General features: G+C 46.4%; 6 protein-coding genes and 1 long non-coding RNA gene across 11 annotated transcripts; 4 read left to right on the forward strand and 3 right to left on the reverse strand.

Moving 5' to 3' along the window:
- The first annotated feature begins 17,301 nt into the window (after positions 1 to 17,301).
- Positions 17,302 to 26,161, forward strand: CDKN3 (cyclin dependent kinase inhibitor 3). The gene is made up of 7 exons (XM_009908286.2): positions 17,302 to 17,486; positions 18,788 to 18,843; positions 20,328 to 20,372; positions 22,592 to 22,814; positions 23,717 to 23,748; positions 24,863 to 24,966; positions 25,783 to 26,161. Exons 1-7 carry the CDS (start codon positions 17,413 to 17,415, stop codon positions 25,867 to 25,869), a joined length of 621 nt encoding a protein of 206 aa, XP_009906588.1. The 5' UTR covers positions 17,302 to 17,412; the 3' UTR covers positions 25,870 to 26,161.
- Positions 26,162 to 32,316: 6,155 nt separating this feature from the next.
- Positions 32,317 to 40,688, reverse strand: CNIH1 (cornichon family AMPA receptor auxiliary protein 1). 2 transcript variants are annotated; one of them, XM_054161663.1, is made up of 6 exons: positions 40,484 to 40,688; positions 38,886 to 38,954; positions 38,582 to 38,629; positions 35,598 to 35,710; positions 34,292 to 34,435; positions 32,317 to 33,198 (listed from the first exon to the last, which is right to left on the reverse strand). In XM_054161663.1, the coding sequence occupies exons 1-6, from the start codon at positions 40,562 to 40,564 to the stop codon at positions 33,171 to 33,173; spliced, it is 483 nt and encodes a 160-aa protein (XP_054017638.1). In that variant the 5' UTR covers positions 40,565 to 40,688; the 3' UTR covers positions 32,317 to 33,170. The 2 variants fall into 2 exon arrangements, with proteins under 2 accessions (XP_054017638.1, XP_054017639.1); XM_054161664.1 differs by lacking the exon at positions 38,582 to 38,629 and having other exon boundaries at positions 40,484 to 40,680.
- A 9,165-nt stretch (positions 40,689 to 49,853) lies between these two features.
- Positions 49,854 to 63,792, reverse strand: GMFB (glia maturation factor beta). The gene is made up of 7 exons (XM_054161665.1): positions 63,617 to 63,792; positions 61,353 to 61,449; positions 60,775 to 60,824; positions 59,763 to 59,814; positions 58,718 to 58,798; positions 56,016 to 56,089; positions 49,854 to 53,658 (listed from the first exon to the last, which is right to left on the reverse strand). Exons 1-7 carry the CDS (start codon positions 63,617 to 63,619, stop codon positions 53,587 to 53,589), a joined length of 429 nt encoding a protein of 142 aa, XP_054017640.1. The 5' UTR covers positions 63,620 to 63,792; the 3' UTR covers positions 49,854 to 53,586.
- A 4,190-nt stretch (positions 63,793 to 67,982) lies between these two features.
- Positions 67,983 to 83,542, forward strand: CGRRF1 (cell growth regulator with ring finger domain 1). Its single transcript, XM_009908284.2, has 6 exons — positions 67,983 to 68,150; positions 75,229 to 75,368; positions 77,274 to 77,451; positions 77,646 to 77,793; positions 80,431 to 80,538; positions 81,886 to 83,542. The coding sequence occupies exons 1-6, from the start codon at positions 68,047 to 68,049 to the stop codon at positions 82,234 to 82,236; spliced, it is 1,029 nt and encodes a 342-aa protein (XP_009906586.1). The 5' UTR covers positions 67,983 to 68,046; the 3' UTR covers positions 82,237 to 83,542.
- Positions 83,543 to 84,161: 619 nt separating this feature from the next.
- LOC128897265 (uncharacterized) lies at positions 84,162 to 86,198 on the forward strand. The gene is made up of 3 exons (XR_008462275.1): positions 84,162 to 84,596; positions 84,849 to 84,973; positions 86,106 to 86,198. It is a non-coding gene; the product is annotated as an uncharacterized LOC128897265 (long non-coding RNA).
- A 14,157-nt stretch (positions 86,199 to 100,355) lies between these two features.
- Positions 100,356 to 218,924, forward strand: SAMD4A (sterile alpha motif domain containing 4A). Of its 4 annotated transcripts, none has more exons than XR_008462251.1 (13): positions 100,357 to 100,481; positions 101,152 to 101,845; positions 172,397 to 172,915; positions 193,911 to 194,174; positions 199,865 to 199,974; positions 200,614 to 200,700; positions 204,532 to 204,826; positions 206,508 to 206,593; positions 208,977 to 209,095; positions 212,260 to 212,461; positions 212,758 to 212,884; positions 215,266 to 216,474; positions 217,396 to 218,924. XR_008462251.1 is itself a non-coding variant. In XM_054161666.1 (13 exons), exons 2-13 carry the CDS (start codon positions 101,650 to 101,652, stop codon positions 217,422 to 217,424), a joined length of 2,118 nt encoding a protein of 705 aa, XP_054017641.1. In that variant the 5' UTR covers positions 100,357 to 100,481; positions 101,152 to 101,649; the 3' UTR covers positions 217,425 to 218,924. The 4 variants fall into 4 exon arrangements, 2 of the variants coding, with proteins under 2 accessions (XP_054017641.1, XP_054017642.1); XM_054161666.1 differs by having other exon boundaries at positions 215,266 to 215,349; XR_008462252.1 differs by lacking the exon at positions 193,911 to 194,174 and having other exon boundaries at positions 100,356 to 100,481.
- Positions 218,925 to 232,759: 13,835 nt separating this feature from the next.
- Positions 232,760 to 252,418, reverse strand: GCH1 (GTP cyclohydrolase 1). The gene is made up of 6 exons (XM_009908298.2): positions 252,055 to 252,418; positions 239,472 to 239,581; positions 237,237 to 237,292; positions 234,878 to 234,909; positions 233,880 to 233,964; positions 232,760 to 233,017 (listed from the first exon to the last, which is right to left on the reverse strand). Exons 1-6 carry the CDS (start codon positions 252,365 to 252,367, stop codon positions 232,891 to 232,893), a joined length of 723 nt encoding a protein of 240 aa, XP_009906600.2. The 5' UTR covers positions 252,368 to 252,418; the 3' UTR covers positions 232,760 to 232,890.
- Between the last annotated feature and the right edge of the window lie 6,889 nt (positions 252,419 to 259,307).

Consider the following 259,307-nt stretch of genomic DNA (forward strand, 5'->3'; position numbering starts at 1 on the left):
TGCCAGGTTCTGCACTTGGGTCACAACAACCCCATAAATGCTCCAGGTTTGGGACAGAGTGGCTGGAAAGATGCTCACCGCAAAACAGCCTGGGGGTGTTGGGCTACAGCAGCTGAATATGCACCAGCACGTGCCCAGGTGGCCAACAAGGTCAACAGCATCCTGGTCTGGATCAGCAATACTGTGGCCAGCATGACTAGGACAAGGATTGTCCCCCTGCACTCAGCATTGGTGAGGCTGTACCTCAATTACTGGGTTCAGTTTTGAGTCTCTCACTTCAAGAAGAACATTGAGGTGCTGGAGCACATTTAACAAAGATGGTGAAGGGTCTGGAGAACAGGTCTGGTGAGGAGCAGCTGTGGAAACTGGGAAACCTTTGTTTCCTATCAAGTTTAATTTTTACAGCCTATATAAATTTCCTTTCTCATTTTAACACCCTAAATTAACCAAAACATTGCTGAAGATAAACTTACATCTGATCATTTAGTACACACTTGAGAAATTATATGAAGTAAACAAAAGGACACAAATATGAGATGGTTTGAACTGATGGGACAATGTTTGGTCGAACTTAGTATTATAGTAGAGTGAACAAAAAACAGTCTCCCCTGTGTACTAAGAGTTTAAGTCCCTAATGGTGGCAGGTTGACCCAGAAAAAGAGGGGAATATCAGTGTAAAACATTGTCACCCATGAAACAAAGACGCTGTTAACAAGCAGGCACCATGATGACTGTATTAGCTGCAGGCAATGTCCATAACAGAGTCTGGGTGCTCAATACATTCCTTTGGGCAACTTCCAGGTGGAAAACTTCTGTGGAGCACCAATGAGATCTGACAACCACTTCCTGGCAGCTGGGATTTGACTCCATTCACCTAGGAAGCTTCATAAAAGGAACCTCACCATAGTGCTTTTTCTGTTTTCTTCCAGCTATTCTTTTTGATGCACTCTCTTATTTTAAAAGGCCAGTTTCCTTATTGCCCCTTACCTGGGTAAACCCTGGTGGGCCACAAAGACCAGCACCTTTGTGACTCATTTCACAGCGCTTCAGAGGGTGATCCCAGAGGGCATGCAGTAGGCCAGAAGGATATATGAAAGTTGTTGCAATTCCTTAAGGTTCTGTGGCTTTATTAGGGGGGATTTCTGTGCAGTGGCCTTGAGAGGCTATTCAGGAGCATAACTGCTCCACCCAGGATGTGTCCCATGTGAAGGCTTAATTCTCTAGGAGAGATGCATGCAAAGGAAACTGGGAAGACTGTTTTAAATGCAAAGTAAGATGAAACAGATTTTAAGTGTGCTTCTTGTTAGCTTAACAATTAATTTTAGAATTAACATGTTTATTTCTCATGCTTTGTTAGAAATGACCATATGTGGGGAGGAGAACAGCTGAGAGACACACTGATAGTGAAGGCAGATGCTCCTACCTAAACATAAATCACTGTGTCACAAAGTACTTTTTTTTAACCCCCATTTTAAGGTGACTACGCAATGCACTTAATTTGGTTTTAGTTTATGAATCAGCCCGAGCAAGCACAAGATTGCTCCCTTTCCTCTGTGTTCACTACTCTAGCAAGAAATGAGGCCCTGCACCAATGGCCACACATGGGGCAGGGATTTATATCCCAAGGCCCTAACGCTGAACTGTGGAAAATAGTCTTTCAGCAGCAGGAACAGCATCTGGCTTCTTGGCTTGCTCCACACACAGTTGTGCTGACAGATCTGGAGTTGCCTTTCACAGTGTCATACGGTCAGGCTGCTAATGTGCTGTCCTTCCCCACTTGTCCTCCTCCATGTCATTTTTCTTCTTTGACTCCTATTTAGCTCCAAGGAAGCTGCACACGTTCATCCCTAGACTGATGGGCCCATATCCCCTCTTTACAGCCAGCTCAGCCAAACATCCATACTGAGGCAGTCTTCTAGGCATCCTTATCTGGCATTTCCTTAAGAGGGTCCTGGTGCTCATCCAAAACCCAACCCAACAAATCAATGGGCTTTCCCTCACACCTTCACATCAGAAAACCTTAGACCCAGCCCAATGTCACTGCCACTTTTTTAAGTAGACAGTGGAGGTGCCAAGAAATTGTGTATCCTGCCCCAGAACTCCAGTTTGTCACCACCTCAACATGAGTCAATGACATTTCATGCTATTTCCACAGATCTCCAGAATCTGGGAGATGGGCTGTAAGCACCATTCACAAAGCAAGCTGAACCACCACATGCACTGATAAAGTACTTCTCTTACTTGTTTAAACATTTAACACATGAAATACATAAAACATCCTGCATATGAAGCTCTTCCTGTGTGGACAGAGCCACTCCAGAGAATAAGCCTATTTTCTTCATGTCACATGGATAAAAATCAACAGTGGATGACAATCTACTGTAGATCCATTTACAGTGATTTATTGAAGCATGGGACACTGCTTTCTAAATGTATTTGGTGTAACCCACCTGAGAGCCTAACCATCTGCTTAAATACAGTTTTTCTAATACATTTCATAATGTTGCTGCACTTGGTTTGTAGATAATAATAACAAATCCTAGAATGGTTTGAGTTGGAAAGAACGTTAAAGATCATCTAGTCTAACCCACCTGCCATGGGGTGTGGACACCTTCCACTAGATCAGGCTGCTCAAAGCCCCATCCAGCCAGGCTTTGAACACTTTGAGAGAGGGGACATCACCAAGATTTCTGGTCAACCTGTGCTATTGTCTCACCACCCTCACAGTGAAGAACTTCTTTCCTGTATCTATACTTACACTTCATCAAAAGGGGAAAAAGTCCAACTGCAAAACTCTGCAGCATGTCTTCTAATGCTGCAAATTGGTATGAAGTGGTTTACATGGGGCAAGAATCCGGTGAGCTATTTAGAAATGAATGCCCATAATTCCACAGCATCTGAAATCACTTTCCTAGAAGAACTAAAGCCGTAAGAGTTCAACAGATTGAAATGAGTATCTTACTGGCATGATGCTGTGAGATAAAAAGTATTGTTGGCCATTTTCCCACAAGGAACTTGAGCATGTGCTTATCTTTAAGCTTATGAGCAGGCACACTGAAGTCCCATGCTTCATGCCTGAAATTTAACATTCACTCCAGTATTTTGCTGGATTAGGGCCAGTGCAATTTAAAAAGCATTGAATCCAAAGGCAGGGATTGTTTTGGAACAGTAACTCAGGTGCACCTTGTATGAGCTCTGTTGACAGTTACAGGAAGGGATGAAGGCACTCTTACCTTTCTGCTTTCCAGCAACCTCAGGGCCTGACAGCATCTCATTTAACCCGTGGTATAAATTAGAGCAGATTCAGGACAATGCGAGTTTATGCCAGTTAAAATTCCAGCTGGTCCACCACTTACTGTTATGAACAGCCCTGGTATGGCAGATGATTGCCTTTATCCCACACATGCCTAAAGGGAAGGGATAACTGCAGAGATTTTGCAGAGCAGGGCAGAGTTCTTGGGTTTTATGAGTACAGCAAACACTTAATCCTGGCCTGTATCAGCAATAGTGTGGCCAGCAGGACTAGAGAAGGGATTGTCCCCCTGTACTCAGCACTAGTGAGCCTGCACCTCAACTGCTCGAATACTGTGTTCAGTTTTGGGCTCCACACTACAAGAAAGATATTGAGGTGCTGGACAGTGTCCAGAGAAGAGCAATGAAGCTGGTGAAGGATCTGGAGAACATGAGCAGCTGAGAGAACTGGAGAAAAGGAGGCTGAGGGAATCATCCAAAATATAAATAAAGTTCCAAATATCTGGCACAAAGTTTTAAATTAATTGTTTTGTCAGTAAGGAAGCATTTTGCAGCATTAACCAGCAACTTCAGTTATTAAAGTAAATCAAAGAGACAGGAGGTAGAGACAGAATTCAGAAAGAAGAATAAGACCTACAAAATTAAACTGTTCTCTTTCACATCTGAAATTCAGTATAAAATACTTCCCTATAAATAGTTGTCAATAAACACAACTGCTGCAAATGTATTTGGTAAATGTTGAGGTCAAAGGCCTCAACTGTTTATTGCCTTGTAAACTCAAAGGCAAGCAAATTTATTGCCTGAACGAGTCTCAGAGTATTGGCCATCATAAAAACTCTGCATCCAAGGTAGAAAACAACCCATCAGCTAGCACTGCTGGCCCTCCACATCTAACTCTGGGGCCACCACATGCATCGTAACTCAAAGTATCAAAAGTAGGTTTTTGCTGTGCTCAATATACCTGGGATAGCGCTGAACTGTCTGTCACTGTTCTTAGAACTATTACTCTGCTACAGCAGAACGTAGCAGGGAGTTTGCTTGGCAACCCTGTGCAGGATCACACCTCCCAGGGTAGCAAACACAGGTTGGGTGGAGATGGATAGAGAGTAGTCCTGGGGACTTGGGTGCGCTGGTTAATGAGAAGCTCAACATGACCCAGCAATCTGCACTCACAGCCCAGACCCAGCCATGTCCTGCACTACTACCCCAGCAGCATGGGCAGCAGGTGGACTGAGGGGATTCTGCCCCAGCCTCCTCTCTGCTGGGATACCACCCACTGTGCTGGGTCCAGCTCTGGTGCCTCAAACACAAGGACATGAAACTGTTGAAGTGGGTCCAGAGATGATCAGAGATGGAACCCCTCTGTGAGGATGAGGGGGCTCCAGCAAGATCTTATTGCAGCCCTCCAGTATTTTAAAGAGGGCCTACAGAATAGCTAGATGTTTTACAAAGCCATGTAGTGACCTGACAAGGGGTAACGGCTTCAAACTGAAAGAATCCCAATGAAGATAGATTATTAGGAAGAAATTCTTTACCATGAAGGTGGTGAGGCAGTGGAACAGGTTCCCAGAGTTGTGAAGGCTCCAACCCTGGTGGCATTCAAAGGCAGGTTGGATGAGGCTTTGATCAGCCTGGTCTAGTAGGAGTTGTCCCTGTCCATGGCAAGGGGTTTGGAACTAAATGATCTTTAATGTCTCTTCCACCCCAAACCATTCTATGATTCCCAAAGTCCCTAACCAAAGCTGGAGCAGCAGGGTACTGAGCACTGCACAGACAGCAGCAGCAGCCACAAATGTGTGTAGTCTAAGTGCAAGCTTACAGACAGATGGTGGGAGAAAGGAAATATTTTCCTCTGCACTTTACAGCTGGAAGAAAGGATCCCAGAACTGATGTGATTTAGGTCTTGCAGACAGAACGATGTTACCTTAATGCATCTCTTTTCCCTGATTTTAAAAAAGGTCAAACTGGTTCTCTAGTATTCTGTAAAATTATTAGAACCATGGTTAGTGTTTAGTGCCAAATCCTATCCTCAGACCCATTATTCCTGACTATACTTCCAAGATTAATGTATTGAGGATCTTATTCGCTTCCAGCTCAAAAAACTTAAAAGAGCCAATTCAAGAATCAATTTGTGTGTGTGTGTGTGTGTGTGTACATATACATGCATGCATGTGTGTCATCTTTAACAAAGTTCTAGTTAGGAGGTATTATGTTTCTGTCTTTCACAGTTAGAGCTCAAGCACTGAACATGATAAAAGAACATGTGAGGAAGGACACTGAACAAGTACTCACTATTAAGTAATGTGAATAAACATAGAACAGGCATGAATCTACAAACCGGTGCAAGAGAAAATTCCAGGTTCAAGGTAATATGGGCTGCATCAATGGGCTGAGACCAATAGCATGAGGTTCAAGAAGGCCAAGTGCTGGGCCCTGCACTTGGGTCACAACAGCCCCATGCAAGGCTCCAGGCTTGTGGCAGACTGGCTAGAAATTGCTTAGTGGATAAAGGACCTAGAGATGTCGGTCAACAGGCGGCTGAAAATGAGCCACTATGGGCCCAAGTGGCCAAAACAGCTTTAGGAATAGTGTGGCCAACAGGCCTAGGGTAACGATTGTGCCCCTGTATGCGGCACTGGTGAGGACACACCTTGAATCCTGGGTTCAGTTTTGGGCCCCCCACTACAAGAAGGACATTGAGATGCTGGTGCATGACCAGAGAAGGGCAGTGAAGCTGGTGAAAGGTCTAGCACACAAAGCCTCCTGAGGAATGGGCTGAGCCAACTGGGGCTGTTTAGCCTGGAGAAAAGGAGGCTGAGGGAAAACATCACTCTGCAACTACCTAGAAGGAGGTTGTAGTAAGGTCTGTGTTGGTCTCTCTATGGTACAAGAGGATATGGACACTAAGGAAAACATCTTTACTGAAAGGGTTATCATAGCCTGGAACAGGCTGCTCATGGGAGAGGTGGTGTCACCATCCCTTGAAGGGATTTAAAAGGTTGTAGATGTGGTGCTGAGGAATATGGTTTAGTGGTGACTTGGCAGCACTAGGTTAACAGTTGGGTTCAATGTTTCTAAAGGTTTTTTCCAACCAAAATGATTCTATATATTATAAAAATCTCACACAATCAAATTTTGCAATCTAGACTGTAAACTCCTGAGGGCAAGCACTGATGTTTCTCTCTCTGTATCAGGGAGCATGCAGCCATTGCTAGTAACTTTGGGGATAATTCACATTTTTTATCCTCTTCAGCTGTGTGGTCAAAAGGGAGCTGTCCGGCTGCCCAAAACTGTGCTTGCCAATTTAAATGGAACTGCATCCTGCCTTTGCTCTTTGAATCCATTATTGAGAGGCTGATAGTATCTGCAGATAAATTTTTGCAGAGTGTTATTTGAGAACAAAACTGCTGTCAGAGTATGAAGCACCTGACTGCATCTGCCAATCAGCAGCTAAACAATCAACACACTTGAGATGAGAACATGTACATGTGGATAGGCACAAATCAACAGAGGCACACAGTACCCTGTACAGACAGAAAACATCAAAAACCACAAATAGCAGTCATACTTAAAAAAAATAAATCTGCTTCCACAGATGTGTAACCTCAAGTATATCAAAGATCTACACACAAAACATTCAGACACATGCGCAGGTCACACAGAATCACAGAATGGTAGGGGTTGAAAGGGACCTCTGAAGATCATGAAGATCAACACCCCTGCCAAGGCAGGTTCACCTAAAGAAGGTCACACAAGATCACAGCCAGGCAGGTTTTGAATGTCTACACCACCTCATTTTCTAGAGAACTATGACACCAGCAAAGTAATGTATGTAGGTTTTTGTTTTCACTCTGGACAAATCTGTTTTCCAATATTTTTCCCATCAAAGAAAACTGTCTCAACTTTCCTCCAACCATTCCTCTGAAATGTTACACAACAAAGAACACTGCTCCAACTGCAAGTCTGCTCCAGTAAATTCCATTTGCTGCAAACACCTTGTCAAAGTCATCAAATCAACATTTCAAATGCAAGGTACTCTGTAAGGTACTGTCATGCTGACCCTCCTTGTTCTATTTGTATTAATAGCTTTTATAAATACACAATTAATCCAACATAGCCCATGGCAAGCATAATACTGTGATACAGTTGTGGATGAGTGGGCAAGTCAGAACATTTAACAGTTTTTTCCCATGTTCCCAGAACAGCTTTATCTTGTGATGCTGATATAGAATCAAAGAATGGTTTGGGAAGGGACCTTTAAAGGTCACCTAGTTCAACCCCCCTGCAATCAGCAGGAACATCTGCAACTAGAGCAAGCTGCTCACAGCCCCAAACAGCCTGACCTGGAACAGATCCAGGGATGAGGCATCTACCACCTCTCTGGGCAACCTGGGACAGCGTTTTACCACTTTTAATGTAAACCACTTCTTCCTTCTATCTAGTCTGAATCAGGAGAAACAATTTAAACTATGACACCTTGCCCTGTCACAATAGGCCATGCTAGAACATTTGTCAACATTTTCAAGTACTGAAAGGCTGCAAGAAGTTCTCCATACACAGGGGGCCAAACGCACCCTTATTACTGATGCCTTCAGTATTTCCATCTCCAAGAAATTCAGTGAGAACACTTTGCCTCCATTGTCAGAAGGAAATTAAAATGGAAGAGACACCTCCAAGAGTTAACCAGCAGCATCTCATTGCCTGTCACTAAGCAAGGCAAAATACAAAGATGCAGAATTACAGTTCAGAATCCTCTAGGCTCGGGGCAGGAAATCCAAGCAGACAGACAGAAATGCTCTTTCTACTGCCTGCAGTTGAGCTGAGAATTGTCCTCAGTTCTATCAGAGAGACCCATCATCTTATGTTTGCATGGCAGTACACAAAAATACCAGCTTTAATTAAAAGAATCCATCACATCTCTAGCAAGTGATGTAAGCAGTTCCATAGGTTCCTGGCTTTTAGTTCATTATGAAAAGAGCAGATTTTGTAAAAAAACCAACCAACACAACCAAACACACACTGCTGTGCTGTCCAGCAAATCATAGAGCCGTAGAATCATAGAATGGTAGGGGTTGGAAGAGACCTCTGTATATCACCAAGTCCAACCCCCTGCCAAAGCACGATCATCCCAGGATAGGTCCCACAGGAATGTATCCAGATGAGTTCTGAAAGTCTCTAGAGAAGGAGACTCCACAACCTTTCCAGGCTGCCTCTTCCAGGGCTCTGCACCCTCACAGTAAAGAAGTTTCTCCTCATGTTGAGATGGAACTTCCTGGGTTCTAGTTTGTGCCCATTGCCCCTCATCCTATTACAGGGCACCTCTGAAGAGACTGCACCTTCTTTTTGACACCCACCCTTCAGATATTTATAAACATTAATAAGATCCCCTCTCAGTCTTCTCTTTTCCAGACTGAACAGCTCCAGGTCTTTCAGCCCTTCCTCATAAGACCATATCCAGCTACTCTACAACAGAATTTATTCTCATGCCTGTTCTTGGTATATGGATGCCAAATGGAGAAATAGTGCCCCAGCACCCATTTCTTCATTCAAAATCATGGGCTGAAAATAGCAGATGAAGGGGATAGATATGTTGTTCTGCTAAGGTTAATGGAACTACTCAGTAAAGTGAAGGAGAAATAGAATCCAAATCACTATGGGGAGAAAACATGCTAAGCAATAATAATGCCCGAATATTAAATGTTAAACACTTTCACATACTTCTGTCAGCCTGCTTAATGGAATAAAAAGTGCTCTTGCACTACCTACCCAGCACACTTTCACTCAAGAAACAATGGAGCCATGAGTTTTCCTTGGCATAGCATGGGATATGAAAGGGGCACTGTTGCTTATTCATTCTCCTAAATGTTTATAGGATGGAAATAAGATCACAGAATCACAGAAAGTTAGGGGTTGGAAGGGACCTCGGGCCACAGGAGGGACACTTTAAAGGCTGCAGTACCATGTGTGTCAATATCAAGGGCTGACCAACATCTGGTTTAATTCATTTTTTGAGCTGTTTACTAGCTGAAGAGTAAGTGTTAGTTCCTCTTTGAGATGAGAAACGTCTTTAATTGACACTGGTGCATCTCCTCTATGCCAAACAGGCGCTCATGAGATTGTAGGGAAACCAGTTAAGCAGTTGTGGTACAAACAGGGGCTGAGATTTGCCTATGGTGTGTCTTTAGATCACAAGGCCCTTGAACAAAGGCTCTCTCTTACTGTGCATGTCAGTGTAGCATTTAGTTCTACAGAACCTGAATTCAGGCAAGGCTTCTGCAACACAAATGGATGAGAAGATTGCTATGCCCAAGATCTACATCCCCATTTCAACACTTGAGCACCCTATTCTCAAAGCATCTTCTAGGACAAGGTCTAGCCCTTAAGGAACTATCCATCACCATTTTTAGGAAAGCAGTTTTTTAAAATGATCACCCATTAGCTCAGTTTTTGGGAGACATTTTGATCAGTTGGACTCAGTTTCTCGTACAAAAATCAGTTGAATGCCAGCAAAGCTGCTTGTGAATAATTTTCAGGAGAAACTGGGTTTTGTTTGGTTTTGTTTTTCACATCCACATTTGGCTTTGTGACCACAACAAGAGAAAGAAAGCAGGAGCAACTAGAGGCTGCTAAAGAAAAATCAAACTTTCCTCAGATCATCTACATTGGCAAACAGGTTTAAAGCCTGTGTAGATGGGCTCTTGGTGCATTCACACAAGCCATCAAACCACATTAAGAGCCACATGAACACATGTGAAAAGGTCATTACGCTTTCATTTCTAAAAGTAACCCATCAAGGCCCTCACTGCTGTACCACGGCCGCTGCCTTTCCTGTCTGAAACGGGTTTTTGGAAGTTTGGCTTAAGAATCACATTAATATTTTTGTTAAGAAAAATGGCAGATTCCACATCAGGTCCTTGAAAGGAGCTGTGTGATACAAGGATTTGGATTTTTATCATTTGCAACCCAGTTTCAACTTGTATCATAATAAAACCCCTTCAAAGCAAATTTCAGTCTGGTCCCAAGAGAGCATTTGTCTGTATCATGAAAACCAGTGTTTAATTTATCACTATCACACACACATGCCAGTGCAGGCAGATGCCCAACTGGAATAGAGGAGTTAAGACAGGTCAAGATGAAGGTGCACCGGTGGGCTTGGCAGGGAACCTGCTTTTAGTGCTTTTGGCTCTAGCTGAAAACATCAGTTTCTTGTTGGCGAGTTCTGAAAACAAAATCCTTTCCAAAGAAAGAAAAAAAAAGGAAAGAAATAAAAGAAATCCCTTCACAAATTCTACTTCAGGCAATTGTGTATTGGTGTCATAACTTAAAATCAACAAACCGTACAGAGGAGGTGAATCAAAGTTAAACACATCTGTGGATGTTACATTATTTGATTCTATTTCTTACACCTACTTTTCAAAACAGACTTCTGATGCCTCAGACTCAGCTGGCAGAAGTGTTTTATTCAAGCTCTCCAGCCAGTGCTCCTCCACAGGTATTGAGTCCCCTGGGGACCGCAGGCACAGAGGTAATAAACATATTCGTTTCATTACAGCATCTTAAAAAATGTAAAAATTCTAAAAAACCAACTGTAAGCTGACCTCCAGCCAAAGTACACATTAATTATACAGCTTAAGTCAGGCGGATGCTCAAGGAAAAGAGATATAATGTTACACCCAGCTGGATACTTTGTAGTTAGCACAAATGTAATATAAAGCGTACCAGAGTTTGTCAAGTGTCTGTCTGGATTTTCAGTTTTCATTAGTACCATAATTAAAACCACATTTTCAGCTATATTACCTATAACAAGAAAGGAATGAGAAATGAGGTTGTCAAGGTCAGTCTCTTTCTGCTCTTTATACTGAGTATCTGCAGGCCACAAGTTGTTGAATTTGGTGTAAACCAGAGTAATAGGCTGGAATGTCACGTTACAACCAAACCTTTGTGGTTGAAAAGACAAACTTATGAGGTCACTTCCTTTTAATCACCAATGGAGCGTATTTATCAACAGTCATATAAGTCAGGAAGACAGGCAGGCAGATGACAGACAGGCTGACAGATATATGGGAATACAAACACCCTAAACACAGATACAACAGAGTTGGTGCACAGGAACATTCCTTTCCAGAGAGCTGCGCTGATCTGATGCTGTCACTGTCCTTCCCATCTATAAATGACACCAAACACTTTTTTTTTTTTGCCCATTCTATGACTGGTCACAGAGGACATAGCAAAGATTAGGAAAATATAAACAATGGATAGCTTGGACAAGAATGAGCTGAGATTTAAACCCAGATTCACGGTTTTAACACTTTCAGAGAGCTTTGCTTATCTACAAGGAAAAGTGAGCAGAGCTCCTAGCAGACACATGTTGTTCCAATCACTAGAGTGGATGATTAGTTTGAGATTGGAGGTGAGAAGTTTTAGCTTTCAGGAAAACACACACAAAACCCCCCCAAACAACAAACAAACAAAAAAACCCCAACCAAACCCATAACACCACCCACCACCAAAACCAACAAAATAAACAAACAAAAAAAGCTAAAAAGCAAAGTAGTTGATCAGTCATGTTAAATACAAATGACAGTTTATTTGTGATACTAAAAAGGGGGGTTGAGCTTCATTTAAAAAAACCTGCTATGAAGGAGATGAGTGAACTATTACAACACTGAAAGACTTAAAAATGATACCCCAAGAGATAACATTCTGAGAATAAAGTGAAAGAGCTCACATAAAATACAAAGGTGTGTTGTAAAGAAGGATCAGAAGGGCAGACTTTGAGCTTCATCTACTCATAAATCAAAAGCTTGTTCTCCATCATTCTTGTCTATGAGGTCAGCTTTGATTCCCAAGCTACAATTCCCAAAGGATGGAGGCATTTCTATTGGCAAGTATGTGTCTTTCTTCCCCCAGGCTGGCTCTGCCAGCCCTGCTGTCACCATGGACTGTCATTATCTCAATCTCTTTACTGCCCAGGATTGCTCCATCCTGGAGCCACAGGGAACTATCACAGGGCTGTGAGAGGAAAACCCACTTAGAAGACTAAGGGCATGCCACAGATTAATTGACAAAGAAGTTTATCAAGACAGGCCATCTACAATAGTTCAGTCATTCTACTTCTCCTTCAGAGTGGCCAAATGCTTTCGCACACTAGTCTCCAGGTGACGTGCTAGGAATACAAAGTGTTATGCAAAATAAAAATCAATGTGTTAAAACCCACAGTTTAAAAACTCTACTACCAAAAAAATGCTCAGAACAAATCTCCACCCAGCTGTGTGATTCACATTTTTTGTGTCTGAGTAAATGAAGCATTAATGTTTAAGCTCATTCAGACTGTCCATACTCGTAAGAATAGTCTGTGTGAATAGGACTAGCCACCTGAATGCCAGAGGCTGGCCTGGCCCCTCAGTTTGCCCCTCAAATCACCACGTGTAGAGATAAGGGGCAGGCATCTTCCATACAGAAACATTCACAAAACACACTCAGAATGCTGTTTCCCTGTTTTTTTATGTAATGCACCAAATCAAATAATAATTACCAGGTTTATCTATACTTCATGATTCAAAATGTTTCAATCCTAACCTGGTTTTATTAAAAAAATTTTAAAAGGGTTAATATTTGAATACTTCTTGAGTGTTATGATGGTTTTCCTTCAACAATTCTCACTTAATACTGAGAAAAGTTGCTGTGTGGTGTAAAACCTGATAGTTTCTGCAGGTATCTTTAACAGAGATAACATTTACCGAGAATAATACAGACATCTGATCCTGGATGTTTCTAGAGATAAAAACCCTTCATTCTTTCGGCAACAGTTTGTAAAGGCAAGGCATTGACAGGGGTAGTGTGAATTTTTAAGACAAGATCGCCCTCTACCGCTCAGGAGAAGGGAGGATCATACCTGGCTGAAGTCCACATAACCGAGCTGGGAAGCTTGCAACCCGAAGATGATTTACAACTTCAGTGGTTTCGCCGCCTCGGAGTCGTTCCTTCTCTCCCTCACATACACAATGTTGAGTGAACGCTGCGACTGCAGAGCAAGAACTCCACAAGATGCTGCCAGAGAGAGAGAAGGAAGATTATTTACAAACCTTCTCCTCTCTGAACTGGTACACAACTGCCCCGTGTGCAGGGAAGTCGATGTAACCTTATGCACAGAATCAGTCTCAGAATGGTGGGAGTTGGAAGGAACCTCTGGAGATCAATCAGTCCAACCCCGCTGCTAAAGCAGGGTCACCCACAGCAGGTTGCACAGGATTGCAGTGTCGAGGTGGGTTTGGAATCTCTCCAGTGGAGACTCCACAACCTTTTTGGGCAGCCTGCTCCAGGGCTACAGCACCCACACAACAAAGGCATTTCTCCTTATTTTCAGATGGAACCTCCTGGGTTCCAATTTATACCCACTGCCCCTTGTCCTGTCTCAGGGCACCACTGAAAGGTCTGGCCCCATCTTCTTGACCCCTTTTTATATATTGCTAAGTACTGATCACAACCCCTCCTCAGGCTGCTGCCTGAGCCCCAGATTTCTCAGCCTGTCCTCATCAGAGAAATTCTCTAGTCCCCTCATCACCTTTGCAGCCTCCACTGGACTCTCTCCAGTTGCTCCCTCTCTCTCTTGAACTTTGCAGCACATAGGCCTTGGGTTTCCCCTGCTGGTATCCAGTGTCCTCCAGACTCACAGAACAAGATATGGATTGCTCAGTGGGATAATATCCTTAAGTAAGCATTAGCACACATTGCAAAGCATCGTTACCTTAAGTCTTCTAAAGCTATTTACAGACAATAGGCCCATAACCAAAATCACATGGTGGAATGAAATTACACATTAAGTCAAGAATGAGATTGGATCAAAATCATTTTGGTAATCAACAGAATTGCACCAAAATAGTGCAATTTCTTAATTCTTTCCCAAAATTATTAATGGATCTTTGAGGCCCATTACAGATTACATTTAGAGTCATAGTATTTTTTTGGTTAGAAAAAACATCCAAGATCATTTAGTCCAAATGTCGACCTGACACCACCATGGCCACTAAGCCATGTCCCAAAGTGCCACATCTACATATTTTTCAAACACCTCCAGGGACAGTGATTCCACCACTTCCCTGGGCAGCCTGTTCCAATATCTGACCACTCTCTCAGCAAAGAAATTTTTCCTAATATCTAATCTAAACCTCCCCTGGCACAACTTGAGGCCATTTCTCCTTGTTCTGTCTTAGGCACTTACCCAAGTGCCTAGTCTTTCTGATTATTACAGATTCAATCAGTTTAAATATGCCAGTCAGACCCTCATAAGGCTCTTGGACTCTTGTTAATACTCTTCTAAACAGGCTTAGTGCCATCTGCCATCCCGGTGATCTTAGTGCAAGAGGGAAAGCAGCAACACATCAGAGCAGTTCGATTAACTCATCATCAGATGCCTTTGAAATTCTTGAACACCTCCAGCTTCTAGTAATTTATTTTTCATTTTCACTGTGATGTTTGGGGTTTTTCAAAACTTTTCTACTGACACTATCATTTGATGCAGCTCTTCAGAGACTAAAGACAGATTCTAGTCTTGGGAGATCCCTAAGTCACTCTGCAAAGAACAGCAATGCAGAAGTTCATCTCCACCAACAACTGCCAGTATCTATTGCCAAACTGCACAGAATACTAGTTTATTCCCCTACAACACTGGTTTTCATCACCAGCTTTAGGGCTAAATCACCATTCTGGTTTTAATTCTATAGACAAGAAGGATTTATAGGGCTAGAGAGAGCCTAATCCCATCTCTCTTTCTTTCAGATCTTAATTCCCTGGTACTATCCTGGCAAAGCAATCCATAAATTCAGTTCTATGGCAGCAGCAGCTTATAACCCCATATTCACAAGGAAGTCACTCCAAGAGCCAGCAGCTGTTCTCAGTAAGCAGGGTGGTTTAGGTTGGACATTAGGAAAACTTTCTTCTCTAAAAGGGTTGTCAAGCCCTGAAACAGGCTGCTCAGGGCGGCAGTTGAATCATTATCCCTGGAGGGACTTAATAGCCACGTAAATGTGGTTAGTGATGAGGGACACGGTTTAGCAATGGACTTGGTAGTGTTGGGTTAATGGCTAGAGTTGATGATAGAGGTCTTTTCCATCACAAACGATTCTATGATTTTATGAACTCAGGGTAAAAAGATCTTCACTTTGGTTTGGTGCACACAGACATGAGAGCCTGGTGTAACAAAAGTACCATTTGAAAGTCAGTTGGCTCTCAGAAGCAAGACTGTTTGCTGAGAATTGAAAAATAAAAATTACCCAAAACACAGATCAGTTTGGACAGAATTGCTTCCACAGGAGTCACAACTTGGTCCATGAGGAAATTCTTAGCTTACCTTCCAGACCTGTCTGGATTTTCATACACCATTTTCTTACCTTACAAATTTTCTACACAGATTTCACTGCCAGACCACAAACCCATTCTACAGAGATGCACTTTAATCCTGGGAGATAGAGCTCCTTGGAAAATCTTGCTGCTTGACTCTCACTGTAAATTACCTTTAGTATCTCTGAGAAGGTTTTTATTACTGTGTTAGAGACATGTTTCATGTCATGTAGCAGAAGTGTTATTATTTCTCTCTCAAAAATAAAACCAAACTTACCCCTTAAACTCTTACTGATTGTTGTTGTCAACATTTGCAGTAAGCAATTATTTTCTTATAGGAAGCGAAGATTTCCTGTGTTCTCATTTCCATCCATTGTCTCTTCTCTCTCTGCTCTGCACTTCCAAAAAGATTCTGTCTCTGTATTTTTTAGCCTCTCCAATGATGTATTTTTAGATAGCAGTTCCTGGCCCAATCACGTATCGAAAAGCCCAACTAAAATTCTGGTTAAGTCGCACCTTCTTCATCAACCCTTCTCACCGAGATAAATCTTCCAAACTGCCTATAACAGCCCCTGTCACATTTCTCTCTATTTTATAATTACAGCCTCTGTGGATGTAGATTCGGGATCCCACAGCCACACTTTTCAGGAAGGGCTCATCCTTTCCCTTCAACTTTTCCCCCCCACCTCACCTGCACAAAACAAACTGCAGCAGATATAAAGCCCCCAGAAATGAACAGAAGTAAAAGGCAGGCAGTGCAAGAGCCTGTGGCATGTGCCACGTTCACTAAGTGCTTTCCAGCACCACGTTACCTCAGGAACAATATCCTGGGGGGAAAAAGATTGGAGAACTTGGAAATAATTCACTATATGACTGAAGGGGGGGTGGGGGGGGGGTGGGGAGGCACCACACAAACAAACCAAAAAAACCCACACCATCCACAACACCACAACACAAAACAACAGCAACAAAGCAAGCGAACCTAACAACAAACAAAACCCAAACCCACCAACCCATCCACTTTTTTCAGTCAGAAATGCAAAACTAAACTTGTGATGGGCCTACAGCGCAAGTCTTGTGAAGAGTGGCTGAGGGAAGCAGGGCTGTTCAGTCTGAAGAAAAGGAGGCTAAGGAAAGGCCCTTCACTCTCGACAGCTCCCTGCAAGGAGGCTGGATTGAGGTGGGTGTTGGTCTCCCAAGCAGCAAGTGATAGAACAAATAGGGGAACGGCCTCAGGCTGCACCAGGGGCGGTTTAGGCTGGACACCAGGAAAAAAAATTTTCATTGAAGGTGCTGTCAGACATTGGAACAAGCTTTTCTAACCTAAACGAGTCTACGCCTCCAAGAATCGACTTTAAAAACTACCCAAGAGAGAGCTGAAGCATCCACGCAGCCGCACATGCGCTCACAGAGCCCGCAGGAGGCCCCAGCTCTAACGGCCACCCGCGGCTCGAGCCACCGCCTCTTCCCGGCACACAGCCGCAGCCAATTAGCAGAAAGACTGGCGCCATAAAGCCCGCCTCTCCCTCACTCTTCACCAATCAGAACGCTCCTCTCATGGAGCCCCAAGGAAGACTGATCGACGCAGGGAAGGAAGAGCTCGGCCAATGAGGTGGCTCGGGTGGGTGGGGACAGTTCAAACGGACGGCGGCCGGGAAGCAGCGCCATGGTGAAGCCGGTGAGAGCCGAGGGTGGAATCAGGATCGAGATCCCCGGGGCTGGGATCTTGGGGTCTCCTCAGCGCCGCCTCAGCCGAGGGGGCAGCGCAGGTTCTGGCCCCCAGGTGAGTTGCTCGCTCTCATCCCGCCGCAGCCCTGCGCGATGCAAGCGGGCGACTGTGACTCGTCTGATGAAGACACTGCTGAGGATGATCCGACCCCGCTCAGTATCTCCTGGTGAGACGCAGCCCAGGACGGGCACGGCTGGGATTTTTTCCCTTAGAAACTGCGCGGGGTTACACTAGCCAAGTGCCCGGATTCTGCACATGGATCGCAACAACCACATAAAGGTTCCAGGCTTGGAGCAGAGTGGCTGAAAACTGCCTGGGTGTTGAAAGACCTGGGGATGTTGATCCACAGCCGGCTGTAGCTGAGTTTGTCCAGGTGGCCAAGAAGGCCAACAGCATCCTGGCCTGGATCAGCAATAGTGTGGCCAGCAGGACCAGGGAAGTGGTTGTCCCCGTGTCCTCAGCATTTGTGAGGGTGCTTCTCAAATACTGGGTTCAGGTTTGGGTCTCTCACTACAAGGAGGACGTTGAGATGCTGGAGCAGGCCCATAGAAGGGCAATGAAGCTGGTGAAGGGTCTGGAGAACAGATCTGGTGAAGAGTGGCTGAGGGACCTGGCGTTGTTTATCTTGGAGTAAAGGACTCTCTGAAGGGAGACCTCTCGCTCTCCAACTCCCTGAAAGGAGGTTGGAGCCAGGTGGGTCTCTTCTCCCAAGTAATAGGACAAGAGGAAGTGGCCTCTAGTTGTGCCAAGGGAGGATTAGGTTGGATATTAGGAAACCTTTCTTAACAGAAAGGGTTGTTGAGCCCTTTGCTCATGATGCCTCAGGAAATGGAGTCCTCATCCATGGCAGGATCAAAAAGACATTTAGATGTGGTGCTGGAGGAGGTGGCTTAGTGGTGACTTGGCAGTGCTGGGTTAATGGTTGGACTCAAATGACCTTTAAAGGGCTTACCAGCCTAATTTCTAACATTAAATCCTTCTACTGTGATGTGGGAGTTGTTTTTTTTTTTCCTTAAGGCAACCCATGCAGGGCTCTGGTGACTGCACAGTGAAGACAGAGGTTCTGACTAGCCTCATGATGCCCCTGAAAAGGGATTAAATTGGTCCTGGTGAACATGAAGTGAATGTGGGGCCAAGTCTGCTTTTGGAAGTGTTCACTAGTCACCGTTGGTTGTGCTTGCCCAAGTGTCTCAGTGCTAAGGCAATGATTTATCAGTGCTTTCTCTCCTCATCTTGGACAGAGGTATGTGATGAAAGACACTACCAAATGTGTGATTCCCATGTCTGCTGTTGTAGAAACAACACTGGAATGCTTCCATTTCTTTCCATAAATGAAATTACTTGTAGGCAATTCTTCTCATGGTCCCACAGAACAGGAATGTCTAGCAGTGAGTTAACTCTGTTCAAGTAAAAATAAAAAAGTTCTGTTCTGTTTTTTTTAATTATATATTTTTCATTTCTGTGTAGGTTGCCTTTGTCTCCTGTTTACTCTTCTGAGTTCCTGGGAATATCTTCCCTTCCTGGTAAGATACTTTCACTGAAATTTCCAGCCATGTTTGAAGCTGAAGTCAGGTAACCTTGCACTACAAAACTCTGTGTTGCATTTTCTTGGTGGGGTGACTTTTTTGTCTTCTACCACTGGGATAATTGTTTTTTTGAAATACTAAAGGGAATCTAGGGAATGTCTTACCATATGGTAAGAGAACAGCAGCCATCTTCTGGTGTCAGTTTAAATATTAGGCGTTTTAGCTTGGCTTTTTATTTATAACAAGTAACAATAGTGAAACAAGGCTGCTTTGATTAAATAAGTCCTTTTTAAGATATACTGGGCTCAAATTATGCTCACTCACTGTGCTAGCAGATCTTTTGTTGCTCTCCCTTAGCATCTGGGTTGAGCTACCATGGCCATGATACAAAAATATGTGTATAACAAACATAACTACCAAAACTGCAGCCATGGTGCATCTTCTGTCGTCACAAATGGGACAGAACTGCTGGTGGTGACAGTGTGAACTTTCCATGCATCATTTAATGCTGTTACTCAACTTTAACTAGCCAGCTCTCAGAAATAGAAGCCTGGGACTAATACCACACTAGAGAACCAGAAAACAACTGTTTAATAGTACTTGAATTTAAGGTATCTTGAAGTGGATAATGGCTAGTGCTGATGAAAATCCCGCGAACAGGTGACCATCAATTAACATATATGTCAAAAAATAGCTGCATTACGGGTTTTAGCAACCTGAGCTGCTTATTCTTCAAATACTAACCTCCAGTCACAGCCCTCCAGTGCAGTTCTTGCTCTGCTGGGTTCTGCTGCTGTGCTCTCAAAAGTTGTTTTGGGATGTGAACAGTCCTGAGTTTTGTGAGGACAGGCATAAAGCCTCTGTGCCTGTGAGGCTGCAAATGAAGGAAGGAGAACACAGTGCAAATATTTTGAGCAGTTAGAGCCCACAAGCCAAACAATATTGTGAATATTGGGGTGCATTGTTCTGCAGGGGTTGTAAAAATGCATTGGTGGCATGGTCTGAGGAGAAAATGAAAGTGGCAATATGCTGAAGATTAAAAGTCCTCCTTAATAGTCAGTGTGATTTGTGCTGAGTATTACAGGATAAGGAACTCGCTTTCCTACCAGTCAACCCAACAGCTCTTAAGTGATCTCCATTCAGTCTTTATTTGTTGGGGGTTTTGTTTTATGCAGATTTTTAAAGCTGTGTCCTGATTTATAGTATCCAGAACTTTTAATCTGAAAAATGCACAGCAGCTTAAAACCATGGGCAGATTCTTTATAATCATGTTACATTGCAGTATTAAGCAGATGATGGTGTTTAAACTGTCTTCTGTGCTACTGATCTATTTGTAAGAATAAGGACTGTGTTTTGAGGTGTGGCTTTGCTGCTTGCTTTGGTCTCAGGAGGAATTTCTGTGCTCTACTTTTCAGCTGTAGCAGCCATTCCATAAATGTCACTTACCTGGAGCAGTAATTGCCCTTCATAATTTGTTTTAGGTTGCAGGTTTAAGGATATTAGAAGAAATCTCCAGAAAGATATAGGTGAGTCTCCAGGTGGGTGTGTAAGTACTTCTCATTTCCATGCAACAGGCAAAACCAAGGTGCCGGTGTCACAAGATTCCAACATCTGCCTGTTCCAGAGCTGGACCTGTTTGCAAAATTAACATTTGCCTCTTTCCCTGTGCCCCAGTAAGGACTCACACTGATGCCGATTCAGAAAGTTAAAATAATTAATAGATTTAATTTATTAAAGCAACAGATACAACAGATTTAGGGTTGCCAGTGATAGGTGCACAAACTGCAAATAATTGAGCTCAAGTTAATAGGCCTTGGGTAACATCTGACAAAGTTGGAGATGTAAATCTTTGCAGTAGCTTTAATGTATAATAGAAACTTAGCAAAAGTTCTGTTGTCTGTTGAAGGCACAATTCTTTCCAAATACATGTCCCTGTCTTGACTGGGGGAAAAGGAGCACAGTCTGTCAGCTGTCCTCATCTCTGCTAAATCCATGGTCTTTCCCTATACCCAAAGGATGTTCCTCTTGGTTTTTTTATACCCTAACTCCATCTGTCTCTGCTTTGCAGGTGATACTTAGCACAATTTGGGTGGAGAGTTGAATACCATAGTCATACATGTTTGGCTCATTGTACTGAGGGGCGTCCACTTTAAAACTGCAGTTTATTAGGTAAAGGTCTTCACTCAGGCATTATTGCTTTCAAAATCTGCTTTGAAGCTGCATGTTTTTGTTATTTTAGCCATACTTCACTTGTTTTAGCTGAAGCAAGGCCATCTTATCTTCACAAGTCTCCCTCCTTCAGCCACTTGGCAGGGCAGTTTTGTAGACCTTCATTCCCAGAGATAACATAAACATCACTTGGTTGTCAGCATCTTGACTTTGCTCCTGAAGTGTGCTAAATTAACTTGCATTCCTGCCCCACAGTAAGCTATGCACTTATCCTACAGCAGGTAAACGGAAAGCATAAGTTGCTGAGAAGCTAGAGGATTGCTTTTTCTTAGTTTGGAGACTGATGGAGTTGGTGCTTATCTAATCAGAGCATAAGGATCATAGAATCATGGACTGGTCTGGGGTTGGGATGGAACTTAAAAATCCTCTATTTCCAACCCACCTGCTATGGGCAGGGATGCCAGGTTGCTCAAGGCCCCATCCAGCCTGCCTTTTAACACTTCCAGAGCTGGGTCTTCCACAGTTCCTCTGGGAAACCTTCTCCAGTGCCTCACCATCCTCATGGGGAAGAATTTCCTCCTAATGTCTAGTCTCAGTTGAGCTGCTTCCAGTTTCATGCCATTACCCCTCATCCTGTCACTCCATGTCTTTGTAAAAAGCCCTCTTCAGCCCTCCTGTAGTCCCCTTCAAATACTGAAAGGCTGCTCTCAGGTGTCCCAAGAGCCTTCTCTTCTCCAGGCTGAAGAATGAAAGGCTCCAGACAGTGGGTATCTAAACCAGTGGAATTCTATTTGTACTGCTATAATGGATGCTGTAGTTGTCCATGCCATGATGTCAAAGTGCAGGGCTGTTCTTTACAAAGTTGCTGGGGCTATGTCTGACAACATCTTTCTGAATTTAGTGTGCTTGAAGATGCAGCAAATACCTTAGCACAGTCACTGTGAAGGGTACTAGATACTACTATAAAATGTGCAGTGTCGCTTTCTCTGACTTTTCTGCCAAATACTGAATAAATAGTCGAGGAATTTCCAAGCTGGAGCTCTACAGGCATCTACATATCTTCCACAATAACCATGATGTCTGTTAAGTCATGTGCAGAAGAAGGCATCTGCAAAGCAGCTAAGATCAAGATCAATTACAAACTTTAAATCACTTTTTTCCCAGGGAACATTGAAATTGGGATAGAGAAGATAAAATTATGTAAAGGTTTGTGTGAATTGCTCTTCACAGACTAACACCAAAATCTTGCAGTGTTTGGATGTGGTCACAGCAGGATGCAAGACAGAATCATGCCTAACCTGGCAGCAGTTAACAGGCTTTTCTGAGTGCTGATGAGTTTTCTAGTGGGGCTTGTCTCAAGACTCAGTCTGAACAAAGAATGTTGCTCTTGTGGCTTACCTGAAGGCAAATGTGGGAGAGACTCAGGAGAAGTAAACGCTGTTTAAAGCAAAATTGCTGACTCCTATTGTCTTAACCTCAAAGATTAAACAAGAGAATAAGTACCAAGTAGCTAATCTGTTTATCCTTGGGCTTGCTAGGCTTTTGTTTATCTGCACATGCCTTTATCTGTTGGCAGAGGAACTAAAGAAGCATGGGACCCAGGATATGTTTGTGCTTTGTACCAGAGGAGAGCTGTTAAGATACCGAGTACCAAATCTTATAGAAGCCTATCAAGAGCAGGAGATCTGTGTGCACCACTATCCTATTCCTGATGGGGATGTTCCAGACATTGCCATGTGCTGCAAAATTCTGGAAGAGCTCAGAAGCTGCCTGGAAAATAATCGGAAAACTGTCATACAGTAAGTCCTGGCCTCCATTCACCCCACGCTCCTGTAAAGGAGACCCATTTCTCTGTAGATTTAGGACCAGCTGAAAATTAACCCTGTCAAATGACAATTGCATTCTTTAGGGTTACTTTAAACTCTGAAAAGCTTCTTTTTTTCCCTCATGCACCCAAGCTAACTTGTCCTTTTGTAAGGTTTGAATCTTCCATTTTCCCCCTTGCTCACTCCAGCAAGCACTTCAAAATGTGTGTTGAGTGGCACCATACGACTCCTTGCTGCTAGCCTGGCTGGATATCAGGTGTACAACATGAGTTGTAAGCTAAAGCAGCTGTTGTCAGAGGATAACATACCCCACAGCTGTTTATCAAGGACTCAGTGGGTTCCAGCAGTGCAAAATTCACTCTTCAATTGCATGGAACTGCTTTAAAGTAATTTCTTTCAATGCTTACAGCTGAGCCTAGAGTAGAGGGGCAGAGCTTTCCAGGTTTCCTGGATGATCCCCTGAATGACAGCTCCCTGCACAGATGCCCACTGAGTCCTCAGGCTTCCCTCTGATGTGGAACCATGCTGCTATCATTAGCTCACAGCTATCATCAAGGCCTAAAATGTGAAGAAGGATTTACAGAAAACAGATTGTCCATTTTCATGCCCTTTTCTGTCCTCCTTTACCTTTGGGACTATTACCATATGAAGGGAAACTGCTGAAGTGCACTTTCTCTAGAAAGACACTACTTAGGGAAAGTCTGCAGGCTAAATGGGAGATAGCTTTGTAGGTATACTCTAACTTTCTTGCACCACTGCTTTTCTTTATTAAGGCAAGAATTGTGTCTGTGCATTTATGAAAGGGGATGGGGGGGGGATGGGGGTGTTGCAATGAACTACAGCTTGTTACAGCCAAATGTTCTCCTCTCTTTCAGCTGTTTTGGTGGCCTTGGACGCTCCTGTCTCCGTAAGCAGTTGCCTTTACCCCTCAGTGCCTGACTAGCTAACCCACCCCCCAAAGCCTTTCCCATGATACCCCATTGTTCTGCTTGAAGCCTGACTGTGGTTACAATGCACATTGCAGGTATCAGGCTAGGTTATTTGGCCTGTTTCTCGGAAAAGGTGTTGTCAAGGGGTAGCAATATCAGCTGCCTGTATAGAAATTGCTTGTGAGGAGTGATGTATGTGTGGTGGGAACAAACTGCACCCCCCAACAAGCACCAGGGGCTGAGGCTTGCTAGGAACTGGTAAAGATTAGCTTGACACCCCTGGACATTAGCTGATGCCTCCAGGTCCGGAAGTCCTTCTGTGGCTTGGAGAACTAAGCCCTCTGACTAGTTAAGAAATTGAGCACAGCAGGACAACTCACAGGGTATAAATGGAGTCCTGCTATGGAGAGAGTTTGATTCTCTCCTCACAGAAGCAGCCTGGCAGTCAGATCTTCTCCCATTAAAATGGGACCTGGTCTAAGGTGTCCTCACCTCCCCTTTGAGTGTCTGTGTGCATACCCTGGGTACCCATGGGGAGATTTTTCTGAGTGAATGCACGCACATCTTGGTTCATCTCTCCAAGTACTTTAATGAGCTGTGCAGCAGGATTTTCCCAACTGCCATCCAAATCTGTAATTTTACCGTGTCAGAAGGAGAGCAGATGAATTGCAATCAATCCACAGTTTTCAGATGGCTGTCAGAGGTTGGAAGTGACCTCAAGTGATCATCAGGTCCATCCTCCCTGCCAAAGCAGGATCACTTAGGGTAGTCTGCACAAGAATGCATCCAGATGGGTTTTGAAAGTCTCCAGAGAAGGAGACTCCACAGCCTCCCTGGGCAGCCTGCTCCAGTGCTCCGTCACTCTCACTGTAAAGAAGTTTCTGCCCATGTTGAGGTGAAATCTTCTATATTCAAGTATGAACCCACTGTTCCTTGTCTTATTACTGTGCATCACCAAAAAAGAGCTTGGCCCCCTCCACCTGACACCCACCCCTCAGATATTTATACACAATGATATAAGATGACTTACCAGGCTTTTCAAAAGCCTGAGGTGCTCAGTAGTATTCACAGGTATCTGCCTTTCCCTTACAGTAGCTGCATGCCTCCTGCTTCAGCTTTCAGATGCATTGACACCTCAGCAAGTGATAGACAACCTCAGAAGCTTGAGAGGATCTGGGGCCATACAGACCATCAAGGTAATGATGCTACAGCAGGTAACACTATTAAAACAAGAGTAGGGAGCTCAAGCAGTCTGCTCTTTCATTTCACTAAGAGTACCATAGCATTGTTTCAGTTGGAAAAGACCTTTAAGGTCATCGAGTCCAACCTGCAACCTAAGACCACCATGGCTGTTAAGCCATGTCCTAAAGTGCCATGTCCACACATTTCTTGAACACCTCCAGGGCTGGTGATTTCACCACCTCCCTGGGCAGCCTGTTCCAATGCCTGACCACTCTTTCAGTAAAGATTTTTTTCTTATGCCCAACCTCCCCTGGCACAATTTCAGGCCGTTTGCTCTCATTCTATCACCACATAGTAGGGAGAAGAGACCACCTCACTACAACCTCCTTTTTATAGGTGGTTCTAGAGGGCAGTGAGGTCTCCTGTCAATACACCACATGATGTATGAGTTGGCCTAAAATTCTTACTACAAACTGTTGTGGGTTATCATACTGGCTAAGGGTTGTGTACTGCACCATGGACTCATGGAGAGAGTAATGCTCTTAGTGACCCAAGTAAAATGCCCTTGAATTCTGACATGAAGCTCCCACCTACTGAGCACCATGTTTTGCATTACCTGGAGCTCACATGTGCCCTTTATGAGGAACCACAAGGAGACAGAATCCATGTGATTTGTGTCTGAGGGTGAAAAATTCCAGAGGCTTTTGAGTAAGAGCAAATGAGTGGACTGGAGTGTACAGGTTTCACCCAGGGGTATCAGCTTTGGGGATGGGTACTGCCCTTTCTGAAAGTAGAGAGCACTCATTGCTAATCTGGTTGTGGTTTTTCAGCAGTACAATTTCCTCCATGACTTCAGAGAGAAGCTAACTGCACATCTGGTGACAAAGGGCACAGCCTTACGATCGGTATCGCGGTAACTACCACTGGCATGGCGTAGCTGTGCCTGCATTGCTGTGGCAGACACCTGGATGAGCAACTTCATTCCTGACCCTTACAGCTTCTCTTTGCTCCTGCCTGTGTGACACTTCTGCTCGTTTCCATGTGGGTATTTAAAGGGTTGGAGTGAGGGAAAGAAATCCTGTATGACATGCAGCATTTTCCTCTGTTTGGCACTTTAATACTCACTGCCTTAAAGACATGGAAGTGTATTTCTGTTAGCTACTCTTCTTGTGGCCTGCATGCCTGAAGAGCTTGTCTTCAATATAATGATGTCCCTTGCACAGTGTCTGGTCATGTTTAACATCACTTGATATCAACAGTACATGCATCTGCTGCCATAGAATCATGGGATCATTTTGTTTGGAAAAGACTGAGTCCAGCCATTCTAGCTCTACCAAGTTTGGTACAAAATCGTATCTCTCACCGCTGCATCTTTTGAACACCTCCAGGGATGGAGATTCAACCACCTCCCTGGGCATCCTAGTCTAGGGTTTGAGAACTCTTTCAGCAAAGAGGTTTCTTCTAATGCCCTCCCTCAGTGCAACTTGAGAGCATTTTCTCTTGTCACTAGGGAGCAGAGACTGACTGAGGAATTGCAGAGAGCCAGGAGGTCTTCCTTCAGACTCCTTTTCTGCAGGTGTCCTGGTTTGAGGCCAGGCAGATCCTCTCTTGCCTCCCACCGGGGCAAAAAAAGGAGACTCGCACAAATGGATTGCAGAAGTGATGGAAAGTTTAAATGGAAAAGCAGTGAGTGTTTTACAAAAGCTACAAGCATAGTGATGCCCCACACCATAGAGAGTCCCCTTACAGCATACCCAAAAGCCTCCCAAAACATTTCCTTTCTCCTTATGTGAGGGTACGCCCAAAACCCCCAGGGCTCTTTCTTCCCCCTCCACTGCCAGGCTAGTCTCAAGACTGGCCAGGTCTGAGACTGTCCGTCGCCCCCCTTTCCCCTCCTGGCATTAGGCCTAGCCAGGCCTAAGAGGCCCTGCGATATTCCCTCAGCATTACCAGATAGGAAAGCATCTCTCATGGGAGTAGGGAGAGAAGAAAGAGCAAGCACGAGACCTTGCTGATAGATTTATAGGGAGCAGGACATTATGGGTATGAAATACGCTATTTCCTGTGTCCACCGCCTGGGCTGGACACTCAGGGTACTGGAGGGGTATCTTGTGTGGCAGCAGCAGGAGGCACTTAGCCTAAACTACTACACCAGCCTGAACAGGTCCAGTTTCCTCAGCCACTCCTCAGACTTGTTCTGGAGGCCCTTCACCAGCTGCTTTGCCCTTTTCCAAACCCACTCCAGCACCTCACTGTCTGGTGTCTGGCATGGTATCTTTATATGTGGCCTCACCAGGCCAGGATGCTGTTGGACTTCTTGGCCACCTGGGCATAGGCTGGTTCATGTTCTGTCAACCAACACCCCCAGGTCCTTTTCTTCTGGGCAGCTTTCCAGCCACTCTGCCCCAAGCTTGGAGTGGTCATGGGATTATTGTGACCCAAGTGCAGGACCTGGCACTTGGCCTTGTTTAACCTCATCCCCTGAAGTTGACTCATTGATCCAGCCTCCCTCCCCTCAGGGGTAGGAACTGGTACACTGATGTTTTCATGTTGATATCCTACTGTCAACTTACCAAGCAGAAGAGAAGCTGGGCTGTCAAGACAATGACTGAGTTTAATTTTGACTTCATTTGTGTTCTGTGTAGCATGACAGCTGGGACAACAACTGAACATGAAGGCAGGATCTGCGAAGAAGCAGGACAGCCTGCAGCTCCTCACAGCTAAGTGCAGTCTTTCAGTGTTTACAGGCTGGCTTCTGCTCCAGCATGCAGGGGAAAGAAAATAGCAAATGGTGAAGGATAACTCCTTTCCTACTGCCTTTGTAAGAGAGTCATGCTGGGATAATGTAGCTAGGTAAAAATGACATCGTGGAACTGTTTAAAAGCCCCTCAGGTCAGGCTTTAAACCCAAGGCAAGCATGACAATTTCCCTGCTCCTATGTTTGCCCCTTATGAACTAGTAAGAACTTGATTTAAAACATCACAGCTCTGTTCAGTGATCTTTAGGAATGAGACCTTTGTTCCAGCAGGAGGAGGTTTTATGCTGAAGATCTGTGACAAACCAAGAGGGTGGGGTTTTAGTGTGGTAGGAAGAGACACTGATACAGCTGCGTGGGCGAGTTTCTGGCACAGCACTGCTGCCTTCCAATGCTAGAGTAAGTAAATAAACAGTGGGCTGTGGGCTGGAAGGAACTGCAGCAGGGCCTGCAGCATGCAACATTATCCTTCTTTAACTCTGTCTGCTCAAAGACCAGAGAACAGACTCCTTAAACTAGTTCTGTCCTTTTCAAAGCAAGCAATGATCATCTTCAGTACCCAGGTATCTTCTGGCACCCTGAGAGGTAAATTTTGGCTCTGGGAAGAAAGCATGTATCATATGATGGTTTGGGTTGGAGGGGATCTTAAACCCATTCCAGTGTGTCACCCCCTTCACTGTAAAGCATTTCTTACCAATATCCAGTCTAAATCTCTCCTATTGCAACAAGGCCTTGTAAAAAGTCCCCCCCCAGCCTTCTTGTAGGCCCCTTTCAGGTACTGGAAACCTGCTACAAGGTCTCCATGGAGCCTTCTCTTCTTGAGGCTGAACAGCCCCAGCTGTTGCAGCCTCTACCCCCAGAAGAGGTGCTCCTGCCCTCTGATCATCTTCATGGCATTCTGGACCTGCTTCAGCAGTTCATTGTCCTTATGCTGGGGACACCAGAACTGGATGCAGTACTGCAGGTGGGTCTCACAAGAGCAGAGAGGGAGAATCACTTCCCTCATGCTGCTGATCACACTTCTTTGAATGCAGCCCAGGACACAGTTGGCCTTCTGGGCTGCAAGTGACCATTGCTGGCTCATGTTGAGTTTTCCATCAGCTGACACCAAGTCCTTCTGTTAGACAAACCAGAAGTGTCAAGGAAGTGCTGCTTCAGAACTAAAGCCACTGTGCAATTGCTGTCAGCTGAGTGGCAACATCTTCAGTGTCACCATCCCCCATTTCTCTGCAGTTACCTCTAAGTGCTTTTTCCCTCTCAGTGCTTCAAGATACCAGCTTGCCCAGTGCCAGCACCCCCAAGACAAGAGCTGCCATACTGCTCCAAGGACCACCCTTCAGTGCTCCCCACAGCTGCACCTCCCTGTTGCCCACAGTGTTACTGATGTTTATGTACTATTCTAATAAAGTTTCAGTAACTTTTCAAGACAGAAGTTGTGACAGGAGACTCTACCACAACACTGGTGGGTTTGAGTTGAAGTAGAATTTGCTGCTTTGCTAGCTAACATTTATAGCTGCCTCTTAATGACTCTCAAGCATTTGGGTGCATGTTTAAAGGTGATTTCTACGGATGATACTTAATTAGTTCTTACTACCTTTCCCTTCTCCACCCTTAAGGCAGGCAACAGGAACTCCTCCAGTTTCCAAAGCATGAGAAAATAAGCAAAGCATGAGAAAATAATTTGCTCAAAATGCATTGTTCCTTCCCTGACACTACTCCCCAAAAAGTGTCTGTCCCATCTTCAGTGCTGAATCATTGCAGCTGGAGGTATTTAGATATGAAGTGTGTATCTTTTTAAGTGGCTTAGCAGGAAACTTGCTGACAAGGGGAGAAAAATGTTCTTTTCCCCCTCATCTTTTGCTTCCTGGAACTCCCAAATCAAGCAATACCAGCTCCACACTTTGAACAGGAAATGAAGGGTACTCTAGCTGGGAACTATGTGTGCTGCTTCACAAGTACTAGTTGCTTTCACAAGGACTACTCCAGTAACAGATGTGAAATGTCACTGGGTACACATGACAACATTCACAGCACCCAGCAGCTGTAGCTGTACATACTAACCTTTTGTTCAAACTGAAAATGAAACCAGTTTCTGAACTGGTAGCTTCTCTGAAGGACTCAGCTGGGTACTCATCTCACTTCAACACACTGGGTTCTCACAGGACTTTTAACTTCTAGCTTGCACTTCCAACCCTCCTTTGCCATGTTTTGACAGTTTAAAGACCTTTGAAATCAGATTACCCATTTGTTCAGTTCTTGTGTATTTAACCACAGCAGGCAGGACAGACTCCAAAAAAGCATTTTGCTCCTGAGGTTAGAGTTCCCCACTAGAGGTGCACTAACAAGGTACTGCGCCTTGCCCCCCCCGGATTCCTCTCTCCAAGAATACATTTGCTTTGTAATGCTGGTGACCAGAAGGACACTCCAAGAGTGGCAAACATTTTGCTAAACATTTCTGGGTAAAGCCTCCATGGCTAGAGGGGGGTTGCCCCACAAGATGTTTTATGTCCTTGCTGCAGCTGGGGTCAAGATTCAGGACTCCAAGGAGGTACTAGTCCTTCCATGCCTGTTGTCTAGTTCCAGAGGAGATGACAGGTGGTTGTTTCAGTGGGAAAAGGTTTCATGAGGTGGGAGACAGACACCAGAGGAGAACAAAGTCACAGAGAATTCAGCTCAGTTCTTGCTGTGAACTTGATCTGAGAGCTGTTATATTTAGGCTGTTGTCCAAGATCCTCGGGACATCTTCCCAAAACTTCCCCAAAGCCCTCAACAGCAGTCCTGTGACAATCCAGGCTTTTCTCCAGAGTACAAACTGTAAAAGTCAGGAGTCTTATTTAAAAGCTTTTTGGTAGGAAGGACAAAGAAGCAATGAAAGGGGTTAATATGCTAAGGTAGTGTTCCTCACAACAGGCTGCCCAGAGACGTTGTAGAGTCTCCTCTGGAGGCATTCAAAACCTGCCTGGACATGATCCTTGTGACCTACTCTAGGTGCTCCTGTTTTGGCAGGGGAGTTGGACTGGATGATCTTTCAAGCTCCCTTCCAACCCCTAACATTCTACAGTTCTAAGATTCTGTGATTCTTCCAGCTGGTCTCAGTAAACCCTGCATTGTTTATTGCAGTAGCTTAGCTTAAATCAGCCCAAGTACCAAGGGAACAAGGGATTACTTCTTTTAGCAGACCAAGGAGAACTAGGGGCTATGAGTCAGAAGTCTCATTTCCTAACAGATTAACAAATACACAAACATACTAAAGGGTTAATTAGTTTTGCTCAAGCAGGATGAAGTCATCTTACAGCAGTCTCTGAAGGAGATAACTGAGAAGAAAATACAAGTGATCCAACATGAAAAATATCCCTGAATTTCCAAGAAGTCTTGCAAAAATTCTTCTACTAAAAGCTCAAAATGATGATTGTGTAAGGAGGAAAATCCTCTTGTCCACTAACTGATCAAAAGGGATTGCAGAGTAGGAGTAATGAGTTTTGGATGAGGTGAGGCTCCTCCCAGTGCTCCAGAGGATCTGAAATTACCACAGCCAGAATTCTCATGCCCCCATTAGGGTATAGAAAGAGGAGAGGAATAAAGAAACAGGAAACTGCCACTCTAAATCTCCATGGCATCCAAATCTCCAGTGATGACAACAGATCTGATCTCCTCCAGCTTAGAAAAGGAACCATTTGTGGAGAGAACAGGATAATCACAAAGCTATGGAAGGACCTCCAATCAATAGAGGATTAAACAGACATCTCTGCTTTGACAGATGATGTGATGAAAGTCTGTCCAATCATAACCAGCATAAGTAAGTGAAAAGGAGGACACTTCCAATGTGTCTTATTTTTTTTAAGAGTTAAGGGGCACCAAATGAAGTTCTGGCAAAGTATTTTTTTACATACCAAATAATTCCACTGCAGAACTCTCAGTCTCAGGGTATCTTCCATATCAGGCTATAAAAGTGCTCAAAAAGCAACTGAATTAATGGAAGAAGAGAATCAAGAGCTGTTTTAAGATGCCAAACCTCTAGCTCAGGACACCTGTGACAAAGGTAAATGCCTGAACGTAGTCCCACTATTCAGGCAGAGAAATTTAGTACCTGCCCTATTCCATACTCTAAATTCTTACTCACTTGTTGCCCCTGCCCAGCACACCATTACAGAAGCATATGGATTGCTGGTCCAACCCAGTGCTGCAATTCGTCTGACTTTCATTGCATCTAACAAAGTGAACAAATACACAGTTTATACAAAAGAAGTTTTACTATAACTGGGAAACTATCCATTATTCTCCATCACAGATAAATGAAAGATTCCTAATTATTACTCCTACATTAAGCAGCTCACAGTTTACAATGCAATATTGTCACTTTAACTGAACCCTCTTTCCCAGCTCCACCTGCGATTTATCTGCAGACCCATGAAAAGAAGACAAAAAGCAGGAAATCAGAACTTCCCTTGTCCAAACATAATTCAATTCAGGGTTCTATTTGCAAAAGGTAATGTGATTATCCATCATAAAGAGACGAATACACCAAGTTTCTCTTCAGCCTAAAAACAAAACAAGGCACCAGGTATAAAAAAAAAAAATAATTAAAAAATCAGTGTTTCTGAATTTGAGATTTTGTTTTTTATTATCATTTATTGCACTAAGGAACAGCAGGGCAGTTTCACAACCTCACTTTCTGCTTTGCAAAGGTCTGTAGTATTCAACTCAAGAGTGTTTTCATCATTGGACTTGGTAAGTGTGGTGGGTTTGTCCATTTGTTAACAAGTCAGCACAGACATTAAAAAATTAAATCATAAAAAAAAAATTTAAAAATCAACATATAAATTCACTCCTTCATGGACAATTCACCTCCTCCTCTCACCGTGAGATCAAAGCAAGGCTAACCTTCGGTGAAAACACAGATGCTTGAACCATGCACGTACAGGGAAAGATTAACCAGATAGCAAAAAATAAACCAAGACAAGACTTATTTTTGCAACTGTGTCCATGAACTCATATCTCAAAACCAGCACTGCCTACAGGAACACGCCCACAAGACTTCTAGTCCCTCTAGGCAGCTACAGTGGGTTGACAGAGTGGGACACACAAGCCCAAATGAGCCACTACAAAGTCCAGCCTACAGAAAACCTCTAGTGTCCTAAGGCTAGTCAGTAACAGATACCTACTTGAGGATTATGGCTGTTCCTTATGAAGTGCAAAGTCAAACTTTCTCAAAACCCGGTAATTTTTATAGTAATTTACAGGCAATTCTTTGATTTCAGTGTCCCAGTAAAATATAAGAAAACAGTCTTTCCACAAGTATAAAATGTGGAAATATTTTAAAAAGAGGGGGGTCATCGTTTTTCGAACACAAACGTTATCATCAGGTTCCGTATTTAATCTCAGCAGGAGGTTCTCCTTGTAAAGAATCCATGTTTTGTGGCTTTTGCATGCACTTAACTGGAGCAAAGCTTGCTGAGTGTCTTCTTAAGAGCTCACCAGAACATAAATCATGCTGGAAAATAAAACAGATATTAAGAGGTGCTATTTTGATTAGCGTAACACACGTAACGTACAGTCAGGTATTCTAAGGACTAAATCTGTGTGAGAGACGTGGATTGTGACTGAAGATCTTACACAAAACACATCAGAAGGGTGTTAGAAAGGACCACATCAACTGATTTAACAACCAGTTGTCACTAGAACAAGTGACACCGTAACAGGGAGCCTGTATAAATGTGTGTTGATGGCCTGAACTACTCCATCTGTGCTGTGAGAAGTGCAATGTGCTGAAAGAAAGACAACACGATGCTTCCCATGCACACTGCCCAGAGCAGATGTGAACACCAAGTAGAGAGCTGCTTTTTGGTTAGAAGGAAGAATTAGGAGAAAGAACCAGGCAGTGGTACTAGCTCTGGGGTCTCCCACCCCTTTTCACTCTTTGAATGACTCTTCTGCCTTTGACTTTAAAAAAATACAAAATAATCACATTTCCATCAAAATACCCAGTCTAAAACTTCTATGTTCTAGCCTCTTCATGAAAACACTGAGGGAGGTAGGGTTAAATCATGGTATGTATAATTCAAAATACTAATTCCCTCCAAATTAAGATTTGTGGTTTAAAGAGAATGAATAGTGATTGTGGATTCTTTTTTTGAGGAAAGTTGCCACTCTTATCTTTTCAGTGGTGCAGAGGGAGAGGACATTGGACAATGTGCATAAACTGGAGCACAGGACTTTCCATCCGAACATGAGGAAAATCTTCCTTGCTGTGAGGGTGCTGGAGCCCTGGAGCAGGCTACCCAGAGAGGTTCTGGAGCCTCCTCTGGAGAGATTCCAAGCCCACCTGGACACTGTGATCCTGGGCAACCTGCTCTGAGAGACCCTGATTTAGCAAGGGGCGTTTGGACTAAACAATCCCCAGAGGTCCCTTCCAGCCCCCACCAGTCTGGGATCCTGTGATATATATTCCTATGTACAAAATTTCTCTTCTGCACGAAGCCAAAATTTCAGACTGAAGATTAAATGGGAGACAGCAGAAATTAGAAAAAAACCAAACAAACAAACCAAAACCACCAAAATCACACCACCCACACCCAACAACTTACCCATATAGGTAGTAAAAAAATGATAGAAGGTAGAATGCTAATTTGCACCATCCTTCTTTCTGGCAATAGGCTAAAATATCTGCATTCATGATGGTTGTAGGATCATACAGACCAGGGCCACTCATCACAGGTCTACTCATGTACCTGAAAGTGATGCAGAATTAGTTTTGTGGTGACAGTGTTGGGAAAACATTGATTCCTGCCCCCCACCCACCAAATAATACCACAACTGATATAAGGAATCATAACCCCTACAGAAAAGTCTCAGTTCCCTGCAGGAGATGGCAAACCGCAAGAGCAATACAAAGCCCTGAACTAGATGTGCCTACAGCAGAGCCTTCATAGAGTCTTAGTTCTTCAGTAGTGTCCAAGCAACAGAACTTCTTTCCTGCGAGGGTGGTGGAGCACTGGCTGCCCAGAAAAGTTGTGGAGTCTCCTTCCCTGAAGAGATTGCAAACTTGCTTGGACACTGCTACTCTGGGCAGTCTGCTGTGGATGACCCTGCTTGAGCAGAGGGGTTGGACTATACAATCTCTAGAGGTCTCCTCTAGTCCTGATCATGCTGGGATTCCGAGATACTGATAGTGCTGCAACAGCTCACCCTAACCTCAAACCATGCTGAACTGTGATACACCAAAAGGAAACAGGACAAGTTTATAAGTAATAGATTTCCATGGGACTGAAAAATAAAGAGACCAACATCTAACCTGATGTAACCCCAGCCTCTGGTCATTAATGAAACACACACTGGCTGCCATGCTGAAGGAATATTCACATGGATCAATAAGAAATGACCCTGAAATGGCAGTCTAATGCAGGCTGCTAACAAAAGGAACAGGCCTGCCCCGACCCCTGATTCCTCCTCATGCCAGGACTAGCCATGCAGCAAAAGCTCTTTTGTTGGGTTATGTTTCAACCAGACCAGCTCCCTGCAGAAGACTAACACCAGCACAAGGAGAGGCAGTGCCCATGTCTCAGTGGAACGAGGACGTGGGATCACCACTTCTGGTGGTGATCCAAACCGTGAATCTGTAGTATCAGTACACTTCTGACATGTCACCTTTAACACCTCCCCCCCCCCCCCCCCCAACTCAATTCTTGCACAACACAAGAGAAAAATAAAAATGACAGAGAAAGCAAAGCGATGGTTCCTTTCTTACAGCCATGACATAAACTTTCTCAGTGTCATATCAGAAAACATCATTCTTTGCCAGACACACAGAACACTTAATAGGAAGCACTGCACTGAGAGAATGAGGAATGCTTAATGTGAGTACAGAGACACCGCCAGACTTGTCAGTATTACCTCCAAATATGATAAGCCAACAAAGGCATATTGAGACCCAGTGTAAGCCACTCTGCTGCACAGAGAAACATAACACAGAAGAATGCGTGGATGAGGTACTCTGGAAGTACAAGCTGGAAAAGAAAAATAGGCGTTAGAAGTTTCAGTTACTCCAAATGAAACGTGTGATGTTGACATCTGTTTTGGAGGTAAGCTATTGTTTCAGAAACAGTATTGAAAAACAACAGTACCAAAAATAAGACTGCTGTTTTCACTTCCTGCAATCAGCAGGATTTGCCTTGCTGTTTTCACATGATATTCATGGATCAAGAAGGTAAATATATCCCATTAAATGCTCAGATCAATCATTTAATAGAAGCAATTAAAAAAATCAAAACCTAAGTGCACTGTTCACAGATTCCATACTTTGTACATGTTTTATCATAAAAGATGGGAGGTATTTCTTGCACATGCAACAGAAAAATACCAGAAGGAAACATGCTGCACGAAACCGTTCAGAGGCAAAAAGATGGTTTGTGTTTTTGCCTCTTGAATGGCTTTGTTTTGGTATTTGCACACACATCATTGTTCAGATTCAGACTAGTGCAAAAACGAAAGATCCTGGGCAGAGCTTTATGGAACCAAATCAGCAGTAACACTGTTACAGCACTTGGTCTGCCCAGAGAGAAGCCCTGTGCTGCCTGGGCACAACAGCAGCTCTGCCAGCTTCGCTCTCCTCCGCAAGTACCTGAGGGGCATGCTTTAGAGCACCATGCTTTCTGGCAGAAGCCCACAGAGCTGATGCTTAGTTTTCTATGAAACCATAGAAAGCAGGAAATGCTGGATAGTATTAGTGTTATTAATAGGAACAATATGGAGAGATACATAGGTTAAATGCATGCAAAGGGCCAGCAAAACTGCACCCCCACCACAAGAGCAGAATGTTCTACAAGCCACCCCACAGTAGTATCATTGACTCCTTTATCACAGGATTCAGAAAGGAACAGATCTGTCAGCTTCTGACTTCTCATGTCAGGACCACTAAAATATCACCTCATGACAAATCCTCCATTCCTACCCAAAGTCTTAAATTGTCTATTTAAATTCCATACTTTGCCCATCCTTTCTGTGTGACACAACTAACGTTGCATAGGGCAACCACACTGACGTTTCAGGGGTTTATATATTTCTTTTTCATTGCAAGCATTCTTTTTTTAAGCCCCCAAAATATCCTAGGATCCTAAAAAACTACCAACAAACAGACATTCTCACACCTCCTTTGCTACAGCGCTCTGCTTCTCTAAATGAAAAACAGCAAACCAAGCAAACTTGCATCAACATCAACAAAAATAAGCTGTCATACATGAAATGTTGCAAGTAAATATTTTCATCCAGATCCCTTTTTTGTATACTTACCCATTTACAACCTGGCAATTATTTATAGTACAACAACCATCCTAGCCAAAACACAACACAGTTGGCAGCCTGCTGAAACAGATTTACCAGGTCTGAAAATCTGTAGTTTATTTAACTACACCTCTCAAAACACATTCTCATCTTGTTTATCACACCCTACTCCCACTCCAGGATACCTGTCCCTTTCAAATCTACCACACTTCACCCTCCCTGGCTGACTAAAGGAAAATGAACTGCCTCATATTCTACCATGATATTTACCAGAGAAGCGAGGGAGGAAGAAATCTTGTTGCTGAGCAGGGCTATGATTATAACAGGAGCAGGGAAGAGAAGGCATCCACAGCGTCCTAAGCAGTTACTATTTTGGGCTAATCTTTCTACTGAGGTGTCTCAATTCTTACCAGGATTTTTGATACTTTTTACAGGAAAAGAACACTTTGGTGTGTTTGTCCAGCACAATTTCCCAGATCCCCTCAAGACACAGAATCTTAACTTCACTTTTAGGGGCTAATCTACTTTCACAAGAGCAGCAAATATTAAGTCAGGTAATATTTTCAGTTCACAAAGTTATCAGATAAATAAACACTCCATGCACATGGGTTAACAGAAGGTTAATATTTGCATTGAACATGCGCATTATAGTACCCCAAAGGTAGCGGTAAGATCAGAATGCATCAATGTAATGAGAACTTGCCTTCCCCATACTGTAGCAGAGATGACCGCGGAACAAACCAAGCAAGGGAAACTGTTAGATGCACAGCTATCCGAGCAGCAAACCTCATCCTCTCTTGTCCCAGTCCTCTGCCTCTTCCCCTCCCCACCCCTTCTCATGTTGTAATACTCACTGTTATTTTATGTGCTGTATGCCTAGTATGCATTCCCCCAGCTATTGTAAATTAATTTTGCATAATTTACTTAACTCTTTGAAACACAATAAAGTTACCATCCAGGCTGCACTGCTGTGCTGCCTCTGTGTTCTACCTCAGCCTGGACACAGCAAGCCAAAGTGAAAACCATGAGAAACAGACAAAAAAACTTCTGTATCAAACTGTATGCTCTTCAACAAGCATCCCTTTTAGCATTGGCCTGTTACAGACTAGTTTGCCTCAAATTCTTTCCATAAACCAAGGAGTGTCAAAGTTGCATCCAAGAGAGGCCACCAAGTCACACCCCTGATCTTGGAACATAAAAGGAAGAAATGAAGGTAACACCTATCACATCATGGCCACCTAAATCCTCAAGCAAGATCAGAATTAACTTGGTCAATGCTTAAAAACCATCCAGTCTCTTATATGCTCAGAGTTCAATAACTCTTGCTTGAAAAGATTGATTTCTATCTGAAGTTACTTCAGCTAACTGATTGGACATGTAACAGGCATGTAACAGTTTTCCCCACATCACTGGGTAAGCAAGCAGAGTTGTTTTGCACAAAACATGGAAATCCATGAAGTTGTTATAAACCCCAACAAACAAAGAGCGAGCAGATGAACAGGCATACTAAACGAAACAGCTTAATAGTACTACAAATGTTCCTAACAAAATGAAAGGGAAGTGGCATTAAAAACATTAAACTGAAAAGCAGTACACACCTTTAATGCAATTTTGACTCTTTTAATCTTTTTGACCTTTTCAACTGTCTTTGTGCCGAAAATGTGGAAAGCAGATTGAAAGAATGTTAGTATGACAGCTGACAAGATCACCAGTCAGAATATTCAACTTGAAAGTAAAGAATCAGATAAAGAGTTTCCCCTTGAACTTCTACCAAACTGCTTAGGTTTTGTCAATACAGATGCAATTCTATTGCTTAGCTTGATTACATCAAGGTAACGTCAAAAATAAGCACTTTACATTATTTACTATAAAAAAAACCCAACTGTTTAGTGTGCTACTTACAGGATTAAGTGTATTACATTGGTCTATGGGATTCTTGTAATCAGTCTTCAGTTCATCAAATGCTATAATCTAGAAAAGAAATTGAAGCAGTTGTGATTTTTCCATCTGGGAGCTATAATGTACTTTACTCATGAGATATAGCACAGAGCCTTAACATCCAACTTCTGCCACCTTATTCAGGGATGTCATTTCTCCTAAATTCTAACGTCATATACCCAGAGATAAGACACATTTGAAAGAGGTTATAGAAACAAGAAAGGAGAAGATGCTTCAGGCATTCAAACACCTCCACCACTGCCCACACTCAAACATTTTACCTGCACACTAGCAATGGATTTCCAACACCCCTCCCTTTCCGTAGCTTTTAACCGTGCTCACTGTGCATAGACTTCCACTGCGCAGACCCCTAACGTCATGCTCTCACGGCCAGCAAGAACCTCACACAGGGTTCATTAATCAAGAAAAAAATAAATAGTGATCTTAAAAGCAGCCAAATGTTTTATCTCATTACTCTCAAAGTAAATGCTGACCCTATAAAAAAAAAAAATCCAACACATATACTCGACCTTATGTCATGAAACATCAGACAGTGATGTAGCATGAAATACACAGACAGCTACATCTAGAGAACAAATATCATAGCAAACATTAAAGAAATCTTAGATCGATTTATTATCAGTATGAGATTAGTTTATATTCATATAGGTCCAAATATGCTTAGAGGACAGGGCTGCTATCACAGCAGAATAGTTTTTGTTAAGGATAACTATGAAGCTTGAAACAGTGCCAAGAGCCCATCTTCTTCGTGTCCTCTCCTCCAGCAGTGTCTCACAACTGCTCCAAGGTAAGTTCCTATTTGGCTCTCTCTTTGTCAGGCTCAAGACAGAAAATTCTCAACAAAATAACAGTAATGTAAGAAATCTCAAAAATTAAGTCTCAGTATAACACTCGAAAAGAACGCAACACGCTTTGTTTCTGTTAAGAAATCAGCCAAGCTAATTTCAGCCTAAAATATTTTCAACAGCTACTTTTAAAAGGCTGCACTAATTAAAAATATTGTTTAATAAAATGGATATATCTTGTATCAGCATTTGAAAATCCATTTTATCCACGGCACTGCCAGACTTTCACCCCTTCACCATAACGATGAAGGTGGGGAGCAGACGCAGTTTCTCGGCTTCCCCCACCGCTCTATGAGGCTAGGCTGTGCCCAGGGAAAGCGGCAGTGCCCTTCACCAGGAGCGCACTTTCGTAGATGCCTCCAGAGAGCGAGATCTCCAGGACCCTCCTGCTCCTTTGTGGGGAAACTCTTTGGGACAGACAGACGGATCTTTCCCCTGGCCCGGGCAGGCTGCCAGACCCCCACGGCCTGCGCCGGCCTCCGCGGGTGAGCGGGCCGGTGAGCGCCCAGAGACTCCCGCTAGGGAGCGGCAGCTCCACAGGACAGGGCTGCACCGGCAGGACCCGCTGCCAGACCGGCCGGGCGCGGCGGCCGTTCCTTCAGCCCAGGCGGCGAGAGGGGAAGCGGGACACCGGTCCGTCAGGCCACACGGCAAAGGAGGGGCCGCTCCACCACCACCCTCCCCCGGAGCACTCACATGCCAGATGGCGAAGAAGATGAGGGCGGCGGTGAGCAGCAGCGCTAGCATGTAGCAGAAGGCGGCGAACGTGAAGGCCATGGCGGCAGGGCCGGGCGAGCCGCGGCGGGGCCGATCGCGGCGCGGGGGATGCCGGGTGCGATCATTCACCGCCGGGACGGGACGGGACGGGCTGGGCCCGAAGCCGCGCAGCCGCCATTTCGCACTGCCCCGCCCCGCCGCGGGCGCTCCCTGCCGGGGGCCGCCGGCAGCGCTGCCAGCGCGCCCGCAGCCATTTTCTCGTGAGGCGGTGGGAGGTTTGTCTTCCCGCCCGCCTTGCTAGCCGAGGTGGAACACGGCGAAAACGCTGTGAGGTGTGGGGAATTGTGCGCGAAATACACACCTGGAACCCCACGGGACCACTGGGCACCACTGGGCGAAAATCAACCTGAAAATGGAATTTGGCTTAAAAGATTTTTTCAGAATAAAATGTGGGAGGCGGGGGTGCGATCACAATAAACTTACTGCCACGCTGGAGGGGAATTACCTGATAAGGTTGAGTGATGTCGGGGGGAAAAGGAGATGGCAGATTTCCCTCACGAAGGAATGAAAGATAAAGGTGCACCGTGGTGCCCCCAAGAAAGAGGGTCACAAGTTTATACAATCTCAACATTGATACCATTTGAGGCTTGCTCAAAAGACACAGCAAGAAAACAAATAGTTTGAGGAGAAAAACCAAACAACTGCTTTGAAGAGAACATCATATATTTTCCTTCCCATAGGGTCATAGAAAAGTCATTTCGGTTTTAAGCAATTACACGTTGCAATAAAGTCTGGGTAGAATTGCTGTAATCATTTCCTCCAGACAAGCAGCGTAAGTAATGGTTTCCACAAAAACAGGTGTCAAAGAGTAAATAATATTTCGTGGTGGTATCTGCTGGAAAGCTTCACACACAGTTAATTGAGTGTCACGGTGAGAGATGAGCAGAATCTTTCACTAAAAGAAGAGGGAAAACTGTGGTGAATGAGCTGTCTTTAGGAAATCAGTCACCGCAAACACCAAGTTGATCTTGCAGTGTAAAATCACTCATCTCGTCCACAAACTACTCCCATAAAACCACTGTGGTGTTGCTAATGACCAATGAAACTTCAGCGTGACACCCAGAGAACAGATTTAAAAATTAACCGCAGTGAATTTTAAGTAAATGGTAAGAAAACAAAAGAGCAGGCAAACCTGAGGAGCCAGCCAGCCCCTGCTCTGAACCAGGAGCTTTCCCGTCCCATTCCAGAGGCACAGACAAGATGACCACTGGGCAATTACAACATAGCAAGGGTTGAGCCTCTTGTTTCCTTCTGTCTCAGGGTGACAGGACAAAGAGGAAAGAGAGCAACCACTGTGTTCATGTTTTCCAGTAGGAAATGTGTAGCGAGGGACAAACCTCAGGTAATGCTGGTACTGCCAGTTCAGAGATGTGGCTCTTGAGCCCCTAGCAGTGTGTCACAGCCACTTACAGATGGCTCCTCAGCCCTCGCTCCTGAAAAGTGATTCGCACAGAATCACAGAATGTTGGGGATTGGAAGGGACCTCCAAAGATCATCTAATCCAACGCCCCTGATAGAGCAGGATCACCTAATCACCTAGGAACATGTCCAGGCAGGTTCCAAATGCCTCCAGAGAAGGAGACTACACAATCTCTCTGGGCAGCCTGTTCCAATGCTCTGTCACCCTCAAAGTGAACAATTTTTTTTCCCTTATATTTACATGGAACATCCTGTGCCCTTAGCCCCTTGACCCACTGGACACCATTGAGAAGAGTCTGGCTCCATCCTCCTGACACTTGCCTTTTAAATATTAAAAAGCACTAATGAGATCCCCCTACAACAGGAAACTAAAATCTTCCTCTGTGGTAACTTACTTTTCTGCATATAACTTACGTGATGCTTCGCTGGGCCTTATTGTTAGCACACTGTTTATTTCTTACTTTGAGTAGCCTCAAGCTGAGCAGATACACTAACTCCCAAGGCTGGAATACCTAACATTCAGTGTTTAAATCCCCCATTTTAGGCTTTCTCTAAGCCATGTGCATCAGGAAAGGAGAGGTAAAGAAACGGAGGATATGTGCCGAGATACTGTTATACCTTGGGACTGGGGAATGCTGGTCTTCCACTGTAATGGAAACTAGCAGTTTGATCTATTCAAGGTAGATACTGACTTTAAAAGGCACCTAGGTATAATGACCATCACTGCTTTAACTGTTAAACCTAAAGCCTTCCTGGTGAAGTAAAGCCCTGAGGAATTACAGATGCTTTGGCACTAAGTCTACTAATATTGTTCATGAAGGAGATCTGGCTCCTCACAAGACTCACTACAAGTCACCACACTCAGCTAGAACACAGGAATTTGTACTTCAAGACACATAAATATGCATAAAGGACTCTACACAGCATTATGCCAAGATGCTGTCCAGAAAATAATGGAAGGTGTGTCAGCCATGTACTTGCGTTTGCAATGAATACTGGTTTTGCCTCAAGGAATGCAACATTTCATTACCTCTGATGCTTGCACACCATCCAACTGCAATTATCTTGTCAGGAAAAGTCAGAGAGCTGTAATCATGTGCAACAAAGATTTGTTCATTAAAGGATTTCTTGTATTACAGATTGTCTTTTCCAAATAACACAAAAGGAAATGATAAGCAAGTTCTGTAGAAAAAGGTCTAATCGATTCTCATTTCATTCATTTATTTAGGATCTCAGATCAAACAGCAACTGAGTAGCTTCTCAGAATTTTCTCTGACTAAACTTTGTAAACAATGTAAGGAAGACACAGATCTAGAGATGGCCTCCAGCTTTTAATGCACTTTCCTTTTAGCCTGGGTTCAGTGAGTTTAATCCAGATTGAAATCCCAAGGGAAAATGTCAGTGTCTGTTCAGTTCATCTTAAATCCCTCTCAAGTATTTGTCCTTATCAGAAAACAATCATATAATCAGTCATAATTCAGCATGTTAAGGAAGATTTAGCTGAAGAAAGAGGACTCTGGCAGGTGATGACAGCAGTGCTTTGGCAGAGAGCTGTGAGGGGAGATCACAGAGTGATTCTTCTGAATTATCATGGTAGAAATTAATGGGTTAACTGTATTTTTCAACATTAAAAATAATATCTCTGGGAAGAAAGACTCATTTCAGTTATATCAAGCAAGAATCTAATACTATTGAACTCTGTAATAAAAATCCTGCTGACTTCAATAAAGGCTTCACTTTGTGGGTTTTCAGGAGAGGAGAATCTGGGTATTTATCTACAACTTAGAAGAGCCTCTCCGAGTACCTCTGCTGTAGTCTAGCAGAGGTCACCTGTCTGCAAATCTTTTAAACCCATGCCAGAAGCAGCAGTTACACACAATCTCCCCACCCACTTACCTCATTTATGCACTAAAACGTCAGGATGGCGGATGTTGGTTCACTACTCAAGCTTAGATCAGCAGGATGAAAAGATCCTTGGACTTGTGAGTGCACCAACTTCCCTTTCTGAACCGGCACATCTCCTTTCTCGTTGTGCTAATTAACTCACCTTTAGAATCCCTGCTTTGACTCTACCATTACAAATGTGCCCACATAAATTGGAGTTATAAATTCCTTTGTACATGAAAGTAAGTTTCAAGAGAAGCAAGAATCACATTTAAAACTCCATTTCAAAATACACATGCTGCCAGGCATCTCACCACATCTAATATTGGAATCCACTCGTGGCCTCAATCTCTCCAACATTTGCTGTCAGATGGCAACAGTTTGCTTTTAATAGGCTCAAGACTGAGCACTCAACCTGTCCTTTAATAACAGGGGGTTGTTTTTCTCTTGCTGTGTAGAGCTGGCCGTACAGTTCTGAGCCCACGGCACAGTACCAGTGTGTGCCCAGGCAAAGGGAACAGTAAGTGTTTTTTTCAATAACTGTTTTATAATGTGTCTCAGAATGTAATGGTTGGACTTAATGATCTTAAAGGTCTTTTCCAACTAAAATGATTCCATGATTCAGCTGCTCATTAACAATGTAAGAGGGACATTTTCCAAAGCAATCTCTGTTAGCCTAACTGTGCCAGTGATGACTCTGAAAATGTCACCCTTTAGTCCTTAGCTCTTCAAGGAATAACTGTAAACTCTGGTTCAAATATAAACCACTCTTCTTGGGACACATTAAGAAGAGTGTGAGCAGCAGGTCAAGGGAGGTTCTCCTCCCCCTCTAGTCTGCCCTAGTGACACCACATCTGCAGTACTGGGTCCAGTTTCAAGATCTCCAGTTCAAGAGACAGGGCATTACTGGAGAGAGTCCAGCAGAGGCTACGGAGATGCTGAGGGGACTGGAGCATCTCTGTGAAGAGGAAAGGCTTAAAGACCTGGGGCTGTTTAGCCTGGAGCAGACTCAGAGGGCATCTCATCAATGCTTATCAAGATCTAAAAAGCAGGGGGCAAGAGGATGGTGCCAGACTCCTTTCAATGGTGCCCAGTGGTAGGACAAGGGGCAATGGGCACAAACTAGAACCCAGGAGGTTCCATCTGAACAAGAGGTAAAACTTCTTTGATGTACAGGTGTTGAAGTGCTGGAACAGGCTGTGGAGTCTCCTTCTCTGGAGAGATTCCAAACTCAACTGGCCATTGAGATCCTGGGCAACCTGCTGTGGATGTCCCTGGTTTAGAAGGGGGGGTTGAACTAGATGATTCCAAGATCCCTTCCAACCCCCACCAGTCTGTGATTCTGTAAAACCAGTGCAGTGACATGAGCCTGAATAAACAGAAGCTGAAACCATAGTGGTATCATTTTAAGATGGTACCAAACAACACCTTAAAGTGTTTTCCTTGGTAATTATTTCACTTAGCAGAAACTCTGTCACTGTTAGATATGCTGAGAAGATGGCTTCAAGGCGGAGTCAAAACAGCTTACTGGGACAAATGAGGCATGCAGGCCTCCGCCAGATGGAACATCACTATTGTTCTTGCCCAAAAGGAGGGAAGAATAAACACACTTCTGCTTTGTAGCAACAACAACAAAAAAAGAAGCTGTTCAGGGCTTGGTGTCTTCTCAACATCCATAAGACACAGCCCAGTTACCACAATGTCATGCTTCCCTAAACAGCTCATTCAGTCCTAACACAAAGTCTATAGCACACTTGCAAATTTGAGAGTGAGAATTGGACACTGGAGACTTGGGCCTCCCTGTTCTCCCAAAGACATCTCATGTGGCCTTGAGTACAGAACCTTCAGGCCCTATTTGTATCTGCACACTTAAATCACACTAAGTAGGATTTCAAAAGCCTTTGCTGACATCTCAGTTCCTTTACAAATCTCACTTTTGATGTCTCCAACTACATCCATATTATCAAATCATCTCAAGGCTCTACCAGTGCTAGAAATCCACCCAGTAGCTCCAAGCTTTTAGGACTAAATTGCATCGAGGAGAGCAACAGGAGCATTGGTTTAGGGAATAAAGATTGCAATGCTCTGTGAAGTGAGAAGAGCTCTGCTTTACCTCACAGACAGGGAAAGTGGGCTTGTGTTAGACTGTACTTACTGTACTCTCTAGAGCTTTGTCATGGCAAATGACAGCTCTCTACAGCTACCTGAGAGGAGGTTGGAGCCAGGTGGTTGTAGGTCTCTTTTCCCAAGCAGCAAGTGACACCACAAGAGTGGAACAGCCTCGGGTTGTGCCAGGGGAGGTTTAGATGAACATTAGGGAAAATTTCTTCACCAAAGAGGTTGTCAGGTCCTAGAACAGGATGCCAGGGAAGTGGTGGAGTCACTGTCCCTGGAGGAATTTAAAAGCTATGTAGATGTGCTGAGGGACATGGTTTAGCAGCAGACATAGCAGTGTTGGGCTAATGGTTGGACTTCAGATTCTTAAAGGTCTTTTCCAGCCTAAATGATTCTATAATTCTATGATTTGGTACAGAGAAAGCAGTCAGACCATGGAATGGGGCCATCTAAGGAGAAAAGGGCTGTTGAGTGGATGCATCTATTTTTCTATTCTGCCAGTAATACAGTGATACACTTTGTTTTGTCCTTCTGAACCAAACAATTGCACATTCACAGTTGGAGGTAGGGTATAAATATTGTCTGTAGCTGATCCCTTGATCCAGCCGTCGGAGCAGAATTAATCACATTCACGGATCAATCCAGGATTTGTGGCTGTCAGAGCAGATGGCCAGGCAGGCTGCAGCCATGAGCAAGGCAGGCACGTTCTCCTTCCAATTATCCAGCAGCATTTCCCAACGGCGGATATTTAAAATCAGACATTGTTCTGAAGAAATGCTGAATCTCTCTTGTCCTGTATTCAGCTGACTGACCTTAGGCACTGACCCCTAACTTTCTGCTCTACGCCTGTCCTCAATGGCCTTGGTGAAAGGGTAGCGTGGCTGGTGCTCCTTTCACATCAGCATTTTCTGCCCCATTTTCTTCTGCAGTCTTCCCACTTTCTGTAGCAAAGAGGTGACAATGATAGATGCTGTTTGTGGTGGGGATTTCAAGGATGCATTGTATTAATTGCTGATCTGAGTGCTGCAGAGAAGGGAAGTGAAGCTGCATTCATGCTGCCAGCAGCCTGCTGTGGCACGGAGCAGCAGGAATGGTTAACAGTGTGCCTTTCAAAAAGCCTGGGCGGGACTTCTCCCACTGCAGGAGTAAATTTGCCATGACAGACAGGCATGCTGTTTTCCCAGTGTTCACATCTGTTCTGCATTCAGGGTCTTTCTGGCTGGTAATTGCTCTCTTCTCCTCTCCGTCTCCTGCTGAGGGACTGCTAAGCTGTCAGGGGAGTTTCAATGGAGCTCGGTCACATTCTGGATGAGATGTCTTACTTAGCACCAAAGGTGAACATGGTTAACCCAGAGCATGTTTGCAGCCCCTGAAGGAATGAAACATGACAAAACAGGCTAGAGGACACAATGCCCCTGTGGTGGGACAAAACTAACCACACCGATTAACTGTGTCTATGCAAATGTATTAACATCATTTCCTTTGCTTTGTGGCAGTGTTAAAGGTGTAATGCTTAATCAGGCTAAGACTGCACAAGATACTGCAGATCCACACTGCAGCAGACAGCCTGTTATCCCTGCAGCACCAAAAGGAACAACAGATGTGGAAGAAAGCTTGCAAGAACTGGAAGGGGAGTGGTGGCCGAGTTTACACCAATGTGAATATAATTTTACATGCCCATAATAAGAGTAGGCACAGGCATGCTCACCAGACCATGACTGGTGCCCCTTTTACCACCAAGAGACTCTGTCACTTACAAGCAGTGACTGCCTGAGCTCTTTCAGCTTCTCCAGAACCAACCACTTATCTCCTCTTCTCTGCATTATCCTTGATCTTGGAGGTCTTTCCCAACCATTCTGATTCTGTGATCCCCTAAGACCCTGCCAAGTCAAGGGATCTCCTTAGCAAACTCCTTCTCACCCTGAGTGAGCCATCCACCCACACCTGGACTAGATAGCGCCAGCAGTATTGTGGAATGCAGGTGCTTTGCAGGTTTGTCCTGCTGCAGAGCTTTTCCATGTTATTTCCCATTCCCTTCTCTAGTTTTAATGACCACTCAACTGCCCTTTTCATACGATTACAAGTCAATGACCTTTCCTGCATGAAAGCAGTGGCTCCTCGCTTCATAACCCTCCATCACCTTGCAAGTCTCTGCAGCCAGCTTTTTTATTTACTGCCCCAAAGATCTAGCAGTACCAGTAAACCACCACCTTATTTTCCAGTTAAGTGTACTCAGTGAACAAGAGGATGTCACAGGACGTCACAGGTGACCTTCCCCTTTAACGTGGGAATTATTTGTTCCTATTTCCCCCCTTGAATCAGCTGTTCCTGAGAACCAGTCTTCTCCAATAGCAGCTCAGCTGAGTTTTTCTTTCAGTTTCTGGCAATAAATTTTATAACAAGATAGTTGGGTGACCAAGATGCCAACCAAGATCCAGTAACAACACAGGTTTGGGACAAAAGGACTGACAGCAACCCTAGAGGACTTGGGGGTGCTGGTGGATGAAAAACTGGACATGAGCCAGCACCATGCACTCACAGCCCAGACCCAGATGTGTCCTCAGGGGCATCCAAAGCAGCATGGGCAGCAGGTAGAGAGAGGGGATTCTGCCCCTCTGCTAAGACGCCACCTCTTGTACCACATCCAGCTCTGAAGCTACCAATACAAGGACACAGACTTGTTGGAGCAGGTCCAAAGAGCTACCAAGGTGATCAGAGGGCTGGAGTACCTCTCCTATGAAGACAGGCTGAGAGTTGGGGTTGTTGAGCCTGCGGAAGGCTCCAGGGAGAACTGATGCTCTTTCAGTACTTAAGAGGTCAATAAGAAAACTGGGAAAAGACATTTAAGCAGTGCCTATTGTTACAGGACAAGGGCTGATGAATTTAAACTAAAAAGAGGGATATTAGAGAGAAGTTTATACCATAAAGATGGAGACACGGGCCCATGTTGCCCAGAGAGGTGGTTGACACTCCCTCCCTGGAACCATTCCAGGTCAGGCTGGCTGGGGCTCTGAGAAACCTGCTTAAGTTGCAGACATCTCTGCTGACTGCAGGGGCTTGGACTAGATGACTTTTAGAGGTCCCTTCCAACCCAAAACATCCTGTGATTCTATGTGCATTTCCTCCTTCACAGAACTCCCACCTAAGAGAAGGGGTTTATTTCTGTCAGTCCAGGCTGTGGCCCATTAATGCTACCATGTATGCCAGCTACCAAAGCTGAATTTGTTGGATTATCTTGAATAGGTTTTTGTTTTCCAACATCAAAAGGGAAAAAAAAAAATCTCCATAGATCAGGAACAGAAGAAATAGCAAGAATGGGGGAAAAAGAGTGCTTGAGTCATCTATTTGTCTTGAACAGGAAAGAGATGAGCCAAGAACTGAAAGAAGGAAAAGGTACAACTAAGTTCCTTCAGCTCTTTCAAGCTCTGGGTTCTCCTTGCTAACTACTCCAACACTATTCAGTTAGCATTTCACAGCTGTGGGTTATGCCAGGAACCTTGACATTGTGGGAGAGGTGCATGATGAAAGTGCGAGTGGCACTTGGGAATGAAATCAAGCACCCATGCTATCTGGCAGCTCACACAGAGTTGTGAGAGATAAAGGTGCAAAGCAGCAGAGGATGACAGCAGTGACCCCAGAGCACTCCATCAGCAGCTGTCCTTTCCTCTCCCCTGCTGCCACCCTTCACAACACACAGTAAGAGAAGTTATTAAAGGTAGAGCAGCAAGTGGAGCACATTGAAGATTGATGACCATGACACAAGTCCAAAGCAAACTCCAGGAAGCTGAGGATAAAGGTCACACCTAGTATTCAGTTTCCCGCACCAGATGTAAGACTCTGCAATTAACACAAGGCAACAGAACCTCTTAATTAAACATTTTATTTAAACCAATACAAGCACCATGCTTAGCAAAAAAGATTTGGTTTAAAGTAAACATGCAATGTGAACTAGCAGAGACTGAACCGCATGTGGAAGTTGTACTGGTTTCTCATGTTTTCATGGAATTGCCAAATTCTGGAAAACTGTCTAGGAACCTCTCACCACCCACAGCACTGGTGCAACCCTGACAGCTCACAGTGTACAAGTCACATTGAGTCTGATCAATCACAAAACCAAGTTTCACCGTGTCACATCACACCTCCATCTCAGTGTGCGAGAGATGTATCCAAAAAGACACAAAACATGGCAGGACATTTCTTCTTGGAGCACACTGAAGCAGGGTATTGAAGCCCCTTGCTTTGGAGTGTTTGATCCAGACCCCTGTCACCAGTCTAACAGTTTCTGGACTAGCTATTTTACAGTTAGAAGTTACAAAAATGGAATCTTGGTACAAAAACATGTAAGATGCTCCTTTGGAGAAGTGAAAAGGTGTCAACACCTGCATTATTGCCTCCTTTGATAGATCAGAACAGCATTCATGATACCAGAAACACTTAAACCATCAAATACCAGCATTTAATGTATTTTTTTAGAAAATATTCAAACAATACAAGTCCATTTCCTGGGCTGACATGCAAACTCATGCTTTAATTCTGCTTACCAGCAACTAATAGGATTACAAGAGTTGTATCCCAGCCATCTAGTCAATATTTAAAGCAAACCAGATTAACTGTGGCAGAAGTCTCCCTTTGAGAGACTTCAGGGTGAGGATTTTATGGCTACCTTACTAACTCCTGAAAAATAGGAGCTCACAATGGAGAACACTGACTCTCAGACCTTAGCTACAAAGGCTCCTGAAGGTGCCGTTAATCTACATTGTCCCTTGGCTTGAACCCTCTTCAGAGACCTGAAAATTCCAGACAAATGCATGACAACAGATGGGCAACTCACTAGGAAAGCAGTCAGAACATACTGGCCTTCTGAACATGGGCACATCTGCCTCCCTCTGATCTTAAGTGGGAAGCAGTACAGAAAATACAGTTCTAAAAATGGGAAAAGTATGTTATGAAAACAAGTATTATCTGAGCAGGAAAGATCTGGACATAATTAATGGCTTTGTTTAATCAAGTATTAGCATGGCCTGTATCTCAAGAGCCTAGGACAGCAAGCAGCAGACAGTTGTATCAAAACATTGTATTAAGATAAGGAAACCACAAACAAGCCTCAAACAGCAAACATCCTCTACACACTCATTCTTTAAGTACCTGCAGCTGCTTCCTCACTTCCACAGCTCCAAGAGGGGAAGGAGGTACAGCTACTAGGCAAGGCTGTTTGAAGAATAATACTGGTGGGCTGAGCAGCATCAACATTGTCTCTTACAAGGAAGTGGCCTTTAACACTCATCAGGGTTCCTATTCTACAAGACTTGAGGGCAGAACCCAAGACAGAAGGTCCTTAAGTGGAGGCAACAAGAACATCTGAAAAGAACTTTGAGACTGAATATACAGCCATAAATAGCAGTATTTTCTTGGCAGAAGGTGGAGCAATCTAGAGATGAAGAATCAAATTCAAATCCTTTGATTGTAACAGCTCCTCCCTTCTCCTCCCAAGAGACAAGCCCCTTTCACAGTGATTTTTATCAAGCCCTGTGCAAGCAGCAGTTGGATGCTGGCAGCCCACCAGTGTACAAAGTACAATGACAAAGATTATTAATCCAGTTTTCCCCACTGCAGATCAAGCTGAACATTACAAGTAGCAGCTTCCCTCTCACCCACACTGCACTTTGACTGCCTTACCTTCAGCACGGTGCCAACAAAACAAGACCTTTGCCGTTTCAAGACTGAAGCTTATAATGACAGCATTCTTCAAGCCAAACATTTATACAATGTTTGTCACAAAAGACATTGTTTTTATTGATCTGTGATACAGAATGATCAAACAATGGTTTCATAACCACCATTTTTTTGGCCAGGGAGATGAAGTTGTTTTTCCAGCTCACTACATTAACACAGGCATGAAATTTAATTACAAGCATTTCTTTCCCCGCACTGAGAGATCAATTTAATTGGATCATTCTAACATGTATTTTGAAAAGCTCTGCTCAAGTCAGATTTGTACACAAATAAATGAGCAGTAACATCAAACCCAGAAGCGATTTACCAACACTGAGGACCTTTACAAATTAATTCCTTGTGGTCATAGAGGAATTAGTGTTTTAACACTAACACAACATACGCTTACAAATGAAAAATAAGCCTCCTTTCAGCAAAAGGTTTCACAGCATGAAATACTGGCCTCCAAATTTAACACTGCATTCCTCCTCACCCAACAGATTTGTTAGGGCAGCTGTATTTTAAGGTATGTTATCAACAGGAAGCTGCTCTTATGCAGATACTTACTCAGGAGCACAACAAACGCTCATGAGCAAGATAGTGAGATACTGTCACGAGCCCTCCTTTTGCCACTGCATGGGCTGAGCACATCCCATATCAGACAACTACTCTATTAATATAAAACAGACCTGTAAAAAGACTGGTCACTTATAAAAGTTAAATACTATTTTCACATTAGAATATTTGCTGTTTCAAAGAGATGAACCGTAAGTAAACAAACCAAAAATTCAAATCATCACTTATGCAAAAGCTTTTATCTGGAATGTAATTTTGACCCATAAGCAGGTAAGAAAGTTAAAGAGACTGTAATTAAAGTACTCAAAAGCTACATGTGGCCAACTTTTATAACAAAAGAGATATAAATCATTCATCATCATGAAAAGCTTTAACCTCCCAACTCCTACAAATGGAGCAGATGACTGGATTTTCAAAGGAAATGAGGTTAGCTTTTTTTTTTTTTAAACAGATGTCAACACCAGGCACTAGGGAAAAAAAATGTTACTTGGATAACAAAGTTTATACCAAATTTGTACTAAGTGGCAGTGTAAAATTCTCAAGTCACTTTAAAGCTAACAAATTAAAGGCACAGTATTAACAGGTGCTTCTGTAACAGGAAATGAGCAAAGAGGTAAACTTCCTAACAGTGTAGTAAGTTATATATGCAGGATTTCTGGTATAAGAGTCACCAGAGTTGTAACTCAGCCCTTAGTTATCACCTAGTTCCTGTAGCATGAGAACTGGACAGTCAAAGCTTTGCCCTGAAATGTAGTAAGATTAACTCCAACTGAGGAATTAATGGAATGACAAAAATTAGTTCCAAGAAATTTGAGAAAGTTCACATGGACTCAATGGGAAGATAAATGCATTTTGTCTCTTTAATACTAAATTCTTCCAGGGAGTAGTTTCCAAAAAATGGAGAAGACATTAAGTCAAGAAGTCTGAAAAGTGACAGTACATGATTTCTGCATATAAATGGCTAGTAGGTGTCATAAGGATGCATTTGTAGCTCTGAAAAAGTTAGCGTCAGCTTCCAAATTACCTTTGCAGATGGTTACAAATCCAGAACGACTTTAGTTACAGAAATATTAGTTACAAGAGTGCAAAAGGAGTCCCTGCAGAGGAGTATTCCCTTTTAACAGGTACAAATAAGGAAACACCTGCAAAGATTTGTTACTTCAAGGAGACAGACCTGCTATTCTTTGCACAAACTCTGCACAAGAGAGAGACTGCAGGAGACAGAAGTAAATACAGTGCCTTTTGTAGATCTAAGTATTCATGTCTGGTTCCAGTATGATCAGGATGGTACATAAATACTTATTACAGAGGTGCTTTCAGTGGAAGAAGCCCAGTTTCTCCCGCAGCCATTCTTCAGTTAGGTCTTCTGTATTCCTTATTTCAAATACCTAAACGAGATGGCACACATTCTTGAGGTGATGACACTTGACAGGGTTAAGCACACAGTGTAATCAATACCTTTCCACAGAAGTTGTTTGAGCCAGGAAAAAACACACAGTAACGAGCCTAAATCTTTCAGATGTGTTCTTGAAAGGTTTCATATTCTACAGTAATATCAGTGAGAATACACAAGACTACGTGGCAAGGAATGTTATTTAACTTGGACAAGAACCTCATCATTCCTATTTCTAGGCTTCGTTCTCCTTTAATATACAAGAAGAGCACAGGCACCACATTTTAAAGGTACTCTGAAGTGGCACCATCTCACCTGTATGTCAACAGGAAAATAGAAATTAATTTGTGCCATATTAAGCCCAAAGTTTAGAAATTTTGCTCAGCCCAAGACAGTTATTCCTTCCAGGAAATGAAATAAATCTATGGTGTCCAGAAGCAGAGTTTTCCCTTTAAGAGACAAGCCTGGGATACCTCAAAATAGAAAACATGAAAAAACATTGAAACAAAACACTGAAACCCACCAACCCAAAGCTTTGTGGAAGTCTTCAAAAAACCTTTAACATAGCTTTGGAAGAGCAAAACAAGACCAGAGACAGCAGTATACTCATGACATTCTACGTGGGAAAGTAACTGGTTTGGGGTTGCTTTCTATGCTCTTGGGAGGGATGAAGGTTAATTCGGTACTGCTAGCTTGAGTCTTGGAGATACCCCCAAATGGATCATCTTTTCAGAAGAGCCAAGGAAGTAAATTTCACAAATCTCTAGGCTTTCAAGAATGTTCTTGAAAATACAGCCACATCAGCACTGTATTTGTTTGCTCCTCTCTAATGGCATGGAGGTGATTCTGTAAAAGCATGCTCAGGCCAACAGAACAGATGAAATTTTGTAAGACTCAAAAGAAATTTCTTGGTGGACCTGCTGTTTCCACTGAACTTCCTATTTGTTCCTGGCCTCAGCCATTTCACCATTATACTCTTCTTCAGGAATAATTCAGATTTTATTATCTTCCTCATTTCCCATCTCTGCCAGAGTGGGCTCTGGCCACTGCTTCTTGTATTTCAACAGTGATCCATTACTATCAATACTGACTTATTTTTAAGTAAAAGATAAGAGTAGGAAAAAAAACGTCAACATTTGGTTAGAACAAATCAGCTTAACAGAAGCCAAGCTAACATTCAAGCTGCTGAAAAAAAAAAAGACGACTCAGTTGAAGGCACATGCAGAAATCACACCACAAAGGTCACAGCACAAGCTAAAATGAAACATGGCTCAGGGAGTGGCAAGAATAAAGCAAGCAACCCAAACTGCAGACAGGCTGTCTTCCCCAGCTTCAGAAGGATGATCATGGACCTCTATACCCACTCCCAGGTGTTGATTCAAAAGCCTTTCAGGCTGTATTTCTTCCACTTGACAGGTGATAGTAATTCCCATGCAACTTCTTCCCAGGCTTTTGTCCTCTTTTCATCAGCTCTTCCTTCTAACTGAGTGGAAACTGATTTCTTCCTCACAGAATTATTATTTTCTATTTAAGACACTCTCAGGCCTCCAAGACAGTTTCAGTAGACCTAAAAGCGGATTTCTTGGGGCTGTCCTGATCTTAACTCCTGCTTCCTTCCTGTTTACTCCTGTCAAGCTGAAGTCTAATTTAGAAAAGAGATCCTTTCTTACAGCTAGACAAGGTAGAAGTTCACAGTTCTCTTATTGGCCCACCATGCATTTTTTACTGGGACATTAAAGTAAACTCAGTCAGGATAAGGAAGACAAAAATGGAACAGTGCTGGTGGGGAATGGTGGAATCATTTCACATTGCATTAAAAACCTGAAATGACCACTGACTATTTAACTTTCATGATTTAAATAACAGCTTTAATAAATACAGGTGCCAGCTGAGCAGAGGTTCCAAGAATCTCAAGGGTCTCCAAGATGACACTTAAGTGGCTTTTAAAAAAAAAAAAAATAGATATATAGCTAGGCCTAGTGAAAGCAGAAATTTCTTCTGAACTCAGTACTAGAGAGGAAGCACTTAACACATTACTTATTCTGAAGGCTATGCAGCCAAACCATGCCATACTAAGAGTTCAGTGTATTCCTCCCATCAATGAATTCATTCCCCAAAGTAAAGACTTTCATTCTGCCAATGGATATTTGTGTTTCAAAGAACACTGTTCTTCCTGTCCCTTAAAACTCTAGAAATCCCCATATACTCCTCTCTTCAGTCCTCCTAAACCAGAACCCATTCACTGGAATTCAAAGTCTCACAATGCTCTTATTGCAATAGGTTCAAGCGAGACAAAACAGCTTCTGCAGCCTGCATTAAAGGGGGAAAGTCATCTTAACTAGTTAGTAATACCTTAGTGAGTTCAGCTGTCTGTACAAGCTTATTCTTGCTTCCAGCATACATCATCTGCTGTTCTGGTTTACATCCTGTAGTTGTGTGGAAAAAACATAAGATGGTTTGTTCAGTTATTTTGACTGCAACACTTAAAAAATAATTATCTTTTTAAAGAATCCAAACTGAAAGCTCAAGTCTCCATTCAGAAAAACAACCTATTTCTTTATACACATTATCATCCTTGCTCTTACTGTTCTATCTAGTACTGGAAAACCATTTCCAGAAGCAACAGCTGCGCAGGTTGAATTGGTGGTCCTGACTGCATCTGTATTGCTGCTTAGAGCTAACATCAAACACTGCAACAGTCAAACTTGACTCAACAGCCAATACAGAAGTGCCTTCTGCCACTACAGCAGCATGCTGATGACTCCACAGACAATTCTTCACCCTCTTGCTATTTCTGGAAGATTCCCATGTTTTTGCTAGTTGCACTTAGCCAGATCTGTATAGCATATGCCTTTGAGCTGGAATCAATCTGAGAACAAACCAAGTTAGCTTGAATTTGCTGTTCTTTCTCCTAACCTCTTCCCAAATACCTCAAGCAAATTGGTAGTTCAGAGTATCTCCCTGCTCCTTAAACACAAAGTTACTTCACTCACAGTTAACCACTGTTTAAGGTTCTAACTAAGGGTTCATTGTCTCTAACTGCAGTATCAGTCTAACCACTAGCCTGTTTGCAGGATTTCTCAGAAAACCTCAACGAAAAAGAAAAAGGTTTTCTTTGTTTAGAAGTTTCTAGATACGAGTGTATTTCTAAATCTTGCCAAACATAAAGAACATGGTCTCAGCTCTTCTCCTGCAAGGTAAAAGGCTGCCTTCTTTGCTGTTTCAAGGTCTTCCAGGAATTTTCTCACAGCTGTTCTAACTCAAAAGTATCAACCTTTCAGAAGAGGCCTAACATGCAGAACATTCACACAGAGATTCTCAGGTAATGATGTAAGAATATGCTCACTGGTTGCTAAACTCTCACCTAACGTTCGCTCTAAGTAACAAAGGATAAAACAATATGATCAGTTTATCTTCTTCTAGAGGATAACAACAATAATCCAGTAATACCAGCAAGCTACCCTAGTACAATTCAGAGCACAGATAGAAGCCACAGCAGCAATTCAGCTCTGTAAGTCCACATCAAGCCACAGGAAGCTACTGTTCTGTACAAACCTGGGATGATCTAACATTTGTCTTTGTCCTTCAACATAGTTTCTTCACCCAGCACTTTCACTTGCGCACATCTGGGATATGGAGCTCTCTTTTCTTCCTTTTCACCCACATATATGACAGACCTTTAGACCATCACAGCACTGCTTGCAGGCATCCTCTATTGCTGACCACTGCAGTGTTGGAAAACCCTCCTCTTAAATCCCATCCTAACTTTTTCCACAGAGTTCTGTTTCTTTTATGGATAGACATAGCTTTCCATGTCCTTCTCCAAAGGAGAGGAATTTCTTTCTACCTACTAACATCTGAATAGCATGATGGATAGAGATGAACAAAAATCCTCAGGATCAGAGGTGGTATTTTCCAGCCCCCTCCTCACTTATTTCCTGAGCCTTCTCTGGTCATATTTTGACCCTTCCCCATGACTTGAGGAAAGGGTAACAGGAAACACATTAGGTTAAGCCTACATGAACAGAGACTCCTTTCCTTTAAAGGAAGGTGCTGGTATGAACACTACTGAGATAGCACTTCAGAAAGACACCTTTTGGCCAGCTCTGTAGGAAACAAACACTTCTGTTCAGCCTTCAGGATCTATGATAGATTATTTGTTTCTAACTACCCTACATGTGAGTCCAAAAGCAGTCAAAACCTTCAGCAACTAAGGGGATCTGGGCAGAGGGAAGAGTTGACACTAGTCACAAACTGATGGTAAGGATGGGGCTAATACACGACAGGCTCCTCTCTGCCAAACAAGGTCTATGGATAATCCCATAGGTTTAATAGTGCCTTGTGTGCAACAATCTCCTGGGGTGCATTAAGAAGCATGGGACCAGCAGGTAGAAGGAGGCTCTCCACCCCTCTAGTTTGCCCTAGTGAGGCCACAGCTGGAAGACACTGTCCAGTTCTGGGCTCCCCAGTTCAAGTAGGACAAGGAACTACTGGAGAGAGTCCAGTGCAGGCTACAAAGATGCTGAGGGGCCTGAAGCATCTCTGTGATGATTAAAAGCTGAGAGACCTGGGACTGTTTAGCTTAGAGAAAAGACTGAGATCTCCTCCAAGCTTATCAGCATCTAAAGGGCAGGGGGCAAAAGGATGGGGCCACACTCTTTTCAGTGGTGCCCAGTGACAGGACATGGGGCAACAAGCACACACTGGAACCAGGAGGTTCCACCTAAACATGAGGAAAAACTTCTTTGCTGTGAGGATGCCAGAGCACTGGACTGAGAGATTGTGAAGTCTCCTTCTCTGGAGAGATTCCAAAGCCACCTGGGCAACCTGCTGTGGGTGACCCTGCTTTAGGAGGAGGGTTGGACTAAGTATCTCCAGGACCCTTTCAACCCCCACTAGTCTGTGATTCTGTGCTTCCAGCAGTGGCATAAGCAAATCCAGCCTTAAGCATCTGAACCACTACCAGAGCATTAAGCAGCCATTTTATCTTCCATAGCAAAGAACACTTCCATATTTACAACACACAGCAGCTACCATTCACAATGTTCACTCACCAACTGGACTGGAGAAGATAAAGCACAATGGATAAGAAACTCTTCCATCATCATGCTGGTACTTGTAACTATACACAATAAATGTTTTTTCTGAAGTTAAAGAAATTAAAATAAAGTATTTCATTTTAGGATATAATCCTTCAATGATCAGAATTTGATGCAGGCAAGCCAAGTAAATTTTGCATTCTAGAAGGTGTTTTAAATTTGGTAGTCTCGCTGTCCTCCTGGTTTCACTTCTATATCCAACTTTCAGAACTGACCCCACCTGTCTTTACCAACAGCTGGGTGTGAGGACTGGCTTTGTATTACTGTTTCACATCAGAGCTGGAAAAAAATAAATCACTGTTTCATCACAAATATTCCTCTCCCAGCTTTGTAACAAGATATTCCACACCCACCAATGTGTTTCTGGCTTCATGAAAGAAATTCTCTGACTACTGACTCAACACTTCATTGTTCCAGGTGTTTTGCTAAAGTTTTTCCTAAGACTCCATCTTTGGAGGCTGCCATTGCACTATGGTCATGAAAAGAAAGATTCAGAATGGCACATGGAATGGTGCTAGCCAGCTCTTGAGGATAATGGAGGCACTCCTCTTATTTCATGTAGTTAAGGATTAATTTATTTGTCACTTTTTGTTTAGGGGTTTTTTTTAATACCAGATTCTTCCATAGATCATGTGCCTTCAGCACTCCTAAAATCACTAACCACAGCAAAATAGCAAAGACCACGTGCTGAGAAAGTACCAAACCAGATCCTGAGTAACAGAGTAACAGTAGCGTGGCTTTGCTTCACTTCCCCAAACATAATACAGTCTAAAAGAAAATAAAACCTTGGGAAAGGTTTCAATGTGCCAGCTATTGTTTCAATACATGGGAACTGGTCAGTGCATCATGACAACTGACCCCTGGGTTCTCTCACAAGTAAAGTGTCAGTGAAATTGCTCTACAGGCAACTATTGGTCTAAAAAGGGAAAATCCATCTCTGAACATTTTTGAACAGCTTCCCAGAGTGAGTAACACCAAATGACAGCAGCGTAAGAAGGATATCGAGGTTGTCTCTCAGGCAGCTCATCTTTTAGCTCATCAGGAGAAATACCCTGGTGACATTAAACACAAGCAAACACAAGTTGAACAAATGCTCTTGCACTCACAGGTGATATTATGAAGGCTAAAGCCAAGTAAGAAGGCAATGAAGCAGCTGTGAGCTAGAGAGAAACCTGTGCTTGAACACTCAAATCACTACAGCAGTTCAGGAAAACTGGTGTGCTAACGATTTGCATGGCTCAACACAGAACTAATGTTAGCATGAATAATCATCCCTATTTTAGACATTATAATGAGTTTAGAAAACATATTTGGCTCTAGTTGGGTATGGGCACCTATTGTGCTTTTCTAACTCCAGTGCTACACAGAAGTAAGCACACACCAAAGAGCAGCTGTTAAATACAGCTACATAAATGGTGCTTTGGACAAAAATACTTAAAAAATAAAGAAATCAGTCCTTCCTCCCTGAGCTAGCAAAAAAAAAAAAAAAAAAAGAAAAAGAGGCCCCATTCCAATATTCCATTAACTTCTACATTCTAGGGAATAAGGGCTGCAGCTAATGCTCAAATCCCTGGGAAGGATTTAATTTTGCCCTGTGTACCATTAAGAAATGCTACATGCTGGGCTGACCTTATTATGCCACCTATCAAATTTAGAGTCTACAGAGGATTAGAGATCCCAGTTTCTAATTGATGGCAGATCAGATCCAAGTCAAATGTGCAGATCTATGTGGAAACCTCCTTAAAAAGCCAGCAGGTGCCAAAGATGCCTTTTACACAGTTGTAACAGTTTTAAAGTAACTTTTTTTGTGTGCAATTAGTCAACTCAACTGCGTCTGCATAGTTCCACTATTAACTGTGCTGTGTTTTACATGCAGTGACCATGCATTTAAATAAGCTCATGACCCAAATTAGAGTAAGAGTTTGATAACAATTTGAAACTAAGGCAGTACCTTAGAGACAACAATACATTGCAGGCTGAAGATACTCTTATTTACAATTCATTTAACAAACCTCATGCTCCTCATCCAGCACCACCAACTGCTTATCCTTGTCGATTTTCACTACAAATCAAAATAAAACATAAATCAATGGTTTTTTAAATCAATTTATACAATGGATACAGGAAGCTTTTTAACATTCCCCCACAAGTGTATTTCTTGTGCTTCCACTCTGCTTTCTTCATGACTTCAGAAACCAGTGAAGTCAAGAGAAGTGCATAGTCTAATGCTGTTCATTTCAAGATACTCTTTTCTTTCAGAGGCAGAAACATCAAGCTCCTCTGCTTAAATGCTGTAAAATTTACAAACTCAAAATGGCTGTGCCTTACATTTTTTTTTCTCACTTTAAAAATAGTAGTAGACTGAGGTGCAAGTGAGCATCAACACTAAAAGCTGATGCAATTTTGTATCATAAGAACAGTTGCTCTACTGCTAAAGTTACAGGCAAAATTGGAATCACTGAAGTTCATAAAGGAAAAAGCCTCTTGGCTCCCATTTTACCTGTTACAGCAGCAACATTACGTGGGAAGGAAAAGAGGGGAAAGGATTTTCTGCAAGGCTTTGCAATTTTGGGCAGACATTTTAACTTACTTATAATGGCAGCATTGTTGGTTTCTTTGCGAAACCGGAATTTCCTCAGTTTCTCCACCAAGTCTTCAGCAACATCACAAACCACCAGAGATTCACTCTACAAAAAGGAAACAGCAGAGGGGAGGGAAAAGATAAATCTTTCTAGTAAAGCAGAAAAAAAATCCTCACATCACGCATATGTGAGCACAAACCCTGCTAAAGTGGAACTACGCCTGACTTGTCCGTTTCAGAACACTTGCATAAACCAGAACAACCAGGGATGAAAGCACAAGCACACAGCAACACTTAGCTGGTTTCATATCCCTCCTCAAAGCCACACAGTTTGAAACTTTTATTAGCTACTCCTAAAGTGGGATTACTCTCATAGCTCATCGAAATAAACAAATTTTAAGTTCATTTGCCAAGACAAGTCCTGAACCTTAAGCCCATAGAAGTAGCAGGAAAGTGGCTAAGATAATTTAAGCATTGAAAATAGCAGGAGCTACTATTAGTATTTCAGAAGAGCACAGACAGTAATTAAAGGTCACTGTTTGGATTACCCACAAAAAAATTAACCGAACTTTGAGATGTACACACAGAGAAAGGATTTAAGCCCTTTTAATCCAAAATCATACACAATTTTCCTCCAAGCACTTTTACATCACTAACTCCCAAGTTTTCAGAAGCGTCCAGATAACATATTAGTCATTACACTGCAGCTGGGGAAGGAAATTATTATTTCACAAGCAACCAGGCAGGTTATCTTCTATGACACAAGCAATTTTTAAGCTGTACCAAGCCAACCACTGCCATTTCCTGAGCAACATTTTACCCACACCAGCTGCACGCAACAAGACCAAGACAACTTTCTTAACATCTCCAGCTGTGCCATATTATTGTATCTATAAATTCCTGAGGCACTGTGTCAAAGCAATTGTATTTCAAGACTTCTTTTTAAAAATTTCCTCAAGTAGATAGGTGAAAGATTACTTATCATAAGGTCTATTACTGAGCTGCTTCACTGAGACAAACCACTGCTTACAAACAAGAAGTTACTGTTTTTATATTTTAACTCTGAGTTGTCTCCTTATGTTCAACAATTGCTTGTGGGCGGGATTTTCCTCAAAAAGCAGAGAATGGTCTCTCCTTCCCCACTTCCAAAAAAAAAATAAATCACCTTTTGAACAACCTATGTTTGTTATTATTCCTAAAAAGACTTCCACCTCAACCAAATTGTGGCACAAAGTCTTGTGCCTCTGCTTCCTTTGAACAGCGGGAGAGGAAATCATGCTTTGCTGTGACAGAACAGGTCAGGCACTGTGTGTGCAGCCTTCATTATTTTGCTTGCTTCCCCTAAAGATTGTTCTTGGCTCCCTCTGATCCACAAATGTCATTAACACCCACTCTCACTATTTCAGGAGGTCTCTACTGAAACCACCAGGATTCAAGGCTCTATTTCCAAGCTGAAGACAACAGTCTGTATGAAATGCTGTTTTCTGAGGGAAGCATTTCTCCCAGTTCTCTAGACTCTGCACTTTCCTAATGTCCTTCAGCAGACACTGCAGGGTAAGCAGTGCTCCTGTTAATATTTTTGCAGCCACACAAACAAAAGTCCTTAGGAAAAAGCAGAGGGCTGTGTCTGAAAAACACACGGTGACATAAGATTTATTTGGGCTAAACAAGCTCACTAGTGCTTAGTTTCATAAAAACTAAAGACAGTCAAAGCAAGAGACAGAAGGACTGCACGGGCAGGGGCACACTTGCCAAGCAGCGCGGTGGGGGAGGGTGCTACTGTTGGTTAGCCTCAGCTACTAGCATTATACTTCCAAGATTTTCAGCAACCAATTTAGCCACCCGCTGGCAGAGCGGGTCACCACTTCCTTTTGAACAGCGGTTTCTTCGCTCTCCCCCCGCAGCCTGCCAGTATCCAGCACAAAAAGCAACCGAGGAAGATCCTTTTGCCGGCGAGGCAGGCGAGCACGGCTCAACACGAAGCTCCACCAGGGCATGGCCAAAGGAGCTTCTCCTAGCAGCACATTCCCAGGCAACACTCTCAGACCGAAGGGCACCGGGTGGCCCTGACGTGCCACCCGCCCTAACTCCTCCGAAAGCACCTGCTCTCCCCTCATAACTTCCTCCCCAGCCTGGCTGTGCGGGGACGACGGCCTCACACCGCTCTTCCCGCTTCAGCGGGAGACCCCGAAAGGTGTCCGGACTGTCCTCTTGGCCCGGTTAAACTCCCCGAGAGCCCGGCTCGGCCCTCAAGCAGCGTAAACTCCCCTCACCATCTTGCGCGCGCCAACAACGGAAGCCACCGGTCGCTGCCACCCGCCGCCTCCTCCTCTTGACTGGGCTGCGCTCCCCAATGCGCCTGTGCGGCGGAGACTCCGTCTGCCCCCCTCCCGCCTCCCCTCTGACCAATCAGCACCGCTGTCCCAGCCGGACGGGTGGTGTCTCCCGCCTACGGGTAGCGGGAAGGTTCAAGGGGCCGGTCCTAGTTACGGAGCACGGCCCCACGTGCCGCAGCGCCGCAGGAGAAAGAGGGAAGGGGTGCGTACCGCCGCGACACGCAATTCCCCCAACTCCCGGGCCTCTCACCCTGCTGTGCCCCGCCCCGCCGTCATGGCGACAAGGCACCGCCCCCCCCGCGGAGTCATGGCAACCGGCGTGGGGCGGGCTGTGTACAAACGGCAGAGGGAGCTTTCCTTGCCTGAGCTGTGGTGGCTGCGGATGGTGCCTCCAAACTGGGGGATTCTGTTTCCTAGCGGTTGCTGTGCCTCAGTAGTATTGAATAAAGGTAGTGATACTAAATAGAGCCTTTGTTTGAAGCTTCAGTTTTAGGTGCTTGTTCCTGCAGGTATCATTCTAGGAACATAGCTGCTAGAATCACAGAGCTCAGCAACACTCAGCAAGAGACAACAGGACGTTTGGAGTGTTGTTTTTGGGACAGATGGTCCGTATCTAGTAACCAAAGCAAAAGGATTGTGGCCTTTAGCAAGTTAGAACCAGTTTATGCTTTGGCAATTGGCCAATGGATGCAAAGAGCACGTGCAGGGCCAAGTTTTACTACAGAACACCGTAAGGAAGACTATAATTTGCCACTAGAGACCAACATAGAATCAGAAAATTGTTTTGGTTGGAAAAAACCTCTAAGATCATCAAGTCCAACCATCAACCTATGACCACCACGCCCCCTAAACCACATCCCAAAGTGCCATGTCCGCACATTTCTTGAACACGTCCAAGGACAGCAACTCCACCACCTACCTGGGCAGCCTGTTCCAATGCCTGACCACTCTTTCCATAAAAATGTTTTCCCTAATATCCCACCTTAACCTCCCCTGTCAAAATTTCAGGCCAGGAATGCCATAACAGCCCAAACACACATGGGGTGGCTGTTGTGTGGTCATTTACACTTGGGACAAACCAAAACTGCACTGTATGCTGCCTCTGCAAGGGAGTTACAACCAAAGGGAATTTAGCTGCTTTACTAAGCTGTGCAAAGCCCAAATCTAAATCAGGTTTATCAGCAGGCACACCACTATTACCATAAAAAGAAAATAATTACCTAAAAGTCACATAAACTGGACACAATTCTATGATTTTGGACTACAGAACATAATCTGTGTATCATATGAATTAATGTTAATTAGTTATGGGAAGTTGTATGACTTTTCTAATAAATTATTGAAAATCTACTAAGTATTATTACTCTCTATATAAACTGCTTGACTTTGGGATAAGGGTCACTCAACCTTTGTGAAATTATTCACATGCATGCCCAGCGCTGCAATAAAGAATGTCTGCTCCTGATACCCCAAAACCAGTCTCAAAAAGGTTTCTGAATTTTTAGTATCATTAAGGGTGACAGTATTTAAACCCTGATCCACAGAGGATGCTTCTGGTGTCGAGAGCTGCGATAAGGACTCATGGGCATGGTCAGGAGCAGGTCCAGGGTGGGCAACCACAGTTGGATGAGGCCATTAAGACCTATTAGTAACTCTATAGTCCCCCAGAAAGGGTCCTTTAAGCAGTGTGCAAAGTGTTTCCCCACACAGTCAAAATACTTGTTGAAACACAGGAGGTTCTATGTAAACATAAGGTTAAAATTCTTCACTTTGAGGCTGGCAGAGCACTGGAACAGGCTTCCCAGAGAGGTTGTGGAATCTTCATCTCTGGAAGCACTCAAAATCTGCCTGGATGTGCTCCTGGATGATGTACTCTAGGTGACCCTGCTTTAGCTGAGAATTGGACTTGATGATCTTGAGAGATCCCACCCCTACTAGTCTGTAATTGTGATTCTGAGTGCTAGGTAATAAATCACAAATCAAGTACACTGATCTCTCAAACAGCAACAGTTTATATGCAGTGCAAATAACAAGAAATCTATATATGACTTTACATCACATAAATCTGTACACTTGCTCCATCATTTACCTAGTTCATTATACTATTACCTAATTCATTATATTAAGGTGGTCCTACATTTACATTTAAATTTTCCTCCTAGAGGTGTGGGTTTTGCTATTAAAATCACCACAGGTTATGTAAGGGACACCTTCTATTTCGATCTTTGTCCAAGTCTGTCTCTGGCTTATGTAAAAAAGCCACAATGAGTCATTAGCTACAAAGGTTTACACCATTTTAATATATTGAGACACTGCTCTTAACTACTGTGCCTTGTTTCTGAATATTTTGACCTTGAGGTCATTCTGTCCTTTAGTCTTAGGGGCCTTCTATTGTTGTTATCCTGGTTTCGGGTCAGTTCATTATATACACATAGTACTATGACTGTTAAAAAAGCCCCAGCTGGAATGTCTGTCTCATTAAACATCAGAAAATTCAAGCATGAAATAGAAATTAGACTTAGTAAATTCTGCTGCTTGTGGTACTTCTTGTTATGCAAGTTGAGCATGATTCTGGAAAGAAACCAGGATTTGGAGCTCACAAATCAGAAATACGAGCTGTGAGCACAAGGCAGATGCTTCTCTTCCATAACTGTGGTTGGTGGAGAGCTGCCTTGGTGCTGGAGGAAATATCTGGCCTTTGCTGCTGGGAATTTAAGCTGCACTAACAGAAAAGAAACTGCCTTCTTGGTGACTCTGTGAGAATCAAGAGCATTGTAAAATCATAGAACTGTTTTGGTTGGAAAAGACATTTAATATATTTAAATCCAACCATTAACCCAGCACTCCCAAGTTCATTACTAAACCATGTCAGTCAGCACCACATCTACACAGCTTTTGAAGCCCTCCAGGGATGGGGCTTCCCTGGGCAGCCTGTTCTAGGGCTTGACAACCCTTTTGAGAACATTTTTTTTCAAATGTCCAACTTAAACCTCTCCTGGCACAACTTGAATCTGCTTCCTCTTGTCCTATCACTTGTTACTAGGGAGAAGAGACCTATTCCCAACTTATAGCCCAGAAAGAATTAAGGTATAGAGAAAGACTTCCCTTCTCAGATACAACCTCTTGCAAATCATATTCATGACATTTCAGGAGAGCTTCAGTAAACACCATAAAAGTGTAGGATTACTAAGCAGGTTTTGAAGTGCCTCTTGATCTCTATACGTTCTTTAATACAGCTATTTCCTTCTTGTGTGTTACTGTGTAGGTAGGTTGTGTATCTATTTCAGTATGCAAAACATATTTGTGTTGTGCTCTGTTTAGAAGTCGAGGTCATGGCAGCATCCACAGAACCATCAAAATTGCAGAATGGTTTGGGTGCGAAGGGACCTTTAAAGGTCATTTAGTCCAACCCCCCTGCAGTCAGCAGGGACATCTGCAACTAGAACAGGTTGCTCAGAGCCCCAGACAGCCCTGATCTGAAATTGTTTCAGGGGTGGGGCATCTACCACCTCCCTGGGCAACCAGAGCCTGGGTCACACCACACTCAGTGTAATTTCTTTCCCCTTGTATCTAGTCTGATTCTCCCCTCTTCCACATTAAAACCATAACCCCTTGTCCTGTCACAACAGGCCCTGCTTAGAAGTCTGTCCCCAGCTTGCTGATCAGCCCCTTTAGGTACTGAAATTCCACAAGAAGGTCTCCATGGAGCCTTCTCTTCTCCAGACTGAACAACCCCAGCTCCCTCAGTCTGGCCTCACAGCAGAGGGGTTCCAGCCCTTGTATCGTTGTTGCCTCGTCTGGACCCACTCCAACAGGTCTCCTATGCTGAGGAGTCCAGAGCTGGACCAGAACTGCAGGTGGGATCTCGACAGAGTTGAACAGAGGGGCAGAGTTTCCTCCCTCCACCTGCTGCCCACACTGCTTTGATTGCAGCCCAGGACACGGCCTGTGTCTGGGCTCGGAGCACCAGCTCATGTTCAACTTTTCACCCACCAGCACCCCCAAGTCCTTCTCTTCAGGGTTGCTCTCCAGCCTTTCATAACCTGCCTGTGTTAATATCGGGGGCCATTTTCACCTGAGATCCGTTTCCGAGCGCGGTGCGGACAGCGCGGCGCGGACGGCGCGGACAGCGCGGCGGCGGCTACGGCGGCCGCTACGGCGGCCAGTGCCGGGCGCGCATGGAAGGCGGCTGTCAGTCACCTCGGCCTGGCACTGGGCACAGCGGCCTGGCACAGCGGCCTCGCCCATCTGCGGGCAAGCTGCGGGCATTGGCTTCGCTCGGTGCCGCGCATGCGCCCGGCGGCGGGGCCTGTGGTGGGGCGGGCTGCGCGGCCTAACGCTCCCCCGCAGAGGGGCGGCTTGGCTCCATGGCTGCTGTGTTCCTCGTCACGCTCTACGAGTACTTGCCGCTGTTCTACATCACCGTGGTGTTCGTCTGCTTCCTCGTCACCAGCGGCCTGGTGCTGGGCTGGTGAGTGCTGTGGAGGGGCCGACGCCGGCGATGGGAGCAGCTAGCACCTGTCAGTGGAAAGCGGTCTGGGGCCATGGGCTTGGTCTGCGGAGGTCTAACGGTGGAATGAGGTGACAGGGGGGCAGTGGGAGCAGGCATCCCTTGGAGAATGAGCGCTAGGAGTGTGTGGTCGCCCAGGGTTGAGACAGCATCAGGACTGTCAGTGGTGATAGGAGTGTGGGGCCTGGCAGTAGTCAAGGAAGTGGGATTGTGTTGGAAGGAGGGTGAGGAGGGCAAGCACTGACCATAGGAGATGAGGAGCTGTTCCAGGATGAAGGAGAGGCAGGTAATGAAAGCTATGGAGCAAATAGAGTGGCTGAGAGAGGACCTAAGCCTCAGTGAGAGGGTGGGGGTCAAGGAGGGCTGCTCCAAGGGAAAAATTTGGCATTGTTGGTTATGGTCATGTTAAATCCTGGTGGAAAATTAAATGGGCAGATATTGAGTAAAGTGCCTGGTGTTAGGCCAGTTAAAGGCTAAATCCATAAGGCTTGAAGGCAGAATTGTTACTGAGGTGTGAGACTACCCAGGAGCTCTTATGGGGCACCAGTCTGTTCCACTGCTGAAGCTCAGAGGAGAAGAGAGTATTTCAGGTGAACCCAACAGGGTACTAGGGCTGGTAGGAGAAGCCTTAAACAGCTGATCTGCTAAAGTGTCTAGAGGGGTGATGAGCAGAAGACCCGCTCCTGTTTGTATCTGAGAGGGTTCAGCAAAGGTGTCACTGTCGCCTTTTCAGAAGCAGGTCCCTGAATATCTGCCCATAGCACTGTTCCACCTGTTTTCCTGCCACTCAGGAGCATCTGTAAATGTAAATACTGATACTTGCCAAGTGGAGAGGAACACTGATTAGCAATCAAAATATTTTATATAGAAAATGTGGATATACCACACTTCTGGATAGAATAAAATAGAGTTATTGTTTGTCCTTCTGTTGGATTAATATCTGTAGTGCTGTGCTTCAGTGTTCTTCATCCTTTGTCTCTCCTTGAATTACAGATGTTTTTGCTGTCACTGTTTTTTGCCTTGGCAGCTTATAAATGCTCTGCTTGACTTTTCCTTTGGTGCAAAGTCTTGCTTTTGTTGACACCACTTTGTTAGTTGCCGCTGGCTCAAACATATGCCATCTGTTGCTTTTGGTGTGAATGAAGAATGTCTTTGATCTTTCAGTTATGCTTTCTGGAGAGTTTTTCTTCTTGCTTTGCATTGCCTCCGCTAGTGCTGGGTAAGTGGTAGTAAAGGCAGGGATGATCTTTTCATTATCTTTTTCCTGGGTGAAGCTCCACCTCATTAGTTACTTGAAGAGAGAGATTGTAGAAAACCTTTTGATAATTCTGGAATGTGTCCAGAGAAGGGCAACAAAGCTGATGAAAGATCTAGAGAGTAAGTCTCGCAAGGAGTGTCTGAGGGAACTAGGAGTGTTCAATCTGGAAGAGAGAAGGCTGAGGGGAGACCTCATTTTATGCTCTAAAACTCCATGAAGGGAGGTTGTAGTGAGGTGGATGTTGGTTTCTTCTCTCTAGTATCTGGTAATAAGATGAGAGGAAGTGGACAGAAATTGTGCCAGGGGAGGTTTAGACTGGATATTAGGAAAAATTTCTTTACTGAAAGAGTGGTCAGGCATTGGAACAGGCTGCCCAGGAAAGTCGTGGAGTCACCATCCCTAGAAGTGTTCAAGAAATGAGTGGGCATGGCACTTTCAGACACGCTTTAATGGCCATGCTGGTGTTAAGTCAGTAGTTGGACTTGATGGTCTTAGAGGTCTTTTGCAAATAGAACAATTCTATGATTCTGTTATATTGCCATCCCCCTCTTTTTTCCAGTGTTTTCACTTCAGTCCGTTAAAAATACTATATTTACAAAAAATTATACTGATTTGTGATTCAAATGAATTTCACAAAGTCACAGAATGGTGGGGATCAAAGGGGACCTTTGGGGAATATGTAGCCCAGCTTCCCCGATAAAGCAGGATCACCCACAGCACATTGCTCAGGATCACAATGTCCAGGTGGGTTTGGAAACTCCAGAGAAGGAGACTCCCCAACCTTTCTGGGCAGCCTGGTCCAGGGCTCCAGCAACATCACATCAAAGAAGATGTTCCTCATGTTCAGGTAGAACCTTCTGGGTTCCAATTTGTGCCTGTTGCCCTTTGTCCTGTTGTCACTGGGCACAACATCTACACAGCTTTTGAAGAGACTGGTTCCATCCTCTTGACCCCTAACCTTTAGCTCTTGCTGAGTATTGAGAAGATCCACTCTCAGTCTGTTTTTCTCCAGGCTAAACAGTCCCAGGTCTTTCATAATTTCCTCCTCAGAGAGATGCCCAGGTTTGCTCATCTTCTTTGTAGCCTCCACTGGACTCTCCCCAGTATTTCCCTGTCTCTCAGCATCTATATATACCAAACCACTGATCCTTTATCAATTTAATGATTATTTGCTTGCATATAATAAATGCTTTGCAACCCTTTGCTGTGAAATGTCTGAAATAAGTGTGCCAGGAGACTCCTGCATCTGCACACACATCTATCAATGGTTTTTGGAGTACAGAGTGTGCAGGGAACAGTCCAGATGCATTTTATGTCATGATCAGAGTTCTAGGTGGATTTGCACTACATATTATTGCAATTCATGTAAATATATGCAAACTCTCCTCAAACTCATTTGTTAAAGGACTGTTGGTCAAGTCAAAGCAGTAGCCAGGAGCTCAGCACATACAGGTGTGTATGTCTTCAGATGCTTGGAGATATTTGCTGCCACCTTTGAACTCTTGTACTGAAGCTGTATGACGAAGAGCCTCCAAGCAGCTTCAGTGTGGCTGCAGTTACAGTTTAAGTGTTTTTGAACTTACTCATGATGAATAATTTGGTCCATTATTTGCCACACAGAGTGCTATCTAGTCCAAATCTCCCCTCTTTAGTTGTTCTTGTCCTATCACAACAGGCCTTGCTAAAATGTCTGTCCCCATCTTTCTTATTGGCCCCTTTAAGTACTGAAGGGCAACCAAAAGGTCTCCCTGGAGCCTTCTCTTCTCCAGGCTGAACAACCTCAACTCTCTCAGCCTGTCCTCACAGAGAGGGGATCCAGCCCTCATTTTTGTGGCCTCCTCTGGCCCCTCTCCAACAGTTCCATGTCCTTCTTGTGCTGTATGGTGTCACATGTACATCATACTTGATAGATTGCTATAATGACATTGTTTCCCCATAATTTTCAGCATCAGTTGTCAGCTTGTTTTATGTATGTGTTCACGATTGTGTCAGGCAGTGTGAAAAACACCAACTGCTTAGGAATGTTAATGTTTTCATTTGCAAATCCATGCACTGAGGAGCATCTCTTTTTATGGCCAGCCCTGGAGCTGCTCAGTGTCCAAGTAGGTTACTACAGAGGCAGCTTTCCAGAGCCAGTGGATGCTGTGGGCAGAGTGGTGAAGTGCAGCTTAGATGAGATGAATACAGTCCTGTGCATCATCTTTTAGATGGATATAAATGCTTGTATTAGTGGCAGCTGTAGGCTTAGCAGCTGAGGTCCAGACTGCTCTCTACAAAGTTAACTCATTGTCCTGGTTTGTGTTAGAGCAGAACTAATTCTATTCAGTGATTTGACTTTTCAGGTCAGTCTCTGCTCAGGGATGGCACTATATAAAATTAATGGCATGTTTTTTGCAGACAGTGTCTGCTTCTAGCAGTGATGGCACTGATGTTTGGAGTTAGTACCAAGGATTGGTGCACAGAACAAGGTCACTGCTGAGTCCTGTGTGGTACACTGGGGTGCAGTAAGAGGCAGCACTTGTGAGGAGAGGTAGACTGGACCAGCAAGGGATTCTATTCCATGTATGTCATAGTATGAAGCTGAGAGATCACTAGAGTCAAGCCTCTTCTTCAATGGTAGATGTCCAAGGAGGACTGTGTTTGTTCTGACTTTGATCCTGATCCATGTGTTCCTGAATCTGGTTCCCATCTACCACCAAGTCCGGTCTGGAACTTCCCCAGTACCTGCCTACAGCATCAGTGGTGACTGTCTAATTACCATCAGGGGTTGATACTGTTTTTGTATATATTTCATTTAATTGTCATTACTACCATTACAGCTATTTTAGTTTTCTTTCCCAAGCCATCAGTCTCTCCCTTATTCCATTTCCCTTCCCTTTGGGGAAGGGAGAGGGGTTCAGAGAGAGTATCTGTCACTCATTTAGTGGCCAGCCCAACTGTAACCCTTAACACTTGTGAACAAAACCATTGGAAACTCCCTGTTTTTCTGAACTAGCATTGTTCTGAAGAAATTAGATTTCCTCTTATACCAGCTAATGATCTAGGGTGATAGACTGTTAACTCAAAAATTAAAGCCTTTATTCATCCTTCATACACTGAACCCTACTTTCAAATTCACAGAAACACTGCACCTTGTGATTGAACAGTCTTTCTGCCTTCAGCTCCTGCTAAAGCTCTACTAGAATTTATTTTGGGTTTGGTTTGGTTTGTTTTCCCCATAGCTGCTTTTCAGTGATTATCATGGTGCTTTCAACCAGTGAAGAAAGTTTCCAGAGAATGGGGTTTTTACTTCAGAATCAACCAGATGGTCCAAAACATGAGGCATCTTTATGTGCAGCTGGAGAGATTAGCTCCATTGAGTTTTGGATATTGAATAAGGAAAACAGCTGCTGCACCTGGTTTCTTTGTCAGTACCGTGCTTAACTGCTGTAGTTTGTTACAGCCCCAGTGAAGCCACTGTGGCTGGTCTTACTTACATTGGAGAGAGATTTGACCCTTCCTGGGCACAAACCAAATATGGCTGAGTGCCTTACATTATATCATTGAAGAAATACAAATCTTTCCATCAAAGCCTAGAGAACCAAAGGAATTTATCAGAGATGGAGTGACAACGATGGAGTATTTTCCATCAGCTCAGTCTGTTTCTTCTTCGGTGTGCCTGTGACACTCAGGCACACAAGACATTAAATGTTAAAGGCAAACATTTGTCAGACTGTCAGGAACAGGTTGTTGCTATTGAGAATGGCTTTGAGAATTTTCCCGAAGTAGTTTCCTCAGCTCAAAAATCCCTTTTGACTGATGCTTTTCCCTGTTAATCTTACAAAGAGCACCCCTCTAACACAAATCAATCAAAAGGAGCCTGGCGTCAGTAAAAGCTTTGCTTTTCTTCCTTGCCTGACACACAGGAGTTGGAAAAGATGTTTTAAACCAGGAAAAAGTAGCAGTTAAGCCACAACATTGTCTGTTTGGCTAGGAGCTGTATTGAACACAGAATCACTTTAGCAATTTTCAAACTGATTGCATTGAAGTTGGTAGTGCCCTGGAAAGCTCGAGTTATTGATACAAGACCCATCTTTCTCTAACAGCTGCTATTTTAGTACATTAAATGGAAACAATTGATGCAGGGAAGAGCTGAAGCTTTGTGCCATTCAGACTTTTCCAGCACCCAGTATGCTGATGACTGTATAAACCAGAATTCAAAGCCCTTAAGCAGACCATCACATCAGCAGTACAGGTGGCAGCTACCAAAGCACAAATTCAGGGAAGTACAGCCTGAGATAATTAAAAACTGTTTCCTATAGTACATTAACAAAAGACTCCCATAGCCTCTCCCTGCTGCCTTACTAATGAGACAGGATCAAATTAATGCAGCTAAGAAAATCTCTTCACTCTCCAAAGTAGTTTTCTGATTGCATATCTGGAACAGTGTCTACGTTTAGCCTGTATCTGGGGCTAAGCTGTAGCAGTTATCCTATCAATGATCGTTCCCCAACACGGAAGAGGAATTGGGCAAAATCCACATAATAAAATGAAAACAGATGTCATGAAATAGCCAAGCTGATCCCAATGTCGGTACAAAGTATGTAAAGTTATACTCAGCCCAGCAAAACTGCAGCAGTTGCACCAAACAGGAAGGCAGTCCTCAAAAGCAGAAGAAAGAGAAGGAGGAGCCCAAACAGAAGGCTCCCCTCTAGAGCCTCAGCAAATGTCCTCTTTTATACTGAGTGTGATGTTCATGGTCTGGGATACACCTAGAGCCAGCTCCAGTCAGCTGTCCCGGCTGACTCACAGCCTCTAATGGCCTGCAGCCCACGGCAGGCCTTGCATTCTGTCCCAGCAAAACCAGTTTCACTAATAACCTTTTGGTTTTTGCACATTACTTCTATCACCTTAAAAAATGAATAATTTTTAGCCAAGTGTAAAGGGAAGTTTGTGGTAGAGCTTGGTTTTTCCTTCTGATCTTCTGGAACAATTCTTTTAAAAGCCCCAGGCAATAGGAAATCTTATGGTTTTTTTAATTGATGTCAGAAATCATCCCTAAATACTTTGCCTTGCTTGCTTTGTTGTTAACTTTGATTCATAGGATGTTTAAACTTTTGAACCTTTGCTATGTTACCCTTTTAGTGTCAGAATATCTCTTGAGCTTGCATGCTAGTTTTGGCTTCTTCAAAGAAGGGTTTTAGAGTCTGTGCTTTAATTCAGAATCTTGACTATTTTGCACTTGGTTTCTGGCTCGAAGCAGCCCTTGATTTCATATCAGCATGTTGTGATTGAGGTTTATATGGAAAAACAGGAGCCTGGTCTCCCATAAAACCATCTTGCTGGCTGTAGTTACTGCTAGAAATATCTTAGGGCTGAATGATTGACTCTTCCTTTGGAGCACCCAGTCCATGACAACTGTTCCATCTTTGCAAGCAGTGAGTTTTGGGGGCCCTTAGATGGGACGTGGAAGAATGGCAGTTGGGAGGAAATTCCGGCAAACCCTTTACCACTAGAGGGCATTGACCATTCTCATTAATTTTACTCTCTTTTTGTAAACACAGGAATAAAGTATCCTCCCCTTGAAAGATTTTGTGTATCACTGTGAAGACTCCCACCTTCTGCCACGAAAAGCTGGAGTCAAATTGGCAGGCTGTGTTATGCATGCATCCTAACAGATACTCCGCAAATCCAAGCTAGCTCTATTTGGGGGGTTGCTTGCTTTTTAGAGCTGAGGAAAAAAATCAAGTGTGTCAACACTAACACTTAACCTACTTGTTCTTCTTGTCTCATGTCTCATAGGTTTGGTTTGGGTGTTCCTGTTATTCTGAGAAACTCAGAAGAAACAGAATCCAGTGCAAGAGTGTTGAAGAAACGGATGAGACAAGTGAAGAATCCTTTTGGGTTAGAAATCCCTTATCCTGCTGCAGCCTCAGTAACAAGTCAGTGCATTTCTGTGTACTTGATTTGTATCAGTTTGTGTTCTTGAGCTTAGTACTTTCTGTTTTATTGCTCTCACCCTTTTCATTTATCAAAATTCCTCGGAAACATGCTTCCACTCATCATTACAACAGAAACAATTCCTACATAGCTTATAAATGTGGTGGGTTTAAAAGTGAAATATTTGGCTATTTAAGTACAGTTTAATTCTTATTAATAAAACACTTCCTGCTATAACAGATTCTTAAGTATCAAAGTCATTTGCAGTTTACCAGCTACTGTGGGTGTTGTGAATTTCGTAGAGTTGTAGACTCTTATGGAATTAATTATAGAATGTATGCTGCCCACTTGCATCTAAGTCCGGATCTCCAGCCGTGTTTGGAAGTGCACTGCTTTCAATAAATAAATAGATAAATAAAAATCTCCCTCTCTTTCCATTGCCTGTTTGAATCAGAATTCAAGTAGTCACTAGTATCCTAGAAATCACCCACAGAGGAAGTGAAATTTGTGCCCTTCTGCATTGTTAGGGAGTAGTAAGCCAGGCCAAGCATCTTCCACCAACAGAGATGTGGAGCCTTCCTATGAATGAGAAAAGGGCTGCGGCACTTTTGCGTCTCTCTCAGCATAGGAAATACCCAAACAAAGGCAACAACTTAGTCTTCAATTAACTTGGATTTTTCAAGATGTTTGAGCACTTAAATTCGGTGGGACTTTTCAAGAGTTCTTCTCCTGTAAGTCTTCAGAAGTTAATGAGTCAGGTACTTGATTTTTAGAAAAGAATCCTCCCATTACATGATCAAGCAGGCCTGATTCTTTCACAGAATGATAAGGGTTGGAAGGCACCTCTGAAGATCATCTAGTACAATCTTCCTGCTAAAGCAGGGTCACCCACAGCAGGCTGCCCAGGATCGCTATGTCCAAGCAGGTTTGGAATCTCACCAGAGAGGTAGACTCTACAATCTCTCTCTCCACAACCATTCCATCCCTCTGACATCCTCACAGGGAGGAAGCTTTTCCTTTATATTTAGGTGGAACCTCCTGTGTCCTAGTTTGTGCCCGTTGACCCTTGTCATGTCACTGGACACCACTGAAAGGAGTCTGGCCCCATCTTCTTGATCCCCACCCTTTAGCTGTTGATAAGCATTGAGAAGATCCCTTCTTAGTCTGCTCTGGCTAAGGAGCTCCATGTCTCTCAGCCCTTTCTCCTCAAAGAGATGATCCAGCCCCCTCAGCATCTTCATAGCCTCCACTGGACTCTCACCAGTACTTCACTGTCTCTCTTGAACTGGGAAGTGCAGAACTGGACCCAGTACTCCAGCTGTGGGCTCACTAGGGCAGTGTGGAGGGGTAGGAGAATCTCCCTCACCTTGCTGGCCACAGTCTTCTTGATGCGCCCCAGGAGACCATTTGCATTCTTGGCTGCAGGAGCACATTGCTGGCTCATGATGAACTTGTGGTCCACCAACACTCCCAGGTTCTTCTCTGTGGAGCAGCTTTCCAGCAGGTCAGCCCCTGACTTGTACTGGTGCTTGGTACTTAGAGATAACATTAAGACATCAGTAGGCCAGTGATCCAATCAATACCATTATCTAAGAAGGAAATGGTCTTTGGGCTAGGGTTTGTGCTCTTGGGCCTGAGGGACTGTTTAAAATGTTACCAGAAATTAAAGGTTATCCTTCATCAAATGTATGTGCTGCCTTTGTTAGCTTAATTAGCCATTTTATCTCTGTGCACCCACTTCCTCATCTCCATTGACTCTGATAAGCACTAAGCCTAGTCTGAATTCATAGAAAATTAGATGTTAATAATAAAAACCTGGAACACTGAAGCTGTTTTCTGCTTGTTGCCCTTTAAGAGACTACACTCACGTGTGTGAGTCACTGATATCCTTTTCTTCTTTCTACAAGAGGGCATAGCACTGAGACCGGATTGCCTGGAAGACTGTCTTCTCACGTGCTACTGGGGCTGCAACATTCAAAAACTCCACGAAGCACTGCAGAAACACATCTACTGCTTCAGGATAAAGACTCCTCAGGCGCTGGAGGATGCTCTGTACAGTGAATACCTCTACCGACAGCAGTACTTGTATCCTTTTTTCCCCCTTGTTTTGACAAAATATGCAAATTTACTGGCAGGAGGAGTCCTGAGGCTCGTGAGCATTCAGCACTTCTTGGCACCATGTATTTCTGAACAAATATGATGACAAATATTCTTGATGTAAACGTCATGTTTGTCTACAACTGCCGCCACACTGGTTGTTTCCTTTGACACATGCAAAGCATTAAAAAAAATGACAAGGAGGAAAAATACTGTCAGTTACCAGAAGATGCTCAAGTTGTTGATTTTGGTCCAGTTCCTCGCTCTCAGTATCCATTGGTAGCACTGTTGACATTAGCTGATGAGGAAGACAGAGAAATATATGATATTGTAAGTAATATAAGAATATCTTTTGGGGTGACTGTATTTAAGGTTTGAATGTTCCAGGAGACAGGCTTGAATCAAACAGCTTCTTTTCCCTGTTCCCTGGAATTTCTTTGATGACTCAAGGGAGCGTGGCAGAAGAGGCAGGATAATTGTTACATGAGAATTACATATGCCATTTGTGATTTTTCACAAAGCTCCTGCCTGCAAAGGTCTCTGTGGTGAGCCCCATGGTGAGATGAGCAAGGATTGTGGTAGGTTACTAAGGTGTTACTCTGATTTTTTTGATCATGTACACCTGTTTTGGAGCTCTTGCACTGATGTGGCCTTTCGGATTGCTGCTGGCAAGGCAGGAGGAGTTTTTTTTTGTGTCTCACACAGATATTTGAGCTGTTAGCTAACTTGGTAGGAAGACAGAAATTACCTTTCTGCACCATGTCCAACTGTAGGCCATTTCCTCTCATCCTATCACTTCTTACTAGAGGGAAGAGACTGAACCCACCTGACTCCAGCCTCCTTTCAGGGAGCTGTAGAGAGTAAGGAGGTCTCCATTCAGCCTCCTTCTCTTCATGTTAAATGGCCCCAGTTCCTTCAGCTGTGCCTCAAAAGAATTGTGCTTTAGACCTTTCACCAGCTTTGTTGCCTTTCTCTGTTCACATTCCAGCACCTTAGTCTCTCTTGGGTACTGGGGGCCTCAAAACTGAACCTAGTACTCAAAGTGTGGCCTCATCAGTGCTGAGTACTGGAGCACATTCACTTCACTGGTCCTGCTTGTGAGAGGAACTGGTCCTACTCACAAAGTTGCCCTGGTGATTGAACAAAATATGGGTGGAGAACGTGTCATCACTGAGAAAGCGCTCCTGTTAGGTGGGATGAGAACCAGTGTCCAGCTCTGGTGCCCCCAGCGTAAGAAAGACATTAAACTGCTGGAGTGGGTCCAGAGCAGGGTTTGAAATGTGATCAGAGGGCTGGAGCACCGCCCCTATGGGACATGCTGAGACAGTTGGGGCTGTTCAGCCTGGAGAAGAGAAGGCCATGGGGAGACCATAGAGCAGCCTTCCAGTACCTGAAGGGGACCTACAAGAAAGCCAGGAAGGGACTTTTTCCAAGGGCTTGTTGTGATAGGATGAGAGGGAATGGACTGAAGCTTGAGGAGGGTAGATTTAAACTGGATATTAGGAAGGAATTCTTTAGAGTGAGGGTGGTGAGACACTGGAACAGGTTGCTCAGGGAGGTCGTGGATGCCCCCTCCATGGAGGTGTTCAAGGCCAGGTTGGAAGAGGCCTTGAGCAGCCTGGTTTAGTGGAAGCTGTCCCTGCCCAGGGAAAAGGAGTTGGGCCTAGATGATCTTTAAGATCCCTTCCAACCCAAACCATTCTATGAATCTATGAAACCGTTCACTCTAAACCTCTTAGTATCAAACCACAAAACCTGTCATTTACTGGAGATTTAATGACTTTCAGATTCCAAAACAAAGCTAATAGCATTGTGAGGTCAGGTAGGGTTTTTTTGAGGCATTATGATTTAAAATAAAGGCTTCATTGCCAAAGAATAGTAAATTCAATCAGTGTAAGTACATATGTTATAGGTACATACATATTCAAGTGCAAGTCTGATTTGCCTTTGAGAATCTTTTTTAAACAGAACAGTTTCATTTCTCTTTTGACAGCTTCTGGGAACTCCAATAATATTGAATTTCACTTTCTTTTTTCCCCTGCTTTTTAGAGGCCATTACGTAATTTGGGCAGAGCAAGGGGTATTAGGCACAGCATGTGAGCTCAGAGTGCTTTTATTGTCAGGAAAATGACTCTCAAGTCAGCCCTTGGGGTCCTTTCATGATTCTTGCCAGTGAAATTTGTCTTTTGCCTAGTCAGTTTACAAGCTGATCAGCCACACTTCTAGATGCTTTTTAGAATCTGAGCACTACAGTCAATGTGTTTGTGAAGGATGTGGGAGAAGGTAGAGAAGAATTTGCCTTTTACATGTTCCCCTGTAATTCTGCACTCAAAGTTCAGCTGATAGGATAATTTCTTACATTGAGGACAACCCAGGGTGTGGCTGCAGATGTTGTATGGGGCTTAAGTGCATGTGCTTGCTTGAGGTTCCCTTGCTGTAGGAAACTCCTTGCAGTTTGTCAACTCCTCTCCCTTCTAGGGGTTGCTCATAATGAGTTAGTGGCATGGAAAGAGGCTGTGTAGGAGCTACTGCTTCTGGTTGAAATCATTAAACAGGTAGCCTCTCTGAGGCACATCCGTGACTGTGTCAGCCAGCCCTGCCTCAGCTGCATAAGCATTCGATGTGCTTTGGTGCCTTCTTGCTTTGGGGCCCAATTCCTTTAGGTGAGAGCAGTCAGAGCAGGTCCTCACTGTGAGCCGATCATAGAAGTGCTACATGGAGAACCAGGGCAGAAAGCTGAAGTGCTGCAACGTGCTATCTTGTGCCATGTCCTCTTTTTACCTTGTCTAGCCTATTTTATTGATCTGTGCTTGGAGTCAACACCGTTGAAGCCCTCATTGTCTCAGGAGATAAGCAGGTCAGAGGTTGTAACAAAGCATGCTATCTTTCAAGCAAACTGCTCTGTATGAATCATAATAAAAAGGAAAGTTATTAAATATAGGGTTGTTTTGTTTTGGTTTTTTGTAGATTGCAATGGTGGCTGTAATTCACATTCCTGATGAGAGCTACAGACTTTCCTGCAGAATATTATATCAGTATCTGCTTCTAGCTCAAGGTCAATACCATGATCTGAAGGTGAGCCACATCCTGAGTCTTGTTCCATTTCAGTGACAGTGTTAAGTTTAGTTTGCGTAGGCTTTCAGGAGCCTAAATTAGTATAAGACTCTTATTTTCATGCAAAGAACTGGATGATGGTTAAAATTATTTCAGCAGTTCAGCAGTTCCAGCCAAAGTTACTGCACAGAAATATTTTATATGAAAACATTCAAGATTTTCTGGAGAATTTGCTTGATTCCAGCCTAAAGGCCTCAGTGCTGTCCATTTATTCCAGGAGTAGTAAGGCATTAAGTAGCTGTTGCATGTCGCCTCTCCACAGAATGTTTGTTAGTCCCTTGCTGGTCCCTCTAAACCAGCAGCATCTCCTATCCTGCTCTTCAACTGGGAAAGCCTTAGAATAAATTTTTCTTTTTTACTGTAACACATGCACAAAGGTTAGTAACCTGCCTGCCACAGACCATTGTAAGTTAGATCAATGTTCTCATCATTCCATTCCAGTTTCCCTTAACTGTGCATGTTGTGGGACCATCTTTGTCCTGTGCCTGACAGGCAGTTGATGAAGTGATTCCATGGGATTCACTTTTATAGTACAGTGATAATAAAAATAACAGATGGTATTAAGCTAAAAATGGGGCCAAATCAATTCACTTGACTCATTTAGCATCCATTCAGAAATTGGTCCAAAGAAATGTTTGTCCTGGCCATTTTTTGCTGACAATAATCCTTCCAGTTAAACTTCCCTGTTGATCCCCTTAGCTTTCTTTTCAGGTATGGTTACCACTGTTAAAAGCAATGCTCAAATAGTCCTTGAAGGCATAGAAGTAACTAGGTGGTGGGATAGGGTGCTCTCTGTGGGCATCTTTGGCTGCATTTTACTGCTTTAAAGAAGAGACTTAGACTGCTCTAGATGACCCTACTTCAGCAGGGGGATTGCCACAGGTCCCTTCCAAACCCCACCCTTCTGTGATTGTGATATGAGCATGAGCAGAATGGGTTGAGTGAAGTAGATGTGATGACTTGGTGGATATATTTGTGGTAGGAATCATAGATAAAGGCATCCCCCTAGGCATGGAAAATGATGCACCAGAAACAGACACTTGAGGTACTCAAAACATGGCCAGTTCTGTTAAAGTTCATGTATGCATATTGATTGGATTCAGCTGAGATTTGATGACCTATCCTTAATGTTTTCTCAGTGTTTTACATAAATTTATGCTTCTGAAGTACTTTAACTGGATGCCAGGCAATTGTCAGGACTCAAAGAGTCTGGGGCACTATCTGAAACCAGTGAATCTGACCCGGTGGGACTCGCATCACACATGTGTGTTCAGGTATCTGACTTCTAAACATTTGTGTGTATTTTAGCAACTCTTCATGTCTGCAAATAGCACTGCACCGTCTCCAAGTGATGCATCCACTGGTGAGAGGAGCACTGACAGAAACTTGCTAGAAAAGGCTGGACTGTCTGAAGATGAAACAGAGTTGCGCGAAGAAAACAGTAAAGACTGTGTTGTTTGCCAGAATGGTACAGTGAACTGGGTGCTCCTACCTTGCAGGCACACATGCTTGTGTGATGGCTGCATCAAATATTTCCAGCAGTGTCCAATGTGCAGGCAGTTTGTTCTAGAATCTTTTCCACTTTGCAGTAAAAAGGAGCAAGATGACGATGAATCAACCCATATCTTGCAAGATGTTCTTCCTGCAAGAGTTTTTTAACGGTGGGGGCAGGAATCCTGCTTTGTGTGCACCATGAGTAAACAGCCTGTTTATGAGAGGATTTGTAGCATTAACTTGTATGGTTTTGCTTTTTATTGTGAGGTAATTTTCAGCTTCCTTATTTTTTCTTCACTCCATATGTTGGCAGGAACACTATGCTTACCCATGCGATGTGGACAGAAGAAGTGTGTAGGATGGCTTTGAAGGATCTGATTTTATTTATAACTACTCGATTTTTGTGGAGTACTTTTGGAGGCTGTTTTGGTTGACTAAATTTAGTTTATCGACTAAAAAAAGACTAAAACTCAGAAGCAAGGTTGCACACAGCTCATTCTATATTTATTATATTTAAAATACTGGAGAAATATACCCGTTTAACTCGGTGTAATTTAGCAACATTGCACTTTACAGATTATCAGATGAAGGAAAGTAAATATTCTCCCTTGTTAAACCTGTGTATATTTATTTTGTAGATAAAGGCTGGACTGTGGCAGGAGCTGGTAGTTGAAGGCATGATTCAGGACTCTGGCGGTTTAGGAAGCAGGGGGTGGGTGTCTGTTTGTGTGTGTGAGGGATCTTAGCCAAGATTTTTGTTGATTATTCTTGGCTTGAACTAAATATTGCTGATACTTTCAAGGCTGAGCCTCTGCTATGTCATCTTCAGACACAGACTTTCAATCTTGTTAGCAATGGCTGTGAGAACTCGTTCTCCATGCAAATGGTAATTAATTACTCCCTAGAGTGGTTACTTGGGCAGTTTTGTGGTGCTATTCTTGTAAAAGCAGCCTGCTTTGGGGAGTTTCCAGCTCTTTTTACTTGCATTGTCAGCTTGGATGCAAAGTTAACCATTTACCTTTTATCAGTAGGCCCAAGGAATTTACTTGTTCAAAGAAAGAAGCTAAAGAATAGCAGAAAGATATTTCTTTTTCCCTCCACTGCTGTATGGCCAGAAAGAATAAAAATGGCTGTTAAGAAGAGAAAGAATTGGTTTGGTTCTTAAGAGCAAGCTGAATTCTCCTCAAGACAGACAGGCTGGGTTTCACATCTGCTCCTGTAAGACAAAAATACAAATGCTCATTAGAACTTGTAGAAAATGGAGAGTAACTGCTTTCTGTCCTCTTTCTTGTTCCCCTGCAACTTTGTCCTACATCCAGCTCCAGGACAGCTGCTCAGTCTTGGACAGAAAGCCTTGCTCCAGGCTATTCATCTGCCCTGTCTTGCAGCATTTTGAGGGTGCTGCTGGTGCAAAGTACACTCAAGGTGCTGCATGCCTCCAAAACGGTGAAGAAACTTTCCCTGGTCAAAGGGTTATAATCAGTGGTGCAGAGCCTAGTTGGAGGCCTGTAGCTCATGGTGTTCCCTAGGGGTCAGTGCTGTTTACAGTTCTGGACTCCCCAGATCAAGAAACAGGGAACTACTGGAGAGTGTCCAACAGAAGCTACAAAAATACTGAAGGGACTGGATCATCTCTGTGAGGACAAAAGACTGAGAGACCTGGGGCTGTTTAGCCTGGAGGAGAGCAGCCTGAGAGGGGATCTTCTCAATGCTCAACAGTATCCAAAGGATAGAGGTAAAGAGGATGGGGCCAGACTCTTCAGTGGTGCCCAGCAATAGGACAAGGAGCAAGGGGCACAAACTGGAACCCAGGTGATTCCGACTCAACAGGAGGAAAAACTTCATTGCTGTGAGGGTGCTGGAGCCCTGGAGCAGGCTGCCCAGGGAGGTTGTGGAGTCTCCTTCCCTGGAGAGATTCCAAACCCACCTGTGCATTGTGATCCTGTGTAACCTGCTATGGGTGACCCTGCTTTAGCAGAGGGGTTGGATTAGATGATCTTTCAAGGTCCCTTCCAACTCTCCCACCATTCTTTGATTATGTGCAAGGTATTCATCTTTCCATCAATCAGTTTTGTTTGTTTTGCCATGACTGTGCTTCCAAACTCCTAGCAGTTGCCTCTGAGAAGATTTAGGTGGTAGTGGTGGAAATAGTAATGCTTATTTATAAAGACAGACAGAGACTGGAGATTGATGGATGAAGCCACAGATTTCCAGCCAGTGATCAGCAGGCTGTTTGTAAGACAATTTATCAGGTGTATGTAAAGTGACCTTCCTTGCCAGGGACAGCTTGGGAATTAACTGCCAGCCAGATCAGCCTTCCTTTTGCACTGTATATCAAACAGGAATTAAATACCTAGGTGTCTGTGGGGACTGCTCAGTGCTTGCAGAGACCTTTGGGAGACAGATGGTTCTGTGTGGAAATCATCATGACAGAGAATGGTGTGTGCGAGAACAGCCAGAGGAGAGCAGAGAAGAATGTACTAGCAGAAGGAATGAGTGCTGGTGGCGGCAAGGCCATACCTCAGGTAAGAACATTATGCAGATGTGGAGGAATTCAAGTAGCCCCAGAGCTGCCTGAATTAAGAGAGAGTGTAAAGACTGAATATCATAGAGTGTCTTCACCACTCAGGATGAATCACAGAGGCATGATCATAGAATCATTTAGGTTGAAAAAGACTTTCAAGGTCTTTGAGTCCAACCATAAATAGTAAGATAAAGATAACGACTTCTTTTTTTTTTTTCTTTTCTTTCTTTTTTCTTTTTTTAATTAAATGCAGTGGAGAAGCTTAGAAAATTCAGAGCAAGAGAACATGTGAATTGCTCTCTAAGCAAAATAAACAGACTTCAGGAAGAAAGCTGGGAAAAAGATGATGTTTGAGAATATGGGACAACATACCCAGAGGTATAACTTAGGCTTTTGTGCACACCTCTGAATGCATGCATCCAGTCCAATGTGTTGCTATGGGTCCCTTGGACATGTGTGTCTTGGTGCTATTGAGAGTGTGAATGTGCAAGAATAAGCATGAAAGAGTGAGTGGGTGAAATCAGACTTACAAATTATCTTTCCTTTCTATGTGGTCTTGCATTGAGCTTTGCTGGCTTGGTTGCCACATACCTGCTGGAGGTAGTCACTGAGTTTAGCTTCTTTGTGTCACTGGCCTTGTTCTGCTGTTAAAGGGGAGCAGCTGGCATGGTGATGGTGGAAATAATTAATCTTCAGACTGCTCTTCATATCCGTGTGTCACTGTTGTGACATGGAGAGCTGGTGTCAATTATTCTAAGCCCCTGTGGGTTCCTCTGCTGTGGGCTGATGATGATTCTATGATGATTCTCTCAGAAAGATGAATATGAAGACCCAGATGGCCTGGGCCACATCAGTAGCTGTTTCTATTTGGACATCTTATCGTACCAGCATGTGGGATTGTGGCTACACAACTGGTTATTCCAGAGGAGCAGGTTAATGCCATGCTGGTCCTAACCTGCAGTTGGGCACTGCTTGAGAGTTAGGAGGGTCTTGATTTGCCCACAAAGATATTCAAAGAGGTGATGTTTGCTGCTTGACCAGACTAGTCCCTGACATTAAATCAATTAAAATTTCCCAAGACAATGTGGTCCAAGCTTCTGGGCCTGTTTAATGGCAGGGTTGAATGGTGTTCAAGTCAGTCCCCCAGAGAATTGCCTGGTCTGTCTCATCATCCAGGCAGTCGATGCCACTATTAAATAATAATGGCAAGCAGGATGTAGCCATGCTGACCTGCCAGGCCAGGTATTTACCACTTAGCCTGTCCCAGCTTTTCATTTGTTTCATGTTCTTTTAATAGTGTTTTCCAGAGATGCTCAGTTGCTTTATTGGATCTAAGAGGCTTCCTTGCTGGCCCAAATCAAAGACCTCACTTACAGTTATAAAAAATACAGTTGCTGCCTTATTACATTTGCCCTTCTTCTAAGAAGCCATCTCAAATTATAGATCAGGTAAGGAGTAACAAGATCAGCTCTAAAGCTGCTTTTTGTGTCCCTTGTTTGTCTTAAAACAGGGATTCAAGGCTCCAAGAGAGAAATAAAACCTTCCTGTGACCCACCAAACCACAGAACATACAGAGGCGGTTTTGCTCTATCGCCCTGTTGTAACAGAGGTAATGTAATGTTCCTCTCCCACTTACTATAGATGATGTTTATGGACTTGGTGACATTAGGGAACATTAGGCAGACTTCTGGCAACAAGACCTGCTTCTTTTCAGTAGCATTTGGGTATTACAAATCTGCAATGATTTTTGCTGCAGAAGAGAAGTGGGAGGTACCTCACTGCTTGGTTTCATCAGCTGTAATCAGAGCTGAGGCTTTGAAATGAGTTGATCAAACTAAGTGGTTTTACTTTAGGGATGTCCCAAGGTGCTTTTCCAAATGCCAATTGACTATGATGTGGACATCTTCCTTTTGTAAAGAAAGCTACTGTTAGGTAATAGGTTGGACTTGATGGTCTTTTCCAACCTGGTTGATTCTGTGGCTCTGTGATCTGCCTTCCTCCCTCCCTGCCTTCTCCAAGCAGAGGACAAACAATGGGAGGACAACAATTCAGGTCAGTTCATCTTCAAATGGTCTTCATATTCCCATGAGGAATTCAGAATTCCCATAAGGCACTTAGAAAATTGGCTAATGCCCTGACCCCTACTTCTTGTGGGTTAAAGTGGTGCAACGTTCTACTACAGATCCTATAAAGTCTCAGTACTACCATTGAGGATGGCCACTGGTGAGAACCCATGTGCACATTGTGCTCAGTGTTAAGACAACCTTCTGTGTGGGAATCTGATTAAAACAATTCATTTACTTGATAATATCAAACTTCAAACCTTAAACATGGTAAAAGGACACAGGAATCAGGAGCTGAGTTTTTCATGCTAGTTCCTGTATTGCTCAGTCCCTTTGTGCTCCCATGAAGCACTGTGAGGTGGAAGAGGTCTGGGGCTGATGTGTGTAACTGGGAAATCTCTACAGTAACTGGCCACCAGTCACCATTGGCTCAGTTGTCCTGATACCCAGAACAAACAAGGACTGGCCTCTGTTGCTGCAGCGGATGTACAGCCCCTACAGAGGCTGTCCCTGGTGTCCTGTATGTTTATAGCTAATGTAATTAATGCCAGGAATAGCTGAATTTTATCTGATGCAGCAAAAGTCCTCCTCTGAACTCGGCCATTAGGGAGGCTCAGTGTTGCCTTGCTTGGAGCATGCTGGGCAGGAAGGGCAAAGAACAAAACAGGATCAAGGTTATATTTCAGGAGAACTTTAGCATTCTTAACAATTTAATGCTGTTTTGATGGCACACAGTGGCCTCTTGATGCAAATGCATACCTGAGTGCAGCCCTCAGGCCACAACCAAGTGCTCATGCTTCACAGGGTTTCCCCAAAACAGCCAAACCCTGCTCCCTGCCTTGCCACCACTCTCTGAAGTAGTGCAAGCCACAGTACCCTGGAATGTCTCTGCTGACTGCAGGGGGGGGTTAGACTAGATGACCTTTAAAGGTGCCTTCCAGCCCAGTGCATTCTGTGATTCATTCTATGTTTTACCCAGCTGGTCACCATAGAGGAGCTCAAAGTTTCTGGTGAACAATGCAGATCCAGTTAGGTGGCTCTACACATTGTTTCTGTCTTACTGTTACTCCCTCATACTACCTGTCAGTGATGCAGAGAGGCAGGAGCACGTAGTGCAGGGATAGTTATACCTGTAAAAAGGGTAGTAGTTTGGTTCCATAAATTTGTAGGAATGTGCAAAAAGCACCTTTGTGTGGATGCTGCTGTGACTGAGGTGGGAGAGTTCTTGCTTTAATTGTGCCATCTCATAATGGGAATGATTTAGAACAGTAAAACATAGTCTACAGACTGAATTAAGTTTTCAGCTGAATCTGAGGTCCAAGGTGAGGATTCTTTCTGTTTCTCCAACAGTATTTTGAAGAAGCAGGGACATTATGAATCCAGGCTGCAGTTACTGAGCCTTCATGAGGGTTCAGGGAAACTCAAAGCCTCCTTTTACTCCTCCCTACACATGCACTCCTCGCAGCCATAGGCTTGATGTTTGCCATAGTTGTGACATGAGGAGTCATGACATTTTCATCCTGTCTGTACAGTGTCCAGGTGCTCTTGAGGGTTGAGTAAATCCCAGAATTACCTCTGTGAGACCAGCCATAGTTATCTGGACAGTTAGTTGCTACCCATGTTTTATATCCTCGGTCTGCAGTGTCCTGGTATCATAGAATCAGAATTGTTTTGTTTGGAAAAGACCTTTAAAACCATCATGTCTAAACACTACCTAACTTCACCAAGTCTGGTGCTAAACCATGTCCCTCAGCACCACATCTGTGTCTTTTAAACACTTACAGGGATGGGGATTCAACCACCTCTCTGGGCAGCCAGTTCCAGGATTTGAGAAACCTTTCAGTGAAGAAGTTTCTTCTAATATCCAACCTAAACCTCCCCTGGTGCAACTCGAGGCCATCTCCTCTCATCCTATCACTTGCTGCTTGAGAGAAGAGACCAACCCCCACCTGGCTGCAGCCTCTTTTCAGGTAGTTGTAGAGAACCAGAAGGTAGCCCCTCAGCCTCCTTTTCTCTAGACTGAACAACCCCAGTTTCCTCAGTCATTCCACAAGATTTATGCTCTAGACCCTTCATCAGCTTTGTTGCCCTTCTCTGGACGCACTCTGAAGCTCCTCCTTTTAGTGAAGGCCCCAAAATTGGACACAATGCTCAAGGTGTGGCCTCACCAGTATGACTACAGGAGGACAATCACTTTTCTGGTCCTACTGGCCACACTATTACTCATCCAGGCCAGGATGCTGATGGTCTTTGTGGCCACTTGGGCACACGCTGGCTGTCAACCAACACCCCCAGGTCCTTTTTTGCTGGGCAGTTTCCAGCCACTCTTGCCCCAAGTGTTCATGGGGTTGTTGTGACCCCAGTTCAGGACCCATTGCTTGGCTTTCTTGGACCTCATCCCATTGGCCTCTACCCATCAATCCAGCCAGTTCAGGTCACTCTGTAGGGGCTTCGTATCCTCAACCTGATCAGTAATCACTTCCAGCTTAGTGTTGCCTGCAAATTTGCGGAGGGTGCCCTTGATCTCCCCACCCAGATCATTAATAAAGTTGTTAAAGAAAACAAGCCCTAGTGCTGAGCCCTGGGGAGCACCACTGGTGACTGGACCAGATTGTGATCAGCAGAAGATTTGTACCTAGAAAGTTTTTCTAGGTTTTAGATGCCTCCTCCAGCTTTTTGTCTTCATTAGATGAGGGGCTTTGATGGTTACTCATATTTTATCCTCTCTCACTGCGTAGCCCCTTCACATCTAATATTTCTTGGCAGATTCTTGTAGTCAGGGGACTGGTGAGAAGTCTTAATGCATCACTTAGCGCTCTTACAATGCTATTTATTTCGGTGTCTATCAGCTCCTTGTGAGCAATATTTTAACAACCAGGCTAGAGGGAGGTTTGCTAACCTGTGAATTAGTTTGATAGTTGTTCCTCTTCTGTTTTTCCTTTGAACTATGCAGATGCTATTGAGTTTGGAGTCAGTGAGACCCCAGAGAACTACCAGGGGTCATCATGTATCCTGCCACCAGAACTAACCTTGAGATCACAGAATGATAGGGGTTGGAAGAGACCCCCTGGAGATCATATAATCCTAACCTCACTGCTAGAGCAGGTTCACCTAGAGCAGGATGTACAGGACGGTGTCCAGGCAGGCTTTGAATGACTCCTGAGATGGAGACTCTCTGGGCAGCTTGTTCCAGTGCTCCAGCACCGTCAACATGAAGAAGTTCCTCCTCATGTTTAGATAGAACTTCCTACGTTCAAGTTTATGCCTGTTACCTCTTGTTCTGTCACTGGTCACCACTGAAAAGAGTCAGGCCTCATCTTCCTGACACCCACCCTTGAAGTGTTTGTATGCACTGATGAGATGCCTCCTCAGACTAGTTCTAGTCCCTGAATCATCTTTCTAGTCCTTTGCTGTACCCTCTCCAGCAGTTCCCTGCCCTTACTGAACTGGGAGCCCAGAAATGGACACAATCATAGAATACCCCAATACAATACTACAGATGAGGCCTCACTAGGACAGAGTAAAGGGGAAGGTCAACCTCCCTCAACCTGCTCGTCACATTCTCTTGATGCATCCCAGGACAGCATTGGTCTTCTTGGCCACTGTGCTGGTTTGAGCTTTACCCAGAGTCTAAAAGCCCAAATGATAACACGTAGAGATTCCTCACCCCTCCCTTTCCTGGTAAGACAAAAACAAATCAGGTAGGGGAAAGGAGAGGTAAATTCGTGAAAAGAAATAGCCTGGAATCGATTTGGAAGTAAAAGAGGTAATTTTTTAACAAAGTGTGCATATCTATAGCAGTAACAGGGGAGGTTACAAAGGTATAGGGTAAGGATAAATAGAAAAATAAACAAAACCAAGGCCAGATGGCCTTGTATTGCCTGGATGCAAGTGGATTCAGTTCTTTAGAAAGCATGGATGCGGCTTGGAAAGTAGGTTCCTACCACGTGGTCAGTGCAGGAAAGCAGGAGCGGCAGATTACCTCTCTCGAGGAAGAGTTCAGATGTGTCTCTCCATAAATAGGCTTGCTGGACAAGAAGGGGAATGGAATAGACCACCTTTGACCCAGGGGGGACCCCTTCTCCTGGGAGAGGGAAAACCAAGTCTCTCTCTGCCCACCTGGATCAAGTTTCTTTTGTCCACCTGGGGGCTGGGTTCTTTTTTATTTTTCAGCCCCCATCATCGAGGATGGGTGTAACCCAGCACAGCCACAAGGGCCAAGATGGTCTGTTGCTTCTTGGCTGTCAAATGCAGCACAGACACCGTGCTCAAAACTGATTGTGGTCTCCACTTCCTTAGGGTCTTCGATTTCATAGGTTTTCCCTGTAGGGAAAGCATTTAGAACACAGTCTCAAAATACAGCAACTTGTAGGAAGGCTGAGGTGGACTGCTGCTGGCTGCAAGGCTGAGGATAATCACCATGAGCAGGAAGCCCCAAGCAGGTCAGGTGCCATGTGTTCTCAGGGCCAAGGTTAGCAGACTCTCTCAATGGTGGCACATTGCATTGATCAAAGTAAGAACCAGGCAGTGATTTATGGTGTGCGACAGCCTGAAAAGCAGTGTTCTTCACCAGGTGCTGCCATGCATGGAGTCAAGAGTGATAACCCAGCTGCTGCCTTTTGTTTGAATATCAGCTTCTTCCTGGGTGGTCACTACCAAACCCTGGCTGGAGCAGCTGCAGCATCGTCCAAACCTTCCTCTTCTGGGGCAGCTTGAACGACACAGGAAGTCACCTTTACATCTTACTATAGGACCGAAAGAAAGATGTTTGCCAAGACCTGGTGGATTCACTTTTAAGCACAGCTATAGCTGTCCTAGTCTTTCAATCTTTTAAGTATCTTCCCAGAAATGAGACATGAAAATATGTAACTAAATCTGCCAGCTCTTAGTTTTGCCTTTCAGCACCAGCTTCTGAATGAAAAAGTCTCCACCGAGTCCAACAGCTCCATCATTAACAAATCATTGTAGTTTCTCCCGTTCTGACAACATAAAGGACTCTTGACCCTGTGATATACCTTGTCATTTGTATCCTTCATTTTAGCAATCTCTGCCTTGGTGTTGCCATGATCTGACTGTTGAATCTACTTGCAGTAACCCATTAGACACTTACTTCATAGCACCTCATGAACTCAGAAATTTCCAGGCTTAGCAGGGTTGTACCTTCAGCAGTGGGTTTGTTGGGTTTGACAGGCAAGGTAGCAATGTGCAGATTTCTCTGCACTTTGGCCTGCTCCTGCAACTAGGTGAGACCTCAGCAATGCTGGCCTCTACTATTCCACTCTGAATATATCTGCTGTAGCTGACTGGAATAGGTGGACCTCCATTAGGCTACATTTTCAGTAGTGTCCTTAAACGTTCCTGGTTGCTGCACATAGTTTATCCTCTGAGGAGTCCCATGAAAACCATGTCCTCCAGCACACCCCATGTTTCCCTTGTCCTGCACTGTCTGAAGGCTACTGAGAGAGGTGGTGCAGGGGAAGTTGGGGGTTGGAGAGATGGCTGGATGCTGGTAGCGGTGGGGTCAATAGGTCATTTAGGATTTTATGAGTGCTTATCAGTATCTCAAGGATAGATGTCAAGAAGATGGGGCCAGACTCTTTCCAGTGGTGCCCAGGGACAGGACAAGGAGCAGTGGGCACAAACTGGGACCCAGGAAGTTCCACCTAAACATGGGAAAAATAGTCTTTTCTGTGAGTGTGCCAGGTTCCTGGAGCAGGCTGCCCAGAGAGGTTGTGGAGTCTCCTGCTCTGGAGAGATTCCAAACCCACCTGGACATTGTGCTCTTAGGCAACCTGCTCTAGGTGACCCTGCTTTAGCAGTGGGGTTGGATGGATGATCTTCAGAGATCATCCTAACCCTAACCATTCTGTGATTCTGTGAGATTGTAAAGCTTTGCCCTGGAGTCAGAAACCAGTTCTAACCACAGCCATCTACACTGGAACATAACCCATGATCTTGTATGTTAACTATGTGGTAGTCTCTGCTGCAGGGAGCAAGAGCAATCCATACAAAGCAAACCCAAAGACATATCCAGTATTTTTTGATCAAAAGCTGTGTGTCTCCAAAGGAGTCCTTTAAGGCACAAGGATAGGAGTGATTTGCAGTCTTTGGTATGTCTCTTTATTTGGAACAACATAATCCTTTGTAGCACAATTTGGAGGTGGACTTTGGTCCTGCTGCATGATCCTGCCCACACAAATCTGATCTCATAAGGTGTTTTTATCTCCTTTTTCTGTCTCCTCATTTCCGTGAGAATCTTAGAATCATAGGATCACAGATTGCATTGGGTTGGAAGGGACCCTCGAAGCTCATCTTGTCCAACCCCTCTGCAGTGAGCAAGGGCATCAGCTTAGTGTCCTGCCAAGTTTGATCTTGAATATCTCCAGTGATGGGACCTCCACCAGATGTCTGGGCAACCTTTCTTCTCCTTTTCTTTCCTCCTTTTCCCACCTCTTTCAGAGAAGCTTGCTGATATCCATGAAGACAGAAGGAGCAGTTCTGAGGAATTTTAGCAGAGCTGACAGGGTTCCCCACTCCCCATGCCAGGCTTCTTGGGGAAACAGCGACTGTGTTCTGCTGGGTGCTGGCTGGAGATGAGCTAGAATAGTTGAGTTTGGAATATATGGAGTAGCATTCACAATGGTACACATTTATTTACTCTCCTTTTCCAAGGAAAAACATAAAAAACAGCTGAGCAGCAATTTAGGCATCTAGCAGAGTGTTGTACAACTAGCCTGGTTCATCAGGGAACTGGGGCTGCAATTACCCGTTTTGCTGTTAGCCCTTCATAGACAGCCTTCATTTATGGAACTCCCCTGAGGACTCCTGAGAATCAGCCTCCATACCAAGGTGAGCAGGAGCATTCAGGGCAGGCAAGTGGCCTGGGATGGTGAGAATGGCAAGGGTGGTGTAAAGGGCACGACTGAGACTGAATCTCCTTTGCCAAACCCATCCCACCTACTAAGCATGTGGTGCCCCTCTCCCAGCAGGTCAAGGGAGGTGATTCTCTACTCTACTCTGGTGATACCCCACCTAGAGTACTGTGTCTAGCTCTGGGGTACCCAACAGAAGAAGGACCTAGACCTGTTGGAGCAAGTCAAGAGGAGGCTGCAAAAATGATAGGAGGGCTGGAAGCCCTCTGCTGTGAGGACAGGCTGAGAGAGTTAAGGCTGTTCAGCCTGGAGAAGAGAAGGCTCCAGGAAGACTTTATAGTGGTCTATCAATATTTGAAGTGGGCTATAGGAAAGATGAGGAGGGACTGTCAGGGAGTGTAGGACAAGGGGTGATGGTTTTAAACTGAAAGAGGGGAGAATTAGATTAGATATTGGGAAGAAATCATTTACTGTGAGTGTGGTGAGACACTAGCATAGGTTGCCTGGAGAAGATTTTGATGCTCCAACCCTGAAGTGTCCAAGGCCAGGATGGACATGTCTTTGAGCAACTTCGTCTAGAGAGGATGTCCATAGCAGGGGGTCTTGGACTAGATGACCTTTAAAGGACTCTTGTAACCCAAACCATTCTGTGATCAGTGTGAGCTTGTTTTCCCTTCTGTTTGCCTTTCATGCCTGGACCCCCTGCCATTTTATCAGGTAATGCTGTGAAGATTTTCCTCCATCCCAGCATCCTGGCTATATCTGAAACCTCACCCACCCTGGCAACTCTCCCACTCTCCTTTAAGGAAATTCTCCTTAAATTACCATCACTCTGTCAGCACCGGGCACGCTTCGTTATTAATAATTAAGTAGGAAAACTGCCTTAGTATCAGTGCTGATGACATGTGTCTTGAGTTGGAACCTGGCTTCTGAAGAGCACTGCTTGAGAGGGGTAGTTAGGGAAGCAATTTCCTCACTGGTGTGTGCTAATGCACATCTCCAAGCCTGTCTTGAAGCTGCTGGAGCCAGGGAGTCGAGCATCTATGTTGAATGGTGCCTCCGTGGGGATCAGTGTCTTGTTTCATCAGGGCCATCTGCTTCCATCACAGCCTTAGTCAGATTCAAGTCCTACAACAAGCTGCTTTCATTGCTGGCTGCAAATGGTTTAAAAAATGTGAGCATTGCAGGTGAACATGACATGAAGGTATGAGATATGGCCATCCAGGGAGTAACCTCACTGGCAGGCACTTAAGGGGTGTTAGTGTGCATGAAGAGGGGCCCAGAGCCACTCAGGAATCTTGCTGCAGACCCATCTGAACTTGAGCATGTGAGCTGAAGCACCTTTTTCATTCTCTTCTTCCTCATCTCCTCTTTGTCACTGATTCTCTGTGCATCACCAGGCATGAGAGCAGCTTGTGATACATTGGCCAGGGATGCTTTTTTGAGAGCCATTAGTTAAGCTGATTTATTTTGTTGACTCTGTTTCCCTGGGGTCCCTGTGAACCAACTCATCAAGTGCACAGGGCAGAGCAGACATCACCGGAGAGGCAGATGCCAGTGCACTCCCAGCACAACATGATGCTGTTTGCAGAGATGAAATGGGGTCTTCTCAAAGCAACCCCCTAACAGAGGCTAAACAGATATAATGTAAGCAATGCTTCCCATGCCAGCTAACCAAGGCTGTTGGTCTCTTCTTGCAGGGGCAAGAAGAAATGGCCTCAAGCTGCACCAGGGGAGGTTTAGGTTGGACATAAGGAAAAATTTTTTCCCAAAAAGGGTTGTGAAGCCCTGGAACAAGCTGCCCATGGAAGGGGTGAAGTCCCCATTTCTGGAAGGATTTAAGATATGTAGATGTGGTGCTAAAGGACATGGTTTAGTGGTGGACTTGGCAGTGTTATGTTAACAGTTGGACTTGATGATCTTAAAGGTCTTTTCCAACCCAAACAATTCCACATTTCTATAATTCTATTTCCCAGTGTTTTCTCTAGCACCCAGATGCTGCCACTTCTTTTCCCCTTCAGCTGCATCTATCCCCTGTTGTAGCTCACACCAGAGGATTAAACACATTCTTCCTCTCAGCCCTTGTCCCCCATTGCCTGGTGATCACTGCCTTCTGCATCAGGTGAGTCAGTGCATGCTGCTTTTAAGAAGATTTAGGCTGCAACACCTAATTTACTACTATTGAGGCTTAAGGAGGGGTTCTGCATCCAGCCTGAGAGCTGGTGGGGTCATGTATTAAGGCTTGGAGATGAGCATTCCACCTTCTGCCCCAGATCAATGTCACCGAAGTGTGGTATACACAGAGCCAGGTTAGCTTTTCCAGAATTGTCTTTTCTTCTGCTTTCTTCAGTGCAGAAAAGATCTCTGTCCTCCTCTCCCAGCCCCAAGTGGGATAGGTCTAGGAAGATCGCTGCTCCTCTCCTGGTGAATTCAGAGAATCATGGAATTGTTTTGGTTGGAAGAGACCTTTAAGATCCTCAAGTCCAACTGTTAACATACCTCTACTGAGTCCACCACTAAACCTTGTCCCTCAGCACCACATCTACACTTCTTCCACTTCTTTTAAATCCCTTCAGGGATGGACACTCCACCACTGCCCTGGGCAGCCTATTCCAGGATTTAACACCCCTTTTGGCAAAGACATTTTTCCTAATGTCCAGCCTAAACCTTACCTGGTACAACTTCAGGCCATTTCCTTTTGTCCTATCACTTATGCCTTGACAGAAGAGACCAACCCCCACCTCACTCCAACCTCCTTTCAGGAAGTTAGAATAGAATAGAAATAGAATTAGAATTAGAATTAGAACTAGAACTAGAAATAGGAATAGGAATAGAATAGAATAGAATAGACCAGACCAGGTTAGAAGAGACCTTCAAGATCATTGCATCCAACCCATCACCCAACACCATCTAATCAACTAAACCATGGCACCAACCACCCCATCAAGTCTCCTCCTAAACACCTCCAGTGATGGTGACTCCACCACCTCCCCTGGCAGCCCATTCCAATGGCCAACCGCTCTCTCTATGAAGAATTTCTTCCTAACATCCAGTCTAAACCTCCCCTGGCAGAGCTTGAGACTGTGTCCTCTTGTTCTGGTACTGGTTGCCTGGGAGAAGAGACCAACCCCCACCTGGCTACAACCTCCCTTCAGGTAGTTGTAGAGAGCAATAAGGTCTCCCCTGAGCCTCCTCCTCTCCAGGCTAAGCAGCCCCAGCTCCCTCAGCTTCTCCCTTGTAGAGAGGGAGAAAGGCTCCCCTCAGCCTCCTATCCTCCAGGCTAAACAACCCCGTTTCTCTCAGCAGCTCCTCAAGATACTTGTGCTCTAGACCTTCCCCAGCTTTGTTGCCTTTTCTTGGATTCAGACCTGAAGTCATCCTCAAGCCCCAGCCTGGGCACAGGAGCGTGGGTATAAATGCAATTTTTTATCATCTGCCCCATTCAGTTTGGAAATGCAGAGCCACATAGGCTTTAGTGTTTACTCTTCATTTTTACTTTCTTCGTATTTCTTTTTTGTGTGCTCATTTTCAGCAGGGCTTAGTTGTACGAATTACACAGCTCCACTTCACCACCCAAGGTGAGGAAAACACTAACATGCCAGTGACCATTTCCCACACTTTGTTGCAGAACAAACTGAAGAGACGTTGTGTTTAATTACCTCGGCCTGCCTACCATGGTATTTTCATTAATACTTGGGTTTAATGAGCTGGGAAATCTGGGCCGCTGTGTGCTGGTGGAGAAATCTCATCGCTCCTTCAGCAAAATATGTTAGCCGAGAGCTTCCACCGAGATGAGCAACTGCTTCCTTTGAACTCAGGAACCATCAAGATTAACTAATTTGCTGAGACCACCTGCTTGGCTAATAGTCCCAGGGGCCTCTTGTTTTCTCTCTGAAGTGGTAAACAGAAACCTAGATGGTGCCTATGCATTTCTGTGCTGAGTAGTGGAGGTCAGCTAGACTACACCACCAGCTCTGTGCTGACCAAGGAATGGGACATGGGCAATGCAAAGCCCCACTACCAACCTCTGCTTTCTGCCCTGGGACTTTCAGCCCTGCAGAAATACTCTGTCTGGACCCATGAGGATCCCAAGGTCCCCCAGGACCTGGTATATAAAATAGAATTATCCTGCTTCTCCACTCGCTCTGCCCTGTGCTGTTGCAGAGCTGGCTGGGGTGCATCTTCTCCCAGGACACAACACCTGCATGTTGGATGCTCTGTCTGTGGGGAAGAGAGTTGACCATGGAGCTGTTAATGAGTCCTTCATACACGGACAGAGACGCACAATTCCATCCACAATTAGCCCAAGAAAAGGAAATTTGTTTCCATGCAGCTTGGGGATTCTTCTATTGCACTGACCTACATGAGCACCCACCCCACAGTACATGTAGTGAGCTTTCTTTCATGGATCACAGATAGAAGCCTCCAAACATCACAGTATCTGCTGTTACATCAGGACCTCACTCTTCCACATCTGCTTCCTGGGAAGTGATAGGTACTGTGGGGTTCCAAAAGGGGACACTATGAGGAATAGGTACTATAGGGTCCTAAGTGGGGAAATGTGGGAAATAGGTCCTGTGGGGCTCCAAGTGGCAGATGATTATTTCGGGTTTATTATCAGATTATCTTGATACCTGCTGAAGCACAGGACAGACTCTGTAGCTTCAGTCCTTTTATCCTCACATGATGACTTGCTGTGTGCAGGGGGATACGTGTGCATGGCCCTGCAGAGGACTGCATTTGATGTTTCAGCCCGGAATATTCCTCTGATCACTGCTGTTACCACTTTAGATGTGTGAAATGCAAAGCCTGGGAGGTGTTATGGGCAAAGCCAGCTTGGCAACCCTTAAATTAGCAACGTGCAAGCACACAGCATTCTGCCTGGAGCTCCTCCTGCCGTTAACACCAACGGTGTAACGAGCCTCGCTCCACGTTCCTGTGCAAGACGTGCAGATGGTGTATCCTTGCAGCTCCATGGGCTGTCCCTCAGCGTACCCGGACAGCAGGAGGACTGTCAGCACCCAAAATGAGGGGAAAGGGGCTCCTTGACTGACCATTTATTGGGATGGAGCTGGAGGATGAGACAGATGGCTGGGGTTTGTTGGCAGGGAACTCTACTCCTGTTTGTTTAATTAGTCACCAGACATACTGAAAGCTAGAGTGTGTTACATGCAACCACGTAAGTGAGATGAGATGGACCATTTGTTCTTGATGTACAGGAGCTGCTGGAAGTGACTTGGTGATCCTCAACCTGCTATTAATGCTTCTGCACACAGCACCAGGCATTCCTGGTGGCTTCAAGCACTCTTTATCTCCTCACTATACATTTCCCCCCCCACCTGAGCACATCTCTTATCTCCAAGCTTTCCTGTCTGCAAAGCAATGGGGACTACGAACTGCTGCAAAGGTACCAGTGTTGCTTGCTCCCTGAAGCACCAGCTGTGTGTGGGTCAGACATTTGACACCGTTTTGCTGTGCTCGCAAATAAACACGCTTTACACCCTTCATAGAATCACTGACTGGTTTGGGTTGGAAGGAACCTTTAAAGGTCATCTAGTCCAACCCCCCTGCAGTCAGCAGGGACCTCTGCAACTAGAGCAGGTAGCTCAGAGCTCCAGACAACCTGACCTGGAGTGGTTCCAGGCACGGGACATCTACCACCTCTCTGGGCAAGCTGGGACAGTGTTTCACCACACTCAGTGTCAAAAATTTCTTCCTTCTTTCTAGTCTAAATCTCCCTCTTTTACTTTCAGACCATCACGCATTGTCTTATCACAACGGGCCCTGCTAAGAAGTCTGTACCCCTCTTTCTTGTAGCCCCTTTAAGTACTGAAAGGTCACAAGAAGCTCTTGCTGGAGGCCTTCTAGCTTCTCCAGGCTGAACAACCCCAACTCTCTCAGCTTGGTCTCACGGCAGAGGGGTTCCAGCTCTTAGACCATTGTTGTGACCTCTGGCTTCACTCCAAGAGGTCCGTCTATTTCCTGTGCTGAGGACTCCAGAACTGCACACAGAGGTCCAGCAGAGCAGCAGAATCACCTCCCTCCACCTGCTGTGCACAGGTTTTATATGCTTAGGTCCTGTTCAGTATTTGCCAACTTCTTGCAAACACTTGTGCTTGGAGGGTTTTGGTCCATATTTTCTTGTCTTGCACGTACCTGGGTCAGTCATCCCCTGGACACCTGGATCACTCATCCCTTGGATGTCAGGGATATAGAATCCACAGGGGAGACCAGTATCCTGAAAAATGAGTTCTGCTCCCTAACAGTGGTCAATTCCATCCATCTCCACTGGCCCCTTACCAAAACCCCAGGACAGCGTTTACACCTCATTCACCAAGAATTTAAAATCCCTTCAAAAAACGCCCCTTTTTTGCCGGTGCTGCGCCATTCGCCAGACCCAAAAAGTAGCGTTTCCTATCCCCCCCGCCACCCCTGCGACGGTGCCATTACCCTGTAGCCCACTAGATGGTGGTTTCCTCCAGCGGGAACTCCGCAGCTGGAGCCAGGGCGCGGGAAGGACTCACACATAGGACAGGGGGAACAGGGCAGTGGGGCCATCTCCAGCCTCCCTATCCCGCAGGGTCCCCCCCAAATTGCCTGGGGGAAGTCGTTAGTAGGAGGAGAGGTTACAGGGGACCCACAGATCGCTGGGGAGGGGGGGACACGCCGCGCGCCCACCCCTTCCCGCGCCCCGCCCTAAGCCCGGCCCCCTTCTGGCTGACGTCACCCCTATGCAAATGAGCGGCATGTGGGGAGCGGGGGCTCGGCGCGCGGCTAAGCTCAGTCTCGCGCCGCCGCCGCTCGCGCCCTGCGGCCCCCCCACCCCCCCTCCTCCTCCCCGCTCCTCATTTTGTCCCCCCCTCCCTCCCTCCCCTGTAACCCCGCGCCATGGCACGGCCCCCCCCGGCGCCGCGCCGGCCCCCCCCGCGCCCCGGGGCCCCTACGAGTCAGGTGAGTGGGGTAGGGCCGGGAAGGGAACTTTTTTTTATTTGGCGGGGGGGAGGGGGGAGGAGGTGTGTGTTGGGGCAAAACCTCACTGCTCCCTTTCCTTCCCTCCCCTTCCCCTTTCCTTGCTTCCCCCCTTCCTCTCGTGCCCCCTGAATAGGGGTGCTGTATGCGTGGGGGCGTTGATTTCCACTCCCCCCTCCCTCCTCCCCCCCCCCTCCTCCCCCCCCCCCAACCCCCCCGCTGCGGGTCTGTGTGCATGGGGGGGGTGTTGCTGAGCTCGAAGTGCTGCGTGCATTACAAGGGTTATTTCCCTACCCCCATATTAGGGTTCTGGTTGCACAGGGGGTTGCTTATTACTCCCCCATGGGGGTGCTGGGTGTACTGCACAGGGGGGTTGTTACATCCCACAGTATCCCCCGTGCTGCTGGGTGCACCCTGGTGCAGGGTACTGGGTGCAGTGTGAGAGTGGGTGCTTCCCCCACCTCCCCAGTCTCGGGCTTGGCGGGTGGGGGCGGGGGGGTGTCGGAGGGAGATACCGGAGGAGGGGGAGGAAGGCAGCGGAGCTACGGTGCCTAGCCCGCTGCGTGCCAGTGCCGAGGGCGAGCCTTCCTCCTACTCTTCCTCCTTCTCCTCTTCCCACCCCCCCCCTGACACCCCCTTTCTTCTCTTCCAGGTGTGAGGCCCCTGGTGCCCCACCTCCACCGCAGGACGAGGCAGTCCCCGCAGCTCCCCGCAACCTCCTTGCTGGGGGCACTCCCGACGTTGGGGTTTTCCTTATTTTGGGCTTTTTTTAAATAATTTTTTTTGGCCAACACCTCTTCCCCCCTCCCCCCGCCAATCCTCCTTTTTCCTTTCCTCCCTCCTGCCTCGCCGTCAGGGAATCCAGCACTGCACAGAAGCCAGAAGAACCCAACCCCAGGCTAAAAGCTGCGTCCAAACCAAAACCCACCCTTTTAATCATAGCAAAGGAGATTTTTTTAGGGGGGGTTCTTCCTTTTGTTTTTTCCTCTTTAAATTTTTATTATTAGCATTTTTTAATCCCGCCCCGAATCGCAGGGGAGGAAGCAGAGTTGGGTCAGGGAGGCTTCCCTGGTTATTTATTTTCTACCCCCACCTCCCTCACCCCCAACCCTGCAGAGGTGTCTTCTCCTTGGGGGGCCACCGGCTCACCATGATGTTTCGAGACCAGGTTGGCGTGTTGGCCGGTTGGTTCAAGGGCTGGAACGAGTGTGAGCAGACTGTTGCGCTGCTCTCCCTGCTCAAACGCGTCAGCCGGACCCAGGCTCGCTTCCTCCAGCTCTGCCTGGAGCACTCGTTGGCAGACTGCACCGAGCTCCACATCCTCGAAGGGGAAGCCAACAACCCTGGTGAGTGGTGGCTTTTTGCTGCAAACCTTTTCGAACGACGCTCCAACGAGGGTAAAATACTAAAAAAACCTACCTTAAACCACCCCGAACTGTCCACAAAACCCCCAAGATCAGGGAGCTGGAGCACCTCAGCTCCTCTACACTAACATCTTCTCTCCTCACATTTTATTTTTCAAACGATGGTGGCTTATTTCAGTTAGATTTTCCACAGCAAACTACTCCAGTCTATGGCGTGGTGTAACTACGGTAGCGTGAATGATTGGTGGGGTGGGTTTTTTTTTTTCTCTCCTCCCCCCCCCCCCCCGCCCCCCCTTCCTTCTTCCATGCAGTTTCCTGTGCAATAAGTAAGTCAGGTCACGTAGAGTCTGGATTTTCTCGGCTTCTTTTGGGCAACGTGGCTTGCTTTGCTTTCTGCAACGTGCAGAAGCCCGGCGCTACCTTAGACAAACTGTTATTTTCTAAAGGGTTGGGCGGCCGAGTTATCCTCTTTTTTTATTAGTAGTATTATTTTTTTAATCTATAAATGTGGCAATTCCTATTTCATCATTCAGATCCTGTTTGGACACATTTTTTTCTTTCTTTTTTTTTTTTCTCCCCCTTTCCCCTGCGGCTGTGAATACCCCCTTGTGTTTTCACTGGAGCTCTGAGGAAAATGAGAGCAGGCTGGTTTATGTTACTTGAACATACCGTGGCCGCAGAAAAGTGCGGGGGGAGGTGGTGGTTTTTGTTGCTTTGTTTTTTCCCCCCCCCCCCCCCCCCCCCTTTTAATTTTGGGGATGGTGGTGGTGGTTGTTATTTCTGCGCTATTCCGAGTTGCTCAACTCCGTAGTAAGTCGATGATGGAGTTGGAGCAGGGTGAAAATGGCACAAGTGAGGTGGTGAGTTTCGCCGCCGCCGCGGGGGAACGTGTTTTGTTTATGGGTGTGTTGTTAAGAACACGTATGTTCCTCAAGCATGTGTGTGCTGATTTGTACGGGGGTTCCAAGTGTCTTTCAGCAGAGCTTGTGAGATAGGAGTATGGGTAGGGAGGGTGAAATCTGCATTTTAAGTTGCATAGTTCTGGCTCCTAACACGGTTCCCCCCTCAAAAAAAAAGAAAAAAAAAATCAACAAAGAAAAGGCAAAAAAGGGCAAAGTAAAAACTTGCCCCATGGCAGAGAATCTCTTTTGTTTAAAATCTTGGGGAGGGAGGTCCTGGGAGCTGTTGCTTTTTGGGTTGTGCATGTTGAAATGGGGAGCAACCAGATGAATATCATGAAAGGAAGAAATTTGAGGGTGGGGGGTGGTAGCTGGGTTCCATACAGAACCCCCTAGATCCCATACAGAGTCCTCAAATCCCAACCAGAGCCCCCAGTGTTGGTGGGATGGGAGGAATGCTGGGTCCTTCTCCAGCTGTTCTCCATTAGAGCACCGAGCCGGCAGGATTTGGCAGCTGCCTGTGCTGCCATTTGATGACAAGGTCCAGCTCTGTGCCGCCTTCCACCCAGGACGGATTTAAGTCCTTCTGCAGGAAACCAAGCCTGGAGCTGCTCCGGCACGAAGGGATCAAGATCGGGTCTGGCTCCAGGGGCGAGCAAGGCTGGAATTGGCCGTTCCCTTATATAGCTCTCAGGAATGAGAGGGAGGAATGCTGTCGAGTGCGTCTGGGCGCAATGCTGCTGGTTTTATAAACAGCTGAAGGGCTGAACCTCATCCATTTGGGTGGGGAGGCCCCGGGGGGGGACACACTCACACAACGGGGAGGGAGCATGCTCTCAAAACTCAGCTGCTCCAGGATAGATGTTCAGCCTCCTATGCTGGCCTTAGCACAGCCATTCCTGCTGCACATTGCTGCCAACAATATATTTTTAGCTTTTAGTTGTTTATCAGCTTTGTAGGTTTTTGTTCAGGTTGTGGATAGGGTGGTAGCCATGCCCCCTGTGTTGGTCAGGGGATGGGGGGGGGGTGTGTGTGTCTGTGATGTACCTCCTAACCACAGGAAAAAGGTGAATTATGGAGGAGAAAGAGGTTTGAGGTCTTCCCAAATAAAAAGTCATTTGTGGTGGCATTTGCTTGCTGTAAGCCAAGGTGGAAACCAGGGGTTGGACCCTTCCCATCTCTACTCATGCAGGCAATCCCTGCTTGCCCCTGTAATCCCATTGACCTTGCTTGGCATGAGGATTTCTCCTGCAAGTGAAACTTGGCATCCAGCCTTCTACCCGTCCCTTGGTTTGTTTGTGGAGCTGCCTGTGCTTTCCCTGACATTCCTTCCAAAAACAAGCTGTTCCTCCAGGGCGTTTGTACCTCTGATAGCACAACCTGGATGTGCTGAGCTCTTTTTCTTGCCAAACACCCCTCCATACAGCTTTCCCACGGGATGGACATGTTAGAGAATCATAGAATTGGTTAGATTGGAAAAGACCTTTAATATTGTTAAGTCTAACCAATAGAACAGGACATGTGATTTTCCAAGCCATGCGATTTTGTGGTGGAGGAAGGAAGGGCAGCAGATGTTTTTGACCAAGAACTGTTGGGAAATAGCTTTTAGGCTCCAGTGTTAACACTGTTGTCTTCATTAAACCACCTGTAATTTTGGAATTGTTCCTGTTTGTGCCTGTTTCCCAGTCTGTGACTTGCTTGGCAATGGAATCACATCAGGTCCTCCTGAAAAGCAGTGTCATCATCTAACCTTGCATTATTCTTTACTGTTTGAATCTTGGTGTTTGCTTAACTAATTTGGGCTTGATTCCCTCCCACACTGGGGGCTGAGATGGCTTCTGGTATGCTTTCCTGGTGTTTGCTGATCTGGAAATAGTGGCTCTTTGCTTGTAGGTGCCCCATTAGCATCCACCTTGATGTTTGGGACATGGCAAGGGAAGTGTACAAGGGACTGTGGGGTAATGAGGGTGCATATCTTAAGTGAGATGTAGGAACTGACTGTAAGATGTGGTGTGGTTACCTTCAATGAAGCGTGGGTGAAATCCACTGTCTGGCAAGGGATGTCACCATGGGTTTAAACAGTACTGGTCTGAATGTAACATGCTGGTCGAACGTGCCAGAGCAAGTGTCTGAATTGACCTAAGTGGTGGATCGTCATGAGAGGCGAGTTGCATGTTCAAGACCTGTTGCTTGCCCCAACCCTGTTAGGAAGGTGGGAAAACTGGAATGTTGCCCCTAGTTCATTGTTGTTAGAAGGAGGTGGCAGCCTTGCTGTATTCCTTGGTGGCTGAACACTGTCTTTGGCATCTAACCAGCAACTGAGATGAGTAGGGGCTCCAAAGGAAGACCAGAGCTGAAGCCCTCATAAGCTAGCGTAGCCTGCAGGTGTGTGGACCAGACACGGAGGAATACTTCTCTCAACAAAAATGTCCAGGTTGTTTCTTGCCTGGTAGATTCCAAAGGAGGTGTCTGCTGTCTGGCAGGTGATATGGGAAAACCTTGAGGAAGAAAAATAACTCTTTTCAAATAGTTAATGGTCATGGAGAAGCACATACGTTTATTTTGAAGGAGTTCTGTCTTGTTTTTTTCTGAGTGTAAATGTATTTTTGATAATGACAGCCAAGCCATCCTTGTTAGAACTGCATATCTGACGTGTCTCTGCTCTATATGACCGTCAAAAAGCTCTGAGGAGCCTCCTGCTTCTGTAGCTCTTTGGATAACTGCTCAAGCAGGGAGCAGGCAGATAGAACCACATGGGCCTCCTACACTGGTGTCTTGGAGCAGATCAGAGATGTAGCGCCTGCATGTGTTGTGGGATTCAATCTGTAGTGTGTTCAGTGGTGTTCCTTGATGATAAAGGTAAATTAGAAGTGAGAAGCAAGCACGGAAGGCAATCTTCATTAGTTTCTTCATTAGGAGAAGCATACGGCTTGTGTGTGGGTGTCCTTCGTGGTAAGCTATGGCGCTTTAATGGTTTAACTGGTGAAGGATGCAAGTTGCTGCTAATTCACTTTGAATTAGCAATTTGGCTTGACCTGTCCTGTGTGGAGAAGACTATGGAAACCATACTCTCCATGCACAGAAATAGAAGTTTCAGGTATTGCACAGTGCTATTTAAAAGCCTGCTATAGCTTGCTTCCTTCCTTCCTTTCAGCCTGGCCTTCAGTCCCAGCTGCTCAGAGCTGTCAGGACACGGCGACCTCCTCCAAGCTGTTGGTAAAGGTCAGGTGGGAGCATAACGTCTGCTGTGGTGGGAACAGGACCTGTGTTCCTGCTGTGCACACCAGCTGTGGCTGAGACACTGAGGGGTGTCGGGTATGGCCACTCCATGGGGTATAGACCCATAGAATGCAGTCTGTAGGCTTGTCATTGAGCATGGCATGTGCTGCTGTTCTCACCTGCTTGGACATCTGGTCTCTGATGGCCAGAGGTGTGAGTGACAGGACAAGAGATAATGAGCAAACGCTAGCGCATAGGAAATTCCATCTAGTATGAGGAACTTTATATAGAGAGTGGTGGGTCACTGGAGCAGGCTGCCCAGAGAGGTGGTGGAGTCTTCTCTGGAGAGATTCCAAACCCACCTGGACATTGTGATCCTGGACAACCTGCAGTGGGTGACCCTGCTTTAACAGGAGGGTTGGACTAGACCTCAGGAGGTCCTTTCCAACCTCTGTGATTCTGTGCTGAGTGTTTTTCTTGGATTAATTAGTCCCTCATCCCACCAGCCCCACCTTCAGAGCTGCCATGCCTTCCCTGCTCCTGCAGTCTCTGCTGGTTGACAGAGATGCCCAAAAGCCCTCTGCACCCTCCAGGCATCCAAATACTCATCTGCACTGATGAAATGACAGCTTTAAGCTCTTAGTCTTGAAGGACAACAAGCTTTCAGTGCCCTGTGCACAGGACATTGACCGTTTTGCACGTTAAGGCCAAAATCTTTATTTCATTTTGGCAGGCTGTCAAGTATCACAATGAGAGCATCAAAATGACCTAGATTTCTTGTCCTGGGGAGAACTGGCTGGAGGAAGAGTCAAGGGTTGTAGAGAGCCATAATGTCTTTATTTAGACCAAGTGATGCAGCTGGAAAAAATGGCCAAGCATGAAGGTGCACCAGCTCAAAGGAGGGCTTGTGTGGTTGTGGGGTTTTCTTTTGTGTGGGTGTGGGTTTATTATTATTTATTTATTTTTATTTATTTTTCTCCTCCCTGACTGTACCATCAGGGCTATTAAAAACTATTATATGTTCCTCCAGGCTCTGCCTCCAACTTCCTTAGGTCTTTGTGGTTCCAGCTCTGTGCCTGGTGCTGCCCACTTTGGCCACAGACTGTCTCTGGAAGTTCCGACCTCTTTGCATGCACATTTTGCATTTCACACCTAGTGACCCTCACTGATGGAATGTGTCCAGAGAAGGGTAACAAAGTTGGTGAAGGGTCTAGAGAACAAGTCTTAGTAGGAGTGGCTGAGGGAACTGGGGTGGTTTAGTCTGGAGAAGAGGGCACTGATGGGAGACCTTATTGCTTTCTACAGCTCTCTGAAAGGAGGTTGAGTTAGGTGAGGGTTGATCTCTTCTCCCTACTACCAGGTGATAGAATGAGAGGAAGTGGCCTGGAATTGTGCCAGGGGAGGTTTAGGTTGGGTATTAGGAAAAATTTCTTCCCTGACAAGAGTGGTCGGGCATTGGAACAGACTGCCCAGGGAGGTAGTGGAGTCACAGTCGCTGGAGTGTTCAAGAAACGTGTGGACATGGCATTTTGGGACATGTTTTAATGGCCATGGTGGTCTTAGATTTATGGTTGGACTCGAGGGTCTTGGAGGTCTTTTCCAAATAAAACAATCCTATGATTCTATGATGGGAAATCATCCCAGTGCCCAGTTTGGGGATGGTTCCCAGTTGTTCTGTATTTTTCTTGGCTTACCATTGTGTTGCAGTGCTGAGCTCTAGTTGAAATGCTCTTGGGCTTTGTGAGAGCATCGCTGGGCTGTTCTGTGGAATCGCAGAACTGTTGAGTTGGAAGAGACCTTTGAGATCATCATGTCTAACCAGTCACCTAGAGTTCACAGTCCCACAACTATTGCTAAAGCACTGCTACTAAGCCGTGCCACTCAGCACCACATCCATATGCCTTTTAAATACCTCCAGGGATGACAACTCCACCACCTCCCTGGGTGGCCTGTTCCAGTGCTTGATCTCCCTCTCAGTGAACAAATTTTTCCTAATGTCCAACCTGAACCTCCCCTGACAGAACTTGAGGCCATTGTGGAGGGCACTGTAGGGGCCAAGCAGGTGTCCAGGGAGAAGAACAGGGTGAGGAGCTAAACCCTGTGTTTGGTGGGACTGATGGGAGGTTTTAAGTGAAACACTGGGCATTGGCATTGCATGGTCTCTGCCTGGAGAGGGGTATGAGCAGCCCTGCCATCTCCACTCATTAAAAATCATGAGCTTGGGACTCTTAAATGGAGAAGTCTGCTGAGCTCTTGGACAGTAGCTTCTTTGAATCTGCATGTTTGAGCTGCTGCCATGCATTTTGCCCAGGTTTTGTTTGCAGACTTGAGGGCTAGAAGCTGCCTGTGCTGAGGTTTTTTGGGGAATAGCATTGGGAAGGGTATAAAGATACAGAACAGTGTTAGTCAGGGCCTTTGGGCAAGGCTACACACCCAGTATTCTCTTGCAGTTCAAAAGTATTTTTATTTCTGAAGATGCTTCTCAGAGTAGCTGTGGGAAGCTCTGCAGACCAGTGGTTGGCTCACACCAGCTCTGGCTGGAGGCATGGCATGAAGACACCCCCTTGCTCTTGTGCTGTTGCTGGGACCTGGAGAAGATGCCTTTGGGCTTGTCCTTAACTTTTCTGTATTTTTTTCCTATTTGCTTAAAAGTGCCTTTGCTTGAAGTTCTTGGCATGTGGCCCTTGCAGTTGGAGAAGGAAGGAGAAGCTCCTTGTAGCTTGCTCCCTTTGTCAGTGTGAATGATGAGGTCTCCTCCACAGGACAGAGCTAGTGAGGGCCAGGTCATTTGGCTGGCTGGCTGGTGTGTCTCTTCTAGGGCTTGCTGGGGAAACTTATTTTAGGTAGCAATGCTTAAAGCAAGCGGGGAAACTATGAGACCAGCCTGGGTCGCTGCCTGGAGCATTGTGTGGTGCAAGCAGTTCTGCCCATGGGTGGGCTGCTGTCTTCCAAAGAGACTTTGTAATGTCTTTTTAACCATTTCTTGTGCCAGACATCAGGATTCCTTTCTCCAGGGACTGCAGTTGGGAAGCATCCTGCTGTTGAAGTGCAAGTAAAAGATGCAGATAAGCATTTTGTGCATCATCGCCAATCTGAGCTGGAGATCTGTGCCAGGACCAGCTTGTTGTCCTTTGATTTCTGTTCAAATGCCACCCTTCTGTGCAGACTTCTTATCTTTGAGCTTGGAAAAGTGGCTGAGATTAAGTTTGACCCCACAGCAGTGGGTGCAGGGAGGCTGCATACATTGAGGGCAGGAACTACATGGGGCATCACTGATGGCGTACAGCCGGCTTCAACCCATCAAGGTACAGATTGATGGGAGAGGTCAAGGAGAGCTTTAGATCAGCAGTTGAATAAGAACCAACTGTGGAGCCATCAATTAAAATAATATAATTTACAAATACACTTATCTTCAAATGAGATTAAATGGATGGATGGGGAAAGTGCTCTGCTTGTAGCTCAGGCTGTTGCTAGTGGATGATCATCTGCGCAGTTGCGTCCTATAGCATATTAGACTTCAGCTCCCACTCAAAGCTATGTGCTCATCTCACCATCTTGTTTTACACATTTGCATTTGGGCCAGTTGCTTTGAAAGAACTTGCAGCTCTGCTCAGCCAAAGTTTCTTTGAAGCAGTTGGTGAAGGTTTCTGTGGACCTGGTGGATCATAGTGCAAATTTCTGTCTTCCTGCAATTTTTCAAGCCTTTTTTCCTCTGTCATTTTCCATGAGAAAAACACCTTAATTTAATCTCTGGCTAATGAAAGCAATTTTTTTTACCAAGCTGGAAGCTGTTTGCCATTGGTTTGTGTAACTGAAATAGTAATTAGTGTGAACACTTGCTTTATTTTAAGATGCATTCGTCAGTGCTTTAGCTTTCCAGCTTCGTGCTTGTGTCTAATGTTACCACAGAGAACTGTTTGGAGAAAGGGCACCCCTTGCACAACTACTGCACCCAAACCCTGGGGGGCAGAGCTGACAGCTCCTAAGGGTTGGACTCACCAGAGCGTGGAGAAGCTGGTGTGCTAAAGTGGCTGCTGGGCTGGGTTTTAGGGTTCCCACCCGATGACATCAGTTTTCTCCCCACTTGCATGGTGCTGTGTGTAGAAGCCCATAGCAAAGCACAAGTCATCATCTTTGAAACCCTTTCTATCTGCAGAAACCCAGGAGTGGGGCTTGGCACCAAGGGTTGCAGCTGGAATGAACCTTTACGTGAATCTAAATGGCCTCAAGTTGTGACAGAGGAGGTTTAGGCAGACATTAGGAAAAACTGCTCCACCTAAAAGGTTGTCAAGGCCTGGAACATGCTGCCCAGGAAAGTGGTGAAGCCCCTATCCCTGGAGGACTTTAAAACCTGTGTGAATGTGGTGCTGAGGGAGGTGGTTTAGTGATGTGTTAACAGTTGGACTTGTTGATCTTAAAGGTCTCTTCCAACCAAAATGACTCTATGAAGCATGTGTGCACTCACACATTCTTCTGAGTTGTGGTCGTGCCCTTTGTGTTTTCTTTCTATTTCCTCTGAATAAACTAGAGCTTTGCTTTACTTTCTTGGTCATGCAAGAGCTACTAAGGCATCCAGAAGATGCTATAAGAGGCTGTGGGCTCTGATGCAGTAGATCCATGGGCTTGAATGCTCACTGCTTTTCTCTGAAGCACTGACTTGTTTATCTTTGCAGTCCTAAGAAGGAGACCCAGTGATTTGCAGAGGCCACTGTTGAGCATGAGTTTGGCTATGGCAAACAGCCAAGCTGGTGGCTTTCCATCTTGGCCCTAGTAATGACAAATAAAGTTGAGGTTGGAGTGAGCAGATCCGTTCCCGACTTTCCGCTTCCTCTTCCGTAGCAGATGCCTGAAGTGGAGGGGCGGGATCTCATCAAAACAAGGTTGGGATTGTTTCTGTGCTGGAGAACATGATGCTGGCTTTGGTTTGGAGGGGGTTTTAAGGGCAGAGGGAGTTGTTTCTCTTATAAGGGGATTGTGAGCTGGGTTTCCTCTCCTGGAGCTTGGGATGGTACCCATGACGTGATAATTATGCTATTCTTCTGTGCAGTCTTCTCTGATTCTGGTGATGAGCAGAAAATAAGCCTGGTTGGAATAGGGTGGGGAGCAACTCTGAAGGCAAGAAACCCAGTCATGCTTTATACCTGGCTGCATGAGGCAAGTGCATGGGCTTTCACTAGGCTTTCCATGGAGGGGGCAAACACATCTGTCTAACACAAGCGGAGATGTAAGCAAAGGATTGTCAGCATGGCTTCACCAGGTGGTAAAACACTGTCCCAGATTGCCTGGAGAGTTGGTAGATGCCCCATCCCTGGAAGCATTCCAGGTTAGGTTGGGCTGGGCTCTGAGCAACCTGCTCTAGTTGAAGATGTCCCTGCTCGCTGCAAGGAGATCATACTGGATGGCCTTCAAAGTTCTCTTCCAACTCAAATCACTCTGTGATTGTATGCCTGGTCCACAGCTTGCAGTTTGATTTGTGTATTTGCATGTCCATGGCATGGTCATAGCAAAGATTTTGGTGAAGGTATCTGAACTGTAGCCTGTTTTTTTTCTGATGGGGCTCTATATGAACATGTGGTATGGCACCTCATCTAAGGCTTCCTGGGGTTGGGGCTCATCTCTGGTGTGACCAAAGGCTCCACTCACTGATGAAGTCTGTAGAGTTCTGATCTCTGAGTTGAAGCTGGGTGATAACCATGCATTTTGCTACTACTGAGTGTGGCTACTGTCCTTTGTGGACTCTTCAGGACATTTGCAGTGCTTTAGCTGTAGCAAAACCCTTTTCGTATTACAGGAAAATAATCCTTGGGGCAGAAAAAGACCTTTCTCCTATGCTTGCTTGCTACCATGCTTCAACAGACTCACAGTTGTGTTGAGAGTATGGGACTTTCTGTTAGGGACAATCTGGGGTGGATGGTGCTAATGGCTCTTTTGCAACAAGAGCTGAGCCAGCTTCTGCTGCAGGACATTGTATGGCTGGAGTGGGGCCAGAGAAGCGCCACAAAGATGATCAGAGGCTGGAGCACCTCCTCTGTGCGCAGCAAGAGGAGAGAGTTGGGGCTGTTCAGCCTGGACAAGTGAAGGCTCCGGGGAATACCTGAACAGGCCTGCAAGGAAGGAGGGACCTTTTACAAGAGCTTGTAGTAATAGGATGAGAGAGAATGGATTGAAGCTTGAGGAGGGCAGATTTAGACTGGATATTAGAAAGAAATTCTTTAGAGTGAGGGTGGTGAGACATTGGAACAGGATGCCCAGGGGTTGTGGATGCCTGCTCTGTGGAGGTGTTCGAGGCTAGGTTGGATGAGGCCATGAGCAACCAGTGGAAGGTGTCTTTTCCCATAGCAAGGGGGTTTGAACTAGATGATTTTTTTAAAGTCCTTTCCAACCCAAACCATTTTATGAATCTATGAAGTCTTCCCTGACATTGACAAGAGCTGGATGTGGCCCAGCAGGCTGAGCTATAATGCCTGAAGATATTTTACTTAAAGTAACACTAATATTGTGAGTGTCATCTGCAGAATCCAGCAGCTCTGTTCCACTCTTGGCTCTCAAGCAAGGCAGCCCTGGAGTAGAAGCACAGGGCACTTTAAAAAGCATTTCTTCTGTTACTGATCCTCACAAGTAATTGGTTCCAGGTTGCTCTTTTCTTCTTTCTTTTTTTTTTTTTTTCTTTCTTCTGGACAAAACTCATTTCAGACAAACCACAAACCTGCCCGAATTTTAACCAGTTAGTTCTCCTGCTCCTTGTCCACACTGCTGCCTGGCTGGGGTATGGACAATGTGTGTCGTGTTCGGAGTTTTATTGTTGTTACAAGAAGAAATTGGGTGGATAAATCAAGATTTGACCAGGTTTAACCTGAAACACTTAAAAACTCATTTTCCATGCCACTGCATTTTTCCCCCCTCCTTGTTTTCTGTTTGGGGTGTTGTGTGTGTGGGTTGGGGTTTTTTTGGTTGGTTTGTTTGCTTGATTGTTTGGGTTTGGTTTTGGTCTCCCCCCAAGATAAAACCCTCAGCCCACAGATGCGTTCTTCTTGTCCTTGGGTTTCTGTCCTCTTCTCTGTGTCTCTGATCTGCAATGGGAAGTGAAAAAGGAAGAAAATCAGGAGAGAAATGTGGAGGAAAAAAGCTCACAACTTCTGTTGTGGAGAAACTTGGCTGATGTGATGTTTGCCAGCAGAACACTGTCTTTCTGCAGCAGCTGTGGTCTACATTCAGGTACTTCCCTGGCTTTCTGAGTTCTCCTGTTGGGATATTCCTCTTGTTTCTCACTCAGCAGAAATAAATGTGGTTTTTTCTACCTTTTTCTCCCTCTGTTCCCCAGTGTGCTCCAATTGCCTGTGGGGTCGGCTTGGTTCTGAGCAGGGTTTTCTTTAAATCTTACAGTTCCAGGGAAGTGGATTATTGAAAAAAATAATAGAGAGTCACCAGGCTGTTTCCTTCCAGATAATGTGAAGGTAGATGAAATGCTGAGTTAGGACTACCTGAGTGACCTTTTAAGATAAGAAATGTTATTGACTGGTGGTGTTACGTTAAACTGATAAGAATTCTTTTGAAAAGGGGAGGGGGTAAAAACCCCAACCAACCCTTTGGTAACCATAATAATGTACTTGACAAAGGTGCATAGCTCCTGCCTGCCTGACATTGGTGCTGGGGTCTCTGGGATGGCCCCATGGGGATCTCATCCAGCAGCCCCTTGTGGGAATCTGGGCTACCTCCTTGGAACTTCAGGTTGGTCCTGCTAGGGGTGTTTGAGGTTACTTGGCTACTCCTCTTGCTGTCAGGCCCCTGAATTTTCATTACCTCTAGGGAATTTTAGCTGGAGAGTTGTGCTGAGGCACAGTCCTGTGTAGGTGAGTCTAGTGCTGTGGGTTGGGGTGTGGTGGGATGGATGGGTGGATGCTGGGGGAGAAGATGCTAGGAGCAGGAAGGATGCTTTTGGGAACCAAATGAGGATAGTTGTGGTGGTCCTTGCTTTTAAGAAATGAGGAACCAGTCAAGACAGGCTCTTCCTTACCATGCCTTACAAGTCACAGTGCAATCTTCGAAGCCTCATTGGGAGCTTCAAAGCTCAGGCAGAGGTGCTGTTGCCTGTTTTGGGTTATTCTAACAGACTTAGGAGTCTGAAGAGAATGCACTTGACTGCCTTCCTTCACCCAGCTCAGCCCTGCTTTGTACATTTGCATGTGGTGCCCCTGGGGACGCTGTCAATTTAAATCAGAATTCACACTTCTGCCACGGTCTTGGTTACCTTCTGTTATCAGGGGTTGTCACTGAGGCAATTAGAGCTAAAGAAGACCAACTGTGAGGAATGGATTTTTCTTGCCACCTGCTCTTCTTCCTTCTCCACCCGTCTGCACTTTTATTGCCTGTGTTCCTTTGTATTGCCTGCATGTTGTGGGTTCCCCTGATTGGTGGGAAGCATGGAGAGCTCATGGCTCTCAGGTGGGGGTGAGCTGAAAGTTGAACAAACAAGAAGTGTCAGTTTGGAAAACATAGAGATCCAGGAGGTCTAAAAGGAGAGGGGATAGGTCTGATGAACCAAAAAATACTTTAATGCTTTGGAATTAGGTCTAGGGGGATAAGAAGATACAATCCATTTGAATACATACCAGCAGAGGACACAAAGGTGTGCACCTCCGTGTGTCTGCTCAGGAAATCAATTACTTACACCTTGGTTAAAAGAGTCATTGCAACAGCATGAATTCTTTTAATGATAGCTCTTAGCTCTGTGTAAAGGTGTCTTCTGAGACTGCACAGGCTAACCTTTCATCACGTTATTCTGAAGCAGTCAGTTGGATGCTGAATGCTTTTTGTACTGATGTCAAATCTCGGTCAGCCAGAGAGCCTTTATAAATAAAGGTGTCTGCTTGGATTCAGGCATATGTGGATAATAGCTGCTGTAATTCAGCTGTCCAGCTTTGCTACCCAGCTTTTATAAATGACCAATCAGAGATTCCACTGAGGATGAATGTTTAAAGGGATGGAGCTGCTAAAAGTGGTCTCCGGACTGAAAAGGGTAGCAAGTCTCTATCCCCAGGACAGGTGGTTGGCATTGCCCTCCTTCTATGGTTGTCCCAGGTTTGTATTTCACACAAAGCAAATACTGCATTAATAAAACTGGTGTGGTTAGATTGAAGGGCTCTGCATTACTTTTTTTTGCAAGCTGCACTCAAATATTTTAAGTTGTCATCTTTTATTTGCCCCCTTCTCTTTGGGAATGGATAAACACTCGGAGATCTCTCTGGACAAGCCACAGCAGCTGGAGGATACTGGTTTCTCTATGGAGTGAAGGAATTTCATCAGAGGAGCTATTGTTCAACTGTGTTCTCAGCATTTTGGCAACTGTTCTTCAGATTAACCCTACAGAAAGGGGAGGGTGCTCTTTGCTGGCTCTGAAATAATTGCAAAAATGTGGGCAGATGCTTTTGCATTGTTAGAAGTCGATCCTGGTTGGTAGTGGTGTGGGATTAAGGAACGAAGAAGCCCAAGTTCTTTAAATCCCTGTTAAAGCCAAACTGGATGTTAGCATTGATGTTCAGCTGGTTTCTGGTTTTAAAATAGAAATACTATCCCCTACTCAGAACAATTGGTAGTCTTGGTGTGCTATACCATAGGTCGCGCCTTGCAAAGGGCACGGAGCCTGGCCGCAGCTTTGGACTTGCGCTGATACCTCACAGACTGCAAGATTCAGCTCCTTGCTGGCCTAGCACCCTTGATTTTTGGCAAATTCACACTCTCTGTGGATTTGATGCTGTTTGTGTGTTGCCAAAATCAGCCTTTTGGTTGGCACCTGGTTCCTGGGTGCCCAACTCGGTTGTGAGGAACTCCTGTTCCTTTGCAGCTGGTGGCCCAGATCGGCTCCCATGCCACTTCTGTACTCTTCCTTGGAAGGAAAATGCTGCAAGCTGCTGCAGAGCAGGTTTTTTGCTGCATGGGCTCCTGGGACCATTCCAGAAGAGCTGTGGTGGGATGCAGCTGGCACAGCCACCCCATGTGTCTAATGAACTCATAGAGAATATTCACTGGATGGTCCATTTTCCTGGGCACAGGGAAAGGAGGAGAATTTGGTACAAAAGTAAGCATCTCATATGCAGTTTAGATACAGCAGGTGGGGAAGGAAACCCTCCTCCAGCTCTGAAATGTGCATGCCTTGGTTACCTGTGTGCAGGACCTTTGTAAAATGTCTTTCTCCATACATTTATTTATTTATTCCCATCCTGCAGCCTGAGCCCTGGCAGAGCTGCTTTCATAGCTCTGTAGTCACATGAGGTGTTCCTTAGCCCTTTCACCATTTGCATCCCCTGCAGAAAACATCTCAGCAGAATGTGCTTTTGCTGGGGTGACTTTTGTGTGCTTACTTTCTAAAAAACTCCAAAAGGTTGCTGAAGGTTTTCCCAGAAGATAATCAGCACTTGCGAGTGGCTTCTTGCAATCCTGGGCTCTTGTCTTCATCCTGCATAGGAAATCAGGGCTGTCGTTCCACACACATTCACAGGCCACATCAGGTTGGAAGGAATCCTTAAAGGTCATCTTGTCCAACTCCCCTGCAGTCAGCAGGGACACCTCCCAACTGGATCAGGTTGCCCAGGGCCGCAACACACATATGATGCTTACATGCTGGCTCCTTTTTGTTTTTCCCAAGTACCAGCCAGGCTTGGACCCCTGTGCCAAAAAGCAAGTCCCTCCTCAAGGATGGGAATGAAGAGGGATGTAGTCTGCCTCTTGCTGAAGTCAGTGATACTTTTAGCTGGATTTAATTCCAGTGGGTGAGTCTGTCTCAGCAGTGAAATAGATAAAAGTAGCTTTTTGGGGGTTTGCATGTAATTATCCTGAATTTATCCTGATGAATTTGCGTCCCTGGCACTGGTGGAAAATGGGAACAACCTCCCTAATCCTGCGATTAGACAGCAATCTCCTTGTTCTGGAGAAAATACTTTGTGATATTCACAGAATGCTTTGATTTGGCAGGGACCTTAAGGATCATCTAGTTCCAACTCCCAGCCATGGCCAGGAACACCTTTCACTGGATCAGATTACTCAGATTCGTAGAATTGTTGAATCATTAAGGTTGGAAAAAACCTCGAAGATCATCAAGTCCAAAAGAATCCTATGGCGGCTGATCAAGATGCTCTCCAGTTAACAACTAGATGATGGTTTCTCTGGAGAGGCAGAGCTCCTTGCTGCAAAGTTGTCTGGCTGTGAGAACTTGGCACATGCACCTTTCTGCCCTGGACACACCACTCTTGGGCAGTACAAACTTGGTAGAAATGGAGATGATGTGCAGGTGTTGAGCCCTGGGTGTGGAGCTGCAGCTGTCTTTGGTCCTGCTGGCTGAGAGCTGGGTTTGGGTTTGCTGGAGAACGCCCAGGGTTTTGAAAGTGTCCACCTTACCTGAGGGCTTTCCTGAGGCAATTGGTGGTTTGTGGTGGATTTTGCTCTTCTGGTTGGTGGCTAGGGGAGTTGGATCATGAATCTTGTGTTTCAGCTTGGGGTATGAAGATGGCAATGTCTAGTTTACCAGGGCTGATGATGGATAGCAGATAACTCAGGTAATGGGTTAAGAGTTGGAGAGACAGGTGTAGATCTGCAGGGGTAAGTTTCTGTGCACAGAGGGACAGTATGAACTTGCTGTGGATCGGCAACTGCATGGTTAATGCTTAAGTCTGTACCAGCTCCTGCTCTTTCACAAGCACAAGGATGCGATGCTCATCCATGACCTGGCATGGTCCTTCACAGGTGATTGGGGGCTAAAATGAGCCTGTGAGCTGTAGCTGAAGGGTAATGCAAGTCCTCACTCACTATGCAGCAACTTCTTCCTTTTCCAGTTTCTGCACAGCTGAATTTGGTCCCCAACTCTGCAAAACACAACTAAAGGTTGGGGTTTGTTTGTTGTTCCCACCCCCACAGTCTGATATGCATATTTCAGTTCAATTTATCCATACAATTACACACGTTGATTTATTACACATACAGACTGACAATGCATCTGGTAGAGAGGATTAAAACCTAGTAATCTGGCTGTAGAGAAGCACATGATGGTTTAGGATTTCCTTTCTAGGTGTGCAGAGCTCTGTAGCACAAGCCAATATGATCCATTGTCCTTGCAGTTTTCACGTGTAGAGCTCATTAAAGCCAGTGTGATTGCTCAAGTAAATGAGAAATGAATGAATTTAAAATAAAAGAGTAAAATCCTACCACATTAAAGGAGCAGTCATGATTTAAGAGCTTGATTTTGGTTTGGTTTTTGGTGTATGTGAACCTGGAGCAATAGGATTGTTTTACCTTGTAAAGGATTTAACAAGTCATGCTAATTTTCTCTTAATGTTTGCAGTGCTTCAAAATAATGCAAGGTCAGACCAAGCGTGACTAATTCCAGTTTGAAGGCAGAGGGTAGCCACTTTCTTAATAGACTTAATTAGTGCAACCATGCTCCCACCTTGAACAGGGAGATGAGACTACTGGAATCTTGGTAAATATATGTACTTGGGGATGTAAAAAAAAATAAATACTGTTTTTAAACACAAGGAGAAGTGGGGACCCTATAAAAAACAAGCCTTGCTTTTCAGTTTTTCTGACCCCAGAGGCCTTGTGGCAGGAGGTCAAGGTGTGGCAATGGTTCCCTTTGCATCCTGCAGATGTATCTGAATGGGCTGTCTTTTGACTCCTCAGCACTTGGTTCCTTCTCTGGAGTGGCCTTTGGAGACTTTTGAAACCTTCCTGGACATTGTGGTCCTGGATAACCTGCTCTGAGTTGACCCTGTGTTTAGCAGTGGTGTTGGACTAGATGATCTCCAGAGGTCCCTTCCAACCCTTACTATTTGGGGATTCTGTGGTTTGTCTGGGTTTATCTGAGACAGGGTGTCTAAGGTGCTGTAAGCTTTTCTCCTGGGATCTGACATGGTCTGGTGCTGTTGTGTGAGCCCAGCCACTCCATCCCAGCCAGGCATTGGACTTTCAGGGGCTATAACCTTGCTGCCTTACAAAATCATTTTGTTGCACTTGTAAGACTTGTGAATGAGCTGTATGGATGCTCCATCACCCTGATGTCAAAAAAACCTCCCCAAACCTGAATGTTTCCACATGGTTCTTGGTGTGCTATCCATTCTGGCCTCCTGTGTGACAAGAAGCCCAAAGCTTCTTGGCCAAAGCATATCTTGCTTTAGTCAGGTCACCTCTGGGTGTCCTGTGCCCTGTCCCAGCTTGCAGTGCTGCTGTGATGGATGGCGTTAGTAGCAAATGACTGTCACTATGTCACCTCAGGATTTCAGGTGGGGCCCAGGGTCTTCCCCTGGCATCATTGGAGAACAGTTCTGGAATCAGTCACTTACTGCATGTGCTAGTTTTGCTTTGAAAGTCTGAACCGCTGCCACAGCCCTGAGTGTTGCTTGTTTCTTTACATTGTGGTCTCCTTTTGCTGGAGGTGGCTGAGTGCTTGGTGACACCATGGGCAGGGATGAGTAAGGGTAGCTCCTGTACCCTCACTCCTGTTCACCTTCCTTTGCTTCTCCAGAGAGGCTGTTCTCATGACGTAGAGGTTGCTGGTGATGACAATGAGCATTTGTTGCCTCATGCCCGAAGGGAGATTGCGAAGACATGACCCATTTTCCAACAGTCTTCCCCAGTGGGAGTTGTTGGGGAGCCCCAGGTCTGCCCCATCACCACTGGGATGCAGATGTGAGTCCCTGGACGGCTCTGACTTTTTCATGTGTGGGATGCAGCCAGCAACCTGTTGTCCCTTGAGTGCCAGCTGGAGCCCTGCCAGCAGCACCAGACCTCCCTGAGCATCACCTCTGAACTGGCAGAGCCCTGGCCGAATAAAAACTGTTTTCCTTTCTTCATTTCCTACCTACTGCACGGAGGGAGCAGGGACTGTGGGCATGTCTCCAGCTATGTCTCGCTCTGTTTTCATCTCCCTTAAAATGTCTGCACACCCTGGGTTGCAAATCCAGCCAGCTCTGCCTTGCTCTATTGAGATTTTTTGGGGTTTTTTTTTTGGTGTTAACTCCTTATGTGCTCCTGGCTGCTACAATTTGGCCTGTTGTGGTGGAAACCCCAGCGTGTGCTCTCTTTATTTTTGCAGCAGAGACTGTATGCTGCAGCCCCCAGGAGAGAGGAAAGCAGCCTTAACTTTTCATCTCCGTCGCTGCTAATTTAAGGGGTGAGAAAAGTGGCCTGGGTCTGTTTAAAAGCTGAGTGTGTACTGATAGTACCAGTGTTGGTGGTGAGTAACTCAATAAGCTGAAGAATGCAGCAATATCTAAAATTAAATCTGTTCTTAATTGCTGGGTTATAAATGGCAGCGTTTTCTCCAAATGGAATTAAGTTTTTTTTTTCCCCCCAATTGCTGACACAAGACTCAGCAACACAAAACCCCCACGTTACTACAGTGGCAAGGAGCTTCCAGAAGGTGCATTTGGAGTTTGTAATGAGCTCACAAACCATAAATGGTGTCAAAATACTGCTAAAGGTGGTAATTAAAACTTTTCTTTTCTTTTTTTTTTTCTTTTAATTAAAAAAAAAAAGAAAAAAGAAAGCCTCAACATAGAATAGAAGAGTACATTCCAAATTGTAACTTTTCAATGAAGCTCTTTCATAAAAAACATTGTTTCTTGCCAAAACAAATTCAAAGGCATTTTTGTAATTTCTGTTGGGGAAAGGAGGAGTGTTTATCCAGCCTTTCATGTTGGCTGGGCTTTTTGACTTTTATTTAAGGGGGGGGGGGAAGAAAAAGGCAGTGCAGAAAGAGGTATTTTTGTCTGCATTAGAAAGTCTTGCTCCTGTCTTCTTCGTAGTGATGTGCAGAGTGGGGTGAAGGCTGGAGAGGGATGAGGCTGGAGAGGGTGGGCACAAGCCAACCTCATGAGGTTCAACAAGACCAAGTGCAGGGTCCTGCATCTGGGTCAAGGCAATCCCAGGCACAAATACAGGCTGGGCAGTGACTGGCTGGAAAGCAGTCCGGAGGAGAGAGACTTGGGGGTGCTGGTGGACGAGAAGCTCAACATGAGCCAGTGTGCACTTGCAGCCCCGAAAGCCAATCAGCTCCTGGGCTGCATCAAGAGAAGTGTGGCCAGCAGGGCAAAGGAGGTGATTCTCCCCCTCTCCTCAGCTCTGGTGAGACCCCACCTGGAGTACTGTGTCCAGTTCCGGAGCCCCTATTAGAGGGATATGAACGTGCTGGAACGTGTCCAGAGAAGGGCCAGGAGGATGATAAGAGGGCTGGAGCACCTCTCCTATGGGGACAGACTGAAAGAGTTGGGGCTGTTCAGTTTGGAGAAGAGAAGGCTCCAAGGTGACCTAATTGTGGTCTTCCAGTATCTGAAGGGGGCCTACAAGAAGGCTGGGGAAGGACTTCTCATGATATCAGGTAGTGATAGGACTAGGGGGAATGGAATGAAGCTGGAGGTGGGGAGATTCAGGCTGGATGTGAGGAGGAAGCTCTTCACCATGGGAGTGGTGAAGCCCTGGAAGGGGTTGTCCAGGGAGATGGTTGGGGCCCCGAGGTGTTTAAGACCAGGCTGGATGAGGCTCTGGCCAGCCTGATCTAGTGTGAGGTGTCCCTGCTCATGGCAGGGGTGCTGGAACTAGATGATTCTTGTGGTCCCTTCCAACCCTGACTGATACTATGATACTATGAGCTGTAGGGGTGCAAGGCTGTCTTGAGCCCCATAGCTGAAACCCAGCAGCAGTGGGATCATAGAATGATTTGGGTTGGAAGGGGTCCTCAAAACTCATTTAGTCCAAACTTTCTGCAGTCATCAGAGATGTCTTCAGCAAGAGCGGGTTGTTCAGATCTCCATCAAGCTTGACCTGGACTGGTTTGTGGGATGGGGTATCTACCACCTCTCTGGGAAACCTGGGCCAGTGTTTTGCCACTTACACTGTAAAAAAAGGTCTTCCTTCTCTCTTGTCTGAACCTCCCCTCTTTCAGTTCAAAACCATCACCTCATGTCTTGTCACAACAGCCCCTGCTGCAAAGTCTGTCCTCTGCTCTTTTACAGGCCACCTGTAACTACTGAAAGGTCACAAGGAGGTCTTCCATTCTTCAGGCTGAAAAACCCCAACTCTCTCAGCTGGTCTCACAGCAGGGAGGTTTCAGCCCTTGCATCATTGTTGTGGTCTCCTCTGACCCTGATCCAACAGGTCCATGTCTCTCCTGCACTGAGGACTCCAGAGCTGGATCTCCTTTCTCGTTTTGTTCAGGGTAGATATGGGGCCCAAAGCAGTTCTTAATGCACGAGGATGCCGAGGGCCCTGCTAACATGGGTGGCAAAGCTCCTCTTGTCTCCAGTGGCTCCTGTTTGTGTAGGAGCAACCCTCTGCGGGTGCCTAGCCTGAGGATGGGGTTCCCCTGCTTGCCTCATAGAGCATTTTCTGCAGCAACAGGCATCCAACCAGTGCCTAAAGCAGAGCTGCTTGAAGTATTTATAGTTTTTCCTTGTGATACAATTTTTTTTCTCATCCTTCCAATTTTGGACATGTTTTTGACAGCTTTTACCTGCTGAGTCACCATTCATCGTCTTGCATGGGAGCTACTCCTGCCATACCAATTTCTTGAGCAGGATTGAGCAACCATCATTTAAAAATAAATCCTGTCAAGCAAGTGTTGTCTTTTGGGTCTGTTTCTCCCTTTTTTGTTTTTTTTTTTTTTTCCTTTTCACATCACCAACTGCTTGTCCTGATGTGTGTTGGCTCTCTTACACAAGATGGCTATTTTCTAGATGCAATCCCTTCATGTTGCTAAGGATGGCTTTATGATTTATCACGTCCCACCACAGTGGTACTGTAGGGAGGAACTGTATGTTGAAACTAGATAACGGCACAACTTCTCAAGATAACTCTATCTGGTCCTGCAACAAATTGCTCTGGTGTTCCTAAGATGGATTTTTCTTTCTGGTGGTAAACCACAGCTTGAGGACAAACTCTCTGACCCCACTTGGAATACTGGGTGCAGCTCTGGAGCCTCCAACACAAGAAGGACGTGGAACTGTTAGAGTGGGTCCAGAGAATGTCATAGAGATGGTCAGAGGGCTGGAACCCCACTGCTGTGAGAACAGGCTGAGAGAGTTGGGGTTGTTTAGCCTGGAGTAGACAAGGCTCCAGGAAGACCTTAGAGCAGCTTTCCAGTATTCGAAGGTGGCTACAGGAGAGCTGGAGAGGGACTTTGTAAAAAGGTGTGTAGTGATAGGATGAGGGGGCATGGCTTCAAACTGGAAGAAGCTCGATTTAGATTAGACATTAAGAGGAAATTCTTCCCCATTGAGGGTGTTGAGGCACTGGAACAGGTTGCCCAGAGAAGCTGTGGAGGCATCAAGCCTGGAAGAATTCAAAGCCAGGTTGGATGGGGCAATATGGTTTAGTAGGGAGTGTCCCTGCCCATGGCAGTGGGGTTGAAACTAGATACTGTTTAAGGTCCCTTCCAATCCAAAGCATTCTGTGAGTCTCAAAGCTCCACTTAAATTATGTCGCTGTCTGCAGCAAGTAGTCTTGACTGTTATTTATGTTGGTTGGGAAGGCAGGGTTGACTTTGCCAAGGGTAATCCTGATATCTAGGTTGGTTTCCTTTCCCACTCACCAGGTTCAGATGGCAGGAGTGTTTACAGCTGTTACTGCAGTGTTACTTAGTGCTTAATCTGCAGCACTTGCTTTTAGGCTTTTTTGGTGGCCTGGCTGTGATGGCCACCTTCCTAGAAACCAAGTGGAATGACTTTGGATAGGTGCAACACTGCTCATTTAGAATACCCAAGCACCCTCCCTCTTGTTGCTTTCAGTGCCTTCTGCCCCAAAAATGCATCTGGGATTTATTTGCCTTGCTTTGTTAGCTGTAGGCTTGTGCATTGGGTGGTAAAAGTCAAAAATAATCCTTAGCTCCTTCCTATCTCTTATACCATCATTGGTGGGAGCTCATGTTGAAGTTGTGGATGAATTGCTTTATGGTATGCACAACTGTTGTGTCTGGGTGGTTTATTCCTTATTTTGTGGGTGCTTCCACCTTCCCTCTTTCTGGGGAATATGTCGCAGAAATGTTCCATCTATTAATGAATTTCAGTCTATACATTTATCCATATATATATATTAAGCCTCCAGGTGACTGCATTTCATTGTGATACAGCTGCTAGTGGGATGCTAATCTGAGTGAGAGTCTATTTTAGCTTTCTCCTGCTGTCATCTGTGGGGCAAATCCTCCCCCAGGAAAGAAGATGGGAGACTATTTAAGGAGAAGCAATTTTGGAAGGAAAGAAAAACTGCAGCTGAAACCGAAGGCAGGTTTGGAAGGAGAAGGCTGAGAAGAAGCTATTTCAGGGGATGGCTCGCCTGGCCATGTTGGTCTTGAGCATGGTGGTGTCCATTCACCTTCTTCATGTCTGATGATCAGCATTAGTTTTGATAGGAGTTGTTCATGTGTGGTTGTTTCTTGGTACATTTGCCCCCAGAGATGCAGAAATGTAGCATGCCACCAGTGATGTAGGCAAGTTGCTCAATTCCTTGGTGGTTTGAGCTGTCCCACAGGACTTGTGGTGTTCTTTGGGGTTCTGCTTGTGTGCAGGTACACCTTACATGCACTGCAGGTGTGACCATTGCACGCAGGTTTTTTGTTGTGTGCCTGCTCCTTTCTTAAGGATTTTTTTGGTTTTGTTTTGGCCTGTCTTCCAAGAAGGTCAGATCATAGGCAGCCTCTTACCTGAACTGGAGTTTCATCCTGCCTGCAAACGTACGTTTTGCTTGCTTTCTCTTAGCTGCTTCTTGTGTTGGGGACCTCACGTCAAGAAGAACAGTGGGATGCAGGAATTTGTCCTGAGAAGGGCAGCAAAGCTAGAGAAGGTTCTAGAGAACGAGTCTTGTGAGCAGAGTCTGAGGGAAGTGGGATTGTTTAGTCTGGAGAAAAGGAGGCTGAGGGGAGATCTCATCACTCTACAACTTCCTGAAAGGGGGTTGGAGCCAGGTATGTGTTGATCTCCTCTCCCAGTGAACAAGTGATAGGACAACAGGAAATAGGCTCAAGTTGCACCAGGGGAGATTTGGATTGAACAGAAGGAAAAAAATGTTTCTTGAGAGGGCTGTCAAGCCCTGGAAGAGGCTGCCCAGGGGAGCAGTGGAGGGATTTAAGGGAAGTGTAGATGTGGTGCTGCGGGACATCGTTCAGTGGTGAACAAGCAGTGCTGGGTTAATGGTTGGATTAGATGATCTTTAAAGTCTCTTCCACCCAAAACGATTCTGTGATTCTAATGAGCGACCCGTCTTTTCTGTAACTAAACCTGTGATGCCCTGGGGATGTGCTGTATTGATCCACCAGCAAATCCTTGGACTCGGATTCAGCAGAGCAGCTCAGGTCCCTTGGGAAGGAAAACCCCACAGGATATATTTGTAGTCCTGGATGCGATGCTCCAGCCCTTGCTACTGCAGATTCTCTTGACTCCACGGAAGATGCCAAGCTTTGTACTTCTGCTGCTTTGAAATCTGAATGACTAATTCAATAATGAATAGCTATCAGTTCATTGCTTTCATCTTACAGAGAAATCCTGTCCTTTAAAAGCTTTTATGTAAGAATTAGATTCTGAGCTAATTTCTAGCCTTGCACAACTAACCACTACTTGAACATAAGGCTTCCCTTTATCACCACAGTCTCTTTTGTTACAGCGATCTTCAGCATATGATTTTGGGAGCATTTAACCTCTAGCTCAGACATGTGGTGACACACTCTTAGTCCTCTCTGCACATCTAAGTCTAAAATGGCCATTTAATTTTTTTCCCTAACTTTCCAGGATGCTTGTGAGTACCTAGTGCTAGAAAGGAAAACAAAAGGCCCATCAACACTTGAGAGTGGAAGGTTTCTGAAAATGCATCTCCTTTTGGTGAGGAGAGCACATGTGCCTGGCTGTAACACAAAAACTGTTGATGTGTCTTGATAAATTTGCAGAGAATTTTTCAGTGCTGGAGATTTGGGGTGGGTTTTTTTTTTTTTTGACAGTTAGAAAAAGCTGATCTTTCATCCAAAGGATCTGGGTAAGCTTGATAAATGGACTCAAGTGAAGCTCATGAGGTTCAACAAGGCCAAGTGCAAAGTCTTGCACCTGGGTTAGAGCAATCCAGTATCAGCACAGGCAGGGGATGAAGGGCTGGAGAGCAGCCCTGAGGAGAAGGACTTGGGAGTGCTGGTGGGTGAGAGGCTAGACATGAGCTGGTACTGTGTGCTCACAGCCCAGACCCAGCCATGTCTTGGGCTGATCCCCATCAGCATGGGCAGCAGGTGGAGAGAGGGGATTCTGCCCCTCTGCTCTGCTGAGATCCCACTTGCAGTGCTGGGGTCAACTCTGGACTCCTCAGTATAGGAGAGACATGGAACTGTTGGAGCAGGTCCCAGAGGAGGCCACAAAAAAAATGATCTGAGGGCTGGAATCCCTCTGCTGTGAGGATAGGCTTTCAGTACTTGATAAGAAAGCTAGGGACAGATTTTTTAGCAGGGCCCTGTTCTGACAGGACAAGTCAGAGGGATGTTTTAAAACTAAAATTGTGGGGATTCAGACTAGAGAGAAGAATTTTTTTACTCTTGAGAGTGGTGTAACACTGGCCCAGGTTCCTCAGAGAAGTGGTAGGTGTCTCACCTGTGGAATTACTCCAGTTTAGGTTGGATGGGGCTCTGAGTTATCTGCTCTAGTTGAAGATGTCTTTGCCTGTGGCAGGGGGGTTGGTACTAGATTACTTTTAAAGGTCTTTTCCAATTCAACCCATGCTATGATTCTATGAAAACTAGGGAATGTGTGCAGTGTGCTTCTCACCAGGCTTTCCTGAAGCTGACCAGCTTGCTGATACTGCCTGTGTTGGGGTCCTAAGTCATCTGTTTGCAGTGGTCCTTGTACATCAAACATGGACACAAGGCTTCTGTGCCATCTTCCTGCTCAAGATGCAGATTTTGTGAACAGAGCTTTTCCTTCCCTCCCTATCAGCCTATGCTGGGATTTGAGGGCAGGTGGCTTCTTGTGCTGCATCCTGTGCAGAGCCTGTAGCTGCTGTGGAGGGAATAGGGATGTTGCAGTTACTCTCCTCTCTGGCATTGGCTGCTTTCAGCATGATTGGGATCCTAAAATCATAGTGGGGATGCATTTAGAAGAAAAGGGGCCATGGTGGCACAGGCCATGCATCCTCATTCCTGAGCAAAAGGAGTTTGTTTTTGCAGGAAATTGCATTTGGGACTGTGGGGTGGAACTGGGTGAATAAGCCTGGAGATGGGGCTGCTGCAGTGATCCTCCTGCTGTCCCAAGGATTTCAGCTTCCTATGTATTATAACCAGGACAATTCTATATCAAATTGGGACCTGCAGTATTGGAAATTGTTTCTGAAAAACCAGCTTTTTTTACAGTTAATGTTAGTCCTTCCTCTCAGGTGTCCTTTTGACTGATGACATGTGACAAAGAGGAGAAAAAAGGGGAAATCCTCCTTAAGGGTTAAGAGAAGTGTTTTGTCCCTTGTGCTGGAGCCAGGCAGGGAAGCATGAAAAGAGCTCGCACAGGATCCACTGTGGCCACATGGGTCTTGGCTTTGGCCATCTTCCTCTCAAAGCAGGAGCCACACAAATATCTCAGCTTTTATTATTGCCCTGATAGAGGAAGCATCTTCACTGAAATAATAGCTGTGGCTGTTAGAGATTTCTTCAGTAGTTCAGAGGGATAAGCAGGTCTTTTGACCCATGCGGAGGCCATGGGGACTCCTGAGTCTTTCATAGATGTATATATAGATTGGGTTAGGTTGGAAGAGACCTTAAAGATCATCTGGTTCCAACCCCACTGCCATAAGCAGGGCCATCTTACACTAGACCAGGTCACTCAAGGCTTCATGCAGCCTGGCCTTGAAAACCTCCAGGGAGGGGTGTGCATGACATCCCTGGGCAGCCTGTTCCAGTGTCTCACTATCCTCACTGTTAAAGAATTTCATCCTATTACCCATTCTAAATCTCTCCTCTTCAAGCTTCAATCTGTTCCCTCTCATCTTATCACTACAAGCCCTTGTAAAAACAACAAAACAGGCCCTTGGAGTTGTAAGATTTCTCATGCTGCTGAGGATGATGATGGTATGCTATGGCATATCCTAACATTTTTCAAAACACACAGATTGAGCTTAATTTTATTTTTCTCAAGGATTTTTACATCTGCTGCTGACTTTGCTTGCTTCCATCTTCCCATGCATGTTGGTCCAAGCACAAACCCAGAGCATGTTCTGGAGAGGTCTCCCCGTTGTCATACTGAGAGGCATGGGAGGAGGGCATGCAGATGTGGAGGAGGGCATGCAGATGTGGAGGAGGACATGCAGCATCCCAAATTGAGGGATCCCCATGCAAACCCTGTTTTATGTCATCTTCACTCACTCAGTGGAGAAGTCCTCTCTGGCTCTTCCCTGGCATCTGATTCTATAAAGCAGCTATTGTGCTGCTTTTGAGGGGAAAAATGGGCAAGGTTTGGATGGAGGCACTGTCTGGTGAGTTTCAGAGCTGCTCCTCCCATCCAAGACCATGATGAGATAAGCAGAAGGAACGTGTGGGGATGTATTCCCACCCTCCCCCAGCACACACATAACCCCAAGGCTTGGCTGTGGTTTCAAAGCTGCTCTCTGGCTGTTATAAATTCAGGAGCTTACTCATGAAGGACCAGGCTGTGAGCGGCTGTGTTCTGGGGCAGGAGTGGGATGGAATGTCCACAGGAGCTCCTGCTCCTCCTCCTTTTCCTCCTTGATCCCACATCCTCCATAACCCAGTTCTGTATTTCCATATCACCTGGGGTATCTCTACTCCTATTTTCAAGTCATTGGGAATTGGAGGTTTTAGAGGGAGCTTTTGATGTTGGGGAGAGAGAAGCAGTGGTGAGAAGCAGTGAGAGAGCAGCTCTTGCAGGATCTCAAGGTCTGTGCATCCACACCCCTATTGTACAGCTTTGTCCTGCAGTTTAATTTGGGCTATAAAACTTTCTTTTTGGCTTGAAATGTCACATTGGTGTGGAGTTACAGCGCACACAAGAATGCAGCTCCTGCCTTGCAGGCATGGATTGAAGTGAGAGTACCAGCATTTGTCCTTGTGTAAAGCAGCCCTGTGCTGCTCCTCTTTCCATCAGTGAGGCTTGCTTGGCCATGTCCTGCAGACAGTGGGGCTGAAAGTGTGTGGGGTGAAGCCAGAAGGGGTGCAAAGGCAACAGAAATGCCACCTTCTATAGCAGAGTGGTTGGTTTGTGGAGACCAAAGGAAATGAGGCTATAACTGAAAATAAAGGAAAAAGCAAAGGGCAGGAGAGTGGGGCCAAAAATGAAAGCCCATTAGGAGTGGCCTCGAGCTGGCTTTTAGTGCCCTGGACCCTTCGTTTTGTGACTTATTTATGAAACAAATAATCCATCCTGCCTGTAAGCAGCCAGATCCCATGGAATTACATGCAAACATACTTTTAAAATGAAAAACAAACCCTAAATAAATACATAAAGGTCTGTGCTAAAGGCAGTCCCAATGTGATAGCTTCACCTTTAGTCCCCGTTCTGTGGTTCTCTCCTCTCTCTATAAGAAGCAGATAATCTACCTGGCTGTTCATCTTTAGCCCTGATTTGTTTCTTGGTCCTCTCCTCTGCCTGGAAGAGGAAGATAATCTACCTGGCAAGGGTGCTGGAAAGCTAAATGAATTCATGGTGATGTCTTGGGATAGAATCTGCTGCAGTAAGCACTGAGCATGGGTGTAAGCATGGTGCTGTCTAGCACTCGGGTGGTCCTTGTTAACAGACATAGAAGCCTGCTGGTATCTCTCAGCATGGCTTTAAAAATCATCTGTACTATTGAAGGTGTAAATACAGGGAGAGTAATCAACCCAAGTGATGCTGTTTGCAACCTCCAGCTTCTGAAGCAAAGCCTTGTCTTTCCCTTCTGAAAGTGGTTGAATCACCATCCCTGGGTGTATTTAAAAGCTGTCTAGATATGGTCCTCAAGGATATGGTGTAGTAGTGGCCCCAGGAGGAGTTAGATAATGGTTGGACTTGATGATCTTTACAGTAAAGGTGGTGAGACACTGAACAGGTTGCCTGGAGAGGTCGTGGATGCCCCTTCCCTGGAGTTGTTCAAGGCCAGGTTGGATGAGGCCCTGAGCAACCTGGTATAGTGGAAGGTGTTCCTGCCTATGGCAGGGGAATTTCAACTAGATGATCTTCAAGGTCAATTCCAGCCCAAACTATTCTATGAATCTTAAAAATCTTTTTCCACCATAGTGATTCTGTGATCTTCCTCATCTTGGGTTACAGGTCCCTGCTCAGGGCATGCACTCTTAAGACTTTGTTCTTCCCTGTCTGATGGTCATGCAGGATTGCAGCTTTGTCAGGAAGCCTGGCTCCCCTCCTGTCAGGTTCATCTGAAAGTTTCTTTGGGTAGGAGAAAAATAAAAAAGGTTCCACCTGAATTTGTTTGGGCTATTTTTGTTTGTTTGTTTGTTTGTGAAGAACAGGCTGGAATGCTCCTCACTAGGAACAAAGAAGAGCTGAGGTGTCTGAGCTTGGGTATAATAATTTATTTGAACTGAGAATAATAATTTGGTTTGAGCACATCGTGGAAGCAGGAGGCTGCAGTAACTTTGTAGTCCTTCATGAGAGTGAAGAGAGGAGAGGTGGAGATGGGGTTTTCTGCTCTGAAGTGTGCTTGCATGTGGCCATAGGCATCAAAACATGTGAGATCCTTGTTCATCCAGCATGCTAGAAGCATTGCTTTGCCTCCTCATCACCATGCAGATGGTGGGTGAAGGTGAAATTGCTTTGCAGACCCCTCTGCTGCTCTTACACTGAAGTTTCCTTGCATAAGGCTTGGGGCAGCTTTTCAGCTGAGATGGGAGCTTGTGCCTGTCCTTAACAGAACTTTGAAATTAAATAACTGTGAGGTTGGTCTGGAAAACACTTTCACATCTTCAGATCCTGAGGCCAGAAAGGAGCATGCTGATCCTCCAGTCTGGCCAGACAATTCCCAGCATTTCCATAGCTGAGCTCCTGGGATTTGAGTAAGCTGGACTTTTTTTCATTATCTTCCATCAGTTCCACAAAATAGGGTCAGCTCTTGCATGCTGATGTCTCCAGTGGGTGATGTGCATCTCTGGCAGGAAATCTCTTGCACTGAACCTCATTGATGTGTCAGCAGCATGTGGGGCTTTTATCAGGAGATCAAAGCAGATATTCAGCACTGGGGTTGAAGGTGGTTCCTACGTGTTGCTGGCTGGCTCCATCTCTTCTGCTGCCCCAGGAAGGGACAGTGATGGGTAGCAGCATCCTGCCACCCTGCCCTTCAGCTGCCTGTTTCCATCCCCCATCTGCGTCACGAGGGGCAGATAAATAACTACAGCTGGGTGTACTTGCTCTGAGAGTGGACTGGCTGGCAGCTTGAGGAACACACCAGTTGCATGGACTTGAGGCCAGCGGGTTCTCCTCTGCCAGGAAGAGCCAGGTTGAGCGATAAAGGTCCCCTTGTTAGTGCTTGTTGCCTTAAGCTACGTTTCCACAGCTTTCCTTCTGTTTACTGAGAGTATTCAGACGTGTAATTCCACCGGATCTGGCTGCTGAGGGAGCAGGCTGGATTTTTTGTGTTTCATAAGTAAGTCAGAAAACTAAGGGTCCTGAGCACTGAAAGCCAGCTCTGCGTCACTCCTAACGGGCTTTCTTTTTTGGCCCCACTCTCCTGCCTCTTGCTTTTTTATTTTTAGCCATAGCCCCACTTCCTCTGGTCCCTGGTATTCGTGTTCTTTTCAAAACCTAGCAAAACCTCACAAACTAACCATGTTGCTATAGAAGGTGGCATTTCTATCCTGTTTGCACCCCTTCTCACTTCACCCCACATGCTTTTGGCCCTGTTGCTGCAGAATGTGGCCAAGCAAGCCTCACTGATGGAAAGAGGAACAGCACAGGGCTGCTTTTAGCAACTCCTGATGCCTTCAACCATTCATGGCTCCACAGCCACCTTGTGCTCCTCCATAGGAGAGTCTAAGATAGGCTCCAAGCTCCCTATGGCCCCTCTCATCTGGAGGATCCCTTTTCTTGGTTAACCCTGTTAGCATTTGGGGGTTTCTATGGTAAAACCTTATTTAGAAAGGGGGTGGGAGGAGGTGGTCCTGGTGCATCCGCTGGTGAACCCCTTCTGTGTGTGGTGCTGGGGCCTGGTTGAGCTGCTCCTGTCTCTCTCAGCTTTCATGTTCCCCACCACCTTTTCCCAGCAATCTTATCTGTCATTCAGGCCATAAAACCAGTGAAGGAGAGAGGCTGGTTTACACTAGCACCACTGTGCGCTGAGAGCTTTGTGTCCATCTGCACCCCACAAAGCACAGCATCCCTCCCTCATCGCTGGTGGAGCCCATGGGAAGAGCTGCTCTGTAAAGGTAATGAGCAGTTTGGTTAATGAGAGCTCTCTGGATTTTTTCCAGCTGGATGCCTGTGGAAGCAGGGAGTGGTTTGTGTCCTCAAGCTGGGCACCTGGACCACAGCTTCAGGGCTTGCACCTGAACCCTGCAGTGATGGTCAGGCTCTGCAGGGAGAAAACAAAACCCTAAAGCTTAATGATTATTTTTTTTCCATAGAAGGTCTCTAATGATAGTTTAGCAGTCCAGCCCGTCCTAAGCACTTTGTAGGAACTATTAAAGGCATCGGTGTTTGCTGGTACATAAAAATGCTGCCATATGCTCATCTGAAGAGGGAGGTGCCAATTCAATTACCAGAAGTGTTTGGAGGAACATCTGTGAAGGGGTAGGAGAGATTTCCCATAGCGCCAGCATGGCAAGTCATGTTCCTGTCAGACCTGTGCTTGCTCTCCACAGCTGGGCTGGGCTGTCCCTCTGAGGCTGTCTCACCGTGATACTCCTGCCTGCCTCAAAAGAGGGGAAAAAAAAAAATCAGTGTTTTCACAGCCTGCCCTGCTGCTTGGGGCGGTTTGCAGGACAACTGACGTGCTCAGCAGCAGCATGGCCTGTCCTGCAGCCAGGCAAGCCTTGGTTTTCCTAAGCTGGAAAGAATTGCTGTGCATAAACTTGGTAAAGTCTGGACTCACGTCCTGTTGGAGGCAGTGAACAGATGCTCATTGTTTTACGGAGCTGCAGATGAAAACCTGAGATCTTTCCCTTGGTGGTTGTGCATGGAGGCTTAACAGCCTCCCAGGTATGTGAGAAACACCCAGCCAGGGTCATTTATTGGTGCTGGAATCTGTGCTGCCAAGACCCTCGGTTCTGAAATTGGGAAGGTTAAATGTAGCCTGCATGTGGTTCGTCAAACTCCTGCTGTACCTGGACAGGTAGCTGTATCCCATAGCCTGCTACCTGCCCAGTGCTGTGTCCTCAGCCTGGTAGGGGATTTGGGATGGGGACATTTCATAGAATCATAGAACTGTTTCAGCTGGAAAACCCTTTAAGATCAAGTCCAACCATAAACCAAACACCACCATGCCCAATAAACCATGTCCTGAAGTGCCATCTCTATGTATTTTTGGAACAGTTTCAGGGATGGTGACTCCACCACCTCCTTGGGCAGCCTGTTTCAATGCCTGACCACTCTTTCCTTAGGGAAATTTTTCCTAATATCTGACATAAACCTCCTCTGATCTCAGACATGTGACTGGCCCTGGGGATGACTGATGAGCAAATGCAAGGGAAACCCTCCCAGTAGCAGGGCCTATGGAGTGGTGCTTTCCCACTATGAGCTCTGTTTTTTCCAAAACCCAGCATTTCTGGGGACTTCCTCAAGTTCTCTCCAGACTAGCTGAGCTGGGTTGTTAAGTTTGGAAAACCCACCCCATGAGCTGAGCAACAATGGGAAGATGCTCAGGCTGCTTCTTTTCTAATAGAAAACAGACTTAAGGACTTTGTTTCTTGTTCTGAGGGAAGTTAATAAGCCTTTGAAGCTTTGCTCGCTCTCTGTATGACTTTTCAGCATAGCAATTAATATAACCCCCCACTGTAAATGTGTCCTCAGAGTAGAGCATCCATGGTGTCAGTCCATAGATTTAGACGTGATGGATCATCACAACTGTAGCAGTTTGGGCATGATGTAGACTGCATTTGGCAAATTCTGTGTTTGCTGTTCAAGGCTGCAGCGTGGAGGAGCTCACAGAATCGTTAGGGTTGGAAAAGACCTCTAAGATCAAGTCCAACCGTCAATCTAGTACCACTAAGCACGCTTAACCATGCCTTGAGATGTGGCTAATCCTACAGAATGATGTGCACAGACTCCATGCTTTGTGTCTTTAAAGCATCACACAGCTGTGAACTAGTTAATGCCAAGCTTTTATCTCCTCAGTCACAAAGATGTGAACCAAATTGTGAACCACAGGGGAGTGGTGCAGACCTTGAGTCTTGCCCTGGCTTGCTCTTTGCTGGGCTGGATGCACAGCTGGGAATTGTGTTATATCCCCAACGTCCCCAGCACAATGCAACGTTCAAGCCCATAAAATGTTTGACACCAGAGATGTGTATAGGAAGATGTTACCCTCCAGGTGAAGGTTTGGTGCCAATTTGGTTGTGTAAAGAGCAGCATGTGAGCTGTATAACCATAATCTTTAAGCAGGCTTCATTCAGGAGGCTCTAGATGCTAATAACAAAGCCAATTAGACTCTTCTGGTGTTGGTTTGTTTTTTTTTAATGGTCCATGTGATGTTTCCAATGGCATTTGATGTTTCAGACTCCCTTGGTAGGACAATGGTAGAATCTAGAAACATCCAAGGCATTAACAGCCTCTCTGTCTCTTTAGCACTTCCCATCCAAAGATAATAAGAGCTGCAGGGCTAGAGCCCTTCCCCCAGAGCTGCAGGGCTTGTGTTGATTTTCCTTGCATATTTTGGCAGGGAGAAAATAGTCTTTAAGTATGGCAAAAGACAGAAATCTGCTGGAGCATCAGGAATCAAACCTGCCTCTTTGAGGATGGAATAAGCGAACATCAAGATTTTTCTTTCTTTTCTGAAGGCGTTATGAGCAAAGCTGGATTTTGAGGGGATGGAGGATCATAAAGCACTTTCCTGGAGAAATGATTCATATGGACAGATTTCAAAATGAAAAAAACCCAAACCTGGGGAAAAGCTGAATTTTTAAGAACTATTGCTTGCACACTTGAACTAAAAACTAAAGCGTTTGCAGTTTTGCTGACATTACGTCTCAGGCTGCGCACTAATGATTTCAAAGGACTGAAAAATTCTTCTCTGTTCCACTGGTTTTTAAAATCGTTTTCACTGAACAAGGTGGATGGATTTTCTTCCCTTTTGTGCCCGTTTACATCAGAATGGTTGCTGTGGCTCTGTGCTGATGTGGGGAGCTGGTAATCCCCTAATAGAGGAGATTTGTCCCTCTGCTCTGCTGAGATCCCACCTGCAGTGTTTGGTCGAGCTCTGGAGTCCTCAGCACAGGAGAGACATGGACCTGTTGGAATGGGGCCAGAAGAGGCTACACTTGTGATGGGAGGGCTGGAATCCCCCTGCTGTGAGGACAAACTGGGATAATGGGGGTTGTTCAGCCTGGAGAAGAGAAAGCTTCAAGGAGACTTTCTGGTGGCCTTTAAATGCTTAGAAGGGGCTGATAAAAAAGGTGGAGACAGACTATTCAGCAGGGCCTCCTGTGACACGACAAGGGGTGATGGTTTGAAACTAAAAGAGGGAAATTTAGACTGTAGAGAAGGAAGAATTTTTTTACTCTGAGCATTGTGACCCACTGAGCAGAGAGGTAATAAAAGCCTCATCCCTGAAACCATTCCAGGCTGGGCTGTCTGGGGCTCTGAGCAGCCTGATCTAGTTGAAGATGTCCTTGCTGACTGTGGGGAGATTGGACTAGATGCCTTTTGCGGGACCTTTCCAACCCAAACCACTCTATGATTCTGCTGTGTAGTTTCATGGATATTCAGGTTTTTCTACAATTGCATCGATCACCCTGGCCTCAGAGTGGCTGGGTTCAAGCAGTGATGAATGTCAGATCCTAGGGCAGAAGAGACCAAGAAGTTTGTGACAGAAGCAGCTCTGATTTAAACCAAATCTCTGAAGATTTGGGGGGTGGGGGGAAAGAAAAAGAGGAAAAGAAGGACATGATGTGTCAGTAATGCCTTCAGGAAAAAAAGTACTGCAGATGACAGAGTGCAGGGATTCTGGTGCAGAGCATTTTGTGGTGCTTCTGGCGCACACCACAAGTGAGTCTCTTTCTGCCTTCCCATCTTGTGTGTCAGTTTCCTTGCAAGCAGCACTGCATCCGTGGCGAGGGTTTACTCCAGAGCAACACCAAGCTGCGCCTGTCTGCAATTTGTCTTTCTGCAGAAGGGTGTTTTTGCCAATTCAGAAACAGATCTTCAGTCTCTCAGAGATGAGGTGGCTTCAGACGCCCACAGTTTTTGCTGAATTCTGTTCCTTCTTTTTTTTTTTCTGGTGTGCAGGCTTCCAAAAGCAAGCAGGAATCCTTCCAGAGAGGAGCACGAACTTCAGCTCTTGAGAAGCTTCGTTTTTTCTCTGGTTGTACACATGTGTTTGCTCATTAGTGATGGCAGAGAGGCTGCAGGTGTTTATCACAACATCAGCCATGCAGCTTCTCCACAGCAGCACCCAGCCTTTGTACAAAGCTGGGGAATTCAGGGACGGTGCAGGATGTGCACAAAGAACAGGGCAGGTAAATAACAATTAAGAAAGGCCCGTTTGTTTAAAGGGTTTTTTTGGTAGGAAAATAAGGTCGAGAGAGAGTCTGTTCTCCATCCACTCTGCCCCAGTGAGGCCATATCTGCAGTACTGGGCCTAGATCTGGGCTTCATGCGTCAAGAGAGACAAGGAGCTACCGGAGACAGTCCAGCAGAGGCTGCAAAGTTGCTGAAGGGCCTGGAGCATCTTTTTGAGGAGGAAAGGCAGAGAGACCTGAGGCTGTTTAGCCTGGAGTAGAGCAGCCTGAGAGGGCATCTGATCAATGCTGCTAAATAGCTAAAGGGTGGAGGGCAAGAGGATGGGGCCAGGTTTTCAGTGGTGCCCAGTGACAGTATAAGGGGGGCAGTGGGCACAAACTGGAACACCAAGAGGTTCCATCTCTGAGGGTGCCAGAGCCTGGGAGCAGGCTGCCCAGAGAGGATGTGGAGGGTCCTTCTTTGGAGAGATTCTAAACCCACGTGGACGCAGTGATTCTGGGCAAACTGTACTGGGTGACCCAGCTTTAGCAGGAGGGGGTTGGACTAGGTGATCTCCAGAGGTCCCTTCCAACCCCCACCAGTCTGTGATCTGTATTTCACAGTGCTGAAGCTACCTTGTCATTCTGCTCTTTGGTTTCCACTTGAGCGAAGTCTAACACATAAGAGTGAGTGTGTAGTAAATATAATGATTCATCATTCCTACCATAGTGAAAAAGGGAGGTGGAGAATGTCTGTCACTTTCTCCCAAGTCCTTGAATTAGATGTGTAGGGATTTTGAATAACCTCTGAGTTAGCAAATAAAAATCAGTAATTTGAGTGTCAAGATGATATTTAATTGGAAAGCAGCTGAAGGGGCATGCTCATTTTTAGGCAACTAACAACAACAAAAAAGTATAAATAAAATACAAGTTTAAAATGAAGTAATTGGAAATTAATTGAAATTTAATTTTAATTAGGTGCCCAAAATTAGATCAGCTGGATCCCTAGGGGTCCTGTCTTTGTCTCTTTCTTTTTTTTACCCCCTCTCTAAGGCAAATGCCAATTAATATTTTAAAAGTACTTTAAATAACTTCACATCTGCAACCTGTGGCATGTCAGTGGGACTCAGATGTTCAGAGATTTAGGAGCCTGTGTGCAGTTGTAGTTACAGAATAGCTGTGAAGGGGGAGAAGCCTTCAGGTCTTTGTGGGCCCAGTTTTCCTTAAAAGCAGAAGGAAAATACCCTAATTTTGCTGTGCTGCTCTGGAATATCACCTGGACTGGTTTTCTTCTTCTGGCTAGAGAGAAGAGGACATGGTTCACACCTCTTAGTGAATCTCTTCCATGTTTTCCTCTGAAGTTCTAGACATCTGGAGATGACATGACTTGTTTCTCCCTTAAGTCTGGACAAGGGTACAGGACCCATCATTTTCCACCACTGGGCTTGATTTGCATCTAGCAAGGGTCCTCTTGGATGTCTAGACAGGCTTTTGGTTAACCCTGGTGTCCAAGGTGTCTTGCCAGGCACTGCCTCTGCATGGTTGGACTTGATGATTTTAGAGGTCTTTTCCAAGCAAAACAGTTCTGTGATTCTATGAAATAGTTCCTGGGGCTGAAGGAGATGCCTGAGTGATTCCATTTCACATCATCTGTAGTCCAGGGATGCAGGTGCCAAAATTTCTTCTCAGGGCTTTGTTGACTTTTCTGGGAAGACCAGGGTGCTGCTTCTGGGCGCCCCCGGGGATTTCACCTTGACAAGTGAGGACACGACTGGGTACCAGCTGCGAGGGCTGGTGGTGGGGTGAGGAATGTTCTCCGTCTAGACGGATGGTTCTGACTTGGGGATGGTGCGGTTTCAGGAATGGCCTCACTGGCTCCCTCGGGGCAGGGCTCAGGTGCACCAAACCACTGCTATTCTTATACCCAGGGAGAGAAGGGAGGCTCATGGCTTGTCCAGCCAAACCCGGAAGTAGATGAGCAAGGTGCTCCAAAGATGAGCAGACCTTACAGTGCTCTCCTGTGCTCCAGTGAAGCCTTCCTCCATGGTGGCATCCCCAGGGTGGCTTCACTGAGGGAAGAAAGGCTAAATGGGCACATCCTGCAAGGCTGTGGAGTTTGCTTCTGCTGGGTACAGGGGAAAAGAACAATTTCTTAGGGAACACCTGCACCATTCCCACCTTCATTGGCCTGGGCTCTCCTTGGGTCCCTGCTGATCAGGGAAGCTATCAAAAAGGGGATCTTAAAAGTGTATGAGATGCTGTCACTTAATGCCTTGAACTGCTAAGCTCATTATTGTTGTGTAAAAAGAAGAAAAAATTCAAGGAAGAAGGAAAAAGAAGTTTTCTTGTCCCTGTGCAGGACCTGAGCTGCTCTGCACAGCAGCCTGCATGTGTCATACGTGCACAAGCTGGCACATGTGTACAGGGCGGGGACAGGGAGAAACAGGTCATCATTGCCCTCACCTGGGTGTTGCAGAATTCAGCTTCACTCCTCAAGCCCATGCTGTTCCCTTACACCTCTCTGAGCTCCAGAAAAGATGGAATTTGCTCAGGAAGTCAGAGCAGTTGTTACTTATAGAAGAATTATTTATTTGGATGTGAATGACCTCAGTGTTGTTGGCAGGGAGGTGGAGATCTGCTTGCCTGTCTGCTGTGGTATTGCACCTTTGCTGTCTGGGGAAGACCCTCTTGGATCCTGGGGTATTCTCCTGGGCTGGATTCTCTTCTCTTCATACCCTTGCCCATCCTGGGACACCTTAGCACTCTCCTGGGCACCATCCCAGGTTGTCCCCCTCAATGCTGGCTGTCCCACACCATCCCTGATGGTCTTAGATGGTGGTGTCTTTGCTGGCAGAAAGCTCAGAAGTACTCTTCAAAATCATCTCCCCATACATACTGGATAAGATGGTTCCCTTTCCAAAAAAAAGCTGATTAGAGCCCCATTTTTCAGTGCAGGCTTAAGAAAAGACGCACGGGGATGTTTAGCTGCATCTTACTCATTTTGCTGGTTTCCCCATTTCAGCTCTGAAGTGAAATCATCCCCTCAGCCTCTAACAAATGGAAACTTGGTTTAGGTGCCAAGATAGAGGCAGCAAAACCTGAAACTATTTTTCCAAAGCTCTGGAAACATTGTGCAGCTACAGCTACCATAGGGGAGGCAGGATGGAAACATTCACAGCAGGTTTGATACCTCCAATACCAATTTTCCAGAGATAAGGTTTAAGTTGCCTGCATCATTCTGCAACAAAGTGGATTTGTGGCATTAATATAAAGATTTTTTTTTTTTTGCATTTAAGCTGAATCATCTTATTTTGGCTGAGTAAAGGACCCTCAAAAGATGAATGGATTTCTTCTGCATGCTTTCTTGTGCTCCTCTGTCATTGTCAAAGCGATGTAAAGACTCGGAGTAATTAGGAATCTAGCCCTTCCTTTTCCTTTCCTTTCTTTGCTATAAAATTAGGGAACAGGACTCACAGAGTCACAGAATGGCAGGAATTGGAAGGGACTTCTGAAGATTGAGTTCACTATCCCTGCCAGAGCAGGATCATGTAAAGCAGATTACATAGGAATGTGTCCAGGTGGGCTCTCTCTGGGCAGCCTGTTCCAGTGCTGTACCACCGTCAAAGTAAAGAAGTTCCTTCTCTTGTTTAGATGGAACTTCCTGTGTTCAAATTCATGCCCATTGCCTCTTGTCCTGTAACTGTGGACCACTGAGAAGAGTCTGACCCAATCTTCCTCACAGCCATTCCTTAGATATTTGTAAGCATTAATAAGATCCTCCCCCTTAGCCACTTCTTCTCCAAGCTAAACAGATGTAGCTCTCTCAGCCTTTCCTTATATGATAGATGTTTCAGTCCCCTAATCAACTTAGTGGCTCTGCACTGTGCTCTCTTCAGTAGTTCTTTGTCCTTCTTAAGCCGGGATGCCCGGAACTGGACACAGGACTCCCAGGTGATGCCTCACCAGCACAGAGACTCATTCCTCCTAATGAGCTGAGAGTCCACATCAAACAGTCTTGTAGAGCAGAGTGTAGGATTGGGTAACTCTGTGCATAACGCTGAGCTGAGCATCTGCCTTCCCTAACTTGCAAATCAAGAAGAAAACAGTGTGGCTGGTTTGTTTTGCCTTTTCCTTTTTGAAACAAGGCATGTGGCTTGTTTGTGGAAAAAAGCCTCTGGACTCCTTTGGATGTATATGCAGTCCTCAGGCATACTTGCCTGACTGTCCCAGCTGCTGATTTTAAAGGTCAGAGTCTTGGAGGTTTCCCAATGTATATCGTCTGCTGTGATATTTTTTCCATATTAAAACAACAACAACAACAAAAATCAATCAATTGCTAGTAATTATTTAATTATTTTGCAATTCATTTAAGGGTTTGTGTTTGTACTGGTGCAGTATTGCTTGAACAACGGTATCGTGTCCCACTGGAGCTGCCTACAGCTCAGGGGAAGGGCTTTTCTTTTTTCATTCCCTAAACAATTTGAATCTTAAGTACAAACCCCTTGATGAGGGCTAAGACTGCAGCAGAACATTTGCCTGTGGTTTTTCCTCTTCTCTCCCTCCCTTTCCCTGTGCGTGCCTGCGAGAGAGGGAGAGCAAGGGTTTGTATGGAGGGAGGGGAGGCACCAGCCAAAGTTTTCCAGTGGGAAGCTGCTGGGGCTTGGCACGCCTGATGTGCCGGCTCCTTGCTAGGATATTTAGATGGAGGTAGAACAGCTCAAAGTGGGGTAATTCAGCTTTAACCTGCTGCTGTACAGATAACAGCTTCTCAAGAGGAGCAGCTCTTCCTGCTGCTTCTTTTGTTCTCCCTCTCCTTTTCCTCTGGTCCCCCCTTCCTCCATCAATGCATTTTTTCACTTGATCCCAAATGGCTTTGGGTTTGGAATGGGTGAAGGTGAAAAGGGATGATACTTCCTCATCAGGAGGGACGTTTATATGGGGAAGGAGTGCACAAGCCCTCAGCCCCCCAGGTGGGTGGCATCACAGGCAATTTAGCTATGGCAAGATTAAAGGAAGGGCTGCTTATCTAATTGCTCCAAAGGATAATTACAGCAAGGAGCAGAAGTCGGGGGAATGAACTTTCTGGGTCTGACTCATCCTCTTTGCTCCTCTCTGGCAGAGCAGGGTGGGTGGGGATGTCCCCAGAGATGTTTCTTAAGCCTGTCAGTGTCCTTGGACACAGGGCAATAGCTTCACCCGAGCTATTTGTCCAGTCTCTGGAGCTACAGGACCTGTAGCCAAGCTTACGGCCCTTTGGCTGCAGCGAACTTTGAGGGAGCTTATGCTTGGTCATGTTTATGGTTCAACTTGATGATCTTGGAAGTTTTATTCCAACCAAAATGATTCTGTGATTCTATGATTCTCTTGTGCAGCCCCAGTGGAATCCAGGAAAGTCCCCTTTCCTCTTCCAGGCATCATTTTGGGTTTGGGATTTGGGGTCCGAAGGGAGGCAGAGGGTTTTTCAGCGTCACCACTTGTGTCATGCAGGGCTGGTGATCTCTGCTTAGCCAGTTCCCAAGCTGTGTCCCCTCTCTGTTGGAATTGGGACATCTGCATCTAATTAGGGCAGAGTTTTCTTCCAAGAAGCTAGTTCTTGAATGAATGCTGTTGAAAGGTGCCTTTGTTATGTAAGTACTTGTTGCAGGTCCTCTTGGGCCATCCAGGGGAAGAGCCTCCAGTAAGAAACCATAGAATCATTAAGGTTGGAAAATACCTCTAAGGTCGTCAAGTCTAACTGTCAACCCAACACCACTGCGTCCATTAAACCATGCCCTGAAGTGCCATGTCTACATGTTTTTGGAATACCTCCAGGGATGGTGACTCCACCACCTCCCTGGGCACGCCTGTTCCAGGGCTTGACGACTCTTTCAGTAAAGAAGTTTTTCTTTCTATCTACCCAAACCCTTCTTTGCATTATTTAATCTTTATTTCATTGACTTCACTGGTGGGCTGCACCTGCTTTCCCAGACCCCTTAGTTAAACACCAAAAGAATTAACAAGTCAGATATTCCCCCCCTCCCCCCCCCCCAGCCCGATTTCCGTTGCGGTGCTTTATGACTGGACAGCAGTGATGTACCCACGAAGGAATGCCGGGAACCGCTGCCGTTCGGGATCTTCTCCCAGCCCACGGAAACTCCGCATTCTTCAGCCAGCTTGCGGCATGCCAGCGCATTCCTGCTCCATGAGGTGGAAGCAATACTGGTAGTGTGAGCTGTGATTTCTGTGGCTGGGGTGGGGAAGCGCCGCTTTAAAAAGCCTCTTAATTATATTCTTTCTCAGCAGCGCATCAGCGCTGTTTTTAGCCCATTACGAACGTGGCGGTTTTTGCTCTGAAATCATGCCTATTAGCTGATTGACCTAGTTCTCCTTAGTTTTTTTGCCATCACAAAATGTTCTATTTTCAGGAGCTTTACAGCCCTCGAAGAAGGGGATGAGAGTGGAGAAAATAAGGAGCTCAGCCCTGTGTCATCTCCATCTTTCTTGCTTGCCTGCTGATAGTAGCAGTCAGTTCTTCACCTAGAATCAGAGAACGGCCTGAGTTGGAAGGGACCTTAAAGATCATCCAGTTTCATGCCATGGACACCTCCCACTGGACCAGCTTGCTTAAAGCCTCATCCAGCCTGGTCTTCAACACTTCCAGGAATGAGGTGTCCACAACTTCTCTAGGCAACCTGTTCCAGTGTCTCACCAGATAAAACCACAGGTTAAAAAGTCCTTGCACAGCCTGCTTGTAGCTGCTGCTTTGGGACTTCTCCCTAGTTATTTCTTTGGGCAGTGATGCTACGGACAGGACTTGCTCCCTGACATTACATTGCTGTGCTGCATCCATCCCTTACTGGCACCCAGGGTCACAGTTGAGCTGCAGAGCACCCTTTTTGCTAACTTGAAGCTGAGTATGAAAGGCTGTATCTCCTGTTACCCAGTATGCAGGAAAAAACTGGGAGGCTGGGATGTGGGGAGTTAGGGAGGTGGCAAAGGGTCCTGTGATGCCCTCTGCCAAAGAGATTAAACATAGAATAGTTTGGATTGGAAGGGGTTTTTAAAGGTCATGTAGTCCAACCCCCCTTGCAGTCAGCAAAGATGCTTCCTACTAGTTCACTTTGACTCAGAGCTAGAAACAGCCCAACCTGGAATGGTTCCAGGGATGGGGCTTCTACCACCTCTCTGGGCAACCTGGACCAATGTTTCACTACCCTCAGTATCAAAAATTTCTTATTCTGTCTAGTCTCAATCTCACTCTTTTAGTTTACAATCAGCCCCCCTTGTCTATCACAGCAGGCCCTGCTAAAAAGTCTGTCTGCATTTTTCTTACAGGCCCTTTTAAGTACTGAAAGGCCACCAGAAGGTCTCCCTGGAGCCTTTTCTTCTCCAATCTGAACAACTCAAACTCCCAGCCTGTCCTCACAACAGAGGGGTTTCAACTCCTGTGTAATTTTTCGTGGCCTCCTCTGGCCCCATTCCAACAGGTCCATGTGTCTGTGCTAAGGACTCTAGAGCTGAACCCAGTGCTGCAGGCAGGGTCTCAGCAGAGTGGAGCAGAGGGGCAGAATTTCCTTCCCTCACCTGTGGTCCATGATGCTTCAGATGGAGCCCAGGATACAGCTGGGATGTCAAGTGTAAGGGTTGCACAGGGGCTGCATGCTGGGAGGAGGGAGGGTTGGGAGAGCTCTTCCCTCCAAGTCTTGTAATAGATTCCCTTGTGGCAAACTCACACTTTGGGGAGGTGTGGTCACAGCAGGCTAGAGGGGCACTAGCTGCTGGAGATACCAATCTGGAGTCAGAGGCATGTCAAGGTGATGGACCCACAGGGTTTGTGATCAATCCATGTATTCTAATTCCTCCCCATATTCTTAGACCTGGTGAGTCAGAGGCCCCTGACCTGCCCTTGTTTAAATGCTGGTGAACTCAAATGGAGAGTTGGCTTGTCTGGTTTCCATGTTAAGTGGCAGTTCCTTGGAGGAAGCTGTTGAATTCAGTCCTTGCTGATGATGTGGGAGGTCAGGGACACTTCAGTCAGGGATAAAGTGATGAATAAAAGATGCTCTACTTTGGGGTATAACCTGATATAGCTGGGGTTGTTCCTGCTCACTGCAGGGGTGTTTGAGACTGACCACTTGGAGAGCAGTGTGGAGGAAAGGGACCTGGAGTGTCTTGATGGACAGAAGGGTAACTGTGAGCCAGTAATGTGCCCTTGTGGCTAAGAAGGGGTTGGACTCTTAGATGACTTTTCAAAGTTCCTTCTGACCCCTACATCCTGTGAATCTGTGATTCTGTGACCAGATGATCTTGAAAGGTTTCTTCCAACGCAAACCATTCCATGATGCTATGATAAATCTCTGTGTTGGTCTCATGTCAGCAGTTAGTGCTCCTGGGAGAAATACTTGTGGCAGCCTGCACTGATGGGAATGATTAAGGAAACTCAGTCTATTCATTTATCCAGGAGGACATGAAGAATTGATCCATCCATGTTCAAACACCAATAGGTGCAATGACAGTTGGTAGATGGTTTTAGAAACATGAAGAACTAGAACTAGATGCTGGACACATTCAGTCTGGAGATGGTGTTTGGGATTTTAGCTCATGGTGTAATTAACCTTTGCAACAGCTTATCCAGGGCTCAAGTGGATTCTGCAAGGAGTTCAAGTTGGGGATGTCAGCTTCCCACAGAGTACCTGGGGTTGATGCTACAGAGCAGGGTTTAGAGCTCCCTGGGTGTACAATTTTCTTCAATTCAGCAAATCAAGTAGATGACCACAGCACAGTCCCTCCTGGCCATCACAGCAACCAGCCCATGAATCTGTGAGTAGCCTCATAATTGTTTTTGTTGGTTTTCTGTAGCTGGTATGGGAGGTGTCCCTTCCCAGATCTGCTGCATGTCTTGCTTGGGCTTCATCTTTGTCTCCAAATACACGTTCTGAGCACAGCAATGTCTTTTTGAGGTGGAGATGGGACATTCCAACCTCCTGGCAGGCCCTTAGGTTACCCACTGGTGACTATGATCTATCTTTACTTCCTCCCTAGGAGGTTTCTTTTATGCAGTGTCTGGTGGGACCTTTCTTCACACTCTGCACTCAAATGTGCATGTTCTGTACAGGTCATGCTCTGTTCCCTCCCTGTGTTGTGACAAGCAGATCAATAACTCTAGTTTCAAGAGGGTTTTTGATCCCTTCAGCCAGGGAAGATGCTCACTCTTGCTCTTGCAGATGTGCTGCTCTCCTCACGAGGAGCGAAGTGTTGCAAGAATCTTTCCAGCTATGCTACCACACTCATTTTTTATGGAATTATTAAGGTTGAAAAAGACCTTGGAGATAATCAACTCCAACCATCAGCACAACACCACTATGTTCACTAATCCATGCCCTGAAGTGCCATCTCTGCATGTTTTATGAATACCTCTGGGGATGGTGACTCCACCATTTCCTTTGACAGTGTGTTCTAATGCCTGACCACTCTTTCAGTAAAGACATTTTTCCTAGTATCCAACTTAAACCCTGTCCTGGTGCAACTTGAGGCCTCTCTTTCTCATCCTGTTACCTGGGAGAAGAGATTGACCCTCACCTGGCTCTGACATCCTTTCAGGGAGTTGTAGAGAACAAGAAGGTCTTCCTTCAGCTTCCTGTTCTCCAGACTAACCCAATTCCAGTTCCCTCAGATGCTCTTCATTGGGCTTGTTCTCCAGACCCTTCACCAGATTCATTGCCCCTCTCTGGAATAAGAAATCAACATGAGCCCAAAGCATTGATGCCCAAGAAGCCTGTCCTGCTACTGCTTTCCCAGGTACTGGTGCAGCTGGAGGAAGCAGCAAAGCTTACTTGTGCTGCTGCATCTCCTGTCTATTCCTGAAGGATGGATGTTGCACAAAGCCAAACATGTGGGTCCATCATCTCACAAGGCTGGTCTGCAGTTGCAGCCTTTGTTAGGTGTGAGAAGATGAGACAAAGAAAATCTGTTGCAATAGCTTCATCCATTCTCCTTCCCTGCTTTATTCTTGGCCTGCTGTGATACTGAGTGTATTTTTAGATCTGTGGTCATGTGTTTGCTGTATCTAATGTGCTGCTGTGCCTCCTGCCCAGCTGGTCACAGGGATGCCAGCTTCCCTGACAGGTTACCAGTCTTGTGGGGCCTTTTCCCTGATTATGGATGGCTGGTTAAAAGGAAAATAATGAAAAAATACAGGCTTCAAGTGCTCCCATCGACCTGTTGAGTTTTTTAATGACCTGTGAAGACAAAGGGCTCCCATTTGTGATGATGCATGCTGCACTAATGTATTGTAAGAATACGCTGCAGTACAAGTGGGCTCTGTCTGTAGATGGTTAGAATTCCCCCAGTGTTCTTGGGGAACTGTCCTAATTGTCCGAACACGTAAGTTACATATATGTAGTAGTTGAGGCTGCTCACATCAAGGCTTTTTGTGTAACATCCTTTGATCATGGTGGTCTTGCACACTTATTCAAGCTATTTGTACATAACTGCCTGCCTGAAAACTGTTTCTCTGGTAAAATTGTCAAGGTGTTGGTATTGTTTTTTTTCCCTTGTGCCCTGGAAACAGGTGTTTTCTTTTGAAGAATGCCAGCGCTGGGAGCTCTGATTCCTTTCTTGTTAACTACTTGAAGTTGTAGAATCATACATGGCTTTGGTTGGAAGAAACCTTTAAGATCGAGTCCCGTCTGTTAACCAAGTCCCTCAGCACCGTGTCTACGTGGCTTTTAAATCTTTCTGGGGATGGGGACTCCACCGCTGGGCAGCCTCTTCCAGGACTTGACACCCCTTCTGGGGGAGAAAGTTGTTTTGTATGTCGAACCTAAACCTCCCCTGCTACAACTTGGGCTGTTTACTGTTGTCCTATCCCTGGGTCCTTGGGAGAAGAGACCAACCCCCACCTTATTTCAGCCTCCTCTTCGGGAGTTGTAGAGTGTGAGAAGGTTTCCCCAAAGCCTCCTTCTTCTGCAGACTAAACAACCCTGGTTCCCATAGCTGCTCCTCACCAGACTTGTTCTTCAGGCCCTTCACCACTCCTGCCACTCAGTGTTTTCCTTGTAGTGAGGTGTTTAAAATTGAACCCAGTATTTGAGGTGCATTGTGCCCAGAGCAGACTCCACTCAGATGAACACCCTTTTTTTTTTCCCTGCATGGAGAGTCTTACTTGTGCTGACATGAAGATCTTGAGGCCAAGGGCAGCATGATGCAGAGAACTTATCAATAAGATAGCTATAAACCAGAATATTCCTATTCAGAGTGATGGAAAATCATTCATAAACGACTGGGGGATCACACATACTCCAGAGGAGCTGCTCTAGACAGCCTTTGCACATGCCAGACAGAGACATGGGAGTGTAACATTTGCTCAGGAATAAGAAATGGAAAAAAGCTCACCCCAACCTTCTAATGCTAACTCCTCTACATCACATTTTTATTGACTTGTTTAAAATATGATGCAGACAAAATCTGTTTCTCAAGAGTGACTTATGCTGGAGTTAAAAAACAGAAAGCAAATTTGGGCTGTCTGCCAAGTAAAACTTGGATTGGCTATTAAACCCAGGATTTTGTTGGCTAGCATTGTATCTGATTACATGAAAGTGTGGGAGCTAATGCTTTCTAAAGCTATTTTTCCAGCCTTTCAGAAGTTCGGTGGTATCACCTACTGTAGCTGTTCAGCAAGGCTCCCCTCCCCAGCAGCTCTATGCCTTCTAATCAAATCTACCTGCCTCAGCAAAAGCACTTCTTGTCCTGCTTGTTTATTTTTAAGTAATTGTAGCTGTTGTTCTAGACAAAGGCTCTTTAAAACATTTGTGCTGGACTGCAAAGGTGGTAGAGGAACTTGTTGATTGTAAGCACCTGACTGGCTTACATTGTTTCAGCTGCCAGAGGTGAGAAACTCTCTCAGCAGGTGTAAATTACCCGGCTTCTGTTGAAGGATACAAAGCCAATAGTCCAGCTCTGCCAGGGAGAATCTCTGCACCTCTCTGGAGTCGAGTTTAACTTCACCTTTGCAGAAGATTCGTGGGAATCCTCTCCCTTGCTTGGTAGGGGAATCATCAGTTGATGGGTGCAGGATCTTCTAATAGAACAAGCAGAGCAGCTGCCCCTTCAACTGGTCAACTTTCTCTTTCCTAAATGAATGTTTTTGTATTGTATCCCTTTTGCTCCTGTCTGTTTCGCCTCTCCTCTTTCTTTCCTCTCTTATCTATCCTTTCTTCTGTCTTGTGAAAGGCAGCAGGTAATGCCATCACTGCAGTTCAGGCAGACCCTATCCACTGCATCCTAAGGAGATTAGTGAGGTGCTTCTCCCATCCTGTGTGCTGGCTGTCCTGAGAGAGATCAGATCTCACCCCAAAATAACCGCAAACAGCGGTGGCTGTTACGAAGTTTGAAACCTGAGCAATAGTCATGTCCTGGCCTCGGTTGCTTTATGAAGCCAGGAGTTTATTGCATCTATCATCTCCTCCCCAAAAACTGTTTTCCAGTTTCTCCTCAGTGGTATTTGGTGGGACTGGAAAACCAGTGCTTCTCCCTGCCCGCCCCAGCTCCTCCCTGTGCTGCTGTGAGCTGGTCCTGCTGAAGCTGGTGCAGTTTCATGCCCTGAACCAATTGTCAGCATCTGATGGAGAAACATCTCTGGCAACAGCATTTCCTCCTGCTGCCTTTCCTTATAAAAGTTCTCACTATTTTTTTTGCAGCTTTTCTTGTCATGCTGCTTCACACTGAGGACTGCAGTTTGCTGTCCGGTGACCATGTGTGCATATTCCATGGCAGCAAAGGGACTGTGGAAAGCCACCAGGTCAGGGAATTTGTTCCTAGTGTCTAATTTTCTGCCTTTAACAAGTCTCTTGCTGTGTTGCTGTTGTAAAGTAGCCTAGAAGAGCAACAGAGGTTTTGCAAGCCTTACTCACGTGAGTGCTTTTCTTGATGGGGCTGCCAGCGTGCAGGAGAGCTGCTTTCAGTGCCCCTCTAATTAAGGTGTTTCTTCTCAAGGAACAAACCTGAGGTAGTTGGTGGAAGTTTTCCACAGGCTGACTACAAAAGCTATATATGTCAGCTAAGAAACACCCTCTCTTCCTACTAACAGGAGAAGGTACAGTGGAAAGGTGGAGGAGACAGGTAATAACTTAGAGTTGCATAAACCTTATCCTAAAGTTCTCCTTCATGCCGCACGAGGAGAGTTGGAGACGTGAAGGACCTGAGCAGTTGTAGGAATTGCTCTTCAGTGCGGAACCAGGATGTAGTCCAGATCTCCCCCTGAGGTGGAGGTTGTAGATTGCTGAGTGGGACAATGGTATTGTAATTTCATGACACAGCAAAGCCTTCAATCCTGGGTGGGTGCAGTTTACACCTCTTGAGACGGAGTCCAAATTGCTAGAGATACTTGGCAATCAGGTCATTCCTCAGGGAAGACCTGCCTGCAGCAGGGCCCAGCTGCAAGAAGAGAGTATTTCCCTTGGAAGGGACCTGCAATGGTATCTAGTCCAACCACCTGACTATTCAAGGCTGACCAAAAGTTAAAGCATGTTACTAAGAGCATTGTCCAAATACTCCTAAACACTGACAAGCTTGGGACATCAAACAGCATTCTAGGAAACCCATTCCAGTGTTTGATCACCCTCTTGATAAAGGAATGTTTCCTAATGTCCAGTCTAAACCTTCCCTGGGACAGCTTTGAACCACATTGTGTCTCTTTGACTTTCTCCTGCAGTATAGAAGCTACTACTTACACAAGTGCATCTGTGTTTTCGGTTGCTCTTCATCTTACTGTGATTTTTCCAACTTCTAGCCAAGAAAAGCTTCTAACACCATTTCTGAGTATCCAGTGGTACATTTTCCTCTCCACTCACGTCTGCTTGCTGGGACATGATTAGGGTTTGAGACATTGCAGGGACAGCTTAGAGGGATTGCCAGGAGTGGTGAAGCAGGATCTACACACTGCAAAATCCCAGGGAACGTTGCATAGCTTTCCTAATTTACTAGATTTCTGCATGTTTACCCTGATGTTGCTGTAGATCAGCTCAGAGTTGCTTGAGGTTGCTGCTGGGTTGTAATCAATAGCCTGGAGGGCAAAGGAGGGGTCAGTGGCTTCCAGAAAGCCTGTCGCTTCTCGTGTTCATCACTTCTGAGTAGCGTAGGTTGAATCTTTCCATGTGGGTTATTGCAACGTGTTGCTGCTGTTCAGGGGAAAACAACAGGATGTACAGGAGGGGATTTTCCTCTGCAGGAAAATTTGCTCCTCCCTCTCCCTCCACAAAAAACACCTGGTTTCCATTTTGTTGGAAATTCCTTCCCAAATATGATGGAATTCGGTGAAGATGAAATATCAAATGATGCTTGTGGGTTTTTTTGGTGGTTGAAAATGGACATTTTAGCCAGGCAGGGGGAGGAGGAGGAGGAAGGATTTTGGTTTGACTGAAAACCTGCATTAACTGATAAATGGTTTTCAGGTTTCAGACACTATGACGTGTCAAAGTCATTGTTGCTCGGAGTTGGGAGAGTGGTTGGTCTTCTACATGAATTTTAAGGCTCAAAAACATAGTGTTAGCTGGAGATTGTACAATTGAACAGAAAATCTTGTCCTCCTGGAGCTTTCTGATACTGTACTAGGTGTTTAAAGATGATCTTCACTTTCTCACCTCCTTTGCCCTAAGTCAACATTAGTAATACTGACATTAGGACCACCATTAGCTGTTGGAACTACTGCTGCTGAATGTCTCCAGTGCCCCTAACAGTGGCAAGACAGGGCCATAGAGGTTCTGGCCTCCTCAGCATTCTTTTAGGGACTTTCATGGACAGCAGCAATTAGAGTAAAGGAACTCAGTGCTTTCAGCACTGTGTGTGGCCAAACCAACCAGCTGAGCAGCTGTAATTGCAGGGACCAATGTTCTGCTTGGTTCTTTGGGTTAAATGTCCATGTTGACCCATGTTGTGTTCATGGTGAAAAGAGCGGCGCAGAAACCTTCTTACTGAAATAATTCTGACTGCAGCACTGCCAGATCATTTTAGTCCCCCTTCAAAGGAAGCCTTGCAGCTCCTGGGATGTTTTCATGAAATATAAATAAAAACTGGGCGAACAGCAGTTTTCTTCTGAAGGAACAATGTCGCTCTTTGTTTGGAGGTCCTGCAGCATTGCATGGGTATATGAGAAGCAAAATGTGAAGCTGGTTATAAAGGAAAGACAAGGCAGCTGCTTTTACTACGTGCCAGCCACAGGCAGCACTGACATGTGGTGAATCCCCCCATGGAAGGTGTGTTTTAAGCCTTGGGAGTGCTTTTTACAGCTAAAGATACAGAGAGTCAGCCAAGTGCTGGTACTGCTACTCTGGTACAAGCTGTTAACTGGTGGGAGTCAGCTCTTCCAGTCTGCTTCTGGGGTGTTTTTGGTTTGTAAAAAAAGGAGTTTCACTTTGCTTGGAATGTCTCTGTTAGGGATGCTCAGATTGTTCTCCTCCCTGACTCGGCCCCCAGCTCTCCTCTCCCTCCTCTTTGATGTTGGTATTTCAGGGCAGGATCAAAGTGGGTGAAATTAGAAGTCTTCTGCTTACGGTGACTCATTGCTGACTTTGGTCAAGTGCTTTGTGCTGGGTGATGTGAATAGCAGAAAGGGGCAGGGATGGGATGTCTGCATTGCTTGACTCCTCCTGTGGTTTCTGCATCCAGAGCATGCAGCGTGGGATGGTGTCTGCTTGTCCTCGCTTTGCACCCAGGCTATCCTAATTTTCTGTTTGTTGTGTTTCAAAGCCAAAGCCATCAGTTTGTACCCAGACAGAACTTGTGAAATCTGAGAGTTGGTCAGATCAATTAAATTGGTTTGTAGGGGGGGGGTGTGTAATTTTTTTTTTCCCTTTTATTTGCTGCAGAGAGTGTGAAGCCACAAGCAGCCAGGTGTTTCCTCAGGCTCCCCCTGGGTAGGGAGTTGCCAGGGCCAGCACTTGACTTCTACACCTCAAGCATTGCACAGAATTTTTTATAACTCCCGGGTACGCTTTCCCTGTGAGGAGCTTGGCAGCAGAACAGACTCTTCAGTGTGTGGGGGTGCATGTAGCAAGAGGGACTCTCTCATAGGGATGCTCTCTGCTGTCTAACACTGGTTTCCAGTGATGGACTGCATGCCCCTCTAACTCCTGAGGTTCATAAGAGAGCTGAGAATTGGACCAAACCTCAGACCAAATCAAAACCTTTCTCATCTTCTAAAAAATGATGCTGGGAGAGCTGCACAAGGTTTGCACAACCTGGATTTGTGCGTGAAACCAATTTGTCATTGAAGGAGTTACCTGAGGGGCAGGAGTGCTCTTCCCACCCACCTCAGATGCTTATGAAAATCTTGAAGGGAAAATAATCATTTCATGGCTGGCAGATGCACCGATTCAGCTCAGTAGTCTGTGCTGCATGCAGTTCTCCTGAACAGTCCTGGACACTTTGGCTGGAACGTAGAGGAAGACCCAATGCACGTGCCAAGAAGGAATGAACCCATGGCATGGTGGGGGTCTCGTGTGGCCTTACTGTGATCTCAGGGCTTGTCCATGTGCAGCTGTGGCTGGGGAGGTCCATACAGTCACCTCAACCAGGAGCGTGTTGTTGCACTATGAAGCCAACCTGGAGCCACCATTGGGATTCTCCCTTCCCAGCTCCTGTTTGCTTCAGGGAGAAGCGTTGTTATGGGGTTCAAGACATTTTGAAACATCAGTGCCAGCAGATGTGAACATGAAGTTGCACATAAATTTCTCTGTCTAGCTCCTGTGTGTGAAAGCAGAACTTTCCTTAAAACTTTTTTCTGCAGTCATTATGTTTCCCCTTAATACGTGGAAATTGCATTATTGCCCAGCATGGTGCCAGCATTTACTTTTATTTTTAACAGTTCCATGTCTGCTGTGGGACAGGAAGCGATGGCAGCAGTCCCTAGCATCCAAAGATAGAAACCAATTTGTTTTATCCTTGCTTTGGCCATGTTAAATTTTGCTGAGTACATCTTGGCCAAGCTCCAGGCTGCTGGACTGAGCCCACCATATTGAGAGAGAAGTGAATAATTACCACTTTGTGGTGGTAATGTGGGGAGGAACGGAGAAGTGTTTGCAAAACGCTTTGAAGATAATGACACCCCCCAGTTGCATGAGTGAAGGCGGTGCAGATAGTGGCGGTGATGTGGATGCTCTAGATAGCTTGTTAGTGCTTGATGATTAAAGGGCCAGACAAGAAACATCATTTTCCAACAGTGCCCCAATTTGGGCTTCCTTTAAGAAGGGAGTGGTTAAAGGGAGGGCTTAGCCAGAAATAAACGAGCTTCTCGAAGGCAGATGGTCCTATTCACAGGCCTAAAATTACACCAGCAGAGGACCAAGAGGGATGAAAGGAATTAGCATCTGGTGGCAAAGGGAGGGCATTGTCACTGCACAGGATGGGTGACCAGATGGTCTAGGCTCTGTTGGATGTCCTCCTGCAGGCAATTTCAGCCCTTCTTTGCTTGCAGACCTCTCTCTCTGTATTTTTTTTTTTTTCAGAGGAGGTGCAGATTCCTCTGGAGCAAATGTAGGCTTGCTGGCAGGAGGCTCACATCTCCTAGTTGCCTTTTATGGACCTGTTAACACCCTGTTTCTACAGCCACTGCAAGTTGGAGTGAGTGATTTCCCAGGAGCCTTTGGCTCCGGCTGGGATCTTTTGGCAGCAGTTAATCCCAGGGGACAGGAAAAGCCTGTAAAGGTCCAAGCACCTGGTTTCCCAGTAAGTGTGCAGCCAGTCACCTAATTTTCATGGACTCCTTGCGTTGTTTCAGCTGGAATTAGGTGCAAAGAGGTATGGGTCATGGCTGCTCTGGATGCTTGGGGCACCATCCTCCTGCATTTTGGGTGGAGGCTCACCAGCTGTTCCCGGAAGCAGCGGAGGGGTGCAAGAAGGGCCAAAACTTGTTTAAAGAGTTGTTTCCCTTTCTCAGCTGGAGCACCAAAAGCCTTCTGTTGAGCTATGCTGTGAATCCCATCAGCATCCCAATCTAGGTTAAAATTACCTTTTTAGTTTATTCCCTCCTCTCCCAGTGTTATCTTTAGCTGGGAGGAGGTCAGCGGCGTGGTTCATGGCACAACCCTGTGAACAATTTTGTTGGAGAGGTTGGGGCATGGAGCCTAGTGCTGGAGTAAAGAGAACCCCTTGTGCTCCATTCCCTGCCTCAACCCTACAGTGTGGCTTCAGGCAGTGCCAAAATAACGTCTGAAAGCCCTGTTGCAATGCAAGAGAAAACCTCAGAACTAAGATCAAATCCCTTTCCTCACCTGTATGGAGGATCTGAGGAGGAACTGGATTTGGTCCAGGGTGTGTAAATGTTAACTGTATGATACATCACACCATTCCAGTTGGTGGCCAGCCACAAGTGGGGTTCCTCAGGTCTCAGTATGGGAGCCAAGTTCTCTTTAAGGTCTTTATCAAAGATCTGGATGAGGGGATCAAGTGCACCCTCAGTCAGATGACATCAATTTGGATGATAATGTGGATCTCCTTCAGGATAAGGAGGCTATCAGAGGAATCTGGACAGTCTGGGTCAATGGCCTGAAGCCAGTGGTGTGAAATTCAGTAAAGCCAAGTGCTGGGTCACAAAACTTCATGGATGCTCCAGGCTTGGGACAGAAGAGGCCTGGAAGAAAAGGATCTAGGGGTGTTGATTGACAGTGGCTGATGATAAGCCAGTGAGTGCCAAGGTGGCCAAGAAGGCCAACGGCATCCTGGCTTGGATTGGCAATAGTGTGGCCAGCAGGTCCAGGGTAGTGGTTATCCCTACGTACTCAGAACTGGTGAGGCCATACCTCAAATACTGGGTTCAGTTTTGGGCCCCTCACTACAAGAAAGACATTGAGGTGCTGGAGCAGGTCCAGAGAAGAGCAACAAAGCTGGTGAAGGGTCTAGAGGGCAAGTCTTATAAAGAATGGTTGAGGGTTGTTTAGTCTGGAGAAGAGGAGGCTGAGGGGAGATCTCATTGCTCTCTACAACTCCTTGAAAGGAGGTTGGAGCCAGGTGGATGTTGGGCTCTTCTCCCAGGTAACAAGATGAGGCGAAGTGGCCTGAAATTGTGCCAGAGGAGTTTTAGGCTGGACATCAGTAATAATTTCTTCCCTGAAAGCGTTGTCAAGCCCTGGAACAGGCTGCTCCAGGGCAGTGGTGGAGTCCCCGTCCATGGGATTGAAAAGCTGTGTAGGTGTGGTGCTGAGGGACATGGTTTAGCGGTGACCTGGCAGTGCTAGGTTAACAGATGAACTTGATGGTCTTAAAGGTCTCTTCCTATCAGAATGATTCTGTGATTCTGCTCTATGGTTCTACCATTCTGCAGAGGCCAGGATCTCGGGAAGAAGTCGCTGATGGGTGGGGGTTGCCTTCCCGCGTAGCTGCCTTTATTTTTATTTAACTTTAGCGCTAGTATTCCAGGAAAGCCCATTAAAAGCTGGCAGCCGCCTGCTAGCAAGCAGCTTGCTGGAGCTGAGCGCCGACGTGTGATGCTGGAAGAGCCACGCTGATGGTTGGGGATGACTGATGGCGTGAGGTGTCGGTGGGAAGGAGGGGAAAAAGGGGATGTTCTCACTCCGCTGAACTTCCTTCCTTTGTGTTTCCTATTAAGCCGAGGGAACCGCGCTGCTGCGGCTGCTTTTTGCAGCCTTCCAAGCTCCCGGTTTAATTGTGGATGATTTCATCCTGGCCTTTTTTATGTTGAAGCCAGTGGCCTGCGTCATGCAGCAGTGAATTTAGGCAGATTTTATTCGCATGTGAGTCATTGAGCTTTTCCAGCTGAATGTCACCAACTTGGAATTTTTTTGGTCTGATTTTGTTGTTGTTTTTGTCTCTTGGTGTTTTTCCACTAGGCTGTTTCCCCCCACACACCTCCTTTAGTCCTCGCTGCCTGCACCACCCCTGGTTCCCTCCGCACCCCTTCCAAAAAAATGGGAAAAGGCTTGAGTTGGCTGTGCAAGAGGATGGGATTATGAGTGTGCAGGGAGTGTGTGGGGGGGAAAGGATGCTTTCTGTTGCTGGGAGGGAAGGACCAAAGCCAAATCAAATTGAGGGCTCTAATTTGGGAGCAGTGTTATTACAGGTCAGAGGGAGTCAGTTACTGGCTAAATTGGGAGAGCTGTCACATGCAGGGGCTGGAGATGCTGCTCACATGGCTGGGGCACACAGGCTGTTGGACAACTCGGGTAGATTTTGTTTACAAAGCTTGAAAAAATACACTATTAATTTGACAAATCATAATCTCTTCATTTCCCCCCCCCAAAATATAGGCTCTGGTAGCAGTGGCTCTCTGCCTCCAGTGCCTGCTGGTCCCAGCCCTCGCCTGCCCTTTACACAGAGAAGTTTATAAATAGAGCAGCTCCTCCATTATGTGCAGCTTCAGGCTCTTTATTTTTATACTGGAATCTGTTCAATGATTAACAGTTTAAACCATGTGCTGTATATCAATACTTTACATACCCTTCATAACTTATTTTTAGTATTTATTTCCCACCCCCCCTTTTCTAAATCCTTTATCCATGTTAGGCAACATAGTTATGACATTCAGATCATTTTAGTTCTTTTTTAGCCCTTGGAAAAAAGTGATCTGCATTTCAATTGAGCTTTTGCTAAAAGCTCAAATTTGCTCAAATTGCTTTTGCAATTGAAATTAAGAAGTCAGAGGACTATTTCCTCCATGCCTGTGGTTGTGCCTCTTAGACTTCTCACTGAAAACCAGGAAGATTTGGGTGTTTTTATGGATTAGGCTTAAAAAAGAGAAGCAGCAATCACATGTTTATTTCTTTGGCTTCCTGCATCCCAGGAAATTCCACTGAAAATGTGGGTTTGAGGGTGTGTGGAAGCACATGAGCTACATAACCCCAGTGTAAATAAAAGCAGGCAGTGAACTTATTTCCCACCTTCACTCCCGTGTCCCAGAAGCAGCAAAACCAGCAGTGTTTTGCCATTGCTGAGCTCACAAGCTCCAAAAAGTGGTGGGACTTCTGGAAGCAATCTGCAGCTCCCTGTTTAATTATGTTTCTAATCCTTGCTGACCCATCCCATTGCTGTGGGCCAAGCTGCCTCTACAGGCCAGCTAAGCTCAGCGAACTTTGCACGGCAGCCAACAAAAGCCACTTGACCCAGCATCTCGTTGGGATATCTTTGTCCCATCAGACCTGGCATGGGTGCTCTGATATTTCTGTCTCCTCTTTGCATGATGGGTTCTCATCCACTCCGCTGACCAAAAGGGACAGCATTTTGATGTCATTTCTGCTGCAGCAGCTTTTTGCCACCCACCCTGTATGGATGGTGCTTCTGTTCTCTTCTGCTTTCCTGCACCGGTGGGTAGAGGTGGAGAAACGCCTGACCTCTTGGTGTGCACACTGTTGATGGCTTGCTGTTGTCAGGTGGGACCCAAGCATTATTTTCCTCTGCTTTCAAAAGACCATCCTCCTCAACTAAGGCTTGGGAGCACGATGATCCTGTTGCTCAAAGTTTGTGTGCTCCGGCAAGTCACAAGGAGCTGGTGCTGTGAGTCGTTGCCCAACATCAGGCTGACTTCACTCTTCAAGACAGTTTTTATGGAGGTTGGTTGGTTGATTTTTCTACCAAGTGTCCGTCCTCATCCTGGTCTTCAGGTGAAGAGTGCGGAGGTTGTACCTCATCTTTACTGATGCCCCAGAGAGATGGTGGATGTCTCATCCCTGGAAACAGTAGAGGTCAGGTTGGATGAGAGTCTGAGCAACCTGCTCAAGTTGAAAATCATCTCACTGCTCATTGCAAGGCAGCTCAGACTAGATGACCTTTAAAAGACTCTTCCAACTCAAACTTTTCTATGGTCTGTTGGCTCTGGGCTCTTACTTCTGATACTGAATAATTTCCCTCATTTTTCTGTTCCAGCACTGAGCACTCAGAACTGGTGGGATCATCACTCATGTTTCACACCCATTGGTACTACTGTCATCAGTATAGTCATCACTCCACAAGACCACGTTGACTGGTCTGTGGCTTGTGAAATCAGTGAAGCAGATTTGTCATTCCCCAGGTGTTCTCCCGTGCCAGCCACGTTGTATTGAGGCGTTCAGTTGCCATCATACATGCGATGTAGGCTTCCTTGGCACCCGTGGGGCTTTGGATAAGCTTTCCCATTGTGTTGCCTTTGCTCTGAGACAGTTGCAAAGCTCTGCACTAAATAAAAAGTCATGTTGCTAGGGAGTGTTGTGATAATATGTGGTATTACACTCCGTGGTGTACAACAGACAGAGCCTAGAAAACAAATCCATAAAACCTCCCATCAGATGCACGGTGTGAGAATGGAGTGTATTCCAGTTTGGCATTACATATGTCATGGAAAAAGACTCCTGCTCCCTCTGAATTTCCTGAAAGTCTGCTTTGGGCTAAAAACCATAGTGGCTGCAGCCAATTTAGAGAAGGAAAGATCCCTGCTCTTGTTGCTGTCTGCAGAAGTGGCTTAATGATCATGCCATGCGATTCTCTGGTGCTAAAAATACACTGCTCCTGGGTCTGTACAAACAGCCTCCTAATAACTGGAGTTCTGGCAGGCTCATGAGGTAAGAGGGGGAAAACAGTATAAAAAATGGGAAAGTCCTTTTTCTTTCTGCTCGCTCTGGAGCACAGTAAGGCCGGGCACTCCTGTCCTTGTGGCTCTCAGCATGAGCGAAGGGATCTTTCATTGAGGGATCTCCCACTTTGTTCTGCCCTGACAAAAAAATGGGAATTTTGCTTGCCTTTGAATTTAGAACTCAGACAAACAGCGATGAGCTTTGTGCTCTGTCTGCTGGCAGGGTTTTGTCAGCCTGTTTGGGGTAACAGGATGAGAAGGTCTGGTGGAGGGTTGTCTTTGAGGCTGGCTTCAGTGCCAAAATTCCCAACTCCTGCTAACGCTGGGAGATGAAGAAGTACAGTCCCAGCTTGAGATGCTCAGCCTGGGGTCATTCTTTCCAGTCATTTCCACCATACAAGGAAGGAACCAATACTATAGAATGGACACTTGATGGGGCTGCCTTTGCTTTGGAGAGCTTGATGGAGGGGGGAGCTGCCAATAATAAACAGCTGAACTTGCTGCCCAAAGAGAACTAACTTTAAAAGGGTGGTGAGTAGTGTAGGGATGGTGTCTTAGACCCTGCAGGGATTTGGGGTTTTTATTTAGTTGGGGTTTGGGGTTTTTATTCTGGTTTTTTTTTGGTTTGAGTTTGGTTTTTTTTTTTCCCAGAAGCTGTATGTCAGATGGTTTCCTGCTCCTCAACCTGGCTTCCCAAGGAGAGTTGCAAGAAATTGGCTGGTTTTCAAAAGTGAAGTGCATTCAAGATGCAGCAGCCAGCTCTCTGGTGTTCATCCACATCCACCTCAGGTTACCTTGGACGATAACCTGATCAGAGGGTGGAACATCTCCTCTGTGAGGACAGGCTGAGAGAGTTGGGGTTGTACAACCTGGAGAAGAGAAAGCTGCAGGGGGACCTTGTGGTGGCCTTTCAGTGCTTGAAGGAGGGGGCCTATGAGAAAGATGGACAAATTTAGCAGGGCCTGTTGTCACAGTATAAGGGGTGGTGGTTTTAGGCTGAAGGAGGGTAGGTTTGGACTGGATATAAGGAAGTATTTTTTTATGATGAGGGTACACTGGTCCAGGTTGCACAAAGGGATGGTAGATGCCCCATCCCTGGAAACATTCAGTGTCAAGCTGGACGGGGCTCTGAGCTCTCTGCTCTAGTTGAAGGTGTCCCTGCTGATTGCTGGTGGGTTTGACGAGATGACCACTAAAGGTCTCTTCCAACCCAGAACGTTCTATGGTTCTATGTTTTGTCTCTGAACACTGCCTGGCAGGGCCACACCTTTTATGAAACACTGAAAATGAGGCCAACACTGGCCAGCATGCTTCTTACAACCTAGATGTGCCAGCAAATCTGTCCATGGTGCTTGGCAGCGGATGCTGCAGAACCTGGACGCGGGGGGATGCTGGAGATGGTTGCAAGAAGGCTGTGTTTTTCGGACAGAATTGTTTTCAGCGGGTAAATTCACACTGTTATGTTTAACGAGTCAAAGCGATACTGCACAGTTAATTTCCATGGAGCTTCTTAATCTCAGTCATTAAAGATGGAGAAGATGCTCCTTTGTAAAGTCCTCTGCGCTCCTGCCAGTGCTGAATCCTGCAGTGTGATCAGAAATGCTTTGCATTTGATGGCTGTGCAGCTCTTGCATTTGTTCTTACAAGGAAACTGTGCTGCCTGCAGCAGGGACTTCCCCGGCCACCTCCTTTTGTGGGACATGCTGTGCCTATTGCTCCATTTTTATGACATCTCTTCCCTGGATCCACACTGGTCTGTTCACCTCCCCTCCTGCTCAGAGCTTGTCTACAGCAACTGCCCAGGTGGAAAAGAAACATTAGGAAAGTACTTACTGTATTTTTAGCCTCTCAGAATATGATGTAGCTGCTGGGAACACGGAGGACAGCCAGCACCATGTGAACAGATAGGTTGCAGCTCCTCACTGGTGAATTTTTGGTCGAGTGCTGGTGCTGCTTGGCACCATTGTGGAGTCGTGGTGCAAGGTGGGTTGTGGGTGCTGGAGATGGGAGATGATGTACTTCCCTTGCATGATACAAGGTGTTTATCTGTCCTGTCCTTATGGGTGCTGATGAACAAAAGGTCATTCTGCGCTTCAAAGAGGTCATAGAAAAACAGAATGGTTTGTAAGGGACCTTTAAAAGGACGTTGAAGGGGCATGAACTGCTGCAATAAGGTCTCCCTGGACCCTTCTCCAGACTGAACAACCCCAACTCTCTCAGCCTGTCCTCACAGCAGAATGCTTCCAGCCCTCTGATCATCTTCATGGCCCTCCCCTTGCCCCACTCCAGCAGGTCCATGTCTCTTCTGTGCTGAGGACTCCAGAGCTGGCCCCAGCACTGCATCTGGGGTCTCAGCAGAGTCGAGCAGAGGGGCAGAATCCCCTTCCTCCACCTGCTGACCTCACTGCTGGGGATCAATCCAGGACATGGCTGGGTCTGGGCTGCAACACATGGTGCTGGATCATGTCCAGCTTTTCATCCATCAGTGCGGCTGAACACAGTGATCCTCCACCAGTATCCCCAAGTCCTTCTTCACAGGGTCGCTCTCAATCCCTTCATCCCCTGGGTTGGTACCAGGGGGTGCCCTGATACCACCTGCACTTAAATCTGCACAGAATCTGACCTAGAGGAGGCCTTGAGGTCTTGAGCAACCTGTGGTTTAGTGGAGGGTGTCCCTGCCCATGGCAGAGGGGTTGGAACTAGATCATCATTAAGATCCCTGCTAACCAAAACCGTTCTAAGAATCTATGGATCTAGAGGTTCATAGCTGTTGGAGTGAATGCTCCAGGATAGAAAATGCAGAGTGGTCCTCAAGCCTTCCTGTTGTCCAGGGCAGACATTCTGGCTGTTCCTGGTTTCTAGCCAAGGCGTGTTATAGGGGAAGAGCTTCACCACTACCCTCCACATTTCTCTCCAAGTCAGACTGGTAGACCTGTATAGGAGGGAGCGAAAGCAAAAAACCATCTGCAAGGTTTTCTTGGCTCTTCCTCTATGAAATCCCACCTTATCCACTGGGACAAGTGATTTTGGAGATCTGGGAAGAAGTGGTCCTCAGGATGCAGAGCAGACCCCTTACAGATGCTGCAGCACAGAGAGATGGGAGGTGCTGGGAAGCCCCAGGTGCCAGATCTAGCAGGCACAATGTTGTTTGGCACAGCTCCTGCTGTCTTCAGGACCTGGTCCTCGTTCTCTCTGCTGAGGTCAGCTCTAGCACAGGCATAAATCCCAGCCCATCTGGAGGAGGTCGATGGGGTTTGCACTCAGCACTGCAGCTTCGTGGCCATAGATGAGTTTGGAAACACCACTGGTGTCTTCTTACTGTATTGGCCACCATTCTGCATCAGCTTCAGTGAGACAAGGAGCAGGATTCAGGTTCACCGCCATCTCAGTGTCAGCTTCCAATTCCAGTTCTTTACTGTGAGGGTGGTGGTACACTGGAAAAGAGAGGTGATGGAGGCATCCCCCTGGAGACATTCAAAGTCAGGCTTGATGGGGCTCTGAGCAGCCTTCCCTACTTGGGAATGTTGGTGGTTGGACTAGGTGATCTTGGGCGTCTTTTCTAGCCCCAACATTTCTATGATTTTATGAGATGATAAACTTGTCAAAGTGATCGAATGAAGTTAGGTAGCCACTTTTCCACGTGTTTCTAGAACTTATTGTCTGCTTTTTCTCACATGAGCAGCCCCACCACTTCACAGAAGATGTATTTACACTGAAAATCAACAGCTTGGAGATCATATCTGCCCAGTGCTCTCCTGCAGGAGCCTAAGCAGAGCATTTTGTATCTTTTTTGTGTCTCATGGGACATTGGAACAGGCAGCCCAGGGAAGTGTTGAAGTCACTATCCTTGGAGGTATTTAAAAGATGTGTGGATGTTGTGCTGAGGGCCACGGTTTAGTGGTGTAGTAGCTCAGCAGTAGCGGTGGGATGGTGAGCTCTTGGTGAGCAGTTAGATTTGACGATCTCAAAGGTCTCTTCCAAACTCAGCAGTTCTCTGATTCTGTGTGTCACTGCTGACTGCAGGGGGCTGGACTAGATGACCTGTAGAGGTCTCTTCCAACCCAGTGTATTGTGTGATTCTATGATTCCATCTTGGCAGGTCTGCAGGAACATTTATCATTGAGATTGTTTTTCCTTTTAATTAGCATCAGTTGCAATAACAAAAAGGCTCACACTGAAATTCTGCTTATTTGGCTTCTCCTCCAGGTTTAACAGCAAGGGTATTGATGTGCTCTGGATGGGGTACAGAGAAGGGTTTCCAACAGGGTTCTCACATTGTTTTCTTTAATGTTGGTCTTTTGAGTGAGGCTGGCTTGCGAAAACTGGTGTGAATTCACCCAAACCAGGTATTGTGAATGGGTCGGAGCGCCGGCGGTGATTACTGCAAATAATAATTAAATCCCTTTGTCTGGCAACACACCACAGTTCACCTGCAGTCAGGCTGCTGTGGTAGGAGCCAGAGCAGAGGTTTGTGTGGAAAGAAGATTTGGGTAGAGGGCAGTGGGACCACTTCACAGCCAAGTAAATGCAGTTGCAGGAAAGCTGGGACTGGAGCAACCTGCCCTTGGTTGGTAAGCTTGGTGTAGATTCTGACTCGTGGCTGAGACCTCTTCCGTTTTTGCTCTTCTGCTGTAACGGGTCCGAAGAAGGACAGTGAAGCTGGTGAAGGGTCTAGAGGACAGGTTTTATGAGGAGCAGCTGAGGGAACTGGCATTATTCAGTCTGGAGAAGAGGAGGCTGAGGGGACACCTTCTTGCTCTCTACAAATACCTGAAAGGAGGCTGGAGACAGGTGGGGGTTGTTCTCCCCTGTGACAAATGAATAGGTCAAGAGGAAATGACCTCAAGTTGTGCCAGGCAAGGTTTAGGTTGGATATTAGAAAGAAATTACTCCCTGATAGAGTGTTCAAGCCCTGGAATAGGCTGCCCAGCCAAGTGGTGGAATCACCATCCCTGGAGGGATTGAAAAGCCATGCAGATGTGGTGCTGAGGGACATGGTTTAGTGGTGAGCTGGCAGTGCTGAGTTAACAGTTGGACTTGTTGATCTTAAAGATCACTTCCAGGCAAAACAATTCTATGGTTCTATGAACTTTGCTACAGTCCACCCTTTGTGAGATGGGGTATGGTCTTTGCACCTCACTTATGCTTTTCATTAAGCCACATACAACCCAATTCACACAGGTGCTGGAAGTCAGAGAGTCACCAGAACTGTTACCACAGGCTCAAGATTAATGAGTATAGAGCCATGGCCTGTTAGAGACAGGACATGTAGCTTCTGCTGAGCTTACCAGAAAAAAAGAGTGGAAGGTGACTTGAGTGCTGAATCCTGAGTACCTTCTCTTGGGAAAATGCAGGACATCAAGGAGCTCTAATTCAGGCCAGAATTTATCTGGAAGCTAAAGACAGATAAATTTAAGCTTAAACCAGATAAATTCATACAATCATAGAACCACAGAACTGTTGAGGTTGAAAGAGAACTTTGAGATCATCAAGTCTAACTGCTCACTTTGGGTTCAGGATCCCACTGGTACTGCTAAGCTACTGCCACTAAACGATGTCCCTCAACATCACATCCATGCATCTTTTAAACACCTCCAAGGGGTGGTGTCTCCACCATCTCCCTGGGCAGCCTGTTCCAATGCTTCATAACCCTTTTAGTAAAGAAATTTTTTCTAATATCCAACCCAAACCTCCACTGACATAACTTGAGGTAATTTCCTCTTGTTCTGTCATAATCAACTAGAAATGGAGGAAAACCAAAGTGCTTGGGAGACATTACAACCAATTGCCAGTAGACAGAGCACTAGGATTTGCCTCTTGATGACCATTCACTGGGAGATGCCATTTTGGCCTAGCAGCAGTTGTTGGGCTGTATTCACATGCAGGCTCAAATGTTGTGACACCTTTTGCTCTGACGAAGGCCCCCACGCAGGTGCAATAGGTGTTAGAGACTGGGGCTGACTCTGGCAATGTCTTGGGTCACTGCAGATTTTGGTGATTTGAATGGAAATGCAGCATCTTGCATGGGTGTATGGAGGAGCTGGTGGGATGTGATGTGCTGCTGGGTCATTCTGCAGCTGGAGGAGTCCAGGTACCAATTTTTCTGCCTCTGGCCAAAACAGTGGGTGCTTCCACAGAGCCGTGCCCATCGCCCAGAGCCAGTGCTGCATCCATAATCCAGGAAACAGCAAACAATGGGAAGAGGTTCCCATTGTTGTCTGGGAGCTGCTGAGGAAGGCCTCCTGCACAACCTTCCTGCAAAGCCAGAAATAGCCATTGCTTTCACCAGGGCTGTCGATTTCAGGCTTGCTTACCACAGTTGCAAGCTGTCTAAGCAGAGATTGAATTTCTGCTTTGCTGTTGGCCATCCAGGACTTGAAAATCTCAGTGTTGTCCATCCCTAGGAAGGCTTGGTTGCTGTCCAGGAGCACCCAGTTCCTCCCTCCAATCCCTAGTACTGCAGCACATTGCTTTGTAAGATCGGGGATCCACATCTACATTTTGGGTGCAAACTCCTTTTTCCTTTATGAGTACATCTGAGAGTGGTAGTCAGGCAGCCCTGCCATGAAGGTGCTGCCTGGTAGGTGCCATCAACACGTGCACATCTAACTCTTGGTCATTTCTTTCTTGGACAAATTATCCAAGTGGTCTTTTGAGGCATTTTAATGGAAAGCAAGGGCATAATAAAACAGTAGTTTAAGAGCAATTTACTGACAACTAGAGCCCTTAACTGCACTGACATGCCATTGTGGAGCCATGATGCCAAGCTTGCTATTTGAAGGTACTCTTTGTCACTCAGGAATCCTTGGGCAGTTTTACAACACTTCCCAATCTTTAATTGCTATCTGTGTTATTCATGATAAGCTGTTGTCTAGCTCATAAATTACACAGCATTCATCTCACCCACTTTGCCAAAACCCCAGTCAACACATTTGTCTTCCTCACTTGTGAAATTTGAGAAGTTGTATGTGACAACAGGAGAGCCCAATTTCTGATTTCCAAAATAAAAGGTTTGTCTTGGTTGGGATGTTTGGGTTTTGGCGCCTTTTTAAGCACTTGAGAAATATCCCTTTAGGGCTGCAAAGATGCTGAGGGGACAGGAACATCTCTGTGAGGAGGAAAGGCCAAGAGACCTGGGGCTGTTTGGCCTGGAGAAGAACAGACTGAGAGGGCATCTTCTCAGTGATGATCAGCAGCTAAGGGTGGGGCCAAGAGGATGGAGCCAAACTCCTTCTGTGGTGCCCGGCAACAGGACAAGGGGCAATGGGCATAAACTGGAATCCAGGTGGTTCCATCTGAACATGAAGAATTTGCTATGAGGGTGCTGGAGCCCTGGAGAAGGCTTCCCAGAGAGGCTGTGTAGTCTCCTTCTCTAGAGAGCTTCCAAGCCTACTTGGACATTGTGATCCTGGGCAATCTGCTGTGGGTGACCCTGCTTCAGCAGGCAGTTGGGCTGGATGGTTCCCCAAGGTCCCATTGAACCCCTGCGAGGGTGATTCTATGATCCTGCACTGCTGTTGTTCCTTGGAGACATCTCACCCAGTGAGACATGCACTATCATGTACCTGTGCTGACAGCTCTTCACTGCCATCCTTCTTTGTAGGGTCAGTGTTTTTGACTTGGGGACCAGAGGTCTATTTGCAAAACTCAAAAACACAAGGAAGAAACAGGCTGGTAGGTATTTCTGGGTTTCTAAATGGAGGGACTGTGTGTATCCCTGCCTTTATCTATCCAGGCTAGATTTACCCTGGGAAACCTGGGACTGTTCCTAGTACATCATTCACAGCTTCAGGACCTCCGTGTGCCTCTTTGGCAGTTGAATGAACCCGGTCACCTACCAGGAGGCAGGTTCAAAGTAAAGTCAAGAGGATTCTTCATACAGTGTAGCACTAGAGGTGGACCCATCACCACAGGACATGAAGGCAATTAACAGTTTGCATAGATCCAGAAGTGATTAAGCAGATTTGTGACAGAGAAATACCTTGAGTGCTTATGAAATTGACAAACCACCTCTTTCTCAAGGCAGAAAGCCCCAGCTTTGGGAATAGAGTTGGACCTATTCATAGCACAGTGCAGGTTTCAGCCTTGGAAGCAGGACCTGGCTATATTTGGTGCTAGATTTATATGCAGACACCCTGCACATGCATCAGCTGTGCTGTATAGCAGCAAAATCCTGCTGGTTAATCCTGTGTTAGAAGGTAGTTTCACATCTGATCTTCATTTGGCCTCTGACCCAAGGAAAAAAAAGTCTTGCAATAAAAAAATTGGGATTTTCTCTTTTGGGGAGTCCAGCAGTTCCCATCCCATCCTGGTACAGGGGGCACAGGATGGGATGGGAGCTGGCTCCCTAGCACGCTTGAAGTCAGTTGTTAATTTAGCTTATCTGCAAAATGCTGGTAGGATTCTGGGAGGCAGGACAGGGATTCTGGGGAGTTTCAAGGTGGAATTTCTAACTTTGGGACATTTTCTATGCTCAGGTTTGCCTAGTGCAAATATCAGTTATCTTGCCATCCCTTAGAGCAGCAAAAGCCTTGTGACAGAAAGCATTGCAGAATGGTGGGGGTTGGAAGGGACCTCTGGAGATCTTCTAGTCCTGCTAAAGCAGGGTCACCCACAGCAGCTTGCCTAGGATCACAATGTCCAGGCGGATTTGGAATCTCTCCAGAGGAGACTCAACAACTGTTCTGGGCAGCCTGCTCCAGGTCTCTAGAACCTTCACATGAAAAAGGTTTCACCCCATGTTCAGATGGAACTTCCTGGGTTCCAGATTGTGCTGACTGCCCCTAGTCACGTCAGTGGGCACCATTGAAGAGTCAAATAAGGCTCTAATTAATGCCTGCAATCCCATACACCTCTAAGGTTGTGTGGCAGAACCCTGGGATGTGGCAGTCTAAAACCAGGCCACATCCTAACTGATGGGGCTTGTTCTGGCAATAAAGTATGAGATGCTCCAGATGTCATGAAGTGTAGGTAGGGAGAAGCAGCATGATCTCCTGTGTTCAGAGGTGGGGTAGAGAGAGGCTTCAGAGGGGTCACCATCCCCCTTCCTCCTGCGCAGAAGCAGCTCCAGGTTTACTTCCCCCATGTTGCCCTCTCCAGATCCCTTTTATTTTCTGGCAGATTAATCCTGATCTTCTGCCCCATCTTAGAGAGAGAGAGAGAGAGCAAACCCCCTTTCAGATCTAATTATTTTCCATTTTTGCTTAATTGTGTACATCCTGCTAGTGGATGAGAGGAAGAGCAGGCCCAGTCAGGGCCCTTTCCGTCTGCAGGCTTTCAGACCAATGCTCCATCTTTTTGCATTGTGAATTCAAACCTACAAGATTTGCAAGGTCTGAGACAGGTTTCCCAAGAAGCAGCTCTGGCACCATCCTGTTTTTCTCCAGTGGTGACTTTAGCCTCACACTATGCGTGGAAGAAGAATTATAGAATCACAGAATGGTTTGGGTTGGGAGGGACCTTAAAGATCATCTAGTTGCAAACCTCCCGCCATGGGCAGGGACACTTTCCACTAGACCAGGCCTGCTTGAGGCTTCACCCCACCTGGCCTTTAAGAGTTCCATTAAGGGGGCATCCACAGCCTCCCTGGGCAACCTGTTCATGTCTCACCATGTTTACTGTAAAGAGTTTCTCTCTAATATCCAGTCTAAATCTCCCCTCTGCCAACTTCAGTCCTTCCCTCCCACCCCATCACTACAAACCCTTGTAAAAAGTCCCTTCCCGGCTTTCTTGTAGCCCCCTTCAGGTACTGGAAGGCCACTCTAAGGTCTCCCTGGAGCTTTCTCTTCTGCAGGCTGAACAGCCCCCACTCTTGCAGCCTGTCCCCACAGGGGAGGTGCTCCAGCCATGACCACTTGCCTCCTCCTCTGTGCCCAGTTTGCACCAGTCTTTGTTTCATCTCCCTGTATTTTGCTACCTAGTTTCTACATACAAGTGGCACCAGCTTCTTTTTATTCATGTTTTTTTTTCAGTGATTGTCAGGTTTCTCAGTTCATCCAAGCCACAGGTGGTGCCAGGCTGGGGTTTGGCTGTGCCATCCTGAAAGTGCTGCTGAATTGCCCCAATAACAATGTGTGAGAGTGATAAGGGTATTGGAACATCCCTTTGCAGGAGAAGGGGAGAGAATAAGATAAGTCCTCAATGTATATGCAGCTTGTTGAGAGGTAGCGGTTGAGAGACAGGAGCAAGGGATCAGATTAAGCCCCTGAAGGAAGCTTTGCCTAGAGAAGAAACATCTGCATATGGAAAATAGGGAGATGGACCTTGAGTCCTGTTGTGCTTATGTGACTTGTACAACTTCACTTAGGCTGAGTGTTGCTTTTCTAAATCCCATTTTTTAGCTCCCAAAACAATTTCATAGTATCTCCATGGGCACAGGATAGCACCCAGAGTGCAAGAATTCTCTTCTCCTGTAAACAAAGCAGTTCCTTCTCCACCAAAGCTATACCACACCACATTCCTTGCACCTCTCAGAGCAGCAGCACGAGATGGCTCAGGAACACCATTGGTTGGGTTGGGAAGTGGCTTGGGAGGAGGGGTGGGTCTGTGGAGAAGTAAATACCACTGCAGAAAGTTCCAGTGAGAGCCATCGGCGTTTCCAGCAAGCCATCTAGTGGCTTCCTATTAAAATGGTTGGATGCCTGGAAACTGGGAAGGCAAAACTGGAGGGTTGAGTGATGCTCACCACCACAATTGTGTCAGAGATCTAATGTGCAGGATTTGGTTGTAACTGGGAAAAGGCCCTTCTGGAATAGCCCTTTTCTAGGTCATGGGTTGGTGGGAGGGTTGTGTTAGCTGCTGGATGGAAGTGTGAGTCTTCCCAAGACCAAACCTGTTGGGTGATGCTAAAGATGGATGTCCATGTCTTTATTTCACTGGGGTGGGTTGGTTTGCCCCAGCTCAAAACCCCATGAAGAATACAAGGTGAATGAACGCTTTAGAGCAGCTTCCTCTGCAGTCTGGATAGGAGATGAAGAGCAGATATAGAGAGAGAATGTAAAGTTTGGGTTTTTTAATAACAAGAGCTCAGATCATTTCATTTGGTGAAGTTTTGGGCAATGAGTGTAAAGTCCTTTTTTGACTGGATGGTTCAGTTGTGGGATCCTTTGCACAGCCTGCTAAAGAGACTGAAAGGAGAAGCTGACCTGGGGCTGGGAAGAATTAGTAGGGTGGTCTAGGTAGATCCTGAGCTATCCTTTGCTGGTGTTTATGCTGTTCAGAAAAAACTCCTGTGACAGAGATTTCTCAGCGTCTGTAAGCAATCTCTCTCTGTGCCTCACTTGCCTTGCCTCTGAGAGGTCATCTTTTCATGTCTGACCTTGTTCTCTGTTGCTGCAGTTCAAATGTATTACTGCAATCCGTAGCAGACATGAAGAGTCCACACTGGTCCTTACTTCTCAGACAGGTGGCAGGCTTGCTGGTGCTGCAGAGATTTATTCCCACCTGCATGCAGATGTTTGCACCTACGTAACACAGCTGGTTTTTTTCTAACTTTTCTCTAGATGTCAACATTGTTTGACTTCTAATCCAGTTTTCTGGAATGTCTTCATTTCTCCTAGCACAATACCTGCATGTTGAATACATTTCTCACATCACCCATATCACCAGTGACATACTGGGTAATGACACAGCCATCCAGGACAGTCTCCTTGCCTAGCACATCCTGCCAGTCTGACAGTGAATCATCACCAGTAAGGACTCTCTCTGTATGGTTTTCTGATGAGTTGTGTGCCCACAAAGCAGTTTCACCTGCGTGTGTGTCTCTGGTGTGCTGCTGAGGAAGCCATGTGCAGCAGCACCTAATGAATATCAAGATATACAGCTCCAACTGCTTCTCCAGCTATTCACAGGCCAGTTGCTCTGTCGCAGGAGGAAATTAAATTGTTCTTGACAAATGGGTGTCGGCAGTCACTTATCATCTTGTTATCTTCTAAGTGCTTACAAATAGGTTGTTTCATTATTTGTTCCATCAGTTTTCCAGGAGTTCAAGTTAAGTGACCAGTTTGTAATTCCCTGGCTTTTCCTTTTGCATGTTTTTCAAGCTCCACATAATGTTTGCTCTTTTTTTCCCCCTTGTTTTTTAAATTTTCTGGTCTTCTAAACATCTCCTATCTGCTGTGAGCTGACAGAGGAGCAACAGCCCTCTGACTGCTTCAGCTGAGACCTTCCCTCAGTACCTCAGTAGCAGCTTATTGCTCCAGGCTGGTGGATCGACCAACACCCTGGCTTGGTTATTATCCTTCTTCTGGGATACTTCTTCCTTTCACCCTTTGTAGCTCTTGCTCATTTGTATCCTGACCTTTTCCATTTTGCAACCATTGGTTGGAAGGTTGGAAGCAATTAAAAGGTTCAGTTTATCCACAGAGTGATTTTGTGTGGCATTTTGTGTAATCTGCAAAGATACAGAAAATTTGGCTCACATTAGGACTTTGATTAACATTAGGGGTAGCAGCAGTGGAGCTATGCAGTCATAGAGGTGGGTGTAATTTGGCTTTTTTAGTGATTTATCAGGAGTATCTGGTAATTCCTACGTGTCCAATGGGCACACTTTGTCATTACTTTGGATTTTAGAGAGCAGTGACATCATCCACATGTACACTTGGTTGATGCTCAAAGAATGGTGTGAGAGAACCACAGAAACACAGAATGGTGGGGATTTGAAAGGGACCTCTGGGTATTCTCTAGTCCAACCCCTCTGCTGAAGCAGGGTAACCCACAGCAGATTGCCCAGGATCACAGGGGTTTGGAATCTCTTCAGAGTAGGAGACTCACAGCCTCTCTGGGTAGCCTGCCCCAGGGCTGTGGCACCCTCACAGCAAAGTTTTTCCTCATGTTTAGGTGGAACTTCTTGCCTCTTGTCCTGTCACTGGGCACCATAGAAAAGAGTCCGGCCCCATCCTGTCACTCCTCTGCCTTTTAGATATTAATCAGCATTGAGAAGCTTCCTTCTCTGTCTCTTCTTTTCCAGGCTAAACAGCCCCAGGTCTCAGCCTTTCCCTTCACAGAGAGGCTCCAGTCCCCTCAGCATCTTTGCAACCTCCACTGGACTCTCTTCAGTAGTTTCCTGTCTTTCTTGAGCTAGGGAGCCCAGAACTGGACCCTGTAGTCCAGCTGTGGCCTCACTAGGGCAGGGAAGAGAACCTTCCTCAACCTGCTGGCCACACTCTTGAGTGCACGCACACACGCATCCCTTTGGTGTGTCGTATTTACCCTGCCAGGATCTATTTATTTCTTTATTAGCTTTGTTTGCCCATTTCTTAACTCTGTTGTTTTCTTTCCTCTTCCATCAACAGGAATCATTAATCAATGGCAACAGGAATCCAAGGATAAAGTGATTTCCCTATTGTTAACCCACCTGCCTTTACTGAAGCCTGGGAACATCGAGGCAAAAGTCGAGTACATGAAACTCTTGCCTAAAATCCTGGCCCACTCAATCGAACACAACCAACACATCGAGGAGAGCAGGCAGCTGCTGTCCTACGCCTTGATACACCCTGCCACCTCTTTAGAGGACAGGAGCGCCCTGGCCATGTGGCTCAACCACCTGGAGGACCGCACGTCAGGTGGCTTTGGTGGCCAGACCAGAGGCCGGTCGGATTCGGTGGACTACGGGCAGGCGCACTACTATCACCAAAGACAAAACTCCGACGACAAGCTCAACGGATGGCAAAACTCTCGAGACTCGGGCATCAGCGTCAGCGCCTCCAGCTGGCAGGACAAAAACCTGGCCTGCGAGAACGGCCATCTGCCCCTCTACTCCTCCTCCTCCGTCCCCACAACCATCAACACCATCGGCACTAGCACAAGCACCAGTAAGTATCCATGGGAAGCGCTGGGAATGGCCGCACACCACCGTTCTTCGCAGCGTGGTCCCCTTTCATCCCTCTAGAAAACATTGCTTTGCTGTGGTTAGCAGAGGGGCTAAGTTTATCTGGGCCATAGAAAACTCCTTTTTTCTTCCCCCTACCTTCTATTTTATTTCCTACCTGCTTTTTTAGGGGGGTATTTTCTTCTCTGGTCCTGTGGGATTTTAACAGCCTGGCAGCTGGAGAGGAGGGAAAACCAGCCAAGCTCTAAGAGCAAATAATGCGCATTATAGAAGGGAGCCCCTTTGATTTCATGTAGCTCCATCTAGATTTGCAGTTCAGATTTCAAGAGCTGATGTTTCATGTCCAAAAGTGAGTTGGAGGACTTAAGGCAAGTCCAAAAGTGAGCTGGCAACTTACTGGGAGAAAATGGGATTGGGGCCCTGAAGCTCAGGCATTATTTTTGGAAGCAGAGTTGGAATCCATGATCTTCAGGGCATAACTGAAAACATTTCCTTGTATCTGTAGCACATAGAGCTGTGAAGTTCATGGTTACTGGGGGACTTAGATGCAAAGTCCTTAGTGTTTTCCAGGAGAGTTGGATAGCTCTTTCAGGCCTGTCAGGCCCTGACAGGCTTTGGTGGGAGTGATGGATGGTGCAGAGCCCAGCTAAATGCTTGGACACCTGGAGGTACTGCAGAACACCAAGGGTGGAGATTTATCACTGGTTTTGTGTGGAGATGTAGGACAGCTATAGATGGTTTTTAAAGCAACCGTTGATGTCTGTGAGCCATCCTTGGGAGAAGAGCAGCAAAGCATCTTCTGATGGAGGTTCAATAGCTCCTCTGCCTACCTGCTCATTCTGTGGAGGGCTATCACTCCTGCCTTGCTGTCAGCTTGGGTGATTGCCATCATCTCACCTGCAAGGCTGGACATCCTTCTTCACTTCGGGGTGTTCAGAAGGTCTCTCCAAGGTGTTTGGCATCTCCCTAGATATAAGGGTTGGAGAGAACACTTTGGGGAGGAGAGACTTCATGTGGTGAGGGTGCTGACTTCTCTACCAGCATGTGGAAAGCCACAATTAAATAGCTGAAAGCTTTAAAATGGTCACTTAAGGCTTCTGGGTTTTTCCCTCTGCAGTAATAAGCACTTTTTTAGGTGCCGTTTCAAACTGACAATGATATGAAAAGTGGCTCCAGGTTTGTTGCTGTAGCACCCTTGTCCCCACCTCTGCAGTATCCATCCTTGCAGGCAGTGCTGCCTGCACTGCCACATAGGCATTTAGCAGAAGGGTCTCAGCTTCACCAATTCCCTGTCCCTGTGAAGCTCTGGCTTCTGCTACCATGGGACTGTGTGATATTCAGCTTCTCCGAGAGCCAAGTCCCTGCACTGCAGAGGAGGACTGTCTCAAGGTGACCAAGCTGCATGGGAAAGGCTTAACAAGGAGGCAGGGTGAGAAGAACTGTAAATATATCTGTAATTGGTCTGTTAAACCTCTCAAGGGATTATTTTGCTGGATTCTTCTTGTGGTTTGTGCATGCCTGGAGGTTCAGAGGCTTTAGACACCAGGGGGGCAGTGGGAAGTGGTTGCTTCAGAAGAGCTCTAGTTCCTCATACTGAGGTCTGGAAGCAAGGAGATCTGATGAGTGCAGCAGGTTATTCATTGACAGTGGTTGGAGCTCTGCAAGACACCTTAGGTCTTGAAGGAGGCTTTTCAAAAACTCCTTTGTGTTCTTTTTCCTGAGTTCTCCAGAACTAGGTGTGTGCAGCAGTGGATCGAGAGTGTTTGTGGGTCTCTACAGCCCTGCACTTTAACCTGGTCTTCTGGTGGAAAACCATACCCCTCCTCCATTTCTGCTGCTTGCTTTGCTGTGGCATCCCATGCTGTCAGTCCCAGTACAGCAGCCCTTGTCAGGTCCAGTCCTTCCCAGCATCCTGCAGTAACTTCCTTCAGTGGCCCTGGGGGCAGCTTGCTTGCTTCATCTTGCTGTGAGTTGCAAGATTCTGAGCCAATATTCAGGAAACCTTTTCCCCAAGCATCACACTGGGGTCAACACACATTTCTCTGGCTGGGTGGCTTTGCACAGGCATCTGAACACAGCTTTGACTACTTCTAAACGTTAAGCTGCTGTAATTCCTGCTAACGTATTTTGGTGGCAGTGCATTCAGACAACCTGTGAGCCGAACTGAAGACAACCTGACTGCACTTGATGTGTCAGTTCATAAGCTTCCTTAATGCAATGTTTGCTTGGGCACAAGCACAATAAGTCCACAGGCAGATGCTAGGAAACAAACACGGCTGCCAGCCTTTGTCCCAGCCCCCTGAGGCAATCAGTATGTCCATTAATCTTTTATTCCAAAGTGAAGCCTTCACACCGTTGCAATTTGCTTAAGTTTTAGCGTTGTTAGTTTTAAATTCTCCCTTACTTGGAGGTGTTTATCTGGCCAAGGACTTAATCCAGCAACCAACAACACCCTTGCAAGGTACAACCTCCCCCAACCTGCCCCTGCAAAGGCATAGCCTGTTCCTGACACTAAAATGGAGCAAAGTCTTTCCCAGAGGGGTAACGTGGTGATCTTGCCTGAAGTGCTTGCTTCTGATACTGTAGCATGATTAGGTGTAATGCTGTTACTGTGCAGGGTTTAAATATGGGTGGCTGAAGCTCATGTGACAATTTGTTTTGATCTGTCCTTGTTTTTGACTCGACCTAGACCCAGGCTTTCAGCTTTGCTTCAGGCTTGGTTCACTGACAGCTCCCTTCTGAGGGCGCTGGTTGGTGTTGGCCAAGGTTTGAGGAGACATTGCTGGAGTCCTCCAGCTTCTGCAGGGAGTGCTCTGAAGGAATTACTCTGGATGTACACCACTGATGGTGATTCAGGAGCAAGACCAGCAGCATCATGAGTAATGGGTTTGGTTCTAGAGCAGTCTAAAGGTATGGACTTAACCCAGAGTGACAGAAGCTCTTGTGCTCCTTCCCATCTCCTCCATCTTCATAACTGCTTTCTCAGAACAACCCTGCAGAACTTGAGCTTCAGCTTGAGCTACAACCAAGGTTTCGTGATCCAGGAGGAAAGGTATCTTCAGCATGGACTTAGGAGCATAGGTGGGCAGGATGCTAGAGCTGCTCGTGATGCGGTGGGGTCAGGGTGAAGCCCCAAGCTTTGCAGACAAATCAGGTGGTGGTTGAAAACCCCCCAGGTTGCACGACACTTTTGCAGTGGAGGCCGGGCCTGGAAGCTCTGAAAGGACAGAAAAAAAGCAGCAGGCTTTCAGAGCTGTAGATCCAGAGCTTCTTGTGTGGGAGCTCCAGCTCCTTCCTTTCCCCTGCATAATTGGTTCCACTGGCTATGAGCTGATGGCATGCCAGGTTTTGGGTGTCAAATGGAAGTATGGTGTAGCTTAACCCTCTGCTTTCCACCCTCTCCTTTCCACCCACTCCTCCTCTTCTGAGGAGGAGTGTTTGCTGTTAAATATGTTTGCGCAGCACTGAGAGGTTGGGATGCAGGTCTGATTTGGACTGTAAGGTCTGTGAGCAAGAAAAGGGAAAGAAAAGCACAAGGTTTGTCAGAAGTGATAGCAACTCCAGTTGGCAATAGCCAGCCTGTGGAACCACAGCTAAAGAGGTAAGGGTTTGGTTGCTGGCTCTGATACACATCTGCTGGATGAGTGTCTTGGTCCTCTGCTCCCAGTGTATAACCTGGGAATAACAGTATTCCTTCTTATACATATGGTGAGATTCTCCTGTGCTCTCACCACTGGTGGAGTGCCAGGGCACTTAAGCTTCTTGTGGAGAGCAGGTTCCCATGAGCAATTCTCAGCACAGGGGCAGAAGGTCTTGATTTTACTGCAGGAGCAACAGTACCTTGCCCCAGATGTTTGAATTAAGGGCCAGATATCCCACAGCAAGAAACCTCTTGTCATGCTCAAAGTGTGGGTTTCTTGACTCTTCTCCTGTCTCTTGTACTCACCACCTCTGGAAATGACTCTGTCATTATACCCAGTATCCCATGCTGGGCTTGATAACAAGAGTGATTACAAGTCTCAAGAAAGGAGGCTGAGGGGAGACCTCCTTGCTCTCTACAGCCCTCTGAAAGGATGTTGTAGCAAGGTGGGTGTTGGTTTCTTCTCCCAAGTAACAAGAAATAGGACAAGAGGCCACAAGTTGCCTCAGGGGAAGTTTAGGTTACATATTAGGAAAAAATTCTTTACTGAAAGAGTGGTCAGGTATTGGGACAGGCTGCCCAGTGAAGTGGTGGATTTGCCATCCCTGAAGGTGTTCTGAAAACATGTAGACGTAGCGCTTTGGGACGTGGTTTAGTGGGCATGGTGATGCTAGGTTGACAATTGGGCTTGATCTTAGAGTTCCAACCTTAATGATTCTCCAGTTCTCTAAGTGTATGTTTTCACCCACAGGATCACTTGGGTTGTGTTGGGTTATGGGCAGTTTGCAAGTATAACACTCACCTCTGCGCAGCTTTGCAACAGCACCCGAAGGGGATTGTGCATCCTTGGCACAGGTCTGACTCGTGCAGGGAGACACATTTCCTCCCATGCAGAGCCAACCACACATGCTGCTTGGCTTGCTCAGAAGAGTTCAAATGTCTTAATAAGGTTGCAGCAGCCAAGCAAACAAATGAGCTCTTCTTGCTGGGGGAGGGTTAGGTCTGTGCTCAGGAATTACCTTCAGGTGCTTGTTCCTCAGTTGGCCATGCTGAGTAGTGAGACTTGGCACACTGGCACTCATTGTGCCAGGTGGGGCCACCTCCGGTGTTTGCTTTTTTCCTCTTTTACTGATGGACTGAGAAAAACTTCTTGGCCTTTCTTATTACACTTCAGCTTTTCAGTGGTGGTAGACAGGGGCATTTGTTGTCTTGTTCATGCCCTCTCGTGTTGCACCTGACTTTCAGAGAACATCCACTTTGCCAAGGTCTCATTGCTACAATATCTTGCTAAATCTGTAGCTTAGAACCAGAGTTGCCATAAAAACAGATAATGTGTGAGCAGAGTTATTTTCTCAGGTTCATGCAGGATGTGCAGAAATACAACAGCAAATGGGACAAAGACTGAGGATGACATAGAATCAGGGAATCAGTTAGTTGGAAAAGATCTCTAATATCATCAAGTCCAACTGTTACCTTCTACTTCAGCTCTGAACAGGAGATATTTCCTGGCCACTCTATAAATTCCAAGCACTTGGTCCCTGGGAGATATGGGCCACACCATCATTCAGCAGGTAAGGAGATGAACAGTCAGCTGCCCTCAGCCTGAAAGCCATCAGACATCAGAGATGGTAGCAGCATTGGAGGACAGAAGTGATAGCTTTCTGGCATGTTAGCATTGCTGAGGAAAATCTGCTGCTGATCTCACATAGTCATTGCAGAGGTGTGTTTTATAGCCAATGTTGCTTCCTGCTGTTGAGGCCATTCCATTTGCCATGGCCCTCACCCTCAGTTTAGCAGGAGGTTGTCCAAAAGCAAACCAGAGCAAGATGTGCCCATTCTCCATGAGGTGGTCTGCTGGCCAGGGTATTTTGAGTGGATGGGCCAGCTACATGTGTTCTGTCAGCCCAGCTCCCACTGCCCATACATGGTCTTCGAGCAGGGTGGCCAGGTGAGCCATCCCATCCTGGGACCACTGCAGGCACCAAGGTGGTCATGGAGTACAGGGAGGGAGACTGCAGTGTGGAAGCCCTGTGGGTTAGCAGGATGTGGGTGTGCAGCAGCAAGATAAGGGCTGGGAAAATGGGTTTATCTAAATGGAAGATGTCAGGGTAGTAACAAGTGAGAGGATGAGAGGAAATGGCCTCAAGTTGTGCCAGGGGAGGTTTAGGTTGGACATGAGATACAATTTCTTTTCCAAATGGTTGTGATGCCCTGGAACAGGCGGCCCAAGGAAGTGGTGGAGTCCCATCCCTGAGGAGATTTAAAAGGCATGTAGATGTGGTGCTGAGGGACATGGTTTAGTGGTGGACTTGAAGTGTTGTGTTTACAATGGGGCTCAATGATCTTAAAGATCTTTTCCAACCTAAATGATTCTATGATCTCTGCTGTGCAATTGTTTGCAAGGGCTCAGGGTGAAGATGGTTGAAGGCACTTTGGGCAGGAAATTGGTCTGTCCCTACCTTCTGTCTGTCACCTTTCAGCGTTTGTGCTGCCTGTGTTCAAGTGTTTCCTAGCCCAGTGCTTTGAAACATCTTTGACGGACTCTTGTATTTGAGCAAAGAACTGAACCTGTTCTGCCCTTGAGACTTCAGGTTAGCTGCCTGAGAGCTTTCTGTTCTTCCTATGAGCCTGTTTTGGCATGTTCCTTTCAACTTTAACTCTTGGAGGTTCTATCTTCTTGATGTGTCTTTGGTCCAAAAGAGTGTGTTTATTAAAGGGCAACATGGTGCTGAGGTCCCACCTGCAATGCATCTCCATGAGGATCTTAGATTGCCATAGAAACCAATCACCCTATCTGTTGTCTTCCCAAGGGCCACACTACACTGGAAGGAAAAAAACATGGGGGGAGGTTTATGTGGTGGCACAGAAACACAGAGTGCTAGGGGTTGGAGGGGACCTCAAAAGATCATTTGGTCCTATTGTCCTGCCAGAGCAGGATCACCCTAGATACTGAGTGTAATTCATTGACCCGTCCTGAACACGTGACATTGGCCAACATCTAGGAAGGTGGCTCTCCTGTTCCCACTCAATTGGGGCTTGGTGTTCACAGTTCACAGGAGATTCACAGCCACACAGCCTTTGGGGCAGAAGAAGGAGTTTCTTGCCTGCAGTGGATGGCTTTGGAACGGATGTGGATGGCTCTGGTGGGATGAGGTTAGCAAAGCAGAGCTGGCATTACCCCAAGGGCTGGACAGAGGTGGGGATGAGGTGTTCCCCACAGTGCCTGCTCTGCTTTCATGTGGGAGCAGGTGGTGATGGGGGGCATCTGTGCAGCCTACAGCAGGCAGTGCTTTTGGGCTGTGTGCCTGTCCTGCCAGGGGTGGGGTGTCAGGTGGGTGGTGAATACCTGCTTGCCAAGAAGAGTGAGTAGGCAGGGAAGAAGAAGAAGTTTCCCACGAGCGTGCTGCAGTGAGTGGGTTTTCACATGGGCAGTGGGCTGGGATGTGTGGTCCTGCTTCTGCTGGGCCCCTCACCAGCTGCCATACTCGGGGGCAGAGATGTCACCAAAATGTAGAAGGGTGCTGTTGTAGTCCCAAAGAGAAAGAGGGGATATCGAGGTTGGGATCAGCAGTGACTTGTGCTAGGTGGTGCTGTGGGTGGCACATCAGCATGTGTGGAAGTCACCAGTTGCTTTTGGCTGCTGGTAGATACAGTCTTGTGTGGTTCTCCTAAGCCAGCCCTCATGACACCAAATGGTGCTCATAGGCACTTAAATAGTTCATGCAAGCTGGGCTGCCATAGCCCTGGCAAGCAGCCCTGTTGTTAGCAAAGCAGTGAAGGGGTGGTGCTTGGACTGGGTTGCTGGTGAAGAGGAGGGATAGCTCTAGGTGCCAGCAGGTGACACATGGCTGTCTCCAAAGAGGGCATGTCACACATACATCCTCTGGGACCACACCACTGCTTCTTCTAAAACAGGTATATGCAAGATTTGGTCCTTGCATGTACCCATATACCTTCTTACAGGGCACCACTCCCAAATTCCTGTACCCTACTCGCACAGTGATGGTTCCACAGCTTCCTGGCTGGAGTGAGGCCACCTAATTTGGGAACATTTATTCCAGCAGCACCCAGGGACACTCCCACTCTCTCTGCATGTGAAATTCTGGTGCAATCACCATCTGTAAGCGCTCAGGGCAGGGACTGCACGCCCTGGTTCTGCACAGCCTTTAGCACATTGCTTGTCCATTCATGTTGGAGGGTAGGACACCATCCTTGGCCTACAGGTTGGGGTTGGAGATGCTTGAAGCTTGTGGCTCCAAAGCCTCCTCTGCTTTACAAGCAGCAGCCTGGATGTCTCAGGGAGGGTGATTAAGAAGCAGCAGCAATGGCTTTGTGCATTATCCTTGGGATTCCTGTCACTCGTGAATCATGCTGCTGACCTGGAAGCAACGCAGAAGCTGCCAGCACAGCTGGTTGATGCTCTCTGGGCTGTGGAGCAAAGTCAAGACATCCCCAGTAATTCTCTCAGACCCCTTGGACAGCCGGGAGGTTTCGTTGATGGATGGACTCTCCTAGACCCAGGTGTATTTAACCAGCTGCCCTGGTGCCTGTCAAATTCTGATACAAGAGACAGTAAGCTGTGGTTACTCCTTGCATGGGAGCATGTTGCTCTGCTGAGGGAAGCTTTGCTGTACCCATGAGCACCCATGGCTCTCATCACCACCAGAGCCACTATCACCATGGGGCCAGGGATTCCATCAGGGAGTCAGATACCCAGGGATGGATGCTCATTGGCACCTCCATTATTAACTTCTGTCCATGAAGTGCCTGAGTCTTCTGGTCTTGCCTCAGCTCAGCCTCTTGTCAGCTGTGATGCTTGGAGGTAGAGATGTCACCGAAAGGCAGAGGGATCCTGCTTTGGTCCCAAAGGGAAAGAAGAGAGGTTATGATGAGTAATGCCTCCAGCTACCTACAGCTAGGGGTTGCTCTTCCCAACTCACCCCTGGGCTTCTAGTTGCCAACAGGCACTTTTGGCATGCCCAAGAGGCAGTTTCAGAGGGGGAGGAAGGGTCCATGTGGGCTGAGGCATGCAGCCCCTGCCCAAGCTCCTCTTTACACCTCCATGACAACCTTCTGACACTGCCTTTCCCCCTGCAACATGATTAAAATCAGATTTTTGATGTTTTCTTGAGCATCTTCATGGGGCAGGAGGCCCCCAGAGAGGATCACTCATCCTTGGAAACCATGGAACTCAAGGCTTTGGCAAGTGGGAAAAATGGAGACTGATGAGCCCTCCCTCCCCCCACCATCAAACAGCAGCTGCAGAGAAATGACAGGAGGGCAGCAAGGAGGGAGGAAGTGCCGGGGTCTGGATTCATCCAAAGTGACTCCAGTTGCCTTCCCGACTGCGTGGAGACTTGCTGTCTTCTCCTGACTCAGTAACATGTTGCTATTTAATTAACTTTTGACTTCTGGTTTAAAGGAGCAGTGCACAAAATAGTTATTTACTTCATTTGGAAATTCTTTTAATCGCTGCCATAATTACAGCTTCCTCCTCTGTTCTTTTCTTCTTTTTTTTTGGTGTGAATATTTTTCTTAGCAGGGGGAAGGGAAGGAAGGAGGGAGGGGGAATATTTGCTGCTCTCCTTGTGGTTATCACATCCTTCAAATTACTAAAAGAGGCTGGGATAATAGGTCTGGTGATTATATATAGGCACCATCTGCTCTGTGGCTGCTTCCTATCAAAGTGCAGTTAGGAGAGCGCAAGAAGGATATTTTCACTCCAGCTATATTAAGACTCTTGTTTCCATCTCTGCTCCCAAGAAAAGCTCTCTGCATGCAAATGGATCAAATGTGCTGTAATCAATGGCTTGGTTTTGGCAGCCTTAAAGCTGATTTTTTCTTTTATTTATTTTATTTTTGCCTCTAGTTTGTTGCTCCCTTTCGTTCTGCAGTGTTATTCGAGGCTGGTTGTTCTGCGTTCGCTTTGCTTCTGTGACCGTAGCGTCCCCCTGCCCCAGATTGCTGAGCAGTACGGGCTGGTGGTGCAGAGATCTGTGTCGTAACTCGAGTGCAAGGCAGTATCTGAGCAGTCATGAGTGTTTGGGAGGATGATGAGGGTTGATTTTTAGCATCCATATGCTGTTGGTATGTAGAGGAGACGGGAAGCTGTGCTAAGTTAATTTGGAGCAGTGATGGGAACGCGTGAAAATATTTTGTGATGGCAGCTGTGGCTGTCCCATTGCTGCTGGGCACTGTGGGGAACAGGGCAGGGTTCAGTGTTTCACAGAATCATAGGATCATTAAGATTGGAGAAGACCTTTCAGATTCTCAAGTCCAACTGGTAATCCAACCATGTCCCTCAGCACCACATCTGTACAGCTTTTAAATCCCTCTAGGGATGATGACTTCACCGTGGCCCTGGGCAGCCTGTTCCAGTACTTGACAACCCTTTCAGGAAGAAATTTTTCTTAATGTCCAACCTAAACCTCCCCTGGCACAAACTTGAGACTGTTTCTTCTCGTTGTGTTTCTTCTTACTTGGGAGACATGACCAACATCCACTTCACTCCAACCTCCTTTCAGGCAAGAGCAAGAAGGTCTCCCCTCAGCCTCCTTCTCCTCAGGCTAAACAACCCCAGTTCCCTCAGCAAAAGTCCTCATAGGACATTTGCTCTAGACCCTTCACCAGCTTTGTTTCTATTTTTTCTGGACCCACTCCAGCACTTCAATGTCCTTCTTGGAGTGAGGAGCCCAAAACTGAACCCTGTACTCCAGATGTGGCCTCACTGGTGTTGAGTCCAGAGGGACAATCACTTCTCTACTTCTGCTGGCCACACTGTTGCTGATCCAAGCCAGGATGCTGTTTGGCCTTCTTGGCCACCTGGGCACACACTGGCTTATCTTCAGCCAGCTGTCAATCAGCACCCTCAGGTCCTTTTCCACCAGTCAGTTTCCAGACACAGTTTGTGGCAATATCAGTACTTGCAGGTCTGCTTAGCAGTGTATTTGCATCTTCTCATAATGGGAACTGAATACTGCAGTTGCTCCTCAGTGGCCTTGGAGACACAGCAGGCTATTCCTCTCTCCTGGAGATGATAAGATTCTATGCTTTTGGAAGAAGAAGAAGATGGAGGAGAAGGAATAAAACATCACCAGCCTGGATGGAGTGTGCTTCAGACAGGGCATGAAAGCCCCTGAGAGCTGGAGGCCAGAGGAAGCAAATGAGGCTGAAATGCAGAGGAATTTGTCTTGTGCAATCCAGGCCATGGTACCTACAAGAGAGGAGGCCAAATGGCTGGTCTGAATGAGTGAAAGTGGGTAGGAAGAGACAAGGGAGTACAAAATCCCAAGTGAGTCAGTGGGGATGGAAAAAGGGACAGTGAAATTTCCCTGGTGATGGTGGGGTGATGATTGTGGGACATACATCACATATGTTGTCCTGTATTTTGTCACTCCATCATGTGCTGTCTCCCTGCACTCTCTCCACAGATTTTTTAATGACACTTTAGGGAATCAGCCCAGAGAAGTTGTGGATGCCTCATCCTTGGAAGAGTACAAGCCCAGGTTGGACAGGGCTTTGAGCAGCCTGCTCTAGTGGAAGATGTCTCTGCCCATGGCAAGGGAGTTTGAACTAGATGATCACTAAGGTCCTTTCCAGCTCAAACCATTCCACAGTTCTGTGGTTATTGTATTCCAGTTTCTTGGCAATTCCAGAGCTTTCACACTCAATCCCTCCACTCAACTGGCTTAAGATCCTTCTTTTAGTCCCAGCTTCCTACAGGTTGCATATTGCTACATAAAGTATGTACATCTTCCAGCTTGACCTCCTGAAATGTTTGCAGCTGGTAGAGAGGTTTCTTCATCTGGAATGTGGCATGTAGTAGAAGCTGATACTGTCTCAGCAGGCAGATGCTCCTCAGACCAGGGATCCTTATTAGCAGCTGGTGGAAGCAGTGGGGAGCACTGGCTACTGCTTGAAAAGAGCAGATGATCTTGGACATCTCTTTTGGGTGGAAAAGGACTGTAGGAAGGAGAGTTTCTTCATCAGACTTTTTATCTGGCTTGATTTGTGAAGAGGGGAGAAATTTCCCCCTGGGAGCCCATAGAAAAATCAGTGAATTCTAGGATAATTTTGGAGGCTTGGTTCAGCACAGTGGTGATGTTACTAATGTAAAAGGATCCCCCAGGGTGAGCACTGTTCTTTCTGTGGATCGAGTATAAATGTATGAGAGAAACCATATCTATTGGCCTACAAATCAGAGCATTGTGTTTACCCAGAGAGCAGCAATGTGTAGAGTAGCATCTTCTTCAGCATCCCTGTCATCTTACATTCCCCTCTATCTCTGCTGGCACCCCACCTGCAGTGCTGGGTCCAGCTCTGGAATCCTCAGCACAGGAGAGACATGGACCTGTTGGAGTGGGGCCAGAGGAGGCCATAGCAATCATGGAAGGGTGGAAACCTCTGCTTGAGGCCAGGCTGAGGGAATTGGGGTTTGTTCAGCCTGGAGAAAAGAGCACCGTGGGGAGACCATGTGGCCTTTCAGTACTTAAAGGGAGTCTGTAAGATGGATGGGGACAGACTGTAGCAGGGTCAAGGGGTGATGGTTGTAAACTAAATGAGGGAGATTCAGACTAGATAGAAGGAAGAAATTTTCTACCCTGAGGGTGGTGAAACACTGGTCCAGAGAGGTGATAGAAGCCCCATCCCTGAAAACATTCCAGGTTAGGTTGGATGGGGCTCTGAGCAATCTGCTCTAGTTGCAGATGTCTCTGCTGACTGCAGGGGGATTGGACTAAATGACCTTTAAAGGTCCCTTCCAACCCAAACCATTCTGTGATTCTATCATCCCCAACACAAATTCGCACCTCCTTCAGACACTGTTTCATGCATCCTTTTCTCTGTGAGTAAAACCTCAGTCAGGATTCACACCTGGTCTATCTTGCTCCCACCTTACTGGAAGCTCTGGTGAAAAGCCCCACACAAGGATCTCAAAAGCAGCTCACTGCCTCCTGTTCCTCGATGAGAAAAGCTGGGCTTCCTTCCAAAAATGCATCCTGTCAGATGGCTGAAGCCACCAAGAGCTGTGTTTACACATCTTCAGATGCAGCCCCACTCCTGCTGCCATACAAAAGAGTAAATAACAACACCAGTAATTCCTGCCAGAGCCAGTGGCTTCATGAGTGCTCGTGGCATGCAGGGGTTTCTGAACCCTTCTGCAGTCAGCAGAAACAACTCCTTCCCTGTATGGGACCTCACATGCATTGCTCAGAGAGAGGAGCAACAAACAGGTTATTGTTTCTCTGTCCAATTTCTTGAACAGGAAACTGCTTTTAAAACCGTCATTTTTTAAAGAAGAAAAGTTTGTTTGATGAGCTTTTTTTGCATCTGTGCTTCCTAATTTCTCTGCTTGAGGCAGCACCTTGCTTATAGCTTTTTTTTCTCCCCCCCCAAATGCACACAACTACCCAGTGGCTTCTTGCATTTAGAACCCCTGGTTCCCCCCTCCTCCCCTGCCATAACTCTGCCCCTGATTCAGAAGCAAGGACGTGGTTTATGCAGCACTGTCCTAACACAGCTAAAGTTGCAGGCACAAAACCCATGGAGACAAAAAAATAGGCATAAAGAAAAGGCTCCAAGGGTTAGGGGATGTTGAGCTGAAAAATGTTCCATCAGGTTCTGCCTTAGTCACACTGGAACTGCCAGCGGCGACGTGGGGAGCGGGTGAATGAGGTGCCCAGGAAGGAGGCTGGGTGCCAGCTGGGCAGCGTGACCCACCAACAGCTGCTTCCAAGGGTCCTCAGCACAGAAAGGCTGGAAGAGCTGTGAGCATTGGTCTGCCAGTGCGGGGGAGCCTTCCTGGAGGAGATGCTGGGTGCTTCGTGACCAGGGTAGCAAGGAGGAAGCAGAGCAGAGAACTGAGTTGAACTTGGTGGTTGCTTTGCATGGGGATTGCAGGAGCTGCTCAGTGTTCCCCCTCTGTGGGCCTGCCTGCGGGCTGCACAAGAGACTCTGTCACCTCAGGGGATGAAAAACAGCAAACTGAGGTCAAACTGTTGCTCCAGGTACCTACAGACCAGAAGAGGAATTGTGCTTTTTGGCAGGGCCTGTTGTGACAGGACAAAGGGTGATGGTATAAACTAAAAGAGGGGAGATTCAGACTGGAGAGAAGGAGGAAATTTTGATGCTGAGGGTGGTGAGACACTAGCCCAGGTTGCCTGGCGAGGTGGCAGATGCCTCATCCCTGGAAACATTCCAGGCCTGGTTGTTTGGGGTGCTGAGCTACCTGCTCTGGTCGCAGATGTCCTTGCTGACTGCAGGTGGGTTGAACTAGATGACCTTTAAAGGTCCCTTCCAACCCAAACCATTCTATGATTCTATGTGAGTGGACAGTGCCCGAGGATGCACCATAAGCAGATCTGCAGCCAGAAATTGCCATTTCTAGGCTAAAAGCAAAAAAAAAAAATCTCCCAAAGAGGTCAGCATGCACCATACAGCAGATTTTCCTTTCTCAGGCCATGGGAATGATGTGATTCTGAATTGCAGTCTGCTGTAATGTGCTGTATGGTATGAAGGGTTGTGAAGGTCCTCTGGGTGTCAAGGACCTGATGGGGACCATGCAGCAATGGAGGGTATGCCAGGGCTAGAGATGATGAGGGTGGTAGAACACTGGAACAGGTTTCCTAGGGAGGTGGTGGAAGCCCCATCCCTCGTGACACTCAAGGTCAGGCTTGATGGAGCTTTGAGCAACCTGGTCTAGGTGATTTTTTAAAAGTCCCTTCCAGCCCAAACCTTTCTATGATTCTATGATCTGAACACTGCTCTGTTATCTGAACACTTCTCCATCCTCAGCAATGGGTCTGGCTCTTGGTGGAAACACACCAGCTCCACATGCATCTTGTCAAGGACTTCTGCAGCACTTTAAGCCAAATTTTATAAAAAGGAAGAGGCAAGGCAAGCACCTTGTCAGCTGTCACATGCTGTGTGGAGGAAGGTCTGTCTGAAGAGCCCAATTCTTCAGCTCTAATTACAGGAATTGGGTGGCTTTTCCCTTCTCAGGCTGAAAAATTGGCCTGAAACCCTGAGAAACCACAACACAGACGTCTGACAGTGTTCCACATGGTCTTCAGCAACTAAAAACCTTCTTGAAATTAGCCCTTGCCCTACCAAAATAGGCAACACCACTTCAAAAAGGAAGACAGAAGGGAAAAAAAAAAAAAGAAACCCTAACCCCAGGGCTCCATGTGGAAAGCACTTGCAGCCTCAGAGTCTTTGTAAGTTTGTTGTCGTGCCTGCCAGCCCAGCCGATGTTTGGTCCATGTTAAAGCTGGTTATGCCTGGGGAGATGGTGGCCCCATAAGGATGCTCCTTGCTGCTCCAGCTCTGCACACCAGGATGGTTTTATCATCATCATCACTGCTTCTCCAGCCTCTTAATTTTTTTCCCCTGGAAATATTAAGCTGAGGTTGGTTTGAAGCCTAAGAGCACTTCAGCAACATCTCCAGGTTATTTATAATGATTTTCCCTAGGATGCAAAACATCCCAAGCTCATCTGAACAGCATTATATTTAGCAGCATCTGCTGGGTTGCAGCTGACCCTGGTGTGGAGGCCACAAGGAGCTTTCTTGCTAGGAAATGTGGGCTGGTGTGAGCTGAGTGCAGCCCTTCAGCTGTTCAGAGACATGATGGCAGAGCAATGAGGCAATACCAACCCTGCTTATCATGGAGAGGACCATGACCTATCCTGGCCCCCATCCCATCAGATAGCCAGGTGGAAGGAGCTGGGTCAGGCTTTGCAGAGTGACTGGTGTGTCCCTGGGGAGCATCTGTTCTTGCACCATCTAAACAAGCCTGTGGCACCAGAAGTGGGGCGCACTTACAAGTCATAGGGGATTCATGTGCCAGCATGGCTTGCACTTCAGAACGGTGGTTTCCTTTCTTTGTTCATCCAGCTTGTACCACCACAGTGCTCAGAAAGGCAGGCGTGCCTCTGGCCACCTCCTGGAAGCTTATCTTACCCTAGAAGAATATATTAGATTTCCTTTTTGAATTAAAGCTTAATATTCTTGTAATAAAAAATACAGAAAAGAGGCTGAGGCATTAGGCTATAAACTCACACTTGGTTTGCTTCTGCTGAAGTTAAAGCACCCATGGACCATTTATTTTAGCAGGAGACTGAGTAAGTGATTTATATTGATGGAAAGTTCCAGCTTGGCTGTCGGCATCCCCAGATTCACCTTGGACCATCCAAAAACCACAGGATTGTGAAAAGCAGGGAAGGAAAGACCTGCACTAAACTAACACCTTGAAAATCCTGAGCCACGTCCCCTCTGTCAGAAAAGTGAGGGCATGAGCACAGGGAGCAGCATTAATGAAAATGCACAGTTTTTAATCCCCTCTCTGAGGGTTACAGGTTAAAAGAGGGAGAGCTGTGTGCATGCCAGGCAGATGCCAGCCCAGGGGTTGCAGCATTCTTAAGACTGAGTGCTGATGGAATCTGGTAAGATGGTTTGCAAGAAATCGTGTTGCTTACTGGTGTCTGTTACAGCCAGAAGAGCTTAAGCAGAGCTAAAAGCTCTGGAATGATCTGTGTCTGGTACCAAGAGTATCTCGGGTGGATGCAGAGAGCTGGTGATGTTTTCTGCTTGTATTGTCCTCTGCAGTTATCCCTACTGCATCATTTTCCACAAGACCTGTTGTGACAGGACAAGGGGTGATGAGTTTAAACTAAAAGAGGGGAGATTCAGACTGGAGAGAAGGAAGAAAGTTTTGATGCTGTGGGTGATGAAACATTGGTTCAAGTTGCATAGAGAGGTGGTAGAACCTCCTCCCTGATATCCTGCCAGGTCAGGCTGGATGAGGCTCTGAGCAACCTGCTCTCATTGCAGATGTTCCTGCTGACTTCATGGGGCTTGGACTAGACGACCTTTGAAGGTCCTTTCCCACCCAAACCATTCTGTGATTCTATGATCTCATAAAGTTGTGTGAATTGACTCATAGTTCAGCGCTTGTGGTTTAGTAAAAGATGTTCTGTTAGACTCCAGTGTTCTGTTATGTCAGGGAAAGGAGTGGAACTCATTTTCTGATGGTGCACTGGGTGATTTGTAATTGTTCCTGGCCATCCTGTGGAGTTCATTATATCTCTTCCAGCTGCCACCGACTTCTAATTAGGGACATAAAATGAAGATGGAAGAGCAGCAGTTTGTAGGGGTATTTCTGCTCAGGAAGGAATCTGGGCTGAAGTTAAGCCACACATATCCTCATTTGCAGGATTCTGGTGTGGAGAGGATGGCTTAAATGCTTGCAGGGTACCAGTTGCTGTGTACACCCTTCAGGAGGGAGAACGAATGGAGAAGCTGTTTGCCTCCTAAAAGGGGGCAATTCACTCATTCCCTCCCTGTCCATTCACCTGCATCTCATTCATTCTAAGGGCTCAAATATTTTCCAAACCAGTTTTCCCTATCACAAATCCATGTGGCTTCTGTCCATACAACTATGACTGCAGGCAGCAGGCACAGAAAGGACTCCGAGCTGTACTGCTGAGATGCTTTTCAACTGATTTATCAGGGGGTTTTTCCCATATTTCCCCCCATATTTATTCTTTTTTGAATACTAGATACTTTTTTTTCCCCCTGGGAGGTTGATGTGACATGTACAGACGCCCGTTAGACTACTATTTTTAGTGTACAATTGCAGAGGAGCTGAAGATCTTCTTAAATCCCTCTCTTTCCCCATCAGGACTCATCACAGCTTTAGGAAACATAACACTGCTCTGAAAACAGTCCCAGGTTCTCCCCGACATCTTTTGCTGCCAGAAGACTTCTGGAAGATGTTTCTATAGTTATGGAATTGGAAGGGAACAAATTCTTCAGCAGAAGCCATCTCTTTGCTTCCCTACACAGTGTGGTGTTAGTGCTCCATGCTGGTAGAACAAAATACTTTCAGAAATAGGAATAATTTAGACATTACAGAAATCCACAGGTTTTTGGCCTCGTCCATTAGCTGCATGTGGCACCGGCTGCTTTTTACAGGTGCTTAATAAAAGCAAACAAGCTTTGATGCTTTTCTTTCTCCTCTTTTTATAACCCCACTACTTGCTCATTTTCTGGCCAGCAGAAATGGCTTTATGGTGGATTTTCCCCCCAGGCTTTAGCTTGGAATTAATCTGGCTTAACTTTTACAGTGTGATACAACTGGTTGGGCCTTTTCCACCAAGACTTACGTGTGTTAGGAGATAAAATGTGGAGGAGCTGCAAATGGTTTTGATGAACACCGACCAGGGCAAAAAAAGGGGTTAGGGAGCTTTAGTTCTTTGCTTCTTTAGGAGAAAAAGCAAGGAGGACGATGAATTTCCCCCAGGTTTTATACAGTGTTCAGAAATTTGATTTTGAGAGAAAAATTGAATCTTTTTTGCTTCAGTTTCATAAGGGCTGAGAGGTCACTTTAACCCTTCCTCTCTTGGATTTCCCTGCAGCAGAAAATCTGCTTTCCATTTCTCTAACCTGCAGCAGAGCTCACAGATGCTCTTTATGAGAAATGAGGGTTCTCCTGCAGAAGTGGCTCTTGTCTCTAGAAAGGAGTACTCGCTAACAGGGCACTGCAGATGTTTGTGAGCCATCATGCTGTGAACCCCACATCTGCACCCAGAGGCACATTGGAAACAGCACTGTTGACTTGGGTTGGATGCAAACCAGAAAGAACCTTTCATAGCACTGGATCCAGAATTTGTCCAAGTTATCCAGGGGGGCAACAGGACAGGGCTTGGACGGGTGATGGCTGAATGAAAGGATTTTTTTTGGTATCAGGAAACAGCCCCCATAAAGTCCAACTAGTTTTGTTGAGAACAACCACAATAAAACATTAAAGAAACATTTTACATCCTAAATCCAAGCATTCAAGTAGATGAACTGCTTTTGTGGTTTAACCAGCACTTCAGTGACTTTGGGAATGATGGAATTTGTATTTTATTAAGCCAAGGGGCCAATGTTTACATACATTTTTCATCACAGGAAACATCCATTTCTTTACAGAAAGAGTGATCAGGCATTGGAACAGGCTGCCCAGGGAGGTGGTGGAGTCAGCATCCCTGAAGGTGTTCTGAGGGTGTTCAGAAAATGTGTAGACATGGCAATTTCAGAGCAGGGTTCAGTGGGCATGGTGGTGTTGGGGTGTTGATTGGACTTGATCTTAAGCATCTTTTCCAATCCTAATGATTCTAATGGATGACTAAAATGGTGTGGAACATTGGTCTTATGAGGAAAGGCTGAGAGACCTGGGGGTGTTCAGTCTGGAGAAGAGAAGACTGAGAGGAGATCTTACTAGTGTTTGTAAATATCTGAAGGTGGGTGTCAAGAAGAAGGGGTCAGTCTCTTTTCAGTGGTGCCCTGTGATAGGACAAGGGGCAATGGATATAAACTGGAACACAGGAAGTTCCACCTCAACACATGTCAAAACTTTACTGTGAGTGTGACACAGCACTGGAAGAGGCTGCCCCAAGAGGTTGTGGAGTCTCCTTCTCCAGAGACTTTCAAGACCCATCTGGATACATTCCTGTGTGACCTACCCTAGGTGATCCTGCTTTGCAGGGCGGGTGGTCTTGATGATCTCCGGAGGTCCCTTGTAATCCCTTGCATTCTATGATTCTACGATCTTTCCTTTAAATACCAAATATTACCACATCTTAACCATAGACCAGAGGCAAAGCTACCTAAACCCTTCAGGAGATAACAGTGAGACAGTATGGAAGAAGAGCTGTGACAAATGGAGACCATTCAATACAAATTGTGTTTAAAAATGCATTCAAGTTCCATAACTACCAAAAATCGTCAGAGCAACCTGATCTAGCGGCAGATGCCCCTGCTCACCGTAGGGGGGATGGAGTAGGTGACCTTGGAAGGTCCCTTCCAACCCAAACCTTTTTATGGAAATATATCATTTGGAGATTTTTAATGCTTTAGGCCACATAAGATGTCTTTTTGTACTTGACTGAAAGGCAAGTAAATACCTACCCATTGTAAAGGCTTCTTTGAGAAATCACTCCAAATCACAGGTGTTTGTGGATTGCTCTTTTCCTCGCAGTGTTGAAATTACTTGTTAAAAACACATTGAGCTTGGTGGGATCAAAATTTCACCCAGGAAATACAAAGCCATTACACAGCTGGGAAGGAAAAAGAACTCCAAAGTTTTCTAAAGGTATTTTTTGGAGGGATTCAGCCCCACCTTTGTCATGGGTTTATTTTCACTGATCTTTTTAGTCTTGGCTATTGTGGAGAGTTAAGAGGCTGGCGGTTGGAAGCGCTGTTCATGGGTGGCTGAGTTGGGATGCTGTCATTGCTGATGGTAGCTCAGCTAAATACAAAATCTTAGTAGGACTCAGCAAGGCTTATATGAGAAACAGTGTGGCCAGTAGGTGATTGTTCTCCTGTACTTGGCACTGGTGAGGCCACACCTCAAATACTAGGTTCAGTTTTGGGACCCTGACTCCAAGAAGCAGTGGGGTGCTGAGCATGTCCAAAGAAGAACAACAAAGCTCATGAAGGGTCTAGAGCACAAGTCATGTGAGGAGTGGCTGAGGGAACTGGAGATGTTCAGCGTAGAGAAAAGGAGGCTGAGGAGATGTTGAGATCTGAAAGGAGGTTGTAGTGAAGGGGAGGGTCAGTGTCTTCTTCCAAATAACAAGTGACAGGACAAGAGGAAACAGCCTCATGTTGTTCCAGGGGAGGTTTAGGTTGGATATTAGGAAGAAATTTTTCCCCAAAAAAGGTTGTTAAGCCTGGAACAAGATGCCCAGGATGGTAGTTGAATCACTGTCCCTGGAGAGACTTAAAAGCTGTGTAGGTGAGCTGAGGGGCATGGTTTAGTGGTGGACCTGACTGTGCTGGATTATTGGTTGGACCTGATAACCTTAAAGGTCTTTTCCAGCCAAAACAATTCTGTGATTCTAAGATCATGCCTGTAATAGAAGTGATATCTTCCCTACAAGGGAGGCAACCTCCTAGGCTCCAGGCTTGGTGAGAGGCAGCAGTCCGGTGCTTAGACTTACCATGGGTACGTGATTCCACATGGGGAAAACCTCCAGACCTGCTCATTTTTGTGTTTTTTTTTTTTCCCCCTGAAGATGCACTCCATGCAACACCTTTCTTTCAGCTACCCAACACAGCTCATGTAACCCCATCTCCCTGCAGGTGTTCCCATCCTCTTTGCTTGCTGGGAGGCAAAGCAGAGAGCTCAGAGTAGGGTTCAGGTAGCCCTGGGCAGTGGGAAGCCATCCGGGAGGCGCCGTGGCCTCCGTGCATTTTGTGCCTTCAGTGAGTGCTTCTTCCCGGGGGGCTGTGCTGCGTCCCGGGCCGCGAGGGGGGAATAACCTCTTTCATTTGATTTTTTTTTTTTTTTTTTTCAGTTCTCTCAGGCCAGACACACCACAGCCCTTTGAAACGCTCTGTGTCCCTTACCCCACCCATGAATGTGCCAAACCAACCTCTAGGACATGGATGGATGTCTCATGAGGACTTACGAGCTAGAGGACCCCAGTGCATCCCTTCCGATCATGCCCCCCTGTCTCCACAAAGCAGTGTAGCCTCTTCGGGAAGTGGTGGGAGTGAACATTTAGAAGATCAGCCTTCTGCTCGTAACACATTCCAGGAGGAAGGGAGTGGGATGAAAGGTGAGTGAAAAACCAGATGCCTCCACAACCCCAAGCACCCCTAGACAGGAGGGGAAAAGTTGTTTTCCCATCAGCGTGGGGCTCGGTTGGCGGTTTTGGGCAAGAGTCCTCCTGACCAAATGGGACCTTCCAGCTTTCTCTTCCTAGATTAGGAATTTAGGTTTAGGGTAAGGTATTAAGGTATTTTTTTAAGCAGCTGATGTCTTACAGTTGGGTGCTGGTGGGCTGGGTTTTGCCCCCAAATCCTGCAAGCTGCCAGCTATTCCAAAAAGCTGGATTTGTTCCCTAGCCTGTGGCTGATGGCTGTGAGTGGTGCTCTGTGCTCTGTTCTCATCCTTCTTTATTATGGTGAAAAACAGCTTAGGGTGAGCTTAGCAAGCCACGTGTGATTTGGTGTTTGGTATCCACCAAGTATTTGGGGAAGTTTGGGCTTAGGATCTTTGTTTGCAGTGAATTTATCCTGTGTGTTTCAGCTGATTTTCCCATTGCACTTGTATTTCACTCAGTAACAAATGTATTTGATCCTGTTGGTAAACAAGGCAGAAATGATGGTCTGTTGCTGCAAAGGTGGAGAGAGTGAGCTTCAGGCTGTAGGAGAATAAATAGATGAAAACTGGGCAAAAGCAGACTGTAAATTCCTGTGAACAGATAAAGTGAGTGAAAATGAACCCACAGCTATCAGAGACTGATTTAAACAACTGCATTTTTCATCAACATGAAACAACTCAGTTGTGTAGAAACTAAGGATGTATCAGAAGGAGGAAATAATCTTATTTTTTATGTAAAGGTCTGGTTTTATTCTAATTGCAGACAAACCTAGATAGGTATAAATCTCTGTAATGTGGAACTGTTTGACTCAGCACCATGTGACTTTGATGTGCATGAAATAAAGGCATGGAAAATCCCCTCAAGATTCCCCCATGCATTAGGTGCTTTGGGCTCAGCCTAAATACCTGGGTGGACTTTGCACAGTAGTGGTGCGCTCAGGTTGGGACCATGGGGTATATAGATGGGACAGGAGAGTTTACTGACCATGATGGCTTCACAGAGCCATGTCTTGCTTCTCAGCTGATGAACATCTAATCAGGTAGTGCAGCCAGGGAGTGTTTTGTCTCCAGCAGTGGAGCAAGTGCCATCACCACCTTCTGGTGGACTGGCAGGCAGGCAGGCTTGGAGGGGTCACAATGAGCATGTTGAAGACTTAAGTGGAGATCAGCATGAAGGATCCTCAAGGCTTTCCATGCCTGTGCTGGATTCTGTGGTCTGGCAGACCCTTTACAGGAGCAAATAGTGCAGAGGGGTCTGTCTAACACTATGTTTTTCCAGGTTTCTGCTGCTGGAGCTGGGGAGGAGACTATGGCTTCTTGTGATCCACAGCTATAGCTGCAGGACCTCTATGTGTACAGTGCAGTGCAATGGATCTGTATGGCCAGATCTGTGAAACCCAAAGGTCTTACTGCCCAGGAAGCCCACAGGCAATAATCAGTTAAATAAACCCCACATGCAGCCCTCCCAGGGGAGATGGTTGCCCTTCCTTCAGGCATCCCTTCCTGGGCATCCTCCTTCTCTGGAGGAAGGGTTGCAAACATCTAAACCTGATTTCTCTCCAATGCTGAGTAAGCCAAATTGCTTTTGTACCGTGGTGCAGGGATGTGCAAAACAGATGTCTACAGCCTCTGGTGTCTACAACTGTTGTGTCCTCCCCCCTCCACTGTATTTTACTCAGATGCAACCAATTCAGTTCCTTCCCAGATGGTGTTTTCTAAGTGTGGTGGTGTTCTTGCTTCTCTCTGCTGGTTTTCTTCCAGAAAGCCTGTATTTTGTTGAAGGTATGTTCCCCAAAACAGGACTTGGGAGCAGAGCAGAGACTTGCTTGCAACACAGACAGCGTTCCTGTGGCGCTCATCATCCTCAACTAACAGAGCAGCATGGGCTGCCTGTGACCCATTGTAGCCCCACAGCTTTCCTGCAGGAAGGAGCACTGCCCGTTCCCTGCCCTGGCTTTCTGCTGGTTCTGGTTCCTGCAGACACGCGCAGCTTTGCGCATTTCTTTTGGCTTGCATCGTATTGCATCCAGACCTGCTGCTGCTCCCCGTGCCAAGTCTCTTCTCTGAATTGCAGCCACGTCTCCCCAAGAGCCTGCTGGCTCTCGTGGCTTGGTGTCACCTGCTCCTCTGGTCAGCTTGCTGCTTCTTTAATACCCTCCAGAGCACCCAGGAGGATAGGGGGGAAGCTTGACCCTGGGCACAGACTCATCCAATGTCGCTTAGCAGTTCATCTCTCCTAACATCACTTATTTCTCTAGTTATTGTCTATCTTTGTGCTTTTATGTCACCTGTTCCTCTCCTTTCCACTTATCTCCATACCATGTCACCTATTCCTTACCTTTCCACCTATCTTCCCCCCCTAATATCACCTGTTCTTCTCTACCTGTCTTCTTCCCCTAATGTCACTCATTTCTCTCCTTTCCACCTGTCTTTGTACCCTGTGTCACCTATTTCTCTGCCTTTGTCTTCATGCTGAAGGAAAGGGATCCTTTGGCTTTCTCCCAACTCCTGGTTACTCCAGGGGAAGATGCAGACACTATTCCCTGTGGAGCCCCATCTGTCTGTCTGTCCACCGATTCCTGAAGCACAGCTCAGGGCACACCAGGAGGAGGGCTTGGGTAGAGCTGGGCCTTTCTGCTGTGAATGCATCCATGGCTTGGCGTGGTGGGCCATAAAGACACTTCTGGAGATGCTCTGTGTATATACTGGCCTGTATAAATACATATGGGGAGGTGTTTTCTTCCTGAGTTTCCAAGCTAGATGTACATCTGCTGGCCAAGCTCCAGTGTTTAATGTGCCTGGGGGATGCTGTGTGTGAGCAGCATGGAAGTCCTCGCTTTGCTGCTCACATCAGACACAGCGTTTCTGGCAGCCATGCTGTGACTTTGCAGTTAGCTCCTGGTAATTTGTAATTAAAGAGTAGCTCCATGGGTGGGTGGCTTGCTGCTCCATGGAGAGAGTTAGGAAGTTTGACTTTCCAAGGACCATGAAATCACTGTAGATCCCTCCATATGCTGAGTGGCTCCTTCTCCCCAGCCTGAACATAAGGAAAAACTTCTTTGCTGTGAGGCTGCTGGAGCCCTGGAGCTGGCTGCCCAGAGAGGTTGTGGAGTCTCCTTCTCTGGAGGGATTCTGAACCACCTGAATATTGTGATCCTGAGCAACCTGCTCTGCATGACCTTGCTTTAGCAGTGGGATTGGACTAGATGACCTCCAGAGGTACCTTCCAACCTCTACCATGTTGTGATTTTGTGATTGCCATCACCATTGGCAAGGGGGCTCTGGGATCATCGTAGCTCTGCTAAATTAGGAGGTGGTCCAGGGAGTCTGATACAAAGGGACAGGAGAGCTGCTGCTTCTGTGATCTGACTCGCTGCATAGGTTGGACTTTTCTGCAAGATTTAATGTCTGTGTGAAGCTGCAACTCTCTTCTGGAAGTATCCCTGTGGGCTTTGCCATCAGCACGGACATGTGCCAAAGGCAGATGTCCCCAGGGAACGCAGGATCAAGTAGACTTTTAGCGTGTTGTCACTAAGGTGATGTGGTTTTGTGTTAAAATGGAGTTCAAATTTGCACCTGACAGTTCTGAACTGGAAACAGAGCTTTCTGCTGAGAGATTTTGCTTTTTTTAATCAGAAGATAGGTTTAAGAGGCCTCTGGTAACAGCTTGTAGGACTGTTGCATGTTAGAACTTACAGAAGATGGCAAAATTCCACCTGTCTGTGTTCAGCAACTCTTTGCCCCCATATTTGGTGTGAGTTTCTTCTCCTGTGCAACATTTAAGGACTCTTCTTTGAAACACAAAGACTGATGTGTGTCAGAGGATGGAGTGTGTGAGAAAAATGCAGCATTTCAGGGCTCTTTGCATCCTCTGCTTGGACATGAGTGGGGTGTGGAGTCAGCCTGGGCAGTGGCAGCAGAAGACTTCTGGGAAATGTAGGAATTGCCTTCAGGGGTCAAACCAATGGTCCATCTTGCCCTGTCTGCTCCAGGTGTTGGTTAACCATCTGTGGTCCTTAACTTGCCATCTGACACTCAGCAGCATGGGGCTTTCTGGACATGGCCCAGCACTCAGGCTGTCCTCCTCCTGTCTCATCCCTTTCTGAAGCAAGCCTGGCCTCATACTTTGCAGTCAAACCAGTCTAAATAAACTATGAGGCTGGCTATGTAAGTGAAGGTTACTGAACGTGGCCGTGAAGGTTGTCCTCATGCTGGCCTCAGGGTTGGTGGGCAGAGCACCACAGCAGCCCCAGGTTGGCTGCACAAGCAGAATGGGTAGAAATCCCTCCCCCAAACAGGGCAAGTCCCACTCCGCCTTCCTCTCATGTTCCTCCACACCATCAGCCCCTGCCTGCTGTGGCATGTGTGTTCCACCACCCATTCAACACATAACCCTTAAACAGACCCAGGAATCACCAATGTGAGGGGAGATACTGCTGCTAACTAGTATTTAGCCCTGAAAGAGGTAATTGCTGAGCCTCCACCTCTCTCCATGCTGGATGTTGGGTTTGGTGGGATTTGGGGCTGAAACACTGTTCTTTATTGTTACTGCACCTGATGTGGGTGGAGATGGGACTCCTGGGTGTCTTGTTGATGGGGAAGGGGCCAAGGACTATTGGACAAGGGTATTACTGGGAGCAGAGCATGTGAGCTCAGTAGGCTAAGGCAGAGTTATTGCTGGATGCTATTGCCAGGTGCTAAATAAAGCAGGTCTAGATTTGGCACTGCATTTGAAGCCTTTAGGATGTAAAGCAAAAGCGTCATCACGAGCCTGGTGTTGTGCTGCACGGCTATCTGCAGAGCCCTCCCATCACTGGTGGGGTGTCACCATGGGTCCCCCAAACCTGTGAAACCCTGAGTAGCTGCTGAGTGGGCTGGAGTGGTGCAGGCTCATATCCCATTGCCTCCACCATGGAGGACACCCCTTCATAGGGTCTGGTGGCGTTTTGCACGTTGCAGAGGAAGGATCCCTCCCTCATGTGAAACATCCCTGTGAAACCACACTGATGTCAGGAGGATGGAAGTTTTTTTGGGTACAGCCAGGCACAGAGGTGCTACACTGCAAATAACAGCTGGGAAGGAAGAAGTCATTGCAGTCAGTACATTTTGAAGTCACAAGTCACCATTCTGAAGCAGGTTGTGGGACCATCTTTGATGGCACATCAATTTTCCATGCTCAAAAAAACTATAATAAATCTCTTTATTTCTCTTTAAACAGCCATTTAAATTTTCAGCACATACCATCTTCCTTCATGCCATAAATCAGTGTCTGCCATCTGCAAAACAGCCATTTGCTCAGTCCTGAGCTTCAGTGGTTCCCATGTTCCTGGGAAAAGGGCAGCGAGAAGCTTAGCATGCAGTGGTGTGATTCCAGCTCTCCATGGGCTAATTCCCTGTGGCTCAGCTGCAGAAAGCCAGCCTCTGAGAACATGTCCTCATCCAGGGGCTGGTTCCTCCTACCATCCATACCTATAGCACTCTGTCCTCATAAAAGTCTGTGGAGTTCAGTGAGGTGTCTGAAGCACCGATGGGATGGTGAATATCACCGAAGCAGCTCCTCTGCTGCTGTTGGGGCTGTTGCACGTGGTTAAGCAGCGTCGTGAGCTCAGCTGGAGCTCTCATCTCCTTACCTTTGTGCTGCAGATGTCCCAGCCTGGCTGAAGAGCCTGCGGCTGCACAAGTACGCTGCCCTCTTCTCACAGATGACCTATGAGGAGATGATGGCCCTCACCGAATGTCAGCTGGAGGCACAGGTAGGTCCCACCTCGCGCGGAAAGCTGCCGGCTGTGGTCCCCACGCTGGCAGAGTCAGTTGATGTGATGCCTCCAATGCCTCTTGTCCTGCTGTCTTCATGTGGAGGGCATTTCACCCACAGGCGGTTGGGAAGCAACCAAAGAAGGAAAAATTTGGTCTTGGGGAATGCAAAAACACCACATTGTCTGTGGAAAGGGCCTTGTCCCAGTTTTTTAACTGGAGTCCCAGCATAAAAGTCTTGTCACTGGGAGTTGCACCTGGACTTTTTTCCATCTGGAATTAAGTTCAGGAATTTCAGGGGCACAGTTTGCAGTACCCAGCTCCTTTGAAGTTATTGGAGCTTTGGTGGCCAGTTGCCTTGTTAACCTTTGAAAACATCGCTGCTTTCAGATTGACCTCCGGATGAAGAAGGCCAGTCAGTACTTTTACTTCCACTGTGTGAGATGTCCCAGGGTGGGACAGACTAGCTGGAAATTAGCTTCAGCAAATCTCTCAGTGATTTCCTCTGTCCTGCTAATCCCTGCACTCAGAAATTGGATTAATTGATAGCAGCCCTTTTTGTTCAGGGGAGGAAGGGTTTGGGTTGACCCAGCTCCCCTGTGGTAATGTTAATGCCAGGTTTTGTGCTCTTCTTGCAGAACGTTACCAAAGGCGCAAGACACAAAATAGTCATCAGTATTCAAAAGCTAAAAGAAAGACAAAACCTGCTGAAATCTTTAGAAAGGGTAAGTAACCACAGCCACGTTGGTATTTCGTCTTTTTCAAGAAACCAGGAGTATATTCTGGGGTGAAGCTCTCTGCAGTTACATGTTGTTGGGGTCTTGTGCAGAGAAATCTGTTGTTGGCTTGGCTGCATCTGAATAATGTCTCAAATACTTTCTCCACCAGATGCAGGTTTTATGTGGGGCTGTATTTTGCAAAGTGGGTCCTAATCGTTGTCTGGCACTTGCTCATCTGGTTTAGTGGTCATGGTGTTGGATTGATGGTTGTACTTGATGATCTTAGAGGTCTTTTTCAATGAATCTATGATTCTTTGATTCAGTGATATGCCTGGCAGCCCTGGTACAAGCCCTAGCCAGCTCCAGGGTGTTCAAAAGACCTGACATTCAAGTGGTGGAGGGCACCATCCCAGCAACAGTGATATTCCCACAGCACTATGTCCTGGTGGTCACCCATCCATTCAGCCATGATGCAGGACCAGCTCTGGCTTCATGAACCATTGTGATCCTCCCTGCTACTGGGGAACCTGCTGGGCAGAGCCTTTTAGCTCTAGTTATCCCTTGGCCACTTGCTTATCTTGCTTTTCTTGATGCCATTGTCACCTCTCAATGACACCCCTCCATGCACAGGGTCAACACAGGGACCCCCAAGCCCTACCCCTATCTGTCCGTCCTCACAGTCACACAGGATTTCCCAGTGGTTGAGGGCCACTGTGTCTCCCCTTAGTGACCTCTCTACCAGACTAAATATAACCCCAGTTCCTTCAGCTGATCCTCACCAGCCCTGTTCTCCAGACCCTTCCCCACCTTTGTTGCCCTTCTCTGGACCTGGTCCAGCAACTCAATGTCCTTCTTGGAGTGAGAGGCCCAAAGCTGAATTCAGCACTCAAGGTGTGGCCTCACCAGTACCAAGTACAGGAGGACAATCTCTGCACTACTATTGCTGATCCAGGCCAGGATGCTGTTGGCCTTCTTGGCCACCTGGGCACACATTGGCTCACATTCAACCAGATCCCGTGTGTCCTTTTCTGCCAGGCAGCTTCCCAGCCACTCTGCCCCGAGCGTGGAGCAGTGTTCTGGGATCATTGTGGCCTTGTTAAACCTCATACACAAATAGAAACTTCTTTTGCCTCCTCAACTAAAGCTTAAACTCTGCCAAAATGGCTGCTGGAGAAGCAGCAGCAGCACAGATTTGCTGGGAGCAGCTCACCACCACCCCCTATTTATTATCACAATATTATATTATATTTAATCGCACCAGCTTCAAACAGCAACTTGCAGAGCCTCCCACTAGGGGCTTTTAAATACTTCTGTGGTGTGTTGCTATTTATTGTTGTTTTCATTAGCTCAGGGCTTGGCTATTTATTTATAATATGGGACTGTGCTCAGATTATGGCAGCAGCTAATAAAGCCATTATTTACCTCCCTGTATTCATAATAATGATTAGATCCAAGAGACAGCCCTCTGGATTGAGCTTGCTTCAGCAACATGTTTTCCAGGCAATTGCACAGCCTCTTGCCCTGCTCTTCCACCTGGGATTTGAAATATGGTATTGATTGACTGTGCAAGAGGGAGTTCCAGCCCAGCTTGGCTGACACAACAAACCACACACACTGTAAAATACAGAAGGGAAGTGGAAGGAGCTGCATTTGACCCCTGGTGGGGTGGCTTTGGGCTGTGGGGCTGTGACTGTGTCCTGCTTTCATAAAATCATAGGATTGTTTTGGTTGGAAAAGATCTCTAATATCATTGATTCCAACCATCAACCCAAACCACCATGGCCATTGACTTGTTGGACCAGGTCCAGAGGACAGCCACAAAGATGATCAGAGGTTTGGAGCACCTCCCCCATGGGGACAGGCTGAGAGAGCTGGGGCTGTTCAGCCTGGAGAAGAGAAGACTCCAGGGAGACCTTACAACATCCTTCCAGTATCTGAAGGGGGCCTACAAGAAAGCTGGGGAGAGACCTTTTACAAGGACTTGTAGTGATGGGATGAGAGGGAATGGGTTGAAGCTGGAAGAGGGGAGATTTAGACTGGGCGATAGGAAGAAATTATATACAGTGAGGGTGGTGAGACATTGGAACAGGTTTCCCAGAGAGGTTGTGGATGCCAGCTCCTCTGTGGAGGTGTTCAAGGACAGGTTGGACAAGGCCTTGAGCAAGCTGGTGTAGTGGAAGTTGTCCCTACCCATGCCAGGGGGGTTGGAGCTAGGTGGTCTTTCATGTCCTTTCCAACCCAAGTCATTCTGTGATTCAATGACTAAACCATGTCACAAACTGAAAATCCAAGGGCTTTGCTCTGGGGCTCAGAGCTGCCTCAGAGCTGCTTTGCTTGGGAGGAGACATCTCTGGTTTTCTAGGATTCCCATCCAAGTTTTTACTGTTTTTTTGCTAAGCAAGAGCATGTGTGCAACTTAATATTTTTGGGGCAGTGTCTCACTGCTAAAGATTGCTGCTTTCTTGGAAAGAGCTGCTCCACCCCTCTCTGCTGGTTAGCAGAACAGGATTTTTTTCCCCAAAAAAATAGTGCCCAGCAGACTGACACCAGATCTTGGAGAGAAGTGTAACTGAGATGTCCAAGGACAAGCTGGGATGCAGCAGGATTTAGGGTGAACAGCCCTTCAGCTGCCTCTGTGCCCACTTTGTGTCCCTATTCCTGAGGCACAGTCAGGCCTCACTCCAAAATCTGCCTCTTTCCAAGCAGTGTTCCACAAGCCAGACCATGCAGGAGCCTACAATGAGCTCTTCTGGTCCAGGCTACAGTAAAACCAAAATGCAATTATTTCCCATTGGTAGGACCAGGATCTGACTTAGAAAGGGAGTTCTCAATCTACAGTATAACCCGGAGGAAGGCTGGAACTGTACCCAAATTCTATTAGGGAAAAATCTCTTTACCCAAAGAGTTGTGGGACATTGGAACAGGCTGCCAAGCGAGGCTGTGGAGTCACCATCCCTGGAGGTGTTCAAAAAATGTTTAGACATGGCTTTTCAGGATGTGGTTTAGTGGGTATGTTGGTGTTGGGTTCACTTGATGATCTTAGAGGTCTTTTCCAACCTCAATCAGGTGAACTTAGATCCCTATAGCAAAACCATTCAGCTTGGAGATCCTGGTTTTGCTATAGGGATCTAAGTTCACCTGCAGTATTCTGTGTGTGACTGTAACCCACCCTGCTTCCCACCCTTTCTTCTCTATATCTGCTCTTCCTACTCATCACAGTGTGGGTGGGGACATCCCTACTTCACTGCTGCAGGATGACCTTCTGCACCCTAGTGTGAACCTGGGCTCCACAGTGGTCCTAGTGCATAAGGTTGTTATAGCAAGCTCTGTGAGGCAGAGAAGTTGGTGAAGAGCCAGGCTTGAGAACAGTGCTGGAAACTGGAGAGAAGTCCACATTAAAAAACAGAATTCCAATTAAATATTGCTGAAATGTCTTAATTGTGGGATTGCTGGGGAAAAGGAGTAAGATACTTGCTGGTCTGGGCATTGAAATCTCAGAGGCTCAGTCCCCCACATGGATCTACCATCTTCCTGGTGGAAGTTTGGAAAGGCTGAAGTTGGATTGTTGTTGGGTTTGGATTGACAGGGTATGTTTGTCTCTGGGGATTCAGGTCTGAACACACCTATGGATAATCAGACACTGTCCCTGCAGCAGGTCCACATTCCCCTGGTCGAAGCAGAAGACTCAAGGAATGAAGCACAGACTGCAGCAGAGTCCTGGAGCAGGAGCAAGACTTTGCTGGGGATTTTTGTGGGGTTAAAAGTAGAAGTCTGGTTCGTAGCTGATATCCTGTTGTCCCTGCAGAGACAAACCCTCTTCTCCACTTGAATCCGCAGGACATCCTGGAAGGTGGCAACTTGCGTGTCCCGCTGCAGGAACTACACCAAATGATCCTCACCCCCATCAAAGCTTACTCTTCGCAAAGCTCGAGCACCGAGGAGCACAGCCGGGACGCGGACTCGCACCACCCCTCCTCCCTGCTTGGCTCAGACAGCCAAGGCTCTGAGTGCAAGGACTCTGCCGTGGCAGGGATGCCGCAGCATCACTTACCTGGCTGCGAGGGCGAGTCAGGGGGCGGCCCTCTGCCTGAAGGTGACCTGCCTGGACAGTTCACCAGAGTGATGGGGAAAGGTGAGTGGCCATCACTGGTTATTGGTGTCCTTGCCAGGAAGAGCTACTTTGGGTTAGGATGTGTGTGGTGGTGGCACTGAAGCAGCCTTTCCTCGAGCCCCTGCAAGTTGCAGTCCTAGGGGTGATGTTGTTTTGAGGTCACATCATGCTGTGGGGAAGTGGGCAGTGATTTTGAGAGTGATAACAACGGGACAGACTGCCTGTCCAAGGTCAGAGGTGGATAGCATCAATGCTAATACAGTGAAACAGGTTGCCCAGGGAGGCCCCATCACTGGAGACATTCGAGGTCAGGCTGGATGGAGCTCTGAGCAACCTGATGTAGTGGGGGATGTCCCTGCTGACTTCAGTGCGGTTGGACTAGATGACCTTTAGAGGTCCCTTCCAACCCAGTGCATTCTATAGTTCTGTGCCTGCCCCAGGTCAGAGGTGGATAGCATCTTCTCTCTGCCCCAGATCAGGGGTGGCTGGCATCCTCTTGCCTGCCCTGGGTTGGAGGTAGATGGCATCCTCTCAGTGTCCCAGATTAGGGATCATAGCATCCTCTCCCCATTGGGAGTGCTGGGAGAATCTCACTGGTCCAGAGGTGTTTTCAGTAGCAGCCCTTGAACTTACTGTGCTTGTGTGAGGGTAGCCCTGGTGCATGGGCTTAGTGTGAGCTGTCCTGAGTGTAAACTGACTGGGTCCAAGCCTCTCTTTAAGCCCTAATTTAGATAGGGCACATCCAAAATGCTTGTTTGCCTTTCCATGCCTGGTGTGGGGTGCACAGCTTTGCACCAGGATTAAGTCTTCACAGGATCCCTTTCAACCCAAACCGTTCTATGATTAATACACTGTGAGCTGCACAGGAGCAGTGTGCGGTGGGAGCCATCCTCCAGTGGTACAGGGCTCTTGAGGCAGATTCATCAGAGCTTGGATGTTGCCTAACTCCTCTTGATGTGATCTGAGATGTTGGTGATGGAGGGAGGTGAGAGATCACCCCAGGGAAGAGAGGAGGAGAGTCTTGTCTGCAGCCTCACACAGGACAGCAAGAATGGAAAGCAACTCGTTGGGATACCACAAATAAATATCAGCCTTGTCCTTATTTCATGCTTTTTTTGCAAAAGATAGTTGGTTTTGTATAAAAGTGTGGTGCAAGATTTTCCCCAGCTGATTGGCTGTGTGCAAAGACAAATGGGAGTCTCTAGCCTGATTTTAAACACACTGATGGGTTCAACCCCTGACAAATGCTTCCACCATACACAAAGCTGTGTGTATGGCACAAGCGTTGCCAGTCTAAATCTCCTCAAGATTAAAGCCATTCCTCCTCGTCCTATCACTGCAAGCCCTAGTAAAAAGTCCCTCCTCAGCTTTCTTGTAGGCCCCCTTTAAGTACTGAAGGGACACCACCAGGCTGAACAGCCCCAACTCGGGAATAATCCTGTGCCCCAGATTTGCTCAGGTCTAATTTTGGTGACTCCAGTGGTGTTACTCTGGATTTACACCATCATAGCAGAGAACAAAATCTGGCCCTAAATATAGCATGGCACGGGAGGAATTGAGGGAAGGGGTGTTTTTTCCTTGCTGATGAGAACGCCTGCCCTGTGGGACAAGGGAAACAGGACATCCAAGATGTTCATTCGACCTCCCTGGACCCCAGCTCAGCGTCCCTGTGCCCATTTCTCTTCTCTCTTTTTTATTCCAGTATGCACACAACTTTTAGTTTCCCGACCTGACGAAGAGAATATAAGTTCCTATTTACAGCTCATAGACAAATGTCTAATCCATGAGGTGAGTCGTGACGGATCATCTAAAACTGTTGTTCTCATCACTTAGAAACTGTTTCCAAAGTGTCTGTTTATGTAAACCTTTTGGTTTCTAACACAAATATTTTTGAGGGGTATTAATAGTAATTCTGACAGAACAGGGCTGGGGTGGGTGGTAGCTCCAACATGGTGCATGGAAATGTTGCTCCCTCCCTACACTCGCTTAATCGCCAGGATCTGGAGATGGGAAATTCATCTGGCTCATGACAGCCTGATCAGCAGCTGGATCAAAGGAAGAATTCCAGGATGAAGGTGCAGGTGGTTTCTATCAGACAGACCCAGTGATCCCTTGGCGTTGCCACCTCCTGTTTTGCAGCATGTGGTCTTGGGAGTTTGCAACGGGGACATCTGTTTCTGCTCCCAGCAAGATCTGCCTTCAGCAGGTGATGGCTTAGGATGGCTGAGGCTGTGCTGCAGGGCTCCGGCAGGGATGGCTGGCGTCCCCGGTGTCCTACAGCAGTCTGTACCCCTGGCACAGCAAGCTGCTTCTCATCGCCTGCCCATATGGCAGGGCTCAGAGGGAGACTGCACAGCCTCTCCTAGGAGCTGCAGGCTTTGAATGTGTCTCAGTTATTTGTTTATAAATAACACACTGTCAAAGCACAGAAGAATCTCCTCTGGAGAGGACTGGTGGCTGCAAACCCCAAAATGTGCTGCACGCCGCCTAGGAAGCTGCCTGGTAGAAGAGGACCTGGGGGTGTTGACTGACAGCCAGATAAACATGAGCCAGGTGACCAAGGAGGCCAACAGCATCCTGGCCTGGATCAGCAATAGTGTGTCCAGCAGGACCACAGAAGTCATTGTCTCCCTGTACTCAGCACTGGTGAGGTTGCACCCTGAATCCTGGATTCAGTTTTGGGGCCCTCACTACTAGAAGGATATTTAGGTGCTGGAGCAGGTCCAAGGAAATTAGTAATAAAGATGGTGAGGGTCTAGAGAAAAGTCCAGTGAGGAGTGGCTGAGGGAATAGGGCCTGGAGTAAAGGAGGTTGAGGGGAGATGTTTTTACTCTCTACAACTCCTTGAAAGGAGGTTGGAACCAGGTGGGAGTTGGTCTTTCCTTCAAAGCAGCATGTAACAGGATGAGGAGAAATGGCCTCAAGTTACCCCAAGGGAGGTTTAGGTTGGGCATTACGAAAAATATCTTTACTGAAGTGGTCATCGAGGCAATGGGGATGGTGGCGCTTGCTGTTTGAGTTTGCTGCAAAATGGTTTTAGAACGATGGATCTGTCTTCTTAGTGCTTTACACAGGCACAGTGGAAAATAGCTGTAGGGGCTGGAGAGGGCAGCATGTCTGCTCGCACTTGCTCCCCTCTCAGACAGCATCAGAGTCTGGAAATTGTGCCAGGAGTTTCTGGATGGACAAGGTGGGTGAGCAGAGCATGAAGAGAAGGATTGTGGGAGCAGACACCCAAACCAGGAAGACATGAACCTGCAGAGGGACCTGTTTTCCAGGAGAACCCAGGAGAGACATGATGATGCAGCATCACCCCACTGCTGCCAGCCCGTGTCCTGGGACCACCATCTCTGCTGCCTCTGCCTTAATCAGTGCTGGGACAGATTGTCTCCTCTGAAGGGTGGTTTGGAGCAATCAAGTCAGACACTAATTAGTCTCCAGATTTGTCCTCTGGAGACTTGACTTCTCTTCACTGGTGGCACAATGCGTTGGGTGTCTAAAGTTAGAGGTGGTGGGCATGTGGGTGTCCTCATAACCCACCCTGCCTGTCTGGAGGTTTAGGTCATTTTGGGAGGAGGTCTGTACCCTGTGTGGGTGACCTTCACAAGGAGCCCAGGCAGGTGATGGGGCTCACCACAGGTGACCTTCCACAGATGATGTCCACAGATGATGTCACAGATGATGAGCTCTGTCCAGCTCCCAGAAGGAGCTCTGCTTTCCAAGTCCCAGCTTTTTCCCACCCCAGTAGTGATGTCTAGAGCCACATCCAGATGACAATTTTCACCAGCCACCAAATCCCTGGCTCACAGCCCAGCAGCTAGCAGGGAGGCAGGTGCCCTAGATGGCTGATCTAGGGGCTAAGATGAGTGGTGGAGGAGCTTTGGGGAAGCCCTGCTCTGCCCAGGAAGGAGTTGGCAGCCTCAGGGGCAGAGTCAGACCCTCACTCTGGCATGCAGGGAATGCTGAGGAGCACTTTTTCCACCTCAGATGAGGTGGAGAAATCCTTGAGGGAGATCAAGATTTCCCTCTGGGCCTGCCGATGGGGCTCAGCTCACACCACCACTTCCCTGACTGGTTTTCTTCACACCCCCTCCCACAGACTCATCCCTACTCACTTTGTCCAGGGAAATATTCACGGTCCCTGCTTTTCTCTCTGTCTCTTTCTGGGCAGGCGTTTACAGAGATCCAGAAGAAGCGGCTGCTGTCATGGAAACAGCAGGTGCAGAAACTCTTTCGGTCATTCCCTCGGAAATCCCTCCTGGAGCTGTCAGGCTACCGGCAGCAGAGGAGGTACGTGGGATCTGGAGAGTGGAGGGATGGATGCAGCAGCTGAAGGGGCCAGCAAGAGCATCTGAAGGGGAGCTACAGGAAGGCTGGGGAAAGGCTTGTAGCAATAGGACAAATGGCAAAGGTTTGAAACTGGAGCAGGGCAGATTTAGGTTGGACTTCAGGAGAAAGTTCTTTACCATCAGGGTGGTGAAAAGAACTGCAACAGGTTGCCGAGGCGTGTGCTGGAGGGCCCATCACTGAAAACATTCAAGGTTAAACTTGATGGAGTCCTGAGCAGCCTGATCTGGTTGGAGGTGTCCCTACTCCCTGCAGGGGGATTGGACAAGGTGACCTTTGAGGATCCCTTCCAACGCAATGCATTCTGTGATTCTATGGTCTTGAGTGGGACTGATGTCTCCCAACAGAGAAGGGTATAGATCATGCTGGTTCAGAGCCACCTTTTGGGAGGGAGAAGGGTTGGAAAAGATTCAGCAATAAACCCCCAGGCACTGGCTGGGAAGGGACAGCAGCAATTTGGCTTATGTGTGTGGTCAGTGCTACCCCACCAATTCCCACCACATCTCCCTGGCTCCGAACCCAGTGCCTCCCAGCTGTGCATTGTATCCCCACCACTGGGTGACCAGCTCTGTCCCTGCTTGCTGCCCTTTGCTGATTGCATCAGTGCTGGAGTTTCACCAAAAAGCTGTCAACTGGCCAGAAACAAGGCTTGAAACCTACAAGAAGCTGCAGAGCCTGGGGACTGTGGTTGGAAAGGTGGGATGGGGATGTGTTATGAGCACCATATTTGCTGACCTCTAAGGTGATGCCAGATTTTGGGTGATCCTAGAAAGTGTTGGGGTTATGACAACAGGAGATATTTTTAGGTCAGGCTGACCAACAGGGTTAGCCATTTGTTTCACTCTGCTAGCAGTTTGTTTTATTGCAGTCCCGTGCAAGTTCTTTTTATTTTCTGAAAAAGAAAGTCTTTTGGAGAATATTGGGAGCACTGGGACAGCCAGGATGTGAGTTCAGAAGGAATGAGTTGCAAAACCAAAGTGTTCCTCAGTGGAATTAAGTGAAATATTTTGGAATGGAAAACCAAGTGATTTTAGTGTTCACAGCAGGATCAGAAGCAGGAAAAAGAACAGAGGTTTTTGAGGTAGCCATTTGCTCTGGGCCATTACCCATGCAGCACTTTGTGGAATTGTAGAGTGGTTTGGGTTGGAAGTGACCTTTAAAGATCACCTAGTTCAATGCCCCCACAGTCAGCAAGGACATCTGCAGCTAGACCAGATTGCTCAGAGCCCCAGACTACCTGACCTGGAGTGGTTCCAGGGATAGGGCATCTACCACCTCTCTGAGCAACCGGGGTCAGAGTTTAACTACCCTCAGGGAAAAAATGTTTTGCTTCTCTCTAGTCTGAATCTCCCTCCTTTAGTTTAAACCCATTGCTCGTCATCCTGTCACAACAGGCCCTGCTAAAAAGTCTGTTCTTAGCTTTCTGATTGACCCCTTTAAGTACTGAAAGGCCACAAGAAGGTCTCCACAAAGCCTTCTCTTCTCCAGCATGAACAACCCCAATGCTCTCAGCCTGTCCTCACAGCAGAGGGATTCCAGCCCTCCCATCATTTTCATGACCTCCTCTGGGTCTTCTCCAACAGGCCCATGTCTTTCTTGAGCTTTCACTGCTTGTCCAGGCTGACCCCAAGCATGAGGTAGAGCTGACAGCCTGAAATGATCCTGCCCAGGATGGTCTCATTTCCTTGCTGCTTTTGAGTGGATTTCATTTTGTGTTTCTTCTGCTCCTGGGCAGCTGCAGGAGGAGAAGGAGATGCAGCCATTGTGGCTGTTCTCATGGGGATTTACTGGCGAGAGCATTCTTTGGACAGGGTTTTAAAAAATCCCATCATGATTCTGCCTAGTAAATGTGTCTGGGTTTGGGATCCCAGCATTCTCAGGTCATCTGAAGCATGTTTGCAGCTGCCCGCACAAGCATCAGAGATGGGGGCCAGGAGGAAGGTGAGCTGAAACAGCTGTGAGGGTGATGAAGTGCTGGAGAAGGGCAGGGGGAACAGGGAGCCTAAGAGCAGCCACAGCTCTAGGTTTGCAGAGTGCTCTTGCCCTTGGCTGTGCTTAAACCTGGTAATGGCATTGCAGTCCTGAGACACCAAGCCAACACTGTGTGGTGAGAAGACCCACACTGCATGTTTCCAAGGATCACCTGATTCTTGTTAGGTCCTTCTGGTTTTAAATGCAAAAACCCACATGGAGAGGGATGGTAGCATGTCCACCCAGACCCTCCAAGGAGTGAAGACGTTTTTGTGTCCTGAGATCAGCATGTCAGCACATCTGTGGCCACATGGTCTGAGGTCCGGGTAGTTTTGCTTTGACCACAGGGAGCTATTGAGGGTTTGTGGTACAGTAGGGGTTGCAGAGCCAGTGCCACCACTGCAGGAACGTGCCTTTCACTCAGCCCCTTCCTAGGAAATCTTCGACCTCCTGTAAGGGCAGAAGGTCTGACCCTTCAGGCGTTGCCAGTAAAGAAAACCCAACAGCATGAGCTTAATGTTTATCAGACACTAGAGAATCCACACAGGAGCAATCTCTTTTGTACAGCTTAAAGGCATGAAGAGTTTGAGAATTAAAGTACTGGTGAGGCCACAACTCAAATACCTGGTTCAGTTTTGGTCTCCTCACTACAAGAACAACATTCTGGTGCTGGAGCAGGTCCACAGAAGGACAATGAAGCTGGTGAAGGCTTTGGAGAACAAACCTTCTGAGGAGCAGTTGAGGGAACTAGGGTTGTTCAACTGGAGAAAAGGAGTCTGAGGGGAGACCTTCTCACTCTCTACAACTATCTGAAAGGAGGTTAGAGCCAGGTGGGGGTTGGTCTCTTCTCCTAAGTGACAAGTGATAGGACAAGAGAAAATGGCTTCAGGTTGAGGCAGGGGAGATTTAGGTTGGACATGTGGAAAAGTCTCTTTACTGAAAGAGCAGTCGGGCATTGAGCATGCTGCCCAGGGAGGTGCCGGAGTCCCCATCCCTGAAGATGTTCAGAAAGCACATAGACACGGCATTTCAGGCCGTGGGTTAGTGGCATGGTGGTGTTGGGTTGACAGTCAGACTTGATCTCAGAGGCCTCCCAACCTCCATGACTGCATGACTGTATGATCCTCTCTCCACAGCCGAGGCTTTGGCCAGTCAAACTCCTTACCAACAGCTGGATCTGCAGGGGCAGGACTGGGCCGGCGAAACCCTCGCCAGTTCCAGATCCCCTCCCGTAACCTCCCCACCGCCCGGCTGGGGCTACTGGGTCCCAGTGGGCTACTGGGCACCCCCCAGCGCAGCGCTGCCGCCAGCCCTGCCATCCTCAAGCAAGGCAGACAGGTTGGTTGGTGTTCATGGCATCTCCAGCTTTTCCATCCCTTCCCCATAAGCTTCCTTTGCTTTTCCTCCTCTAACTTGTCTGACTCTCCCTTTTTTTCCCCCCTTTTCAAGCGATCACGAGCAGTTTGCAGGCCTTCGGGTTGTACTCTCCTCCATGTGGTGGGATGCAGAAGAGAGACCAGCGGGATGGGGACAGACTGGGAGGTGGAGGGATGAGCCCAAGGGGGTTATTAATACATAGCACAGCGGCTTCTGGTTTACCCCCCACACCCTTGTTTTTCATTTGCTTCCCACAGAACCTCTGGTTTGCCAACCCTGGGGGCAGCAACAGCATGCCCAGCCGCAGCCACAGCTCAGTGCAAAGGACACGCTCGCTGCCGGTCCACACCTCCCCGCAGACCATGCTGATGTTTCAGCAGCCAGGTAGGAAGCAGACATCTGCTGCTTCGCTTAACCACAGCCCAGCAGGATGAGGCTGTGTGAAAGGAATCACACCAGTGAGCCTTGCCCATGGGGACACAGCATGCTCACAGTCACCACCCAAGTCTTTAACAGTATTTGGATTACTGGGGGTTAACTGAACCAGGGATGTCACTGAAGGGGTTTTTACTCTGTATATACAGCTTGAGTCCCTCGCTACAAGGAGGGCATTGAGGTGATGGAGTGTGTACAGAGAAGGGCAATGAAGCTGGTGAAGAGTCTGGAGAATAGGTCCCATGAGGAGTGGCTCAGGGAACTGGGATTGTTTAGCCTGGAGAAAAAGAGTCTGAGGGGAGACTTTGTTGCTCCCTACAACTTCCTGCAATGAGGCTGTCGTGAGGTGTATGTTGGTTTCTAGTACCAAGTAAGAGGACAAGAGGAAATGTTATCAAGTTGTGTCAGGGGACATTTAGGTGGGACATAAGTAGTAACTTCACTGAAAGGGTTCTCAAACACTGGAACAGGCTCACCTGGGGGGTGGCCAAATCACCATCCCTGGAGGTGTTTACAGGACACAGAGCTGTGGTGCTGAGGAACATGGTTTAGTACCAGACTTGGTAGAGTTAGATAATGGTTGGACTCAGTGACCTTAAGGGTCTTTTCCCACCAAAAGGGTTCTTTGGTTCTCTGATTCTCTGTGTATCCCTTCATTATCCTGTTCTTACCAGCACTCACCATAACAATTTACAGGACAGGGAGTTACCCCTCTCAGCCCACCCCCGAAAACTAAACCTCATCCATAAGCTTCCACCACAGTTTCAGCTTGGCAGGTCCCCACACATCACGTGCCTGCAGTGTTTTAACTGCATAATTTAGGCAGCAAACAGCAAAGGCAGCCTCTGCTCTCAGGTATTGATCCAACACCAGGGCAAGGACACATCTCTGCAGGTGCTGAAGGAGAAGTCTGTTTGTCTCATTATGTTAGATGGTGAATGAGGGTGTAGGAGAATTAGGGAGCCAAAGACAAGGACTGAATCATGAGGAAAATAAGCAATAATGTAGTGCGGGGCTCCTGAAACGCTTTTCACCAGGGACCATAACCCTCTTGGACCTCATCCCATATTCCTGCAAGCTGGTGGCAAGCAGGAGATGCTGGCTACTGGCAGCAAAAGTCATTTGCAAAGCTTTTTGCCACAAAGAGGAGGGCATTTTGGTGCTGTGTGAATCAGGCCAGGGTGTTGCAGCACATGAAACTTCATCCCTCACTTTTTTCTGTGCTCATCCTCCCTGGGGACGTGGCACTGGGTCCATGAGTGTTTGAACATTGGCCAAGCTGGCTATGGGAAAGCCAGCTAGTGGCTCTGCTGGTCTGTGCTGCCATCCCATGTCCAAGCTAACCCTGCCTGCATGCTGCCTGCACAGGCAGCTCCTAGCCCAGCTTGGACATTTTACATCTATTGAGGATATTTGTGAGGCCTGAGCAGCCCAGGGCTTCCCCCTCCCAGGGGTTCTGCTACCACTCCAGCTTACCACTCCAGCATCTCTAACTGGAGCCTGAACCCATCACTTCCATCCACCTTCAGCTGCAATGCTGTGCTCCAGCCCTTATCAATAAGAATTAGGAGAGCAGTAACTGCTGTTGCAGATGTCTTGCCAGAAGTGGGTGCCCTGGGAAGCAAAGCACTGCCAGAGTCTGGCCATGAGGTCAGACCCTCCTCGGACAGCTTTTCAGGTGGTTTCCCACCCTAGTGGCAGCAGAGCACTGTCAGGAGTGCCAGGATGTGTTTTCCAGGATAACAGGATATCCCTGCCATGGACTGCAGGACACAAAGGAGTTTGAGGTGCACAGGACTACAGTGATATTACCAAACTCTGCAGCAGAGCTGAGAGCAACCACTGCTTTCCTGTTGATCGTGAGCCCTCAGTGCAGAGGAACAGAAATAAATTCCTCTGTAGCCAGCTCCCAGCCCGAGAGCTGTGTCCAGTCCTGAGAAACCATCAGCGTTGTCCTCTGCTGAGGACAACTGATTGATTTTATGCCCTACTTATTCTTCCATAGCTGAACATTTACCTGAAAGCCTGTTCTACCACTGCTCATGATGAATTTGGTGAGCCCTTCCTTCCCCAGAAGCGTTATCAAACCATGGAACAGGGTACCCACGACAGGGGTGGGGTCCCTGGAGGGGTTTCAGAGCTGTGTAGACATGTTGCTGAGGGACATGGTTTAGCGGTGACCTGGCAGTGCTGGGTTAATGGTTGGACTCAAATGATCTCAAAGTTCTATTCCAACCGAAGCGATTCTGTATCTGGAGAGTATAGGATGAGCAGACAAGGTCTCTGCCAGGTCATCCAACCAAGGTGGTTCTGTCTATCTCTCCTTGCAGAGTTCCAGGTGCCGGTGACTGAACCTGACATCAACAACAGGCTGGAGTCCCTGTGCCTGAGCATGACGGAGCACGCGCTCAGCGGTGAGCACTCCCTCCTCCTTGGGCTCTTCCAGCACGTCCACACCGCTTCCACTGAGCCCCCCAGCACCTGCCCATGCCCTCTGCCCCCCAAAAGCTGGGACAGGCTGTGGCTGTGAGGGGAGGGGATGGTGGCAAGGGCTGGATGCAGAGATACTCCCAGGAATGCTCCTGAGGATGCTTCTGGTGGAGAAGTCAGATGGGGACCTTGGCTTTTCTCGGCAAGGTGACCGGGGTAGGGGTAAAACTGAATGCAGGGATTGCAGCCAGCACCAGTGGAATCTGTGCTTATTAGCCACTAGTTAGCTTACTAATAATAATTAGTATTAGCTTGCTAGTCTGTTACTGTTCCTTGATAAAGCCCTGGCCACCAGCACGCTCAGATGGTTCACAGGCTTTGGAGTACTTTACCCTTCTGTCACCGATGTCCTTTGCTTGGCGTGGGGGGTGCAGGAGCCCCAAAATCCAGGGCTGAAAACATGCCATGGGATGCTGGGTGCTGTGCCTGGTGCTGTGCCAGATGTTGTGCTGGGAGCTGTGGTGGCTGCTGTGCTGGCAGCACTGGCAGCTCCTTGCCCTCGCCTGGGGTGGCTGCAGGGTGCCAGCCCAGGCGAATGGATAACGGGCACAGGGTGGGAGGAGGACCAGGTGGAAAAACAGACAGGAAAAGTGGAAAAGGCAGCAGCACCATGATGGGAAACCTGGTGAAGCAAAACACACCGGCTCCAGAAGCACCCAGTACCCCTCACCAGAGCACTGGACCCCCAAGCACAAAGGATGACCCCGGCGATGGGATGAGCACAGGCACCAGTGTCACCCAGACCCTCCCGAACAACCAGCTGGGGTCTGGCCCCTGCCATCCCTGGACCGCGTGGAACGGTTGAGGACAGGAGCCCTCAGAGTGCCACCGGGCACCCCACAGCGATGCCGCAGCCTGTCCCCGGGGAGAGGGACGCGAGAGCAAGGACTGTGAGAGGCAGCAGGGCCCTGGCAGTGCCACGGCAGCATCCTCGGCCGGCAAACAAGGACACCTCTGTCACCCGAAGCGTTTCTGCGGCGCGTGCCCAGGCGAGGCTTAGCTGTCATGTTCCTCTGCAGGGGACTGTTCCTCTGAGGCGTTTATTCCAGGTCTCACATCCCCAGCCTCTCCAAACCGGTCGTGCTATAAATAGCTCTTACAAAAAATAAACCTTTCAGGGGAGATAAAAATCCCCAATCAGGTGTAACAAACCTGCTTGTTTTTAGTCTTGAGGAGGGAGGTGGCTGTGAGGCTCCCAAAAGCATAACAGAGAGTGCTCTGTTTGGGGGTGAGCTGCCCCCCAGCTGCTCTTCATCCCCGGGGATGGGGGTTTGGGATGGGGGACAGGAGGTAGCTGGGGATGGGAGAGGGTGGGAGGGAGGGCTGGAAGTCCTGCTGGAAGTTGATTTCTGGCTCCATGAGAGCTGCTGCTGTTTGGAGGTGGAGAGGGGGCTGCTGGCAGCAGGGTTGTGCTGCTTCTGGGGTGGGGTGTGGACCACTCTCCTGGGCTTGGGGTGGCTGGATGTGTTCCTGCTGGCACAGGACACTGGGGACATAACTCCTGGGGTTTTTCTTTTCCTGCTGTGATCCCCCAGATGGAAATTTCACATCTTCTGTGATGCAGGTGTAGCAGGGCTGGGATAGACTGGGGGCAAGGCAGCCCCCCAGGACTAGATCCACCTCTGTTCCCCACCACTGCAGGGTGGTCCCAGACTCAACCAACCTTCTGGGCAGCCACATGCTCCTGGAAAAAAATGCTGTGGGGATGTAGCAGAAAGCCTGCCGAGTGTTGGGACTGCAGCTTGGGGAGGCTGGGGGCTGCCACAGGGTTGGGACACAGAGTGCTGACATCCCAAAACCTTTCTGCATCCCTTGGGTAGATATGGCTGGGGAGGACAGCCCCATGATGCCCACCTCACCACAGGGTCCATGGGTTGGGGATGCTTTTGGGGGGTCCATTCCCCTCCAGCTCGGGATATTGGTGCAATGTGAGCAGCTGGTCACCCATAGCTCTCCCTTCCAACTTGCAGATGGCGTCGACCGAACCTCCACGATCTAGAAGGCGTCGCGACAGGGACGCTGGCCGGGAGAACAACTGCTGCGGGTCCAGCGGCGAGGTCGGGGCTTGCAGGGAGCCTCACAAATAGCTTGCATCCCTTCTCCACTCTCCTCTCCTCTTCTTGCTCTCTCTCTCTTTCTCTCTCTCCTTGTTTTAATTTTGTGAATGTGTAGATTGTCCTTGTGAACATATCATTAGACTTGGAATTTGTGTTGTCATTTATTACATCCATGCTAGGGGGTGGGGGGGGAATTAAAACAAAAAACAAAAACAAAAAAGGGCAAAAACTCAATGAGGAGGATGAAGAAGCATGGGGAGGGTGTCAGGGGGACGCGGCAGGAGAGTGCTGACAACGGAGGGCTCATCGGAGCACTGTGGGCAAACCCTGTTTCTGGATGAGGAGTGAAGTGGCTGTGGGTGTGTCTGACCAAAAACCCCCTGGGGAGGATTTGTCCCATCTGGGGACTTCAGGGGTGGTGGTCCTGTCTCTTTGAGTTTCTCTGTGTTAAGGCATGGACTGGCCTGGCTAGCCCAGCCCAGACTTGAAAAAGAAAAAAAACCCACAAAACGCCAAAATTTCCTTTCCATTTAGCCAAGAGCATCCAGCCGCAGATTGGAGGCAGCGTTGTGCACAGGGCAGTGGAGGTGGAGGGGCAGTGGACACCTGCTGGGTGCAGGATCAGCCCTCGCCTCGTGTCCCTGTGCCCCTGACATGGGTTTGGGGATTTTGGGGAGGGCATCTCACCTGGGTGAGGGTCCCAGGGGTGTCAGCAAAGGGGGGGAAGGCTGGGTGAGTTTCTGTGTCTCTTGCCTTGTCTGCGTGGGTACTGGGAAGGTGCTGCATCTATGGCTTTACACATCTGCCCCTAAAACTCAGCCAGGCCAGGGTTTTCCAGCCCTGATGAGGGGTGGAGGAGGCTTGGGAGCAAGTGTGTGATTTCATTGACCCAGATCAAACCCCAGCCCCAAAAAGCACCAAATTGCAGCTTCACAGCCCCATTTCCTTGCAGTAAAGATGTGCTGGGGAGGAGACATGGATCTCAGCTGCCCCTTCACCTGCCACTGCACTGCTTTTTGCAACAGCTAAATTTGGGCATGGAAAAGAGCTAAATCCAACACAGTGCTGCTTGAGCCTGTGCTCGAAGTGAGACTGGGGCCAGAAAAGCCACCAGCGCCCACAGTGATGTTTGGGGGAGTGATGGCTACACCGTTGGTCCTGCTGCTGCTCCCACGTCCTCTGATGGATTAATAATAATAATTTTTTAAGTAATTAAAATGAAAGGAGGTGATGAGTGGGAGCAGCAGCCTTGGGGATTGCAGCAATAATTCCAAGAGGGGCTCGGCCGTGAGCACCCCTGGGCAGCAGCGTGTGCTGGGACCGGCCAGAGCAGGGAGGAGGGATGAGGGGGAACTGGCGCATCGGCTGGCCCGGCAGAGGGGGGACATGTGTCAATCCATTTGCCATGCAGCATTTTAAAGTTGTTTTCTTAAAAAAAAAAAAAAAAAAAACAAAACCAAACACCAAAAAAAACAACCCCCAACAAACAAGTGCCAAATGCCATGTTTTGTGTTTGCTGTTGGTGTCCTGCCTCCTGGCAGGCAGGAAGTGGGGATGGGGGTGTACCAGGTGGGGAGCAGAGAAGGGAAAACCTGAAAGCAAGGGAGGTTGGGGAGAGGTGTGAGGAGGTGATGGTGAAGTGGGGACCAGAGGGGAGACCAAGCCACCTGGGTCACCCCTTGAGCATCCCCTGAGTTGTATGAAACCGAGGTGTGACACAACCACCGTAGCAGAAGCTTTCCCCAGGGAGGGCTCTAAGTGTATTTAGGGAGCTGAAATTCTATTTATTCCTTCACTGACTATAGAATAAACAGAGGTTATCTGATTGTTAGAGATGTTATTTTGGATATATTACCTATTAACTTGCTATGGCTGGTAACCATGATGTCTGTTATTAATAACCACCAAATCAGTAGTTTGGGTTTTGTTGTTTGGGTTTTGTTTGGGTTTTTTTCCCCCCTTTTGTTTAAAAAAAAAACAAAACACACAAAAGGGGGGGAAAAAAAAAAAAAAGCAGCTTATTTTCCATTGACCACATATAGGTTATTAACAACTTGGTTGTGTTTGCTGTTTCTTGGGTTTTTTTAAGTAAAAAATAATAATAATAATTAATAATAATAATAATAATAATAAGTGGCTTCAGTTGCGTTCGGGAAAGTCCTGCCTGGCTTTGGGTGCCTGTGCTGAGTGCAGGTAGCAGAGTCCCAGGGAAAGAAGTGTTGAAAAAAAAAACAAACAAAAAAAAGAAAAAAAAAAAAGAAAAAGGAAAAAAAAAAAGAGAAAATTATTTATAAAAAGAAAAAAAAAAGTTTAAAAAAAAATATATATAAACCAACCCCCCCCCCAACAGTTGCATGAGTGAGGCTGTGAAGAAGTCAGATCTTCAGTAATAAAGCGGCAGTGCCTTTCTTTTTTGTATTCACCCATTCACCCCACGTGCAACTGTTGAGTTGAGGGCAATGTGGTGGGCATCTTGTGGTGGGCATCTCCCCCTCACCCTGCTCTCCCAGAGACAGCCCCCAGCACCTGCCGGGGACCTTTTACTGGTGCTGTTCCCCTGAGCCATCCCCGGCTGCCCCGGGGGAGGCCAGCCAGCGCAGCACCCAAGTGTCCTTGGGTCCGGCGGGCGCTCCTCATAGGAAATAAAACCCAACCTTTTCGTTCTAAGGTGTCCTCCCCAGGGACAGGCCCCGAGCTCGAGTGGACTTGAGCTGGGCTTTACTTTTGCTTGTTCAGCTGATGAAAAGATCCTTGAAGGGGGAGGGGGGTGTCAGGTCCGGCCAGCATCCAGCAGGAAAATCCATAAACTGTGATTTCTGCCGGCGCAGAGCGAGGCTCAAGTTTGGTCAGCACTTAGGGAAACTCCTTCTGTTGTCATCTTTCTCCATGTCGGGGCGCAGCCGTGCCCCCAGGTTTGGCTTTTCTTGAATGTGCCTGATGGAAAAGTGGGTCCTGCAGACGTCTATAATTTGCACACAAGCGGCGATAAACACTAAAGTTGATTTTATACAAGTCATCAGAGTTTGCAAAGTGAGTTTTATTTTTTGTATTCCTTTATCTTTACTTAAAGGTGAATGTGTATTCCTCTGGGAGGAATAGGAAGAAAACAAAAATGCATTAAAAAAAAAAAAAAAAAAAGAAAAGAAAAAAATTACAAAAAACAGGAATGTTAATAATGTTAAACAGAAAAACTTCCTCCCTTATTAATATATATATATATATATATATATAACCCTTCTGTATTTATGCCTCTTGTAAGCTTACTTTACAAAAGCTTTCAACTCTTCTTCTGTTGCATGCCGGTCCAGGGCAGCCTTTTATTGTCCATGCATGCCTTTAGTCCTGGTTTTCCTGTACAGAGTTAGTGCACAAAGAACTATTTTTGCCTAGTTAATGTTGCCGAGCAATGCCTATTTTTTAAATATTATCTTTTTCTTTTTCTTTTGTTCCCCCCCTCCCCCTCCTTATTTTTTTTTTAAATAATTTTTTTTTTTCCCCCCCGTGTCATATATGGAAATAGCATGTTTGTTACATGTAAAAGCTTCCTGATATAAAGAAATACTAATGTTTGGAGATGCTGGTCCTTGCAAGTGTACAGTTTTCCAATGTTGTTCCCAGTGAAACACACCTCGTGAGTGCGACTTGCTCCGATGTATTTATTACTCATTTCCTCCCGTGTAACGAGGAACCATGGCTATATTTCATATCAACGTTCTATTGAAAGTGAAGGGAGATGATTAATACAAGGTTTTGTAACACTGGGGTGTGGTGACTCCTTATTTACGCTCTTCATTCACGGAGAATTGCCTGGATGGGAAAAGGTCATCCAGTCCAGCCGTTAACCTAACACTGACAAGGCCTTGACACCCTTGGCGCCACAGCTACACAACTCTTAAACATCTCCAGGGATGGTGACTCCACCACCTCCCTGGGCAAGACATTCTAGTGCCTGATAACCCTTCCTAACATCCAACCTAAACTTCCCTTGGCACAACTTGAATGTCTCCAGGGGTGGGGCCTCAACCTGTTCCAGTATTTCACCACTCCACTGGTAAAGAGCTTCCTCCTTATGTCCAACCTAAATCTATCTACCCTGCTCCAGTTTCAAACCATTGCCCTCATCCTACCACTGCAAGCCCTTCTAAACAGTTCTTCCCCAGCTTTTCCTGCAAGTCCCCTTCAGATATTGAAATGTACCTCCAAGGTCTCCCTGGAGCCTTCTCCAGGCTGAACAGCCCCACTTCTTCCATCCTGTCTTCATAGGAGAGATGCTCCAGCCCGCTGATCATCTTTGTGGCCCTCCTCTGGAACTGCTGCAGAAGGTCTATGTGCCTTGTATGTTCAGAGTCACAGAACTGACACAGTATTCCAAGTGAGGTCTCACCAGAGCAGAGCAGAGTGGCAGAATTGCCTCTCTTACCAGCCATTTCCTCTTGTCCTCTTCCTGGCAGGTAGCCTCCTACCTCAGCAGAAACCACCCTAGAAAAGAATAAACGGCCAGCCCTGTGGGGTGAGGGAAGGGAGGAGGAGTGGTGTAGGTCTGCTATGATCTCCAGTTTCATTTGCTGGTGATGCCAAACTGGGAGGAGTGGCTTGACACCCCATCAGGCTATGCTTTCATTCAGTGAGACAGAGACAGGCTGGAGAGGTGGGTGAAGGGAAGCTCATGATGTTCAACAGGGGCAAGTGTAGGGTCCTGCACCTGGGAAGGAATAACCCCTGCAGCAGCACAGGTGAAGGGTGACCTGCTGGAAAGCAGCTCTGTGCAGAAGGACCTGGGAGTGCTGGTGGACAAGATTACCGTAAGCCAGCAATGTGCTGTTGTGACCAAGAGGGTCAATGCAACAGGACAATTGGGAAGGGACACAAACTGAAACCCAGGAGGTTCCCTATGAACATGAGGAAAAAAATTCTTTGCTATGAGGGTGCCAGAGCCCTGGCTCTGAGCAGGCTGCTCAGAGAGCTTGTGGAATCTCCTTCTCTGGTAGGGAAGGGTGCTCAGAGCTGGGCCTGCTGCTTGCCATAGGCACTCGGCTACAGGAGGTGCTTAAGGAAGGACCCTGACCTCTGGACCAGGTTTTCCCATCTTTTCTCAGCTTTGGGCTCTGCAGGGGCTGCTGCTGTTCGCAGTGTGACCTCGATGAGGTGGTAGGGACCCCACCTCCCTACCCCCAATCCCTCCATCCTACCTCTCCTGCAGAGGAGGGGTTGGTTACCTCCAGGGATGGTGGCTTCACAACCTCTCCAAGCAGCCTGGTGTAGGGTCAGACCATGATTTTGGGTAAAAGCAGCTTTTCCTGGCATTTGAACAGAATTTGATATACTTCAGCTTGAGGCTATTGCCTTTTGTAGCTCTTCTTTTTACTCTCCGCATCAGACACATCAATAAAATCCCCCTGAGCCTTCATTTCAGTCTAACCAAGCCAGCACTTGCAATCTCTTCTCAAGCAGTCCAAGCTCTAGATTACCATTCTGGCCATTTGCCACACTCCTGTGTTGCCATCCATCCTGTACTGAGAAGCTCAGAACACCAAGTGTGGCTCCAGTGCTGAGGAATGAGGGCAGGATCAGCCCTCCTCAACCTGCTAGAGATGATCATCTACAATGCAGCCCAGGATACTGGTGGCCACCTTTTCCCTGCGGGTGGATTACTGGCTTGTGGGCATCTTAGTGTCTACCAGGACACCTAGGACCTTTTCCACAAAGCTGCTTTCCACCTAGTAAGCCACCATTATGCACTGGTGGATGGGCTTATCCTCCCCGGTGGCAGGACTTGGCCCTTTTCTGAACTTCATGAGGTTCTTCTCAGCCCATTTCTCCAGGTCCCTCTGAATAACAGCAGCAGTCTTGGGTACATCAGCCACTCCTACCAGTTTTGTTTTGGCTGCAAATCCGTGACACATGCTGCCAGTGCCTCAGTGTCCACGTCATTAATGGCAAAGTTAAAGAGTAGTTTGCCCCATTTATTGACCCCCAGGGTACACCACTCCAACTGGACCAATCTCCAGCTGGACTTTGTACCAGTGATCTCTGCCCTCCGAGCCCTACTGGTCAGCCAGTTTTCAGTCCACATCAATAGTGCTGGGTGCTTCATTTAGTCCAGCAACAGCACCTGTCCCTGTGTAATTTCAGGGGGGAGGGTTCCAGAGCTGCACTGCCTGCCACAGAGCCATTGTCACCAGCGAAGGGAGCAGCTGCAGAAGGATGGAGCGTGGTTTCACCCAAAGGCCAAGCAACCTATCAGTGCCTCGAAAAACAAAGCAGTTTTCCCTCTTTTCCCTAAAATAACCATCCTGCTGACCAATCCCGGTCAGAGGAGACATTGCCCTGCTCAGCCAGAATTCTCATTTTCCTACAGAAGATAGATTCTTGGTCAATTTAAAACAATAACAATTAGAACATCGCTGTGGCATGTTAGCAAAGCAACACCATCTCTATCCCATGAAGAGGCAGCATGGGCAGGTGGGTGATTGCCTTCCAGGCCAGCATCACCCAGCAGCAGCATACAGCTGAGGAACCAGGTGCCCCTCTCCCACACCTCATGCCCCCCAGCCTATCATTGAGGTGACCTCCCCAGAAAGTGTTTCCATCCCCCATGAAAGCTCTTGCTACTCTCCTGCAGTAAGCAGAGCTCAGAGCTGGTCTCAGCAGAGGGAGCCACAGACTGCATCCCCAGGCAGGCAGCTGTGGAGGCTGGGACCCAGCCTGGTTCTCTCTCCCCTCTCCTTGCATCACTGACCTTGAGCATCATCCAGCTGGAATCAGGACCTTTGCAAACCTTCACCACTTATTCCTCCTACTTCTTTCCTACAAAACTTCTTCCCATCCTTCTCTTTCTCTCCTCCATCTGCCTTGGCTCCTTGGATAATCATAGAATAATCCAAATTGGAAGAGATCCATAAGGCTCACAGAGTCTAACTCCTTGCTCTTCACAGGTCAATATCCATTTCCCTCCCAGTTTATCTCCTCAGGTGATGAGCAATAGAAAAAAACACTGGAGAAGAGGAGCACAGACCCAAGGTGCAGCCTGCCCTGGGCTGGTGCTTACATGGTTGTGTGGATTTGTGTCTCCATAGGAAGCATTTACACCATGCTATGAGCCATCACCCAGCATGACTTTGAAACCAGAGGTCCTGAATGTGTTCTGTAGGTATGTTCTGAAGGTGATGCCAACATAGCAGTTGTTTCAGGCAAAGGTCTTGGTTTCCAATAATGTCACACACAGAGAACCATAAAATGGTGTGGACTGGAAGGGATCCCTGAAGATTATGTAATCCAACCACCCCCCTGCTAGAGCAGTCACCTACAGGAAATCACACAGGAACATGACCAGGATATGTCCATGAGCCACACTACTGGCAAGGTTTCTGGTTAGAGGAGAAAACATGCAAAGGATGAGCCCTTCCTCCCTGTGGCAGATAAAAAATAATAGATAAAAATAAATTTAACTTGTTTGACCACCAGGATCCCCCCACCAGTCATTCAGTGGCTAATCTGCTTGTCATGGTGCCACAAACCATAGAATGGTTTGCCTTGGAAAAGACCTTAAAGATCATCTAGTTCCAAGCACCTGCCATATGGGCAGGGACACCTTGCACTAGACCAGGTTGCTCAAAGCTCCAGACAACCAGGTGGCTCTTGGACACTTCCAGGACCTCTCTGGGGAACCTGTTCCACTGTCTCACCACCCTCATGGTGAAGAGCTTCTTCCTAAATCTAGTCTAAATCTCCCCTCTTTCAGTTCAACACTTTAACCCCTTGTCCCATCACCATGTACCCTTGTACAAAGCCTGTCCCCGTTTTTCTTAGAGGCCCCTTTAAGTACTGAAAGGCCACCAGAAGGTCTCCCTAGAGCCTTCTCTTTGCCAGGCTGAACAACCCAAACTCTCTCAGCCTGGCCTCACAACAGAGCCGTTCCAGCTCTCTGACCATTGTTGTGGCCTCTTCTGGCCCTGCTCTCTGACAGGTCCATGTCTCCCCTGTGCCGAGGACTCCAGAGCTGACCCCGGTACTGTAGGTAGGGTCTGAGCGGAGGACCAGAATTCCCCTCCTTCACCTGCTGCACATGCTGCTGGGAATCAGCCCAGGACATGGCTGGGCCTGGGCTGTGAGTGCACAGTACTGGCTCATGTTGAGCTTTTTGTCAACCAAGACCCCCAAGTCGTTCTCCTCCTCAAAGCTGTTCCAAATCCACTTATCACCTGGGCTGTATTTGTACTTGGGATTAGCCCAACCCCCACGCAGGACCTTGCTGCATGCTGATGTTTAAGCAGGAAGCACAACTTTTCCTTTTTCCTATGCTTAGATGTGCTACAGCACTTCCTAAAGGTCCCCAGGGCCCTGTAGCTCAACTGCTTTCCTGGTGGATTTTTAGCCTTTGCTTTACTGTTGCAATCTCAGTACAGAGCAGCAGAGCAAACAGAGAGGTAGGTGGAATGGGCCACTCTGCCAGAACCTCTCCACCACCAAAAACACAACACAAAGTTGTCCAAAAAACCCCAAAAACCTCAGTTCCTGGTGCTGCTGTTCTGCAGGTAATTTACAGTATCACAGTATCACAGTATCACAGTAACTAAGGTTGGAAGAGACCCCAAGGATCATCAAGTCCAACCTGTTCCAACAGACCTCACAACTAGATCATAGCACCAAGCGCCACGTCCAATCTCCCCTTGAACACCTCCAGGGACGGCGACTCCACCACCTCCCTGGGCAGCCCATTCCAATGACGAATGACTCGCTCAGTGAAGAACTTTTTCCTCACCTCGAGTCTAAACCTCCCCTGACACAACTTGAGACTGTGTCCCCTTGTTCTGGTGCTGGTTGCCTGGGAGAAGAGACCAACCCCCACCTGGCTACAACCACCCTTCAGGTAGTTGTAGAGGGCAATGAGGTCGCCTCTGATCCTTCTCTTCTCCAGGCTAAACATTTAACAACATTTCTTTGAATCCTGTGATTTATTTTCTGCCCTGAGCAGCCCAGGCAAGATTTACTGCAAAGAGTTTCAATGTTTCATATCCCTTTCACTACTAAATCATGAGGGTTTGAACTAGGTGATCTTTAAGGTCCTTTCCAACCCAAACTATGAGACCAACTGTAACCGCGACTGGAAGGCAAAGCTCTTCTTAAAGGTTGTTTCCAAGAGCTCAACAGAGGGGCTCAGCCAAAGCTCAAAGGGCAACAGCTGACGGGGGAGGCAGGGGGCAGGGGCTCTTTCCCAATGTTGACAGCTCCTGAAAGCAAGGTCAGAAGCCAGAGGGCAGGTAATGAGCAATCTGAGGTCATCCAACAGCTACGAGCTGCTGGAAGGTGATGGTGGCTGCATAAAGCCTCCAGGATGATCAGTCTATGATCAGTCCTCAATAGCAGCCACCTGCTTAGGAATTGGTGGACACCTCAGTCCTACTCTAGCTTGCTGAATCCTCAGATGTGCAGACTAGCCATCTGCCAGGGGTTTCCCAACTAGCTCTTACTGCCCAGGTTCCTCATAGCTCCCTTTCAAAAACCTAACCACGAGGCTGGTAACGGTTCCATGAGCTCCCCTGGAGACAGGTTGGGTTGAGCTGGCAGCTCTCCATCTGTGAGCAGCCACAGTCATTATTCACCATCTACCTGATCAATCTTGATAGAATCATAGGAACCATAGGGTGTCTGAGTTGGAAGGGACCTTTAAAGGTCATCTAGTTCAGTCTGTCCCCCCCATGTCATCAGGGACATCTGCAGCTACAGCAGGTTTCTCACAGGCCCATCCAACCTTACCTTAAATATCTCCATGGATGACTTAGCAGCAGAATCTTGTACACAGGAGGGTGCTTTGAGACTTATACTTTGTGGTAGAGACCAAAAACCTCTACCATGCCCTTGGGAGCAAAAAGAGAGCATGAGGTGCAGCTGGGCAGGAGACATCTGCCAAGGGTTTCCAGAAGCATCTCCCACATCAAGGACAGCTGGGACATGCTGGCAGAACAAGTGGCCCACCATCAGGTTTCTGCAGGGATTTCACACCAGAGCATGAAAGAACAAAGGCAAATTAGAACCATGAGGTGAGCAGGACTTCAAGCTGTGAAAAGTTGCCTGAACCAAAGTACAAATGTGCACCTAGAAGTGCACAAGGTGAGAGGATCACATGCATCAACAACCTGGTTGGACACAGCATGGGGACACCATAGCATGTGTGCAGGAGGAGATGGGAGACACCAGAAAGCAAACCACAGTGGTGTAAAACCCAGGAAGTGAAGGTTGAGATGTTGGATGGGGAACTTGTGAGAAAAAGACACTGAGAAAACACACCTGTCTTTAGTGGGTACTAGTAAGTGAACTCAGCAGGTGACAAAGCAGGTGGGATCTTGGGAGACATGCTAGGTTAGGGATGAGAAGATGTCACTATAATAAAAGTTTGGTTCTTTCACTATTTTGGTTGTCACCCTCTTCTGGGGCTTTTGTTTTGTTGGTTTTTAGCTGCAAACACTTCTAAGATGAAGTTTTTTCACGCCACTGAAAACAGCTGTTCCCATGATCACAAACCCAGGGATGCTCCTTCCCAATCCCACACCTACACAAACATATGATGCAGGGAATACAAAGCATCTTGCAGAAGGGCCTGGTTTTGATAAACAAGCTGCTCCCCACCCCCCTCACCAGCTTCGACACACAAGCATGGGAAACCCAGAAGTAACTCAACTTCACAACAAAAGACAAGTCTTGACAATGCTCCTGGGGCTTCCCAGGAGGACTATTTCCAAAGAGGACAAATTGTTGGGGAAAAAAATACCACGAAGGGCTGGAGGGGGGTTTCCATTCATCATTCCTTCATTCCTGACTGCCCACAAAGCCATGTTGTACCAGCAGACTCCCCATCTCTGTCTGCAACTAAAGAACTTCTCTGCTTGCCTGGTTTATCTTCTGCATCAGCATAGAGAAGGAGATAGAAGATTAGAGCAGCTGTACTGGGTCAGTATCTAAAGAGTGAGTGTCAGAATGATGGGCCCAGACACTTTTCAGTGGTGTCTAGTGACAGAACAGAAGGCTACATGCACAAACTGGGATCTGGGAGGTTCCACCTAAACATGAAGAAAAACTTTGCTGGGAGGGTGCTGGAGCTGCCCAGGGGCTGTGGAATCTCCTCTGGAGGCATTCAAAACCTTCCTGGATGTGTTCCTGGGTGATTTACTCTAGGTGATCCTAGTCTAGCAGGAGTCCTTCTAACCCACATCATTCTGTGATTTAGTGTCTTACTTTTTCTCTCCTTTTCTCATCCAGGCAGCAGAAAAGCCTGGACCAGTGCAGGTCAGGCATCTTGCAGAAGGCCCCACTCATGTGTGGATGAGGTCAGGTCTCCCAGTGTAGCACAGACTACATCTGCCCCTAGAAACAGCAAATGTTGTAAAAGAGCTGCTAGGGGACTTCTCTGGAACATGCAGGCACAGCCCTCTTTTGCTTCTCAGCATCACCAGATGGAGAGTGTGACACGAACCTGTCCATGGATGTGCAAGCATAACCACAGAGCTTGGGTAATTCCACCTTCCCTCGGTACAGCCCCTTCAAAGCTCTGGTGGCTACAAAGCTCCTGGGAAGTTGGGAGCTGTAAATTCTATTTTCACAGTGTCACTAAGGTTGGAAGAGACCTCGAGGATCATCGAGTCCAACCTGTCACCACAGACCTCATGACTAGACTATGGCACCAAGTGCCACGTCCAATCCCCTCTTGAACACCTTTCCTTTGAATCTCAGCACTATCTGCATTCTGGGATGTTGGAGGACAACAAGAGTGTCTTTAAGACAGCCTTCCCCCCACAGGGAAGCAGTTACAGCTTCTGCTGGCACAGACTGAGCTCACTGCTATGCATGATACACAGTGGGACAACCTGATCAAGACTTCAGCTTCAGAGGTCTCTGGGCACACCTGCACCAAGTCTTCTGTTAGGATGTATTTGTTCAGGTAATTTGAACATTTGGCCAGGAACCAGGTGTTCTCTCAAAGTGTGGTGAAGTATTCCAAACAGCTTAAGAAGTACACAGGAGGACTATAAGCCCAGATGAGCCATGGTGCATGCAACTGATGCCTCAGAGCAGCCACTGCCTCCTGCCTTCACAGCCTCAACTTAGGTTGAAAGCAGCTTTTAAAGGTCCTGTAGTCCAAGGCCCCTGCAATTATCAGGGACATCTGGTGAGACCTCTGCAGTACTGTGTCCATCTTTAGGGCCCCATACACACAAGGGACCCAGACCTGCTGGAGCAGGTCCAGAGGAGGGCCATAAAGATGACCAGAGGGCTGAAGCACCTCTCCTGTGAGGACCAGATGAAAGAACTGGGGCTGTTCAGCCTGCAAAAGAGAAGGCTTAGGAAGACTTTATAGCTACATTTGAATATCTGGAAGGCTGGGGAGGGACTGTTTAGAAGGGCTTGTAGCAATAGGATGAGGGGCAATGGTTTGAAACTGGAACAGTGTAGATTTAGGTTGGACATAAGGATGAAATCCTTTACAATGAGTGGTAAAATACTGAAACAAGTTGTCCAGGGATGACTTGATGTTACCCTGGACAGACTGATCTAGTTGGAAGTGTCCCTGCTGACTCCAGGGAGGTTGGACAAAATTAGCTTTAAGGGTCCCTTTCAATCCAATGCAATCTGAATCTGCAACTAGAGCAGACTGCTCAAAAGCCCAAACACCCTGGAATGGTTCCAGGGATGGGGCATCCAGGCAACTTGGGCCAGTGTTTCACCACTCAAAAATGTCTTCCATCTAGTCTGGATCTCACTCTTAGTTTAAAACCATTACAGTTTATCCTGTCACAACACGTCCCAACAAAAAGTCTCTCCCCAGCTTTCTGATTGTTCCCTTCAAGTACTGAAAGGCCACCAAAAGGTCTCCCTGCAGCATTCTCTTCTCCAGCATGAAGAACTTTCTCAGACTGTCCTCACAGCAGAGGGGTTCCAACCCTCAGATCATTGTTGTGGTCTCTGCTGGCCCCACTCCATCAGGTTCCTGTGTACGTTGACTCCTCTGGATCCAAGGCCAAATAAAAAGGCAACACCAAATATTAGCATTTGTTCACTGCCCCAGTCAACAATAGCAATTTAGCTGGGGACAACAGCACCTAGTGTCCCAGAAGAGTAGCCTAACATCTCGAAGGCTTGGAGCACCTGCTAGTACAGAAAGAACCTCTACCCCTGGGGGTTGTTTAACATGGTGTTGTGTGATGCCCTCACCTCCCAGTCACCAAGGATGCCACCACTCTAAAGGATAATACTGTGCTTTAATGGTTTAGAGACAATGGATGTTCACATGGTACAACAACAGCTGTAGGTACTATACATCTGTACACACTGGGTGTAGTTAAAGCTCCTGTATTTGAACAATATTAACCTTCCCAAAAAATGCACCAGGTCTTACAACAACAAAAATGTGAACAAAATCCAAGGCCACAAGTGGAGAGAAGTACACTTTGAGGACTACAGGTCAACACAAAGCAAAACCAGTGGTGGTGCAACATGAACTTTATCCCAAATGGAGATAAGTGGTTAAAACTCAACCTTTGCATTTCCTCAGGAACAAGACTAGAGAGACTTCATTTTCAAACTAAAGTAAGCAAAGAAACAAGTGTACTAGTGCATGCCTCTTTGGTCCTCAAATTCTCTTTCCAGCAGAGCTAAGAGAAAGAGTTTAACTCTGAACTTCAGGCAAGAAAGATTTAAGGCTTTTCAGCTGGATATTGGAAACAGCTACTGAACTGAAGAATGGCAAGATCTGTCCTCAGTTACTGCAGGAGAACTGCCACAGCTAGTGTACCACGCATCACACAGCCTGTTTACATTAGCAACCTTAGAGCAGCTAACCCCACAGAATCCAGGTCAGGGGATGTTGCAAAAGGTTTTTCTAATAATGCTGTGAAGGTCAAGGTAAAATTAGTGTGATTAAGCACAGGAGGTGGCTGTTCAACGTTCTCTGGGCCAAATGGAAATTTGCCCAGACATGATTCTCATTTTGTTTCTAACATGGTTTAAAGCAAGAGGCAGGAACTTTGGGAAGACTGAGCTTGCCAGAGGAACTGTTTTAGGGTAGTGTGCAGAACCTCTTGGATTCATACTAGACAAAGCAGACAGGACTATGGGACCCAGCCCTGTGAACATCTGACACCCTGTTTTAGAAGTTTTGCCTCCTGTGCTGGGTTTGGGAAGGGTGGTTTTCATTTGTGCCTCATGTTTTCCCAATTAAGAGTTACAAAACACCCATCAAAACTGCAACAAAGTATGAGAAGTTCGGCCAAGTCCAGCCAACTGAAACTTCCTCTCCCAATGCTGCCACATACGGAGCTTGCCACATGTGCAGGAAAAATATGTGGTTTAATTTTGATGGCCCTGGAACTGCTTTTCTCAACTGCTCTTATGAAATGAGATGTTGTCATTTCAGGTTATTTTGCCCTGAAATGACCTGCTGCCAGGCAGGAGAGGCACAATGTGCTGCGTTCAGGATTTCAGCACTCACCTTTGGTCTGACACTTAGGAGATGCCAACCTTGAAATGCTTGAAAAGAAATCTTCCTTTTTCAGATTATCAGACTAATTTCAGGTTCTCAGGCTAACCCATGGAAATCCAAGAAGGAAAGCTCAAGATATAAATATCATTAAAAACCTCTTTGGATATTTTAGCACTTTGCAGGCAAACTCTGGGTGGTGGTTGTTGTTGTTTAACTCTCCCCTGTTAAACTGTTTATAAATAGTAAGAAAATTACAGTTAAAGTGGTCAGACATCTGAGGCACAGAGAAAAAGGTGCATAAAAACCTCTACACTGAGATAAGACCGTGCCTCAAATTTAAAAGTTAATTCCCTGCTTGTTAAGAGGCAAGGAAAAAATGTGTTTAAAATTGCTCAAAGGAAAAATACACCAAAAAAAGGAGAAGTGTTAATGTTTGTAGGAATATAAAACACCAGAGGTAACAGCTCAGAGAGGTATAACACGTACAAATCAAGATATTGAAACAGCCCCTGCAGGACTCATAATAAAATACAGACAATTAAGGGCCATCTTTTCAGCAGAGGTACAGCATTTGCACAGAGGCCCTGCGAGGATCCAGAGCCTTTCCATCATTTCCTGTGCTGCTCCATAAATACCCATTTCACCCCCAAGCCTCACTTCTCTCCTAACAGCAGGAAGCTCTGCACTGGGGTGAAAAAGCAGTTCCAAACTCCAGTCCTTAGCCAGTAACTCTGTGACACCAGCATCCCTGGAAATCCAGGAGGAGCTTACCTCATTACAGTTTTCATGTGCTATCGAAAGTCTTTTACCGCACAAAAAGACTATGACAACAATTCACAACAACTTAGTTTAAAAGTGAGATGAAGGAACAAGTAAGAACAGACAGTGACACTGGACAGGACAAATCTTCAGAGCATGTTTAGGGAGGAAGAGTTTCAGCTCCTGATGAGTGTCAAGAATTCTTCACGAGTCTTTGGATCTTCCCGGAACACCCCCAGCATTGTGCTGGTCACTGTTTTACTGTTCATTTTCTGTACCCCACGCATCACCATGCACATATGCCTAGGAGAAACGAGAGGAGTCAATAAGGCAGGCACATACACACAAGAAAGAAGCAGTCCCACAGGGAGAGATGTTTCTTACACACACATTCAATTCTGGGGAAGTGACAACCTCCATATCCAGAATGGACATCTGGCAGCTGGCCTCTGTGGAAAAGAGAAATCCCCAGTCCAGGAGAGGATGGTGCACTTAGTTTAACACTTTACAATGCTACCGATTGTTTAGGCTGGAGAAAAGGAGGATCAGGGGAGACCTCACTCTCTACAGCTCACTGAAAGGAGGCTGGAGTAATGGCCTCAAGTAGTGCCAGGGGATGTTTTTAGATTAGACATTAGGTAAAAAACTCATTCAAAAGGGTTGTCAACCCCCAGAACAGGCTGCACAGGGAAGTGGTGGAGTCCCCATCCCTGAAGGGATTGAAAGACCATGTAGCTGAGGGACATAATTTAGTGATGGGTTAACAGTTGGACTCAACAACCTTAAAGGTCTTTTCCAACCTAAATTATGATTCTCACATCTGATCCTAGGAAATTCTCACCATTACAAGGTGCATTCCAATCATGGGAACATGTCTCTTGTTAGTCCAAATCTTAGCTGCTCAAGTAAAGCAAGAAGGTGACCTGAGGCAGAGCAGGTCCCTGGTGCAACTGGGACAGCTGACCACACCACAGCTGCCGCACTTCAAAAAGCTGCAACTTGCCAACTCATTTTATGAAGAGGCAAGGACCCCTCCTGCCTGCACTCTGCCTCATACACAAGCATGGCACAGAGCAGCCAGAGGCACCACAGCACAGCTCTGCAGCACACAGCCAGAATCCCACTCAGCCCTTACACCACCCCAGACCAGCTCAGAGTAACTTACGTGGCTTCGATAACCACTCCAACCCCAGCAGGCTGTAAGGCTTCTGTGATGGCTATGGCAATTTGTTTGGTAAGGCGCTCCTGGACTGAAAGAACAACATGGGGCTCAGACCTGCTATTAAATCCGCCCAGCGCCAACACACCACCACCATCTGGAAGGCAACACTGCATCCTCACCTCCAAGCACACCTGTTCCCCACCAGCACACACGTTCCTAAGTACATTTTATTAGTTCCAAATCCCTTCTTGTGTTTTGTACCCAGGAACAGACCTTCTGTTTGCCTTTTTTATACTGGGGGTAACTTTGCACTACATGTGCAGGAACTGCACTACCATCATGTGTTGTAACAGCTCTTACACTTCCCATCATGCAGCTATATTTTCTTGTTTGTTTTTGCTGCCAGGTTTTGTCTATCTGTTCACTGGCTTTACCACTTCACTGTTTATCCCCTACACATAATTTATCTTTTTAAGGGAAGAAATTTGAGATAAAAATGAGAAAATGGAGTCCTGCAAGGCTTCACTGCCTGCACCTCTAGCACCTTCTATTCACCTCTCTGACATCAAATAGTCACTAAGACTTCTGTCACCATGAAGTGGCCAAATTTAACTGCAGGACAATGTGAGCAGGCTGAATCCTACCCACATCCTGCAACTTCCCCCACTTCTGCAGGTAGCAGTCCACAACAACATAGCTCATCTTTTCAGACAAGAGTTCTTGAAGGCATCTCATATCTGCAGGAAAGTTCATCTACAGCCTCATCCAACTAGTTTATTGCTGTCAGCTGTATCTCATAGCACAGTTAATGCCTGCATCCACTTTCAGAGGCAGATTTAACCCTTCACTGGACATGCAGAAGCTAAGAGGACAGCTGAGGCACCTGGCCAAGAGCACAGTGGTTTTCTTCAAACTAAAATCTGCACAGCTATAGTCCAGTTACAGTTACCAGTACTATGAGCTGGCTAGTAAAGGAGTGCATACAAAACTGATTTGTTTACCTTGTAATCTTCTACTGTATATTTCCACAATCCTGAGGGAGAAAGGAAAGAGACAATATTGTAGTTATTCCCATGTGACCATTGTTTGATCCTCATGATTAACCTGACATTATCAAAGGAGACCACTATAAGGACCCATGTCTGTCCTGGAAATCCATACAGCATCATGCTGCTGCTTAGCTCCTGCCTGGCATTGCTGGAATCCTTGATGTAAGGTCAGGCTACCACTTTTTGCTTCAGTTTAAACTAAAGGCTGTTTTAAGGACAATTCAGATACTAGGATTCCCAGAAGGCTACTGAAATTAAGCAAGAGATGGTTTGGATTGTTGCATTCACCCACAAATACAACTGAAAACAATGAGACAGAACTGGTTTTATTTAAAACAGAAACTCTCCACCCAGTCTATCTCACCACCCTTCACATTTCAATGCAGGATCACCTTAATGCTCCTCTTGAACTGAGCTTCAAATGTAAGCCATCTGTGGGATGATGCAAGGGATACCTACCTGATCATTTATCCTCACAGTCAGAAAGTCCTATCACTCCTCTGTAACCCCATGGCTTACTCATGCCAACCTCAAATGTTTAATTACACATCAAGTGGCCACATAGAGAAGTTGCTATAGAAAGCTTCAAGACCCATCTGGTCAAACTAGACAGAAACCAGACACTCGCTGGCAGCCTGAGGCATCAGTTACAAGAAACACTTCTGACTATGTGACTTGCCTGCTGCTCTAGAGGGAATTATCTACAGAAACTCCCCTTCAGAAAGGAAATGGTTGTATTAGAGCTATTCCAAACAAAGCAACGTAATATTTAGATAAAACATATGGATAAGAAACAACCTGGTGGCCAGATATTTTTACACTGGTGTTGCCTGTAAGAAGCCCTATTAGCATGTTTACATAAAAACCTGCTATTTGCCTTTGCACTTTCAAGCCTGAGCCTAAAATCCAAAGAAAGATGTTTGTTTACTGAGCACAGGTCATCCATAATCAGAGATCCCACGTTAGACTAATCCTATTACAAAAGATTAGGCTTACAGCACCAACAGCCTCACAAACCTTTGAACACTGGGTGCATTATACAGGGCACGAAAAGGAAGCACTACCAGACCCACCAATCTCTGTGGTAAGCACTCAAACAAGTGAAGAGGGAGACCATTTTGTTATACAAGAGTTTAATCTTTCCATTATTGCAGCCTACCTCGAAAAAGAGAGATTTAACCTTTCAAGCACAGCACATATTAATGGCAACAACTTCACCCTACAGTTTCAGCAGTTAGGCATAGCCAGAGAAACAGGGAGGAAAAAGTCTTAAATGAACTGCCTGTTTCAGCCTTTTCATCAAAGTCCACTCCTACAAGTGCTGCTGGAAGACATGAAGATAGCCCCCCTGTAACACAAGGTTACATTGAGATGTGACTTCCCAGGGCCCTTCCACTTCCAAACCAAACTCACTGTTGTGCAAGCAGAGCACAGAATAAGGCTGACTGACTGAAACATTTTAGAGTCATATCCTACACATTTCCTACCCATTAAGAAAACCCAGCAGGCATGCAGATTTACAAGGCTAATTCCCATTAGCATTACTGGAACTACAGCAAGATTAACAGACATTTCAGGGGAAGGATAAGCAAAACCTATGTGATCTTTCTGAAGCACAGCCAAGCTTTCAGATTTGTTTCCCTTCCACACCAGCTCCCAATCTGCTTACTGAAGGGATCCACCATCCCCTTCCTCACCAGAACTTGGAAGTGTCACTTTGCAACAAGATTCAGTGCAATAACCAACACAAGGGCACTTGCTGAGGAAAAAGCTATTCTACATAACAAATGGATTTCTCAAGTGTATCATTATTGCTTTATTTCTTTAGCTGAACCCTAGCTATTAAAGCCTACTCCACAGTGCTCTCAGCAGGTCTTGAGTGAAAGAAAGAAACGGCAAATTTATTATTTTCAACTAAGGGATGAAAGTTTTAGATTCCATTTCTAGCCATAGAACATGTTAATTTAGTCAGAAGTTCAGGATTTTTGTTCTTATCAGTCAATATCCCCACAAGTAATGAATAGCTAGATATCCTCGCTGGTTTTTATGTCCTGCCTTAGAACTTGATCAAATTCTCTTGGCTGCTCTTGCTTCTGTGCTCCCTGCAGACACCAACACTTTGGATGAATGTTCAGAAGAGTTACAGCTCTACTACAAAAAAATATTACCCTGAGGATTGGTCTAAATCCAAATCCAGGACACAAAGTGGACTGAGCTTTAGAGGTGGACCAGATTAGAAAGATAAGTACAGCTAGCACAGTTTGGAATCCTTTTAACAAATTAGCATCACTTTCATTACATTAACACTTACCTAGCAAGCTTGCTGAGGCCAAGTACTTGTTTGTTAGGAAGATAGCCAATGTGTACCTAGACAGAGGAGAACAAACAGTTAACAGACTCAGACTAACTGTCAAATGCACACAGAACTCAGGCACAGAGAATGAGATGTGCATTTGCTCCAGAATTAACTCTGGAACAGTCCAGGAGTCTTCGCATGTGGGAGGAACATGCTACCATGCAAGCCTGAGAAACTGTGGAGCTAACAGATTGTAAATGCCTGGCAAGGTCAGTGTCCTGGTGAAGAACAGATAAGTTTTCTGAGGAGGGAGAAAAATCCCAGCTCTCCAAGAATCCAGGCTTACATTCCAAGCCTCAGGAATGCTGCAGAGCATTGCTACAAATGGGTGCAAAAAGCAGGCTATTACTCAGCACAGCACTCTCCAAAATAAACATGCTTTTCTTTCAAGACCTAAGATGGATTTAGGGAGCAGGAAAGAAATTGTATTTCACTTCCAGTGAAAGTTCTGATGGCAACAACTACTTCACCACCAAAATCAGGCTGCACTTAATGACTTCTTTCTTTTCTGCTTTGGTAGCACCATAGATCATTGTATGATTAAGTCAACTTCCATCCTGCTTGAATATGGATTTGCTGAACATTCATACTGAACACGTAGTCACGCTAAGTTGGAGTAATTCTTTAGCAGAAAAGTGCTCAGATACAAAGGTGGGGGAAAGGCATTCAGCTTCTGATTTTCAGAACAACACAGGCTGATGAATTCTAGCAGATGTGCAGTTACAGCAGATCACAATCCATCATGTGTGTCACTGTACCAGAGACTTGAAAAATTAGCCGATACAGTAGGGGAGTGCCAGTGCAGGATTCTGTCTCAGTGCTTTGCCTAGAAGTCCTATCTCATAATCCTGTGTCACTGTGCCTGCAGCTGGAGGTACCACAGTGCACCTAATTACCTGGCTAACTTGCTCGTTCCTATCACTTCTGTTGGGTAATCAAACCAGTGACACCTGAAGAAGACATGAAACATTTCGAAGTGAGAGACAGGTCGGAGATAAATGTTGAAGCCTGCTTCCCCGCAGTATGTTTGTGAATTTCTTGATTTCATTTAAGATAGAACTGCAAACCCATGAGGTCAGTATTTGCAGCCTGTTTGATGTACCCAAGTGGATAATGGTTAGTCTGAGAATAATTAGAGGCATACCAAGTCTTTTAGCAGACCATTATATGCGCAGGACCGATTCGGTGTTTGCGAGATGTCTCCAAACCACACAGGCTAAACAGCTAGATGTAAAAAGAAGGCAAATATTGCCATAGGAGTAACAGAGGAGAAAATACACAGCAAGAGTAAATCAAGAGTAACAGGCAAAACAGAAAGCTTGCACAGAAGTTACCTTGTTTTCCAGTATAAAATACTAACAGTGAGAAAAAGACGTAGATGAGTTGACTTGACTAAATAAACAGCTGATTTCTGTTGATTTTATTTTGGGGAGACTTTACTTGGGACATAGGTGGTACTGGTCAAATTTTTTAGACAACAAAAGCACTTGCTACTCTCTGGCTTGCAAGTACTTTGTGGTAGAAGAGATGGGTCAGAATAATCATTCAGTGCCAAGCTGGGGACGAAGAGGCTGAGATCTGCAGAAGGGACTACGCACTCTGAACTCTTCATTACATTTACAGGGATTAACTTGATATGTCCTTTTTAACGTTGTTGGCATGACAATTTCAACAAGAGTTGGGAGTCCTGACTTAAGCAGCCTGCTGTTAGTCAGCTTTGACCACCCCCTCCCTGCCTGTGCTTGCTCATTTAAGACAGGGCTGACAGTCAAAGTTTGTTCCGCTCAGGGAGGGTTCGCAGGGACGAATGTGCAGTAGATAGCTCTGAGCCAGAAGCTAAATCCGTGACAGAGCCAGCGTGCAAGGGGGGAGATGGTTTAATATCAAGATGTCTGCCCTCCAGGCTTGCTGCTACTTCACGAAGAGCTTTGATATGAAATGTCAGAAACCATTAGATTACTTAGAGCAGGAAAGGTTGAGTTTTGTATTTTAGGAGCTTAAATACAAATAAAACTCACATTAAGGAGGTCTTCCTTATTTGTATTCTGAAGATTAACTTCTAGACTCATAGCCCTAAGCAGAAAATACTGAGAGCTTTAAAAGCTTTGTAGTTACAGCTACAAAGTCTTTCACGTGTGCTTTAGGTCTTTTATCATGCACTCCCACATTTGTTTGGTGAGGAAGATTTACCTTTCCAACAAAGGGAACGAGGTGATGCTCACACAACGAGAACATGTCTATGTCCTTCACAATTACCATCTCATCATGGTCTTCATCAAAGATGGCATCGTTCAGAACATCTGAAATTAAACATTTGCATTAACAATAAATGCACAAGCATAGAAGGTTCCTCCAGCCAGTATCTGAGAAAGCTTGTGGAGGAGTATAGCTCTCAGAATGACAAATTTTAGGGTTAAAATATGAGAGGCAAGCAAAGGGTAACATCGCAAGTACACTTTGGTTTGCATACAGTCACACGGTGCTATGTCAGACTACCTATAAGCTGCATCAGAAGTCAGCCTATAGTGTTTTATTTAAACAGTTTGAGCCCAGATCAGAACCAGTGTAGTCTTTGCAGAATTCCTGACATCTTAAAAGCAGTTAAGGCTACAGCTGATAAAGCCAGCACTGAGCAGTTCAGCATGTCTCAAAGTGGGCTCCTCTTAGTGCTTCTACGTACCACAAGCAAAGCTGAGCCTGAGGTCTGAGAAAACCTAAGCCATCGCAGCAGTTTCTTCAAAGACTTTAACAGCACTTTTTTCAGAGGCTTTGCACACAAATAAGGCACTATTTCATCCCGAAGCACACCAGCCAGCAGCTGGTTAGGTACACAAAGTCGGAGACAGATCTGTATCCACAGATCTGGGAGACGTTTGCAGTCTGGAACTGAAAGCAAGCATGCACATGCATACTCCAGCCTAATTCTGCACCTTGGAGTTAAGAAAATTAAGGTGGAGAAAATTGTAAAGATGAAAGGAAGGAGAAAGACCTCAATAAGAAGACAAAGATAAAATGTGACACTTTGCTAGTCTCAGAGCTCAGCAGAACAGACCCTCAGTTGATTTTCCAGGTCTAGCTGTCCCCTGACAGGTCCCCAAGCAATCCTGACACAGGTTACAGATCACTACAGTCTCCACAAAGACTGCAGGCAGCTGGATCATGCTTGGAGATATTCAAAGCAGAGCAGTCCCAAATTAACAGACCAAGACTTTTAAAGGACAAAAGAAAAAAGTAAAGAAAAAAGCTGCATAGCAGAGAGGAAAAATAGCAAGAGAGAAGTAGCTGGACAGAAAGGCTGATAACCAGATCAGAGAACACTGTAAACAACTTAACTTGAGCCCACACTGACTACTTGGACTTACTTCTAGGAGCCAGAGCCACATAAAGCATGGCCAGAAGAGGAACCAGGATGTTCAGGGACTGCCCTGCATCCACAGTGGAACTTAGCACCTGCAGTGGCAATTACACAGATCTAATAGCTGCCTGCTCTACTTGCCTTTATGCCTTCCCCTGACATGGACGCACACCTAATGGCCACCATCTGTTGTCAATAACAGATCATCATCATGGAGCATTTTAATTTCCTGTTTGCTATCAGCACTACACAGGTAACCCTGGAAACTGTGCGCAAGTTCTGCCTGCAACGCATGTTCTTTGCCGGAGAAGGGCTGGCAAACTGCAAGACAGCAAGGCTGAAGCCCAGAAGGCTTCTGATCAGGTCAGAGAGCAAAGACAAGGGACACAAAAAAGGCACACGATTTTGTTCCTCAAATTCCGGTGTTCGGTTTACACCAAACACTGCTGGAAAGGATTCTGATTACATGAAGCATATCATGCAGTTGTGTAACAATAGATTCAGCCAGGAATAGCCGGAATCCAAAACTGAGCAGGCTCAGAAGAAAGCAAAGGGGAAAGAGAGCAGCTGCCTGGGTTCTTAGCTCCCTCCCACAGCACTCTGCAGATGTGCCATTTCTACAGCAGAAAGGCAAACAGTGGTTTCACAAAAGCTGCTGCTGTGCCCAGCATTATTAAAACAAAATCCAAACAGATCCACGAAGCATCTCCAGAGTGGCTGCTGCTGTTATTAGACCACCAGCTTGGCTCATCCCAGCCTTGCCAGGAGCATATCAGAGCCTGATGTTAGATATGGATTTACGTCAGCACTGGTAAAGCAGACTGTTCAGAATGCTCAAAAGTGGCCCCTTTCTCATTAGGAGTCATGATAATGTGTGACACACTGTAATGCTCAAGCTACAACAGGAGGCATTTCAGCCATGAAGCCTCAAGTATATAAGCATGATATATATATGAATAGCTTACAAACTAGCTAAGGAACTTAACTTGTACTAGAATGATGAAAAGCCACATCATATTATGGACATGATTTTAAGCTCTATTTTAAAGCTGGGGGAGACAGGAAGGTTAAGTGACCTGTGAAGTACCACACAGGTAACTTCAGAAACAGAATGAATCTTTACAGCTAAAATGATCAGAGGAACACAAAGGTCAGCCATCCATCTACACTGCCTCTTAAGAGGCAGCCCAGAGTACCAGCAATTTGGGCAATGCTCTCTCAGTTTGAGAGCAGTGTAAGCAAGCAGATCCAAATATAGACAGAGCTGTGGGATGCTTAGTGGTTCTCATTCATACAGCTCTTGCCAATCTTATACCTTAGATTTATTTCATATTAGCAACAAGTTGCAGCCAGATGACAGATGATACCTGCTCAGCTGCATAACCCCTGCAGTAGTGCCTGCAGCAAGGTATGCTGATTTTACATCAGCATCAGTTACCCAGAGGAGGACCAGATCCTGTGAAGGATGAACCTAGCTCCTCCAACAACCGCCTCACAGCTGCCAGATGATGGCACAGGGAGATAAAGATAAAACAGGACACTGAAGGCCACTCCCTGATTATATATCTACAGTGTTAAGAGCAACATTCACACTCCTGAAAATAAGCATGCTTGAAGCCTGTCTGTCCCTAGAACTCATTCTTTGAAACCCAAGCCCTGTGTTGACAGAGAAGAGTTCAGTAAGAGTAGCTGTGACAAGAAGCTGTGCTGTGTCCCACTGCAGCACTTGTTTTCAGTAATGACACAGAAGAGATTTGTTTGGCAGAGACTCAAAACACTTTGTGCAGGGAGACAACACCATTTTATCTGTAGGCCCTTTATTTTTTTTTGTCATTGAATTTGCAACAGCATCAAACAGAGCCCTGACAAGCTCAGCCTGCAGCACATGTTCTGGAGAACTTAAGAGCTGACAGAACAAGAGGAGAAACAGTGCCTCATATTAACCAGACCAGAAGCAAAGCTGGTGACATATTTGTGCCCCTTTCCCTTGCTCTTTCACTCTATAAGGCCATGCTGCCTGCTTCAATAGCTTGATTGTTCCTCCTTTGGAGGCCTCAAAGCATTTACTCTTGCCACTCAGGGCAAGATCTAAAAGCCATGTTGTCCCTCCCTAGGTCTGTCCTGAGCAGTGTGGCTGTTACATTGGCTGCATCTCTCAGCTCTAAAATACTCCCCTGCCCATCTAATGGAAATGGAGCTCTCCCATGCCTTCCTTCTGCAGCACCAGGAACCTCAAAGCAAAACACATAAGTTAACAGGGCTCTTGGAGAGAGAAGGAAGGCTAGAATAGGAGGGCTGGAACCCCTCTGCAATGAGGAAAGGCTCAGGGAGTTGAGGTTGCTCATCCTGGAGAAAAGGCTACAGGAAGACCTCCTGGTGGCCTTTCTGTGCTTAAAGGAGCCAATAAGAAAAACAAGGACAAACTTTTTAGCAGGGCTTGTTGTGTGTGACAGAACAAGAGGTGACAGTTTTAAACTAAAAGAGGAGAGATTCAGACTGGAGAGAAGGAAGAATGTTTTTTACACTGAGGGTGGTGAGACCCTGTCCCAGGTTGCCCAGAGAGGTGGTAGATGTCCCACCCCTGGAAACATTCCAGGTCAGGTTGTTTGAGGTTCTGGGCAACTTGCTCAAGTTGCAGATGTCCCTGCTGGCTGCAGGGCAGTTGGACTAGATAGTCTTTAAATGTCACTTTATTCTCTAATTCCAAATATGGTTAGCTTCATTTCCTGACACAGCAAGGCACCTGCAGCCCAAACAGGCTTCCTTTCAACAGGCTACTTCCCCTTAATCCAAAGAGCAAACCCTTCCTTTCAACTGAAGCAACACTTACTCTCCCCAAACACCACCTACATAATCATCCACGTCAGTAGGACAGGACTAGCTTCTCCTCTGCTAGCACACTCGTCATCCCTTGGATTCTCAGTGTCATATATTCCCTCCCTCTGCTTTTCAGTCACAGCTGTGCCCAAGTGCTGCCACCAAGCCCTGCCTGTAAGCCAGAGGAGACTACAAATAACAGCATTTTCATTCTCTACCAGCCTAGAAAAGCTAAGGCAATTTACTGCTTAAATCCTTAAGCCCAGACATCACTTTAATGAAAAGCAAAGATTTTAATTAAAATACATGGCTAGTAGGAGAAGAACAAACATTATGTACAGTCAGAGTATTCTAGATTATTCCAGATGATTGTTCCTTCAGCCCAGAGTTCAAGTCCTAGTGCAGAAACTTCAGTGAGCTCTTAAAACTGAACAATCCCTTCTGCTGCAAGTTAATTTCTGAAAGAGCAGAATTATTCCTCCCCCCCCCCCCCCTTTATCTTTAAGAAGAGTTGATAAAAGCAAAAATCAGAATTGGACAAAGACAGAATGAGAAAGACCTTCCAGGATCTTGCGTCAGAGCTAAGCAAAAAGACCTGTTGCTATAGAAACTATTTGCATGGCTTTAATGTGGCACAGGCAAGCAAAAGCACCTTTGGCAACCAAAGAAGCCAGAGCCCACCCAGCAGCTGGCTCAGCAGTTGAAGGGAATGAAGGATGGCAGCACTGCATCAGCTTCACAGCACTTCAGATCTCCCATTTCTACTATGCCTGGGAAACAGAAGACTGAAATGATGTAGGTTGTCCTCACTAGGAGTTAAAGTACTTCCCTGTGGTGTTCAGTTTCATGACTGCTCCACTTTGAGCAGTCACACTGAGGATGGTTCAGTTTTGACAGCATGAAGACAGTCTCAGATATTACCTGATACTGTTCCTTGAGCTCATCCATCCTGGCAGAGATAAGGCACAAGGTTCTGACAACCACTACCCAGCTCCACATTCTCATCAACAGCCCCTGTGCTCTCCATGGTGACCCACAAGTCCCATCAAGTCACAACAGGTAGCTGAGGCCATCACAGGAATGGGTCCAGGCCAAGCAAAGCAGATGGTCCTACAAGGGTGGTGGGGCAAGTCACACCATACCAATGCCCACTAGTTTGAATGAACTGAGATTAAGTACCTTCTGCTCTTCCAGGGACAGAGTGGTTACACCAAAAAAAAAAAAAATTAAAAAAATCAATGCAGCAGCTCACAAGAACTAGGTACAGGTCATGGTTTGGAGAATTCTCCAAGTACAGCAAGCCATGAGCCAGAGACCAAAGGCCAGCTAGTCAGTAAGGCAGAATGAGCCAGAAGGTTGGCAGATATATTTGCCTGTTTTTCTCAAGAAGCTCCTCGTCATCTGAAGACAGATGCAATTGACAGAGCAGGAGCCATGAGCTAAAGGCTGAAGCTAATAGACTACAGGGTCAGAATTAAATCTGGAAGGAAATTACTTTTAAAACCTTTCAGTTGCTGCTGGTTAAACAGTAAGATGTAGACTCAAAATAATTTTTTTTTAATTCATGTGAGGCTATTACAAAGTCACACAGAATGGCAGGGGTTAGAAGGGACCTCTGCAGAGCTAGTCCAACCCACCCTGCTAAAGTAAGGTCACCTACAGCAGGTTGCCCAGGGTCACAATGTCCAGGTGGGTTCGGAATCTCTCCAGACAAGGAGACTCCACAACCTCTCTAGGCAGCCCACCCTAGGGCTCTGGCACCCTCACAGCAAAGCAACTTTTCCTCATCTTTAGGTGGAACCTCTTGAGTTCCAGTTTGTGCCCATTGCCACTTGTTCTGTCACTGTGCACCACTGCTCCATCCTCTTGCTCCTCTGCCCTTTAGATATTGATCAGAATTGAAAAGCTTCGCTCTCAGGCTGCTCTTTTCCAGGCTAAACAGGCTCAGGTCTCTCAGCCTTTCCTCCTTAGTGAGATGCTCCAGGCCCCTCAGCATCTTTGTAGCCTCTGCTGGACTCGCTCCAGTAGTTCCCTGTCTCTCTTGAAGTGGAAAGCCCAGAACTGGAGCCAGTACTGCAGGTGTGGCCTCATTAGGGCAGAGGAGAAGTAACTGTAGTTAAAGAAAAATACTCCTGACAAGAAACATGAAAATTACTGCAGCCTTTCAGCATTAGAAAGGTAACAGGAATTTGTTATGCATACAGAAGGGAGAATCGGGCTATAAAAACCTCTCATTCAGAGTTTGCACGGCTGCAGAAAGTTGATGACTTCAGGTTGCTAAGAGAGGGAGTGGTCTGGGTACACCATTTGCTTCAGGAAATTTTGAAGAGCTCTTGAGACAGCCTCAGATGTCACATTACTATTTGGGCAGACAATGCAGTCCAAAAGCTGCAGAGCTAATAGGAACCAACAGAAACTTCAGATGAGAATTTACAAGTTTATGACTTTTAGATTTCATTGCTGCTACACTAAGGGACTAGAAACAAACATTTAATTTCAGGCAGGAACATTTGCTTCAGAAGCTTAATTCCTTAGTCACCAGCAGAGAGGTGAACCAGATGGGTAATTTAAGGCACATTTCATAGAAGCAAAGATGGAAGAAAAGCATTATTGCCATTCAACTAATTCTGGCCATTGTTTGTACAGAGTTGTTTATTTTCCATGTCAGACACTTTCCCTGTTACAGTGAGACACTCAACTTTCTTCATAAAGAAATCAGTTATTGCAGATAAAGCTAAGATTAGGTTCTAGAAGTGGTCCTCTGCCAGGAGGTTTATTAATATGAAGGAAGGCAGTTATGAGGATACTCATTAAAATGTATCAGGATTTCAATAACCATTTCAATGTCTCATGTCACAGAAGGTGCTGAAAGTCTCCTCACCCATAAAGGAAAAAAATTGGAAGATGAAACATCACTTTGGAAAAGCAACATGAAGAGATCAGAAGCTTTTAATCCTTAAAGATCCAAGAGGTTAAGACATTTAATGAATTGCTGATAAAACTCCAAATAAGCTTGGTGCTACCTGAGCACCAATGGGCACAAAAGATCATCCTGGAAATTCCCAAAGTTTCACTGCTCTGAGTACCTGCTTCAATATGGTAGGCTTGAGTTTGAGGAAGAGAAACCTCCAAAACGTTACTCTGAACAACCCTTCAGTCCCACCCTTCAGTTCACAAGCAACAAGCCATGGCCATACCACAATAATGCTGCTATTTGAGTTATTAACAGGTCAGAGAGTTGCATCTCTAAGAAGGGACCCAGCAGTACCTTGTTTCCAGGAAAGAATGAAGTAACTCAGCAACTCTTAAGGGCAGTGCTGCTGAGCAAACACCCTTGTTTGTTGAGGGCATTGCATGCCTATTTTTAAGAGGCAACGCTTAACACTTCTCTTCCACAGTAAACTGAGGAGACTTGGGAAAATTTATGAGCTTATACCATTGTTGTCAGCTGTCAAAACACCAAATCCACACAGACAAGATGGAGAAAAGAGTACTAAGGTTGCACTTTTTTCACCCCTCATCACAAGGAACACAAACTAGTGAGATGAAAAGCAACAAACAGTTCAGCAGGTGTTAATTTACTGGATGACACTAAACTGGTTGTTACTTGCTTTAAAATAAATGCTGCACAGAAGAGTCACTTAGCTTCCAGGCAAATTAAGCACATATGCTGCCCCTCAAGCCATGAAGGTTCTAGAAGCAAAGTCATCCTCCCTCAGTATCTCCACTTTTTTCCCTATAAACATGCTGAAAGGACAGTTGAAGCTGCCAACATGCTTGAGAGCTAACGGACCTACCAGAAATGTCTGCCAGGCTTGAGCCATGCAGCAACTATCTCCATCAGCAGCAAGTAGGTATTAGAAAGAAGTTATTTATAGTAAGGGTGCTGAGACACTGGAACAGGTTGCCCAGGTGAGTTATGGATGCCCCCTGTCTGGAGGTGTGAAAGGCCAGGTTAGATGGGGCCCTGAGCAACCTGGTCTAGCAGGAGGTGTCCCTGCCCATGGCAGGGACGATGGAACCAGATGATCTTTAAGGTCCTTTCCACCCAAAACCATTCTGTGAATGACTGGTTTGCTTGGAGTGCTGCTGATGGCTGATAAAAACAAGTGAACTTCCTACTGCAGGTGGTGCAGGCAGCTTGTTCAACCTTATGCCCAGTGTTTACTGCAGGATTATACAATCAGAACCAACTCCTTTAGGACTTTGTTCCTTGACATTCACTGTAACTGCCACTAAATTAGCAGCTACCTCTGCTTAGAAAGACTGATCCTGAAGACTTCAGCTTCTGTTACAAGTTAGTACTGTCTGCAATCTTGTTTTCCCCTATATTCACTCATTTACTGCATTTGCACACATCTATGCTTTGTGGTAGTTGCACACAAACTCACAGACAGCACCTCTGAGTGTGGCATTAAGCCTTTAGTAAGAAGGAGGGACAGATCTCCTTAGGTTTAGTCTGTGTGGCAGGCAGTTGCCTGAAGCAACAATAAAGAAAGGTAAAAAGAGCTGGCTACCAACAGTCATGCCCACCTTTTTATTAACCTAGAGGAGACATTACTATTTTGTAATACAATTTATTCCCTGATAGATCATGACACTGGAAAAGAAATGTTCTTGGATGCTCATGCAACAGCAGCACTGCAGGAAAGTGAAAAGTAGAACTCTTGGTGCCTTATCTGCTCTACTGTCCTACCAACATGATAAAACGTTTCTCTTGTGATGGTGTTTAGTCTGCACAGATGCCCAAGTATCATCTGCTGGCATTTTTTAATCTGGTTCCCAGGTGGATTTTGCTTGAAGTCATTGCAGACATTCTGGAAAGTTTGATGACTGGTACTACAGAAGCAAGATTAATACACTTCAATACATTTGTCAAAGAAGGGGGCTGAGGCCTTTAGCAAAACCAAGATTAATAAGAGAAAAGAATCTAGAAGGAACAGAGAGCCAGATGTAGACATTTAGCAAGAAAACTCTACTAATGGCTCTGAAGCACAATACTGAGCAGCTGCAGAACACAGATAGCAAAGATGAAAAAGGGCTAATGTAAAACATTGCAAGCCTGCACTGCCAAAAAACAGCTAGGAAACAGTGGGTGCTGGGAGGCAGAAACAGCTTCTCTGCTACTCACAAATCTGAATGGAGTGAAGGGACAGAATTTAGATGTAATCTTCCCTGCAGCACCACAAATTTAAGCTATGGGAAGCAGGAAAACACCATCAGGTGTCATGGAAAGCAAAGGGGCAACACCCAGAAAAGGAGATCAAGTGTCTAGCACATTTAACTGTGCCCCCCATGTATTATGTTCTCAGACACATATTAACCAAAAAGATCAAAGAAAACAGTTTGTTCTTAAGGGTGAATTGTCAGTCAAGGCTCAAATTAAAACACTACCTTTCTGCTGGCTGCTGAAATCAGACATCAGCTCAGCAGCTTATAAAGTTTTATAGGTTACTTAAACCAAACTGCCCACACACACCACTTAGTCTTCTCTTCCAATCCTCCACAGAGCACAGATTGCTGCAGGGCAGGCAAGACCATCATCCCTCACCATACACAAAACTTCAAGCAACCTTACTGCACTCAAGTGTTCAGTGACAAGTAAACCTCTAGCCTGAGAGCAGTGAGTAGTGTCTGAGGCAGTCAGGTAACTCAGTTTTGTGACCAACTACACAACCTTCAGGCTCCTGCTTACAGGAAGCAAGGCTCAAGCCAAGCTCACTGAGCACTGAAATCTTCCTGCAATGTACTCGCAACTTCATGTTCTTCACTACATCTCACTTGGGAATACATCCATTACACCACATTTTGTGTTCCCATACGGAAAATTAAAATGCCATCAGAAATTAATTACTTCTCTCCTGCCTAACAAAGGCAGATACTCAAGCAGACAAACACAGAAGGCTGATTTTAAAGCCTGCAGCTGTAGTAACTCACTACCTTGGTTTCTTTGTCACTTTTCTGGCTGCCAGTGTCCATACTGGCAAGGACTGTGAGCTCAGCTGGCACCAGCTGAAGACAGGTGCCTGTTAGAACGCACCTTGCTTCTAGCCCTGTGTTTATACAATGATCATCACAGTGCTTTTACTTGAGAAACCTTTTATGAAAAGATAGGCCTCACAGCTATTACAACTGCTTGTTATCTTCTGCTGGTTAGGGGGCTAAATTTGAACACACTGCTCAACACATCCTGCAGATCACTGCTTTAACCTGGGCCTGTCCAGGCAGCTCCACACAAGGAGCCGAATGAGCTGCAAAATAAACCTGAGAAAATAAGATGTCAGCATTGCTTTTGGTTGGCATTTGGGGTTTTTTTGGCTTTTGTCTTTACAGGCCAGTTCCTGGTCTCATTCACAGCCTGGCTAGGCAGACAGTTGTAGAAGCATAACACATCAGGATGCTGCAGCAGAGAAACAGCAGGAGATGCAGTACCACAGACTTTGTAGTTGTTGGTTCTGCATTTCACAATGCATTTAAAGCTCTTCCAAGTAGAAGCTACTTCTGAATCAACTCTCCCAGCCAACTCCTCATCCTCTAGTTCTGCTAGGTGCTGTGCACCTGCCCTTCAGCTGCAGCTTTCTTCTGTTTGGCTAGTAAGAGTGGGGAGACTGGAAACCAGACATTGTGTAAGAGGCTGGAAAGTAAAAGGATTTTCCCCTCCATGACAACAGGAAAGGATATTAAGATTCTAGCTTAGTTTTATTTCCTAGAATGAAAAGAAAAAATTAGACTAAGAGTACAGCACTCAGCAGTGACACTTTCTACTCTCAGATATAATCCAGCTCTCTCCCCCATATGGATATTCAGAGGAGGGGACCATCCAGAACTGCTCAGCTTAATTACATGTATGTGACAGACTAGGACAGGTTATTCAGATCACAGAGAATCCACACTGGAGCAAAAAAAAAAAAACTAATTAAAAAAAATGAAGGGAGTATGTGGCTTTGTATACAACTGACAAGATAAGAAGACTTCATATGGGCAGCAGCCTCACCCAGGTTCAGCACAGAAATTTGTGCTCAAACTGTTATTAAAACAGTCTTCTGCTATAGACTGGCAGGAATACAAACCTCCTGTGTTTCACAACAGCAGAGAGACATGCAAGCCCCAAATGAGAAAAGGTATTCCCAGTAAACAAAGGATCATTTTATGAGACACTAATGAAAGCCCAGCTCAAATGCGTTCTGGAGTAGAACTAAAAGGAAGAGGGGAAAGGATAGCCACTGCAGCCCAGATCTTATTTCCAGAAGTCAACCGGAAAACCTGGCTTGATCTGGAAGATCAGGGTAGAACCTCTGCTTCAGGGGAAAGCCAGGACTCAACACTGGCACATGAGTTGGCCATGAGTAAGTCAATGCTGGAAGTTGCATGCAGTCTGGTTTCTGAAGAGCCGACTGTCGAGAAGTGAAAGGGAAAGTAAACATAAAAGCCACCGCTTAAGTTGGAGCACAGTACTTTTACAAAGGACTCTGTTAGGAGCTCCTTGATGTCAACCGCTAGCACAGTTCACCCTCTTCACTCAGCTGCAACACCCTGATGTACTTCTGGGACACTCAATACATCAGTGTTACACTCCAGAGAGCACTCAGCTCCTTCCTCATCCACATGCAAAAATCCTTGCTGACAATATTTGCACCCCTCATGCACTAACAGGAACTTGCCTTTTATGGTAATAGGGAGCAGAAGGGGAGTCCCCCAGCTCCCCAAACCCTTTTTTACTGTTTGTACCAGGTACAGCCCTTAGTGGAAAGGCTGACATGAGGAAAACTGATGTAAAAACTAAATTCTATAGCAGGATTTACCTTACACTGGAACAGCTTCGGAGTTGCTAGTGATGAGAACAAATCCCCACTCAGTTCCCCTCCTCTTGCCCTCATGGAGGACCCACAGCCAGCAACTCCACTCAGCTGGTGGTTGCTGTTCATAATCTGTTTTACTCACAGAAAGCTGTTGTGTCCTTTTTTCCCCTTGGTAAAAACAGGTTAGAGTGGCATTCAATTTGAACCTGGGGTACTTCTCTACACCTGCATTCACTGCTGGGATCACCAACCTCCTCTCTTCTCCTTACCTTGCTTTCTCAAGTTTCATTCTCTCCTTTGGAAAGTGTCACCTGATAAAAGCATCAGCAGAACAGGACCTTTTCTGAGATAAAATTCAGGCCACCTACACCTGCTAATAGCAGAAAGTTTTCTGAATTCCAAAGGGGTCAGCTGGCGATGGAGAAAGGTACCATCAACAAGTGCCTATGCCAGAGCTTGAAAAGTTCACACCAGAAGAGGTAAAAGCTTTGTTCACCAAATCAGAACCATGTAAGTTTACAGCAGAATAAACCCCAAACAAATAAAAAAAAACCAAAACACAACAAAACGGAAACTTTAAAAACCAAGGAATCAGGGGAAGGAGACAGAAAGACCCCAAGGTGCAGGATGACTTCAGGGGGCATCAGACCGACAGGACAGTGACAGTGCAGTGATAAAGTCCATTTTAAGAAATAAAGCAGGACAGCCACCACCACGGTGGCTATCAAAGCAGCAGGCTCCAGCCCCGGAGCCCTCCTCGGGGTTGACACCCAGCCTCCCACCCCGAGGGAGCTCTCCCTACCCGAGATGGTCTCCTGGTAGCCCTTGGTAAAGAATTGCATGGCAGTGGCCGCTCTCCAGGGCGTCTTCAGCAGCCCCTGCCGCTCGGGATCCTCGCCCAGCGAGCGCAGAATGGTGGTGTAGGCGGCTGCCAGGCTGGGCAGGCTCAGCTCGTTGTCCTCCTCGCTGCGGGGCCGCCCGTCCCGCCAGCTCTCCCCGCTGCCACCGCGACCGGGGCGGACGCGCGGCTTCTCGGCGCCCGCCGACGGGGCGGAGGAGGGCGGTGGCGTTCTCTCCTGCCGTGCATACCCGTTACAGCTCCGCGCCGCCTCCATGGGGCCCTGCGGGGCCCGGCTGGCGTGCGGGCAGCGCCGTGACAGCTCAACCCACCCGCAGTCACCCCCAGCCTGGCTCAGCCGTCTGCTTTATACCGCCCGCGCCGCGGCCATTGGCTGCCGCCGCCGTGATGTCACCGCCCGATGTGTCATGAGCCGGCCGTGCTCGGCTCGGCTCGGCTCCCCGTACAGGAGCCCCCATCCACGGATCTAAGGCAGGGAATGGCCCCGGGGAACCAGGGCGAGCGACAAGGATGCTCCGGTGAGGAGAGTCCTGCTGGATGCGGCTCCTTGTTCCATGCAGCAGGTCCTCGCATCTTTCTCTATCTTCTCTTCACCCTCCTAACCTTCTAGGGCTGGCCCTTTGCACACCAGCGTGATGCTGGTGCATGCCGATGTTGCTGGAACTGTTTTGGGGTGCTTTGGGTGGCTGGCACCCACTAAAACTTCCTGCGTGTGGACTTGCCTTCCATCATACCAATCCCCATCACAGCTGAGTTTTGGGCCCTCTGCAGACACCTTCCCGTTGAACAGTCCATGTGCCCTGTTGTTTTCGTTTTCCCACCCATGGCTCTGGAAATGCTCTGTCTCCGATGACCAAGACCAAATATTTTAGGGTTTCTGCAGGAATCTGGCTGAGATGGCCCCCTGATGGTGGTTTGAGCATCCTCCAAATACTTTTGGTGCAAATGTGGAAGGCAGAAGACAGTTCATCTTTGCAAACAGCTGACTCCTGTCAGCCCTTTCTGCCCCAGCTCCATGTAGGGTGCAAATATTGGTGAACAAATAAACGCTGTAATGGATGGTTTGGAAGGGAGATCCTTGCCAGCTGAAGCTGTTCTGGGATTTTTTTAGGTAGAAACAGAGTCTGAAGGTTCAGTAGAGCATAGGGTGTATGGTCTCTCACCCATTACCCCAACCATCACAGAACCACAGAATGGTAGGAGTTGGAAAAGACTTCTGAAGATCACCAACTCCAAACCCCCCACTGAAGCAGGATCCCCTAGAGTAAATCACCCAGGAACATGTCCAGCTGTGTTTTGAATATCTCCAGAGATGGAGATTCCACCACCTCTCTGGACAGACTGTTCCAGTGCTCTGTCACCCTTAAAGTGGAGATTTTTTTCCTTATGTTTATGTGGAACCTCTTGTGTTCCAGTTTGTGCTCACTGCTCCTTGTGCTGTCACTGTACATCACTGGGAAGAGTCTAGACCTAATTGAGAAAGGTAATTAATGTTTTCTGGATTGCCATCAAAATAAATATCTGAGATGCCAAGAAACACAGCAAAACCCTGTCTTTCCACACCAAATTTGTCCATAAGGCAGCAGGGACAAATTCTCCCACCTTGTTCCTAGGAAATGGTAAATTGCCAGGGATATAAGAAGGAGGAGAAGGAGCTATCAGAGGAATGGGGCATGGAGCATGACTCACTGGCTTTCCTCTGTCTCCTTCTGGTATAAGTGCTACATTTAAGCAACACAAGCAAACAAGAAAAAGGGGAAGAATAAATCCAAACCAATAAACTCCAGCAGAAGTAATGAACTCCACATTTATCATTTGGTTTCTGATCACAGGTTTTACCAGAAGAGAGCCAGGATGACTCAGGTGAAATCCAGGGGCTGGCACTGGCCTGCAGCCAGCCAGGTTTTACTGCACTTTGATTGCCCCAGGCTCCCATTGTGAACAGAAAATACTGTACCAGAGGATTTGAAGCCTTGTCTCCATCCTTGCTCCTCCCCAGGCACCTGCTGAGGTGGAGCTCATCACCTCACATCTAAGGATGCCCAAATCCTGGTGGCCCAAGGAGGTCATGGATGTCCCCTCCCTGGAGATATTCAAGACCAGGTTAGATGAGGTTGTGAATCCAGTCTAGTGAAAGCTGGCCCTGCCCATGGCAGGGGGGTTGCAACTAGATGATCTTTTAGGTCCCTTCCAACCCAAATCATTCTATGAATCTATATGAACAAGATGGGTTCCCTCATTTCCTACATATGTTGATGGGATGTGACAGAATGACTACTTCTCTCATTTGGTTCCAAACCAAACTGACATGGTTCAAAGGGTTGGGCAGCATTTCTTAGGAGCTACAAGCTGAGGCTTAATCATCTGTATGAGAAAGGGGTTAGTAAAGGGCATCTAAGTATCTGGGCACTCCCTAGTCTTTGCTACTTTTGTTTTCCTGGAAAAGAATGAGATAAGCTCCCTCTGCAGTCACCCTGGGCTTTATAACAGCCTGAACCCGGCAGCTGTAGGAGCTGGTTGCAATTTGTCTCCTATTCATTGAGGCAGGAAGGCAGTTTCCAGCTTTTTTGCTAGTGTGAGCACCGTATGGATGTGCAGAAACCCACTGAGGGGGTAGGGGTGGGGGAAGCAGTGTTTGAGCAGAGGTTGCACAGGCAGGAGCCAGTGCTAGCTAACAGTATTTGCAGACAGAATTATTAGGTTTAGATAAACTCAGAATCATAAAATTGTTTCCGTTGGAGAAGAGCTCTAAGATCATTGAGTCCAGCTGTTGACCTAAGACCAACATGGACATAAACCACATCCCCAAGTGCCACGTCCACACTTTTCTTGAGCACCTCCAGGGATGGTGACTCCACTACCTCCCTGGAAGGAGAGGGCTTTTATTTATTTGTTTGTTATAAATGTAGGTATTTGTCAGGACGTGTTAGGACACAGCCCAATTTCCAGCCGTGGCAATGCCCTGTCCCCCTAAAAGACAAACCCACGCTGGCTGGGTAAGCAGAAGCACAAATGCTTGAGCTTGTAAATAAATTGGGATCTTTAAAACAAATTATGGTAATATTTTACTGATTGTTCCTTATTTATTACACATAATGTTCTCATGTAGTCTTCCCAAAGAAATTTTTATTTGCTACTTGTGATTATATTCCCCCCCAAAAATGAAACCCAGGCTATAACCAGAAAAGTGGCAGATGGTAGCATGCAGCTCTTCAAAGATACTCTGAATTTCCAATTGGAATCTGTCCCCATTGGTTTTTGCTGTGCTCACTCAGAGTTTGGGGGTGGTTTTTGCTGTTCTAAGACTGAAGAGCCATTCTTAAAACAACAAAAGGGGGAATGCAAAAAGCCTTGAGGCTGTAACTTGAATTATTTGCAAATCTAGAATAAGATCTAGAGCAAGTGAAAGCCCAGCACATCTGCTGGAAGATTCCCTGGGGGATTCCTGTGAGAGACAGAGGACACTGTTGGGTGACAAGCTGGGAGCACATGGCTGTTTGATCCATGAGAGGCCTCTCTCATCTTCAAAAGTAGGAAAATACAAATTAGGGACAGGAAGGAGCAAGTTTGTATTCAAGATCCAGCTCATCGACTCATTTTAGTCAGCCAGGCTTCCTGAATCAATCACAGAACCATAGAATCGTAGATTGGAGAGGATCAGATTGGAAAGGACCCTCAAAGGCCAACACCCCTCACCCCCTACCCCACTGCAGTGAGCAGGGACATCTTTAAGTAGATCAGGTTGCTCAGGGTCCCATCACCAGGGATGGAGCCTCTACTGTCTCTCTGGGCAACCTCTTTTGGTATTTCACTATCTGCATTAAATGTTTTGGTAGTGTTGAATGGGACCTGGCAGATGCTGGACCATCACTCCCTGTGTGCTCAGGATTTGCAGGGCAGGCTTTCCACATCAAGCTAGCTAAGGATGGAGAGACCCTAGGCAGTCTTCACAGGGTTGGATGAAGCCATCTAGAATGTTATTTCATCAGCAGTTTCTGCTCTGTCAGCTGCTAAAAGGCTGAGATAAATCATGCACAAAAGACACCTATTTTTCCTCCGTTGACTGTAAAGTGGAAGCATTTAGGACTGGGCTCAGAGCTTAAAGTTAGAGATGATGAATTCCAGCTTCTCAAGCCATCTGTGTCAACCCAGTGTATCATTAACATCTCAAGCAGGAAAAGAGCAATGCAGATCGATCCCGCTGTTAGCATGAAGCCAGAATGTGGTCAAAACTTGATCCTCAGATAATAGCTGTCCCCACGGCAGCAATGGATGGCAATGCGGAAGCCTGCTGACATCTTTTCCAAGCCCTGGGAATATAGCTTGGGATGTAGCAGTCCCTGGAATCACAGGTGATCAGTTTAAAGAGTGAATCACTAGCAATTTAATTTCATTACCCAGAATAACAAGCAAAACTGATTACAGGCTCCTAAAATACAGACCTTTTGCAGTGGAATTTGGAGCTCCATAGGGACAGAGGATTCCCAAGCTCTGAGAAGTCTTCTGCAGATCCATTTTAACTTTCCTGATGAGGTCTCAAATTTTGGAGATGAAACTGAAATTGAAAACAGAAGTTTTGCCCTGCTGAAGCTTTCCCTTTGTGCCTTCAGAGAGCAAGGACACAGCATGTCACACCAATGGACACCTACACCTTTTGCTTCCCAAAATTGGGAAACTTCAGAGGTATGGCCTAGGCAGGCTGCAGGAGGCAAATTCATATTTATGCTTTTAGGAGGGTGAAAATACATATAACAACTCTCCAGGCTCCCAGGGACCTGTACCTCATTTCATAGATTGGATTGGGTTGGAGGGGATCTTAAAGGTCATTTAGTTCCGCCCTCTCCACCACCATGGCGCCTTCCACTAGATCAGATTACTCCAGGCCCCATCCAAGCTGATGCTGAACACCTCCAGGGAGGGAGCCTCCACAACCTCCCTGAGCAACCTGTTCCAGAGTCTCGCCACCCTCACTGTAAAGAATTTCTTCCTAATATTCAGTCTAAATCTCCCCTCTGACAGCTTCAACCCATTTCCTCTCATCCTGTCACTACAAGCCCTTGTTAAAAGTCCCTTCATGTACTGGAAGGCCACTCTAAGGTCTCCCCAGAGACTTCTCTTCTCCAGGCTGAACAGCTCCAACTCTCACAGCCCATCATCATATGGGAGGTGCATTTCCAACAGGAGCTCTCTGACATCAGCCAAGGTGATCTCCAGATCCCTCCAACCCATTCTTAAAACAAGGGTGGCTTTTGACTCACATACTGGGCAGACAGGAACGCCATCTGTGTCCCCACACCATTCTCCTTGGTTACTTCTTGTTGTTATTACCCCAGGATCAATAATGCAATCTGTAGATGGGACTGCTCCCTGGCAACGTGTGGCTTGAAACTATTTCTGCACATTTCTTCTGCCATTGCTGCCCAGCATCAAGTGGCTCTTCAGGCAGCCCACGCAGATGTTCGTGTTTTGCCTGCCTTTAAGAACATTAATGATTATTAAATGTATGTGGTAGCATTCAGCTGAACATATTTAGTGCACCAGCCAGGAGGAGTGAAAAACAACCAGGTCTGCTGCTCTCTGTCAAAGAGCTCTACTGAATGAGACATCCACCTTTCTCATAGGCAGTTGTCTTCTGCTCGGACTAAGTAGCTGGGACCACCAAGTCAAAGGTCACTACATGACCATGACAGCTGTATTCTTTAGAAAGACGTTGAGGTACATTTCATAGCCAGGTGTTTGAGAGCGGAAAGCTTGTCCACACAAGGTCTTCTTTGCCCAGCCTCACCCCAAACATAAAAAATGGTCAAGTTTTCTTGGCTTTCCCACCCTGAACCATTCTCATTGCTATCAATTCTATTTTTACTGACTGAAAGTAAGGAACTCTCCCAGCTGGAGTAACCAAGCTGCCCTGGCTGTGCTGCTGCAGCTTATGAAAGCCACAGAGGCCAGGGATAGAGCAGTACATCTAAGAAAGTGAATTACACCAGGCTTTTGTAAAGCCAAGCTTTGTTTGAGTCAGGTGGCATTGTTCACTCCTGCAGCAACAAAGGGAGAAGTTAAAACCAACAGTTATTAATCTTCAAATTAGGGAAAGAAATTCCAAACCAGCACACAGGAACTTTGCTTTAGGTGGATGCAAATCCTCAGGGAGGGATGCAGCAGAAATACTGGAGAACCCTAATCAGTGTCAGCAGAGCTAACTCAAGGATGGACCAGGTCCCTAGTGAAGCCACATCTGCAGTACTGGGTCCAGATCCGGGCTCCCCAGTTCAAGAGAGACAAGGAACTACTGGAGAGAATCCTGTGGAGGCTACAAAGACGCGGAGGAGACTGGATTGTCTCTCCTATGAGGAAAGGCTCAGAGACCTTGGGCTGTTTAGCCTGGAGAAGAGCAGTCTGAGAGGGGATCTTATCAATGCTTGGCAATAGCTGAAGGTGGGAGGCAAGATGATGGGGCCAGTCTCTTTTCAGTGGTGTTCAATGACAGGACAAGGGGCAAAAGGCACAAATTGGAACTCAGGAGGTTCCATCTGAACACGAGGAAAAACTTCTTTGCTGTGAGGGTGTCAGAGCAGTGGACCAGGCTGCCCAGAGAGGTTGTGGAGTCTCCTCTGGAGAGATTCCAAACCTGCCTGGACGCTGTGATCCTGGGCAACCTTCTGTGGGTGACCCTGCCTTAGCAGGGGGTTGGATTAGATGGTCTCCAGGGCTCCTGCCTGACCCATGCCATTCTGTAATGATGTGATTTGGCATTACAGTAACAAAAAAAATAAGAGCACTGTACTGAAAACATGAGTTCAGCGCTGTCATGGGGGCCCAGCTGCAGCACTGCCTGCCCATCAGCTGCAAGCCCACAGGTCTGAGCCCAGCAGCAAGGGACTGGCAGCAGTGAGTAGCTCAGAAAGACGAGATGTGGGAAGGGGACTTTTCCCCCTTGATGTTCCCTTTATCATCCTCCACACTCACCTCATGCCCGACACAACACCGTCATGCTCTGAAGGCCAGTGGGGCTTCTTGTGCTGGTTTTATTGGCTGGGAGGTGTTGCAGTTTTGTTGTTTTCTTTCATAGCAAAATTATCCTGTTGAGCAAGTGCTGGGCAAGCCAAAGAAAATACCCTTCAGGAGGTGAGTAGATATTTATTTGTAGTAGAAATGTTCTTTCTCTGAATAAATGCTGAGATTCCTGGGGATCTGGC

This window comes from Dryobates pubescens, chromosome 5 (assembly GCF_014839835.1).
Source record: "Dryobates pubescens isolate bDryPub1 chromosome 5, bDryPub1.pri, whole genome shotgun sequence".
Taxonomy (NCBI): Eukaryota; Metazoa; Chordata; class Aves; order Piciformes; family Picidae; genus Dryobates; species Dryobates pubescens.

Coding starts and splice junctions, on each gene's coding strand:
- CDKN3 (XM_009908286.2), top strand. CDS start 17,413: ATGCAAGCGGGCGACTGTGACTCGTCTGATGAAGACACTGCTGAGGAT. Junction 22,815..23,716: donor AATCGGAAAACTGTCATACA/GTAAGTCCTGGC, acceptor CCTCTCTTTCAG/CTGTTTTGGTGGCCTTGGAC. Junction 24,967..25,782: donor GGGCCATACAGACCATCAAG/GTAATGATGCTA, acceptor GTGGTTTTTCAG/CAGTACAATTTCCTCCATGA.
- CNIH1 (XM_054161663.1), bottom strand. CDS start 40,564: ATGGCCTTCACGTTCGCCGCCTTCTGCTACATGCTAGCGCTGCTGCTC. Junction 34,436..35,597: donor TTGGCTTATCATATTTGGAG/GTAATACTGACA, acceptor CATCACTTTCAG/GTACATGAGTAGACCTGTGA. Junction 33,199..34,291: donor TTTTTTTACTACCTATATGG/GTAAGTTGTTGG, acceptor TTTATTTTCCAG/CATGATTTATGTTCTGGTGA.
- GMFB (XM_054161665.1), bottom strand. Junction 60,825..61,352: donor CAACAATGCTGCCATTATAA/GTAAGTTAAAAT, acceptor TTTGATTTGTAG/TGAAAATCGACAAGGATAAG. Junction 53,659..56,015: donor AGACAGCTGAACTCACTAAG/GTATTACTAACT, acceptor CATCTCGTTTAG/GTATTTGAAATAAGGAATAC.
- CGRRF1 (XM_009908284.2), top strand. CDS start 68,047: ATGGCTGCTGTGTTCCTCGTCACGCTCTACGAGTACTTGCCGCTGTTC. Junction 77,452..77,645: donor CTCTACCGACAGCAGTACTT/GTATCCTTTTTT, acceptor ACACATGCAAAG/CATTAAAAAAAATGACAAGG. Junction 77,794..80,430: donor ACAGAGAAATATATGATATT/GTAAGTAATATA, acceptor GGTTTTTTGTAG/ATTGCAATGGTGGCTGTAAT.
- SAMD4A (XM_054161666.1), top strand. CDS start 101,650: ATGATGTTTCGAGACCAGGTTGGCGTGTTGGCCGGTTGGTTCAAGGGC. Junction 194,175..199,864: donor GGAAGGGAGTGGGATGAAAG/GTGAGTGAAAAA, acceptor TTTGTGCTGCAG/ATGTCCCAGCCTGGCTGAAG. Junction 212,885..215,265: donor GCTGATGTTTCAGCAGCCAG/GTAGGAAGCAGA, acceptor CTCTCCTTGCAG/AGTTCCAGGTGCCGGTGACT.
- GCH1 (XM_009908298.2), bottom strand. CDS start 252,367: ATGGAGGCGGCGCGGAGCTGTAACGGGTATGCACGGCAGGAGAGAACG. Junction 239,582..252,054: donor CTACCAGGAGACCATCTCGG/GTAGGGAGAGCT, acceptor GTTTAATTTCAG/ATGTTCTGAACGATGCCATC. Junction 234,910..237,236: donor GGCCTCAGCAAGCTTGCTAG/GTAAGTGTTAAT, acceptor TTTCTCCCTCAG/GATTGTGGAAATATACAGTA.